We start from the raw sequence: 253,538 nt of genomic DNA, 5'->3' as shown, positions 1-253,538 counted from the left end.
CCCCCACCCCCAGACTGCGGTGTCACTCGGGAAGCCTCCCTTGGAGGGATGCAGTGAGGAGGTCGCGTGCAAAGACGTCCAGAGATGGATCCCCCGTGGGTGCCACTTGCCGGGCCCCACACCCCCACGACTGCCCCGATGCGAGCGGGTCGGTGGGGGAAGGCCTGTCCCTGCCGCAGCTCCAGGTTTGCCTGCAGGATCCTAGCGTCCGGGAGAGGACCCGTCCCCCCTTCACAGGTCGGCAGGGCCTCGATGGCCAGATCTGACCGTCGGGAGGCTTGTGCGGCCAGAGACCAGCACAGGGGAGCCGGGATTTTCAGCTCTTTTCCTTCCACCAGAGGGATCACGGGTGCTCCTAAGGACGGTGACAGGCTGACGAGCACCCTTTCTGGGACCTCAACAGAACATCTCACGTGGCTGGAGTTTTACCCCCAAAAGGGCTAAAACTGGGCTGGGAGAGACTTGTCTTACTGCCGATCAGGATACACCTGCTGTGCGGATTGATGCTGTAAACAGAGAAAAGTGAGTGAGGTGCCCGTCACTGGCCACACAGGCAGAGGTCAAGTCAAGTGTCTGTCTCGAATGGAGCCACCCCTCGCCTCACGTGGCACCAGCTCGAGAAGCGGGAGCAGGAAGGGGTCTTGTGTCTGCTGGCGACTGAGCAGTGACACGGTGCGGTCCGGCCGCTGCACTGCTCCCTCAGGTCGCCTTCTGCAACCAACCGCTTCCCATTCTGCAAAAAAATGCAAGTCTGGGTACAGACGGCTCAGCTTGCTGTCTGCTCCGAGTCTCGAATGGCAAAGATCAAAGTATTGGCTTTCTGGAGCCCCTGGGGGGCAATCTCCTTTTAATCTCGTTCAGGTCGTTCGCAGAACTCCGTTCCCTGTGGTTTTAGGACCATCCAGGTGGCTTCTTTGTCAGTTCTGGCTGGGGTCATTCTCAGCTCGTAGAGTTGCCCGCCGGAGTTCTGGGCCACAGGGATCCTACAGGAAGCAGGTCTCTGCCACCTCTCCTCTCGGCCAGCCCCTCTCCCCACCGACTTTCCTGAGGCCTGTCCCCCACTCTCCTCCAATTTTCAGGGCTCACCTGATCACACTGGGCCCCTCCTGGGGGATGATTTCCCTATCTTAAGGTCAGCTGACTTTTCAACCTAAGTGTTATCTGAGCATTAGGCCGTCGATTTATTTTTGTTTTAAGTTTATTTATTTATTTTGAAAGAGAGAGAGAGAGAGAATGGGGGGAAGGGTCAGAGAGAGAGAGAGAGAGAGAATCTCAAGCAGCCTTCACACCGTCAGTACAGAGACCAGGTTGAGGCTCAGACTCATGAACCGTGAGATTGATGAGGGAACCTAAGGCCAGCGGAGGGCAAAGCACAGCGAACAACACCCCACCCCCAGGGTGGGACATGTGTGACGTCCCTCAGGCGCTCCTGGCTGCCCAAGGACAGAAAATAAGTGGTTGAACTGACAGAATCACAGGACTGGAGTCTCCATCAGCTTACAAATATCTTAGCAATTTACAAGAACAAGCAATCTTACCAATAGCCTGATGTCCAGAAAGCCTCTACTGGCTTCATGATAATGCTTTGCCAGAGGGAAAAACAACCTTAGTTTGACAACAACTAGGCCTCCAGTAATCTGTGAGTCTTCTTTAGCATATGAAAATCCCTTTCAGAAACTTCCTCTGGACTTCATCACCCCCAACTCCATAGTTTATTAGAAATGGTCACCCCTCACACTTACAAGGCAGCTCTTTCTGCACACAAGTCCCATCCCTGTGGTTTTATTAAAGAACCAAACATGACTCAAGAATTCTCTCCTGGCCGTCGATGCGAGACCCCCATCACTCCAAAACCCCATCAGGATCATGACCTAAGCCAAAATCAAAAGTCGGAAACATAACCTGATGGAGCCACCCAGGGGCCCTCGGCTCTCCTATTTCTTACATTAATGCGGCAGCCACAAGGGTAACACCATCATCCACGCGGTAAACCAAGGCAGTGCCCAGGTGTCCCTGACAGTCCCAGCTGCTCCACACACTGGGTTCTCTTCCAGTAGCTGCATTTGCCCCAACAAACTTTAGAGGCTCCCAAATAGAGCTAACTTTTCTATTACACTTATGTCCTCAAAAGTCCCTAGGAATTCTCCCCAGGGGGAGACCGTGCACTGTGGCCCAGATGTCTCATCAAAAGGTTTTAATCTTTGTTGTTTGGGGTTTTTGTTTTTGTTTTCCTTTTCCCCTACAGACATCCTTGCATCTTTTCAGTTTGACAGCCACTCAGCCTCAAAGGGAGATATAAAGATTTGGCTCAAAGACAGGATTTCCAGTAAGCGAACAGAAACCAGAAAGCACAGATGTGGGCTTGTCAGCGTTTGAAGCGATCTCATCGCTGCTTTCAAAGTGAATATATTTCATGATGCTTCCATGAGCTATTTAAAATAACTCCTGTTATTCCATATATCATCGTATCAAATTGCCTACTCCCTTTTTGACACTGGATTTTGCTCATTAAAATGTGTGCTTAATTCTCAATAGTTGGACAGAAAATTTGAGCATAACTGTGTTTCAAAAGCACATTGATCAGTTCTGAGAAAAGGTGAAGTAACCACATTCGTCCCAGTTTCCCCCCCTTACCACCAAGAATCCCCATGCACGAGACAGCCAACAGGTACGAGAAGACCTCGGAAAGCAGAACAGAAGGCGGCAGAAAGGGCAGGGAGCTGGAGACGTGGGGGAGGAAGGGATGGCAGGTCCCTGTATCTCCTGCCCCCTCCCGTGCATCCCAGGCAGGACTCTGCGGAAGCCGTCCCCAGGGGGGAACACGCTGCTAATAGGCCCTGATCACTTTGTCGTAACTAGAAACGATGGTTGGTGCTTATCTGATAAATGTGCAAATCCTTCTTCCTAGATATTACGGAAGCCTCACATAATGCATTTTTCAAAAGTGCAAAAGCAACACACACACACACACACACACACACACGCTTCTATCACTCCAAGTTGACATAGACAACCCACTTTTTGATTAAGGATTTTACCGAATCCTGAAGCTGGAGGGGACAGCGAACCTTCAGCCATCACCCGGCCATGTCCCCTTCTATCAGACGAGGGATGTCAAACATTTCAGCCTGTTACCTTCTCTGACTTTCACTAAAGGGGACAGCGATGTCCCAGTTCTGCAAATATATTAAAAACTCCCCTTCGGTTCCAATAAGGCCGTTTCCACCTTGAAAGTTCTCAGTCTTCGAAATAGCTGCTTGCTTTTCGTAGGGGAGGAGGGAGGGAGTTGGCAGGGACGGAGAGATATCTCATCATGGGCAAATGTCACCGTAGCTTAACTATTGGCCTCAAAATTGTATCTGAGGTTATGCCTAAAATTATTTGTAAAACATACTAAAGGAACTATTTTTTGACTCATTAGTGCACAATTATCCATGTGAAAGTGCGTACAGTTACGTTCTCAGGAGAGCTGGGGGTTACAGGGCACAATGACTTGAGCTACTGTACCTCCCCGGCGGAGGCTGTCGGAGGTCATGATGGGGAGTCTTTCTGGCTGCCGGGGGAAGCAGCTCGATTTCCTTGAGAAGGATTAACGGACACGGGGACACTCACTCAATGGGGCCACTGGCCCCTTCAGTATACGTTTATTTATACAAATGGAGACGTCTTCTTAAACAATAGAAATAAAGATCATTTCACAATCCATCTAAATTCTGAACTATTCCACCAGAACAAGGAGAAAAAATAAATCGCTTTCCGGATACCGTTGGCATATTGCAACTGCTTTTCAAGTTGAATTTCTCTGTATTGGCTTGTTTTTGTTCTGTTCTGTGTGCTTTTGTTTATATTTATGGAAACTGCTTTAGGCAGTTTGCCTGACCCTGGCCCCAACTTGTCTGCTTTGAATTCTGTCTCTTTTCTTGTATTTTCTTTCTTTCTTTGTCTTTCTTTCTTTCTTTCTTTCTTTCTTTCTTTCTTTCTTTCTTTCTTTCTTCCTTTTTCTTTCTTTCTTTCTCTTTCTTTCTTTCTTTCTTTCTTTCTTTCTTTCTTTCTTTCTTTCTCTCTCTCCCTCCCTCCTGCTTTCTTGCTTTCTTGCTTTTTTTTTTAATGAGAAAAAGCATCATGTCTTCAAAATCTTGGCTCTCCCTCTCTATGTCCTCTGCTCTCCATCTGTCTGCCCGGTTCATTCCTCCTGAAAGGCAACCGGCTTTGAGGACTTCTCTGTCCCCATATGCTACACTTTGTCACTGTTGCCGTCAGTTTGAATACGCTATACAGCTGTTAACATTTGTGTGAAAGTTTGTGCCTCTTATTTCCCTGAATTGTAGAACTTACACACATCGTACAGATCCGATATAATGCTGATTTTACAAATGGGGAAACCGAGGAAACCTAGACAGAGAAGGTGACTGACCGAAGTCTTAACTTGAACTAGTAGCCTAGGCTGTGACAGCCATTCCGGGGGCTCACCGATGGGGTCAGATGTCACAGTGGATTAGCTATTGGCCTCAAAATTGTATTAAAGGCTGTGTCTAAAATTAATTGTAAAATGTACTAAAGGCACTATTTCTTGACTCATTAGTGCACAACTATCCGTGTGAAATTGCACAAAGTTATGTGGCCTTTTTTAAAAATTTCTTTTAACATGTATTTATTTTCGAGAGACAGAGACAGAGCCTGAGTGGGGGATGGGCAGAGAGAGAAGGAGATACAGAATGGGAAGCAGGCTCCAGGCTCTGAGCCGTCAGCAGAGAGCCTGATGTGGGGCTTGAACTCATGGACTGCACCATGAGATCATGACCCGAGCTGAAGTCAGATGCTTAACCGACTGACCCACCCAGGCATCCCTCTTATTTTTTTTTAATGAGAATTGCAAATAGTTTAATTTTCATAAAAATATTTGTTTCATAAATGTGCAAAAATTAAATTAAAAAGCTTGTCTTTATAATTATAAATTTAGGAATTATTGTTATTTATATATTTATTATAATTCATATATTTATTGTCTTTCATTTTAACAGATAATTATACATTTTGGAAAAAATAGATTTTGTCTTTATTTTTCCTTTTTTTTTTTTAATTCTCAAGTTAGTTATCGTACAGTGTAGTGTTAGCTTCAGGGGTGGAACCTAGTGATTCATGTCTTACATAGGGACACCCAGTACTCATCCCAACAAGGGTCCTGCTTAAATGCCCGTCACGCATTTAGCCCAACACCCCAACCAGCCACCCCCATCAACCCTCAGTTTGTTCTCTGTACTTAAGAGTCTCTCATGGTTTGCTTCCCTCGCTGTTTTTATCTTATTTTTCCTTTCCTTCCACTATGTTCATCTGTTAAATTTCTCAAATTCCACATGAGTGACATCATATGAAATATGCCTTTCTCTGACTGACTTATTTCACTTAGCATAATACCCTCCAGTTCCATCCAAATCTTGTTGTGAACGGCAAGATTTCATTCTTTTTCATCACCAGGTAATATTCCACTGCGTAGATATAGATATAGATATAGATATAGATATAGATATAGATATAGATATAGATACAGACCACATCTTCTTTATCCATTCATCACTTAGTGGACATTTTGGCTTTTTCCATAATTTGGCTATGGTTGATAGCGCTGCTAAAAATATTGGGGTGCATGTGCCCCTTCGAATCAGCACTCCTGTATCTCTTGGATAAATTCCTGGCAGTACAATTGCTGGGTCATAGGGTAATTCTATTTTTAATTTTTTGATGAACCTCCACGCTGTTTTCCAGAACGTAGTGGCCATTTCTAAGTTCTCTGCTTTTCCTCCTCTAGGTAGATTGTGTCTGATAAAATAGCCATTCATTGTATTTCCTGAAGTGTTGAATGGTTGCACTATTCTAGGCAGTGAAGCAGATTCTGGTATAACATGGTGTGCAAATGTATTAATTCCTGCCTTCACGGGACTCACAGAGATTAAAGGTAATCAAATCATTCCACAAAGGTACTTTACAACACCCATGAAATGCGGTACAAGTAAACATGGGGGATGCTGGGAAGGTAAAATTGGGGGCCTGTTGTAGCCTGCTGATCAGGGAAGAATTATCCCAGGCAGACAGACTTGACCCGAAATGTGATGGGAAGGCGCTGATGAGGACCGGGGGTGGGCGGGAGGAGGGCAGCGTGAGCACCGGTCCAGAGGGAAGGAGTCAGGAGGACCCTGGGAAGTGGAAGGGAGGGGTGGGCTGGAAAGAAGTGAGGGTAGAGGAGAAGGGGGGGGGCGGTTTGGGGTCGCAGGTTGTCGACCCAGGCAGGTGGATTCTGGCGGTCTCTGTGCCAATAGCCCTGGAAAGCTTTAAAAAAAAAAGTAATAACTTTTGTCTTCACTAAAAAATTATTCTGGCTGCATGTTGAAGAATATACTCGATAACAGGGAAGGAGAATGGTGTATTGAGGTGTATCAAAGCAATCACAGCAATCTTGAAAAAGCTAAGTGTTCCCAAAATAAGTATAAGTGTTTATAAGTATAAGTGTTCCCAAAATACGTATCTAAGAATGATACGTAGGGAGAGACGCAGACCCATTCAGCGTCTTAGTGACCAAGATGCTGGTGCTGGTGGGTGAGTACCAGCTTTGCTCCCAAATCTGCCCTCATTCGTTTATCAAGCACAGTCCTTGCCTTTTTTTTTTTTTTTTTTTTTTTTGGTGGTTGTTCCTTTACTCCTTTTTACATTTTTAAAAAACCAGGGTCCTCTCATATCTCTTGAAATAGATCTCTATAATTTTTCATTATAATATACATTGTTGTAAAGGACAAAATGCAGCAATAAAGTATATTTGCACAATGCAAAATAAAGTTGTTATGTAATCCTTTGCAAGTATTCAATGAAATCTAAATATTATGGCAATTTAATATTCAGCACGAGCCATTTAAAATACACTTGAGCCAGCTCTTCTTTATTAAAAAAAAAAAATGAATGCTTATTTACTTTTGAGGGAGAGAGAGAGACCGAGCGTGAGTTGGGGAGGGGCAGACAGACAGGGAGACAAGAGAATCCAAAGCAGGCTCTAGGCTCCGAGCTGTCAGCATGGAGCCCATCTAGGGGCTTGAAACCATGAACTTCATGATCATGACCTGAGCTGAAGTCAGACACTTAACCGACTGAGCCACCCAGGCGCCCCATAAACCAGCTCTTCCGTAAAAGCCAACATCTTTACATTGACCAGTTTCTCCTTGAATCTATACGTTCTTCCCACTTCTACTGCAGAATGTTTGTAACATGTGTCACGGAATGTCCTGCCATATGCCTGTGCCACAAAATTGAGCATACCCATTTAATTTTTAAAATTCTCTGTCTTCAAAAGGCATTGGGCTAACATTTATTTTAGATTAACTCATTGTTACAATTATTGTTAGCAAAAACATATTGAAAAACAAAACTATATGTTTCATGAATTATTAGACATAAAAAGCAAACTCATTAGATGGGAATCTCAACATGAGATAGATGAAGTCTTTCATTTTCAAGTATTTCATAGACGTGCGTGTTAGCACCACGTCTTGCTAGAATGAAGTAGGGCGGGCACAATTTTATTCATATTTTATTGTCTTTATGAACGTGTTGAAAATGTGGCTCAGAGAGACAGGAATGGAATGCGATGTGTTGTAACAATGTCATTTATTTCTTTGAGTCCCTTTAAAGATACATTCAAACATCACAGAGTGATCTCGGGTATGAAATTATTTTTAATGCTCTATCCTTGTGACACTCTGCTTAGGTTATTCCCAAAAAGTATTTCGAAGACTTTAAAATGTGCAGAGAGATTACTTTGTGTTCTTTTAACGAAAAAGTGAAGCATCCAGCAGACCTTAGAAGTTATCTGATCCTGTAAACTTCTGAACCTTTCTGTCTCTTTCTTTTCTTTTCTTTTTTCCTTTTTTTTTTTTTTTTTTTTTTTGGCTATGCTACTTTATACCTCTTTGAGCTGTAGAAAACTGAAGGTAACGATAATAATTCTTTTTTCATACATATTCAAATGGACTTTATTGGGTGGAGAGCCAATTAATTTCTACTCTTGGGAAAGATGTTGCCCACATTACACTTTACGCCCTGTGGGTGTTGAGTACTTTTGCATATATGGGCAAATTCATTTCGGCGCTCCTGTTGATGTGTGTGGATGCCTTTGGATTATTGTTTGAAAGGGTATTCCCACCTCCCCGGTCCCGCCAGGAAGCAGCAAGCTGCATGCAAGTTTTGCACGTGTTTCTTTTACGTTTGTAGGAGAGTGACAGCCACGCACCCGATGTCGGGGTCACGTGGGTCAGGGGCATCGAGGAAGGAGGTGCCTGTAGGAAGCGCTCCGAGACAGCAAACAGGTCATCTCAATGAACGCTCGCTTTTATCATTCCCCTGTCTCATCATTGCTCCGTGGACCAGCCGGAGGTCTGTCTCCGAACTGTTCCAAAGAACGCGCTGCATCGGACTTCCCGACACATGATTTAACGCTGTAGTTGATGGGAAATTGTACGTAATCATGGATATTTAACAAACATTTATTACAGAAATGGTATCTTCCAAGAGAAAAAGTTACTTTTCCTTTAGGTAACTTTCTCGGAAAATGTTTCTTTATTTCAAACTTGAATTATTCGCCCTATATATTCCCTCATTTCTATGTCTACTCACATATGAATTAAGTACCATCTGACCTTCGTGGTAGCTAACCGATCTTCCTAAGACTGTTGTCCTTCAGCCTAAACACTCACTGTAGTTTCAAATGTTATTTCTTTTCTTTTTTTCTTTTTCTTTTTTTTTGTAAGAGAGAGAGTGTGTGAGCAGGGGAAAGAAGGAGAGGGAAAGAGAGAATCCTAAGCAGGCTCTACACTTAACACAGAGCCTGACATGCGGCTCAATCCCACTACCCTGGGACCTGAGCTGAAATCAAGTCGGATGCTTAACTGAGGTGACCTTCAAGTATTCCTTATGGGACACAGGATTTAGCTTCTTCCTGGTCACTGCTCTTTGGCCCCAGCTCATCTCTCTGCCTGAGTAGCATAGGTGTAGTCTCCAGATATCATGTGATAAGAAGTGTGTCAACCTTTCATTATTCCTTCCAGATTCTATTCCTCCATCAGTCTAATCTAAGATTTTCTTGGCATGGCATGCTGTCGACACACACAGGGATAGGGGTCCACAATAATCTTTTTCAATAGAACCAGAACGATTCTGATATCTATCTGTGTATCTATCTGTGTATCTATGTATCTATCATTTATCTATCCCCAAATAATTTGTTGCCTCGTGAGTAAGCTGATATCTCAGATCCTTCCAGCTTTGAACAGAACACTCACGTCGTTTTATCAGCAAACATTGCAGTAAATGTCTAAAAGAAGAAACTACAGTTTAGTTTAATTAATTAACTTCTGTGTTGACTCCTTAGGAGTCCAAATATATAAAGCCTCCTTTACCATTCTGTTTTGAAACAATCTTAATAAGAAACACGATTTTTTTATTAACAGCCTTTTTGATATATAACTGACAGAACTTCCACCTTAAAGACGTATAATTTGATGAGTTTGGACCCATGTGTGCCCCTGTCAACCCGTCTTCACACTTTAGGTCATAAATCTACCCATCACCGTAGTTTCCCTACGCCTCTTCTCTTTTGTGGTAAGAGCACTAAATGGGAGATCTACTCTGACATTTTTTTTTTTTAAGTCACAATGCAGTATTGTTAACTTTTCATACATTGAATCCTAATCCCTTGTGCAATGTTATTTGGAGGTGAGACCTTTGGGAGGCAATTAGGGTGAGATCAGGTAACGAGGATGGGGCTGTCATGGCAGGATGAATGCCTTTGCAATAAAGGAAGAGACGAGATTTGGTTTTTTTTTTCTCTCGACTATGTGAGTAAGAAGGCCTCTCGTGAAAACCAGGAAGAGGGTTCTCACAAGGAACTCAATCATCTGGCACCTTGGTCTTGCACTGCCCTGGCTCCAAACTGTGATACATAAATTTCTGTGGTGTAAATCCCCATCCTACGCCCAGAACTAAGACCCAGTATCCGTGAGAATACTGAAAAGATTTGTATTTTGTGTATCTACAAGACTCATACAAGGTCCCCAGCACCCACCCAGGCTAACCTGCATGGAGAGTTAGTCCAAGTTGATTTAAATCAATCAGGACTTGTTGTGGCTTTGGTGCAACTCAGCTTCCAGTGAGTTTTACGTGACTTTCAACCTCTTGACACTGTTTATCCGCAGCCACAGTGGAGCAGGTCCTGAAACTCATGCTTTTATTATGTTCTAGAAACCGTTCAGTTGTCATCTGTGTATCTCTGCTAGCCTTTTGCCTGTATTACTTCAATAAGCAGTACTTAATTTTTTTTGTCTACTTCCAAATTCTGGCCTGTACCAAGCTATAATGTTTTAAGTTATAATGCTGTGCTAGTTCAATTTCTAAGAGATATTAGTTTTCTAGTTTATAATATAATAGTGCCTCTGATTTGGTATATAGTTTATAGAAATGTTTTAATTTTTTAAATAAAAGTATTTCACAAAAAATATCCATCATTGTTTAAATTTCATATATATATATATATATATATATATATATATATATATATATATTTAGATGTTTGATTTACCCAAGTGGTTTCTGTATTCAGCTTCTGAATTAAACTTAGCCTTCTCTGAGCATATGGTGTTCACACATTTTCATAAGTGAATCTTCATAACTATGGTAACGTGTTCATCTCGGAAGTCTATGGTATAAAATCTTAGGGCAATGGGAATATAGTTGTGTTATTATCTCCCTGAAACTGAACATTCATCTGATAAACAAGCTATGGCCTCTTCTCTCCAGTAGATGTCTCTCTTATACTTTCCCAAGAATCTAGAAACTGCAGGCAATATATATATATATATATATATATATATATATAATTTTTTTAAAGAGCGTTGTCTATAGCTATTTAGTGACACTTTTTCTTCCCTCAGCTTTGAGTGTTTCTGAAAATCAATTTCACATCATGTCATCATTAGGGAAATATTTCCCTACTGCTGACATAGACATTTGTTTTTATTTTAGTTTCTTTACACCCAACTTTAAATAGAATAGGAGAATGTTTCCAACAAGGGCCAAGGTGGGTGGAGCCTTCAGTTATGATTGGTGCTAACCAAAGGCTTAGGAAAGGGACGCCCTGTATGCCCAGGTGTTTGCAGTCTCTAGTTCCATTTTTGAAAAGGACGTGGGTAGACCCAACCGTGTCCCGGAGAGGCCAAGTGTACCGTTCATTTCCGCAGCAAGCCTCAGATGATTTGATCTAGTTTAACTTCCTGATACTGTTTCCCTTGGCAGAAAGCATCTGGCAGCAGCTGAAGAGGAACAGCTGCGATTTTCCTTTAATTGAGTAAAATGAGTCTTGAGAGCAGGGTAGGAAGTTGTTCTCCTGAAATGCTGTTCCCTTTACGTTAGCTGCCACTAAAGGGTGAGTAAGACTATAGGGGGAGAAAAGGCTTAGGAGTGTTCTTCCCCCAAAGAAGGATATTCCTCATCGCTCAGATCTATAGCACCCATAATCCTTTTCTCCCCATATTCTAAGAGAGGCAACAAACATGATGGAGGCTAAGTGAGAATCAGACATCCGCGATGGAATTTCAGACTCTAGTCTGCCTCCCTCCCGAGTCACGCTCTTTCCATGACATAGAATAACTGTGCTCTTGCTCCTAAATGAGTTCATTGCCATATCTGAGTCCCATATAGCTTTGGTGTTCATATTCCTCACATCTATATGGGCTCAGAAATCAAATAATTTGTATGAGAATCACTTAAATAGTTTACCTTGACTTCGACAAAGCTTTTTGTAATTGCTAATGTTTAAAATTTTTTTTAATGTTTATTTTTGAGAGACAGACAGTGAGCAGGGGAGGGACAGAGAGAGAGGGAGACACAGAATCCGAAGCAGGCTCCAGGCTCTGAGCTGTCAGCACAGAGCCTGACACGGGGTTTGAACTCATGAACTGTGAGATCACGACCTGGGCCGAAGTCAGACACTTACTTGACTGAGCCACCCGGGTGCCCCTAATTGCTAAATTTTTGAACTCATCTTCTCAGGAAGTGTATATAAAAATAAAAATTTGTTATCTATCTTATGTTAGGGGGATGGTTTGGATCCCATAAGATCCTCCTAACTCTGAAACAAACAAACAAACAAGTATGATTTTGCTCACCATCTGTCTTTCAAATTAAATGAATAAAGTAACACTTCTTTGAAAGCCTTCTTTAATTCTTGTCCACTCTGCCCACAGAAATACCCTTATCAACAGTAATACAAAGCAACCATAGGAACTCAGTGAACCAAGAGCCTCTAGATCATGAATATTGAATGTTACTGCACAAAACCTAGATATTCAATTACTCTTGATGAAACCGACATTCCTCTACTATAAAATAATATTGATGCTAGCTATTGCAATGTTGAGGTCTCCAAATTATATCAACCTTTCTTCAGTAAAAGAAGTGGGCTCAAATTTCGATGCTACACAAACTGTACATTTCTGCTTTAAAGTATGAAACAACATGCACTAAACTGTTATCCAAGCAAGAATAGCACAACAGAGCGTGATTCACAATGAGTGTCACAACTGGGTACAGTTTTTGTCTGGTCCTCCTGTTTGAAGTTACTGGAAGCGGTTTCAGAGCAAGTGGGAATTCGTCACAATGTAATCATAATCGTTATCACCATGACAATGTCTTGATCAAAAATGTATTCTCTGCTCTTTACCCCTCTCGATTTTACATCAGTCATGTTTACCCTCATGGACCATGAGGATGAGTATTTGCGGGGGTGATGTGAGCCTATTATTCTAATGTAAGAGGTCCCCCGATTCATTTTCTCTGTGACTCAGTCCCTATAAATGCTTGCTATCCCTTAGCAACAATGTCATCTGGGGCTCTGAAGGGCCTTGTTGCTCTGCCTCTTCACTGCTGGCTGTGAGCAGATAACGCCATGAGCTTCCTGAATTGTCAACAAATAGACGTTCTCCCTTTTTAATAAATTAACGGGAATGTCATGCCTTGTAGACATGTTTCATTAAAGGAATCATATAGGGGACCTCTGCTTTGGGAGAGATGGGACTCTCCCTCCTCTTCCTTCTGCTAAGCACTTAACAAAACTCTGAACCTTATATATAAAGAAAACACAAGGAAACGTTGCAAGGTAGAAGAAGGCAGACCAACTAGTGACCTTGAAACTCAAGGAAGGAGTTTGACTGAGTTGCTGGGTTGCCTTTGGGCTCATATAAACCACTTGTGAAGCTGAAGAATTCTACAGCAAACAAACCCGAATGAGCACAGTCGAAACAGCCTATTGTTTCTGGCTCAAGGATTTAGAAAAGGGTGTCCTCGGAAGAAAGAACATTTTAGACGGCAATCTCTCTACCCCAGCAGATACCACAAGAAAAAATGAGGTCTCATTCCATCACTATCATTAAAAGAGAATAAGGAGCTTAGATTTCTGATTTCCCCAGGTTCCAAGCTCCACACTGGACAGTGTCATCAGGGCAATAACGAGGTGCCCTCACATGGAAATCCAGGACTTCCAGCCCTACCAGCAGTCATGAGATGCCCCTTCACCTCCTTGCTGGGCTCTATTACCAATGGACTAGTGCCTGGCAGGAAGGAGGCCAACCCCTCCACTCCCCTTAATGCTAGCAGCCAAGCATGGAGCATCAACCAGGTGCCCCTATCCCTCCCAGACACTGAGGGTCTAATAAGGAAATGGAGTAAGACAGCCCATTCCCACCCCTCCCCCTCAGTGTTAACAGAGACTGAACTGAGAACCTGGGCTTCTAACCCCCCCCCCCCCCGGCAGTAAAGAGGTGTTGGTCCCTTCTCCTGGCTGAGGGGTGTGAGGAAAGACCAGCAAAAAGAGATGATGGAAATAGTCCTCAGAGTATCTCAATATAATACTCACAATGTCCCAGTTGCATTGAAAGTCACTCATCATACCAAAAACCACAAACAACTCAATTTAAATGAGAAGATAACCAAAAGATTCCAAACCCCAAAATGATACAGGTGCTGGAATTACGTGCAAGGAGTTGAAAGAAGACACGACTGAAATGTTTCCACACTGCAAGCACAAGTGAGAGGAAAAGTTGGAAGATTTCAGGAAGGAAAGAGAAGATACAAAGATGAAACAAACAGACCTTTTCGATCTGTAAAATACAGTGAGACAAAAAGCTCAATGGATCAGCTCAAAAATAGAATGGAGTAACAGAAGGAAACCAGTGAACTTGAAGACAGAATACTATATGATGCCTGTTATGTAAAAAATATGGAAGCGGACTGAAGAAAACACGTGGAGCATGAGTGACAGGGTGCTTACAGCACAAGACCTAGACCATGCTCCATGGGAGTCCTGGATGGAGCTGGGGGGAGGGGCACCACTGGAAAAGTAGCTGAAAAATAATGGCTACCTAGTTCCCAAATTTGGCCAAAGACATAAACCTATGGATTCGAGAAGCGGTGGGAACCATAAGCAGTATGAACCTGAAGAAACCCACCTCAAGTTACATCACAGTCAAATTTATGAGAACCTGGGACCAAGAAGAGATGTTGAAGTAGTGAACAACATCTTACCAAGGGGGTGGGGGGGAGATTTCCAACGACAGGGAATTTCTCAGCAAGACAAACGTTTTTAAGTGGTGAAAGGAAAGGGTTCTCCTCCTCAAATTCCATATTCAGAGAAAATACCCTTCAGTCATGGAAGGGGAGTCCAGATACTTGCAGATGGAGAAAACTCACAGTATGTGTGGCAGCAACTCTAGAAATGGCTGAAGCGACCAAGAACCAACTGTGGAATCAGGAAGAAAGGAAGGATACAGGAAGCACAAATATGGGTAAATACAACAGACTTCCTTCTCCTCTTGGGTTTTCTGTGTTACATTTGATGGTGAAAGCAAAACATAACACCTTATGTGCCTTATGTGGTTTTCAATGCATGTATATGAAATATTTAAGACAGTTCTATTACAAATAGGAAAGAGCACAGGAACACAAAGATAAGTAAAATTGCTCTATTTCCTCAAACTGGTAAAATGTCAAGAGTACACTGAATTGTTAGAGTTATATAATCGTAGAGCAAACACTCGAAGTTATACACAAAGATCTACCCAAATGCTATACGGATAAATTGAAATAAATTCTAAAAATTCTTTTTTCTTTAATTCTAAAATTTCTTGGGGCACCTTGGTGGCTCAATCGGTTTAGCTTCTGACTTCGGCTCAGGTCATGATCTCACGGTCCGTGAGTTCGAGCCGCGCGTCGGGCTCTGTGCGGACAGCTCGGAGCCTGGAGCCTGTTTTGGATTCTGTGTCTCCCTCTCTCTCTGCCCCTCCCCTGTTCGTGCTCTGCCTCTCTCTGTCTCAAAAATAAATAAACGTTAAAAAAAATTTTAATTCTAAAAATTCTTTGGGTAGCTCCCAGAAAGGCCGGTAAGTGAAAAACAGACAGAGCAACCTGAAAGCAAAACACAAAATGGCAGACATAAGAACAAAGATATCAATAGGTACAATTATATTTGAATGGTCTAAATACACCAAATGAAATACAGAGATTTGCAAAATGAACGTATAAAAAAAGCAAAGCAAAGCAAAATAAACAACCGAACGCTAAAAGTAAACAAAGAAACCCGATCCAACTATAAGCTGTTTATATGAAACCCACTTCAAAAATAGTATGGGTAGGTTAAAAATCAAAGGATGGAAAAAGATCTACCCTGCAAACATTAACGAAAAGAGAGCGGCGGTAGCTCTATTGAAATCAGTTAGCATTGACTTCAGGGTAAAGAAAATTGCCAGGGACAGAAAAGGACTTTACATAACGATCCACCAAGAAGTAGTCATAGCAACCCCAAATGAGTGTGTGCAAACAACAGAGCTGCAGAATATGGTAATGGGGCAGGGACGGACAGAATTACGGGGAGAGATAGGCAACTCCACACTTCCAGCTGGAGACCAGCACCTGGCTCTAAACAACTCACAGAACAGCATACAGAAAATCAGCAAAGGTAGAGAAGAACCCAACAACACCGTCAACCAAGAGGACCAATCCATAATTCCAGAACACTTCGAACAACAATGGGATTCACACTCTTTTCAAGTGCCCATGGCACGTTTACCAAGGTAGACCACATCCTGAGTCAGAAAACAAACCTCAGGGTTTTGGAAGCAATTGAAATCATAGACAAGGTGCTCCTTGGCCACAGTGGAACCGAGCTGTAAATCAATAACACAAAGAACTAGGAAAATCTCCAAACTCTCGGAAACGGAACGATGTACCTCTAAATCTTCCTCAGGTCAATTGGGAAGTCTCAAGGGTAATAAAAGAAGTACTTCGAACGCAATGAAAATACAAATACACTGAACCAAATATATTCATAGGATTTAGAGAATGATCCCTAGAGGATTAAAAAGAAAGCCAATAAACCCAGATTTACAACAGAAGCGAAGGTTGAATTAGTGTCTCAGTCACAGCATATCGGTTTCTTAATATTGTGATGTGATTGTACATGGTTTTCAAGTACGTTTTCAGTAATTAGTAATAATAATGGCCATTAATTAATGCGCTAGTTTCTGTAGTGCCTTGAATGTTTTATTATCGTCTGCACCAAGGAGAATTCAACGGAAAGCCCACAAATGTCTCCTGTACTGAGAGAAGTCATTCCATTTACAAGTCCTTGGTAGACGTCGTAGGTAGGTAGGCTTTTACCAAATGTACTTACTTTTCTTTAAATTAGAAACAGCTTCCTCTCGTGAAGGGCTTTATTGTTTAGAGAAACAACAGAGATTTCATTCCACAACCCTGAAGCCAATAAGGACAATTCAGCCTCAAAGAGAAAGAAAGGCAATTGAGATACTTTCTAGACATCTGGCAAAACATTTGAAAACACTGAGTTAACACATTGGCAGGGATTTATAATTGTTTTTTTTTTTTTTCTTTTGCATGTAATATCGGAGGGAATGATGACAAGGTTGTTTCACGTGAAACACAAAGTTCTGGCAAATCGATGTGACCCTGCGATCTGGATAGCTCCCTCTGACCCACCGCAATTCATTAGTTCCTGTGAAGGGGACCTTAAAACCCTTCTCGTAATTGTTAGGTGACAATAAAGAATCAAAATGCCATCCACTATTCCTAACAGCAGATGAACACCATGAACTCTACTTAATACTGTTGATGTAAACCATAAGGGAGATGTTATAAAACCCACTGACAGGTATAAACAGACTTCAAACTACGCATCAGATCCATCAGCAAAATACACAACTTCACCAGCCAGCTGCTCCATGAAGAAAGACAACTGTGGGGTCTCAGCAGGAGCCGTGCCAATAAAATGTCTTTTCCTGGGAGCCCTCTCCAAGGGCGCCATGGCCCTGCCCTTGCCCCCACGCCCACTTGGCAAGTGAAAACTCCCATAATTCAGCTGAGACAACAGGACAAGAGGAGGATTGTGACTTACGCGACCAATCGAGTCAGACGTCAGAGCAACAGATAGGGTAATTAGCATAACATTAGTATAGCATGAATCTAAAATGAGGAAATGGGGAGAGAGAGAGAAAAAAAGGATGGAGAGAGAGGGCGAGAAAGAGAGAGACTATTATTCAAATTGCCTTAGGCGGTCCATTCATTGGAAAGTAGTTTATTGGGAAACTGAACAACGTGTTAGCGCCTTGAGGCAGATACTTTCAATGTGAAATATGAGCTGAATCTCTGAAGCTAGAGGGTCCTCAAAACTCATTTGGCTCTTTGTTTTCCACATGGGGAAATCACACAACTCAGCGATTTACGCAAAGTCCCGGCAAGTCGGTAGCAGAGCTGGTCATAGAAACCGCTTCTACCAGTTCGCAATTTATTTCTGATCAGACCTGCTTATCCTTCTCCGCAAATTGCTTTCCCCGAACAGAGCTCTGATTTTTTTTTTTTTTTTTTTTTTCCGATTTTTACGCGCAAGACTACATCTCTCCGGACTGACACACAAGGCCGTTGGGGACATGCAGAAAGGTGGATGCCGCTGGCCTGCCCATGGGGTGGCAGGTGCTTGGCCCCCCGACCACAGAGCTGAGCCGGGGTTTGGCCCTGAGTCCCGGGCCTCTGTCCTCACCCCCGCGGGGCCATTTACTGACACCGCTGTCTTTTGCGAGCATTTAAGTCTCCTCTGGCCCCTCTGTTTCCTCAGGGCTGAACTACCACAGAGAATTAACTTTACAACATGTGAAAACATACCCTCAACACCTAAGTGTGAGCACACAGGGCTGCTGTTATTCTTATAGCGCTCTCTAATTGGTTCGCACACATCCAGACTTGGCCCTTTCGAAGCCATCTCACAAACAGCGAGCAGAACGACCCTCTTGCTTCCCAGTCCCGCTGCTCTGGTCTCCTGTTCACATTGTTTCTCATGCATGACCTTCCTTGTCTTCCAACTGCCTACAAATAAAAAGTGTAAATCCCTTCGCCTGGGTCCAACGCCCTCCCCCATCTGGCCCCAGGCACACCATATAATAAGATGGTGGCCTGAACACGATACCCGCCTTGTCAACTCCAATTTTCTGCGCATTGTTTCCCTGCTCAGATCATTCCTCCTCACTGTTCTCCAGCAGCATTACCTCCACCAGGTTAAGCACCGACGCCAATGCCACTTGTTCTGCGAAGCCCGGCCGTGTGGAAGGCGATGCCAACATTGAACGTTGACAGAAGCATCCTGGCTACATCCCACTCGGGTACCATGTTTGGGAACTACCTTGTAGTTAAAAACAAACAAACAAACAAACAAACATTCGACATGATGACTTTTCACCATTTTCAAGACAGTTTCAGATGACATTGAACACGTTCTGGAGGTTGGTAACAGCCAGCCTCCAGAATAATACCATAAACTATTTTGAGTTACCGTGACAGGAAACTCAAGGTTTAACCAAATCTAAATTTAGCTGAGGGGGTAACTTAGACAGCAGTTGGTCACAATAAAAGAAAGTTCATCATCTGAGTCCTGCAAACAGTGATTTCCCTGCGTGCTTTTAAAACACCACTTGATACGTGCCGAAGATTTCAGGGTATGGCCTTGCATAAAGCCAGGTATGGGATTTAATATTTGCAAAAGACAGTTTCCATTCTCAGAGCTGTCACGACAGAACTAAATTTCTTAGAAATTATTGAATTGAGATTTCAGGAAAATTGCACTTTCCCAAAAGTTTGGCACAGTTATAACTTTTCAATAGAGAGCGATTATTTTTGTTTGTGACTAGATCAACTGACTTAAAAATATAAACCCACTAGGGGCACCTGGTTGGCTCAGTTGGTTGAGCATCTGACCAGCTCGGGTCATGATCTCATGTCTGTGGGTTCAAACCCCACATCAGCTTCCTGCTGTCAGCGCAGAGCCCGCCTTGGACCCTCTATCCCCCCCACCCCTCCCCGACTCGTGTTGGCCATCTCAAAAATAAATAAACATTAAAAAATATGTGTATAAACTCATCATTCTCTTAAATATTATAGTAGTATTGATATTTCAGTTTAAAGAACAAAATAAAAATCCTCAAGAACGTCAGGATAGAAGGAACATACTTCAACGTCATCAAAGCCATATGTGAAAAGCCCGCACCTAATATCATCCTCCATGGGGAAAAACTGAGGCCTTTCCGTTTGAGATCAGGTACATGACAGGGATGTCCACTCTCACCACTGTTGTTTAACGTAGTGTTGGAAGCCCCAGCCTCAGCAATCAGACAACAAAATGAAATAAAAGGCATGTAAACTGGCAAAGAAGGAGTCAAACTTTCACTCTTTGCAGATGACACGATACTCTACATGGACCACCTGAAAGGCTCCACCAAAAAGCTGCTAGAACTGATACATGAATTCAGCAAAATTGCAGGATACAAAATCAATGTACAGAAATCAGTTGCATTTCTTTGCACTAATAATGAAGCAACAGAAAGGGAAATCAAGAAATCAATCCCATTTACAATTGCACCAAGAGCCATAAAATACCTAGGAATAGACCTAACCAAAGAGGTAAAAGATCTGTATGATGAAAGCTATAGAAAACATATGAAAGAAATTGAAGAAGACACAAAGACATGGAAAAACATCCCCTGCTCATGGAGTGGAAGAACAAATATTGTCAAAATGTCAATACCACCCAAAACAATCTACGCATGCAATGCAATCCTAAAGAACAAAATAATTAGTAACTATACCTGGGAATAACGGAATCTATGGTTCCAGCTTTGACTGATCATAAGGAACATATAGATATAGATTCAGATGTGATATGGTCGATCTATCCTGATATCTTAAGTGCACAATACCATTCCAGTGAAAATATAAAAAAACTGGACGGCCTAGAATGTGATACCTACCCTATTATTGCTCCCTAGTTGGAATTTCATAGTATCGAGGCACAGTATCCCCATGTCCACTGGATGCCAATAATCAGTTAGCAAATCAACTGACTTTTGATCGTAATAGTAGCACACTGAATTCAGATCATGAATTAGACTCCACAGTAGTAATGCAGCCTTCTTAAATCTTATCCAGTAAAATCTCTCAATACTCTGTGCAACAAGTAGGACAGACTCACACAAAGAAAAGCAGGTTGGGCTACCAGTAAAAAAGACAAGGACATCAAGACCAAGCCAGTGAATAGATGGCCATACTTCTAATTTGAATTTGAGTAGCCGCTAGTGTTATTCTGAGAGAAACCCTCTGGGAGCAGAACACAGACCACAGACCACGTGAAGGAGCTCGTGTTGGCTGAAGAAGTGTGTGTTTGTGGAAAATTACTGAGTCCTGAGGGTTGGCTACGCTTGGAAAGCTGACTATTTTTCCTCTGGCCAAGACCATGGAATTGGCGCTTTCTGTGTGCTACAAGGCAAAGACCTTGGTGCCCCCTACTGCTAGAAAGGGTGTCCACAAATTCCTGTAATTCAAATTTGCCACACAAAATTGTGAAGGATGCTGTTTTTTCCAACCGCAGAAACATCTGTTATTAAATAAGTCTTGCAATTCTTATTTCATGTTTACTAGAGTAAGAGAAACTATAAAAAATGAAAGAGGTATAACGAGATTGGTTGAGATAAAAGATTCACGGAAAATGTTATTTATCTAAAGGCAAATATCCTTATTGGTTTCGGCTTACTTATTATCATCGCTAATGTCGCATGTTCATAAGACTGAAAAAAAATCATAAAATATAGACAATAGTTAAGACAGAATCAAGGCGTATGTGGTAGGTAGACATCAAACATATTTTTATAACTTCACTTGTTACTGTTTATTGCACAACATCATCCTTATTTTTATGCTTCCCTTCCTGAAGTCATGACAGGTACCTAAAAATTAGTAAACACATAATCTAAAGAGAAAAATGTTTGATTACTGTAAATGCCATGATCCAGAGATGACTAGTCTTATCCTTTCCATGGAAATTATGTGTGCAAATTATACACACATATATGCATATACTGATGCCTATACTGTAAATTCCACACACTTATCTTGCAAAAGTATGATCTTATAACATTACTTGTTTTCTAATATAGTTCATCAAGAATGTTCTTCCATGCAAATACAATATAAATAGGCAACATGATTTTTAATGGCGGCATTATATTTCAGCATATGGAAGCAACAATGTAACCAGTTAATTAATTGGGTTGAATTGTGTGCCTCAAAAGGAGGAAAATTTTTTTATTTAACCTCTGTCTTGAAGCTGTCTGCTCTCTCCTCCCTGCTCCGTATAGAGATGATATTAGAACTTTTCCAGTTAATTTTCTTTTTTACAATTATCTTGTTTTCAGTTATTTAAAAATCCAGTTATCACCCAGCTCAAAGTCTGCCCCCTCATCTCTGCTCCCAGGTGATGTCTAAGGTTCAGTGGGAGAAGAGGAACTTGCCTTTTTTATCCTATTTCTGTTCCTTTCTCTCCCCCAACTCCCTGTGCTGCCTCTGGCTCCTCTGGGTCCCAGGGCCCAGCTAGAGAGGAAGCATGGAAGCAGGCAGGACCAGCTCACCAAAACCTTGGACCACATCACCTCCCTCCCGCGGGGCCATGTTACTGAGCGCAGCCAATGGGGTGCTAGTAGAGAGATGTCAGCCTTCCACCGGGCCCCCTGAGCTGAATGCGGATGCTCCAGAGAGACCCCTGGGCCCTTGAAGACCACCAGGACTTGAACAGCCCCTCCCCTCAGATCTGCACAAGATTATGGTGTGTTAAGCCACTAAGATTTGGGGTACCTAATAGAGTCCGCGTCTCCTCACTCACGAAAGGAGGCAAAAGTGTTAAAAGCCAAATCACGTACCTGAACCTTTCTCTAGGTTTTGGAAACCGAATACCATTGGTGTTAGCTGGTACCAGATTCTTGGTATTCTGTTTGTTTGTTTGTTTTTTCTTAGTAGGGGGTACTTCCTCATGTGGTGGTTTTACATTTTTTCCCCAAAACACCCCAGCCTCCCAAACCCCCAATAGGAGAAACTTTTAAGATGACTCCCTCAGTAGGATCGGTTCCAGCCACATTTACCTTACTTGCCTGGTTTCTTTGGAAAGCAGGCCACCTCCAAATGATATTTTTCTGCAGGGGGCAGGGTGTTTAGCCTGTGTTTTTGGTGTTTGTCGTTTTTGTTTTTTTGGCAGAAACCTTCATGTCCATCGTTTTTTTGCATCCCATCGCACTTGGTTTGGGAAGGTAAAAAGAAGAAATCTCTCTTTCCCTCTCTCTCCCCCTCCCTCCACTCTCCCACCTCTTTTTTTTTTTTTCCATCCCAGGTACTCAGAAGGCAATCTTTACTGGGGTCCCTAGAGGGTGATGACTCCTTTGAAGGAAAACCTGACCACCTCTTAGTCGTTCTCTCACTGCTTCATCCTGGCTTCTATCAGGGACAGGTGATGTTAAGGCTGGGGATCTCAGGGCCAGTTTTTACATTAACACACTGGAAACTCCAGAAAAAAGGACCAGTGCTTCTGTTCACCGCAAATGAATAGCATCCTATTATATGGATAGTAGGAATAATGTAGCGGATATTTTTTTTTTTGTATTTAAAGCTACATTAGAGGAACGATCTTTATAGCTAAATATTTTTTTCACATCCTTAGTAATTTCATTTGGGTGACTTTATAAAAGTAGAATTGCTTTTTTCAGAAAGCATGAATTATTGGCTTCATATTAGAGCCATAGTTTCTCTCCATTCAGACTTTTCCAATTTATCTGCCTACTATCAGTTTAAAAAGAACCTGTTTCTGTACCCAAAACATCAATAATAGAAATCAAATTTGAAAGAAAAAGATTTTGCTTATCTCACAGGTCAAAAACGCTTCAATGTTTTGTTTACTTTCTGAATACTAATGAAGTGGGATATTAATCTGTAGGTGTCGATCATTGAGTTTCTTCTTTAGTGAATTGCCTACTCGTAACAAGATACGAATTCTTGATTTTTCTCCCCAAATTGCTCATCCCTCTTCTCCACGTATAAATGATACCCCACTAAGCCATTGCTGGAGTTACAGGCTAAAACCGCATGAGTCATTCTTGAGTCCTCTCTTTTCCTTGACCAAATCTTTCAGCCTTTCTATCTATTCAATTTCCAAAATATATCTGGAAGTCATCTTCCCCTACAGCCACTTATCACCTATTGTGTAGACAGCTGCTACAGCTTTCCATCTGGTTTGCATTTCTCAGGGACTCTCTCTATAGGCATGCACTTTGAGAGATTGGCCTGGAACCATCTCAGCTTGGAGGATGGGTGGCTATTTTGCAATGTGTCCTTCCAGTAGGGAACCTTACTGTATCTTTCCCCAAAAGTCACATTCCAAGAGTGTTACAATCCTTCCACTCTCCCACTCTCCACATATACTTTCCACAGAGCTGCCAGAACAACCATTTAGAGATATAATTCTGATTAAGTTGCTATATAGCTTTTATCTTCCAATCGTTATCTGACATTTAGGAAAACTCTCCATATATTTTTAAAAATTATTTTGACCTTGAAACAATCTCAAGCTTTACAGAAAAATTGCAAGTACAGGACAAACATCTTTTTTTCCCCAAAACCATTTCAGAAAAAGTAGCCAACATGTTGTCCATCATCCCAAATATTACAGTGAGTGTGTATTTCCTACAATCGGGGCCTTCCCTTATCTAATCACAATATGGCCAATTAAAAGTAAGAAACAAAAATGGGGACATTACTACAATATCATCCTTAGACCCAGTTCAAATTTTTCCAGTTGTTCCAATAGCATTTGTGTGTGTGTGTGTGTGCGTGCACCTAGGGTAGACTAAGCACTTGATAAACATCAGCTGTCATTTTTGAAAACTAACCCAAGCTATTCATTTTGCAGAAGAAAAACTGAGGTCTACAAAGGAAATATGACTTCAACAGAATTCTTTATAGCAAACGATCCAGATCAAAATCATGCCTTAAAATCATGTCTCTTTCTCAACCTTTCTTCAACTTTGACACTTTCAAAAATTACCAGCTAGTTATCTTCAGAATGTCTTTTCACGTTGGTTTATCTCTTGTCTTTATATGATTTGACTCAGTTTATGTATCTGAGAAGCAAAAAAAAAAAGTGGGGGGGGATAATGTGTTCTTTTCGTTGTGTCGTATCCAAGTTTGATTTGAATCAATCTCTGTTGATGTTAACTTAAAGCTACCTTAAAGTAGCACCTGCCCACTTTCTCTGTAAAGTTACTTGTCTGGATAACCAACACCATATTTGAGAGTCAGGGCATTTCTGTCACCCCCTCCTCTCATTTGTTGCTGCCACATCAACTAGTAACCAGAACTCAGCTCTGTCTTCTCCCTTTTCCTACTTCCTCCCCACCCAATTATCACGCAAATATGGCAAAAAGACCAACTTCACTAGGGAGCAAAAACTTTTCCACTTTTCAACGTTATTAGAGGCATCATCAATATAGAGCTGGCCGGGCACTGATTGAAAATAGGAGCCTGAATCTTAGACGGCCGGGCTTGGGAATCATTAGCATGTGGGTTAAAGTAAAAAAAAGAAAATAGGAGCCTGAATCTTAGACGGCCGGGCTTGGGAATCATTAGCATGTGGGTTAAAGTAAAAAGAAGAAAATGGACAAAATCATTTGGAGAACATTTATGGAAAGGGGAGTGAAGGAACAACAACAGAATCTTTAGAAACACCAACAGTGATGTGATGGTTGGAGGACAGGAAGTTCAAGTAATAAAGTTCAAATACTGAAAAAGTAGAAAAAGAGCCACAAGAATGAAGAATTAAGAGCTTGAAGAAGGAGCCTTTCAGAGCTTCATCAACAGCGGAAAGATCTGCAGAGTACCCAGAGGTGACGTAGCCAGTCTTTGAAAGGAGAAAAAACAGATATTTGAAACATATGCCTGGTTTCCAGGGTAAATAAAGATTTATGTATCTTGCTCTGTGAAGAAGGAAAACTAACACATATTACATCCCAATATCCATTAGTAATTTTGTTAGATGCCTTAGAATGACCTTATGTAACCAACTCACATGAGAAAAATATAGATAAGTAGGCATTATTATCCCGGAATTTGTAGCACAAGCAACACTCAGTTGGCAAATGTCTTATTCAGATTGGAACTCGGTTCTTGCAGAACCTCGGTCTACACTAGATTCAGTATGCCACAGAAAGTTTAAAATAAGTTCAGATGTATATGATGATAAAACTACATGAAAAACTAATGTTAGATCAAAGACACATATTTCTGTTGCCCTCTCTTTTGGTGTTTATATAGTAAATTAAGGGTTTGATTTTGGGGAGTTTTAAGTTGCTTTCAAGACTTCCTGAAGGATAAGATTTTCCTCTGCCTTATAAATGTCAAAAAAATCAAAAGCAGACCCCATTAATGATTATTGGAAACAGACACTTGGGAGATAAAGACTGAAGAATATATAATGCAGAAATATTCCCCATACGTTTATCCACTTAGTCACCACGCACTTAGTGACTGCTTAAAATATTCCAAGCACCCTTTTGGCGTTGAGAATACAGTAGTCAGCAAAACATACAAAATCCCCTGTTCTCACAGAACTTACCTCCAGAGAACAAGATGACAGAGAACAAACAACCAGATATAATGTGCTAAGGGACTGTGATCACTATAAAAAATAAGGCAGGGTAACGGACTAAAGACTGGGGGTGGAAGACCGGGGAGGATTGTAGGGGCAAAAGATAATAGAGCGGGGCTTTTGAGATGGAGAGCCCATGGAGGTCATCTCTGTCAGGATGACAGGTGAGCAGAGAACTTGAGTCAGCGAGCCAACGCTGTGGATGTCGTGGGGAAGCGCTTACCAGGCAAAATAGCAGGGCTTTGCCCTTTGAGGAACAGCGAGGAGCCCGTTCTGGTTGATGTGGAGTAGATGAAAGATGGATGCCAGGAAGCAGGGGAAAGATTGTGTAAGACCTACTAGAGTGGATATTCAAAGGTGGATGCCCTATTTTAAACCCATCAGCCCCTTTTATTGTAGAGACACGTTCCATTCTGCTTGATTTTCACCAACAAGTACATTCTTGTGCAGATGTTCAAACTCTAATGATCAGACACTTAGAATGGAAGAAACCCATTAGCTCATTGCCTCTATCCCTCTGGCAGTGCAGAGCAGAGGTTAAAAAGATGCTTAGCAATTATCTACAACTTTAATAAGCTGAATCCTTGTAATTAGCCATTCACAACATCCCACTGTGGTACAGCTAAATATTATGGTTTCCATTTTCTAGATGGGGAACTGGAGTCAGTGATAAAGCTGAAGGCTCCTAAGGATGTTATTTTCAAGCCTAGCTTAAATTTTAGGCTTACTAACTTCATGCTATGTTTTTAGCCCGGAAAACCCCAAATCACCAATAGGACCAGATGCAAAACCCAAATGTCTCATTAGGCACAAAGGCACTTAACAGCTTTTTTTTTTTTTTCAACGTTTTTTATTTATTTTTGGGACAGAGAGAGACAGAGCATGAACGGGGGAGGGGCAGAGAGAGAGGGAGACACAGAATCGGAAACAGGCTCCAGGCTCTGAGCCATCAGCCCAGAGCCTGACGCGGGGCTCGAACTCACGGACCGCGAGATCGTGACCTGGCTGAAGTCGGACGCTTAACCGACTGCGCCACCCAGGCGCCCCATAACAGCTTTTAAGTGAGAGGAGGAGAGTTACAATCACAGACCCCCGTCCTAGGATTTTCTCTTCAACCAGGAATGCATGGATTTAAGGCAGAAGGGTCAAGTTCATCACATGAAGAATTCTACAATGGCAGTTCTATGAAGCACGCCATTTTGAACACAGAGTCAATGATGTGTCTCTGTAGGATTAGATTGTTTGAACCAAAGAGAAGTACTTTAATGTCATGCTCTTATTACATAAACTTCAGAAACGATTTTTTTTATTTTTTAATGTTTATTTATTTTTGAGACAGAGACAGAGAGTGAGCCAGAGTGGGCAATCCAGTGGGGGAGGGGCAGGGAGAGAGGGAGACAGAGAATCCCAAGCAGGCCCTGTGCTGACTTGGGACCTGAACTCATGAACCGATCCGTGAGATCAAGAACCTGAGCTGAAATCAAGAGTTGGATGTTTAACTGACTAAGCCATCTAGGTGCCCTCAGAATCTATTTTTAAAATCCTAAGAGTATTCGCTGGAAGCCTAGAGATAAAGTCTTGTATTGAAAAGAAATAAGGATATAAACATTGGCAGAATGTTTTAGAAGAACATCCATATCATTAATAATGCAAGCTTTGTTGTTAAACAGGTACGGGTCCAACCCAGTCAACTTGCCTTTGGCAAGACTCTCAATCTCTTTAAGCTTCAGAACCTTGATCTTTAAAATGGGAAAAACAATAATACTCATTTCACAGGGTTGCAGTGAGTGTCAGGTAGGAGAATTCCTATAACTCAATGAGCACAATTCCTGTTATAGAGGAAGCACTTAATAAACTGTAGCTATTAGAAAAAACACCTAAACGATCGCACTATTTTTTTATATTCAACTATATTTAAGTAATAACTCAATTTCAACCCTCCTAAAAATATATTTTTTAAAGATCTATGAAAGTCTCACACCTAATACTTTAAAGAGATCAATAAACTATGCCAATACATTTTTTATCGTATCTTACAACGTAGGCTTTAAATATTATAAAAGTCATTTTGGTAAAAGTGCCATCAGGAGTTCCTGACTCAAAAAGAGATCAGTTACATCTGCACAACGTTGCATTATTTGATTTCACCTAACACATGACTGTAAAGTATAGCTTTTAGGAAATTAGTCATGAAATAATAAATGGTGTTCATATATTTCGCTATATTTTCTGTATGTCGTTTCAGCGTGTTTTTCTGGGATTGGAAAGAGACAACCTGCATGGTGAACAGAGCTCTAATAAGAACACAGAGATGTGAGTTACTTACATCAAGGACGTTTTCAATCCAAAATCGTTTCCTAGAGCAATATCCACCCCTCAGATACAGACAACTCTATATCTCATGCCAAAATAATTGGATAGTGAAGGAAAAAAAAAATCTTACCTAGTCAGAGAGGTATATAAGAATTTCATGCTGAAACTGGCATTTTCTTTGTCATAGAAATTAAAAGGCATCACAAACATTTCCCTATTCTTATGTATTATTTGATAGTGTGGTTTCTGGCAAAGAAACAGGAGAAGGCAAATGCATTTCTCCTTTCTGTATTCTCAACATGGTCTTGACGCCGATTCTAAAGTATAAAAGCTCAACCCTCCCAGAGGGATCGAGTAATAGGTATTCACACCACATGCTTGTATATGCTCTGGAATCTAAACAGGAAACCTCCCTGGTTTTCTCCTTGGTCTCTCTGTGGGCTGGTGAGGGCTAATTTCGGGTCATGATCTTCAGCTGTATTCCAAGCTCCAACACTAACCACCTCTTTCCACCCGTTTTCTCTCACGTTAACTATGTGCAGATGATTTGGCTTGCAAAAAAAAAAAGGAAATACTTGAAAGTGAGTCATCCTGAGCCACACTGCAGGGGGTGCTGCCGGTGGCCCGTTGTGTGAGGCATTTGCCATGCCAGAAAAGCCTATTTTGAGTTGATTGTAGAGTACTCATTGCCTGTTGTGTCATGGGCTGTAATCACCAGATAGTAACGTGCTCCTATCTGGGATAATGAGCTCATTGCCTGAATTAACACTCAATAGAATAGATACTGAGAAGAAATCTAAGGCAAACCGCCATTAGGAAAACTCAGATCAACTTTTGGTTAAAAAAAATTATGGAGTCTGCAATCTACACATTAAGATGGGTTTTCTTTCTCAACAGAAAATCAAGGACTCCACCATTTCCCAGCAATTCTTGTCTCATGTAGCCTATATTCACAGTACCATTAATCTTCAAAGCCACATGATGACCGCAGTGTCTTATTTCTATTTAATAGATGGAAACTCAGGGAGATGCAGACATAGAAATGGTTACAGAACGCCAAAGTGCCTGCCAGACCGTCTGATTTTCCCACTTTGCAACACTAGCTGCCTCTTCAACAGCTTCTGAGAGTCGGCTGATGTTTCCGAAGACATTTCTAAAGACTTTATCCGCCCTCCGAAGTAGAAATTTAATTAATAGCGCCCACATAGATGGTCATTTTTATAAATATAAAACTAGACATAAGTCCACATGAGTATGGACACCTACATCGTTTCTTCCTTTACTTACAGCAAAGTGAAAGCAATCCATATGTTTTAATAACCGACACCGATATTCTTCTTCGCAAAACAACATAAAAAGTTTTCTAAAAAAATATGAGCAAACAAATACAAAATACTTTAAAACATGGTTGAGGAAGAAAGTCAGGCTTTGTATTGGTATGATGGCCTCAAAAGAAAAAGTCAGACTATTGCTGGGGAGATAAAAAAGAGAGAATTGCTTTTAAGTTTCAAACAGAAGTTACATAAAAACATAAAAGTGGCACTTGAGGACTGCAGAGAAGATTCAGAGAGGGGCTAGGACCCTAGGCATCACATGGAAAAATTGTCAAGAAAATGTCTATTTTTGCAGGGTCCAGAAAGGCGCACCAAATTAAAAATTTCTACTATGTGATTTTAGGGGCACCTGGGTGGCTCAGTCGGTTAAGCAACTGACTTCGGCTAGGTCATGATCTCCCAGTTGGTGGGGTTCGAGCCCCACGTCCGTCTGTGCTGACAGCTCAGAGCCTGGAGCCTGCTTCGAATTCTGTGTCTCCCTCTCTCTCTGTTCCTCCCCTGCTTGTTCTCTGTCTCTCTGTCTCTCAAAAATAAATAAATGTTAAAAAAAATTTCTACTAAGTGATTTTGACTGTGTATTGGGGTTGAACGGCAGGCAACCTTTCCTATGATCCTTGGGTGTTTGGGGCACACAAATGCTCTGTGTGAGTAGACTGTGGGTATGCCGGTCAAGAGTGAGAGGCTGGACTTCTTTCCCCTATCTTTTCAGGAAAAGAAGCAAACTCATGTCGTGCAAGCAAAGGTGACTCTTAAAGTCTAAGTCTTTCCTTTACTTAATTGACAAAAACATTTTTTTTTAATTTTTTTAAATTTTTTTTAACGTTTATTTATTTTTGAGACAGAGAGAGACAGCGCATGAACAGGGGAGGGTCAGAGAGAGGGAGACACAGAATCCGAAACAGGCTCTGGGCTCCGAGCCGTCGGCACAGAGCCCGACGCGGGGCTCGAACTCACGGACCGCGAGATCATGACCTGAGCCGAAGTCGGCCGCTTCACCGACCGAGCCACCCAGGCGCCCCGACAAAAACATTTTAGAGACCGCTTCGACCCCCCCTGGGGCTTGGGATATCAGTGATTAGCCAAATAGGGACTGGGATTTTTAATGTCAGTGGCCAGCCCAGAGAGGTACATGCGTACGTGAGGCCAACCTGTCTTGGACCCTGTGTATTTTTCTGCTTGGCCATCCTCATCATGCAGACTTCTTCCTTATAAAATCCAAATAAACGCTTCACCTTCACTATGTCTACCGTCCAAACGGACAGAAGCGAGTAAAAGCGAAGAGTGACTTGGTTCCTTTTTGGCCCCCAAACCATGGCGTCCGTAGAAGCCACACTCAGCAGACATACCTGGGCGTCATTGACTAGAGCTCGTTCACGTGGCCCCGCCTACGCGAGGAGGTGAACACTTCATGGGGCTCACGGGTGCTGCAAACAAAACTGAGATCCTGTCATGAAGAAAAAGGGGGAATGTTCTTGGCCACACTCTCAAGGCTGGGCAACTCTCCAGGGTGCCGGGAATATCATTCCTTTGTATGAAAACAATTTTCAGATTTAAAAAGGCTACGGGTCCAAAGAACTGAGAGTTTATCATCGTCTCCTCAATTTTAACAGCCCTCTGCGTGTTCCCCCTGTTCAGCCCATAGAGCTAATTAATGCAAAGGGTAGTTTCCCGGGGTAGACTCATTAGGTAAATCCCAAATGGATCTCAGGCTGCCAGTTAGGAATAAAAAGACGTAGGCCTGTGTACCGTTACCGCATTCATTAGAACCGATCTGGCTTCATGAAAGGACTCCAAAACCTTCACAAGCCAAAAGGATGTGTTTTATCTGCTGTGACAATAGCGATACCTAAGGCTCTGTGTCAACCGGTTTGGTAATTAGTATGCCAACGTGGCTGCAACTTTCTTTACCTCTGGCCCCCTCCGGGTTCTCCACCTACAGCGTATTTCAAGAAATCATTAAATTCCACAACATTCTGACTGAAGAGACCTGGTATTTCTTTTTTCTTTTTTAAAGAGACAATGTTTTCCCCCTTCCGATGTCGTTAGTATCGACTAAAATACTGTCCCGGAAAGTGAAATCTGCTTTGCAGATGCATTAAGTCTATCTTGTTTCTTCCTGACACAGTTCACTCAATAGGCTGTGCGGGGCATTCTGCAAACAGCACTGAACTGGCGATTGGAAGGACGAGGTCGTATTCTCTGATCTGTTGAAAGAGCTTCGGGAAGTAATTGGAATTTCCCGGCTTTCAGTTTCTCATCTGGAAGGCCAGTGGTTTGCACTAGATGACTCCCGGGTTACTTTATGCTGTGTACGTCATTTGATGTAGTTTCCTTTTATTAGACGGTAGAGACTTTCTCCCCTTTGCTTCCAGTTATTGTCATTCACAGAGAAGACCGAGAAGGGAGTGAGGTTTGGGCAAAGACTGAAAAACAAAAGAAATGTAAAAATGGCAGTTTATGTCTAGACAATACTGAGCGCCACCTTGATGGTAACTAATTAGAGTCACTCATAGGCAGGTTTAGCCATCAGATCACTCCAATCACTTGTAACAGAATATTGGTAACAGTACCTACGGTAACCCTCCAGGTGATCTAGATATATTTCATATATAGAAATGTACATGAAATATCTGTGGTAGTAATATGGGTTAACCCTGATGATCGCAGTGTCGGGACCACAGCATTTTGTTTGGTCGTGGGAAAGCCGTGATGGGGTACAAATGAAAAAGTGTGAAATGGAAGTGATAATAAATGATCAGTACAAGAAAACTATGCTTACCAGTGTAAATTGATTAAAAGTGATCACTGCTCTTTTACTCATGCTAAAGAAAGTAGTAACCTTTATACCAGGGCACCTGGGAGGCTCAGTCGGTTGTGTCCAGCTCTTGATTTTGGCTCAGGTCATGATCCCAGGTTCATGGGATCCAGCCCCCCGTTGGGCTCCACGTTGGTAGTAGAGAAAGCTTAAGATTCTCTCTCTCTCTCTCTCTCTCTCTCTCTCTCTCTGCCCCTCCCTCTGCTCATGCTCTCTCTCTCTCTCTCTCTCTCAAGTAAAAAAAGAAGAAAAAAGATAAGAAGTTATCTCTATGTCTATTACAGTTCCATTTGTCCATAAATAAGTCGCCAAAAATACAAAATAAATTAGCTTAACAATTTAAGGAGTTAAAGAAAATAGAAGTTAATAAGGAATTAGGACTTCAATGTGCTAACTCTTATATTAAAGTTTTACTATGTTGCCTCATCTGTCCCCTGAAATCCGCATTCTCGAAAACTACGTATTTCATTATCACCCCCAAGACCCTAATCATCTTTATAGAATGAATACTATAATTAGTATAATTAATATTGGTTAACACTTTAGTTATTTAAGGAAGAATGTTTCATTTAAATTTTCTCTGCTATTTCTCCTGAAGGATATTGCTTTAATCCCCAGGTTCCGAAAGATATTAAAAACCTCAGCGTGTCCACCTAATTCTTGGGAAACTTTTATGACAGAAAAAACAAATAGACCCAACCACTCCCTCCCTCATGGTAATGCAGTTCAGATGGGTTAATTGACAAAGTGTCTACTCATACATAATGTAAGATAATTATTCACAAAAAGAGAGCAATTTTGGAAGAGACATGCAAGGAATCATGAGTAGAATACTTAGTAAAATTTTGTCTTAACACTGGGGTGGAAGAAATTTGCTGATAAATTCCATAAACACTTATTGGACACAATCTGCATGGGCCATTTTACTGGATTCTAGTGATAAAATACAAATAGGACCATCCTTCCTCTCACATATTGAAATACACTGAAGAAAAATAACCAACAAAACTGTCATTGCAGTGGTGTGCTATGATACATGAATTCAAGTTTCTGGGAGCGGAATAGAGCAGAGTGGCCACACCAGACTGATAAAGTCAGGCATGTTCCGGAATGCAGGAAAGACAATGAACTTCCTGAGGGATTGCCAAGAGTCAGTCTGGAGGAAGAAGGAGGCAAGAAAATACCAAAGACCTTGGGTTAAAACAGAAGTTATTATAATGCAAACTGAGTCTCTGAAATGACAGTTTTGGACCAATGAAATATTGAGGTCAGAATGTCCTTCATCAAAAGGAAGGTGCATTAATCTAGGATGTCCACTTAGAAAATTTAAATGTTTGAATGTCAGCAATGGCAATTAGTGGGAAATAATATACGTAGTGACTGAGAAAGGAAGAGCCAGGGAAACTTCCAAGATACTTAAAGAGGGATTCTCTTTGTTGAAAGTTGGTCAACTGTAGTCTGAACTGATTGAAACTAAAAGAAACATTCAAAGGCCCTTGTCCTGTTTACAGGACAAGAGGTGGGGGTGGGGGTGAGGGCAGAATTAATGGCACATGGCTAATTTGAAAAGGGATCTGGACAACTCTGCCTGGCAAGTGACAGAAATTTCGATAATTTCCATATTCAGAGATTTCCATATTCACTGAGATTCAACTGGTTCAGACTAATTAAACTTAACAGGTGTTTTCTCTCACATCAGCCTTCCAAGAATCTGATCTCATTCTCCCCATCGTCTTGCAATGGTTTGGGTGAATACTCGATGCCTTTCTTCTCTGCTAGGGATGTTGAGCTTCTCAAAGTCAGAGATCTTTTGTTCATCATTGTCTCTCCAGATGTGGCATGGTGCTCAGCAAAGTTTGAGTTGCAAGAAAGAACAGTTAGTGAATATATTAATTTGCAAGAAGATAACCTGAGCAAGACCGTCATGATGAACAGCGGACAACCTGGTCTCGACTTACTGTCTCATCTCACCTCCTGGGACAAACTGCTCCCCATTTACAACCAGTGACAGCAGCCCTTCTCCTTGGAAAGGACTTGACAGCCTCTAATGGTTTCCTTTGACTGCCTGCTTACGAGCCACTTAAGGGACACAGGGTTCGTGGCCAGGCAAACTGGATTTGAATCTTACCTCTGCCATGGAAGTTTGTCATTACGATGTCACAAGAAGGCAACGTGTATTTAAAAAAAAAGAAAAAAAGGCCAACTTCAGGCATATAGAAACATACGTTTTTCATTTTCTCGGGGAATTACTGCTTTCACAATACTCAATTTATGAGTGTGTGTGTGTGTGTGTGTATATATATATATATATATATATATGTAGGTATATGTATATGTGTGTATGAGTATATAATATGAGAATATTTACTATATTATGCAATATAAATATAAGTACACTTATATATCTATGTAGCTTGAATCTATGGTACTGTAATCATCACTTCCGTGTCTTCCTCATGAGACTATGAATGATTATACCTACATTTCTAGGTCTCAGCAGAAGAGTCTAGTACAGAGCTCGTACTTTATAAAAGCCGATTTAATGTATGAAGGCATGACTGATTGAGTGGACAAATATTCTCTGAAATACAAAAATGAGACAGTTTCCCGTGAGCACCATTAAATAACTTTATTGCTAAACTGTTATATATGTATAAAATATACATATGTAATTATACATGTACATCGTAACACTTTACATAGCTCCGTAAATATTTATTGTTTGTTCTTGCTAGTCCAAAGTCAAACTAACAAACACTCTTGACTTTGACCAAGGGCCTGACAAACAGAGGAAATTGTCATGATTTTAGGCAAAATCCATATGTACAGCATTGCTTATATTTGTTAATTAAAGTTTCGTATTTTGATTTAACTTAAGATTTCTTTCAGAAGCAATCTGTCAGATTATTCGAGTTGGAAGACAGCACAAACAGTAACTTTATTCTGAGATGTTTTAAAAGCATGTGGGCGGGAGAGAAGAGAGATTCTTCTTCAAGAATAAAATTGAAAAGTTGAGTTTCCTGCTGCCAGAAACTATATTCTTACATAAGTCTCTCAATGCCTTGCTTCTGAAGGGTACAGCAAGAGACGGCAGGAATGACAGTGACCTAGCAGATCTCTAGAGTTAAAAAGGAAAAACAAAACTCCTTCCTTTATTTATACCAAATACTGTATGTTGGGATAATATATTGCCTGAGGTTGGATACAGACACCAGCTGAACCCCGAGCCCTGGAGGTGGAGAACACATCCCCAGCTGTCAATATCTAAGCCAGTTGATGTCACGTAGCTTAGGTGTGTTCTTGTTAAAGTTGCCAAGAGAAAGCAGATTTCAGGAAGCCAACAGGTACGGGGCAAAGCAGTGAAACTAAGTGTTTCTTCCAGCATAAGGACATTTTAGAGAAAGGAGAAGAGGGGTGAGGTGCTACTCTAAATCTGGAGCTGCCCTTGGACTTTTTTTTTTTTTACATGTTATTATATAATGTGCATGAAAACTTTATAAGATAGATATTTTAGTTCAGTTTTTTACCTACCCTGACGCGAAGATTCAGAGATGGCTGGTGACCATGAAACTTACAAAGGTCACAGATAGTTAAATTGTACACCTCGAATTCAGTGTTTGTTGCCAAAGGACTTTCTAATTTATGCGATTTTAACTAAGCATTTTGAATAACAAATCCTGGTCCTTGGAAGTCACACTTAAAAATGGGGGCTACTTTCTGAAACATACTTACTTTACAGGAGCAATTTTATAGACAGGTAAGGTGGATTGTATTGTTGTTTCCAAAGATTTGCTTCCCCTTTCTTTGTAAGATATTTTATGTCCCTCCCCACTGATTCTGGGTCTGGTCACGTTACAGGTTCGGCCAGTGGAAGGTGAGCAAATGTGGCATGAATCAAGACCAAGCAGAAGCATCAAAAATGTCATTTGAATTTCTTCCAATTCTCTTGTTTTTTTTTCTTCCCAATAGGAACCACATATCCTCAACAAAAGCATCTCCTCCAGACAGGCTTCAGAATGAGGAACATGGGGAGGGGAGCTGAAGGCCCCAACCCGCCGCCTCTGACGTGTAAGGAGTGCAAGAAAGAAATGTTTGTTTGTATGAGCCATTGAGTTCATGGGTCACATCTCACTCCTGCTAAGATGACTATTTTAAAAGAAAAATGTCCTGATGCTGGAAGCTACAAGGCCCTTGATATGAAGAAGAAAGCAAGAAAACAGGAAGGAAGGAAGGAGGGAAGGAAGGAGGGAAGGAAGGAAGGAGGGAAAGAGGGAGGGAAGGAAGGAGGGAAGGAAGGAAGGGAGGGAAAGAAAAGAAACTAAACATCAATTATTATTCAAAAATATTTTATCCACATCATTTACATATATTCGTTCACCAAATGTACATTGATAGCCTACTATATTCCTGGAGCTATATTGGATACTGTATATGGGGAGGTAATTAAACAAAACATAGCTCTTGCTCTCCATGGAATTTTCCATCTAGAGGGATAACTGTTTCCTACACTACTTGTTGAGTAATGCTTGGAGTAATGTTTACCTCAGTGGGGGGGGGGCGGGTTGTGTTGAGGAACATGGGTGATGAGCACCCCCAACAGGAATATAGGGGTACAGGTACTGAGAATTGACTGCAGACCAGTAATGGATGGTGTTTCAGCCAAAATGAAGGTCACACAACAAGGGAAAGTGGATATTGTAGAAGCTATAAAATCCAGTAGCCATGACAGAAGTCTCATAAAAACACAATAACAATTTTATTTTCTGAGACAATTCTTTTTATTTGTTAGGTTTCTACATTAAAAGTTGGCATGACGTTGAACATATGTGAAGGCAAACACCACCAGGTAAGGTTCCTCTTGGACGTTTGTGCAATTCATCACCACTCACGATAATTGCAAGAGACTGAACATTTCAGGTGAAAGACGCTGAAACCAGGCGCCTTTGCTGTCCCCGCAAGTGACATTCTTAATTGGGAATCGGCTCCAGAGACGTTCTTTGCGACACTGTGGGAAAGGCTCACTACACATTTACCATATTACAGACCTAGTTTTTCTTCTTGCTCTTTTGAAGATATTATACTAAATCAGTCATATTTTGAATTCACAAATTAGTATTCACTTGTGTCAAACAAAATTTTGTCTGTAACTATTTCGATCAGATTGTTAAGAGTCACATAATGTATTTGTGTATTGTCTTGATTCCTTTCAATGAGAAATTTGCAGCAGTGTTATGGATAAAGATTCTTTTGTCTGAGACCAAGACAGAATAAGTAACATCTGTAGTAGAGAGACGGCTGTTAATCTTTATTTAGTGGATACTGATAGATGGGGCCGAATCTCTTAATGAACATTTAATAGCATATTTCGTTTTCAAAAAGGTTTCCTCTGCATTAATCTTTATGACAGCATCAGTGACAGTACCATCATTTTATGTTTGAGTTTCGTACACCCTGCACGCAAGAAACTGGTTTTTTTCCATCGTATATAGTTTTAATATGCTGCTCCTTGGTGTGCACTAAGACCTTATCTTTATGATCCACGACTTAACAATCCAGGCTGTTAAATCATATGCTTACCTGAACATGTTATTTTCATATGCTTGTACTACATTACCTATCACACAAAAAAAATATGTAATTTCTTATAAACTCAGTGGGCTCAAACCTTGTACAGACACAACAAATGGTGGCCATGTTAACAGTAAAAAGTGAAGTACATTTTCTAGAGTATAGGCTTTTAAAAATATAGTCAATATATAATCTACCAATATCCTTATCAACACATTATATCCTTCGTCTCATTTCTCGATATTGAGAACACGGTTCCTATTTTTGCTCTTATGATGTCAAAATCCTTTTGCACATGTGTGTGCAACCCACTTATATCAAAGCCAATACATGTCGTTCCTCTCCTCCCAAGGGCACTATACTTGACTGGTAAAAGAATTAGGTAAACATTCACCTTATCATTTCCACAGGCTTCTTTGCACATGTTAATTATTTCTCTGATGCTTTCTATCATTCCCTCCCCTTCACAGTCGACTGGGTAGAATTAAGTGAACTTGCTGCAGTATACATTATTTCTAAAATTTCCAGTGTGTTCCACTGAGCGGCCATTCTTTGTTTCTTTCAGAAGAGAAACACTGCACCTTTACTGATGATCACGCACTTGGGATTAGGCCCCAGTACCAACCTTCCACCTGTGTTAGTCTGGGTTCAGTCAGGGAAATAGAATTTCTAGAGCATTTTAAGAATGAGGAATTTAAGATGGGAGTTGGGGATCCCACAGATGTGAGTGGAGATGGCTAGTAAAAGTCTGGAAGGCAGTAGCTGAAGGACTGGAGAAGCAGTCCCTGAGGACCGTTGACTGCAGCACGGGGACTGGACAGAAGCCAGAGCTCACAGACACGTAGAAGCTTCCATGTCTGGTCACCACGATGGAGAACTGGGAGTTCGTGGGTGTGGCCAAGAAGCCGCTGCGTCTGCCCCCCAAGACCTCCTGAGAAGAATGGCTTCCACTCCGTCTTCCCCTTAAATCCTTTGTGAGTGTCTGTCACTGACAAACTCTAACCCAGAGCCAGAGAAGGAAGCGAGACTTGGAGACCTAGTTTCCAGTCCTAGTAGAGAAGATTGGTGGTGCTTCTTTAAGAACAGACAACCCAACATCATTCCTATGAAGAGAAACCAAATAAATAACTTCTGATGCTGGGGAAAAACAGCTTTCCTAGAGATGAGGTTGTATACATATTATTGGTTTTTTGTTTTGATTTTGTTTTGTTTTGCTTTGCTTTTGCCCTCCAAATGGTTTTAAATTCTTTCTTTGGCATTGGTCACTGAGAGTCACCAAGAATCGATTCCCCTCAGAAAAAGCACGGGCTGTTTACCAACCAACCCTCCCCCACCCCTATAATGTGATTCTAAGGGTTGAACTGGAAAATGTATATCAAGCATTAGCACATCTCTGGGGCTCAGTACATAGAGTCAGTACTTTGAGAGAAAATGAGTATGTCAGTAGGAAGCCTAGGTTAGGGTCTGGGAGTCCCTCCATCTACTGGCTCTGCGAACTGGGTAAATCGGTTGACTTCCTTTAAGATTCAGGTTACTTACCTGTAAAACGAAGAATGTAATAACATCTTCCTTCAGAATGACAGTCAGGATACAGTTAAACAAAACAATGTGTGTCCAAGAATCTTCTTTATAGTTAACCTTATCTTACTCGTAGCAACTTGCCATTTTCATGATGAATGCTTACTCTAAAACATGAGAAAACTAAGTGTCTGTTGTTGAAAACCAGACTCTCCTAACAGATGTGTGGTTTCGCTTGCCTTTGCTGTGACTGAGCTCCAGCTTCTGCCGTGTTCTAACCTGCCCGGGACCATCAGGTAAATTGAGAGTGCTCCATGGAAAACAACAGGATCGAGTCCGGTTCTAAAGGGATTTTGCTGGGATTGCATTTTTTTTTTTTTTTTTTTTTTTAGTAAGCACAATCTCCAAAATGTTTTCTTGGATAGTCCTTAGATATGTCCTTTCAGAACTTGACAAGAAGATTGAGCTGTCTATTTACAAAGTATTGCACCAAAAGTGTAATGGCATCTGAAAAAAATACAAGCATATCAATTCAATTATACTTGGCAAGCCTTGAGAATATAAATCTCTAATCTTTTCTTCCCAAGTCAGTCATGAATAGTTGAAAGATTCCCTGATGAAAATAATAACAATGATAATTAATAATAATAAAAAAAGCAGAAAAAATGAAATGGTATACTCAAAATAATCCGGAGTTGTTTTAAGCCTAGCTATGCCCTGTATACTTTATTAAAAAAAAAAAAAAAATCTTGCTTCTTATATATTTTCCCGCTCTTCACATTTCTTTATTTCCTATACTTCCTTCACAAATTTGCTCAAATTTGAATTGTAATTTTGTATGGATAATTTCTCTTGAATGGTGTATATCTCTTTACTACACACGTCTCTACTTGTCCGTATCGATTCTCTCAGTGTGTTAGCATTCAATTTGTCCTATGATGATTCCTTTTATTATGGAAAAGTTTTTCATTCGAACAAAAAGTATTGATTGCCCATCCAGGATATTCCAGGAAGGTGCTATCCTCCGGGGATACAAAAATGAAAAGGATCTCTACTTTCCTCAAAAAGCTGATACACGGGTAGGAAAGAATGATATAAAAATCAGCAAGTTAACTATTTCATAATGAAATTCATTGGGGTGAACTAGGTCCAGAGGACAGAGTGTCACCATACAGTATTTACCTCTCCTCTCTACCAAGGCATTGAGGAATAATGACATACAAAAAGAAAACAACTTTGAAAGCAATACTATAAGCAGGTAATAATCCCAGGTCAAGGAATTTTAGAAAGTACAAATTAATGATAGGATTTGTCACTGATGAGCACTCATGAGAGATTCTACTGACGGAAAAGATGAGGAGGCCATTATTCTCCAAAGGCACGCACAGCCAGGCTGATGGGCATGTATGATACCCACATATGTGCAGGCATGTTCTTCAGAACTATCTGTAGACTCACATAATTTCGTGGCGTTTTCCAGAGAATCTTGAGAATTTCAGGATCTTCTAGGCATCATCAGGCTAAAGACCTTTGGGGAAGCTTCTCTGACCTTTGCTCCTTGGGTTTTCCAAAGCTTATATAAGCCCTTAATTCCTAGATGCATTTTAATTCCCGGGATATGGAGAGTGGCTTTGGTTTTCCTGACTCTGCACCCTGACAGATATGCCACACCTGTTTCATGCGTCACCTGCACTCCTGAATGTCCTCCTGTTCTCAATGACCTCCCCCTTGCTCCTTTACAGGCTTTTCTCAACCCAGCAGACAGAACAGAGCAGGGAAAGCAGCCATGTTGTGACCCTGACACAACCCTCCAGTGGCTTCCCATTTCAGTCAGAACAAAATCTTCATCACCCTTAACTGATCTCAATCCTGGCCACTCCACCCTTGATGGCTCCTGCCTTCTCTCTCCCCCTCTTTTCCCACCACAGCACCTTCTCAACCATACCCAGTACACTCCTTCTGCCCGAAAATCTCTTCCCTCAGATACTGACGCGTCCGTTTTACTCCATTAAGATTTTGGCCAAACGTCACATTCTCAGAGAGCCTGGTCATGTCTCTTTTGCATGAAATGCCAAACCTGTATCTCAACACTTAGCCCCTAATATGCCTTATTTTTCTTTCAAGGTACATGCACAACAGGACACAGGATTTTTATTGTTATTGCTTTTCTTTGTTCTTTATTTTGTTTCCTTCGCCTAGATTACATGACATAAAAGAGTGAATATCTTTTGTCTGGTGACTCAAACAGCTCCATGAACCTAGTATGGATACAATAAATATTTATTGAATATTTGAACATTGAATATTGAATATTGTTCAATATTGAATATTGAATATTCAATGTTCAATATTGAATATTGAACAGCAACTGCTGTTGCTCCTTGTGTGTTTGTTGAATACATTAACAGGACTCATGACAACCACCAAGTCAAGCCAAACAAGCATACAGCTTCAGCAATGAACTCTGAATTCCACAAGACTTCAACTGGAGGAAAGTCCGCGATAAAGCAAACAAGTCAGACTTCCAAGTCAGACTTCCAAGAATCACATACCTCCCACAGAATCAAAATTTACCCATAATTCAAAGAATAGAGGTAATTTTGCACTGAAGGTGACGTATGTGGAAGCTGGGTATACAAACCCAACTCACCGGGTCCTTTATAGCTGCGGCGGGAGAACCTCAATACCATTTACACACAGGAGCTCTCGAAGTGTTGCACGTAAGCCATCGCTTGTACAAAGTGAGATATTTTAGTTACGAGACATTGTCATTTACTACTGAGATAGCCACGTGCTGACTCTAACAGTTTTAGCAGGCCTTGTGCTATAAATCCATAAACTCTAAATTTATTTACTAAAAGCAACCTCGACAGACCAGGTGCATTACGCTAAAATGGTTTTGTAAGTAGAGATTCTCCATGACAGGTCTCCAGTATCTCCCCAGGAATTCCTAAAGAATGCTTTCAAGCAGAATTGATTCTGTTATCTCTGTCATTTATTCCTTCTCTCTCCTGTTTCTGTGCTCACTAGGTTAGAAAGAGTGGAATGAAATCAGTGACTAATACCTTTCTTCCCATTTATTAAAATTAATAAGTGGGAAATCACTGAGAAGTAATTTGATGAACAGTCAAGACTATGGATTCTAGGGGTGCCTGGATGGTTCACTCAGTTAGGCGTCTGATTCTTGGTTTCAGCTCAGGTCATGCAATTAAGAGTTTGTGAGTTCAAGCCCCACATCGGGCTCTGAGCTGACAACTCAGAGACTGCTTGGGATACTCTCTCTCTCTCTCTCTCTCTCTCTCGGCCCCTCCCCTGTTTGTTTTCTCTCTCTCTAAAAATAAATAAACAACAAATCATTTAAAAAACAAAAAAAGACCACGGATTTTGTATCCAGACTTCCAAAGTTTAAATCCGGGCCTCATGATGTATTAGTTACATGATCTTGGCAATGATATTTAACTTCTTTGGACCTCATTTTCTCATCTGTACAATAAAGCTAATAATATCTAGCTTGTAAGGTTGTTATGAGAATTAACTGTGTAAATACCTGTAAGATACTTAGGACAGTGTTCCGTGTAAGCTGAATATTTGCCAATGGTGACTTTTTTTAATACTTTAATGCACAGCTACTGTCTTGCTGGTTGTCACTCCACTGAGATAAATACATGTGAGTGTTCTGGTAAAAATCCAAATTTAAATGGCGTCAAGAATATTTTCTGCACGAAATTAGTTTATCATAACAAGCTATGGTTTCATATGATTAAGCCAGAAAAATGGATCTTTTCTCCTGTATATTCACGAACTGCAGAAAATTGCAATTAAATAGACCACAGACTGAGTCAAAATTACTCCGTTCACCTATCAGCCACATTTAGTTGTCTCCCTGTTCCCTTGAGATGAAAGTCTGAGGGTGGTTGACTCAGATTAGAATTCTTACCGCCAGGTGATTAGATTCAAAGGCACTCCCTGTGAAAAACCGAAGTTATAAAATTTTCACTTTGCAAGTTCTGTGGCTGATTCGTTAGAATTTCAATTATTAGCCCTCCTCGGAAATGCCCTGAAACTTCTAATACACCAGAACAGGGTCTCTAGGCTCTCTTGAAGGTGTCAGTAGGCCAAAACTGCCCAAGCATTTGGAAAACAAAAACAAAAACAAAACAAAAACAAAAAGCAAACAAACAAAACAAACAAACAAACAAACAAAAAACCCACTCTATTCCTGAAGAAGAAAGTAAAATGTAAGGATACACAAGAATGGATTATGGTGTGCATAAATGAATTAAGAAGTTGCCCGGAGCTGGCTAGGTCTGGAATATAAATTCAAAAGAGGATCCATAATGTTTTCATGTCAAGGTCTTGTCACTACAAATGTCTCCCCCCCCACTTATCTCAACAGGAATTGAGGACTACCCACCCCATGAAAAGGAACACCTGTTCATTATAAACATAGGCATGATCGTCATATAAATTTTTTAAGAGCTCATGCTATAAAACTAATATTTCAGAAATAATTTAGCCAGTGTGTGAAATGTAACTAGACAAGATCTCAAAAGCTAAGCACAAGAATCTCGGGGCAGAATCTTCAAATGCTCTTAGCAAGGACCAACACGCCAGTTAAATCCATCAGAATCCTCCGGCCAGGAAAACAGAAAACAGACCGGGTACATCAAGAGGGAGTGTGATAAAAGGAATCTGTTGCACAGCTTGAAAGGTCGAGAAAACAGACAGGGAATTAGGAGGTAGCACCGAGTTCATAAGCTATATGAAGCCTGAGCAGCCTTCAGACTCCAGTCCTTGAGGTCTCGAGCTGCTTTTCCATCTTCCTCCTCTACCTTCTGTTAGGAGACCTGAGCGGGGACCAGCTGGCAAAGAAACAACCGGTGTGCAGCGTCCCAGGCCTGGTAATTCAGAGCAGTCAAACTGGAGGTGAGACAGCAGATCTCACCAACAGGCACCATCCTTAAACAAATGATGCCCATTTACAAGCAACTGAAGGGTAAAGGTCTGGTCAGAAAATACCTACGTAATTTGTAGAAGTCTCAATATAAACGGGGGGAAAGCTTGGCTATCGAAAGTGAACGGAGAGTGTTTGGCCCCAAGTGCATTAACATTTTGCAAAATAGTTGGGATTACCAGGTAATGACTTACTCTTTTTTTTTAATTTTTTTTTTTTTAATGTTTATTTATTTTTGAGACAGGGAGAGACAGAGCATGAACAGGGGAGGGTCAGAGAGAGGGAGACACAGAATGTGAAGCAGGCTCCAGGCTCTGAGCTGTCAGCACAGAGTCCGATGCGGGGCTAGAACTCACGGACCGCAAGATCATGACCTGAGCCGAAGTCGGCCGCCCAACCGACTGAGCCACCCAGGCGCCCCTCTTTTTTTAACACATAAAGACTGTCCTTTCAGAAAGTGGGGCGGGTGTATTATAGGAAAGTGTGTTCCTAAGATCCATCTTAACGATGATGATCTACCTGGAAAACTTGTGTTTTAAAGAGTGATATTTTTTAAAAGACACTTTCATTCATAAAGTGAGCAGATGTGAGAAGTTAAAAATCATGAATGATCCACGGATCCTAAGTATACTGGCTAGATACGTACTTCAAAGCAATTCTACTTAAATGTGAGTCTAAGTTTTGGTTCTTCAAAACTTCCCATTTTTTTTATTCGTATTGTGTGTGTGTTTGCTTAGAAAGCAGAACCTCAAATTAGCTTTTTTGTTTGTTCTTTTTAGCTAGTGTGCCTGTAACAATGGTTACTAAACGTTACTTCTTTAGGCTTACTTTTGTTTTTATTTATTCTTAACTTTAAAAAAAAAATATTCTTGAGACAGAGACTGAGCACGAGTGGAGGAGGGGCAGAGACAGAAGGAGACACAGAATCCGAAGCAGGCTCCGGGCTCCGAGCTGTCCGCACAGAGCCTAACGCCGGGCTCAAACTCATAAACCAGGAGATCATGACCTGAGCTGAAGTCAGACACTTAATCGACTGAGCCATCCAGGTGCCCCTCTTTAGACTTACTTTAGAAACTGGCTTAGTTCTATAACTTCTAGAAGGAAGGGCTAATAAATACAAGCCAGGAGTCAGGTCAGGACATTTATCTGTGACAAATAAAAAATTTATTTATTTTTAAGTGTAATTTTTCTACTCATTCGCTCATTTAACAGACCCACATTGACTATGCACTTAACAGTTATTTTGAAGGATACCCAAATTGGTCAGTCCTGAGGCTTGTCTTCAAACACTTGTATTCTAAAAATTAGCAATTCTCAATTACATGCTTTTAAGTATATTTATTTTGAGGGAGAGAGAGGGAGGGAGAGAGAGAGAGCATGTGTCTGAGTGGCGGAGGGGCAGAGAGAGAGAGAGAGAGAGAAAATCCCAAGTAGGTTCTCCACTGTCAGTCAGCACAGAGCCCAACTTGAGCCTCAAACTCATGAAACCTGAAACTGTGAGACCCTGACCTGAGCTGAAATCGAGTGTCAGACACTTAAGGGACTGATCCCCCCAGGTTCCCCAACATATTATTTATACCATATCTGTGTTGGTGTCTCTTCCATGATCATCCTCATTATGCCCAACCAACCGCGACATTCCTTCCATTTGGTCCCATCATTCGTGATCCCTCATTCACTGATGTCAGTTGACTACTGCCTTGAAAGCTGAGGTCTTTTCCTGAGCTGACTAAACCCTTGGGAATCACAAACACGGAGCACTCCCGGGTCATCAGCAGTGGCTGGTTCGTGGATTTATAAAGGTGTCACATATCGGAGACATTTTTCCCACTCTGGAGAACAGACTGGTAACGCACAAATGGACGGACAGCCCCCCACGTTAGTAAAACAGGTTTCGTGTTGTTCGTTCATGGACACAACTGATTCCAAGTGTCTCAGCAACTGTTTTCATGGGGTATAGGCCCTCTCTTTCACAGATAAAGGCCCCAGACCTCGGAGGGTTCAGACAGCTTTTTTAGGAGCACATAAGTAGGATGAAATGAACCTAAAATTTGAATTTTGAGTTTTCCCTGTTGAAAAGGGATACATGACTTTTAGCGCATTATATCACGTTTTACATCATAATTGTGGTTAGGAGACTGTAATTTTCAATATAGCTGTCTGCATGCTTGCTTATCCACTGTTTATATCATGCAGATTCATATCCAGAAATTGGCTGGCATTGAAAACAGGATTTTCTTCCAAGTGTTGGCATTTGTGCGTATATTTGATGACTAGGGCTTTCAGGGTTATTTAGTAGCTCTGGAGTTCAATGAGATGATACGATAGAATAAGTATCCGAGAATATGTCATTCCCTTGAATAACAGTCAGTGGGTTCTGGAAGTCAATCATCTCACTGTGAACACGGGAAGGGCTGGAGATCATCTCCATTACTGCTCTTGACAGACGATGCATTTGTTCTGCGTCGGTTGTAGATGAAGTTTACACACGACTTTGATAACGTACATAAGGATACACAAAATATCCTCCGATGCATTGTCATTTGATCCTTAAATGCTACAGGGCGGAGAGAAGTTGCTATAATATAAATGTTTACAGTGAAGGAAAGCCAACACGATGGGGTTACTATGAATATGAATTAACTACTTTTGGCAAAAAGTATGTTGACTCTTCAAGGGCCATAGGCACATGGGTGAGGATTGCTGGCTGATTCCAGCATTAATCAGCTCTGGGTCAGAGTCGGATTTATCACTCCCTTTGGTGAGGTCTTGGAAAAGTTACTAAAACTGTGTTCAATGTCCTCCTATATACAGTGGAGTAACAGCCATAACAACGAGCATTGCTATTATTAGTGTTGGAACTGCTAAGATGACCGACAGAATGCTTAATTGTCAAACGCTCGGAAGGGTGTTTAGCATATAGCACTCAGTGTGTTGGTTAGTTAGCCAATCACAATCTTGAAACTTAAAAAAAGTATGGCAGGAAATAGAAAAGCAAGACAGATCTTTCTGGATATCTACCAACAGTTTATTCTTTTTTAGTGTTTTGTTTTTGTATTGTTCTTGATTCCCTTTACTTATTCCAGTCTCCTTCAACTGGACAAGCACACTGCTGTCGGAGGATTCGACTTAAAGTATAGTTCATAAACCGTATCACACTATGAAACATTAAAATATTCTCCTTGGGAAAAACACGAACTCCTTTAGATGAAACTACACGTGCTCAGAAATCATGATGCAAATGCCAAACTACTCTTCCAACTATATTTACTGTTTCTCCTTTAGTCTACTCCTACGCTCCAGCTAACTCAAATGAATACCTGGCCTCCCAAGACTGCTCCCTGCTCGAACTTCTCTAGGCACAAATCTCTCCCTGCCCCACTATTCGATTGTCTCCAACCTTGAAGAGCTGCTTAGAAAGACAACCATCCATTAAGCCTCTCTTGATCCCCTTGAGAAGATATGTGTATCTCATATGCTAGCTGCTAACTTCTTTATCATAAAGCATCGTCTTTATTACATTCTCTTGACAACTGAATATATGTAATCTTCCATTCAAGATCATGAAGAAGGTTACTAATTAGCTTTTTAAGGTGAAAAACTTGGCAAATAATTTTACATTTTGTTGTTTTGATCTAGCTCTTCTAAATACCCTTCCTTCTATGAAGCTCCATAATTATGTTCCCCAATAGATTTCGGCCTTTTTTTTCATTCCCAAAGCATTTAAGAAAAATCCCAGTATATAGACTGTACAAGTTCAAAAGAGGCTGGCTATGTTGATGTTAATTTTTTTTTAATGGTTTTTATTTACTTTGAGAGGGAGAGAAAGGGTGTGAGTGGGGAAGGGGCAGAGAGAGGAAGAGAGAGGAAATTCCAAACAGATTCTGAAAGCACAGAGCCCAACACAGGGCTCCATCTCACAAACTGTGAGATCATGACCTGAGCCGAAATCAAGACTTAGACACTTAACCAACTGAGCCACCCAGGCGCCCCTGGCTATGTTGATGTTAAACTTAACTCATGAGAAAGTGATTAAAGAGTACGCATTTTATAGTGTGATACAAAAGAAATACTTCCTTTTAAGTAATTTATACATTGTGCTTTCTGCTCACTGTTATATTTTGTGTCTCTACCTGTGACTATTAGGAGCAGAGCAAAAAAATCACTTTTCAAAGAATGGACCAATATAAAATGGCATGCCTCAGAGTTTGGAGATGTGTTAGGAGTTGGGGACAAATGAGAATACATTGCACAATTACTATGAATGTAAAGCCGTGTAAACTGTACAATCATACTGGTGCAGGAATAAAACATTTTCTAGAAACCAACCCTAGACCCTGGTAACTGACCTAAGTGAGAAGCAAGGTAGAGTTTAATTTCCTACCTTTAAGGAATTAAAGACATATTAAGAGGGCATTTACTTCTTTAATAATGCACAAAGAAGTACAGAACTGGAGGCAACAATAAAAAATGATGAGATATAGTGAATGTCTGACATTGGTCACCTATGTTTGGTATTTCTAGGACACTTAGATTTACTTGAATGTTACTATTCGGTTAAAGAAACTTGTAGTACAGTTTAAACAACTCATTAATAAAACAAATCAGGATACATCTACGTTAACAAAAGTGATAAGATTTATGGAATAAAATTATAAAAACACATCTCTGGCTACTTTTACAATGTATATTTTATTTTGCTCTTATTTTCTTTCCTAATTTTATTTATTTATTTATTTATTTATTTATTTATTTATTTTGAGAGAGACAGAGATATTTATTTATTTATTTATTTATTTATTTATTTATTTTGAGAGAGACAGAGACAGCACGAGTGGGGAGGGGCAGAGAGAGAGGGAGAGAGAATCCCAAACAAGCTTGGAGCTGCCAGAACAGGGCCCGACCTGGGGCTCCAACTCAAAAACCTGGAAATCATGACCTGAGCCGCAATCAAGAGTCAGACGCTTAACGGTGCCCCATTTTGCTACTTTTTTTTCAACCTTTAAGAGGGGGATGTGAAATACTAATTAAATGGAGAAGAGATTTATAATAAATTCAAATCCTGGTTCTTCTGTTCTTTCTCTAGTTAACAATTTGCCGACTGGGCCCTCTGTGCCATGAGCGCGACAGAGAGAAACAAGCAAAGAGAAGAAGAATGCGTAAGTAGACAGGATATCAAAACGAACTTGTTTCAGCAGAGTGGGAAGAAACTGAAACTCACTTTCCAAGTCGTATACATTAGAGACTTTTAAAGACTTTATTTATTTAACCTCCCTCCAGAGCTGGAATCTGACAGGACTCATTTTCATCATTGAAATAGACAAACTTCATAATAAGATAAAAATGCTATCATTTATTTCACCACCAAAACATCAATAAATTATTCACCATTACTTTAATTAAGGTAACAGGAACCAGTATCAGATTCTGTCATTTATAATGATATTCTGAAGTCGAGGAAAATCGATTCATGGGATTTTTTAAAAAGCTATCAAATTTGAGAAAAGCCCAAATTCCTAAGGGAAAAATAGAGAAAAATTAATGCAACAGTTTACGTGAATATTCATTCAGCTTTTGTCAAAGGCCTAACTTTATTAAACACCAAGAATGGCAGTTTATGGAGTCAGACCCATTAAAATATTTTTGGTGGAAAAAAATAATGCAACACAGAAAAGCTGGCATTTCCACAATGTGGACTGTTCTCCTTTAAAAAGTTCAGTGACATTGATCTACAGTTCTGTTTATAGCCACATTTCAATTGTCCGAGCAAATGCAAGTGAATGATAGAAAATCAAACATTACATAAGTCTGCCTGGCAATATGATACCTAGAAATTGCACGTATATAAAATCAGCCCCCCCCCAAACAGTATTCCCCAATCCGCACACCCATCTCGAATTAGGCAGGTGAAATGCACTTGGACAAAAGGAAGAGGATGAATGCAGGGTTTCACAGGTGTTGCATATAATCAGGATATGTCTCCTGGTGTTTGAAAGTTAATTCAAAAATACAAGAAATAAAAGGAAAATGGCTCTTTTCAAATTAACTAATATAGTGTGTAATTATGCTTTTGGAAAACATCTTACGGAATTAATAAAGCACTTGTGTAAGTAATCTTTAAATTCACTTTATCAAAAAATATAATTATTTATTACAATAACTGGATTTGAAACATCTTGAAACATCCCGAGAGTCTTGAAACATCTCATTCCTTACCTACAACGTGTCTCCCGATTGAAATTGGAAGGTTGATGTTCAGGTGACAGGGTCTGATATGCCAGTAAATGGAAGTGTTTAATATACTGATAAATTTCAGTAGTGGCTTTTAAGAAGCCTCCTCCAAGGGCCTCCCAGGTATGGTGGACCCCCACGATCTCAAGCTCCAGCATCCAGGGTTATTCCAAGGGCCAACAGGATGCCTCCAGGTCCTAGCCTTAGCATCGTCACTACCTTCTCTTCTGATTCGTCAGAACCATTTTTAAATATCTTTAGCATGACCACCGAAAAGACCTATTCTTCATTAGAAGTATCTTGCCCCTGGAGCTGCTGTGCCTCAAACGTACATAAGAAATCCATCTTTAGCAATTGACTTAGTGTGGTTGGACTTTTCATTGTTGCTAACCTCCTTTAGCAGATTTCTGGTGCAAAGATCTTTTCAGCAGTGAACCAACAGATCAGAAGCATCTGCAGATTTAGGAAGAGCTGCCTATGGACAGCTACAGGGCAAGTGGGTCACTTAATTTATTTTCCTTTGTTTTCTGTTAGAAATAAGTCTTGAGATAAATAAATAAATATGTGTATATATATATATATATATGTATATATATATATATATATATATATTATAATTTTGAGATTATTCATCCAAATAGTAAAGGGCCTATGAAGATTTCTAAAAAAGAAAAAGTAACATAAACATGGTTAGCAATCTGTGGATGCATTACATTTGAATTAAAGGGCATAAGAGTTGGCCTGAGATTAAATAAATCAGTCAAGTTAAATAATAAAGGCTACATTATGACATAAGCAGTATGTATAAAATATGTAGCAAAACAATAAAAATAACATTTCTTTATCATGTCCGGTATTTTTTTTCTATTCATCAGTTTATCAGATGCATGGAAGTGACTACGTATATTGACTTTTTTTCAATTTCGATTATTCAGAATTGCTATGATAATTCTTTAACGTTTCTATCATGAAGTTTTATTTTCTTTCCCATTTAATTGTTTTTGTAGCATATATAAAATTTAATTCCTAATAAGGATGTATGCAAGTAAGTCATCTATGGGTTTGTAAAGCCTGCTTGGGTCACAAAGTTTGAATTGTGATGGACTAGATTGCTTTACTATTCAAAGGACAGAATTCTATAGAATTCAGCAGTTTGGGCGATGTTGGTAAGCAGATTGATAGTAATTCTGATTTTTAAAGTTTATTTTCTAAGAATACACATTCAATATTAAAAAGTACCCATTCACTAAATCAAAGTTTATAGAGTGTGTATATAATTCAACAGCAAGTAAATATATCATATGGTTTTACTTTATTTATATTAAACACATCATGATTAGTAAGCTTTCAGGTAGTATTTGTGCATCTCAGTATGAGAGCAACTCAGAATGGTGTAATGTGGGGGCATAGAAGGATCTGTGATTTCAAAGCGTTTAAAAAGATTTTCCTATTCTAAAAGAAGAACATATTCCATAAAATTTTCGAGATCAAATTTTAGAGAAGTAAGCCTCAATTCTAAAAGACATCCTATATAGCCTAACAGGTAGAAAGAGTTGATATAAAGTGAGCACTTATGTTAAGTCAGGTGTTTTTTTGTTTTTTTTTTTTTATCACTCTAATAGAAGAAAACATTTTTCTTAACTCAAGTTAGGAAATTATTATACATTTTTATATATCTTTATATCAAAAGTTACAAGTAGCAAGCATATGACACAAAGAAATGGAAGTGTAACAGCAGTATTCAAGAATGCATGCTTTTTACAATGTGTCTAACAAAAAGGATATTTTTCCAACTCAAATATTCAGTACTGACATGCAGGATAGTTTCTCACACTGCCAATTCAGTCATATTGCTAAGTGCTTCATCAAAAAACATTTCTATTGAAGGGTACGAATGGTAAAATACCTGATTTCAAAAACGATTTCTGAAACTTAGTGTCTTCCTTCGATATAGAACAAAAAGGAAGTTGGGGGAATTTGGGAAAGAACAACAACAAAAAAATGAGATGTTTCTTATTGCAGTGTAGTTATTTTTGCTCAAGACTTTCGGCTGCGTTTAATCATAATCCAACAATAGATGGTTATAGTCCATAAAACCTCTAGCTGGTGTGTCCATGGTCCATATTTTCACTTCTTAACTGTAGCATGTTCAAAATCCCTCAGGAGCGCACTATTCTCAAGCAGTCTATCTAATGAAAACAACGTACATGTAACACAAAGTTCATCCACAATCGTATTTTTCACGTATCACACAACGTACAATCATATAACGAGGACATAAAACAACATGGAAACAAAGTGAAACCAACAGTAAAAATAAAAATCGGGATGGTCTTAATCAGGAACTAATTTCTTCTTCAAGTTTCCAGTAAATCTCAAAATGTGTTTAAAACCTAAGGAGCACTTGGTGGCCAGCAACCAAATTACGAAATGAACATATCATTGTGCAGCGGGGATGTCTTGCTGAAGGAATAACAAATGTCTGCAATTCTTAAGATTGGATAAAGGCAGTGGAAATGAATTTAGAAATATGTCCACTTTTCACAATTCACTATAGAATTTTCTTTTCACAGTCCCCATCTTTGTATAAATAGTTCTTCTCTGAAAATAAAACACAGTTAAAACATTTTCTCCCAATGAAAAATGCATACAAATACATCAATTTATCAAGGTAATATAGAGCATGGAAGTGCATTCACCTAATTCAAGAATAGTTGATAGGCTTGAAGTGTTTTGAAGAGTTTAGCTGTCAAGCAAATTTAATTGGAGACAGATTAGTCTAATACAGATATAGATTAGCGAGTGCTAAAAGTAAAGCTGCTATGATATTTGATCACAAAATAGATGTACACGTAGACCACTGGTATTAATGGAACATTTTACACTGTTAAGCATTCAAATTTTATATCATAAAATTTGACTTCATAGATTTTGACGTAACATGCTACATTTAATTTGGATGAGATAAGCTATGTATTCATGCAAAAATAAGAGTGCACAAATTGCATAAGTACCACCAAATACTTAGCGTAGGAGTCTGAGTAGAATATTGCCAAAGGAAATCAATCAGGAAATTACCAACTTTATATACTGACTTCGGTTATATTGAGACAATCCTCAAGTACTTTTATTATGAAAAACTTGCATTTCTTCTGCTCTTTTTAAAAAGAGTTGACTAAGTTTCGGATTTTAACTTTAAAACATGTAAAATTTCACTTCCTGATTTCACATCATTTTAATAACACTGTCGTACAATGCTTGATGGTAAGCAGGTGAACACTGTTTTGAAAGATATGTCTACGACAAATCATCATTCCATCAGCATTGAACCCATTATATTTCTGATTACGAAATATTACGAAACATGTATCTCAAGAAATTATGAATAAAGAGCGCATTCCTTAAAATATCAACAAGACAACTGCAACAAAACAAAACAAAACAAAACAAAACAGAATACAACAAGGTGGGAGAAGGAACCAAGGACATTCGCTTACCTTGAATTTTCTTTTTAGACCCTAGTTGTGTTGTATTCAGATTCATGTTTGCTTAGAGACCCAATGAGGCAGAACCTGGAATGTTATGGCTATTTCATTCAACAAAGTAATATTTGCACAAAAAATAAATATTCATACAAATACTTACTTAAAAGCATTCCTAAAAATTCTTAAAACTGTGGAAATAGGGTTTTTTTCCATCAGCATGCAAAAATACTAAATCAACTAAAAATATTTTAGGTTTTAAGATGCATTAATGAATTAAAAAAGTATGTACATTCATAAAACAAACTCAATGCTAGTAAACATGCAAAATAAAACATATATAATTTGGATTAGGGGACTTAAAATCGATTTTTTTTTCTAAATTAAATTTTCTTTCCTCAAAAGTTTTACTAATTTTATGGCTAATAATTCGATACAGATAATAGTATCTTTCTGTTAAAAGGAACATGAATTAAATGTTGCTACTATTTTTCTCTACATTTAAATAGAAATGTTTTGTAGTTTAGCATACCATACTATTATATGCAATTTGTAACGTAAGTATTATGTGATCTGTAGAAAAAAAGGATTTCGGTAATTTCATTGTCATACAAAAAATAGAATACATTATATTGCAAAATATGCTATTTTTGATTAAAATTATTCAACAAGATGGGTTAACCATCTTGGTAAGGCAGTTACTTCCAAATATCATTTTATATCTGAAAATATACTAAAAGTTGACGAAAGCGGTATTTATGACCATGTGGATGCAAATTAGCAAGTCGTATTTATGATAGAAATTAAAACCCTAATCTGTGTAGAAGTGAATGTCATGTACGCGTGGGAATAAATGAACTATCTTTGGTCTGTGTGTGCTCACACACAAACACATGTGTACATAAACAGGGTTCAGGAAGCCTATGGATGACACGGGAAAGGAAAAGGAGAGGAAAAAACTCGAGATCCTATGGTTTGAATCATTAACAAAAAGAGAAAGTGAAAAATGCAGATCGACTAGAACACAATATTCTTGGAGGCATTTTGGTCCTCAGGTTATAGTCGTCATCAAAAAATCTACTGATACTGACCGCTGCACGGCTTTGTCGTGTCGGGACAGCCTGTGACTCGTCGTGGGCACCTCCTCAATCTCGTCGATGTCACAGGCATCTGCGGCATCCTGCGAGTAGCTGTGTTTCATGACGAGGATATTTCTTCTGTTCATGGGCGGGATGAGGGGTTTGATGGGCTGTGGGGGCATCTCCGTCAAGACAGAAGCATCTCTTGTGCTGAGGTTACTGCGGCTGCCCTTCGTACTGGACACGTGGGACCCACAGTGGTGGTCGTGAACGCACTTGGAAGAGGATCTCCGCAGTTTGTGGTAGTTTTCAAAGTCCTCTGCCACATCTGTAAAGTCAGCTGTAGCTCCTGTCCCTCTGAGAGTGCATAACTCATAATGGGGAGGTTCAAACACCTCCTGGAAAACTGTCTGGTCAAAGTCCGATTTCCTTTGGACATATTTTTTACGAGGCTGTTTGATCTGCACAATGACAGAAATGATAATAAGGATGATCACAATGCAGGAAGTCACTCCAATGACAGTCCCACTGGTGTTGGTGAGCTGGTCCAGCAGGCTGGCTTTCCTCTTCTCTACAGGTTGAGGAGAGTGAAAACAACAAACAAAACAAGAAACAATCCACCGCGTATTAATATGGTAGTCAAGGCGCATAGGGAGAACTTTAATAAGACGTACGCTCAGCATGGGACACTTACAGGCTTCGAGTGACAAAAACAAATCTTTAGAAATAAACAAAACCTTTCGCTTTTCACAGGGGCCCTATCGTCCGGCCTTAGAGACAGCCCTCCCACTGCCCGGCACCCCTACTTGAAACATAAATATATGCGTGGAGAAGGTCTTACAAGACCTTCAGCATGACATTTGGGAACGGATTAGTAATGTTAAAAACGGTAAATCATTTTCCTTCTCATAGGTGTAAGGAAACATCCCAAACTCCACTAGTGGGAACGCAGACTTACCTATATGGTTTCGAATTTATTCCTGACATGGATAATTGAACTCAAAATAACAACAATATTCTGATATCAAAAGGTAATTCAATTTCATGACAGAACTTTCTGGAATGGTGGCATGATGTCTTCCATGGGCCTCTTCCCCAGTGAAACAACCATAACTGGTAAAAGTGATTTAAATAAATAAATATAATATATGTGCACATATATTTTTTTTTCTGGAAATTATCTGGAAATGTATCTGGAAATACTATATATATATATGTGTGTGTGTGTGTGTGTGTGTGTGTGTGTGTGTGTGTATAGTTTCTGGAAATTATCTTAATGGAAAGAGCAAATGGAAGTACATTTATTCAAGAAAAGTTACTAAATTTCATTAAGAACAGTGAGAGTCTGGCCTTTGAACCCATTTCTCCCAACCCCACCCCAATTCACCATGATGGACACTTAGGGAGGTTTCAGACAACAGCACAGAGTTTCCTCCTCCTAAGCCTTCCCTTCTACAGCTGCAGTGTCTCCCCAGGAGGAGCAAACCTCTAGCATTTCTCACCACCCCCCTGAATCCCTAGTGCAGGTACTCTATCCTAGGCAGGAGATGCTGAGTTATCAAGGGCTCCATTCCTCCTCTCAGCCCCCACTGGTAGGATAGAAGCTCTACAGCAGGGCAGCAGGCTGGGAATGCTTGTCTCTGAGCACACTTGCCCAAGCTCACTCGCAGAGTCTGTCCGTCTGCCTGGAGGGGCAAGCTGATAAGCCAGAGGTTACCACCCTCGGGCAGTACCCTATTCATAAAGTAGGGGTGTCACTCCAAGACAAGTAGGTCACGGCCCCTGCCTCCCTCCATCACTCAGAGCAGTAATGCAGACGTTTCGCCCACGAAGAGAGTTAAGTCAAGAACAGAGAGCACCAGAGCTTTCCCCAAAGAACGTTACATTGTTTGGAACAGTGTGGAGAAGTTCAAGCCCAGGGATCTCCAAAACAACAGACGTTTTCTGGTAAGCGATTAAGAGGAGATGATCAAGCTCTTCAGTAGCAACTAGCCAGACCTGAGAACAGGTAGCAGTTTAACGTAAAATGTCTGGAAAATAACTAGTAATTTAGAATAAATCATAAAGGCTGAACTCAAAGACTAACCCCACAACAGAATGGAATTGAATTGGGTCAGACCTTGGAACAATTTATACTCCTGGGAACTGTCCAAAACAACAGAGCAATCATTTGGCACTTGGTGGAGACTAACAGCTGGGTGTGATACCAACAAAGACACATAAACAGCACAGGCAAAGGATGGTCAGAGAGCGCCTCACTAAATCAGGACCATCTGAGACCACGGCATGGTCTCCGTGGAGGAACGTCAGGACAGACGTCACTGAAACAGGCCAGCCTGGTCTGTGCTCACAAACAAGTCAAGGAGAAAACAGAAGTAGCAATAGGCCCCGGGGAGGGAGGAATCAGTATCCAGAATTGCTACAGCACATTATTTAGCATGAAGTTTTCTTTTTTTTTCTTCTTTTCTTTTTTTTAATGTTTATTCATTTTTGAGAGACAGAGCATGAGCGTGAGCAGGGGAGAGGCAGAGAGAGAGGGAGACAGAATCCAAAGCAGCCTCCTGGCTCTGAGCGGCCAGCACACAGCCTGACACGGGGCTCGGACCCACTAACTGTGAGATCATGACCTGAGCCGAAGTCGGATGCTTAGCTGACTGAGCCACCCAGGCGCCCCTAACATGAAGTTTTCAACAAAATATCACAAGGCATGCAAAGAAACTGGAAAATGCAATTCATACAAGGGGGTTAAAAAGCCTTAGAGAGGGCCAAACAGCAGACTAGGAAGACAACGAGACAGTGATTGCAAAGCGGTTGTTATAAAATATGTTCAAGGAACTAAAGGAAACAATGGTTAAAGAGGGTAAAGGAAAATATGAGGAGAAACCCTCATTGTATGCAGAATAGCAATGATGAAACAGAAATTATGAGGGGCGCCTGGGTGGCTCAGTCGGTTGAGCGTCCGACTTCAGCTCAGGTCATGATCTTTGTGAGTTCGAGCCCTGCATTGGGCTCTGTGCTGACAGCTCAGAGCTCAGAGCCTGGAACCTGCTTCGGATTCTATGTCTACCTCTCTCTCTGCCCTCCCCTGCTCACTCTCTGTCTCTCCCTCTTTCAAAAATAAATAGACATTAAAAAACTTAAAAAAAAAAAAAAAGAAACAAATTCTAAAAAAGAAAAAAGTGAAAAATCTAGAGTTGAGCGGCATGGTCACAGAAATAAAAACTGCATTTGAGTGACTCAGCAGTACATTTCAGCTGGACTAGGAAAAGAACAGCAAATTTGCAGATAGGTGAAGGAACGTTATGCAATCTGAAGAAGACTAAGAAAAAAGGATCCAGGAAAGTGGGCAGAGCCTCAGAAAAATAAGACAAGCCATCAATGGCGCCAACATCATGGGATGGGAGTAAAGAAGGAGAGAAAGAAAGTGCAGGACAATAATCACACACATAAAGGGTGAGGACTTCCCAAATTTGATGAACAATCTAAAATCCAAAGATTTCAACAAATTCCAAGTAAGATAAATGAATTGAGACCCACACTCTGACATATGAGATTAAAGATGTTGAAACAGAAAATCTTGAAAGCAGCAAGGGGGAAATAACTCATTACACAGAAAGGACTCCCAATCAGATTAACAGGTGATTTATCATCAGAAATCTTGGAGGCCAGAAAGCAGAGGGTCGACAAATTTAAAACTCTGCAGGCAAAAAACAAAACAAAACAAAAACTGTTGATCGAAATCTAATATCCAGCGTGACGAACTTTCAAAAATGGAGATCAAATAGACATCTCCAGGTAAACAGAAATAAACATAATTTAATGCTGAAAGAATTTACGGCAGTAAAGGAAATATTAAAGGAAATTCTTGGGATCGAAACCAAGCAACTCCAGACAGTCATTCAAACCCACGTGAGAAAAGTAAGTACAAAGAGAATTAAAGTGGCAAATAAACATTGCCGATAAAGGCGATCATATACGTAACTACCAAGGACGGTATAGTTGAATATATATTCTGCATTCTTCCCTGAACTTTTTAAAAGAGTAATATCATATGCATAAAATTGTACTGTTGGGCCTTTAACTTATAATATATTTGGTATTAACAGTACAAGTGAGTTTAGTAGGAGCAAAACTGTCTTGGAATAAGGAAGTGTCATCAGATGGTAATGTGAATTCACAAAAAACAAAGGAAAGAATGAGAAGTGGTAAGGAGGAAAGGGTTATATAATGAATTATGTGAATACATACTTGCTCTAAAATTATATAAAGTAACAACAGTGATGTATTCTTTGATTTGTAATGTACATAAAAGTAATATGTACAATTGTAATAGGTAAGAAGGAAGAGAGAACAGACCTACATAAACAATGTCATTGGGATTAAATTAGTATAAACCTGCAATATATTTTGGGAAATTAGGCTATATGTTATAACCCCTAAAATAACCACTAAGAAAATAACTCCAAAAATACATTAAAAATCACTAAAGGAATTCAAATGCTACACTGGAATATATTCACTCGGTGCAGAAGACAGCAATAAAGAAGAAAAGAGGAATAAAAAAACATGGGACACAGAGGGGAAAAGAAAGTACAATGGCCGATGTAAATCCAACTATATATCAATACCAGCATTGAAATATGAAGGGATTAAACAATCCAATGAAAAGGCAAATGTTTTCAGAGTGGATCAAAAAAATGAGATGCAACTATATCCTGTCTATAGAAGGCATACTTTACATCCAAAGATATAGATGGACTAAAGGCCAATGGATGGAAAAAGATTGCAATACAAACCGTATTTATAAGAAATCTAGAGTGGATGTGCTAACATTAGACAAAATACTTTAAAGCAAAAAGTTATTAAAAATAAGAAGATCATTTGATAATGATTGATGAAAAGGTCAATCCATCAGGAAAGCACAATAATTTCAAACATGTACAGACCCAACAGCTAAACTCAAAAATACATAAAATGAAATCTTACAGAAGTGAAGAAAGAAGCAGTTCAACCATAATCATCAGAGGATTTTTTAAAAGTAGATAAAACATGGTAGGAAATAAAAACAGAAATGGAAGACGAACAGTACTATCAACCTACATCTATCGCACAGTTCACCTAACAATGGCAAAATGCATTCTTTTCCAGGGCACAGCGAATTACTTAGAACATACTGTAGGTTAGTACATGAAACTAACTCCAATAAATTACAGGCATACCTCATTTTATTGCACTTCATCTTGTCCTTCACAGACACGTGTTTTTTTTTAAAAATTGGAGGTCTGTGGCAACCCTGCATCGAGCAAGTCTATCAGCACAATTTTTCCAACAGCATTGGCTCACTTCGTGCCTCCATGTCACATTTTGATAGTGCTCGCAACATTCCAAAGTTTTTCATTATTATTACATTTATTATGGTAACCTGTTACCAGAGATTTGGACTCGCTGAAAGGATTGATGACGGCCAGCACTTTTTAGCAATAAAGCACTTTTAAAAAATTTTTTTAATGTTTACTTATTTTTGAAAGAGAGACAAAGCATGAGTGGGGACAGAGAGAGCGAGGGAGAGAGCGAGGGAGACACAGAATCTGAAGCAGGCTTCAGGCTCCGAGCTGCCAGCACAGAGCCTGACACAGGGCTCGAACCCACAACCCATGAGATCATGACCTGAGCTGAAGTTAGACGCTTAACTGACTGAGCCACCCAGGGGCCCCAAGAAATAAAGTATTTTTCTTAAATTAAGGTATGCACATTGTTTCTACAGACATATTGCTATCGCACACTTACTAGACTACAGAATAGTGCAAACAACTTTTATATGCACTAGGAAACCAAAATATTCGTTTGGCTCACTTTATTGCGGTGGTCTGGAACTGAACCCACAGTGTGTCTGAGGTGAGCCAGTAACAACAATCAAACCTGTAAAGGTGTGATCCCCTCTCAAAAAAGAATGAATCAGAAATCAAAATAGTGGTTCCACCACCTGGAGAAGAGAAACCTGAAAGCTCATAATGCATATCTGTTCACATTCTCTTCCGTCCACTCTCATGTGAAATAGTCCCTATGCATGTGGGAACCAATCCCGTTAGACAAATAAAGCTTAGGACTACCAGTCATTAACAGTGCCGATTTAAGATTCTACTGCACACATTACGTAATTTCCTATCTATCCATTCAGAAGTGGCTCCTTGAATAATCACCTACTCCTATCCTCAGAATAATTGAGAGGCTGGGCCTTTCTCACTACGTCAACCAGGGCTAGGGTGGCGATGCCTGTCTGCTTCTGTCCACAGAAGATGGTTTAATAGACAACACTGGACTTTGAACATGAAAGAGTTCATTGCCTGTTCCTTTTTCTTTGCCAATCAGGTAATATTGAATGTGAGTAAAAGAATATACCTGGCATTTTCAGGTAAAGCACACAACATTCGTAGCCAAGCCGAGGATTGCTATCCAAGTAAACAGACCTTTGTGTACAGGCTAGAGAAGGGAGCAGGGGCACTGGAAGGTATTTTCATGGGAAAGGAAGAAAAGCATTCGGGGAGCAAAATTGGAAGTCGAGCTAAGTGGCTGGGAGAACCTGAAAGCACAAATGTTCCTTGAACGCACTTGACCTCTAGAATGTGTGCTTACTATCCGATGAAGACATTGCAATAAGGGAGAGTTGCAGGCAGAGATGAAGGGCACCAGGTCTGATAGGAAAAACACACTGCACTAGACACACTAAACACACTGCACTGCACTAAACACACTGCACTGCATTTCCTCTCCATGGCTCTGCAAGCTCTCATAAGATGTCTTTAATAAGCATCCCAGTGTTAAGGATACTCTACTATGCATCAACGAATGAGGAAACCTCTGGTGAAAGCAAAGACTAGGGTTTACAAATGAAATACCAAACACACACGAAGCTTGAGACAGTTCATAGACAGTCCATTTTTAAGTCTGATACATCCAAGCACTGTAATAAACTTCTTCCCACTCTACAGGCAGAGGAATTTTGCAAATTTTAAGAACCGGTCTTTACCTTTACAATGATTTTCATCCCAAGGATACACACAGTTCTGGAGTCCATTGCAGACCAGTGTATTGTTAATACACATGTTGCTATGGCAGAAGAATGTATTGCCTTCACAGGGAGCTAAAAATAAGAAGAAGAAAAAAAAGCAAAGAAAAAAGTCATAACGGTGATTCAGTAGTAAATCACTCTGATTGCAAATCGAAAAACAAAAAGATGAGAATGATAATTTGCCATCAAATTGAGATAAACGATCCGACATTCCATTCTCAGGGGTTGCTATTGTGGTAATTATTTCCCATGTTGTGAACAGAGCTGGCCCTTCTCTAGATGTGCTTAGCTTACAAAACTAGCACAGGAGGGTTTCCATGATAACAATGAAGTACATTATCTATATGGCTGCGTTCTTTTTTTTGTTTTTGACTTGCTGCATTCATTTAACGAAAATTAAGTGCCCACTACATGCATAACATTATGCTTTACACTGGAATTCTGTATGTACAAATTTAGTTGTGTTATGCAAAAAGTCTTAATTTAATTAATTAATATTGAAATAATTTTGTAAAGCATATGTTTACAAAACACGAACGAAGAAAGCAGACATTAAGCAAATCTCTACTGCATTATTTCAACAAATGAACAAAACAAAAAATGTCATGGAAATTCAGAACAAGAGAAAATTAATCCTGAACAACATAAAAATATATATTATTCCCATCAACATGATTGATGAAATTAACCTACTTTCATGTATTTCACACATTCTAGTAACATTATGTTACAATGGTCCATGATCGCCAGATTACAATGTGCATTTAGGGTGCTGGGAGATAAAGGAAGGATGCCCAGAAGGTATACAATACAAAGATAGGAGAAATAGTACAAGTTTAATGTAGCAACGTATAATGTTAGACAGGACTTCCATATTAGGAAAATACATTCCTTTTTTTTATCAGAGTAATAGGATGTTTAGAAAAATCAGTCTCTAGGGGCACTTGGGTGGCTCAGTTGGTTGGGCGACCGACTTCGGCTCAGGTCATGATCTCGCGGTTTTTGAGTTCGAGCCCCGCGTGGGGCTCTGTGATGACCGCTCAGAGCCTGGAGCCTACTTCGGATTCTGTGTCTCCCCCTCTCTCTACCCCTCCCCTGCTCAGGCTCTGTGTCTCTCTGTCTCTCAATAATAAATAAACGTTAAAAATTAAAAAAAAAAGAAAAATCAGTCTCTAGAGTAATACTGAATTAGGGATTATAGTTCACAGACCGTGCTTTTAACTTCACAATGATCCCACATATCTTATAAAATGTAATTTCTGTGTTTCGTGCTTTTTTTGTTCAGTAATTGTTCTAAGATCCTTTTAAGGATGACTATCCTAGAAAAGCATATTAGATACAAAACACATAATTTACAGTGGTTAGAAAATCGGTCAATAAAGATTTACTAATGATCAGTATTGTCTAAATACCACAGTCATGTTGTAATGATTTTCACACCTTCAAGACTATATATCAACAGGTATTTTAGAAAGTTACCCTTTTTAGGTACATTTGCTATATTAACCACAAGTGTCACACAAATAATTTGCATAAGGCAACTTGGTGTATTTTAACACTCTTAGAGAAATCCTAACCCAAAAAACAATACAAAACAAAACAAAATGAAACCAACCAAACAAACAAAACACACTCAAGTCTTGAAAATCAGAAACATGGTAAAGATGTAGCTAACTCAAGCAAAGGGATTCCTTCTGGCTCTCCGCACCCTTCCCCCTATCCCGCTTCCAGAAGACTAGTTCCTTCTTTCCTCGGCTAGAGTTTGACTTTATGGTCTTAAAGTCTGGCAAAAGATTAAAAAAAAAATGCAATAGTCATTTTCGGGGAAAAAACACATTAAAAGGTAGAAAATATGCAGTAGTCATTTTGAAAAGGAAGTATCATGCTTAACGTGGGCTAGTGCCTTGTTAAACATCATATAAGCCTGTTATAATATAAACTTTAATGATCTGATACATTATCGCAAAAATCTGCTCTTTAGTATGGAGCTAAATTTAAATTTCTGTAGTCAACCGTAATGGCTCTTGCAGAACAGATACGGTCTGTTAAGCAGATAATGAATGTTGTCAAACTGTGCACACAGAACGAAAAGGAGTTTTCGGCGAGTGGAGTGGTTGCAAAATGTTTTAGTAAAAAAACATGAGAAATACACACGTCCTAAGAGACTGTGGTGGTACTGAAAACAGAGTTATCAGGGCACCTGGGTGGCTCAGTCGGTTAAGCATCCAGCTCTTGATTTTGGCTCAGGTCATGATCTCACAGTTCTTCGTGAGTTGGGAGCCCTCATGTCAGGCTCCGAGCTGACAGTGCAGATTCTCTCTCCCTCTCTCTCTGCCCCTCCCCTACTCTCAAAGTAAATAAATAAACTTAAAAAATGAAAATACACTTATCCGCCGAGTGAAGAAAACCTTTAAGAGAGCATAAATACTTACTTCCCTTCCAGGATGAGTTGGAAAAATTACTACAGTTACTATTAAGTAGGATGCATTAGATTTTACAATTTTAAGTATGTGAATAAAAATGACTCTGCGTTCTGTAATTGAACAAAGTACAATAGAATACTCGTAAGAACACCAAACTGTGAATTCCAAATGCTCCAAATGCAGTTGTGTTTGTAGTTCTGCTGCTTCTTGGTTGTGAACATCTCTTATAAACTACAAATCCAGGGGCGCCTGGGTGGCTCAGTCGGTTAAGCGACCGACTTCGGCTCAGGTCATGATCTCATGGTTCCTGAGCTCGAGCCCCGCATCGGGCTCTGTGCTGACCTCTCGGAGCCTGGAGTCTGCTTCGGATTCTGTGTCTCCCTCTCTCTCTGCCCCTCCCCCGCTCATGCTCTGTCTCTCTCTGTCTCAAGAATAAATAAACACTAAATAAAAAGTTAAAAAAAAAACCCAAAAAACTACAAATCCATGTGCCTGTATCAGTTATGATTAAATACTGGCGATTTCACTGGTAACGGGATAGGTAATCCAGGATGGCCAATAAATCACATTCCTGACACACTTCTTTTCATCCAATGATCAGGCAAATGTGCCAGTTAACTGGGATCGTCTTGCTTTTTAAATTTTCTATTATTGCAGGTACTAGACTATCTTTTCTCTTACTTTTGCCAGTATTTACAGAATTGCTATGCAAACAAGAAAGATAAAAAAAGCAAATCTTGCAGCGGCTACGAAACAAATGTGTAACAACTTACAGTCCTTGAACAAAAATAAATGTTGTTTCATAGACAACACCAAAAATACAACACAGTGGCCTCTGAGTGTTCTCGTTATCGTACGTCTGAATATTTCACTCCTGTAAATGCAGATCTGTGGGGTGCCTGGGTGGCTCAGTCGGTTAAGTGTCTGACTCTTGATTTCAGCTCAGGTCACGATCTTACAGTTTGTGAGTTCGAGCCCGAAGTTGGGCTCCACGCTGCCAGCGCAGAGCCTGCTTGGGATTCTCTCTCTCCCTCTCGGGGCCTCCCCCTTTCTCAAAATAAATAAACAAACTTAAAAAAAAATAAATGCAGGTATGCAATGGTTCACCAAAGATTCTTATTTCTATCTCCTGTTGAAAAGATAAAATGGCAACTTCCTGCCTCCCAAAGCAAGCTATGTTCTTGTGTTTTCAAGGATGTCTGGACACACTCTGGATACCGACCTTATTTCCCATGACCCTCAGCACACTCCCGTTATCTGTGGCTCAGTGGCCAAACACGGTTCCTTCTCTCTCTCTCTCTCTCTCTCTCTCTCTCTCTCTCTCTGCCCTGGAATATCCTTTCTCCATTCTGTTATCCAAATCATATCTGCACTGTATTATCTGTACAGTTTTGAAATACTATTCCAAGCTACTGAGAAAATTATCTTTTTCTTAAATCCTATTATACTTACAATTTTAAACAGAGCTTGGCGGTTAGCATATGCTTATCATCTTTCCCACATGTTCTTTGAGACGAAGGGCAATGCCTTCAAAAATTTTTCATTTTTAAGCTTTCATACGGTTTAAGATTCCTAGGCTTATGGTAAATATTCAACAGAGAGGTTTAATTGATTAATATTACCGAGCAAAAGGTTAAGTCCAGCCAGGGTGCTAGCTGAGTATCCCAGGAAGCGGAAGACTCCAACAGGTGTGTTGAGTGGTGGAGAGCTAACCTCCATGCCATGAATGGTCTTCAAGGGCAGTCCGATTTGCGATATTCTCAGAGACTACAGCTCAGCGTCCTTTCCTTGGCTCGCTCACCATTGCTGACCCAGACACATCCTCCCAGTTGGCGGAGGACTGGTTCTGCTTAGAACTTCAGTATACGTTGCCAAAAGCTCTTGCCTCTTAAATACCAGCTTCCTTATTTCCTAAAATTATCTGGAAGAAGCTCAAGTGAAGGGTGGGATTCACGCACAAAAACGCGGCAGCTGAGGAAACAATCCTTACGGTTCGGAGTACCTACGCGCCCAGTTCCCATGATCAAAAGAGTCCACTTGTTTCTGGAAGGAGGTTTTCTGTTGTCAGTGGAAGAGCAAATACAGCTTCGCGTTGGCTTTTAGAAAAGACACAGGAGGAACTATTTTCGTGGCTTTTTGTCTCTGAACTGCTTTTAAAGTGTACTTAGATACGATGACCGCGGCTCTTTCAATCTCGCTTCAGTGGAAGGGTTTATGGAACCTCATCATTTCATTACCCAGATGCAATGCTAAGTATTTCATTTTAAGAAAAGAAAAAAGACAGAAACTGAGAGTAGTGGAATATTCTAGTCGGCCAACAGAATGTCATGTGTGCAAGCACAGCGTTGCTCCTGACTTCAATCATTCAGGTAACACAGAATGGATAGTCTGACACTGAAAAATGGGTCTTGCCTCACTGTTCCCTCCTCCCTCCTGCACCAATACAGACGCTTTCGGGCAACCAGTCTTTTTTTGTTGGTTGGTTTGTTTGCCTATGTAGGAGACTGCACGTTAGGATGAAGCTTCGCCTGTGTTCTGCAGACACTTCACCACGGGATGGAAGGATCCCGACAATGCTACTGTGGGCAGAGCTGGGTCTCGGCTGCAAGGAGTGATAATCCCTGAGGATAGGCCCAGTTGTCACATCTGTAAAACGGGGATAAGGATAACACTTACCTAAGCGATTTAAGTACGCACAGAACTTCGGATAGTGCCAGCCTATGGACACAAGCGTTAGAACTGTGCGTGGAGCTGCTCCGGGAGGGGAGCATCGCACAGGAGCCATGGATTCACAATGTCTGAGACTGAAACCCAAGTCCATCACTTCCAGGTTGTGTGACCTTGAGTGAACGTGCCTCAAAATCCCCGAGTTTCAGTAACATCTATACAGGGGGCGAATCTTAACTAACACACACAGCTGTGAAAATTAAATGTGATCGAGCTTTAAAACCCGTAACCACTGTCGTCCGAGGCACAGTAAGCACACATTAGCTCTTCTTGAATTACGGTAATAATTAGCCAAAATTAAATCAACCAATAAAACATACGATGTTAAGGAGACACAGAATAGACAAGTTCAGTGACCTAATATTACACATTTCCTAATTTGTGAAGTGAGGACGGTCATTCACAGAGAGCTCGTCAACACCAAATGAGAATGCAGGCTGGAAAGAATGGAGCAGAGGTTTCACACATAAAAGCGTGCAATCAATACAGTCTAAAAAGAGGAGTTCTACACAGAGGTGTTTACCTTCTTGTGTAACAAAAAAGCATAGCTGTTCTTTAGCTAATACAACGTTGTAAGAGAAATAATATAATGAAATGGGTTGTAGCTCATAGCTGTATAAGCTATTACATGCAGGGGTGAGATTTAAAATATGTAACAATCAGTTCTTCATGGGACCCGATCAGGCAGATCCAATGGACACTGACCGCCACAGCTGGGTGCACAGCCTCAGCAACAGCCCAGTTCATTCCCACTCGTAAGAGACTGGGGAATAAAGTAATGCATCATGAAACATCACTTCCTCAAAAACGACTGGGGACATTTATCTTCGTAAATTTCCCTACCATATCGTTCTCCAGGCTGTTATCTTCTACAACCTCCATCATTCATTTACAAACATCCCGTCCCGAGTGCTCAGCGGACAACCCCCGTCTATAAGTAAAAAGTGGTTTCAAGTTGCTTCTAATATTACGTGAAGTAACGTAAGGGTAGGTAATGCAAATAATGAACCTCACAACCTCTAGAAATGAAGGCGTTTATCTCTCTCTCTCTCTCTCTCTCTCTCTCTCTCTCTCTCTCTCAAGCAATCATAGGAATTCCATAATGTATTTAAATGTAAAAAGAGTCACTGATACACCACAAATCTGAAGCTCCAAGCTCTTTGACTCTATGTGACTCTAGTATTTACCTATAAAAAGGAAAAACAAAAAGTAAGTCTATATAAAGTCTCCACTTTTTATAGGCAACTACGCAAGAAAGACAACTTTTTTTTTCTTTTTCAGTTTATTTATTTATTTTGAGAGTGCAAGCGCAGGAAAGGAAGGAAGAGAGGGAGAGAGAGAGAATCCCAAGCAGGTCTTGCATTCTCAGTGCAGGGCCCAATGTGGGGCTTGAACTCATGAAACCGTGAGATCATGACCTGAGTGGAAATGCAGAGTCAGACGCTCAACCAACTGAGCCACCCAGGCCCCCCAATTTTTTTTTTTTATGTTTGTAAGACACTTTTCTAAGATATGTTCAGGACATTCCTGAAACTGAGCCTTGCTAAGTTATTTAAAGATCTTGGGAAGTATATCCCTTTGCTATACCCATGCCCAGTGTAAAATATCACTCAAGTTTTTAACTCTAAAAAAGAAACAGAAGATGGATTGTTTGCTCGCTAACTTCAATAAAAGGCAGATTTTAACAAGTGTTTGTACTACTTTCCAGGAAGAAGGTTTAGATGTGTGTTATGATATTCCTTGATTCGCAGGAAAACAAGACCATGAAGATAATATGCATTTTCTAATTCCAAATTGTAAAGAGAGCTATTCAGACGCCATCTTGGAAGGCAAGAAAAGCGAGTGTGCAGAACAGATCGTGGTGTTTTGGTCCCACTATAAAATCAAGGCGTATTCTTTTGAAGTCTCTAGTGATCTTATAAACTGAGGTTTGGACATAAGTGACAAGAGTGTCCTGCAACTGAGTGACACGATTTTCAGGACAGAGAAACACGACGCACAGATGCAGGTTTCGAGAATATCTACGGGTACCTTAAATCCAGACTTAAAATTTCAATTTAAAATACCGTAAGTGAACATTTATCCAAACATCTCATGATAAATTCTTTGGAAACACAAATTTTAATGCAACAATTTGCTCTAGCGGGAAGAAATGTATTGTGGATTAGTAAGTAAGATGAACTATGGTGCACTTCCTTCCATACACCGGCTGTTGGTGGACGCTTGTTCACAGAGCTCTTGTGCCACGAAGCCCGTTTAACTTTGTTTAATCCAGATGACTCCAATGTCATTAGTTTACACTCGATACACAAACCAGAACAAAAGAAAAAGCGAAATCTTGAGAAGTCTCGCCCCAGTGTTCAAAAATTATGGTGACAGATTTCTTATTTCTGAAGGGAACAGAGAATAAGATGAGAAATTACTAAGGTATAAAGTTGGGTGAGAAATGAGGACACAGATCACTGTAAATTATAAAGCCTCACGCACAAAGAGACATGTGGAAAATTTTACTGGAAATAAGCCAAAATGGTGACAATGACTATTTGTAGGATATTCACAAGTTACATTTAGCTTTTATTATAAATAATATGTAGATATATAAATGTACATATACAAATATATATTTAGCTTTTATTGTAAATAATATGTAGAAATATATATGTACACACACATATATATATAGTAATTGGTAAAAATCTTTTAACTTTTCATGAAAAAAATAAAATAGTATTCTTAAAAATCTATTTTGTCTTTCATATTTTAACTAGTAACATAGTAGTTTTCACATAACATCTATAACTTACTATATATTTAAAGCTAATGACTGAACTTAGTATTTCACTGAATTCACTCCCTTCTTTTGGGTTGTTTTGAAATCCTCACATGTTCCCATTCTCACCACTAGGTGGCGAGCATGCACCAGATTTCCTGAAATAGCATTTGACTCCATTCTGATGTTGAAAATCCTACATGCGTCTGAGACATTTATACCTATATGTTGCTGATCTGTAAGAAATAAAAACTTCAGTAGAGACCACAAAAATAATTTTGAACATATCTGAATTAGGTAAGGGATGACGAGAGAAAGAAGAGCAGTCACAGCACTAAGTGTAAAGAAAACTGCATTTAAAATTTTAATAAAGAATCATAAAACATATCGGCTGTAATGTTAAAAGTCTATTCACGAACGTGTGATCATTTTTCAGTATTGTGCCACATGTTTATAAATTTTGTTCCCTTTTTGTAATTAATTTTTTTAGCTTATAATAACTTTTGTTAATGCCAAAATCACTAAAATTCCTTCTCACTTATTAGTGTTACGTCTCCCTAACTGCTTTCCTTTTTATTATTATTTATTATTATTTATTATCATTATTATTTTCTTTTTTTTCATCTGTCTTTAAATTCCAGTACAGTTAGCATCCAGTGTTATATTAGCTTCAGGTGTACAATATAGTGATTCAACAATGCTGTACATTACTCAGTGCTCATCATGATAAGTGTCTTTTTAATCCCCTTTCCCGATTTCACCCCATCCCCACCTATTTCAAATCTCCCCTCTGGTAAGCATCAGTTTGCTGTCTGCAGTTAAGAATCTGTTTCTTGATTTGTCTCTTCTTTTCTTTATTCATTCGTTTTGGTTTTAAATTCCACACATGAGTGAAAACACACGGTATTTGTCTTTCTCCGATTTGCCCATTTCACTTAGCATAATACTCTCTAGATCCAACCATGTCATTGCAAATAGAAAGATTTAATTCTTTTTTTATGGCTGAGTAATATGCCATTGTATATATACATACCACCATCCATTCATCTGTCGATGGACCCTTGGGCTGCGTCCATATCTTGGCTATTGTAAATAATGCTGCAATATGCATAGAGGTACACATATCTTTTCAAATTAGTGTTTTGTCTGATTGTATTCTTTTTCAATTCAGAAATCCACTAAATGCTACCCTCAGGAAATATTGAAACAGAATGGAAAATAAAACCTGGCAGATGTCTCTCTGAAACACTGATATTTCACATCCTTGTGCTTTGTGGCTAATGAAACGATCAATGGCAGGTGAATTCAAAGCCAAAGAACATGCTACTCCATCAAGAAAATTTGGAAATGGAAGTGATGCTTGATCCTACTTTTCTTTTAATAATATCAGCTAAATAACAGCTCAAATGCTCCCTCGTGTCTCCCAGCACCTGACCCAAATCTCATTCTCTCCATCCACATTCTCTGGCTTCTTGCCTCTCTCAGATTCTTCGGATTCGTTTAATGTGAAGTTTGTCAAAAGTTCACCGCCTCTGTGGGTACTGCCACACACATGCACACACACACGCTCACACGCCCACATCACCGAGTCTTCTACCTCTGCTCACTTTTCTTTCCCATCCCTTCTCCAATCTGAAGTTGGGATGGAAATGGTTGCAGGAATGTGTCGAGCAGCAGCAGGATGAGGAGACAGCTTAGAGTACACTGACACGTCCTTGCTTCATTTGTAGAATTCAACTTTTATCAGCCTTGAAGACATTGATTTATCAAAACTTCCTGATAGTCTGGATGCTCTAGAGCCTACCACTTTGCCTGAGAGATGGAAATAAAGCTTATGTTTATCATAAATATGGAAATGTGATACATATCTGCATTAAATATTTAAGCAATGAATTTATGCTAAAGAGCAAAATCTAGTGCACTTGGAAACGCAATTACTTTTATTCACTAATAATTTTAATTGATCTAGATGACAGAGACGATTTCCCTCTGCCTCTCAGAACCCTGCAGTCAGGTCTCCAGGGTAATCATGAGAGGCCCCCCTTCTCTTCTCTATCCCAGGGGATCCTGGGAAGCCTGCAAAGCCTCTGACACTCTCTTTTCTCCTGGGCTTACCCTTCCAGCTCTGACTCCCATCTGAAGTCCAGATTTATACCATACCAGCAAATCCCGACATAATTTCTTCTTGGGGTTCTTAAGTACCATCTTAAGTGAAACATGGCTAGATGATACAGAAACAATTGTGACCTTACTCCTCTTTAACTACCCTTCCCCACATCATTCTTCCACTCACACACTTTCCTGATATTAATAAGGGCCATGAGTTATTAACATTAAGGCTGCTAAGGCTGAAGGGTTAGGGTCTTTCTTGAGTCTTTTCTCTTTCAACAGCCACGTCCAAAGAGCCTTTAGTTGTGTCAGCCTTATCTATCTATCTATCTATCTATCTATACATCTATTTATCTATTATCTATCTATCCATTATCTATCTATCTATCTCTTATCTATCCATATATTATCTATCTATCTATCTATCTATTATCTATCGATCTATTATCTATTATCTATCTATCATCGATCTATCTCTTATCTCTCTACCCATCTACTATCTAGCTAGCTAGCTAGCTAGCTATCATCTATTATCTATCCATCTATTATCTATCATCTATCTATCTATCTATTATCTATCGATCTATTATCTATTATCTATCTATCATCGATCTATCTATCTCTTATCTCTCTACCCATCTACTATCTAGCTAGCTAGCTAGCTAGCTAGCTATCATCTATTATCTATCCATCTATTATCTATCATCTATCTATCTATCTATCTATTATCTATCGATCTATTATCTATTATCTATCTATCATCGATCTATCTATCTCTTATCTCTCTACCCATCTACTATCTAGCTAGCTAGCTAGCTAGCTAGCTATCATCTATTATCTATCCATCTATTATCTATCATCTATCTATCTATCTATCTATCTATTATCTATCGATCTATTATCTATTATCTATCTATCATCGATCTATCTATCTCTTATCTCTCTACCCATCTACTATCTAGCTAGCTAGCTAGCTAGCTATCATCTATTATCTATCCATCTATTATCTATCATCTATCTATCTATCTATCTATCTATTATCTATCGATCTATTATCTATTATCTATCTATCATCGATCTATCTATCTCTTATCTCTCTACCCATCTACTATCTAGCTAGCTAGCTAGCTAGCTATCATCTATTATCTATCCATCTATTATCTATCATCTATTATCTATCATCTATTATCTATCCATCTATTATCTATCATCTATCTATCTATCTATCTACCATCTATTTATCTGCCGAGTTCTTGTTGCCATCTCCATTGGTACAAGTGGCTCATGGCCATTTTTCAACACCTGGTTTTCTATATCAGATCCATGGACAGAGCAGCCAAAGGAAATTTGGTCATTTAAAAGTATAAATCAAACCATTGCTCACCCCTGTTTAAAACACTCCAAAACCTTTCTTTAACAGAGTGAATGCCAAACTCAATATCCCTTGTGCTCATCCAACATCTCAACTCAGCTACCTCTTGAACTCCAGTGTCACCCACCATAACCATGGCGCAATGAGATCCACACCCTTCTCCATCATGTTCGTCTAATTTGTTGTTTTTCCAAATACTTATTAGGACTTTAATTTATCTTCTTAAATTCACTTCTCTGTACATCATTTGTCTCCTCTTATAAAAATGTAAGGCAAAGGAGTTGTCTTGCTCACTGCTGTATAACTTGGGCTTTGAATAACAAACACATGCCATTTTGGAGGTGCTTAATAAATACCTACCAACTCACAGATATCAGAACAAAACTTTTTCAACAGTAAGATAGACATGGAGTGCCATCTTGCCATTCTATTCTGACAACGATTTTATTTTATTTTTTGAGGTTTTAAGAAGTTTCTATTTTTTCATTTCATTTTTTTATTTTTTAATGCAATTTAGTGTCACTTTGATTTCCATACGACACCCAGTGCTCATCCCCACAAGTGCCCTCCTCAATGCACATCACCCACTTTCTCCTCTCCCCCACCCACCATCAACCCTCAGTTTGTTCTCAGTACTTAAGAGTCTTTTATGGTTTGCCTCCCTTTCTCTCTGTAACATTTTTTTTCCCACTTCCCTTCCCCCCCGGTCTTCTGTTAAGTTTCTCAGGATCCACATATGAGTGAAAACATATGGTATCTGTCTTTCTCCGCCTGACTTATTTCACTTAGCATAATACCCTCCAGTTCCATCCACATTGCTGCAAATGGCCAGATTTCAATTTCTAAGAAATAACTAAACTTTTTTAATGAATTTAATGGAAGAAAATAGCTAACATGTCAGAGATATCAATTATGAGTAAGCATCTGAGTAGGAATTCAAAGCCTTCAAAAACTGGATTGAAAAGTGTCTAGCTTGTTACGTTTGAATCAAGATATTCTAATTCCAGAAAAATATAATGTAAAAAAATAAATATATTTGGCCATCCGAATTGTCCCCAAAACAAATGTTTTGTTTTTCCCCAAATAAATGGAAAAATTTCCCCTGCCACCATATTTTAAACTTAAAATGGCCTTCAGGCTATGCAATTAGAGAAAATGACATTTTATTTGAAAAATGCTGACCAGATTTCAGGCCAGAAATAGATTTGTGCCTCTTCTCTTCATCTCCTTTATCATCTTCATATATTTTTTTGAAAGATCAATATCTGCCTCCAAAACTCTATGTTCCAATGTGACTTAGTTATCTGTCAAAAGATCTCGAATTATTAAGATGAATTTTAATCTCTTCTTTAAATACAAGAAAATCTATTCACCAATTTCAATTTAATCCCACTCACATTTATTAGATTCCCCCAATCTTTCTGCTAGAATTGCATATTGCTACTGTCCCAAAAAGACAGCATATTAAAAAAAAGAAAAAGCATCTTCATGAGAAAATTATATTCCATAGATAGAGATCATTTCTTTCCTCACATAGGACATCGTGATCTTGTCCATTCTATTTGATCCCAAGAATGAACATATATTTGTATACTATAATTATGTCTGCCTTGGGTCAGCTACATGATGATTTATTCATCGTCCCTAATTAGATAGGTCTACAATTACCATAAGAGGGATATTGCATTTCCTTGGGGTCTGTAGTCTGATTATTACCAGTACTCAGACATGGATCTCAGGGTTTGTTTTCATGACTGGTGTACATGTCTATAACAGTTAGCTGGTTGAGACATGCTGTTCCGTTAAAGTTACTAGATTTGGTTTCATTGTTGTAAGTGCCAAGTCCCCAAAGTGGGAACTGAGGCAAATAAAGATTAGGGTGGAGAAAATGAATGGAACATCATAGCCTCAACTTTGTGATCCTCCTAGTTCAAAGGCTAACAAGTCAGAATAATCATTTTCTGTCTCCATACAACAAATACACGCAATCTACTTTCAGTGATAGACATAAACTACAACAGCTGTAAACTGAGAATCAAAGAGATCAATACATGTTATCCCCAAGGATCCTGCCAAAAACTACGAGGAATTTGCTGCCTTTATTCTTGTCCACAACATCTGGCAGACTGACAACCTCACCAAGACAACACTGATCAAAACATTTTGATGGGGGGTGCCTGGGTGGCTCAGTTGGCTAAGCATCCGACTCTTGATTTCAGCTCAGGTCACAATCTCGCGGTCATGAGATGAAGCCCCACCTCGGGCTGTGTTGGGTGTGGAGCCTGCTTGGGATTCTTATTCTCCCTCTGCACTGCCTCCTCTCTCTCTCAAAAAAATAAATAAAAAGTTCGTTGAAAATTCTGCAAAATCTTCTAAGTAATTCAACACATACACATGGAAATCAACATTATTTAAAGGAAGACAAATACTTTAGTCTAAAAAAATCATTCAAGAAAATTGATTTTAAATTTTAATTATTCCATCAGCCTATAAATCTATATACATACTTTAAAAAAAGGATTTTGAGCCAAGTATTACTTCCAATATTAAAATATTTCTCATCGTTATCCTCTTTATGGTACAAATGGACTCAATCACATGCTTAAGAGGAAGGAAGGGTAGGTCCCTGGCAGACTATACAATTTTATATTATTATCCCTTGCTCAAAATTCTCATTATATTGAAAGTAAGAAACTCCTGACTATAAAGGTTTCAGTATGTTGGTATCCCATTAATAGACACAATGGTTATCACCAACCATTTACCATTAGCTCTGTTTTGAACATATATATTTAAAACTCACAGCTACTCTATAACCTCTCCTTCATTTTCTGGAAAAGAAACTGAGGCTTAAAGTCAGGGTGTTATAGATAAGAAAGGAGAGGAATTAACTGACTGTCACCAAATGGGTACTCTTTCATATATTTTCAGACTATTTTGATTTTTTTATCAATTAAAACACTTTAAAAATTCTTTTAATGTTTATTTTGAGAGAGAGAGAGAGAGAGAGAGAGAGAGAGAGCAAGGGAGGGACAGAAAGACAGGGAGACACAGATCCGAAGCAGGCTCCAGGCCCTAAGCCATCAGCACGGAGCCCGATGCAGGGCTCAAACCCATGGATTGAGAGATCATGACCTGAGCTGAAGTCGGGAGCTTAACCAACTGAGCCACCCAGGTGCCCAAAACACTTTTTTGGAAATGATCTGTAATTTTGTTTTGAAAAATGCTTAACATTAATTTTAGAATTCAAAACACATACATGCATACCAAAATTATACATTTATGTATTTATGATACATTCTCTTCTTGTACTTTTCCTGTAGTGATAAAAACATTCAACTTTTAAATAATTTCATTATATAGAAGAATACATATTCAGTAGTAGGGCATGAAAGGGACATGTATTTAGAGACACCATTACCATTTGGCATTGTGTACCTTTGGTCTTCGAGTCCAATAAACTATATTTTTCATAATTTTAGGTGAAGAGTTTATCAATTTAATAGAAACAAACAAATAAAAACAGAATAAGAACAGCAAACCTACTGCGGTAAGCTGAATAATAGCTCCCAAAGATGCCCATATCCTAATGCCCCGGATTTGTGAACGTTACTTGATATGCAAAAGAGACTTTGCAGATGTGATTATGGGCTTCACAATGTGGAGATTATTCTGGATTATCCAGGAGGGGCCAAGGTAATCACAGGCATCTTTACAGAGGAAAGGAGGAGCTCCAAGGGACAGAATGTGATATATAACCAGGAATCCAAGAGAGACAAAAGGTGACCTTGCTGGCTTTGAAGGAGAAGGAGCTATATAACCCACTCAATGGGAAGAGCACAGCTCTAGAAACTGGGACAGGTGAGGGAATGCGTGCTTCACTACGGTCTCTCAAGACAGTGGCCCTGTTGACACCATGGTTTCAACCCAGTGACATCTATTTCAAGTAATACATTTTTGTTGATTTAAGCACTAAATGTGCTGTTGGAACAGCAACAGGAATGAAGCCAATGTCCCTATTTACACCGGTAGTTAATTTCTCGGAGGAATCAGAACACGATCCACCAGCCCCTACAGATGTAACTATGGCCACACAACACGGCAACAGGGGCAGGAAAGGCAGTTTGCCAAAGGCCGAATTGGGAAAAGAGGGAGATCTCTGACACGAGTAGCCAATGGCTTTTGACTAGAACACCCTGCAAGTCTTCAGTCACGATTCGCTATGAAATGGTCAAGAGCAACATTTTCTAACTACTGACAACATTTAAAATTAGAGCAAACTCAAAGATTCACTCATGGCACCCAGAGGAGGAAGGACTGATGTCACCTCTAGTGCTCCAAGGACATTAGAAAAACATAGGCTAAGCCATCAGCATCTGTCATGCCATAAACAAGCCATCAGGTGAGTGTCTTGAGGGTAAAAATTCTAGTGTAAAATTCTAGTCTTGAGGGTAAAAATTCTAGTGGAGAAATTCTAGTGTAAACCATGGTGATTATCTGGTCTGAAAGAACAGGTCATTAGATAGTGACCTGTCCTCACCTGTTGGTATAATTGTCACCTCCCAGAAAACTCTATTGATTAGTTATCATTTCCTGACATCATAGATGTGTTTTGATTTTCCCAACATAGAAAAGAACATCTATATTCTTGTTTTCTTGGATTTAATACATTTCTTTAGAAAGTCATATCAAAGTTATATTTATTGCTTTTAAAAAAATGTTTACCAAAACAATAACTGTTCATTGTAGAAAAATCATAAAATACTGAGGATCAAAAAACCTCGACACCTAAAATTAATCACTATTGCTACCTTAAATGAATTGCCTTCTACACACATGCATTACATATACAGCAGACACTCTATATTAAATATTTATCACATATACTTACGATATACTTTTATGCGTGTTTTGTTTGATATTTGCTTTGAGAATTTTATTTTTTTCACATAGCTCAATGTTTGTATCATTCTAACACAGCATCTAAAGAGTTAAAAGAATATATACAGGTTCCAAGAAGCATTTAACCAAGCCACTTAATTTTCATTGTTTAAATGCTTTTAAACATACTTATCACTAATATATACATATATTTTTAGATTAAGTTTCAGATCAACAGAAGAAAGCATGTATATATTCTCGTTCTCACACCATCTACAAAACTGGGTATTTTATTATGGCTATATTTTTAAACAATTGAATAGATAAAAACAGGCCTGATTCCTACTGAAATTTGCATCTCTTTGTTTACTAACACAGACCGGTGTATGTTTCCTATACCAACAGGCCATTTCTGCTTCTCTATGAATTGATTTTTCACTTTATTTGCCCCATTTTCTTCTCGTTGGCTTATATAACTTTCTCTAATTGTCTTATACAATCTTTACGCTTCTTTAAAATTTTTTTGTTTTATTCATTTTTGAGAGAGAGAGAGAAAGAGAGAGAGAGAGAGAGAGAGGGAGCGCACAAGCAGGGGAGGGGCACACAGAGAGAGGGAGACACAGAATCCGGAGCAGGCTCCAGGCTCTGAGCTGTCAGCACAGAGCCCGACGCGGGGCTCGGACTCATGAACTGTGAGATCATGACCTGAGCCGAAATTGGACACCCCGCTGACTGAGCCACCGGGGCACTCCAATCTTTATTCTTCATAGTTAAGAATATTTACCCTGCTGTTTATGTTGCCAATTATTCAATTCAGCTTTTCCTTTTTTATTTTAATTATGTTTTTATATTAACGCCTATCTTACTTTTGATGCTTATATATATGATACATCCCCTAGCCACACAGTGTTTTATGTTTACTTTAGAAACAGGTGCCAAAATAGGACACATGTGCAGCAATTTTGCCAGCATATTCTGTGTCTTACTGATATTTCTATATATGCCATCTGGTATTTATGCAGCTGTATGACAGATATAAGTAAATATTTCCTGTATTAGCAAAGTAGTCTTCAATGTTTCAAAACGCACCGACTCTTAACAGTGAGGCATGGAGATCTCTACATTAAAACATCAGTTTACAATCAGCAGCATGGTTTCCTCTAATGAAGGTCATTTTCTCTCCTGGGTGAAATGCAGGAAAACACCATGCCTTTGGATCTTATCATTTACCCCAAACTTGTAATTGTGTTGGGGCTAGCTTTTTCTAGAGAGCAAATGAAACATTATTGTTGTGAGTTGATGACCATCAATGTGTTTTGGTGTGTATTCTCGGAGAGCTCCTGAGCTCAGTGCACTTGGACGCTTCTAATCAAACATCTCTGCAACTTTTCACCCTTAGGATCCACCAAATTTAGTTTGCTGAGGTCACAGAACAATTTTACTTGTATCTTGCAAAGTTGGGCATGTGCACTCCGGCAGACAGAATGTAAATTGTGGGCACAAGAGACAGATGGCATGCCAAACTATGCTCCAGACAAGAAACAATAATAAAACTAAACGGTGAAATAATAATCGCTCACTGTGGCCCAAGAGCAAAGATCCTACTAATATAAACAAATGCTGGAGAGAGAGGAAAAAAAGACCCTATGAGAAAAGAGTAAGGCTTTTTAACGTACAGTGTTTCAGTGGATAGTTTACTAAAGTCAATGAGGAAGTACGTGGTGACGGGGGGGGGGGGGGGGGGGGAGCAGAGTACCAGATGTAAATGAACGTGTTCTGGAGTGAGTCACACGCTGGAATTCAGTTCGAATGAGTGCAATAGCACCATAAGAGGACCGAACATCCCATTCATCTCTGGGCCATCATCGGTTGGGTGCTTATGCGTTAGATGAAGGAACAAAATGGCGAATGGAGGGATTACAAGTAAGTATCAAAATGAAAACACTGATGCCTAGGTTAATAACCTAGTGGTCACTCTACTTTTAGGGTCAAGCTGATGTTAGAGTGATTGTTTTTTATATCTTTCCTACAATTTTACCTTGCCGCATCTCCTCAACTACCAAATCTAGAAAAAGCATGAACCAGTTAATAAATCATAACGTATCAGTTAATATATGTAAGTGACATATACAGATTGACATCTGGATTATCTATGGCCTTCAAAAGTGCATATTGTTACAACAGAAATGTGTTTTGGTTTTCTATTGCGAAGTAACAAATTACTACAACTTTACCGGCTTACATTCAGGTCATTGGGAGCACTCAGTCTCTTGGGTCGCTGGACTGAGGCTCCCCCTGTCTCCCTGGCTCTCAGATGGGCAACATTCTCGGCTCCCAAAGCCTACCCCCATGCTCTGCCACATGGTCTTCTCTACAACGTGGCAATGTGTGGGGAATAAGTTTAAGAATTCTCTGAGCTTGCACCAATGGGTTAACAAGGCTTAGGGGGGAGAGTCGCCACAGGATGAAAGTGTCCAAGCACAGGTAGAGTCGGAGAGTCGCTGCACCAGGGCAAAAGAGCCCAGGATTAATCGTGAAATAAAACAAAGCATAGAGGGAAAAGCAGCTACAGGGCGAAAGTGCCCAGGGAGAATTAGTGAGAAAAATGCCGTGTTAGTGAGGTGGCACCCTCTATCTGTCTAAGCCTTAGAAAAGTTAAAATAGACACGGTGCCCAGTGCCTGCAGTAAATGGCCGTCTTCTCACCACCGGGACGTTGTCTTGACCCTGACCCCTAACACCACATACCATCAAAACCCCTTTTCTCTCACACGCGAGTTAATGATCACTGTTGTATTGTCTCTTTCTGCATGTCCATCACATATGTAAGCCTTCTGGTCCTAATAAAACAGAAACAGGACCCTTGCTCAGGACTCTTGTCTCCTCCCCGACATTAGCCTCCCTCATATTCAATTCTGTGTCCGCTCTTTTGGTGCACAAGAGAGAACTCCAGACTCAAAGTCGGTGACAGCAGTGTGCTCCGTAAATGCCAGCAGGAGTATTTGCTACAGCTTAGAATGCCTCCGACTTCTTGCATTCATGCCTTTTAGACCTTCTTTTAAAAGGGCTTAAAGACTATCACCAGTATTTTTTGTGTATACTCAGCCCCGCCAGGACAGTTTCCCTTTTGATTAATTCAGAGTCAACTGATTAGGGACCTTAACTACTCATGCAAAATCCCTTTTGCCACGAAATGTAACATGATCACGGAATGACATTCCATGATGCTCAGATTCTTCCTGCACTCAGCGGAGAGGTATGTATAAGCTCTATACACCAAAAGGTGGAAATGTTGGGGTCATCACTGCCTATCATTGAGCACTTGTTGGCTCCCAGTGACTCACTCTTGTCATGGATACAAAATAGATTCTCCCTTTCTCACGGCTCCCGTGAGTATCACCGCACTACAGCACTGACTCAAAGTCCCAAACCTCACACCTAAGCCATCTAAATGTGGTACAGAAGAGGCTCCTAGGTTCAGCCCTTATAGGAGTCTAGACCGTAGCCCCAAGAGACCATTTTTCCTCCCCCCATTAGACCCCAGAACCAAAGAGACAAATCACCTGTCCCAACACTCCATCACACAATGGTGGGAGAGGCACAGCATCATGGGTATAGAGTCTGGTTGGAAATAGGGAGAATGGAGAGTAAACGGGAGTCTCTGATCCATAATAGTTTTGAAGTCCAGCAGGGCAAATGCTGGATTTCTTGGTACTGTGTTTCCATTTCTAGGAAAAACCCTCTGTCTCTATGAGCTTCACCCTCCAGGCTGGTGGTGCTGTGCTGTCACTCTTCCTTTCTATGAATGGTGACATACGTTTGCAGTTGAGCACTTTTATCTGATGGCTCCATGCCACAAGAATTTGGGGGTTCTGACGATGTCTCTTCATTGGTACTCTGCCTCTTTCAGCCCAAACCAAAAGAGTTTCTGCTGAAGGGGTCTTCTCGAGAAGCCCGTGGCCCTGGCTTGAAATTCACTGGGTTTTGCTCTCAGACAGATGCTCACCCAAAGTCTCTGATGCAATCCTGTCTCTCCCCATGGGTCCTGCTGAGGTGGCTGAGGGTCAGCGCCCTAGTCCTCCTGGATGCCCTCCAGTCTGGAAGATCTGTGAGGCACACCTCCAACCTCCGGAAAGGGCCCTTCTGTTACCGACACTGTGCTCTTCTGCTGTCTCTGGTGATTTAGCAGAGGCTATACGGTCACACATTCAGCCTCATCCCCTGCCATGCGTTTGGCAGTCACTTCTGACTTTTTAACATCTCTGCCACCTGGAGAGGCTGGCAGTTTTCAAAACCTTTGGGTCCTGATTGCTTTTTGCTCACGGGTTCTCCCCTCGATATGCTTCTTCCCTCTCACAAGCTACTGCAAGCAGCAAGAGATGCCAGGCTATGCCTTCAACACTCTCTGCAGTAATTTACTTAGTCACGTAGCCAGTGTTGGTCCCTCAGCAGGTCCTGCAGGACAATTTCTTTGAGCTTTCCGCCACGGCAAAACAACGATTTCCTTCCCCCAGTTCCGTCCCAGCCCTCCCCAGCAGCCCTCGGAGTCCAGATTTATTCTGCCCATCTAACGCAATGCAGGCCTTTTCTAGCATGCTCCTCAAAATTCGACCAACCTATGACCACTGCCTGATCCCATGCCGCTTCCACATTTTAGATATTTGTTAGGGCGACACCTCACTTTCAGTACCAAAACCTGCAATAGTTTTCCATTGATGTGTAACAAATCAGCACCAGTTTAGCATCCATTAGTCTCTAGCTTAGTATGTTCCAGAGCAGAAGTCCCTGGTTATAATTTTACTTGAGTCTAATCTTCTAGGGCATAGGAAAGTGGAGTACTGTAGGGTTATAGCATGTTTGTGAAACATGCAGACAGAAGGCACAGCGGATAGGACAGAGGCATCAAAATTCAGGTTGAAAAGCACATAAACCAGTGTTGACATGTCTGAGCTATGTGACTGATGTAGAAGTGTTCCCTATTGTTATCGTCATCTTTATCATTCATCATCTTTAGAAAATGGGAGCTCTGTCCATTCCTTACAAGTGACAAAGTCATCCACAAGAGAACTTATGAGCTTCAGAATCAGGTCTTCGATCCTTGCCACGGGACTGTTCAATCACTAAGCATGGAGTTTTGGGTGCACAGGGAAAGTCAGTTACCTTCCCTGGATCTTTTCTTATTCTGTCTGAATTCACAAAATGTTTGGGATTAGAAGAGACAGTCCCTGAGCTCTCCTTTAACATCTAAAAATATAACAAACAAAAACCAGAATCAGACCTATACGTACAGAGAATGAACTGATAGTCGCCAGAGGGGATGGGTTGGGGGGATGGACAAAAGGGGCGAAGAAGCGGGGAGATACAGGTTTTCAGTTATGGACTGAGTAAGTCACAGGACTAAAAGGCAGAACATAAGGAACAGAGTCACTGATATTGTGACAGTGCTGTAGTAGGGCAGAGGGGAGCTACACTTGTGGTGAGCATAGCATCACGGACAAACTTGTCAAATCACTAAGTTGTCCACCTGAAACTAATGGAACATTGGGTGTCAACTCTACTCAAAAAACTACATCATATGGTCCCGACATGAGACCTTTTGGCATATATTAGAATATTGTTGAATGTGCCGTAAGCACTTCTCAACGCTGCACTGGGCATACTGCCTAATAAATGCTAAGAACCAAGAAAAACGTCAAAGCGGTTTCTTATTATTTGAGTAAGACAAAGCTGGTCGTTGATTTCACACCAATAGTTTCCACTCCATATGTGTGTGGATGTGTATGGAGTAAGATTAGAGGCATGTATATTATTAATATTATATATGGATTATATAATATAAATAAGAGAGTATATTACATATAAACTATGTTTACATATATGATATATATACTATATAAATGTTATACCTATCATCATCAAGAAAACAAAAAGGTAATGCAAAATACTTTCTTAGCCACCAATACGGACTAGAACAATACCATTTGGGGAACTTGAAACGTCATAAATAGAGTTCCTGTATTTCCTCATTAAAGTCCTTAAAATGACCTAAGCCACTCAGTAGCATCACCGAAGTATTAGCACTGATCGAAGTTCATTTCTTGTTGTTTTGAAATTTTCATCTCTTATCTGGAATACTTTGACTTTGATACAGAAAGGCTTGGTCCATACCCACACACGTCATCACACAATGCCTTTGATCCTTGGCATGTCATGGTTGAAGTCCAACCAGTTTCAGCCAAAAATAAAGCAATACAATGCAAAATATCAAAAAGCTACAGAGGAAACATGACATGGACGATAAATTTGTTCTAATCAAAGCTATTGTAAACTTTGTGAGATAAACACAGAGAATGCTACTGTACCACCTGTCACTGACGTGACCGTGATAAGCCATCCACTGTGCAGGAACACAAAAATTGGGGTGCTTTCCTCCTATGGAGGACGGATGCCATGGTTTTTCTGGATTCAACCTTGAAAAGTCCACCCGCTTGAAAGACTTCTGGAGATCGTTTACGTACCTGCATGAACACTCTTTCTTTCAGCTCAAACAGAAATACTTCCAATGGCATCTGCACAGTATGACATAATGCATCATTTCTTGTACCAGCAGGATCTTAAAGACTCATGGAACTCAATCAGTGTTAGAGTTGAACAGGATCAGCGAAGTTTACCAGTTTGTTCCCTACAAAACTCAGACATTCCCCTACACCATTCACACCGCCTGGTGACCCATTTTCAGACTGACTGCCACCTAGCCAGAGCCTGTACCCTCTATGGGAATCCATTCAGTTTGGGAATACCACACATCCTGTGAGCTACACGTTTTTCCTAAGTATCGCTCCAACATTTCCCTACAATTTAACAAACAAATCTCAACTTTCAGACATCAATCCGTATCGCCAGCGTAAGTCTCAGGTAGTGACCACATTTAGAACAAAACAACAACAAAATCTCTCAGATAAACTACGCCGCTCTTCCTTTGACTTTGTCTCATGATTCTAGTTGCTTCTGCATCCTGGCCAGCCACTTCCCATGGATGATCCTCCTTATTAACAATACCCAGAACAGAATAGGTGCTGCAAATCTACAGTTTGACCAGTGAGGCTCCCCAAGAGCCGACCTTCTTTGAGTTGTTTACCTACCTTTCCTTCATAGAAGCTAATACTGCAAAAGATATTTTTTGCCAATTGTTAAAAAAAAAAACAAAAACAAGCTTTAGCTCATACTGCGTTTGAATGACATAAAACTTTAGGAAGTCCTAGGAGGCAGGGCTCTTCTATACTATTGTTGTTTTAGTTGATATTTGAAACCTAAGGATGTGTTTTTTCATTTTTACCCCCATTGCATTTTACGGTATCGTGTTGATAAAAATAGATGTTTGTGATCTTTTAAAAAAATTGATTATATTATCTAACATATTAGCTAGCCCTTCCTTATGTGTATCATTTAAATGAAATACGAGTTTTCAACATATTATCACCCAAGATTGATAAGGATATCAAATAAGTACCTTTAAACCCCCCCCCCCCACCAAAGGCAAAACCTATTGGTGACAGTGGGGTAATCAGCAAGGACACCAAATGGGCTGACCTTGTAGTCTGAATTTCTTCCCACTCTAACCAAGAAAACGACGAGATTTTTTTTTTTTGGCCCAATATCTTGCTGACATAAAAATGCACTACCTCTAACATTTTGATCAACTGTTGAAATGAGGACACGATAGCAACATGTTGTTTCAATCTGCAGTAATCCCAGGAGAGATAATGCACTCCATGGTGGAATCAAGATTGACAAAGACTGAGACGTTTGCCACTTCCAGGGTCCCAGAATTCTCCAACTGGGTAGTCAGACAGGAATTTAAAGCCAAACTTATTCACTACATGAAAGAATTGTCTAATATATTTCATATTTATGAATTGAAAAAATATTGGATGCTGTGCCAATCACTGAGAAATTCTGGCGATTTCAAAACTATTTTTTCTATTTAAAAATATATAGTTTCAAAATACAGGCTGCTGATTTCCTAAAGCGGAATTTTTCAGGATTATTTTTTTTCATTTGTATAAATTTATTAAACATGAATTATTCAGGGTTTCTGAAGAACATTCCAAATATATCTATTAATGTGACTCATTATTTGTTAGAACATAATTTTCTAAAATTGCTGCGGTTTGCACATAATTCTGGATATCACCCACGGTGCCATTTTAAATATTTTCTGAAACTTTTTCTATTTACTCTCCTCCCAGGCAATTCTCTCTCTTTGCTTACTTTAATGGGAACTCGGTCGTCTCAGACCTATTTGCAATAAATGGAATTGCAAGAGAAGCTTACTAAAGAGAACCTACCAAATATTTTTATGCAGGTTTTTAAGACTTAAACTCAAACTTCATCAGAAGCTGCTGAAGTTCCAGACGCTTCGTAAGAGCTAAACCAGAGACAAACAAAATCCTCATTTCCCAGTCGAAGCGGGAACTGTTTTAACCAAGGCTATCCTGCGTATGCTAAAATAAGGAAGCAGAATGTAATAGGTAACTCTCTCCCATCGCTGGATCAGAATGAAGGAAAGGGAATCTCAGTGTTATTAACACCTTGTTACAACGCACCCCACTGTGCTCACGCTGCATGGACAAAACACCATTAGCAGCTTACGAGACTTGCATCATATGACATATGTGAAGGACAAATAGTCAAGTGCAGAGAATCTTACGTTCTTGGAAGGATGTGAACAGCATCTGAAATCTGCTGTTTCGACTGCCCTCATCGGCCCACATGCGGATGACCCCAAGACCTGTGCGGAGCATGACGTCATTGGCCACGGTGCTGCAGAACTTAGCCTTCAGGTCCCCCACGGAACTGCTCCCATCATACACGGCCACAAAGTTCCTTTTGCATTCATTGGAATTCTGCATCTCGTAGTCCAAGAAACGTAGGTAGATCTGTAAAGTAACAACAAAGCCGCGGTCATTTCCGCAGATCGAAACACGCAAGTAGTTCAGTGAGTACAAGCCTCTCTCTCTAGTCTCACAAGACAGTCTTGATTACACTCAGTCTTATGATTTTTCTCCTGGGGATAGCAGGAAATAAAGATGTACAACTAACATCAAACCGTGCTTACTATTTTTTTTCAAGTGTTATTTTCCTTTCTTCATGGACATACATGTAGGATAACAACTTGTTTGAATTAATAGTAAAGGAAACAGAAATGGTGTCAAAAGATAGTCTCTGATTTCACTTTGTTTAAATCCCTTCCCATAACCACATTGCTTCATTTTTCAAGTAGAGCATGTTAAAAAAAAATTTAAAGAAAAGGCGCTAATCTATGATTATTCTCACCACAACATAGAGTCAAAGCCATTTAGTTAAGTCCACATAAATAAAAATTAAATTAACATTTAATGGGTAACAATGCCCCATGCAACCTACACCGTAGATTATTTTTAAATACTCCCAACTACTCTACAAAGTTTTATCGTCCTATTCAGATGATGAAACTAAGACTCCGCTGGTATAAACTGGAGATCAGACGGGGTCTCTCTAACTCCCAAGGCTCTGACCCTTCCACAATATAACGCTGCTGCAGATGATGCGGTTTTATGGTCAAAAGATATTATTTGACTCTGTTCCGATGGACAGTAAAAAATCACAAGCAGTTAATTTAGCTACAGATAAGTTTGAAAAGAAGTCATCTGTCCATGCACGCCATCAGTTTGGCATTACCTACACCCTGGCCTTTGACTTTGTCCCAGACACTGTTAAGGGCCCTGGGGACACAACAGTGAACAAAAGAGTGAGGCTCGGTGTTGAAAATATGTGTCAATGAAATCATGACACCAGGACGTAATGTCACAGCAAAAGAAGTGATATAAAGAAAAAAAAAACAATCTGTGCTCTGTGACAGGGATATCTGGAATAGTTCTGAAATACAGAAGGCATCCTCACAAATACTTACTAAGTGACTAAGTGTTTTCTAACACGCAAGGCTATGTATGAGAGTTCGTCTTCTATACCCTTCTGTCATTAATGCGGTATGGATATAAACCAAAGACACGCATTCACCTACAAATCAATCGCTTCCATCTCTATATTCATTTTGCTCATTTATTCATAAACTCTGAATCCCATAAAAAAAACAAAACTTTCTCAGATTCAGTATGTCTGCCCTAAATTTAAAAGTTTCAATGTTTCAAATTAAAAGAAATTTCTCTTCTGTCCTCAATGTTCTAACTGAATGGGATACTGATCTTTATTAATTTCACCTTCAGAATGGTTCTTTTCCATCTCTGACAGGTCTATGATATTTCAGCAGTCTCCTGCCGGCCCTGGATATGTCCTAGGTTCTTACTTTCCAGTTCATTCCCACAGCCCGGCCCAGTCAAACTTATATTTCTTTTTTTTTTTTTAATGTTTATTTATTTTTAACAGAGAGAGAGAGAGAGAGACTGAGCATGAGCGGGGGCGGGGCAGAGAGAGAGGGAGACACAGAATCCGAAGCGGGCTCCAGGCTCTGAGCTGTCAGCACAGAGCCCGATGCGGGGCTCGAACTCACAGACTGCAAGATCATGACCCCAGCCTAAGTCGGACTATCAACCTACTGAGCCATCCAGGCACCCCCAAAGTTATATTTCTAAGAAACAAATTTAACAATCCTACTACAATCTTTAACTGACTTCCAAATAATTATAATTTTTTTTAAAAAAGTTTAAAAATCACGAACGGGCAAAGTCTTCTTCTTCTGTCTGAATATTTCACACTTACTTTACAAAATGCCATCCTCTATGCATATGACATTAGTTACACAAAAATGACCATCCTTATTTTCTGCCTACCAACCTCTTCCTGATATTTTTTTACACACTGGTGCCAAGTATTCAAGTGCCCCCACTCTCCAGCCACGGTAGAATTATTCTCTACATCCTCTATGATAAAATATTATTTTGAATGTATTATAAGCTTTAGTTAGTGGTTCTATGAAACTTTAGTGTCACTAAACCACGTGCTCCCAAAAAGCTGGGGCAGAGGTGTACGTTTTTGTACTCAAAGTGTCGAACCATGTGTTGTATATACGGGGCACTCCATCAAAGTTCCTGCGGGGATGTGCCTGTGAATGACTGACTGACTGACTGACTGGAAAGTTCTATTTTGTCATTGACTTCACTTATTTCAGTACCCAGCAACTAGTGATTGCGTCCCTGTATACACCCGACTGTTTTAAGGGCTGTAACTAATAATTATACAGAATAACTGGCCTTTTATTTCTTGCAGTAGGAAATCATACGCAAAAATTCCCCAAACAGGGTATTTTTCATATAACTCTGAAGTGTCAGAAAACCACAAGACAGTTTGTTACAGACTCATTAGGGAGAACTGACTGAACATAATAAAATGGGAGTCCCAAGTCCGGAAATACTCCTATAAATTTGAGGAAGAACAACAGAGAAATAGGGAGAAGTGGACAAAAATTGAGAAACACTGGGAGGCACTCGAGTTTTATTATGCTTTGCTTGGTGAGGTTTTCACATACACAGGCGGTCTGTAACATTACAGTTCGAGCTAATCTAAAATTTCCAGACACTTTGATGTTAACTTTAATTGCCATGACTACAAACATAATATATACGTCCTAAAACACCTTGCATGTTCCTCCTTCCCAGTGGCGTTGTACTTTATTTTATCAGAAGGTCAACTATTACTCAGGTAACCCATCTAGGATTCACTTTTCCCAACCAAATATTACATTCCTGAAAGCCATCCGGGAAACGCCAAAATGTCTCCTTGAACCAGGCATACCTGGGAATGTTAAACCTTCCAGGGTTTTCCTAACTGCTTTGTTTTATGAGTTTCCACGTGGATTTATAACAAGGTGTTGGGTGTTTCTGATGACCTTGACCATGAAGCTGGAGCGAAGGAGACAAAAAAGTTGCTCAAGGGATATAAGTAAATCAATGTGGGAACCTTCGATAGGAATAAAATACCTACTCCTTGCTTTACAGCTCTTTTCACTGTACTTCATCACCCCATCCTGACTAAAGGAAACAAATTGAAAGCACTATAAAAATATAAATACCTATAAAATCTAGAGATTTTTTCTTATAAGGTAATAAACTTGCTAAATGCAACAAAAAACCAAATACATATTTTAATCTTCAAGTACCATACGGTCAACCCAACCGAGTTTCTTAGCCCTCAAAACAATTTGCAATTAGAATCGTAAATATGCAGTTACCGACAGGAGGAAATACTGGGTAGGGGAGGTGCAAAGATCCTTTGGAGTGTCTTGTAAAGTAACCCTTCCCTCCAGTGTCCTTCCAAAGCTATAAAAACCAAACACTATGCCCACAGAAAGAAGGAATGAATCGTTTGACTAATTTAAGAAAGACAGATAGTTGAGAGCCTGCTGTTTCCAGGTTGAATGAGTCAGTCAGTGGCCTAATAGGCCTGAACAATTATTTCGAGTATCTTTCTTACGCTGCATGTAGAAGCCCGGCTTAAAATGCTAATTTATTATTTGCATCGTGTACCGGCAATAACCTAAGACATTGCGCTGACGCATGATTTCGCTCAGATCTCTCAGTAACAACATACACTTGCTGCAGCCATTTTAAAATGAAAAGGCCGAGATCCGGGGGTGGGGGGGGGGGGTACAGCCAAGTCACTTTCTCACAGTGACCCAGGCCCTTAGGTAAGTTGTTGGTATTGAACTCAGGTCTGCTGGACATTTGCTACTTCTCACTGCACTGCACAGACTCCTATAATTTTTTTTTTTTAATTATCACAGACTTATAGCCCAGAAAGAAAGTCACAAAGTTAAAGAAAGCAAACACCAATAAAATAAATAAGTGAGCGAGCAAAACCAAACTGTTGGCAAATCCAGATAAAAACGAGGGTCACAGAAAACAAATGGGTCCCTCTGAAATAAATGGCTGTCTTAAATTTTCTTAAAAAGATTGTTTTACAGAAAAGCACTGCTCTTGTTAGAAAGGGAATTTGCATATTCAGCCCATAGTTTCTCATTTTACAGCTCTAGAGAGTTTCCACATTTTCCATGCGAGGTGACTGATGTGTATTCTTACATGAAATGGAGTGACAGAAATCTAAGCCCCTTTTTCTATTTAAAGGCCATTCTTAGTAGACAGAATACTATTTCTGGAGGAAGTGAACAATTAGTCACTGGATTTTTATATATTCCCTTCTGGAGCATTCCATTATTTTTTAACTTCATTTTTCTTAATCATTGAAGAAAAGAAGTAAAACATGCCAGCGGTTATTACCTTTACTGGGGGCAGAGCTGTTGGGGCAAAAGCCAATGTCATTAGCCAGAAAAGTGATCGTGCTTCTCCACACTAGCTCTAGGATACATCATCTCACAGCCTTCCTTATATTATGACTTAAATGGTATCTTGCCAGCCTAAGGTTTGGGCCATAAGATCACCGAGGGAAAGAATGTCACGGTTTTTATTTAAGGTAGAAAACTACAGAAAGTTCTTTAGCCTCTCTGCTGAGAAAAAGGGGAAATGATAAACAGAATCATATATAACCCCAGTAAAATAGTCAGATTACCATCTCCTCTCAGTGAATCATTTTGATGCATTCTTCTTTCTAATCAATCACCAAGAGTTTGAGCTGACAAAGTGATTTATTGAACAGGGCCAGAGGGGGTTCAGAGCACATAAGTAATTTCTAGTAATATCTGGCTTCCAAATCACACTAATATGGAAAACAGAATCCCTTTTGTGCACTTAAAGCAAATAACTCTAGCTAACAATTTACTAAGGAATAATATTTACAAACAAACATTTAATACCAGCCTTTCAACCTGGTCCCTCCCCTCGTGTCACAAGGATATGCAGAACACAGACACTGTTTGGGGCAATTATTTAAGACTTGCCAGAACAGCTTTCTCCATGAAAATACACTTTAAATACACTCTGGTCTGAGAAACGCTGTCCATGGTTTCAGAACTACTTTCCACTTTGATAAAGAAAGCCACATTCTTAAGAAAAAGTGTGTAGCCTGGGGCTTCTGAGCTTGCTGTCTTATTTGTGGCCGGACATGCGAGCCTTATCATTTTCGATATGACATCCCATGAATTCTGAATGTAGCAGCATCCCCTGTATTTGGAGGAGAACATCAGAACATCATACTCTTTGCTGAATCGTTGAAAAGACACACCCTACAACAAGTCCTGATACGAATATCAAGGAGATTTTTCTGGCATGTACGAGCGAGTATCAAAGCACTTAAAGTCCGTCTCCAAAATCTGACAGTGCAAAACTGAGATTTCGCTCGAAAACCAGGTGGAGTCCTAACAGGTCCAAGGGTGGTTTTCGTTGTGTTTACCCAATTTTGTTTCCCTGTTTGGAGATAATCAAGTCAGACTCAGTCTTCAGAACCCTAAATCTTATCACTGTAATCAAGGATAGTTACTACCCTTCATCTCTTGTGTTAGTTTTCTCCTTGCCCCATAACAAGTTACCAGAAATAGAGCAACTTTACTCAAGACCCGTTTCGGATCTCTGAGTCTGTAGGGCAAAAGTAATTGTGGGCTGGCCTGTGTTCTCTGCTAAGGGCATATGAGGCTGAAAACCCACCTGCTTGCCATTCTAGGAGCAAGGTCCCTGTTTTCTCAATGACCAGTTACCAGGGATCACTTTTAGCTCTTAGACAGCGTTCTTCGTTCCTCTGACTTCCCCTTCTGCCGACAGCCAGAGAAAATCCAGCTTTTAAAGGGCTCGTGTGGTTAGATTAGGCTCACTTGGATAAACTCTCTTTTAATCAACCCAAGCCAACTGAGTGGTAGCCTTAATTGCTTCGGCACAATCCCTTTGCCAGGTAGTTTGCCAGGTAGTTTAACATAACCAGGTATGTAATATTTTATATTCACAGTTCCACCGACGGGGCTGGAAATCCTGGGTTGTCATATCTAAGATTCTGCCTGCAATTAAGTTCATCATATAATTAACTTTAAAGCAACTTCACTATAAAATATTGACTTACTATAATTGTCAAGTTTTCCTGTTTATTTAATGCTAATTTTCTTTAAAACATTTTTGAGTCACGTGACAACACATTAAACACTAATGTGAAGTTTTAAATGATGGGTGATTACTAAAAGCTAGAGTTTTATTGTCCCAACACCTTAATTGTTAAGTTAATTATCTTCACCGCTGTACTTTTATAAGTGTTTGATTTATTTCTTTTCCTATCTTAACAAATTCGACAATTTCCCCCAAATAGTGTGGTTTTGTGACATCACACCAGACCGGGAGTCAGGATATGGAAATCTCGCCTTAGCTCTGTACTAACAAACCAAATATTTGGGCATTTATCAGAGACTCATCACGTTTTGATCTTGAAAGGAGTTTAATGTTACCTGGGCCAAAAAAATTACCTGACTTTAACATTAGTGTACAAAATTTGTGCTAAACTTTATTTGGATTCTTCTTATGGATTTGATTTTGGGGCGGCTCCATTATTAAAACCAAAAGCAGAAACCCTGTTTGTACTGAATCAAAAGCTATTCTTTTTCCAGCTTTGAGCATTCAAATAAATTGTAATACTTGCAACACTGCAGATTAACCCTTACCTGCCTGTTCGTCTGTCTTACGACAGTCCTTTAAATGTCCGAAGATGGCTACCACATCCATTTTTCTAGATACACATCAGTTTGTTGTTTTATTCTGAGTTTTAACTGAATGACAGTCATTTGGCTTGGTACTAAGTATCTAGAGATAAAGAAGGCCCAGCCTTCACGGAATTAACATTCACATAGGTACCCTGTTGTGATCATCCAACATTCTTCCCTGTTGGTTCTTTTCTGTACCGGATCCAGAACACGAAGCCATAAGACCCTGTGGCCATCCTTGTTCTAGAATCTACAGAGAGACATCTCTGGATTCCACTCTTTTTTTAAAAAATTTTTTTTCAACGTTTTTTATTTATTTTTGGGACAGAGAGAGACAGAGCATGAACGGGGGAGGGGCAGAGAGAGAGGGAGACACAGAATCGGAAACAGGCTCCAGGCTCCGAGCCATGAGCCCAGAGCCTGACGCGGGGCTTGAACTCACGGACCGCAAGATCGTGACCTGGCTGAAGTCGGACGCTTAACCGACTGCGCCACCCAGGCGCCCCTGGATTCCACTCTTAACCCCGGGTAAGACTTTATTATCCTGTCTTAGCTTATTCACCTTTAAATGAGCCAATCAGTAGCCGATTTCCAATGTTCTTTCTGGCTCTAGCATGCCAAATTCTAAGAAATCTGGATGAATCACCTTCTAATTAAAGGTGATCATCTGTGTTACTATTTTCTATTTGTCAAAAAGTCTGAGAAGCAATGTAAATACTTGATATACGTTTTAGTAGAACCCCAGTGAGCTATTTAGCATTAGTTGCATTGTGCAACTATGTTTCAATCCCCAGTTATCATTCAAAAATTCACCACGGGCCACTTCAAGTTTAACTTGTGCTTTGACAGTCTAGTCTCACAAGCTGCTAGGAAGTCTGCAACAACAGAAAGCCCACATAGGCAGTCATATTCTTGCCTTTTCTCCACCGTTATTCAAAGCCACTTCCTATCCTATCACCTTTAATTTCGCAGAGAAAGCCTGTCACAATAGAGTCATCTTTGTCTAACTCTGCAGGCGGCTTCCCCTTTGGGTCACAGAATGCCAAATTCTGTAACAGACAGGTACACTGGGTATTGTTACTCTGGAATTGTACAAAAGACAGCCTATTTACCATCCGGGGGGAAAAAAAAAACACTGTGTGTTTACACTCCCATAAAAACCCTCTCTTTAACACTCCAGGGACAAAGATGCTGGGAACAACAATGAGGTGGGGCTCAAATGTTTCCAGCTGGAAAAAATTTTTTTTCTAATCTTTCATTCATAGAGTTTAAGAAAAATGAATAGCATTTGCATGTGAACCCACAGATTATGTAAGAGAGCAATCTAGCTCCCTTATAATCCAGGCAGGGGGTTGCCTTTTATGTTGTGAACAGCCTTGGTTTTTTGTTTTGTTTTGTTTTGTTTTTAAGGAGGGATCACTGTGTCTTTCTTCATAATACAACAAACGTTTTCAAAGATTTGGACAAATGCAAAGAGACCTGCTGGTGGAAAGACCGCAAGCAGAGCACGGCTCTGAATCTCTGTAACTGGAAGTCTGGGGAGAGGGTGCTGCACGTTCACACTGCACGCAGACCCCAGAGACACATTGACGGGAAAGTCAAGTGAAGAAAGCCAACACGCTTCCTCAAGATCACTCTATTTTCCCCTCATCCTGGATAGCCAGCCACCAAATTCTCCTTTTTCTATTGTGACTATTTCCTTTACCTGTCTACTGTCACAACCAGCCTCCACTGTGGGCATCACCTCCACTGTGGGGATCACCTCAACCATGGGGATCACCTCCACCGTGGAGATCAACCTCCACCGAGGGGATCACCTCCACCATGGGGATCAACCTCCACCGTGGGGATCAACCTCCACCATGGGGATCACTTCAACCGTGGAGATCACCTCCACCATGGGGATCACCTCAACCGTGGGGATCACCTCCACTGTAGAGTTCAACCTCAACCGTGGGGATCACCTCCACCATGGGGATCACCTCCACCATGGGGATCACTTCAACCATGGGGATCACCTCCACCGTGGAGATCACCTCCACCATGGGGATCACCTCAACCGTGGGGATCACCTCCACTGTGGAGTTCGACCTCAACCGTAGGGATCACCTCCACCATGCAGATCATCACCACCGTGGGGATCACTGCCACATCTTCCTACTGGGTCTTCTGCCTGTAGTGTTCAGTCTTCTGTCGCTACTTTACAAGGAAAGCCTACTTTTCCAGAATGCAAATCTGATCACACCATTTTCCTGCTTCACACTCTTGCGTGTATCACTAATGCTATTGGGGTGAATCCAAGTTCTTTAGGGTTCCTACAGAGCCCTTTGACTTAAAGACTCACCATCCACCTCCATTCTACTTGGTCACATTCAATGACTCAATTCCTAAAAAAAGCTCACTGTCCTATGATTCTATGACCCTGATGGCTATTCCCTCTACCTAGAGAGCCCTCCCACCTTGTCTACCTGATACAATATTGTTTTTCATTAAAATTCAGTGGACACCCTGGCAGAATTTGATTCCACGTGTGACTTACCTTCCGAGGTATACACGCGCTTCTCCCGCTCTTTACTGCACCTTATAAACACCTCAACGACCCTGTCCCATTCCTTGGATTAGTTGGTTACATATTTGTCTAAGAATTAAACTGGAAGCATGAAGACAGTGGCCGGCATGCTTTTTTCATTTCTCCAGCGTGGTGCTCGAGATTTTACAGAGCCACTAAATCTATTAACGAAATAACCAACTGTTTCAAGCTCAATAAATAGTCAACTACAAACCCAATAAACCAATAATGCTTGGTTGAAACAATATAACTGAGGAATAACAATAAAGAGAGGAGGATAAGCAAATAATCGACAGTCTCCACCTATGATAGTGACTGACACAAAATCATTCCCAGTATTTCTTCATATCTTAATAGTAGGATAAATATGGTTGTTCTAAAGAAGTATTTCCAAAATAGTGGCCTGGGTTTGAATCTGACCTCTAATATACTTAATTTCATAACATATACATTAACAATTTTAAGAAAGTATTGCCAGCATTTGAAACTCAAGGTAACCTACATAAAATTCCAACTCCTGCCACATTATGAAAACACTGGAGGATTTGGTAACGCGGCAATACTTTTTCATAACGACAATCGAAAGAAGCGTGATACGGGCGCCTGGGTGGCTCAGCTGGTCGGGTGTCCAACTTTGGCTCATGTCATGATCCGGCGATCTAGGAGTTTGAGCCCTGCATCAGGCTCTTGTGCTGACAGCTCGGAGACTGGAGCCTGCTTCGGATTCTGTGTCTCCCTCTCTCTGCCCCTCCCCCCTCAGACCGTGTGTTTCTCTCTCAAAAATCAATAAACATTAAAAAATTTTCAAAAAAAAGAGAGAGAGAGAAAGGACAGTAAGAGGAGGTGAAGTCCTGGTTGGTCTCTCTGCCTGGGCACAGACCCCCAGCCTTATCATAAGGTATTTTATATGCCAGAGATACATGATTTTACAAGTCTTGGGCAATTTCTTCCAAAGATATGGTTTTAGGTTAAAACAAGAACAGAGTGCAGATACTGACAGTAAAAGCGTATGTGTAATTATACTTAGAATCTTAGCTTACAGATAGCATTTCAATCCATTTTTCAGCGGGGGGCAGTTACGTTACAGCCTCTTGGGCACACTCTCCACTACACCTTATATGTAGTCTCTTGGGCAGGTGATCAAATGCCCTCTTCAGCACCCTCTCCATGTTATTTACGACACCGAAAGTTTCCTTGGATGGGGAGAGACAGGTTGCATTTCAAAACCGAAAGAAAATGACAGCTTATGATCGCACTCTGAAACCTACTAAGCGCGTCCGGTGGGTTAAAGGCCGTGCATGTTGCAGACGCTTCCCAAGCTGACTGTCGAATCTGTTTTCCCCTTAAGACTGACCTTGGATCGTGGAGGTGCCCGGATGTACCACTTGCAATCCACGGCCTCGCTGGCAGAAGCTTTGCCTTCCTTCATAATCTGTACAGACTCCACAATTCCTTCTGGGCCGCCCATCTCAAACTCACATGCTAAACAACGAAACGCCAAACAAACATACAAAAATGGAGCTTGAATAATAAACCAAAAGTATATTTCAGAGCAGAAAACAGAGACCTCTGAACATTATTGAATATCTACGTTACCAACCTGGTAATGGTTTCAAAACGCCAAGGTCCTTAAAGTCAGGATCTTAAAAATTGAGAAAAAGATAATTAGTCTTATTCTGCATTTATTACTTAAAACGATGTTGAGTAATACACCATTACGTTATTCAGGAATCTGCCAAGAAATAGATTAAGAGAAATTAAGTGGCCGAATAAACGCCTGCCTGGTAATGTTAAGACCGAAATGTTAATTTATAAAACCGAACTATTACCACAGGGTTTTTCGTCAATACGCAAGAAGCCACTTTTCAAGACCTTCCAAGGCCACTCTTCATGTAATCGTCAAATGGAAATACTGCTCACCGTTTCGGACTCCACAATCGGACACTGGTTGTTTTTGCAAAATGTATCCATAGGTAAGTGAGGCTTTGAATAAACTTCCATCTGTGACACATACAGTCATTTTGCCTGATTTAACAAATTCTGTAACTTTTGGGGACACAAATCTCTTTGCCATTGCAATACCGGGAGCACAGAGTTAAGGTGTGAAACCGAGGGCCTCTCTCCCCCAGCAGAACGCCATCATCCTGTTTCCAGCAGCCCTCTTCCCTCTTTATTCCATGCTAGCTCCCCAAGTTTTTCTCAGTAGTCTGCTGTGCCTTCTCAACCCCAGCTCTCTCCCTGCCTTTCCCCTCACACCAGGTCCCCGGGGCCAGATATGTGTCCTTGTCTGCTCATGTACTTGGGGGAAGCTTGATTTATCACAAGTCTCAGAAGCGGCCTACTTGTTATAGGCCAAGAACGGTGGTCTTGATTCCATACCCTGAAATTGATTTTGAGGTTAGTATGCAACCAGTGAAATATAATGGTGAACCTAGTGGAAGGCTTCTGAGGAAAGTTTCTTCGAGAACAAAAAGAAACAGGGTGTATTTAATTTTCTGGCTCACATCATGGTCTGGTTTGTACGGGGACCCGCTGGGGTCATGCATGGCGGTCAGCTTATGAGGTTGACAGGCACTAATGTGAGAAGATGCTAACTCTTAAGGCTGAGCAGAATGGAACCATCGAGAACCATGAGTCCTTATGGATCTCCCTGGTGCACCCTCTTCAACTACTCCATAGTCACACTTCTCTGGGCCTTTTGCTTTTTGCAACAATGTACGTCCTTATAACAATGTACGTCCTGTTACTTTGAGTTGGATTTTCCTTAACTTATGGGTAAAGGCATGAAGGCTATGATTTTTCTTGGAGACACATGGTATCCAAGTTAAAAGGTGACTTTGACATTTAATTTCTTTTTACTACTATGGTATTGGCTATAAATTAAAAATCTTATAAAGTTAGAAATATGTTGGGAGACACTGCTCATCAACAGTCGAGGACTGAAACATGAAAGGGTAGCAACTCTCAGGAGGCAATTATTTCTGGATATCAAGGCTGTGTGTGCATAGATGTCTGTGTGTATCCAAGGGCAATTCTTTGTATGTGTCTATCCTTGGATACACGAGGCCCATGGCTTCAGGCTGACTATATTACCATACTTATCTTCATTACAGTTTTTTTCCTAGTTTTGTTAAACAGTAATCCATACTGATTTATTGAAACTAAACGGCCTGGATTAGTCAGGCTACAATTAAGTTATGTCAACTATTTAGAAACACTTTATCGTAGAACACAATTATAACGTGGTAATACATTTTGAATCAAGATATAAATTCCTTTGTATAATCATTTTGAAAACAGTCCTCTTACCTTTTAGAAGAAAGAAAGGAAAAAAAGAGAAAGGGAAGGACAGAAGGGAGGAAAGGAGGGAGAAAAGAAAGAAAAAGGAAAAGAGAGAAGGAAGGAGGGGGGAAGAAGTATTTGTATGCAATGTTTATGAAAGAAGCAGAAATGATGATGATCTAGTCAGTTTGGATCAGGATACCCCCAAGTAATTTTTTCCCTTGTCTAAATTAATGGATATTTGGTTATTCTTTAAAAATGTATATTTATTATCTACTTTGTACCATAAAAGAACTATGTTTTGTACAGAATTACTTAGATTGGTTGTCACCATTAAGCTGTATTCTTGGTATTGAAGACACCAAATATCTTTCCTTATGTTTACACCAACCTCGCCCACCTCAGTTATCCAGATTCTTTATTATTCATTATATCGGTTTTACTATTTTGCATAATGCTTAATAATCGTCATCATTGATTACAATGTTTCAGCCTTGTGTGGCTGTTCTTGTGATTCTTGGGGAAGGGTAGTTGGTATTCTATTTTCTGGTTTGAAGGCTAACATTTGTCATTTTTATAACTCATGTCGGGCAACGTTGAGAGAAATGCCAGTTCTGGGAGTTGAAAATTTATTTTTGTCTTTGTATTAATGGCGAGAGTGCTGATGGTTAAAAAAAAAATGGGGGGGAGAAAAAAAAACTTTAGGAAAAAAATCGTTTCTGCACTTTCATTTCAGTTAGCCATCGGTAATTTCACAGTGACAGTAACAGATGGCCCCCATGACCTGCAAAATACACAGAAAATAAACAACACAATAATTTTTTAAAGCAGCCTAGACTGAATTTAAGAACACGAAGGTTGATTTTTTTGGTCCCAGGTTGTTTGGGGGCAATGACAGAAATTATTATGCAGAAGCACAACGAAGCTAGGCTTGGAAAGCCATCTTCTACCCAGGATCTCCCCAAATCCGTTCTCCACTAAGCAATCCGAATAAGCTTTGAAAAATATAAATCAAATCGTGATACTCACCTGACATTCCATTGCCCATGGAATAAAATCACAGCTGTTTTTAAAGGACTGTAATTCTCCATGTGCCCTTGCCCCTGACCCCCTGCCCCAATGCAATGCCTGCTCTTGATTTTGCTGTCTCCTCTCAAGACACATCAACACTTCCTGTTCCTCCAGTATGTGACCTGCCTCTCTTCCTTGCCTGTACTGTCCACCCCCCCACTACCACCCCGTGGGTGGATCTTTCTCCTTCTTCATCTCATGACTGGAGTGTTGTTTTCTCAGGAAATCCTTCCTGGATGAGCCTTTCCAAAGTAGCCCTGCCTCTCACCTTCTTTTCTCCCTTCACAACTTCTTTGATCAAAATCCACTATTTTTTTACTATTTACTTTTTTTTTTTAAGCTTTTTAAAATTTATTTCAAAAGAGAGCAAAGAGCATGTGGGGAAGGGGCAGAGAGAGAGAGAGAGAGAGAGAGAATCCTAAGCAGGCTCTGTGTTGTTAGCGTAGAGCCAGAGGCAGGTGTTGAACTCACGAACTTTGAGATGGTGACCTGAGTGGAAATCAAGCGTCAGACGCTTAACCCACGAGCTACCCAGACACCTCTATTTGTTTGCTTTTCTATTGGCCATCTCCTCCCACCAGACTATAACAAAGCACACCCTCTGAGGGACTTCTTACCTGTTGTTCCTCTCTCTCTCTCCAAGACCTAGAACATTGCTTGAACATGGTGGGTGCCCCATAAATATGGTTGAATCTAACGTATTTCTTTGTGTATATATAAAAAAAATAGTTACTTAATATGAGGTTGATTTTCTTATACTGTTGACATACTACACGTATAACTACATCTTTCCCAGAGGGTCTCACAGTAAATTATCAAATTAGGTGCTATTTGAGAGAATAATCTCTACTAAACCAAACTCAAATCTCTTTCTAGGCACCCAGCTGACTCCGTTCCCCCCCCCCCCACCCTCCCTTGCAGTTGTGGGTAGCGGCGGAACCAAGTTCTGCCCAATGAAATGTGGACAAAGTGGCTGAACTTCACTTGAAGGCTGAGCTCATAAAAACTACCAGAAAAAGTTCCCTCTTCCGTCTTCCACGGTCCACCTCAAAAGCCACCCAGTGAAGGTGCGGAATTTACCAGCTTCAGCTCCTGGAAGAAGATGTGTTGTACTGCCTCTTCCTTGACTCTGATTAGACCACAGAAGCAAGAATTAACTTCAGTTACCTGAGATCACTGAGCTTTTCGATTTTTTATTCTACCGCAAAAGTCAAACTACGTTCATACTACTGCTAAAATGTTACCGTTCCACATTCTCAGTTTCTCGGGAATGTATGGCAGTTTCCAGACATGATATGTGATGACATCATCACTATTACGGTTACTAAAATATTTGCCTGTGTTTTCAAGAACACTCTAAGGTAGTGGGTTTAGGCTATAAGTGATGTACATTTTCAGAGATTAATCCCGTTTATTCTCAAGGATTTTATTGGGCTAGCTTTAATTTTCCCTGCTGTAATCTCTGCAACCTGATTTTTGTCCAATACGTTGTTATGTTGAAATCTAGAATTGCGTCTTGGGGCGCCTGGGTGGCTCAGTCGGTTGGGCGTCCAACTTCGGCTCAGGGCATGATCTCGTGGTTCGTGAGTTCGAGCCCCACGTTGGGATCTGTGCTGACAGGTCAGAGCCTGGAGCCTGCTTCGGATTCTGTGTCTCCCTCTCTCTCTGCCCCTCCCCACTCACGCTCTGTCTCTCTCTCAAAAATAAATAAACATTAAAAGAAAATTAAAAAAAAAAGAAGTCTAGAATTACGTCTTGAACTTATATGGAAGCACAACCAAAATTCAGGACATTTTCTGTCTTATTTTAGAATTACATATATGTGTAAAAATATTTAAATTTTTTTTCTAGTTTTAAAAACTGTTCCTAAATGTATGAATATTCTGAAATTCGCTATTTCCCCTGAAATAAAAGAAATATATTTGTAATATATTCTTCTTCCCATGAGGAGGGACATTTGCCAGAGATGAAGGAGACCAAGAGGCTGACTTTCTCCACCACCATTCCATGGGCTATGTCTAAAACTGGAGAAAAGGATGACACTAATATTCCAAAGAAGTATCTTACTCATGAAGAGGAGAGGTCGACTCCAGATTAAACGGGAAAGCTGTACATAATAAACGAAATCATGACAAAAGCCATCATTCCTTCAGCTTCATACATGTGAATCATTTGTTTTATTGTGATTGGGGCAGAAAAATATTTTCTGGCAATTTTATCGTGGCAGTTTGATTGCAACATTATTTTGACATCAACAACTGTTCTAAAAAGTATTGAATATTTTAGATGTAGATCTCATCTGCCTTTTTCAAAGGTAAAAGATCTTTTAACACCCTTTTGAAACTGAAAATGATAAAGGCCCTGAAGCATGTTGCAAAGGGAGTTACTGTCCTGCCGAGGCTGGAGTAGCTCACACAAGACATGAGGGGCCTCGGGAAGCAATGCAAAGCGACCACTGCTGAATATCTACTGGCTGAATAGTCAGGAAAGAAAGAAGTCAGCAGACTCTACTGCTTTCTAACCACACAATCACCTGGAGATTTAAAGTCTTAGCCTTACACGAGAAGAAGGAGTTAATACCTTGTCGACAGAATTTTACTTCTGGGTAACAAGTAGATGTTCAGACATGGCTGAGCTGCTGCTTTTGCTCGAATTCACCCAGCGTCAGTGTGAACCAATCACCAAAGGCCTCCTAAGGAGCTGCTTGCCAACAAATGCAAGTCGTGCTGAAATATTCAAGTTGTTAGCAAACTTTTGAATGTTCTGAGTGATGCTGGAACATCTGTGTTGACATTTGCATTGACGTTGCGAACGCAATGGTAAATAAAACTTCTGATGCCTTAGCACGATTCAAGACAATGGTACCAAACCACAGCCATGCGTATTCGTTGTATAACTCATCATTACACCTTTGTGCGGGCAAAGAACTGTTTTATTTCAAAATCTCCTTGACAAAGCACTAAAAATTGCCACCCTTTTTAATCTAAAAGTTTAAGGGCCTGTCTTTTCTGCAGAACGAATGGAGTGAATCTGTTGACTTTAAGGAAAACAACTGATAGTATTTGCTGCCAATGATAAAATTCAAGCTTCCAGCAAAGAAAATCATACCCATCACTGTGCATCCGACAGCTTCTCAATACTTAAAGCATTTTTAAATGTGACTGTTGACTAAATGTACAAATATAATTTTTGGTGTGCAACAATGGACTGGGTCAACATTTGGAAGATCTGTAAAACAGTGATCCACTAACTGTCAAATGTTAAAAACTCAGGCATGGGTGGGGCGCCTGGGTGGCGCAGTCGGTTAAGCGTCCGACTTCAGCCAGGTCACGATCTCGCGGTCCGTGAGTTCGAGCCCCGCGTCAGGCTCTGGGCTGATGGCTCGGAGCCTGGAGCCTGTTTCCGATTCTGTGTCTCCCTCTCTTTCTGACCCAACCCCGTTCATGCTCTGTCTCTCTCTGTCCCAAAAATAAATAAAAAATGTTGAAAAAAAAAAATTTTAAAAAAATAAAAAAAAAAACTCAGGCATGGGTAAAAAAAAGATAGATATTAATGTAACAGAATACCAAAAAAAATCACTGATATGGTCTCACATTCCTCACTGCAACTAACCTTTAAGGAGCTATCACTTTCTGAGGTTTGAGGTAGAATCTATCTGAAAAGTCTATGAAAACACTCTTCTCCTTTTCCGCTACATTATCTCGAGACTGAATTTTCTTCATATACTTCAACCCTAAGAATACAACGCAACACATTTAATGAACAAGTAGATGTTGAGAATCCAGCTGTCTTCTAAGAAGCCAGACATTAAACAGAATTCCAGAAACATAAAGCAATGTAATTCTTCTAAGTATTGTTTCAATATTTATTAATTAATATTTTAATTTCAATCGATGCTGTTAAAAATGCTTTTAAAATAACACATAATAGGTTTATTAGTGTAATTTTTCTATGAATTAATAAATAGAAATTTAAAATGCTATTAGCTTGAATTTCTACTGTAATGAGCATTGAATGACACAGCCGTATAAACCAAAGCCCTATGAAGTCTTCAGTTGTTTCCTGAGAGGACAGTTGTTTTAAGACCAAAATATTACAGAACTTCTGTCCTGGCCAACCCCACCTTTGTATCGTGGGTCAACGCCTTCTTGCAACAAAACTCGAAATTGCAATTTATTAACTCGGGGCCATGCGACACATTTATTTCATACTCGAAAGAGATTTCCACAATGCCAGCCAGATTGTAGACGGACTTTCAGTAAATGAATATTTACCCGATTAGACTACAACTGAGTCAAGTCAGAGGCATATTCACCTTATAAATGAACAAAATGGAGGTTCAACGATTATAGAAAATGCCAACTTGTTTTGAGCTAAAACCTAGAAGTTTTACAGCTAACTTACAATGTTAAACCAATCATTCAATATGTCTGGCACGTATTTTTCCTGAGCTGAAAATGTGGTTGGTCTAGGCTTTTTCCAGCTCATGGATGCCATTATATCACAAAACACAGTGGTATTCCTCTAACAACAATTTATGGGAAAATGTAATTGCCTGACCTGGCCATGTAAATGGAACTATAAAACCCTCTGATTATAAAACTCAACTTCGATACTTTGATATGTTTTGCACGGCACAGCTCAACTCCCCAACAGGATCATCTTGGAGAAGGTTAACCAATATTTCCCTCAAGCTTCCATAATTTCACACATCCTGAATTCTGTCATAAGCTATATGATGTCTCCATGTCTCACGTCTATTTACTCTGGAAAGTCCTGTAATATCTGTGGGTATATCTGCATTCAATCAGCTCTCGTATGGAAACTAACTGCCATTCCAATGGCCAGGTCACTGTCTCTAGCATTCCCTCCTTGTCTGTGACCCATCTCAGCGTTGGCTCCCTGTTTCCTACTCAAGATTGAAAAATACTGACTTTGTAGGTTTTGCAACCAGTTAACTGAATTTAAGATGCCGTTTTTAAAAGCAATTGCAAAAAACCTTGACAGTGCAGTACGAAAATAGCTTACATCAACATATTATTTTAATAATCTGATTCCTTTCAGTCTTGGCTAGAAGCAACATTGCTTTAACAGAGAATCCATAGTATAATATTTTAAGCATTTTCCAAGGTTACTGTTATTGATACATATGAGGCTGGCAGTTACAACTTCACAATAGAGTTTCTCTTCCCAAGGGTTGTAAGGTGGGCACAGAGTTTGCATATCATGACTTCCGGTTTAACATAAAATTTACTCATATATGGGATTTAGAAACGGAAACCTAAAGAGTTTCAGGAAAGAATTTTACAAGCCCTTTAATATATTACCGATATTTGCACGGCTTGTACAGAAGCTTCATTTCCTCGTTTTACTTATTAAGCTGTAACACAGGAAGCTTTCTCACGATGCTTGTATTCACTCATGGTTTTAAATAAATTGAGAAGACAGAACTCTCTTTTACAAAATGTATGCAAAGAATGTTGATTTTGCTCATGCTCGCGTTAAACAGGCTTTTGCAAGGTTTGTTTTTGATAGATAGTCACAAGATAGCAATATTCTTCTATGGGGAAAATGCATTTGCCATGTAGAATAACAAAAAAAAAAACAACTTGCAGGACGAAGGGAAGAAGAAATCTTCAGAAAAGCAAAAGAGTAATGAAGGCAATTAAAAAAAATCCTCAATTGTCCAAAACGTGTTTGGTGTTTCCATATTGAACGCAAAGGAAACCAGGCAAGTTCTTGATCATTAGCAACGCCCGCCCCCCGAATTCTCCCAGAAGCCCCTGTTCCCTCATCCAGCTAAGTACCTCCTAAATCACATGAAAGTTCAAATAAATGAGTCCATCTTTCGAGCCATCTTTTTCATAGACCTGGTATAATAGGGCACTTCTTGCTGGCACAACAAATGGTGACCCTCCCAGCAAATGGACACCCCCAAAGCCCTCTTCTTTCTCAGTTACTTCACGTTTCCCGTTTTCCCAACACTCAGCAATGCTTATCGGTACGCACAGGGGAGATACAGGCTTCTGGTTCTGGAACGAGTAAGTCACAGGAACAAATCTGAGTACAGTGGATGAGGCCGTAAGAGAGCTGCACGGTGACAGGTGATAGTTACGCCGAAGGTGAGTGTGACACAGCATATACAGAAGTCGAGTCACTGTGTTGTACACAGGGAACTAATGTCACCTTGTGTGTCAACTCTATGGAAATAAAAGAACTTTTTTACAGAAAAAAATGTTATTTCATAGTAATCAGGGAGGGACAGGATTCTTGACCATAGGAGAGTTTGGAGCAAATACTATGACAGGGAGTACGGCACTTGCCTCTGAGGCTCACACCTACGAGAGAGGAGCAGGAAATGACGTCTTGTGGGTGAACTTGAGAGTTTGGGCCCGGGCTAGCAGGTGTGATACTCGGCTACCGAGGAGGAAGATATTCCTGGCTCTGACATGCCAAGAATTGAACGTGCGGGTGGCACCACAAGTTGTGTGTGTGTGTGTGTGTGTGTGTGTGTGTGTGCATGCTAGGGGATGGCATTATCCTCGCATCAGCCTCTTTTATCCCGCTGTGTCACTGTAAGCTAAACAAATTGTCACTGAAAGTGAAAAAAAAAATACGTTCGCGAGAAAAAGTTACGTTTTCCCAAATCTTTTTTGAAAATAGCAATGCAAGTATCGTGAGAAAGCCTTGTAAGTGACAGCTAACTAAATATGCCGCGGACGGAATAAAGGTGTGCAAGCCGTGCACGTGTAGCTTCAAGACAAGACTTCTCGTGCTTCCACTCGATTTGATGAGCCTTAGCCGGTTCTAAATGGAGCTGGAATGGCCTCTAGTTGGAGACCGCGGGAGCGTCCTCTGTTGGTGCCCCTGGCAAGGACTGTGGAGTTTTTATGCCAGGGGCTAGCAGTGCACACGGGCAAGCGGAGCCATCGCGGGCTGGGAGGGGGAAAGAACAAATGCAAAATGCTAAGCGCTGGCCCTGCCAGTAGATTCTCATGGGAGCATGCGTGATTCATCCCCTGATCCATCCTGGGGATGCTCAGGGGATGACATAACAGCACGAACTGTCGCCCATCCGGACGAAGAGTTGGAGCTACTATGTTCTGTCTTCGAAAGGAAGCGTGTCCTAGTTTTAACCCCCAACTCTCATCTCCGTTGACCCAGGTCAGAATCAGTGAACTCTAGCCCTCCTTCTGCACTTTGAACCCACAAAACCCAGCCACGCACTTCTTCTAAAAGCCACGTGTGCGCGACGCATCATGTGGGGTGACTGAGGTTAAGAGGATCCAAAATGATTCTCCAGTGAGGCAGTAAAACATGGGAGAAAAACCCTCTGAAACCATATTGTGTTAGAGGAAACGACCCTCAAAGCAAAACCGAAGCATACAAAACATCAGAGAGGAGGTCAAATAGGAATTTCATGAGGAAGAAATCACCAGAAACATTGAATGATGCTAAACCTGTGTGAGGTAGCACCGATTCCTGAGAGAATTCTACCTTCTAAGGTATCAATTGCCTCCTTTCTAATAAATTAGGGTAGAAATATCAACTGTACAAAGCAGAGAACTTACGAAAATGAGCCAGGTAACGGATAAGATACAGATTTCCTAAAGTGCTCTATACGTTATTCTGTTCATGTACACTTCAGAATTTCAGCTCCTGGGTGGTAAACGGATATAGTAATACCTAAACTTTTCAAAACTTTTTAAAATATGCCTAAAATATTATTGTTGCTCTAAAACCATATTTACAAGTCAAATCCCACCGTGTAACCTCACTGTCTATTCTGCATATTGTACTTATTTCTATTAGAAAGCATCTTAGCTTTGGGGTTCATGAAGAATTACTCTCGTTTCCTCAGATGCCTGAGGTCAGATGGAGAATTCCTGCAGAAAACTCATAATGCAGTTCCTGATGCATATTTACAAATATCAAAATAAGGACAGATACCCACTAAATGCCCAGACATCCACTTTTCCTTTAACATATGACAACATATACTAGGTATAAAAAGCCCGTTTATGTCAATTTAGCTCAGAATCTATACCCTAGTTTTAGATAATGGTAGAATTGAGCTCATTTGAATATGTATGAATCCATTTACAAAAAGCATTATACCTAGTATCACGGCTGGAGATTTCAGAGACTTCTAGATGCATGCACCTGTCTCAGAACTGGAGAGCCCACCATGTACCTCCTTCTTCATTAGCAGGTAACTTCGGTCCATTTAAGTATAGGGGGATTAAACAGTTACAAAAACAAAAATCCTGAATCACTTCATCTGCATTTCTTGCATTTCTTTTCGTCCCCCTGGAACTAATTTCTCCAATATCACAGCAATTCCTAAGGTTGGAATGAGTGGCTGAAACCGGTGGTTTTTAACGAGCATTTCACTTGAGAACACAAGGGATCAGTCAACACTAAGTTTTGAACCCAGGTTAAGAAAATTAAGACTATGGCTTCTTAAATTCCTTGGCCTCTGAGAAAGAATTATTTCTCGAAAGTTTAGCCTCCATCTTGGGGACCGGAAAGAATTATAGATGCGGGAGCTCCAGACAGAGCTGGACTGTCCGGGTCCACTTGGACCCAAATCTGTCATCTAAGGGTTGCAAGAATCAAACACGTTTCCAGGGGCACCTGGGAGGCTCAGTTGGTTAAGTGTCCAACTTTGGCTCAGGTCATGACCTCACAGTTTGTGAGTTCGAGACCTGCGTCGGGCTCTGTGCTGACAGCTCAGAGCCTGAAGCCTGTTTCCGATTCTGGGTCTCCCTCTCTCTCTGCCCCTCCCCACTCATGCTCTGTCTCTCTCTCTCTCTCTCTCTCTCTCTCTCTAAAAAATAAATAAAACATTAAAAACATTTTAAAAAATCCATGTTTCCAGCCTAGGTCAAACACAACTCGATGTGTCTATCGAAATGTAAGTCTTAGAACATTTAATAGTGCTATACTGACATCTCTTTCCATTGGCATTTAAAAAAATTTTGTGTAACTGTACAGCGGGTGCTATGCTACCAAACCTTAAATGCTTCGCTTCCCCTGAAACTGCAGTTAAAGACTCAGCGGTGTATTGAGACACTTGATAAATCTGCATTCCCTTTGCTCATTTTTCTGTCATTCAAATATAAGAGCACTAAAGCTATTTCCTTAAGAGGCGTGAAAATAATGCAAGATTTCCCCAAAGTAATGGTCTAAAGCAATACAAATCAATATCATAATTCTTAAGTTGAAAGCAGAGAATTAGGTCTCTCTTGTTTAGTCAGAGAGTGTGATTGATGGGGGATTCTATCACTTTTATTCCTCTAGACTTTTCATTTTACCCATCACTAGACTTCTCCTGATTACCGGAGCTGAAAACTTCTAAAACAAAATTAACTTGACTCCTTCACACTTTTGTTTTCACCAAAAGAAAAAATACCAAGAGCTCTCAAATAGTCTTTGTAAAATGTCTCACTACTAATCTGCCTTTCCAGTCTACCATCGTCTTCTTATTCCTGGCCTTCTTCACCTTAAGGTACCAGAATCCTAGCCAGTCTCTTTGCCTTAGCCCCCTTCCGTCCAGTGCTTTGTGTATAATATTTGAGCTAAAGTGACACACAAGAAAGAAAGAAATCCTCTCATCTACGGTCATGTGATTTTTGCCAATGGTGCCAAGACACTTAATGTTGGAAGGGCCGCGTTTTCAGCAACTGGTTCTGGGAAAACTCAATATCCATGTGCAAAATAGTGGATTTGGACCTTTATCTAGCATGTACAAAAATTAAGTCAAATACATCAAAGACCTACATGTAAGACCTAAACCTATAAAACTCTAAGAAGGAAACATTGGTTAAAATCTTGATGACACTGACTTTGGCAAAGATTTCTTGGATATGATACCAAAGGCACAGGAAACAAGAGAAAAAAAAATAGACAAATTGGACTTCATGAAACTCGAAAAAATTTGTGCATCAAACGAATATCAACAGAGGAAAAAGTCAACCCACTGAATGAGGCAAATATTTGCAAAGCAGGTATCTGATAAGGGACTAATGTCCAGAATGGGTACAGAAGTCCTAAAATGCGACAACACCACCAACAAAAAAACAACAACCCACGATTCAAAAATGGACAAATGACTTGAAAAGACCTTTCTCCAAAGAAGATATACAAATAGCTAATAAACACATGAGAAGATGCTCAATATCACACATTCATCATTAGGGAAAAGCAAACGAAACTACAATGAGATATCACCTCATACCCATTAGAATGGCTACTATCAATAAAATAGAAATGACAAGTGTTGGTGAGGTTGTGAAGTAACCAAATCTCTTGTGCACTGTTGGTGAGAAGGTAAAGTGGTACAGTGCCTATGGAAAACACTATGGCAGTTCCTAAAAAAATTAAAAATGTAATCACCATATGACCCCAAATACCACTTTTGGGTGGGAGCAAAAAACAAGGCAGAGTGGGAAATGCTAATCATACCAGATTTATAAAAAGAGAAGAAAATGGAGGGCATACAATATTTAAAGAGACAATTTATTCAGAGTTTTAAAAGCTGTTGAGAGACAGAACATATTTAAAACAGCCCAAGAAAAAGAAAAGCAATTTCTTCAAAGGAACTAACACTTGTATTCAACAGAATCCAGAAGACACTGGAATGATGTATGCAGCATGCTAGAAGGTGAGTGCCAACTCGAGTCACACCTGCAAGAAGATACTATCAACACATATTCAAATCCTAACATCCAGAGTATCTACAGACTGACAGTATGTGAGAGACAACATAATATAAAATGGGCAAAAGTTCTGAACAGGTATTTCACACAAGAAAAATCCAGGTGTCCAAGAAACATAATATAAGCTACTTAATCTTATTAATAATCAACAATTGGACAGTAATTAACACAACTATGTCATCCCATTACACAGTTACTAATCAGAAACACAGATTAAGATTGACATCAAGTTTTGGTGAGGGTGTGGGATGAGAGCTCTCGTCCACTGCTGATGGTAATGGACATTGTTACTCCTCCACTGAAAAAGAATTCCATTTTCTGCTTTGGAACTGGGTAGTCAGTTGGAGGTCAGAAAGCCCTTGAGAAAATTACCAGTGGTGGCTGGAAGAACACTTAGAAAAATCTTACTGGACTTTTACAGACACCTGTGTTATTTCATGGTGGAACATGTGGCGACACTGTTGCCTGGGTAACACGGAAAATGGCAATGCAGTCCATGAACTTGGGTTTCACTGAGGCGATTTCTAGAAAAAAAGCTGAGCGTCAAATGCTTTCTCTTAGGTGCATATGATAAGGTACAGATACAGATCAATGTGACAGGAACTTTTCATCAGAATCAAGGGGAGACTTTGCCAACTCAGGACTCCATTATCATTTGTCTATTTCTTACTCCTCCAACTTGAAAATTATTCTAAAAGTAAAATCAAAGTTGGGGGCAATCAATCCAGAGTGCCGACAGTGGACCCTCTCCTTTGCGGGAGAGCAGAACAGTTCTGTGACTGTTGGTTAACTGCAGAGAGAAGGGGCACCTCAGGTGACTCCTCAGCTCGGCAGCTGTCTCAGAGGATCTTAAGCACATTTCCCCAAAGCAAGCTGGAGTGGATCATGTTGTGTGACACAGTAAACCTCAAAGTCCTGCTGACTCTTATACCAGCTTTGATTCAAAGGGGCAGAGAAACTTCAAAATGGAAAGAGGCCTCCAGGGTGCTAACCTCCTCTAGTCAGGAAGGACGCCGACAAGCCTACTCCCTGAGAACATGGACTGCTTTGAGGGGGAAGGAAGCCTCCAAAATCAGAGCTCCGAGCCCAGAGTCCAGAGCCACTGCAGGCACCCAAGGGGAAAGAGCCCCAAACAAGGAAAATTTCCTGCTGCCAATCGTAGGAAATGATAACTCACGGCAGGCTGGATTTTAGAATTACTATGAATGACAGTACTGGGAACCTCCCGATATTCCTCTTTCTAATGGGAGGTTTCTAATTATGGTTTTCCATACGGGTCTCACTGTTGCACGTTGGGTGGGAGGGTGGGATGGATAGGAGCGCAGATAATGGGAGTTTTTAGTTTACAGGTCTGGCCACCCAGGGAGCTGCATCTGAACAGCTGTGCCAGTGGGGTGCTGACACGCCGTGTCATCTGCGCTTGGACCCAATATATAGATGACGAGATACTAGGCTTCAAGTTGTGTCATAAGAGGTGACACTTGGAGGCTCCCGAATGGGGTGAGCACCTTTAGCTGGTGGCAAGTACGTGGATAGTTACAGCCAGGGGTCACACTGAGGTAGCCAATCTTCAAAGATGCTCTCCAGCAGAATTCTTCTTCTCCAGTTATAGAGATGACAGTTGCCCATCAAGAGGTGGACGTTATGTGCCTTCCCTTTGAACCTGAGGTGGCCCCTGCACTCAGAAATGTGTGCCATCCTGGACTTCTGAAGCTAGATGTTAACAGACCGGCAGTGTCTACTTCCTCGGAGCACTCACTCTTGGGTTGTTCCCTCTTACAGAGCCCAGCACACATACTGAGAGCAAAGTCAACAGACTACATGGAAAAGCCACATGGAAGAGAGCCAGGTCTCCCCAGGCAACGGCCCCAGCTGAATTCCCAGCTTACGGCCAACACCAACTGCTTGGCATGGGACTGAGGACACTGAACCAACTCAGTGCTCAGGCCATCATCACATGAAACAGAGGAACCAATTAGCCAACAAAAAATGTGAGAGATGTACATTGTTATTGTTTTAATGCACTAAACTACAGACCTTTGTGTTTGTGTTTGTTCTTGTTTTTATTCCAAAAGGTTGATACAAATACCAAAGATTAGTGATCTATGAAACCTACATACAGAGATTCAAACACCATGCAGTAAGTAGCCTCTAAGAATGCCCTGCATGTACCCCCCACCCTTGATAGTATTCATGTCCTTGGTGTAACTGCTTCCCCTGCAGTGTGAGCTACACCCGTAGCTCACTTCTAACAAATAGTGACTCACTTCTGGCAATAACAATGGAACGTTACTTCCAAAATTGGCTAGAGAGACAGTGGCTTCCATCTTGTTCTCTCCTTTTCCACCCTTTCCCATCTCTGTCTATCTTTCTGTGTCTCTGTCTCTGTCTCTGTCTCTCTCTCTCTCTCTCTCTCTCTCGTTTGCTCTAATGGAAGTCAGTTCTCATATTGTGAACTATAGGGAAACCCCAGAGCAAGGAAATACTATCTCGGACCAACGGCCAGTGAGGACTCGGCCGTGTCAATAGCCACGTGAGTAGCCATGAGATGCATCCTCCCTGAGAATTGCAATGTGAGCTGATAAAGATGTTACCCACTGAGCTATCGATCTTTCTGGCATGCGTCTTAAATAACATTAGCCTTTGATTGGCCCGGCAATAAGAAAATCCAACCTTTGTACTTCTTGATTTTTAGTAGTTATCGTTAATCAGAAATATCACACAGTGATCAAAAACAAAACTAAAAGGGGATCAATATATTTAGCAGTAATTGTTTGGAAATTAGCAGGAAAAACACATACAATGGACTTGGTCCCACCATCTATTCACTTTTAGAAGACTCCTGAAATCAATAACATTTTCAAGCAGAAATATAAATTCTCTCAGGCACTTGTCTCTCGCAACTTGAGGATATTAAGGAAAATACTGACAAGAGCATATATGCTGGATTCTGCCTCTGGCAATAGGCTCCTCCATATTTAAGAAACAGTATTAAATCACAGGGAGTAATTTAGGACATTCCGCTACGGACAGCTCAAATCCTTGTGTGGCAAAAGCATGCTGGAAAGAGTGTAGCCGCTTCTCGTGAACTTCTTCCTCAAAATAAAAGTAGACGGTTTGATCTTCAGAGCAAAGTACTCCTTTTTAACATTTTAAGCCTATTTTGTAGTAATCAAGACCTTATTCAGCTAGTATTTTCAGATTTTAAAAATTAAACACGAGGCATTTTTTTTAATCATGGAATACCCCTGGCTAATTGAGATGTTATAACTGACTTGATAAAAATATTTATATTACAATTTGGGGGAAAAAAACGTATACCTTATTACCACAACTTTACAAAAAACATTTTATTGTTTATCTACCAAACAAAGAAAATAGGTAATACATTCTTTTGAAACGCCCATGATAGCTATTGCAATTATATGTATAATTTTCCAATATTAATAGCACAGAAAAGTAAAAATTAGCTAAAAATATAAAAATGGAAGTGTGGTTATATATATACATGCCTATATATATATATGTGTGTGTATATATATGTGTGTGTGTGTGTGTGTGTGTGTGTGTATATATATATATATATATATATATATATTCTATTCCTAAAACACACACATGCCTCTGTAATGAATTCCATTTTTCCACTAGCTTAGATGAAAATGTTTTTGCATAAACTCCACTGCGTTGTCCTTTCTTCCATTTATTTTCCATCTGCCATCCACTTACGAAGTCACAGTCCATCTAAATCACTCCTCCTCTTTCTCCCTGCTCCTTCTCATCTTCCTGTCTCCTTACTTTCTCCCCTTTTCTTTGTCTCTCAATGTTCTTCCCCACTTGTGTTGAGAACTATCCTGGAGAGTGTTAACATAAGGCCTCAGGAATCATGTGGCAATCACATCCAGCCAACAGAGATAAGAGAGGTCCTGCTACATAAAACTGTGCCACGTTCCAATCCAGTGACATATATGCACTTATCACAAACACTAGTTAATTCTTATATTGGATGTGGCTGCTTTACAGAAATGGACAAGCTTCTGAAGGGCTGTTATGTTTGCTGAAATTTTGAGAATTGATTAATATTTTAAAATTAAATGATGCTATGATTTCAATAACATTGGACATCAATACTGGGTTTATTTCAAAATGAGATATTTCCATAACATTCCTAAATTTTGTCCTGGCCATAAAGCGTTTAATTCGTCTTAGGCATGCGAACACTAAAGTATATAAAGAAATCTGGATTTAAAGAGGCTCATTTAAACTGATAAGAACAGATACTACACTCGATCGTAGCCAAAAGGCCGAGAAGAGATAAAGTTAGAGACGGAGAGAGCCAAACCATAAGAGACTCTTAAAAACCAAGAATAAACTGAGGGTGGATGGGGGGTGGGGGGAGGGAAAAGTGGGGGGATGGGCATGGAGGAGGGCACCTGTTGGGAGGAGCCCTGGGTGTTGTATGGAAACCAATTTGACAATAAATTTCGTATTAAAAATGAAATTAATTAAAAAAGAGGCTCATTTAAAATGTTTGAACACATTAAAAGGTGTAATATAATTGTACTTTCATTCCTTCATACGCATGTTAAAATTCCTTCCTTAAACACTGAAATTCTGATCATGAAAATTTTCACACAATGAGACATGCAGCAAACATAAAATAATCTTAGGCAAAGGCAACGATGTTACGTGTAGATCGATTTCTAAATAAAATATGCGGAAAGTGAAAATGTATACTCTCTTCTTTAAAGACATAAAATTAATTTTGAATTCTATTTGATGTGACAAAGACTGTATTTAGGACATGAAATTTAAATACTATATCAGGACCTAATTTTTCTTAGCTCATTCGATTTAAATATTCTCAGTCTCTATTTCAAAATTTATTTTACTGATGAGAGACACATGCAACTGAAGCTCAAACATGTAGATGGCAATACTCTGGGGCCAGAAAGACTAAAAGGTTTCTATTTTTGCTCTTGTACTAGAAGGAAAGACTACATTTTACATTAAAGCCACATAAGTGGAAAAATTCAAATTCATAAGCTACTCTAAAAAATTTTAAAGAGGCTTTCTGATGTATGGATAGTCCATTAATGATCATTTAATTTGTATGCAGACAATAAGAGAAGGATAAATGATCTTTTATATTTCAAAAAAGAATAACAATATATGTATGAGAATTAAACTTCATAAGCTCCTATTTCTCATGTTTCACCTTCAGCATTACAATGCGCCTCAATGTGGGGCAATTAAACAAGGAGATTAACATGCGGCAAACCACCAGGCAGACTGGAAAGCAAAATCAATTACAGAATACACAGACCCGCTTTCCCCTTTGCCACCTTTACCTCTCTAGGCAATAGAACTCGGTGCCTCTTTCCACCCCGGCCCATTCATTCTCCTCCTGGTAGTGCCCTTTGTTCACCAGACATCTGACTTCCTTGCCACAGCTTTGAAAACATGTAGGATGGTGTTAACTTGACTGGGCCACAGGGTGCCCAGACGTTTGGCCACACATTATTCTGAGTATCTCTTTGAGGTTATTTCTGGATGAAATTAATCTCTGAATCTGTAAGCAGAGTAAAAAGACTGCCCTCGCTAATGTGGGCGAGACTTACCCACTGATTAAGTGAATTCCAGAATAGAACAAAAAGGGAAACCAGAGGGGAGAGCTCCTGCCACACTGCTGGGCTTAGGCAACAGTTTTCTGCCTTTGGACTCGAACTGAAAACCTGGCTCTTCTTGAGTCACGAGCCTGCCTGCTCTGGACTGTAACTGTGCCAGTGGCTGTCCTGGTTCCCAGATCGGTGGATACAGACTGGAGCTAAACCATCAGCTCTCTTAGGCATCTAGCTTGTGGGCTGTAGATCTTTGGATTTCTCAGACTCCATGATCATGTAACCCAACTCCTTATAAATCCATACACGTATCAGTATTATATACCCTGTATATGTGTGTGTGTACTGATGGCACAGAGCCCTTCATGATCTGCCCTACATCCCTCTCCTGCCCACCTCCTGCCTAGGAAACAGCCTTAGGTCCCCCTGTGCTTCCTGATCCTGAAACAGCTTCCCCTGGCTGATGCGCACTACATCCGATCATTTCCCCAGCTCCTTACTTGTTGTCTCCTGGAGATGAGCTTACTTTGCCCTTTATGTCCTCCTTTTAGATAAATCAATAAACGTGTGGGAATATCTCAGAAGACTCATATAATATTTAGCAAGGTCTTACTATATGCCAGGTCCTGGGTAGGAACTTTAACATTGATGACCTCATTAATCCTCAGAGGGATACCTCTCTCGGAGGACAGTTATCATCTTAATTTTTAAAGTTGAAGAAAGTGAGACCTCAGGTTACCGAGAGGATTGGCGACGATCATGCTGCAAACAGGTGGCAAAGCAGGAACCTGAGTCTGTAGGCAGAGCCCATGGTCTTACCTGCTCCACAGTTAAAGTGGAGCATACTAAGATTTAGTATGAAGGAATTAGAATGGGAGACGTGTGAGGCAGTCACAGGGCAGTTAACTCACTGCCCACCTCAGTTACCTCCTGGACTTTGCCCTGCTGGCATCCTGTGAGTCTTCTAAATTGTCCCCGTGGAGGTAGAGGAAGAGAGGGGAGGAGTGGAGGAGCGGATATTCACTTGCAGGGATCCGATCGAGAAGGAGTGAGCCCCTGAGGGGAGAGGAGCAAGGGTCTTTACCCACCGCTGGATTCTCACAGCTGCCGGGGAATTTGTATGTGACCCACAGACACAGAGAGGATGGCAGGAGTTCTCTGAGAGCTCAGCTAGGACTCCAGTCTCAGAGGCAGGGGGTCTGGGTGGGGTGGGCACCAGGGGGACTGTGGCGCACGAGTGAGTCAGTGGACTGGAAGAGGGGGCCTGACTCCCTTAGGCTCACGATGCCAGGAGGCTGCAGGCTGTCCAGGGTGCTATGGAGGCGAGCCAACCAGGGGACAACCGAGAACACTGTTAAGACTACAATGGTGACAGCTGCATGCCACAGCACAGAAAATGACAGCAGGACCGCTGCCGCCCTTATGTCCCCTTTGCAGGACGTGGGGAAATGGAGCAGAGAGCAGAAGCCATCTGCAGAAAGTACATCAAAAAGAATTGGGCTGAATCTTGAATATGACTTAAAAAAAAGAAAGAAAGAAAGAAACCTCACTGGAAGGTTGACAACCGTCAAGCACAACTGTGACCTCAGAGTCCAGAGCATAATTTTAGTTATGAAATAGAGTGACATTTTTCTACCCCTGAGTTTTATGCATCTTGTAACTGCAACGTAGAGAATAATTGTGCTACTGTTATCAAAACAACACGGACTGCCAGAGGAATAAAAGTTGAAGACTTGTGAAGACTTCCATGGTTCCGTCAGCTGTTTTATAAATTATCAAATTTGCTTACACTGTCAGGTTTCTGGAAGCAAAATCAGCAGTAGCAACAATTTTCCAACCTCCCACCCTCCAAAAAAAAAAAAGGATATTCCAAAGAGCTTCTAGTCCATCAATAAGTTTTACTGGAACATTCTATGCCCACTCATTCATGTCCTATCTGGGGCTGCTTGACTGCCACAAGGGCAGAGCTGAATAAATGCCACAGAAATGGTGTGACCCCAAAATATTTACTCTCTTGCCCTTCACCAAAGAGGAGCTTAGCAATGGAAGAACTCTTATCGAAAAAAAAGAACCAGTAGACGGATGTATGGAGGAGTAACTTTGACTATATTTTTCAAAGATCACTCTGGCTGCTATGTGGAAAAAACTCTTTTGGGAGCAAGGGCTTGACTTTATTATACAATTTTATGTCTGTATTACAGCATTTTGTTCTACAGTAATAATGTTTATTCATCCTGAACTTCTAATGGATTAGATATGAACTTTGAAAGTGGGTAGAGTTTTCCAGTTTGTTTTCATCTCCGTAAATATAGTTCTCAGAATTCCGAACATTTAGCGGGTACCCATGCAATAATTGTTAAAGAACTAATGAACTCAAATCATGGGCAGGGACGTAGCTGAAGGTAACTCTATTTTTAATTATATTTCCATGGCGTTCTACTATTAATGTGTTGCTTTTCTCACGAGGTTTTTGTGAGCCTCAATATTAAAATTATGATCTCAAATTGAATTTATAATTACCTGGCTCTGTATACTTGGTACAGATGAATTATATATCCCTTTTGAACAATAGCAAATGTTCTGAGAAATACTCATTAACTACGGAGGACGTCATAAGATGAGAATAGCTCTGAAGTATCTATTTCATTTCTTGGACTAGAAAGCAACTTAAGTGACCATAAAAGAGATTTGGGATTAAAAACAAAATTACATCTTAATTTTAGAATAATAGAACAAGAAAAGCTATCAAATGTTCTTGTGGAAGTTCTAACCAGTAAGAAATCTCCAGCCATGGACTCATAAGCCGATGGTAACATCCATGGAAAGAGATCAGAGGTAGATAGTTTTCTTTTAGTTAATGTCTATCTTTTTATATTCCTTGATTTTCAACCGTCCTGCAGGTAGGCAGGTATATTTTAAGGTGAGGTGTGTTTTTGTAAGTATTATGGTCCTGACATTTTTCCTTAGTGGAATCCACTTCTCCCCGTTTTGTTTTCTTAATTGGAGAGTTTATTCTATTTACATTTATATTGATTAGTGAAGCATCTGGGTTTATTTTTACAACCATTATTTTGTGTTCACCTAACCCTAGTTTTTTGTCTCATTTCCTTTTTCTTATTTTCCTGTTTTCTTTTGATTTATAAGACTTGTTTCCCGTTTTATTCTTTGATGGTTTGGAAATGATAGACTGTTATCTCTGTAACGTTAGTAGTTACTATTTTGTTCTCAAATTTGTGAGTTATCTATTTCATGGAAACTTTCCCATATTCGTAAAGGCTCAGTAGTAGGTTGGTAGAATTTTATATTTAGTCTTTTTATATTCTCTTGATCTTTAATATATTCATAATAAAATAATTACAGCAAAATCTTGGTTTGCAAGCATAATTCGTTCCGGAAACATGTTGGTAATTCAAAGCACTTGTATAACAAAGTGAATTTCAAGAACCACTGGGTCAGTTGTGATCATGTGATGTTCGGCATCACGTCCTACTCGTAGTGCAAGACATCGCTCGTCGATATCATGTTAAAATATATCAGAAACCTTTGCTCATCTTGAGGAACATACAGAACAAGTCACTCGCAATCCAAGGTTTTACCATATTTGAAAATAACTCTGAGGGCTTCTGTGTCTTGTAATACTAGTGATTGGGAGTTCCGAGAAGCACCACACACACACATATGCACACACATGCACCATGGACATGTCCACACACACATGTGCACGCACTCATGCAGACACACTTCCCTAACAGAAGTCCTGCCAGTCACACTTACGGAGGCCTCACCGGTCTCGGTAGGCACAAACGGTTTCAGTCCCAAACAATCCTAAAACCAACAGCTGAGCCCCTCTTATGCTTGGATCCTCGGCTGAACTAGCCGTCAGTAGCTGGGAGAAAAAACACATGGAATCCAGAACAGGCAGACAGATCCAGAGGAGGAGGGAATTCGGGGGACAGGAGTGTAGGAAAATGGTCTGAATGTCAGGGCATCCTGAAATAGGTGGTCTCTGAAACGTGGTTCTTCCAGCAACACTTATGAACTTTGGAAAAGAACACAAGGAAGCCAGGCCTGGGCACCTTTTCTGTACCAACACTTCTGGGGGTATCCTGAAATGGGACTGGTCCAATGTTCTCTTCTGCTATGGGGAAAAACAAAGCAGAAGGATACCGGGTCATCCTTGGAGGAAAGTTTCCCCCAAACTAGCACACATTAATTGGAATAGATCTAAAGAACAAGAGCTTACATAAAAGGGGGGGGGGAATCATTAGAGTTTGGAGTCATCAAAAACAGAATATACTTTTTATGGATATGTGTGCAACATTTTCAGGAGTGGAATCTTCAAAACTAAGCGGACAATAAGAAATTATAAAAAAAATACAACAACAAAGAGATCAAAAATGGAATTTCCATATACAACATTGTTAAAGAACAGAATTGACATCTGGCAATATTTAAAGAAAGAATAGCTACAAATTCCTGAGAGCTGGTGGAAATATGCAGCCATTGATCTCAGAGGTAGAATATCTTCCATGGGAAAAAAAAAAAAAAGAAACACAAAGAAATCCATGCCTACAGACATGGCAATGAAATCACAAAGCAGAAGATGAAGAGGAAACCTTGAAGAGGCAGAAAGAAAGGCCACGTCAATTAAGGGAAGTGACAGAATGATAGCAGACATTCCAATGGCAAAAACACAAGTCAACAGGCAGTCAAATAATATCTACCAAGAGCTGGGGAAAAATACCTGTCAACCTAGAATTGTCAGTGAGCAAAAGGATCCTTCAAGGATGAAGAGGGAAATGAAGATATTTAGAGAGTAAGTAAACACTGAGGGATTTGATCTCTAAGAGGCTGGTCTTAAAGGAAATGTTGAGGTAGTTCCAAAAGCAAAAAAAAAAAAAAAAAAAGAAAAAGATCCAATAACAGTCTCAAATGCAGGAACGATCAGTAAACAAAATGGTAACAAGGAACACTCCACATTTTCTGATCAGAATACAATTTAAATGAAAAATTAATAGCAAAAAATTAATTTCACTTAGAAGTTGAATACTGCCATCCATCCAAAAAAGAAAAGGGGAGGTCAAGAGATTTTAAAAGACTTACTGAATGGTAGTGAAAGGCACCAGGTATGATGACCGAAATAAGAGGAGAGACACAGCACACACCATGTTCATTAAACACAACACTAAACATACGAACGATGCTAGCTCTCCTGGAGTCAATCTATAGACCAACAAAAACCCCAACAGCGATTTTCTTTAATGAAATGTGACCAGCTCATGCTCTCCCTCACTCTCTTTTTTGGTGGAAGAATATAGCGTCCAAGATAACTAAGACACACGAACAAGTTACAAAGTCCTACTACGAGGTCATTTGTTATTATCATCACTGCTAGATTTTCAGTTCTAGCCCATTCCCAACACCCCTGCCGTATTCAAGTCGGTGAAGCCGAGATGCGGATTTGAACATCCAGCTTCTACTGTAGGGGTTAACACGGACCTACGTTTATTTTACTCTAGCAGATGTTTACTTTTCGAAATACAAGCAAATTATTTGCTCCTCTGCCGGAAAGTTGACTAAGAAACAAATGCAATGATAAAAACAGAATTGGAACAAACGGTTTGGCCAGTTTCTCTCAAACCCTGCCCGCACCAGGGTGCTTTAGTTGGGAACAAAAGAGCGCCGCTCGCTGTCCTGTTCTATCACATCCTTGCAGCTCCAAAGGCAATACGTCCATATGTAGGGATAAACGTTGCCGCGCTCCAGCTTGAGCCTAAAAGACATTACCCTAGGATTGGCCCAGGCAGGGCAAGATATTTCTGAATCTATTTGAAGCGTACCCACAGGGGGAGTAAATAAATCTCACTGCAAGAAAAGAGAGACTTTAGGGTGCACATATCAAGAAGACGGGTGACTCGGAAGGTCATAGTGTATGTCTCTGAGATTGCCTCAATGCAGTCTCCAGATCTACACACGCAGCTGAAATCAAAGGAAGTACCAAAAAACCTAGTGTCTCATCATGCCATCATATGGGGAGTATAAGGCATCCAGGGACTTGGGAGAGCGCTGTGTTGGCGGAGGCGAGAGAGGGCGGAGGCGGTGTTGCTAGAATTGGCAAAAACGAGCTGTCGGCGTCCACACTCTCAGCAGCCTGGACGGTGTCCGAACGTCAGCAAGGGTGGCTGCAGCGAGGTGGGAACCAGAGACATCGCTAGCACCACGTGTGTCTTCAGAAAACTACTGTTCTGTCACCTCTACCGGGCACTGGAAGGGACTGGGGCATCTAAATAAGGATCCCAAGCAAGAAGTAATAAATGTGATGAAAATAGCAAGGGTCCCGGGCTCTGAGAGTTGGCTTGCAACCCCTCCCTGAGTCGGTATAATAAGGAAGACTGAGAAAGTGTTTCAGGAGCACATTTTATTTTGGGGGTGGCAGGGGCCGGGGGGCAGGTGGGTTTCACCAGGTAGAAGCCAGGCATAAGGAAACCTATCTTGAAGCTAATCCCTTGTGGAAACAAGATTTGCATAAAGAAAGGACAAAAAGTGCAACTTAAAAGCGTCCCCTTGACTCTGCACCCCCTCTCAAACTCAACCACCTACCCCCTCTCCCTTCTTGCCATCACACTATCGCTTTCACAGACAAGGTTCCGGGGGCGGGGGTGGTAGAGAGGTTCCTGCACTTCCAGGTTCCAGCCCTCAGTTTTATCCATGGCTTAGTTCTCAGCAGTCCGAATTCTACCTTAACCACCAGGAGGACACATTTAGTAGGAATATCAATAACTTCTTGTAACCTTCAAATCGAATGGATAATCGCATTCCATTTTCTCCATCGCAAACTGACGTGACTTGAATACGTCTCTTTCCCTTGGTTTCCAGGACCCCTACTGTCCCACCTGAAGCTCCCTTTGCCCTGACACCCACTAGCCATCCTGTTGACTGTTGACTTTTGGTTCGTCTACCAGCGGCCTGCCTCATCCCTTGCTAGTATATCCATTCAAATGTTCTGTCTTTATCTTTCTTGGCATTTCTCTGATGAGCAGTGCTGTCCACACCCATGGTTTTTACTACCAACTCCATGCCAAGACCTGACGGGATGCCCCTGGCTGGATTGCTTTGTAATGTGAAACTCTGTTCAAACACAGGAGCAACAAACAACAATGAGTTAAAAACGATCTATTTCTTCAGAGACTCGCGGGCTGGTGTGTCAGAAAACAAAAGACACCGGATTACTCCACTTCCGTATTTCAATGGCATCTCAAACTGAAGTAATTCACGGTCTTCTCCTTACATATATTCAGAAAACATATATTATAGGGGCACCTGGGTGGCTCAGGCAGTTAAGCATCTGACCGCTGGTTTCAGCTCAGGTCATGATCTCACGGCTTCGTGGGTTTGAGCCCCCCATCGGGCTCTACGCTGGCAACACAGGGCCTGCTTGGGATTCTCTCTCTCTGTCCCTCCCCCAGTCACGCTGTCTCTGTATCTCTCAAAGTCAATAAATAAATAGACTTAAAAAAAAGAAAACACATGCTATAAATTTTAAGATCATCATAACACTAGAAGCTACATCTTTCCTGTTCACTTCCTGTGCTACCACTGGAACCGATATTCATTCACCTGGACACCTTTTACAGCGTCCCAATTCATAAACAACTGCAGCCTCTTCCAATGAACTATCTTGTGATCTGGCGGTGTTTCTGTTTCAACTACGCTCACATCCATATATAAAACATTTTGGTGGTTTCCACTGTCTCGTGACTAAATTCAAATACGTTAGTGTAGCAAATACGGACTTTCATCCTGGATAACTTTTCCAAACACATCACTCATTATGTTTTTGTGCACAGCCTTTATTTCAACCAAGCCAAATCACTTGCAATGTCTTTGGTAGAAAAGCAAAGATAACGTCTCTGTCTTTGGGCATTGCAGTCCTAGAGCCCGCAAGCCTGGTTCATACCTTCCTCACAGTGATTCTTCTAAATGCCTCGAGATCAGATATGGTGTTACGTCCTCCATGTTTCTCTACCGCTTGGCGTCATCAGAGTTCAGGGTGTCTTACTTCCTAAAGACCACATGTTACCTTTATTATGACATATCACATTGTACCCCCTCTCGCCAGGGAGGGTATGAGCAGGTTTTCGGTTTTATTTATTTGTTACCTCCGGTGCCAGGCACATGAACAAATAAATAACTGACAGATGAACTGGGTCATAGCTTTAAAATGTCTGCTAGCTCTCCAATGTGCTTATTCTTAACTTTGATGCAACGTAGAGTGTTCTGTAATTATTAGAAAATCAAATAAAAATGTGGTCCCTAAAATTCACTTAAAAATATTTCACATCACAGAAATTCCAGGATGACGCAAAATATTTTTAGGAGAAACACTATTGTTTCCATAGTTAATAAATCTGAGGCCTGAAATTAGAGAGATCTGCATCACCCTCATAAAGATCAAGTTTCATTCAGGGGAATATAAACCCTTCAGATTTTATTTACTTATATTTATTCTTCAGGAACGGCCACTTCTAAATCATACTGCAGAAGAATTAAGAAATAGCCGCATAGTCTTCCTTAGGCTTTTATGAACCCATACAGTGCACTAAGCAGATCTTAGAACTCTGTCTCTGGAGCTCGTGGGTAACATCTGGCAGTTAATGTTTATAAGTCCTGTTATGCAACATCTTCTGGCTTCCTAGTGTCATCCAAGGGATTGATGTGTGACTAGACTAACCTAATATATTCTGCCTGCTGCTCTCACTTCCACAGGCTGTTAGTAATGCATAGGCTCATCTATGGTTTATTACAATTCAGTCTTCCATTTAAAACTTTACAGTTTTGGTGTTTATACGTATATTTTTACTGATGTAGTAGGGTAATAAAAGCTGTTTTTAATACCGCTATATTTTTGTTAGCAAGTGATACTATGCTGTTCGATTTTCTAATGTACGATTTATAAGGCTGGTATCTTGAAACTAAAGTAAAAGTAAAATAAAGTAAAGTAAAATAAAATAAAATAAAATAAAATAAAGTATTAGAAATACTCTTGGATAGTTTGAACATTGTCTAATATACATAATTATTATTAATTTAAAAAATTAAGTATTTATGCCACTTTATTTTCTTCGGTCATAAACCCCAAATCATTGTGTATATATTGATTCCAAAAGACCCATGGTGGGCACTGAATAAGATACAGCCTCAGAACAAAGGATGTTAAACCTACCTAGGAATATTTAACACATCTACATGCAATAAACACTATTACCAAATGTGGGGATAGAGTCCATAAGGGGAATGCTACAAGAATTTAAAGCAAAGATAGGTCACCAAGGTAGGAAGATTTAGGAAGAAATACTTTATGAGAGAAGTAGAACATTTTCTCTCAACAGGGTAAAATGCAGGGAGAGCTGCCCTTGTGATGATTAATGGTGAAGAATCTGAGAAAAATACAGCCAAGGTGGTAAAAAGCTTCTCAGAGTAAACAAAAAGTTACTGTATTATCACACTTCCTTTCCTTCAGTTCTGTTTCTTCGGTGGCCATGACAACCACCAAGTTAATTTTGATATATAAAATCAAAACAGGGAAAAATAAGACAGGATAATCACTGATTGAATACGCAATAATTTGTAGGTTGCACTTAGCTTACGACTAAAAGATCCCACTAGAAAAATTTCTTCCTGCTCCGGGGACAGATCTAATCATGCTTCTTGCCCAAATATTCATTGAAGATTCAGGTGTTTACACCAAATCTGGAGAAGAATAACCATTGTAATAAATACTTATATTCCATACGATGTTCTGAAAACTTTGCATGCCCCTTACTTGTTAAATTGTCACCGTAACCTGATGAGCTTAATATGGTTCCCATTTTATAGGTGAGGGATCTGAAGGTCTCCAAAGGTCACCTGGGTACCAACTTGTGGAGCCGAATTTTAACCAGACTCTCTGAGGTGAGACACTTCCTTCTGAACCACAGCTTATATCCTGTTGTAGCAAAATCTTTAGAACACCAGTTAAAAGGATCGAAGTATGGGTGACTTTGTGCCGGATCTTTAGTATTTATTATTATCAATGTTCACATAAACACAGGTTATGCTAGGCAATAAAACATGGAAAAAATATGTGGGCCCGAGCCCCAAATTCTATTTTAAGTTATATGATATTTTTAAGTTAATCAACTCTTCTGAACATAATTTCTTTATGAGTGATACAGAAGTACTGAAGAAAACTTAGTTGTCAATTTCACTGACATTGTTGTTCAGATCATAACGAAGTTGAAGACAGAGAAAAATCTGTGTTTTCTAACTCATTAATGTATTTATGTGCTTATTTTTGGCCCTGAAATCATCTCCAACTTTCTCATTGACTAGAGAAATGAAATATCATCTTGAGTTTTTACTGGTATATTGTTTGAGTGAAAATATGATCAATATATGGCAATGCTCAGGTACTGCTGGTAAAAACTAAGGAAAAAGAATGAAGGCATAATTTTCAAGCTGAAGAACTCACAATAAGCTGGGCGGGCAGTGTGGGGAGGTCACAACTCTACCATTGTAACAGAAAGATCACAAATGCCAGAGTAGGGATAAGCATTAACTTTATAAACTTTTTATAAAGTACCTCACAGAGGAGGGTGGTCTTCACGTGGACTTTAAAGCTAGGAGTTGGAATTTGCTAAATGGAACTTTCGAGATAGAGCAACAGTGTTGTCAGTGGCACAACTGGTGGTCCATTGGGTGTTCTGAGTGTGGGTCAAGATGCCCAAAGTCCAGCCCTGGGGCAGTTGGAGATCACAAAACGTGCTCTATGTTCTGCTAAAGAGTTTCTATTTTATTCTGCAGGCAGAGAGCTGCCAATAAAGGACTTTAACTAGGCCAGCTTCAGGATCAGATGTGAATTTTAGGAAACGCATTCTAGCAGATGTTTGGGTATTATGGGACGGGTGATCCTGAAGTAGGAACACAAGCTCAAGATCTGTTCTAATAAGCCAGGTAAAAAAAAATAGGAGCGCCTGCGATTAGTGTTGAGATGGGGTAAGATACAGATTCATTAAGTCGTCAGAAGGCATTTTTGCAGAGTGTGGGGGTAAAGGAGAGGGAAGAATGGTGGGTAATCACAGTTCGCTGCTCGATGGACCACGGTTGGCAGCGTCATGACCCCAAATATGAAACGCAGAAGAAAACCATAGTTTTCGGAGAAGGACATATGGACATTGCTGAGTTTGAAGAGGAAATGGGGCAGGCAAGTGAAAACAGCAGTGCGTTGGGAAGTAAATGGGTGAGGAGGAGATAATACTTGAAGTACATTCTTCCATATGTTGACACTATAGCTAATGTTTGGAACACAAATGTGACTCACTTACTTCCTCATGAATCTCACAGTTTAGTGGGAGAAAAATTATGTAAATAGGTAATTACAATGCAATGTGAGAGAGCAAGAGAAAGATATAGGTGCTTGTGCGCGTACGTGTGTGTGTGTGTGTGTGTGCACGCACACACACACACACACACACACACAGACTGGAATGTAATGTAAGGATTCCTCTCTGCCTTGAGACAGGAAGAGGGAAGCGGAAAAGAGAAAGCAATTACCCAGGAGGCAGTATTTAGAAATGATTCCTCAATGTTCTCACCACAGAAAAGAAATGATAACCATGTGAGGTGATGGAGGCATCAGATAAGACCATGGGGGTAATCGGTGATCAAGGTAGAAGTGTATCAAGCAATGCAACGTATACCTTAAACTTACACGACATGTATGTCAATATAAACCAACAAAAGTTTACCAAGTAGACCTGAGAGCCAGAATAATCTTTTTAAATTACAGATCAAATTATGCCACTCCCATAGTTAAACTTTCAACACTTACTCATTTTGTTAGGACTTAAACTAAAATGGTTATCATGTTGTTCAAAGGTAGGCGTAGACTTGTTCCGACTCCCTCACCTTCCACGACTTCATTTCAGTGAGAGATGAGGACTTAGTGAGTAGGAAAGAGAAAATCAAACGTGTTTCATACAACGTGGACTTGAGTTTCTGGGTGAACCGTAGTGCTGTTGAGCAATCACAGACAGAACTTGGCTCGGGGAACGTTCAGCGTGTGGTGTTCACCGGGGGTGTGGAACCAACGAGCTCAAGTTTGGACATCAAGCACAACGTCTAGCATACATTTAAAGGATGCCTAGTAAGTAGTTCTGAACGCAGAATTGGATCTCCAGGGAAAGTGCAGTAAGACAAATGAAAGCATACCAAGTCACCTGGATTAAGAATAAACAAGCATTGCGTTACCCAGTAAAGGAACAATGGAGTCGGAGTATTGTTCTTCCTTACTGTGAAGATATCTGGAAGTCTCATTCGTCATTTTAGGTTACATAGTGAGCACTGCATAGGAGTTAGGGTCTGACCACACGGGTCTTTAATTTTTCTGCTGTAATTTGCAAACTGACCGGTGCTGGGTACATTTTCCAACTTTTGTTAAGCTTCCATTTTCTTCTTTCTAATAGAGGAATACAAATACCTAACTGATTTGCTAGGTTTGTATCTATGAGGCTCAAAAAAAAAAGGAATAATCTTACTTTACTTTATTTCCAACGCTAGCCTTTGACTGATGGAGAATTTCCATTCCCTGTGAGTAAACGAGAGCTTGGGAGGCTCCTACAGCCTTTTAATTTCTAAGAAATTTTCTGTTACTCTCATTAAGACTCGATTTCTTGATATTTCAGCTGTTGAAAATCCAATAGTTGTGCACATCACCAAAACATCATCTCTCCCCCATCTCCGTCCCTAACACGTGTCTCTACCAAAACCCTGCAGAGGGAGAAGGGAGACAGGTCCTTCTTTCTTCCTAGTTCCTTCACCCCTCCCATCCTCTGCAACTGTCTGGCTGAGGGACAGGTTAAAGGAAAAGGAGAAGTTCATATGTTTAGCTGTTGAAATCTGGAGCCCTCTCTTGACTGCTGATGAATCGCTGTGAAAGGGAGGCATTTAATTTAAAGAATGGTTCTCACGCAGAGGTCACAGTTTCCTGAGCAGTTTGGACTCTTCTCCAACTTATCCTCTTTGATTGTTCCTTGAAACAATTCTTGCAACTCCACTAGATTTGGCCTCCCTCACATGCCACCTGGCTGGGCAGGGACCACCTGGCCCGGGGAAGCATACGTTCTCCCTACGCCAAGAAGGGGGAGCGCAGGGGTGACCCTCTTCCCTCCGACATCTCTGCTTCCATCACAAGCTGCTCCAGCCAGACTCTAGCCTATGAGGTTCTCCAGGTAGAAAGCAGACAGCATTCCTTTTGCTTACATATGCTGCAAACTCCTGGGCGCAGGAGTCCCGGAACTCTCCAGTCACCCTGGGCCAGTTCATCCGCATGTGACAAGGTCCTAGCCTCACTTCCTGTGGGAACGCACAGTTTCTAAGACTGGTTTTCTTAGAGAATCCCCAACCAGGATAAAAATGCTCCTATTCTGAGACGTTATGGAGCTTCAGGTTTCTACTTAGCAAGGACTGTTGGCAAGTTGTGGGTGAAATACAAACCACAATCTTGGTCCCTGAGGTTCCGTGGGAAGAGATCCAACAGTTGTCTTTAGGATTTAAAAGTTTTTCCTGACCTATTTTTCTCAACTGTAAGGTTCTGACTGCAATTTGCGGGCAACCGGAAAAAATGATAGCCTGTTTTGTCTGCAATAATGCTGAAGTTCTTAGGGTTGTCGTGGAGGTTAAAGGCAACAATGCAGGAAGGACCTAAACGGATTCGCCTATTGTTACTATTATTTTTTTCTACTGTTCCGCCAAGTACTGACACAGGACCTTTAACAAATGGACATTTCTGTACTATAATGTCAAAAAAGTGTAAATAAAATAATCGCCTTATTGCAGAGCTCTTGTATGGACGCCGTGTGTCACGGAGTTCTGCTGGGGATGGGAAGTGAAGGATATGAATCTGTTGTCTCCTTATTTGAATAAAAAGAAACCGTGTAGAATTTAGAGCCAGCAGTGGTGGCTGTCATTGTCAGCCCCTCCAGTTCATGGGACCTTAGCGTGTACAAGGCACTTAACCGCTCGCCTGTGGACCGAAGGTTTGTGCCCCGCCCCCGTCCCGACCCCAGATTCCTCTACTGGAAACCTAATCCCCAAGACGATAGTATTAGGTGGTGGGCCCACTTGAATGGGATTCAGTCGTGAGGGCAGAGCCCTCGACAATGGGGTCAGTTTCCCCTTTAAAGGGACCCCAGAAAACTGCCTTTCCCGTTCTCCATGGGAGGACACCATGAGGAGGTGTTGTCTGTGAACCAAGAAGTTGGTTCTCACCAGATACTCAATACGCCAGTGGCTTGATCTTGGCCTTCCAGGCTCCAGAAGCGTGAGCAATAAACTTCTGTTGTTTATAAGCTGCCCAGTCTGTGATATTTTGCTCTAGCAGCCTGAACGGACTAAGACATGTTCCAAAGTTCAACCTGCTCCTCTATAAAACAGAGGAACAGGGGACACGATGCAAATTTGTTTTGCAAACTCAGGCGATCAATGCGGCGAAAACCATTTTTGATGGCATAGGACTGATTCTACAATTTTAGAATGTGAGAGCCCCAACAGGCTGGGATGACATCAAGTTCTATGCACTCCTTTTATAAATGAGCAAATAGAGACCAAAATGGATGAAGAACTTGCCCAAGGTCACACGGCATGCTCTCAGTCCAGGGCCCATCGGACCTGGGTGTTACGTAAGCGCCTTCAAGGGGAGATAACCTTCCCTCATCTTACCAGAACACCTCCAATGCCTTTAAAATGCCTACTTCTTTAATTTCTTTTCACGCACAAAAAAGTACACACTCTCCCTAAGGGATACAGAGAGTGTAAATAGAGAGATATTATCCACATTAAAGGAACAGAGAAGGGGGAAAGGTTAATTTTTTTTCTGAGGCTCCAGTGTCCAAGCATATTCAAAAAAGGTTATTATTACGCTATTTCTGCTTTGAATTCAGCCATAGCCCTTTGCATTCGCCCTGACCGCATGTGTCTGTTTATGTCTCACTCCTGGAGGACAGTGACAGCCTCTGTATCTGTTTTTTCCTGTGCCTAACACAGAGGAGGTGCTAAAGGAACACCGGTTAATGAGTGCCGTCCATGAGCAATGGACCTTCCATGCCCTCAGAGCCAGAAGTTGTTTCTTTGCCTGCAAACTCTTCCCACTTTGTCCTTCTGCCTATAAGGTGTAAGTTGCCATTTAAAATGCAGGTTGCCCTGTCTGGGTGAGTGCAATTCCTCATCCGTAGAGACTAGTTTATAGGGCCATTCTCCAGCCAGGACAGGAGCTCAGAATAAATATCTGCCTGAAAGAGACACCAGGTCGGATTCTAAGATGAATCCTCCACATGGACAAGGGGAGGGAAGCAGGGCAGATGGAGGTAGGAAAAGGCAAAACTAAAAGCTATGAGCGGACTGAATGCAATTCTCCTTCTCGATGCTCAGCTTTTGCCTTTTATTCTCACAGGAAGCAAGAATGTCTCTAAAGTAGGCATCTTCGGTCTAGTAACATTCCATTTCTATGTGTACAGTTATTACCCTAGATCTGGAAGCCATTGAACATAATATCAGAGAGCCGATTAAAGGCACACAACCCAACAAATCCATTTTTAGGTGCTGGTCCGGCATTTCATATTTCAAGGATCATTCTTCTAATGATACAAGCAACAGGGGAATAATTACTGAGGATGACTTAGAAAGATCTCAGAAAGTCTACTAGCGGCCTACAAAAATTTTCCACAAACGTGCATTATGTAACCCCAAAAAGGAATCTGAGTTTGCTCCAACAGCAAATTCAAAGGTGAAGGGGAAAAAAACAAACAAACAAACAAACAAACCAGGAGCTTCTTAGAAATTACACTCTGGGATTTCACCAGTAATATAGATATAAGACCGAGACGGATGTCAGTTTCAAGGAAGGTAAATTTGCTGGTGAGATCGGTGTTTGCTTTAGGGGTTTAAGGGCCGAATGGCGGACACAAGATGTGGTCACAGTGGGACAGTAATTAAAAGCTTGGTAGACACCAGGCAGAGCAGACGAATGGCGACTGTAGTACAGTTAACATGAGGTTATTAACTACCTTTCGCAGTGCGCCTGCTAACTGTTAGAGGCCAGGGCAAGGAAGGAACCGTTTTCCAAAGAAGGTGCCCCTTCCTCACCCTTACCATCAGCCTACCCTTAGGGAACAACGGTTGTTGGTTCTTTAACGGTTGACAGCCTCCCGTGTTGGTGACAGTTCTTCCGGCTGTTGTTTTGATCATCAAAAGGATGGAGGGGAGGGACTTGGGAGGGAGAATCTGAATCAGACTTACAGAAAGATACAATCTGAGCTAAGGGAGAGGAAAAGAGTACTTGGAGGGGAAGTAGACACTTCAAGAAAACATTTAGGAAATCTGCTTTTTGCTATCCGAAATAATTACCCAACCCAGCTCCTTGAAAAACCTTTGGTAAATTTTGCACTGCGGATCAGTGACTTTGCCATGATGTTTGTGGCTTGGGTACGGAGCGACGGAATGGTTTCCAACAATCTACGATCAGGCCCGACGCGAGAGAAGCTGCAAAGCGTCCTATCAATTGGGTTACACACAGATTATCTTACTTAGTCCTTGCAAAACTGGATCAAATAGTCATTATAACAAGCGCTCGGCAGACAAGAAATCTCAAGCTCAGGGGGGCTAATGGTTTTGTTTTAATTAGTAGCTGGATGGTATCCTAACTGCAGCGTAAACCCAAGCTCACCAACTGCCCAAGACTGTTGTCAGATTTCCCAGATCTGAAGTCTTAGCCTCAGCCCGGCTGGCACAAAAGCTGTGTTCTTCTAACTGTGTCACAGGGCACTCCCACCTGCCACCACTAACAGGGGCTATACCACTTTTGACATTCAGGGTCAAGAAAATGCAACAGACAGAAAACATATGGAGCTCTCTCTGAAGTTTAATAAAAAGGGAAAGCTGATTGAGGCTATTTTCCCACTTAACGAAATGAATAAAATATAGAGAGCAAAGGTTTGGAAGGGGAAGGAAGATAGTTTGTACTTGTAATTTTTCTCTAAGTTTGAAATCGCTGCACAACTGTCTTGCAAAGTACAAAGAAATATAAAGCAGGACCTGCAGAGGCAAATAAATATGGCTGAAGTCCATTATTATTTCAGCATTCGAAATTGTCATTCCCTATATTTTTACTAGCTGACAACACATAGATGGAGTGAATTAGCCATTTTCTATTGCAAATATGCATTACAATGTACTTGAACAATATGAATATTATTTTTAGGGGCTTAAAATGAACTCATAACATAAATTATAAGCAGTGATATTATTATTCTTGATTACTAATATTTGTGACTAATAGGATGATGATGATGATGATGATGATTATGCCAATGATGTTAAAATGTTACAATTACAATTTTAAAAATACACGGCAAATATCTTGCTTAATTATGATACAGGAGGAAAATACTGCTGTTGTATGAAAGATGTTAGACTCTAATGAAAAGAGAAATTCTACGATCACCAAAAACATCTCAAAACTCCACAATAAAATTATAAAGGGTGAAAAAAAATCAATGTTTTTGAGAAGTTAAGCCCTGAAGCAAATGCATAATTTGTTGACAGTAGGGACTAATACCTAAATATATACACTTCTTGTATTCAAGTCTCAGCTTTGCTAGGGAGATGACCTTGAGCACAATATTTGAACATTTTTAATCTTTTTTTTCAAAAATCCAAGAGAAGAATGGCAATGATATAATACCTGTAAAAATCAAATGGGATCATGCAAGCAAAGTGCTTTGAACAATGCCTGACATATAAGAGGAACTCAATAATTCATTATTTTTATTAAGATGGATATCTTATAATAAGATGGTAGAAAGCAAGAATCACCACCTAATTATACCATTATTTCATTGGAATTAATTTTGAATGACTGCATTTATCATATATTGTTATGCTGGATAATGTCATAGAGAAATCTGGGAGGAAAGTGTTTTACCTAGTAAAAAAAAAAAACACTTTTCATAAGAAAAAAGCTATTTTTTTTCCTGTAAATATGTAGGATATATATATGAGAATATTTTGCAAAATAGTTCCCCATTTCAGCCCAACCAACTAAATTGTAGTCAATGCCATTTTACATTGTTATAGCTTGCAATCATAATCAGTGTAAATCCCAACAGAGAAAATCAAGCAACAGATAAAGTAGCAAATATTGGCTGACTAAGAAGAAAATAACTCAATGAAAAGAGAAAAGTGACTCTTTTCTTGTCCCTTTTCCCCGCCACCATACCCCCCATTCTGTTAAGTTGGACCAAATGTATTTCTTCAAATTTTGCAGAACACCTGCAATCATCCTCATAATAGAGATAGTATATTTTCAAAAGGAAGTATGAACAAATGAGGTCGCTCCTAAAAGGAAGTATGGCAAAGTCATACCAGAAGAAAAACCAAATGTCATTACACCTGCTCATCTAATAGGCACCATGGCTCAATTCTACCTCTGCACCTTTCAGACATATCCCAGATAAGTCTGCTTTGTGTAACCAGTCTCCTAGAAGTATTTCTCTCCATAATTCAGGAGGAAGTCCCTAGCGGTGGGAAAGCTCCAAGCATGGGACCAAAGAAGTACTCTTCCCTTCCTTCCTCCCAAAATAAAAACTATCCCTCAAGTCCAACTATACCCACAGACAAACTGGTTCCAGTTGATAACCTGCTGAAACTATCCGTAAGAAAGAGGTCAGGACTGAATAGCATCTAACATTCCCAAATACTCAGTGTTGTGTTCTAATTTACCTCGAGGAGAGTATCGGCTCAAACTCATCTTAGGTTCCACTTTAATATGCGGACGTCATAATTAGATGGGGTTCTGCGCTTAGTTCCCTGATCAGCTGTCTTCCCCCTCCCTGGCTGCTCTTCCTTGGTCTGGCTCTAAATGGCCAACAGCGTGTGCATCGCGTCCTCAAGGACACCACGCTGGTATCTCTCTTTGGATACCTTTAAAAGCAAACGTACCGTTTCCTATAATTTTAGTCTCCAACATCAGTTATGATACAACCCATCACCGAATCACGGAGGATAGCGACCTCAGTCATGTCCTCGGCTCTCACTCATGCACACCTGATGTGTCTCTAAAACTTACTGACTTCAAATTTGCTCTTCCGTTATAGCGTCCCACACACTACTCCCTCCTTGGCTCTCGCAATGTCCTACTTGCAGTGCCTGCATTGTTTTATCTTCATTTTCTGGTCTTCTTTTCTCTCTCTACTCCATCCATCCACTGCGATTCGATTTAAAATAGTAGTACATTTCTCACTTCTCCTGAAGTTGTGTTTGTGTCCATGGACACAGCTTACAGAGCCTTCAGTGTCCGAATCAGATGATTCTGCTGATCTCATCTCAACTCTTCTCCTTTCCAAGTCACACGTCCACTTTCTGAAGGGTCTGGAATACCTGCTATACAGTTTACCAACTTTTCCGTACCTGGTGTCTTACCGCTACCTTCTTGGATTACTCACCTCCACTCATTCACTCATTCATTCGGTAACACATCTGGGTATTTTGTTCATAGAAATTTCAGTAAGTGTCAGTGAATGCTAGGCGCTGATAAGGCACTGGAAATTTAAAGGGGCACACCAAAGTTCTTCCTTTTAAGAAGCTGGATATTAATAGAGAGAAGGAATGTTGCTGTAATGAAGTCTACAGTGGCATGATGGAGCTACGGCTCATGTCACATCGAGTGGCTCCCCTACCTATCCATGGCATTCATCACATTGGGTATAAATATTATTTCTCAAGTACACCGCAAGCTCCATGAAAACAGAATCTGAATCTTAATCTCATGTCTCAGTATTTAGGATAGGGCACGTTTGGACCAATTATGGGTCAGGGTCAGTAATCTTTTATTTCTGTTGAATTAATCTGTGAAATAAGGAATAATGAAATAATGAACCAGGGGTTTAGATGTGATCTTGAGGAGTATCACGCCATGTGAGAAGTAATGTCAGTATTTTGACGGTATCCTTAGGTAGCAAAATCTGTAATGATAATGGGTCAAATGCTGATCTCATGAGGCCACTGCAGCTAAGAGATTAAGCAAACTGCCAGAATTTGAACTCAGATAATATTCTAGCACTATGACCATGTTTCGTAAAACTATTTTGTGTGTAGACATACACGTAAGTTCATATGCTGTATGAAATTATGAAAAAACTGATAAAAATGGATTTAGGAAGAAATGGAAAACTAAACATATACAAATAGACTATGGCAATGATTTGGCATATCGCTAATAGTCTTTGAAAGGAAATGAGTAGCTTCCGATATATTTCAAGAGAAAGACCCCAAATAAATTGTTTTTAGTTCAATATCTATTAAAATGACAGCTTCAATTATTAGTAATTTTTTTCCCTGATGAAGAAATGTAAGTTACATTGAAAACAGTTTGAAACCAGAGAGGAACTTCTCTAGAACATGGCTACTTTTAGGCATAAAGGAATATTTCATCCAAAGATAATCAGAAAAACATACCAAATCACATTTCTAAAAAATTTAACTTTTACTTATTTATTTTGAGAGAGACAGACATGGCATGAGTAAGGGAAGGGCAGAGAGCGAGGGAGAGAGAGAGACTCCCAAGCAGGCTCCACACTGTCAGCGCAGACCCCCACCTGGGGCTCAAACTCACAAAACCATGAGAGCATGACCTGAGGTGAAACTGAGAGACAGACACTTAATCTACTGAATCACCCAGGCATCCCATACCAAATCACATTTTTTGAGCAGCTTTACCTTAACAGAACGTTGGTTTTTATTGTGGATTACTTTATGTTCTAGAATAGAACATGTAAGTTGCTGTTAAATGAAAAACTGTATCTAATTCGAGCTCGGCAGCAAAAAGCTTAGCACCATGAACATAAATGACATTTCGAACAGAAAACTAACTACCATATTTATTTATATAATTGCTACATTTCTCCTCTATTAAGGGTTCATAAACAGTTCAGATGGAAATAGTATCCGGATTTTTTTTTTTCTAGAAAATGTGGAAGGAAACCAGGATATAAATAAATAAATAAATAAATAAATAAATAAATAAATAAATAAATACGGATGGGGCCAGCAGGTCAAGAAGGACAATACAGAGCCCAGAGACTCGACAGCCTAGAGAGGGGTTAGGTAAAACGAACTGGGAGACACATCGCCAGGGAGAGGTCAAGGAAAGAGGTACACAGCCACTGCAGGTTAATGGAAAAGAAAACAAAACAAAGCAAAAAAAGCTAGAAGGACTGGCTGATAGGCAGAAGCAGAGGAAGAATCCAGGAAAATAACAAACAGTACAAAAGGTAAAAACAGTTGTCAGCAAAAAAGCAGCATGGCTGTATTACTTTTCAGATGATCGTTTTCTTTTCAATGTAAAAGGGAGATAGAAATACACTTTGCAAATTATCGTTAAAAAGAAGCAAAATACACACGCAACCAAAACCGGGAATGCTCTTCTCACCAGTTAACCAATGATCTATGGCAGAAGGTCTCTGCAAAGTTAGATTCACCACAATGCCCAGGGAAACCCTCAACTTCAGACTTTACCCATCATTGTCATGACAACCGTCTTCTCCCCTAGTTCCATCAGCACAGCCATTGGCCATTCTACCAACTCCACTTTGTTTGCCCGCCAAATCTGCTACACTTTCCCCTCTGACTGCATCAGCAGGCGTAATAGCATCTGGGGCGGTGTTAAGGTAGCACCGATTTCTGTATCACTCTTCTCTCTGAATCACTTAGAGAACCTCCTTGGGGCTTTGAAGTGCAAATTTCAGAAGAGCCATTCCCAGGGAATAACACAGTCTTCTGATTTGGGTTATGATCAACGGAGAACAGAACAGAAGTGACATATTTATGACTAATACGTCTTCCTGCTTAAAGAAGTCAAATTTCGTTCTTTGGTGGGTACGTGCCTTGCTGATGGTGGAGAGTCCTACTGGATTATAATCACTCTGTAATTCTTTGTGGTAGTCTAGTTGAAGTGAAGTGTCTGGGAGTCACTGGGAAGGGAAAATGCCATAAGGATGTACTGAAGCAGAATTTCAAGCATCTCAGCACAGCCGTGGAAACGGTGGGAAGCCGGCCAGCGGAGCAAGCAGGAACAGACAGCGTAGCCCTTTTGAAGCAGAGACATCAGGCAGATACACCGTGAAGAGGCAGAGGCTTCAAGAGTGCCAGGTTCTACAAATAGCTATTATTACCACCAACAAAAATACCACCGTCCCATGCACATCTTTGGGAAGGGTTGCAAGTCATTATTTTGTTGGGGTTTCAGCCATATTTATGCATAAAGATGGCATTCACATAAAATCAAATGATACACACACACACACACACACACACACACGGATACATCAACATAAAAACAGAGTGTCAATTTGTGTGTAGGAAAGTCAAGCGGAAAAAGGCTTGGGTAGTCTGCGTTTTGACCAAAATGTATTTTAAAATTTTGAACTGAGAGAATCAAAAAGTACTATGTTCTTCATCCCGACAGCGAATTCTTACATCGCTTACTTACTTCCTTTCTTTCAAGATTTTATTCTGAAGTGATCTCAGCACCCAACATGGGGCTTGAACTTAACAACCCCGGGATCAAGAGTCACATGATCTTCCCACTGAGCCAGCCGGGTGCCCTCCCTTTGCGTACTTTCGATATCACTTCCCAAATTCCAAAACACCTTTTGAAAAAATTAGTGACATGCTAAATTATTGGTTTCCTTTTGCTCCTATAACAAAGTATCGCAAACTTAGTGTCTTCAACACATATTTCTCATCTTATAGCTCTGGATGTCAAGTCTGAAATGGATCTTACTGAGTTAACATCAACGTGTTGGCAGGGCTGTGTTCCTTTGCCGCACGCTCTAGGAGAGAATCCGTTCCTTGCCTTTTTCAGCTTCTAGAGGATTCCCACATTCCTTGGCTCACGGACACCTTCCACCTTCAGAGCCAACAATGGCCACTTGAGTCTTCCTCATGAGCATTATATCATTCCAACACCAATTCTTCCGCCTCCCTCTTCTGTATGGAAGGACCCTTATGATTACAGTGGACCCATCCAGATCATCTGAGATAATTTCCCTATCTTTGGATCAGCTGATTCGCAACTTTAATTCTATCCACAACCTTAATTTCCCTTTGCCATGTAACACACCATATTCTCAGGTTCCAGATTTCTGGATGTAGACACCTTTGTGGGCCATTATTCTTCTTATCATGGTCTAGCTTGTGGCCCACCAAGACTGAAGTCCATCCCACATGCAAAATACATTCATCCCATCCCAAGACACCCAAAAGTTTCAGCCCATTATAGCATCAACTCAAAGTCCAAATCCCAGCAGCTCAACACCTGCATCATTTCCGTCAGGTATGGATGAGGCACTGGGTATACATTCTATCTGTGAACCTTGAACTCAAGAAGAAACATCTTACTCGTTCCAAAAACACAATGGTGAGGGAGACATACAGTAACATTTATAGACATTTCTTTTCAAAAAGGGAGAAAATGAAAGGAAAAGGAATTCCAACAGTCCCAAGCAACCATGAAATCCATATGGAAAATTCCCCTTGGCTTCACGGGCCTGGAAATTATCCTCTGTGTTTCTTAACTCCACCTCTGGGCTCAAGGCTCCATGCTCTGGGCTTGGGGCCATCCATCTGAATCAGCCTTCCTTTTTCATGGAAAGTAGAAAGTGTGTAGCTGAGGAGTTTTATCATCCCGTCTCTCACCTGTAGATATTTGGGGAACTGACCATTTCCTTTCATTTCATCCCGTCTCAAGACCTGAAGTTCAAGATGGCACCGTTTCCGCTGATGTAACATTTTCAACCACCTCATGGGCCTCCTGTTTATTCACGGGATTCACTCTATTAGCCAAGAGTCTCCTCCACAGGTCTTTTCTAGATAATCCCATCTCTATTTTTGGCTTTGCTGAGATGACTGCAGAGATTTATGAGTCACACACTTAATCATTTGAAAGAGCCTTTTATGAGACTGAATATTTTGATGTTTTTATCTTTCCACAGGGTTAGCAAAAGGTTGCCCAGCCATACCTTCGTTTTTCTCCCTACAGCATGTTTTTCCAACCCCATCCCAAGAAGCCCTAAATTTCAACAGGCAGTGAATCTCTTAATTTTGGAATTGCTCGTAACCTAGCAAGTCATTAAGCCTCAATTACTCTTGGTTTAAAAGTTCGTTCTTGAAACAGTCTCTTCCCTCTTGTGTTTTCCTAAAGCACGAGAAGGAAGAAACCAGGCTGAACCTTCAACACTTTGCTTGGAGATCTCCTCAGTTAAATACCCAAGTCCTGCTCTCCATAGGACCCCAGGACACAATTCTGCTAATCTCTCTGACTCAACACGACAAGAAATTCTATTCCTCCTGTTTCCAAGGACACCTTCCTCATTTCCTTCCGAGTCCTCAAGATTGGCACCCTGAACATCGGCGTTTCAACCAGCAGTTTGCTTATGATGACATACGTATTCCTTAAGGCATATATGCTTTATGTGCAATACTCTTCATTTCCTTGTGAGTCCTCCTTGGCCAAGTTGTTATCCATGCACCTCTTAACAGTCTAAGGCAAGAGAAGCTTTTTCTATCATGCTTCTCCTCGAAATTCTCCCAGCTTTTGCTCACTGTCCAGATGCAAAACCACGTCCACATTTTTTCAGATGAGTTTGTACAGCAGCATTCTACTCTCAGGCATGACATCTCTATCTGTTTCCACTGCTGATGTAACAAACTACTATGAACTCAGAGATTTAAACAACACAGATGTATCGTGTTACAGTTCTGAATGTCAAAAATCGAAAATGAGTCTCACTGGGTTGAAATCCATGTGATGGCAAAGCCTTTTTTTCCTTTCTGCAGGCTCGAGGGGAAAATCCATTCCTTGCCTTTTCCAGTTTCTAGAGGCTCCCACACTCCTTGGCTGATGGGCCTTTCCTGCACCTTTAAGGCCGGAGATGGCATTGGATTCTTTCTTCCATCACATGGTTCTGACACTGACTTTTCAGCCTCCCTCTTTCACACTGAAAACTCTGGTGATTATATCAGGCCCTCCCAGATAATCCAAGTTAATGTCCCTGTATTAAAGTAATCTTTGTATCCTTGATCCAATCTATTATCTTGATTCCCATTGCCAAGTAACCAAATATATTCACAGATTCCAGGGATTAGGTCATAAACATCTCTTTTTGGAGGGAGGAGGAGATAGGGACATTACTCTGTCTACTACAGTCTATCTGATTTTTGTTTTCTTATAAACTATAAACTCATTGTATGGAGGATAGAGCCTTGTATATACTGAATTTCTACAGGTATATGTATCTTAAGATACAAGTATATGTACAGACACAAGTATATGTACATGTGTACATATGTACAAGTATATGTACATATACAAGTATATGTATCTTATATTTACTGCATTTTTACAGCACATTTGCTGAATAAATGTAACTGCAAATACAGCCTGGTGCAAACTGTTATTCTGTGCATTCACTTCAAGAACAGCTGCATGAGGGACACCTGCGTGGCTCAGTCGATTAAATGTCGGACTCTTGACTTTGGCTCAGGTCGTGACCTCAAGGGTTCATGACGTTGAGCCTGGCGTTGGGCTCTCTGCTGATAGCACAAAGCCTACTTGAGATTCTCTCTTCCTCTCTCTCTCTGGCCCTACCCTGCTCACGGTCTCTCTCTCTCTCTCTCTCTCAATAAATAAATAGACTTAAAAAATAATGTAAAAAATAGTTGCATGAGCTATACATAAGGAGCTATAATGGCATACAAATTCTAAAATAAAAAGACACTTTTGGTCCAGAAACTAATAATGCTGGGTTGCTGTCCTGAAAATTCCTTGATTTTTTGCATAAAAATAAAATAACAATAAGCTTCAAACTGTATACAAATTGTTATGAAAGAACATGTTTAAAAAATTAGGTAATAATATTTTCTTAGGCAAAATACATCAGATGTTTGGAATCTGAAATGCATACTTCTTAATATACAATGGTAAGTTAAATGGTAGAATTTTCTAGATTACCAAGAAGCTGAGTGACTACAGACACCCCGCCTCTCCCCAAGCCGTGACGATGCAAAATGGAGAGAAAACATATGCTTTATTTCTTCCTTTTGCTTTGTGTTTTAAATGTTCCCCTTGCTTAAGTGATAGGATTTATCTCTAGAAAATAGTCTCTAGGACTATTTAAGTGAAAGGTGGAGGCTGGTCCTTTGACGTTGGGACTACTATGTGGGTACAGAGGTAATGCTACGCTTGATGGAGGCATGGCCTCAGCCGGTCCCTATGAGGCCTTTGTGCAAATTAATGAGTGGAATTGATTTCAGGACACAGCTCTGCCCCCAGGTATCTGAATGTAAGTGGGATCTGCCCTTCCTTCTCCTTCAACTGAGGGTCCTTAATGTGCACAACTGTATACAGCAGCCCCGGAGAAATAATGGTGCTGATGCCTGGAACCAACTAGCTTTACGAGAAAAGGTCAACGAGACAAGCATTAGGAACGAGAAGAATTGTGGAAGCCCTGGGAGAGAGACGCTGAAGATCTCCCTGGAGTATTTAGCTTGTGGGCTTCAGATTTCAAGTCATGAGAGCATTCTGCACGCAACTGAGCATGTCAGTCATCGCAGATATTTGAGCACAGGAAATGAATCACACACTTCAGGCTCAGATGGGTGGAAAGGGCAGTGTCTTTAATGCAGGTAGAGGGGGCAGAGGCAACTCGTTCAGGGTCTCTTTGGTCATTGCGCATTGAAAGACATTTTAGACAGCATGACAAAGATGGATTTTTAAATCCAAGCACTGGTTCCTGGTAAAATGTGAGGGATGCGGTATTGCCCCTGAATTAAACTTCCTACTGTAACGGTACTAAAAGTGCTTGCAGTATGTGATGTAATTAAAGTCATAATCTCTACCCTTTGAAGAAGGTGCATCAGCATAATTGTTATGTAATAGACAAACAAGGAGTAACTTAACCTCTACACAGAGTCATAAACCCGGGCAGCAGATTTTATCAAGACCTTTGGTGTCTTCATCTATGAAATGAAAAGGCAGAATGAGGTGAATTCCAAGGAGTCTTGCAGATCTAAAGAAAAGAAACATCTACAACAGAAATACGCCTGAGTCTCCACACGGTCCGGTCCCAGAGGTACCATGTTCAAAATCACGTGCCAGCAACTAACCCCTAAATAAGTATGAACAACTTAAAACGTTTTTCTCTGCCTCTCCAGGAACGAAGTGGAAGAAGTCGTTGTCTCTGTACGGGAAACTTCGCAAAAGTCTTCCTTCTCCTTTGTTACTGCTTCCAGCATTCTCTGCACAGATGGCAGCTAATCCTGGAAATCCTCTCTCCCACTCTCAACTTCTCTCCTGAACACCCACCGCGCCCAAACAGCATTTCGTCTCTCTCTTCATTCCTCATTCTTCCCCCTAGCCCCCGTATTGTACAGATCAGATTAACCAAGTCATGGGCTAGGTGGGAGCGAGGGATGGGTAAAACTGCCCCCGCACGAATACCCTGGGACCCATTACACACTTAAAAATTGTTGTCACTTCTGTGACTCGCAAGTTGTAAATTCGATTTCTTAAAAAATAAGCAACCCCCCCCAAAAAAAATGTGAGATGTGGTTCAAGATGATGTCATACGAAGACCCTGAACTCACCTCTCCCCGGGACACATCAAACGACAGTCACATACAGAACAATTCTCTCGGGAAAAGACCTGAAAACTACTGGGACAGGTCCTCTACAATAGAGGATAAAGAGGCCATATTAAAAAAGGAAGAAGCAGCAGAGATATGATTTCACCCAAAACCCCCAAGCACAGCAATGCACGAGCAGGAGGAATCTCACAGACACAGGATGTATCACTGAGGAACACGAAGCCTGAGCCCTACATCAGGCATCCCAGCCCCTGGGACCTGCGCTGGAGAGATGAGCCTCCGAAACATCTGGTTTTAAAAATCAACGGGGCTTACAGCCAAGAGGCCCAAAGGGCTGTAAGGAACAGACATCCAGGTCCAGGAGTCCCAGAGAATCCCAAATAAGATGATCCCAAAGAGATCAACACCGTGACACATCATAGTTACATCTCAAAAGTAAAAGATAAGAAAGAATCTTAGAAGCCGCAAGAGAAAACAACTTATCACATACAAGGGAATGTCTGCAAAACCATCCACAGATTTTTCAGCAGAAACTTTGTAGGCCAGAAGAGCCTGTCATGTTCTGTTCAAAGTACTGAGAGCAAAGAACTTCTAACCAGGAACACTCTATCCAGCAAGGCTATCATTCCGAATTGAGGGAGAGATACCAAGTTTTCCTTAAAAACTAAGAGAGTTCACCACCACTAAATTGGCCTTATAAGAAGTGTTAAAGGGACTTCTTTAAGCAGAAAATGAATAGCGTTAATTAGTAGCAAAGAAACACAAAATTAAAAACCTTACTGGTAAAAGTAAACGCCATGGACTAATTATAAAGTTAGCATGAAGGTTAGAAGACAAAAGTAGTAGGAATAACCATAACTACAACCATTAGGTAAGGGATACAGAAAAGAAAAAGATGTAAAATGCGACATCAAAAACACAAAGCATAGAAAAGAGTACATACATAGAGCTTCAGGATGCATTCAAACTCAGCCTGCTCTCAACTTAAAATAGACTGGTACCTATGAACTGATATGTACGTTTCACGGTAATCACAGGCAAAAACCTACAGAGCCGCGAAAGATACTAAGAATGAAATCTGAGCATCCCACCAAAGAAAGACATGGAGCCACAACAGAAGAGAACAAGAAAAGAAGCAAAGAATAGAAAAGAACAACAAAACAAGTCTCAATAAATTTAAGAAGGTTAAAAACATATCAAGCATCTTTTCTGACCCAAAACGTATGAAGCCGAAAATCAATCACAGAAACAAACCTGGAAAAATCACAGACACGAGGCGATTAAACAGCATGCTACGGAACAACGATGGGTCAAAAAAAGAAATCGAAAACTACCTTGCGACAAATGAACACGAAAATACAACTTACCAAATTCAACTGGATGCAGTAAGAGCAGTTCTAAGAGCTCACAGCAATTCAGGCTGTGAATTGCTTTTAAGAAAATTCTTAAGAAAATTCTTGTTTAAGAAACAAGAAAAATTTCAGGGGCGCCTGGGGGGCTCAGTCAGTTGGGAGTCCGACTTCAGCTCAGGTCATGATCTCGCGGTTCATGAGTTCGAGCCCCGCATCGGGCTCTGTGCTGATGGCTCTGTGCTGATGGCTCTGTGCTGTGTCCTGCTTCAGCTTCTGTGTCTCCCTCTCTCTCTGCCCCTAACCCACTCGCATTCTGTCTCTCTCTCTCTCAAAAATAAATAGAACATTAAAAAATTTTAAGAAAAGAAAAATTTCAAATAACCAATCTAATGTTACACCTAAAGAACTAGAAAAAGAAGATCAAATGAAGCCCCACATTAGCAGAAGAAAGGAAATAATAGAAACAGAGTGGAAATAAATGACATAAAGACGAAAAAGACCAGAGAAAAGAGCAATCATTTCTGGGAGCTAGTTCTTTGAAAAGACCAACAAAATGGATCAACCTTTAACTCTACTCACAAAGAAAAAAGAATGAGGGCTCAAATAAAAATCTGAAATGAAAGAGGGGAATTACAAGTGACCAAAGAAATACAAAAGATCACAAAAGACTACCGTGCATAGTCATACACCAACAAATTGGGCACCCTAGAATAAATGGATTAATTCCTAAAAACATACAGTCTTCCAAGATGGAATCATGAAGTAAAAAATCTGTATTGACCAATCACTAGCACGGAGAGGGAATCAGTAATCAAAAACCTCTCAATGAAGGAAGATCCAAGACCAGATGGTGAATTCTACTAAACATTCAAAGAAGATTTTATATCTATCTTCCAAAAAATTGAAGAGGAGGAAATGCTAACTGATTTTATGAGGCCAGTATTACCCGAAAATCAAAACCGGACAAGGACACCCCACAAAAGAAAAAAAAGGAGAGAAGAAAGAAAGAAAGAAAGAAAGAAAGAAAGAAAGAAACAAACAAACAAGGAAACAAAGAAAGAAAGAAAGAAAGAAAGAAACAAAGAAAGAAAGAAACAAAGAAAGAGAAAGAAAGAAAAAATTAAGTCATTATCCCTGATGGACACAAGTGCAAAATCCTCAACAAAATATTAGCAAACTGAATTAAGTAAAAATGATCAGTATATAACATGCCCAAGCGAGATTTATCCCAGAGTTGTAAAGATGGTTCGATGTCCACAAACCAATCCATATAATTCACCACATTAACAAAATAAAGCATAAAAATTATATGATCATCTCAAAAAGATGCAGAAGAAGCACATGACAAAATGCAACATCCACTTATGATAAAATCTCTTAACAAAGCAAGTGAAGAGGGAATGTACATCAACATACTAAAAGCTCTATATGACAAACCCACGGCTAGCATCATACTCGATGGTTAAAAGCCAGAAGCCTTTCCTGTAAGATTGGGAACAGGACAAGAAGGCCCACTCTTTCCATTTTTATTCAACATTGTGTTGGAAGTCTTATCTGGAGCAAAAAAAGAAATAAAAGGCATCCGAATTGGAAAGGAAGAAATGAAACTGTCACTACTGGAAGGCAACATAATTGTATACATGGAAAGTGCTGAAAACTCCACCAAAAAACCGTTAGAACTAATTAATGAACATAGTAAAGTCACAGCATGCAAACTTAATAACAAAATCTGTTGCATTTTATACACCAACAACACACTGTCAGAAAGATAAATTAAGAAAAAAAACCTTCATAATTGCTTCAAAAAAAATAGCTAGGAATTAATTTATCCAAGGAGGTGAAAGCCCGATACACTGAAAACTACAAGACATTGACGAAACAAACGGAAGACACAAATAAATGGAAAGATATTCTGTGCTTATGGATTGGAATAACTTATATTGTTAAAATATCCATATCAGCCGAGGTAACCTATCCATTCAATGAACTCCTTATCAAAATCCCACTGGCGTTTTTCAGAGAAAGAGAACACATAATCCTAAAATTCCTATGAACCACAAAGGTCCCAAATAGCCAAAGAAATCTTGAGAAATAAAAACAAAGCTGAAGGCATCACAGTCCTTAATTTCAAACTGCATTACAAAGCTATAGTAATCAAAACAACATAGCGTCGGCATAGAAACAGACACACAGATCAAGAAACAGAACAGAGCCCAGAAATAAACTCACACATATACAGTCAATTAACTTATGACAGAGGCAAGAATATACAATGGGGAAAGGACAGTCCCTTCAATAAATGGTGCTGGGAAAATGGGACAGCCACACACAAGAAAGCAACTGGACCCTTCTCTTACACCATACACAAAGAGTAGTTCAAAATGGATTACAGACTCAAATATATGCCCAGAAATCATACAACCTTCTAGAATAAAACATAGGTAGTAAAACCCTTGACATAATCTTTGGTGATTTTTTTTTTTTTTTTTTTTGGCTCTGACTCCAAAGGCAATGGCAACAAAGGCAAAAATAAACAAATGGAATTGTATCAAACTAAAAACCTTCTGCACAGTAAAGTAACCATCAACAACATAAAAAAGCAAGCTATGGGTTAGGAGAAGCTATTTTCAAATCATGTATCTGATAAAGGGTTAATATACAAAATATATAAAGAGATCATACAACTCAATAACAAAAAACAAATAATCTGATTTTTTTACATGGGCAGAGGAGATCTGAACAGACATTTTTCCAAAGAAGACATACAAATGGCCAACATAAAAAGATGTCCAACGTCACTAATTATCAGGGAAATGCAAATCAAAACCACCATGGGATAGCATCTCACATCTCCAAGACTTGCTATTATCCAAAAGATAAGAAATAAAAACAGTTGGTGTTGACAGGAATGTAAATTGGTTCAGCCACTGTGGCAAACAGTATGAAGGTTCCTCAAAAAACTAAAAATAGAACTACCATACGATCTACTATTGCACCTCGGGGTATTTATTTAAAGAAAACAAAAACACTAATTTGAAAACATATACACCTCTATGTTCCTTGCAGCACTGATTATAATAGGCAAGAAATGGAAACAACCTAAGTGTCCATCAGTGAATGAATGGATAAAGAAGATTGTATATGTGTGTGTGTGTACATGTATATATAATATTATAAAATTATGTATGTAATAAAGAAGATGAATCCAAATACACACACACACACACACACACACACACACACACACACACACAGTGGAATACTACTCAGCCATAAAAAGAATGAGATCTTGCCATTTGTGGTAACATGAATGGACCTTAAGGGCATTATCCTACGTGAAGTAAATCACACAGAAAGACAAATACTGTATGATTTCACATATGTGTGGATTCAAAAAAAAAAACAGAATAAAATAAAATAAAACCCAACTCACAGAAACAAAGGACAAATTAATGGTTGCTGGGGGTGGGGGGCGGATGGGGAGGGGATTTGGAAGGGTGACATTTGAGAAGGGGATCAAGAGGTATGAACTTCCAGTCATAAAATAAATGAGGCATAGAGATGTAATGTATACCATGGGGACAGTAGTCAATAATAATGTGTTGCATATTATATAACTGTATATGGTGACAGGGAAACTAGTCTTATCATCATCATTTCCCAGTGTATACAAATATCAAATCATTATGTTGTACATCTGAAATTAACACAATGTTACATGTCAATGGTACCTCAGTAAAATAAAAGAGGAACTGTGACTCTGTTTCATAACTTTTCTGTCTGACAGCCTTTGCTGTGCTGAATTTAGACTATTTCGGGTCTACAGTGTAAATATAATAGGAAGACCACACAATGCTATCTGATCTAAACTCATTCAATCTTGTATTAATCAAATCAAGCCCTTCTTTCAACTTCAGCCTTTTATTCTTTCAGCTGTTACTGCAAAATTAAAATTCAGTTGTTGAGAAAATGATATAGATAAATAGATGTAACCACTTACTTTTTTTTTTTCTTTCTTACCAAACCATGTATCAGAACTCTGATTACGTAGAGAAGAAAATTTAGGAGCTGTCAATATGGCTAATACTCACACATGCATTCACATTTCAAATAAGAAGAAAAGCACCACACTGGATAATTAAAATAACATCGAGTCCATGACAATATTTTACCTAATAATATATTTCATTTAACATGCGTAGAAATCTTAGAACACTCAGTTTAAATCACTGCACTGCACTGCGTCCTTTCCATTGCCTTTGATGTCAATTGGCCTGGAGTCTAAGAAGAAGCTAGGAATTGGGCAGAATGTTCCTCAAACACTCTGAGCTCTCAGATGAAAGCTTCTGTTTAAGTACAAAGTATCATAATAATTGCAATATATTTAACAACACCACTCCCTTTCGTGGCAGCACCTGACTACTGCACTTCTCTCATAGGGCATGTAGAGGGTGTGTTTCATAAAACCAGCTCAGAAAAAAAGATCGGCAAAAGAGGAAGATTTCACAAACATTACATTATATGCCTGTGATTAGCAGAAAATGTCTCCATTAGAAAGGAAAGTTCAAAGCTCACAAAAGATAGTTGTTCCTAAATAGAGATTGGAAGGATTACTTTCCCCCAAGAGATAGCATCCTGCATGTTTTTCTTCCTTAAGATTGAATAAAGTCCCTCCTAATGCTACTGGGCTGGGCACAGAGCAGATGTTACAGGTTTCTCCTTTGTTTATATTTTCCAGGGGTAAAGAACACTGAAGCATGTAGGCAGCTGGCTGTACTGTAAGGGAGAATTATTTTCTACGCGGAAAGCATTCCCAGTTTGAGTTTTAAAAAAATGTGGATTACACAGAAAGGGTATTCCTCTGCTCTGAAAACTCATTTAAAAATTACCAACTACAGTATTGTCTCTTTTTTTTTTAGCTTGAGTACTTGTATTTGTCTAAGTCGTACCAAAAAATACAGCCTCCTTTTCAAAAATGAAAGTGTTAATAATAGTGCTAATAAATTTTCACTGTATCTCCATCTGGGCCCGTTCAATTCTTCCTCGTTCTTCTCCACCCCCCACCTAGGCTAATCATTATTCATTTTTCTGCAGGACATTTGATTTAAACCTTTAAGGTTAAAAAAAATGTCCTATAAGATGAGAAAATGATATCATTTTATTACTATGAGCACTCTTCTATGTTTTCTCACTAAATTATCTGTGGGCTACCAAACTTCCCATCATGTGGCTTTTAACATTTTCAGGGATTCTGAACTCATCCCTCTTCTCAGAAGTGGGAGAGTATCAGTGAGGCCCCTTTGCCCTTCTCCAGGCCTCACCCTTGTCCCTGATTTCTGCAGATCCCAGGACCAGACTCAGCCGACTCCTGTGTCATGTTGCCCACCCTCACAACCCTGTGCGTGCTCGACTACTCCCTAGGTGATTCATCAGTGCCCTGTGGCCTAGGCACTGACACAGTATCCAAAAGTAGCCATAATCCATGAAATAAAAAGTGAGGACTAGTTCAATGTGTCACGAGATATAGGAAATAACCCCCCCCGCCCTTTTTTTAAAGGAAAGACAGAGTGTGAAAGAGAGAGAGGGACAGAGGGAGAGAGAGAGAGAGCAAAAGAGAGAGAGAGAGGGAGAGAATCCCAAGCAGGCTCTGTTCAATCAGCACTGAGCCCAATGCAGGGCTCAATCTGAAGACCCTGGGATCATGACCTGAGCCAAGATCATGAGTCTGATGCTCAACCGACTGAGCCACCCGGGTGCCCCGGAAATACCCCTTTAAGAGTGTTTCCATGGCATCGTCCCTGGCTCTGCCCTCCTACACTGCATATCCACACATGACCTCCAGGTAGCTAGCTCCCATCCACCACCAGTCCAGAAGCAGAGCTACTAGGAACATAACAGTCCCAAACTAAAAGGCTGTTTTTTTTAAAGCTGTATAGGAAGAAAAGTCAAAGAGACTCAGATATTAAGAAATAGAAACAAATTTTGAAACAAGAGCTGACACAAACTCGCGTCCCACTCCAGCAGGATGAAAGCAGAGACAGAACAGGGGAGCTGGCCCACGGTGGTCTGAGATGTGGAGCACCCCTGAAAAATCTCTCTCCATGCTACGAAGATAAATCATCAAGTACCTTAGCTGGGAGCGATTCAACAGGCATTTATATAATCAAGCTTTAATATTTGCATCCCACACTCACTACACAATCTTCTGATTATAAACCGGACCGCATGTGTGTATGTTTGCTTACAAGAAAAACTGGGCTGTGTGATTTGAAGCATTCTTATTAAAAAGGCATATATTTTTACACATGTGTACGTGTGTGTGTGTGTGTACCAACGTGTACCAGACATATGTATATTCAGCCTTTTTAGCTTGGTTGATATGATTAATTCCTAAATGTGAGTACATTCTCAGTGTGTTGACTTCAAGTTTCTGAGACTATAAATTAAGACTGAGATTCCAGATCCTAGTAAATTCATAACAATAATAAAGACCACCTGGCCTTCCCACTGCTATTTCTTCTTTGACGATTTTGATGACTTGCCATCACGCATAACTATAACCCCCACAAGGAGGCCTAGACCCACATAAACAAGCTAACAAGGAAAAGTAACATCTTACAGGTACTAGTTTTGCACATTCACTCCCCAAAGCAGAGAAAGAGCAGTTGTAAATGAAAAATTCAGGGATATTTGTTCTCCCAATAAACTATGCCAATCCCTACTTTGTTCTTAGAGAACACATGATCAAATTAATAAAAACAATAGCTACTGATAGTTGAGATCTCGTATTTGAAGTGAAAAATCCACACGGATGCGTGGGTTGGCAGGCGGCCAGTGTTCAAACAATCCAAAAAACAGGTGGTCAGTATTGTCCCTATTTTATCAATGGAAATATGGAGGCGCCGAACATTAAGGATCACGTCCACAGTTTACAGCAGGCCAGAAATAAGAAAGCCAGGGCTGAGGCCAGATGGTGTCCCCAAACCAGTGTTCCTCACAGCTGTGCTGGGGTCCAGCTCTGCAAGTGACCTGGTGGGCGGGGCTCTCCCCTCCAATGCGTGGTCCATTTGGATGCCTTGGTGATTGCGGCAAGGCTTTCGACTTTATGTCATGACGTTGACTTCAGGAACTCTATGGCTTTAGTTTCGCCAAATCACCACTTAAAGCATCGTCCCCAGTCCAAATTAACCCAAATTAAACCGAAGCCTGCCTGACCCCCTATTCCCTAAACGCTGTCTAAATGATTACTAATCCCTGCCCCCTTCCTCTTTCATTAACTAACTGGCTTCCTCAATACTGGCTCTTTATGGAAGGAGTAGCAGATTACTGTGCCACCCAGGCAATGGCCTTGGGCCACGGAACGTCAGAGTCTGCAGTCATGGAAGTTTTACAAGTCTCCCTTTTATGGTCCCACTGTTCCTTCATATGCCAAGTGTGCGCCTCCCCCTGCACTTCGTTTACTCTCCTTTATCTGAGTGGAAACAGAGGCCTCAGTCCATCCGTAAGTCATCCTCAATTTCATGGAACCATCTCCTTTCGTTCCTCTCTGATCCAGTCCTTCATGGCAGTGAAATCCCCTTTTGTATACAGATAAAGTAAAAGGGCTCTAAAGAAACAAGGCACAAAGAACATTGCACAGGGAACACAGTGGCTTTCAAAACCCTTGGAAAAGCAGACTGGGCTCCACCATTTATGAGCTAGAACTGTGGATAGCCTCGCTTATGCTGATAAAGTGGACCCGACAACTTTATACAACCTGAGTCTTAAGTCCTAGACACTATCCCCCTGATCTCCAATCCCAGGATGAAAATATAACGTACAAAAACCTAGAGCTATCTTTAAGTCCTGGCTGTACCCAAAATTATCCGTTAAGAAAAAAAAAATGTATTTCCATTCACAACTCAAGCACTAGTTAAAGTAATCTCAGCGTCTGCAACTTTTTGGAGCACATCAAGCCAGTCTGGTCGCCAGGGTGAAATACTCCTGCTTCCTGTAAAGGATCCCGTATCAACAAAGCACAATTAAAACCACAATATCTCTTAGTGATACTATAAAAACATTCCTAATGCTTGAGGTTGATACGTACAACGCTGTCAATACATGACCTATTCGACATAAACCATAATATCATAACGAAAGTCATCGTTAATCTCATATTAATTATTTTTAAAATTTTAGCGCTTCACCTGAGCAGCAGAACCCTGCTCTTATGTTACCTGTGTAACATGGAATAGAAACTCCAACAAATTTTACGCATCTTCCAATGTCACCTATGCCTCTTACCGCCTCAGTAAAGCAACCCACACAAACTAGAAATATATGTAATCATATAGAAATAATGCGCTTCAGGTAAGTTTGAGTCATCTTTCCATTAAAAAAAAAAGGACTGTACTTCATCAAATGTCAAATCGCTTCAGCCTGACGCTGCAATTTAAAAAGGTGATAACCAATTTTTATTGTAATAAATGACAACTCATCATCAAGTGAGCCAGTCAACATCATAGACCTTTTTTTTTTTTAATATTAGCAGGTGAAAAGGAAAATGGACCCAGGATGAATAATTATATAATGACGGATAATGTCTGCAGCAAATGAATATTTGGCTGCTAAGGGCCTCTGGCTTTCATCACAACTGTTAGGAATTTGCATTTCTAAAAAGGGATTAGACTGCTTTATGCTAAGATCCATTTGCCTTAAAAATTATAATTTTCAGAACAAAAGAATTTTTTATTCAAGTTCTCCAAAGATCATTTAGATGGATACATTTTACACCACAATTGTCTTTTCAAGTTTATAGGGATTCAATGTATACTGTAATTAGTTTCTTTATTACAAGTCACCTCTCAAATTACACATTTCAGCATAATGGAAGTCCATTTAATTAACTGTGCTCCTGATGATCATACAGACCCCTGAGTCACTACACTTCACCTCTAGTGGAGGCTAAATTTTAAGGAAAATTTATTTTCCGTTCAGGAAATTTCATTTCATTACAAAATGAAAAGAGAAAGCACGGTAGGTGTGATGTTGAATAGAACTAGAAAATTCTTTGAAAACCTATGAAGCCGTCTTACAAATGTTCTTATACTATGAGGACAGAAAACTAAGGAAGAGAAAAATAATTGTATGAAAAAACAAACAAACAAACGAACAAACAAACCCTTACTTACCAGGTGTGAAATTGTATCGAGCTGAAAACCCCATAGATTCCAGCTCTCCATCAGCGAAAAATTTAATCCATAGAAATCTTCCACTGGATTTTATTACAGGTGGGTTTTGTTGTCCACAAAAACGTCCAATTATTGGAGAAAATCCGAAAGGTCCATCTCGAACTTCAATATGATCAAATTTGCACTCCCAAGACGGCTCAATAGAGTACTTTTCATCAAAGTAAAGTTCAATGCACTGTCTTGGGGCAGCTGAAAAAAAGGAAAGAGTATGTCTAGGAGGCCATTTTTTAAGTCTTTAGTTTGATTTCTGTGACGCGACTTCCAATTTTATCTGTAGATCTTCTATCAAACTCTGAGTCTGACATCATGGGAGCACAAAGCAAGTCTGTCATACTTAGCCTTCTAAGGGAAAACGTTCCCGTAAGAATGTCTCAGGGATGCTCCTTAAAATTGATGATGTTGCACAAAACATTATTCAGACACAAAATGACCATTTAGATATCTAACACAGACCCGATGATCACCGTGCTTTTGTGAAAGACCACTACCATCGGGCTTAGTAAACAGAAAGACCTCTTTCTGTCCCTTTTCCCGTATTTGCCGAAGTATCCAGTTTTGAGGTCAAAAACCACTTAAGAATCGTTCAGCACAGAGTTATCCAAACATTCGAAAAGTCCCAGTGAGATGTATCGATTGCACCCAAGCGCACATACGAAGATATTAAGAGTAGTTTTTCTACAGCACAAACCTTACCACGGCACCCGCAGGTTTAAACTTATTCAGCAACTCTCTATCAGCTACAGGAAAAAGATCAATGCACTTGACATGCAGGACCTTTACGGGTCCTACACTTCACTCCTCCAGGATCTTCCCCTCCAGACACAGCCCAAGCTGAGGCCACTTGAGGCACAGGGTGTTTTCGAAGGCCTCATGCTCTTTCAGACTTTCATGTATTTTGCCACTTTCTGGAGTATCGGTCTCCAATTTCGCCAACTCCTGTTTGTGTAGGAAACTCTTGCTTTAAAGAACCATCTCTCTAAATATACTCACGGAAGACAAAAATCTAGTCACCTTCGTATTTCAGCACTCAGCACAGTACTTATCATTGAGGATTTCTCAAAAAAAAAAAGAAAAAGAAAAGAAAAAAGAAAAAAATACCTCTTTGGGGCAGAAGAGTAAACGAGCTTATCTCCATAACCGTTTTGATAGCTCTCTTAGGAAGAGCCTCAGAGGGCCAGTGGCTCTATAAACCACTACACGAATGCATTTGCTAGCACCCTTCCATTCCTCCCTTGTCATGTCCAAAACAGCTCAAAATCCTGGCACTCCAGATTGATATTCAGCCAGGATACCCCAGAATGGCCATAACAGTTGTCGAAATATCCGCACATATTTATCCTAGTTAGTAAACAGCTGTTGCCTCGAGTCCTTTGAGTGTTTCCCTGCCATGTGGCCCTCTTCGGGGACCAACACCCTCCAGAAACTTCAAAGTTAAGACCTGGCACAAGGAAGGCCTGATCCCCATGTGGTCGGTAATCATTCCGAACGACTGCTGTCCCCACCACACCAGTTCTTAAATATGTATTGAATATCATCACCCTTGATGGCTTTAAAATTAAAGCCTTGTGTGCATGGATGTCAAAAATTGATAGAGAACTGAGATACACGATGACTTGGAAATTAGAGACTTACAGAATAAAATATAACCCTGATGATCCCCGAGGATAAAGCTGAAGCTCATTTGGTTAAAGGTCAATGCGTGTTATAAGACTCTTTTGGGGATTATTTTTAATCTCTAAAAATGTTTATGAGTCTTTGGACATTGAAAAGAGACATTTACTGCTCTTACCGGCAAAACCAGGGATGATTTTATCTACCAGTAACATATATTCGCAAAGGGCAACAAACGTAGTACTACCTAATGACAGATTTGATGAAGTTCCAGTGATGTTTTTTTTAATCTATGAATTGGAAAATATCCTAAGACATCACTTGGAAAACTATGTTTTTTCCCTTCAAGGTTATTAGTTCAATCACAAAAAGGCAAAGGCTTAAGACACTGGACCCATATATGTATTAGCATTCAGTATAACATTTGTACCTATTACCATCTTATAGAATGTGCCTGCTGCTTTATTTCCTCTTTGGCAAGCCAGTATAAGTTTCCGAAGGAAATAAACGATTTCAGAATATAGGATATTTCCTTCTGATGTGAATAATGTATGGCTAGGGAACCTTAAAGCAAAGAGAGCAGCCCTGTGCTGACTTACTTAATAAAAATCTGTTGATCAAAAATATCCATCTATTTTTCGCTATTCAGAAATGCATGGTCATCGAACACGAATTCACTTACATTTCCTTCATTTTCATCGTCACTTAAGTTCCCTCCAAGGTGGATGAGCAAACCTCTCAATGTTCCATCAGGACACATACGAGCGTTATGGCTTTCCCTAGGCAGGACTACACGCGGAGAGTTCACTTTCCTTTGGTCCATCATGCAGACGTCAACCACACGCGCTCATATACGAAATCCCACTAACTGAATTTTAGAAGGCAGTAAAATAACGTTTTAAAAAGAAGTTTGTCATAGGGGCTCCTGAGTGGTTCAGTCAGTTAAGTGTCTGACTCTTGAGATCAGCTCATGTCTTGAACTCAGGACCCTGAGTTCAAGCCCTGCATTGGGCTCCACACGGGGCACGGAGCCTACTTATAACCAAACAAACAAACAAAGAGCACGTGGTTGTAGTTCAAGACAATGGCTTATGGTGCACGTAAGCCATTGGAAGCTAAGTCCAACTCCCTACACTTACATGTTCTTTCCCTTCAAATCTCTCAATTCACGGCTGTCTTTCTCTGTAACACCTTCTGCAAGTCAACTGGTACGTAAATCGGAAGTTCCTTTTCGAGACGTCTTACTGTGTCATTGGGCACCTTGAAAACTCTGGACGCTTTCACCTGAACATAGGTACAGAATATGGCCTCTGATTGGAGGGAATTCTAGGACAACCTGAGATCCATGCGAGGAGTCTTCCTCTCTGTGACTGGGACGCCACCTGTGTTTACCAGAACCTCACCTTACCTCCAGAAACTTAGCCAATCCTTTAGCCCTCTCTTGTACTTTCAAGGCACCTTTTCCTACAGAACAGGCTCTTCCTTTCAGAATTAAGTTTGACAGTCTGCCCCCGCTGCAAGAAGACGGAGAGACAAAGAAAGTAACTGCCTTTCCACCTTGGGTCCATCAACACCACCCACACCCACACCTCCGTCCGCTGGGAGCCGGCACCCACGCCTGCTAGGGCACCGAGTGCACACCTCCTAAAGTGTCTCCCTAACAGCGTCTCAGGGGCCTCATGCAATAGATGTGTTCGCTTTTACCTCAGGTTTGTTGGCCGTCACAACTGGCACCTCGGCTTCTCCCTTCTTCCTGAAATGTCACCCGCACTAGGTACCGAGGCCTCTTTCGCCTCGTCTCCCGTCCATCTCCCTGGCTTGTCCTTCACCGCCTCCCTGTCATCCTTTCCTTTACTCTCCCATGCCTTACACGCTGTTTTTCAGAAGACTATTCCCTTATCTTCTTTCTGCCCTTTCTAGACCAGTGCTCTGGGGCCACTGGCATCCCAATGGAGAGCTATCGCAACGTAATGCTACCTGCGGCTCCAGCAAAGACCAACTGAGCCAGAGTTCTTGGGGGCAGACCCGGGCATCGGTATTTTCTGAAAGATTTAAAAAAGAAAAAAAAACAGTGCTCCAAATGCTCTCTCTGGATCATTTCATTCATACTGAGAGCCTCAACCACAGTCTATATTTATGACCTCTAAGTATCTATTTTCAGCAAAGAGCTCTCCAGTGAGCTGAAAACTCACATACCCAATGTCTTTATGAGGCATCTCCATAAACACCAAAATGGAGCCCATTAATTTTCCTTTAAACACTCCTTCTCCACCCGTATCCTTTACCTCCCTCTATATGTCTCCAAGCCAAACACTTTGGAATCGTCCTGGGATTTCCTGTCTCCCATCCCTACATCCAGCCACTCACAACTCAGTTTCCTAAATACCTCTCATCTCTTCCTTTGGCGCCACAGCCAACGTCACTTGTGCGGGTCAGGCTTTTCCTATGGTTTACGTGGGCTTTCACAATAGTTCCTGCTTGCTTCTTTTCCTTCAGTTACTTCCCCCAAAGGGCGGGTTCGTTCTCCACGTAATTTATTTCAGTGACATCCCACTGTCTAGAATGTAACGTTCAAACGTCCATGGGTGGAGCCAATGGAGTGCCAAGTTCTCCTTCTCTGAGACCCTCTGCCTCCTGAGCCCCTCTTCACTGCCGCTCCCCTCACCCTACACAGAAACCCACGTGATTCTCCCTGTGGGTCCCAATCATACCACATCTCAGCACATCTGCACCTGCCATTCTGTACAGAGAATTCTCTCCTGGAAGTTTTACAAAACTGAGTGAAAACACCTGCTCCCCCTTGTAGCCTCATCTTCTTTCTCCTATTCCGAACGAACACTGCTAGTTTGGGGGGGGTGCCTTCAGATTTTTGACTGGAAGGGGCATGGTCCCCAGACCATATTATAAGTTCCACAGGCAAGAACCGTGGTTGTTTTGTTAGAGGCTCTCTACACTGTGCCTAGAAGAGTGGCTACTTCTTAGTAGTTGTTCAAAAAATATCTGTTAAATAAATGCATGGACGGAAAACCATGGCTAGGATAGAGTACTTCAAAAAGGGTGTAGAAATATAACCAATAGCCACGGGAGCTTCTATCCACTTCCCAACTGTAAGTTTTGTCCTTGACATAACTAAGAATGAATGTGACTATGTGCATGAGATTGAAATGCGAGCAATGTTTTTTAATAGGCATGAAAGCACAATTAATACGCAAAACTTTCCCTCTGAATTAATCCTTTAAATGAGAGAAGTCATTGATTTTATTCTTTTTAACAATTCGAAGTTTTAAAATACTGATTCTTCAAAACACGAATTAGGTGAATTTAACCAAGACATTTAACCCCTCTGTGCCTGTTTCCTTGTCTATAAAATGAGGACCAAAAAAAAAAAAAAAAAAATACTTACTCCCTAGGATTAAATGTTTTACCCTATGATAAGGTCTTTGAAAATTTTATATACATATCTATGCATACATGCACATATACACATAATAGATAGGTAATACTAACTTGATAAAGGGAACAACTAAGTCTAACCCAGAATTTCCATATTTCAGTTTCCTTTTCTATCAATCATCTGAGGAAAAAAACTGCCAGAGCCCAGATTTCTCAGTTTTAGCCTTTATGATCAGAGCTGAGTCTCTTTCCTTCTTCGTGGAGTGCAGTGTATCTTTGCTAAAAGTTCAACCTCACGCACAAAAAGGAGAAGGGCAATATCCTTAGCTTAAAAGTTACAAAAAGATAAAAGAATCATTTCTAGATAGAAGTTCTTTTTTTTAATTTTTTTAATGTTTATTTATTTTTGAGACAGAGAGAGACAGACTATGAACGGAGGAGGGTCAGAGAGAGGGAGACACAGAATCTGAAACAGGCTCCAGGCTCTGAGCTGTCAGCACAGAGCCCGACACGGGGCTCGAACTCATGACCTGAGCCGAAGTCGGCCGCTTAACCGACTGAGCCACCCAGGTGCCCCTCTAGATAGAAGTTCTTGAAAGCGGTTAAACAGAAAGCCTCTTCTCTGAAACATCTACCAAATGAACATGCCCCTCATTTAGAAGCAGATATTGAACATATACTGTCTTTTTCATTAAGGTAGACCAATCTGTCTGTGCCTGTGTGGGCGGGAAGGGTTGCAGGTTTGGGGCTATTAAGTATTCACACTTGTGATGTTGAAATCTTCATCACGAGATGAAATGATCATTTATTTTAGAAAGCTGTACTTAATCGAGTGGTGTCTACAAGGGTAATGGAAATTGGAAATGTTCGAAGAGAAATGAATCTCTTTTTCAGCACTATTTATCTTTTGAGTCAGGAAAGAGAATGATGAGAAGAAGCATCATAATTCGGAATCCTGACTTTGGCATTAAAGTATGATAATGTCACTTGTTAGCACAAATTAAGGCAACTATCATTCAGATTGTTTGGGACCATGATTATAGATTTATTTTTGACATAAATATGTATCTTTGTATTTTATTAACGAAACACTAACAACTGTACAGGTTATTCTACTAACTGTTAGCCAATGAAATACTAGTTTCAAAACCATTGTACGTTAGACAATATTATGCCAACCTGTGCCTCCATTCCACTAATTTAGAATTCTGGATCAATTAAACCAACTGCAAAATTAACTGTTATTGATTTGCTTTGATTCGCCAGACTCTACTTATCTTAACCCATTACTAATAATTTCAACAATTAGCTTGATTCCACATTTTACAGTTTCTTGATTCCTGAAGAGATATTTATGTGCATGGTCTCGAAAACCAATCTTTGTGATGTCTTGGGGCATTCTGTCTGCCCAAAGCATAGAGATGGCCAGGTCTGGCTCAGAGCTCTCCCCAGCCCTGATTCTTTGCCCCTTACCTTCTATGATGTAGATGCACTCTCGGTCAGGGGGGTACTTGCTGGGGTAGTTGGGAGAGGTAAAAATACCTCCCTCTGCATGTTTTGTCCAAGTCCCACACTGCACTGACTTCTGAGTTTCTGAGGTGGTTTGCTTCTCTGTAAAAAATGAAAACAAGAGGCGTCATCCAATTTTCTATAAGACTAAAAATAGAGAGGACATTCTTATAGTATCCATTAGTAAATTAATTTTGAAATGTTGTCTTAGTCAAAATCAATCAATTAGACACACTATAAAATGTTCAGATATTCTGGAATATTAACAATATGAGAAAAATAGCGAAACATAAGTAATTAGAGGTCCTCCACTGCGTTTACCCCCAAAAACACACCTGTTCCTTTCTTGGTCGCCCCAGACAAATGGAAGATGATTAAACTTGCTACAACTGAAACAGAAAAGAAAAACGAGAAAGAGATCATATTAATATACACTGAGATGATCATATTCGATAACCCCAGAAAGCCCAAATAATATCAAAGCATATTAAGTTTATTACTGCTCACTGTTCCAAGCTAACTCAGAACATGCCCCAACTGGCTACAAATGTACAAGTCAGGACAATTAGTGCCCAGAACTGATGCAAGTTAAGACTGGATGGGACCTGAACTGCAAATGTGCTCCTCAAGACTTCGGAGGGGATGCTGGAATCTACCAATGCCACGTTACAGTAGGATTTCAGGACCCGCATTGTGTCCAAACTGCCCTTCAAGAATGGCTTTGCTAGCATCTCTGAAGGAAGAGCGTAAGCCAGGGGAAAGTCTGAAAAGGCAAACAAGGAGGACCAAGAGGGACCAGAACGCACTGCCGGTGTTGTTGTATTTTAGAAAATAAATACTCAGGCGAATCTTATGGCAGGTGGGGGAGGGGCAGAGGGGAAAACCGATGAATGTGAATTGGAGGCACTGGGCAGCAGGATAAACACGTTTCTTATAAAAAGGTACTGTCCCATCCAGTAACCCCTGTCCTCAGCATTTTCTAAGCGAAGAAATTAATTCCTTCTAACCTTCACCCAGAAATAGATTCTTACTTTGAGAAAGGTGACTTCTAGAAGCATTTTATTGAGCCTCTTTTTCGGTTTTATTTACTGCAACAAGAGTAAATCTGCAAAGGACCATTTGAAACCTGAACTTCTGTTTTACTGGCACATCTTGACTGGCTCAATATTTTTGTAAAACCGGAAGCTAGAAAAGTCATAAAACAATCTGGTCCTCACAAGGTCTGCTTTTTCCTCTTCCATTTCATCGTTGTCATTTATTTTCTGCCCAATTGCCTAAAATCTCTAAGTTCCATTAGGTGTATAATCGCATCTCCACTTAAAGATGAATTGGGGGAAGGGAGAGTATCATTCACAGCGATTTCCTAAACCGAAGCACGCCGGCAGGGGCTTATAAATTTACGTTGTAAGATTATTCCAGGAAAAGCAGTAGGCCTTTTTATTAGTATTTGAGAAAGTACATCAATTTTATTACTTTGTGCTTCTGCCTGGTCATCTTTTAGAGTGAAACATTAGTTGTTGTCTGTTTAAACAGAAAAAATATATATATATACATAGATCCTCTTATTTTAACTTGCCATGATTCTATACACACGCAGACACGCAGGTGCACAGCCACCAGTATCAGGCTGTACGCGCCCTGTGTCTTTACTTTGCTTTTCCTGTTGTGGTGGAATCACACGTTGGAGCAAGTACCATGCCTAACGCGTCCACAAAGCCGGGCTTTTAACTGCGTGGCACAGGATTCGCACCGGAATCCTTGCTTGTTAATAACAAATTCCCACCGCACGTTTTTCTTCTATCGCCGTTTGCTCCATGCCTTCCGAGGCCATTTTCCCCTCCACTGCACGCGCTACCCCGAGAAGGCACCCCGAGAGGTCTTGGGGGCCACGGGAGCTGAGGCTGGCACTCGCCCTCCCCGCAAGCGCCGCGTTCAGGTGCACCCCGCACTACCGCCTGGAGTGGAAACGTGGGCCCGCGGAGCTCCAGAAGCCCCGGGAAGAGGGCGATTCCCTGCATCCCCTCGGCTGGCAGCCCCGCGCGCCGCCCCCTTCCACCTGCGCCCGCACCCGGGCCCGCTCCCGGCCGCGCCCGCACGTGCTCGCCTCCGCCCCCGGGACGTCCCCGCAGACCCAAAGGCTGCTTTTCCTCCGCAGAGTCTGAGACCCAGCGACCACCGGCCGCGCGCCGCCCCCACGCCCCGGCCGGCCGTGCCGCAAGCCAGAAAGTTTACAGGTGCCCGGACTCGCGGGGACTGCGGGGTCCGGCTGGAGTGCGGCGGCGAGGCTTCTCCCTGCGCGTTCGGCCACGAGGGAGGAGGAGGGCGGGAGGAGGGACGGCGAGTGGCCCCGCGCGGCGGCGGGAAAGGTACTCACTGTGAAACAAACTGCGTCCATAGATCATGTCTGTTCCTTACACCAGAGGCTCCGATCTCCACTAATTCCATTTAGAGACGGGAAGACTTCCAGTGGTCGGGAGAGGACGGAGTCGGGGGATTTTCAGTGTGCCAACCGAGAACCGAACGGAGTGGGGGGGGGGGGGGGGGAGAGGGGAGGGGAGAGAGATCCGAGCCCACACAGCAGCCAGATCCGAATTCCGGCGTCCTCCGCCCCTGGCTCGCGCTCGCGCTCGCTCGCTGTCTCACCGCCGCGAAGCCAGCATCCCCACCATGACGCTCGCATCACACCCGGGCGCCGATCGCCACCATCAGCACCGCCGGCGGCAGCACCCTCCTCCTTTGCATCATCGCCGCCGCCGCAGCTGTCAGGAGGACGCGCGGGCAGTCGGCGCGCGGGCGGCGGCGGGCGCGGGGCGAGCCCCGGGGCGCCCGGGCCGGGACCGGGGCCGGGGCCGGGGCCGGGCGGCGGGCGCGGCGAGGCGGGGGCCAGTCCAGTCCGACGGCAGCGACGGGGCGGGCGGCGGCGGCGGCGGCGGCGGCTGGGGCTCGCTCAGTCCCCGGTTTCATACACCCCGAGCAGCAGGTCGGAGCAACCTCTCCGGGAGGATGTCCAGCGGCAGCCCTCCTCTCTCCAGCCCTTGGGGATCTTCCGCTGAGGCATTGAAGACAGGAGGAAGGGGTCCGTCATCGGCTCGCCGGGCTCCGCGCCACCTCTGCGATCTTGCGGAGAGCTGAGCGGGTGGGTGGGCGTCTGGGAGGAGGGCGTGAGGGTGGCGGAGGGGAGCGGGGTGGGGGGGGGGGGTGGCCGAGGGGGCGGGGAAGGGAGGGAGGGGGAAAGGAGCAGGACGATGGCAGAGTTACCAAGTGGGCGCCTGAGTCATAGCCGTGGGCTGCGCGACCCTCTGGGAAGCCCGGCGCCGGGGCAGGACTGGGCAGCACCGCGCGGCCGGCGCCCCCGGGGCTGGTGCGCGGCGGAATGGGGCGGCGGCGGCGGCTGCAAGGACATCACACCCGCTCGGATCCTGGGGGGGGGGGGGGGGGGGAAGGGGGGAGGGGGAAGGACCGGGCTGGGAGCCGTCACTCCGCCAGCCCCGGCCGAGGGGCCCCGGAGGGAGCAGGCAAATCCCGAGCTGGATCCCGAGGCCCCATCCAAGGCGAGCCAGGGGGAGGGGCCACCGCGGGAAAATTCCCTTTGGGGTTCGGTTACCACTTTTCAAGGGTTGGAAATCGCAGCTGGGGTGTCTGCCACCCCTTACACTGCATCTGCCCAGAGCAAGCGGGTTCCCTCTCTGATCAGGGGTCGGGGGGGAAGGCTTTTGCCACGCGCTGCGCTCGCTCACAGGCGGGGAGAGCGGGCAGGGGCGCGCCGGAGGCAAAGGCAGCCCTAAAAGTTTCGCGGTTAATCGCCCGGCCTGATGCGGAGGTCGCCCGCACCGAACGGCTTCCGCGAAGACACCTTCCTCTTCCCCAAGATATTTAAAACCCCCCAGGCAGACGCAGAACACCTCCTACCCTACCGCTACGGGCACAGATGCGCGCGCGCGCGGCGCGTTAAACTCGGGGGGCGGGGGGGTGGGGGTGGGGGGGACAGAGTTGCTGGGGAAACAGCTCCGGGAAAGCCCCAGCTTGGAAAATGCGAATAAACGCACGAGAAGGAACAGCAAACGGCGGGCGGCCCCGCGGAGGGCCGGGGCGCGCGGGAGGCGGGGGGAGTCCCTCCCCGGCCGCCGCGGCACCTCCCCGTCCCCGCCGGCCGCGTCCCGCCCTCCCCGGCCGCTGCGGACTGTCCGCGCCACCACGGCCGCCGGCCGGACCTCGCGGCTACCCCGGGGCCGGCCGCCACCCCCACCCCCACCCCCAGCCCCGGCCGCCGTCCCGGCCCCCGGGCCGCGGCGCCCCGGCCCCCGCTCCCCTCCGCGTGCGTCCTGGGGGCTCCGGCTGGGGACGGCGGCGGTGGGTAGACGGGGTAGGAAGGACGAAGGGGGAGAGGCGCGGAGCCGCGAGGGCTGGGAGCGGCTCAGAAGGCCGAGGAGAGACGAGAGGGGCGGGAGAGGGAGGGCGCCGGGCTGCGGCCGCCGCGGGGCTCCCGGCCCGGCCTCCACCTCGCGGCACCTGCTGCTGCTGCTGCCGCCGCCGCTGCTGCTGCGGCCCGGGGCCGCCCACGTGGGGGCGTGCGTGCCGGGCGCGGTGCCCGCGCCCGGCCCGCCTGCCTCCGGCGCCGCGGCCGCGAGGGGAGGTGACGGGGGGCGGGGGGGGTGGGGGGGGTGGGGACGGTGAGGCGACCCCCGAGTCCGGGGGGAGGGGGCTCCCCGAGCCCAGACGCCACCTCCGAGACACCTTGCACCGAGCTTCTGGTCTCTGGATTGCAGGCGGCTGCAAGTCCCCGACGAGGGTAAAAGTGGGTAAAAGGTGTGTGTGCGTGTGCGTCTGTGCGTTTCCATCCATTCAGTGAACGGTGGGCAGCTGGGGCAGGCGGGAACGGAGACCCGGAGTGTCAGACAGACAGACAGAGACTGCGCGGAGACCCAACTCCACTGGGCGGGCTGGGAGCTGGAGCACAGGGCAAGGAGTGAGCAGAGGGACGGGGAGCCAGGAGGAGCGCCCCCCGCCAACCCGGGGTGGATCCGGCCACGTGCGTATCTGTAAAGGGTCTAGAGGCCAAGCAGGAAGAAGGCCCCGCGGGAGTCATGGGGCCTAGGAGTGATATTGTGGCAGCGCGGGGGTTGGGGAGTGGATGGGAGTGGAGTTGAGGAAGAAACGTCCCAACTGCAAAGCAGCACAAGCGACCAGCGGGCGACCAGCAGCCTGTTCGAGCGACTAGTAGGTTTGTGAATAAAATGACAAAGGTTCAGGGGCCCGGTGGTGGGGGAGGGTGCTTGAAAAATGGTCAACGCTGCACGTTGAGAGGGGAATGTTGACACTTTTCGGAGGGGATGGCAATTCTGTTTCGCATCCAGAAGATACGCTTTCTTTAGGAGAGTGATAAAACAATTCCATAAAACAGTAAGAACGTTAAAAAAAAAAAATACCTACAGGGAAACTACTGTATTGTCAGTTGCCTGTTGAAGATAAGAGAACAGAACCTTGGTCTTTGCTAAAATCCATCCACTCAAGTATGTCTAACATGTTTCATCCTCTGTGCCCGGGACCGGTTTCCCAGGACCCAGATTTTGTCACTGGGCCAAGGAAGTGGCCACCGAAATTTTGCTAGACAGGTGGTTCTTGCAGGAAATTCAGGAAGGAAATCCCAGAAGAAGAAAAAAACAAAAAAAAAGAAAAATCGAGGGGGGGTGCTGGAGATCCAGACTTTTTATACATTGTCTCATTCCTCTGCACAACCTAGTGGCCAATATGTCTGCGTTTGAAGTCAAGTTCTCAGAAATAAGGGCCTCTTTGCCTCTTTGATTTATGAGCTTCAGTCCTCTCTGGGGAAGTGTCTGGGGCTGAGAGGTCCCTTTTCTGTGGCCTCAGTGCTGAGGGCATGTCCTGGACCAGGTCCTCTGTTCACTCACCCAGAGACTGAAACAGATGATGATGTGGCCTTTGCACCATGGCCCTGATCCTCCCGGGCTGTGGCTGCAACTTTTCCTTGAAAGTTCTCTTCATTTTCCTACAGAGACACACAGAAAGACTTTTAACAACCCACCACATTCTGCTCTCTTGGCAAATCGCCTTCTCACTTTTGAGACCCACCACTTGCCAAGTAATGTTCCTTCCCTAATGGAGGCCCACCAGGCTTTTCTTTCTGAGAAACACCAACAGATGGGGAAAGTTCAGCTTCTCCAAGGAAGGTCATGTGCACACATATGGTCAGATTTCAAGACATGAGCATTTTGAAAGGGAGTGGTTATAAACTGATCGATTTCGTAAAGTTAAACGGGCTGGCCCGGAAGAGGGTGCTTGCCACAGTCCTTCTAAGTTAGCATCCAAATAGAGGCCACGTATAGAACATAAGGTAGAATTCATACTTTTTGAACCCAGTTAAGGTGACATTGGCTTCCTTGCCCTTGCACCTGATCACAATGAATGGTTAGGAAAGATTCCCAGAACCCTTAAAAGAATTGGAGGGGGGCACTTTCTCTGATTCTGTCCGCATGCTCGTGGTTCTGTATAGCAAATTATAAAACTCCAGATGCTCCAGGACTCTTCCATTAATTCCTCTGCAGCGTTAGCATCCTTAAGGTTGTTTTTCTCTGGCTGTAACAGGTGAGGTTACAAAAATAACTGGAATAAAATAGCGCTTCTGACCCACCCTGTATTATGTAATTTTATTTTAAAGAAGTTATTTAAATTTATTTACATAGTTACGTAAAGCTGTTTTTTCCATTTTATTAGATCAACAATCTACACATCATAGCATTAGTTTATCAAAACTTGTCTTAATAAATAATTTGCTGCCAAATATTGAAATATCTTTAAAAGTTATCTGCCATTCTCCAACGTGAAACTTGTTTCAACCAACATTGGAAGCCGTATTTCCCTTCAACAGCCTGTAAATATGTCATGAGTAGAAAATCTTCATAATAAAGAAGAGAGTTAAAATCATTAAAACCTTATATTTAAACCAGACAGGATATCTTATGAACATGACGCGAGAAATAAAAGTTGGTCTTCTTAGAAGCATGAATACATTGTATTGTCAGGTATCTCACGAATATTAGCCTCTTGTGGGTGAGAATTATCAGAGCACTTCATTATTCAACCAATTTTCATCAGTACTTACAGACGCGCGTGGTCATTGTCTACGTTGTTTCATTTTAAATGATAGTCGTGCTCAGGGAACAATGTGTTATTATCTCTGTTGGGGGAAATGTGAGGCGAATAGAAATAACTCCAGGATCCACCAGTCTATGCTAAAATTTAGAAAAACTCTCTTTTCCTCCTGATTAATGTTAGTTGACAGTGGCTTATAAAAATAACATCAAGATTTTGTAAACAATCAGCAGCCTAATTAGTAGCTAGCGTTCTGTAGATCGGCACAAACAAAAAGAACTTTTATAAAGATGCATCCTGAGATCGAAAGATACATCGCCATCGTCCTGAGTTATGCACAGAGTACGCTCACTGTTAGTCTGGGGAGAAAACCACCTGTAGTGGAAAAAGGAATTTAGCCCTATGATGTAAATGAAGCTGGAGAAAATGTCTATATTTTATGAAAAAAACCTCCATTAAGGAATACAAAGTTTCACTTAAAGTTACTAAATGAGAAGGATAGGGGACGATTGCTTATGTGGCCATACCATTTTTGTATTCTTAATTATATAACTCAATAGCATCACCTTCGTTTATTTCCTTTGTTTATTTAGGGCATGTCATATTATGATGATGATTTAGTGAGTGTTATTAGGTGATTTTTAGAAGATAATAAAAACCAACATTTGCTTGTTGAAAATAACCCTGAACGTTAGGCTAGGACAGGACTTATGTCTGACTTATGAAATAATTCTGAAGAGTGAAACAAGCTTCTGTGCGTGGAAATAAATGCTGAATGAAAAATACTGGGTTTTTTAAGATATGTATAATAGCAAAGTCATGTAACCTTCTTTCCTTGACTGTCCAGCCGTTTTTATACTCAACATGTATAAGGAAACATCCCACACATTTTCAAGAACAAAAATGTGAAATAGCTCTTTCCCCCAGTTTTAGGGCAGACTGAGTTGCAAAAAAAATTTTAAGAAAGGAGTGATACTGCAACCGCATTTTTGCCAAGCAGTGATGGCTATGATCGTTTAAAAACACCAAGGGGAAATGCAGTCGACACTTTTTAGTAAATGTATCATTTGAAATAAAAATCTTCAAAAATAGTTTTCTTTTTTTTTTTTTTAAACTTTTTTTTTTTAATTTTTTTTTTTTCAATGTTTTCTATTTATTTTTGGGACAGAGAGAGACAGAGCATGAACGGGGGAGGGGCAGAGAGAGGGAGACACAGAGTCGGAAACAGGCTCCAGGCTCTGAGCCATCAGCCCAGAGCCTGACGCGGGGCTCGAACTCACGGACCGCGAGATTGTGACCTGGCTGAAGTCGGACGCTTAACCGACTGCGCCACCCAGGCGCCCCATCAAAAATAGTTTTCTAATCGACATACATAGCTAATTTTTCAATATATCTCTCGTGGAAATCAAGGCTTTCTTGTAGTTATGACTGGCTGTGCGCAATGCATGCCTTCGCCACAGCCACAGTTCTTCTAGAAGGATACCTTCTCACGGAGGCGAAGGAAAGGAGAGCTGGTTGGAAATGATATAAAGTAGAAACATTCCGAGGGGCGCTGAGAGCGGTCTTAACTCCGTGGTTTGCCCAGCGCCAGCCTTTGGCAAAGGAACAGACAGGGAAGGGAAAGCACTGACCAGTACGGATTGTCCTATATGCATAGGATACAAATTTGAATATTTTATTAAACAGATGTTTGATTTTAGGTTTCACTTAGATACCATAAGGTGGGTGACATGTTTGGCATTACAGGAACCAGACATTCCCACAAGGTCAGAGTATGAGAACTGAGTAATATCTGAGTAATAATTGAGTAATAACTGAGTTAGCATCAAAGAGGACTCAGTTAAAATTATTTTAATATGGGGGCGCCTGGGTGGCTCAGTCAGTTAAGCAACTGACTTGGCTCAGGTCATGATCTCATGGTTTGTGGGTTCGAGCCCCGTGTCGGGCTCTGTGCTGACAGCTCAGAGCCCAGGGCCTGCTTTGGATTCTGTGTCTTCCTCTCTCTCTGCCCCTCCCCTACTCGCGCTCTGTCTCCCTCTGTCTCAAAAATAAATAAACATTAAACAAAATTTAAAAAAGAAAAATAAATAAAAATGGGGGTGCCTGGGTGACTCAGTCAGCCGAGTGATGGACTCATGATTTCAGCCAGCGTTTTGGGATGGAACCCCAAGTAGGACTCCACACTGAGCAGGGAGCCTGTGTGGGGTTCTCTCTCTACCCCTCTCCCCCACTTGCACTCTCTCTCTCTCTCAAAATAATTTTATTATTTATTTTAAATAAAATAAAATGAAATGAAAATGCAGAAAATGAGGCCAAAGGAAGTGCAGTGGTTTCCACAGCGTTGCTTTATCTGTAAGGTGGTAGCTGTTGGAATCCCAGATCTTCTTGCTCACAGGGAAAAACAAAAACAAAAACTAACCTCGCTGTTCAATTTGAATTGTTTCACCTGAGCTCAAAGGAAGGCCCTCGTGTTTTCTACCATTGTCCCACTTACTCCAGCCGGAGTAGGCATGCCCCCAGAGCCACCACTGCTGAGCCTGTGTCCGTGAAGGTTACTCTTGAAGAAAAAAAAAAAAAAAAGAATTCAAAGAGCAATTAATATAAACAGCAGGTGCATTGTAGAAAACACCAATAGGGAAATCAAAAGCCTTGGCACACAGAAGGTAAAAAGGGACAATGGCAGAGATCATTGATGGAGCTGTTTTCAAGTCCTACTGGAACAAATGAGTAATATTCATTCATACAGACACACACATGGACCAAAAAGAGAAAGCAGGTGGATACACCTGACGGACGACCACGCTAAATAATATCAGAAGTTTCTTCTGTTAGAAGAAATGGCAATGCCTGAAGAAGATTTTTAGTGTTTAAATGTGACATGTGCCAGTTAAGAAGATTGGAGTCAGGAACTTCTTTCTACAATGCCAGATCTGTCAATTAGTAGATGCATCCAAATTATTTAAACTCTCTTAGCCTATTTCCCTCACCTATGAGTCAGGAAGGGTAACATACAGAGTTGCTTCATAATTAGATCGATTTACATATAAAGCACGAGCAAGAGATTGGGAAATCAAGGTTGAAAACGTTAGAGCTTTCCTGTCCTGAGACATACTCCAAACTCCCATCCCCTAAACTCAGGTGGAGAAGAACCAACTAGGACTTGGGTGTTTGCTTTTTCTTTAATAAGTATCATATCAAGACAGCTGCTACTCCCAAGAAAATAACAAATGACTTTGTGTAAGCACTCTGAAAGAAAGGCAAGATATAATATTTATACCAGTGTAAGAAAAGGTGCTCACCGTAAGGGAAGGTTATTGAAAACTTTAAGAAGTTACAAAGGTGCAGTAGAGCATTCTCATACATGGCTACCATAATTCCTTCCTCCCTCTCCACACAGTCCTTTAAAATATGATGGTGGTCCTCCCCCCATAAAGATGTTGGAGTTCATTTCTCCACCAATCCAATCTGGTGACTTACTTTAGCTAATGAGACGTTGGCAAACATGTTATGAGCAGAGACTAAGCAAGTGCTTACAAATTCGGGCTCAACTTTCTGTCGATGAGAAGTCTTTCATCACCATTGGAGAACACTGACAGCCTTGTGAAGAATGATACCACCCGGAACATGGATGAGCCTTCCCAGTGAAGGCTGCTAGAACACCAAACCCCCAGCCAACTGCCAGAGCCATCTCGAGGACATCTGCGCGAGATCATCTTAGACAATCCAACACTGGTTACTCCACCAGTTGAATGAATGACTTCAGATAAGACCAGCTGAAAAACCACTCAGCTGAGCCCAGTATAAACTGCTAACCATGAAACCATGTGTTAATAAATCGATTATTATTTTAAGCCACTAGGCTCTGAACTGCTTTGTTTTATGGCAGTAGATAACTGACACAGAAGGAGAAGACTTTGGAAATACTGGGTATCACAGTGATCACTGTTGAAATGTTAAAAAAAAAATAATGAATATATTGATATGATCAAAGTTGAAGTACTTTCCTGGAAGGCATCAAGAAAATGTTAATAGATATGGAGGAGAGATATGTAAGGTTATGCATACATCTCAGAGTGAAAGAAGGGTTAAAAAATGACAAAATATGAGAAGTGTTTGAAGTTAATAATAACATAATTAAAGAGTGCTGTCAGACCTCAAACCAAGAACGCATCCAAGTACTGAACAGCGTTTTTCTGGAGAAAAAAAATAAACAACTTGAATTCCAATAATAACATTTAATAAAATCAAATATGAGAGAAGATTCTCAAAGATTATACAGGAAAGAAAAAGAAAACAAAAACACAGCTCAACAGAAACAAATATAGATCACTTCAGAGAAGTGGGGTTATATTCATAGCGTTCTTTTGAAAAGTAACACTGGGTACAGAAAGTCAATAGAGCTGTGCGGTCAGGTTTAAAGGAAGCTCTCTGCATTTAAACTGTTGCTTTAATTCAAGAGGGAAAAGAAAGATATTTTTAGCATACTCAGTTTTGAAGAACACATAAAGGATGTTATAGCAAGAAGAATAATGACTTCAGGAGGATATATTGTAGTATGGAAGTAAAGGTGAGGAAAGTCTTAGGAAAATTTATTGTTCTCTAAATGAGCGATTGACATATATTGTGTATGGGGGAAGATGAGAAGAACAGAGAGTTTAAGTGTGTTCTGAGTTTCCTGTCTGGTTTGGATAAAAAATAGAGATATTTAATATCACAAGCCATTGGTAGGGAACATGACCCTAACTCTAAATAAATAAATTAGAGGTAATCACTATATGAGTAAAAAATATAAAAGGTTCATGTCAGTTAAGAAGTATTCAACCCAAAAATGTTCACGTCGGTGAAGAAGTATTCAACCCATCCAATGGAAGATGTAAGTGAAAACAGATAAATAACTAAATAAATAAAGCAAGAAAGCAAAAGAACACTATAATTATAATAGATTTACAATAATTATTTAGATTATAATTTAATTTACTATAAACCTATAGGGTTAAACATATCAGTGAAAGGAGTGTTTCTGATTCGATATCAAATTTTATCAACTAAAATAAAATCCATCAGCAACGTATCTGTAAGGGAAATATTTCACATAGTTTATAGACATAGAATAAATGATTAGCAAAAGGCATCCCAGTCAAATATGTATACTGGATGACAATTTTAATTTTCAGCAGATAGAATCAAAGCAAAATAAACATCTGGAAGGAAAAAATGTTATCATGTATTTGCAGGAAAAAGAGTATGGCAAACTGATACAATGTTCCTGAACATATATGCAGCTAAAATATAGCCTCAGATTAACATTTTCTTAAAAAAGGATAAATGAAAAAACGGTGAGACAATTATATTAAATAATAATTGCACTGGAAAATCCTTACCACAATCCTCTTAGAAACTGATTAAATACATCTAAAGTTAGCAAAGATTGAGAACATATGAATATAAGGTCAATGTATTTGATATGAGCAGAAGTTTTAATTCAACAAAAATAAATACTATTTATTTATCTACTTATTAAAAGGTTTTTGAATTATTTTGAGAGAGAGAGAGCACAAGCAGGGTGCAGGGCAGAGAGAGAGGGAGAGAGAATCCCAAGCAGGCTCTCCACACTGTCGACACAGAGCCCGATGTGGGGCTCAATCTCAACAACCTGTCAACCTGTGAGAACATGACCTGAGCCATAATCAAGAGTCAGATGCTTCACCGACTGAGCCACCCGGGTGCCCTTAAAAATAAACAACACATTTTAAACTCCTATTACATGTTTATTAAAAATAAATACATCCTATGCAAAAAAACAAAACTGGTAAATTGAACGAATAAGCATACAGACCTACTATCAGAATACAATAACATAGAAACTAATATCCAAAGTATAGTTTCATGTCACATGTCTGGAAACCAAAACAATAATACCAACGACAATAAAATTATTTCCATTTAATGCCTGGCTCTAAGATTAAAGATGAAATTATGAGGGAAAGATCAAAATCTAGAACTTCATGACCAGGGTAGAAACAAATCTCTAAATCTGTGGGTTGCTATACAGCAAGGTTTAGAAGAAAATGAGGTTTCTAATACCAAAACAAAAACAAAAGAAGCCTAGATATAAAACACTGTATGCTCAAAGGAAGAAAAGACAGAAATAACAAAGAAAATGCTAGAAATCAGTGAAATAGACCAAAAGAGTCAGGATGATTATTAAATCCAAATTCTAGTTCTTTGAAAAACCATATTCAACAGATAAGTCTCTGATAAGATTGGTCAAGAGCAAGAAAGGAAATAAGAGGCATATAAACAACGCAAATAACAAGAAGGAGAAAAACAAAAATGGAAAAGAAGCCAGAGAATATTATGAACAGCCACATACAAACCAATCTGAAAACCAAGATGAAATGGACAAAGTCAGAGTAAAACCTCAAAGGCAAATGTTTGAGGAAGCATTCTCCCAGGGTACCTCTCGCACAGCCAGCACCTGAAAATGGCTTTTCTACGAGCTGCCTCTGGGAAGCTCACTCTTGAGTACCTGTCAGCAGGGAAAGGTGAAAGCAACCTTCAAACAATGACTGTTAGGAGCTGGTCTCCTTCACCCATCCTGTAGTGCAATCCCAAAGTGTTTGGCCTTGGCTTCCAGATTAACCGGCAGGATTAAGGACGAGCTGCCCTCAGCAGCGGCTTGTTGGATAACACACACTTACGTGGCTTCTTTCCTTTCCTAGCCTAAGTGCCCAACACCCTGACAATAATTCCTAGAAGAACCTCTAAAATAACCACTTATGTACAAGGGGGCCTGGGTGGCTCAGTCAGTTAAGAGGCTGACTCTTGATTTCAGCTCAGGTCATGAGCCCACGGTTTGTGAATTCAACCCCCGCATTGGGTTTTGTGCTCACAGCAAAGAGCCTGCTTTGGATCCTCTGTCTCCCTCTCTCTGTCCCTCCACTGCTCATGTTCCCTCTCTCTCTCAAAAATAAATAAATGTTAAAAAAATTTTTTTAAATAAATAAGATAGCCACTTATATATAGAGTCTTAACCCAGAGATTTTTTTTTTTCGTCTGTTTGTTTTCTCCCAGGGAAAGGCAAAGAAAACAGTGCTCTTGGTATCCAAAGTGTTCCGAGGAGGCAGATTCTTAGAATGGGATTCTGGATTTGAATCATTCACTGACCATATAGTAACAAATACTCCACTGATGGGCGGTCATTCCTTACCTCCTGGCAAATGCCACGAGGTTGATATTTGCTTTCTCAAGGTCAGACCTCGTCTCCCTTCACCAATTGTAGGTCAGTTACTAGGTTAAGGTCTCAGCGTGGCTTCACTGGGGAAGTCTTGTCCCTGTTCTGAGACAAACGCGATTAGCGGAATCTGTGAATGGATCTTGAGGGTGCTACCCACCCTTGAAAGCAGCATCCCCAGGTGACTCATCGCAAGCCGTTCTTTTCTTCGAGGCTTCAAGGGAACATTCCAGTAGTTTATTATTCGTACTTGCTTCAGGTGTCCTTGTCAAATCATTCAATTCTGAGTCACGGGAAAGTTCCTTCATATCAAAATTGCCTTATTGATATTTATAATTTGTCCCCAGCCTGGCACCTGCACATTAATTCCCAGGTCTTACTAATAATTCTGTTCCTCTCAAAACAATGACAGGACTTCCCCAATTAGGACGTGCTGATCCTTGAACCTCATCATTGGTCTAGAATCAACGAGGGGAAGGGGGGAAGTGAAGTTTCAATTATAAGTGATCGTGTTATCTTCAGGATGGAAAATAACTGCTTTCCTACATTTGAGCAAATATTAGAGTTTGAGGGTTAAACTGAGTTCAGAAATAATCAAAGAAAGCTAGCCATATTTTTGTTCACTGAGTGCGTAGCCTGCTAGATTTATACCCAGTTCTCTCCCTTTGCTCTGCAAAAGAAATTTATTTCCAAATTTGAATGAAGCATCCCTCGTGACATGCATGTAGCTACCAAGGAGCTTCCTCCTGAAATCTTACACTCACTACAAAATTTTTTCTCAACACTAAAAAAAGGAAAGTTATCTGTAATAGATGTGACCGCTATCGAAGTCTACAACACATATTAAGGATGATTTGAGAGAATTCAGGGGGATAGTCAGATTTATGTCAAATATATTATTTGTGCAAATTTGTGGTCGCAACAATTAATCTCTTTGTTTGTATTTTGGAGTTTCTCCCAAATTATTTTTTTTCAAAAGACAAAGTCCTCAAGGGAAGAGTGTAGCTCTTAAATAAAGTCTCTTCTCTTCGAGTTCCTATTTTCTTTTTCAAGAAGATTCTGTGTTGAATACACAGAGAGTAGATTTGCAAGGCAGTGAGAGAAGAAGGTCAGATTGATTCATGAAGAGTGGACGTGCTGTGCTAAAGTAACACTTCCTACAGCCAAAGGGTATATTTTACAAAACGTAGGCCAGCTGAATTACCCAGTGATACAAATAGTGTATCACTTTTTTTTACCTTCAAAAAGAATAAAAGAGTTATAATTTTGCTCTCCCCCAAAATAGGAAAAAGGCACTCAAAAAATGAAAATAGATTAGATAAACAGATGACAGACAGAAAATAAATATTAAATGTTCATGTTGGAATTTAATACCTTATTTTTATCTATCTAGAATTTACTTTCAAGTACCATAGTATCCATCTTTCTGAAATGAAGGATTTACCTTTCCTTAGACCATCTATATATTAATTTAAAGATGGAACACATTGTTCTTGTTACCCTTAGCAATAAGGATTTTTTATGATTTATTCTTGGTATATACCTTTGACTCATATTCTTTTATTTTAGGCACACAACTCAGGATTTGTAACGACATACATATGGCTAGAGGTGCTTGAGAAGAAAGTCTGCTCTTCTAGAATACTAAGTGCAAAATACAGGCCCATCACTCTAAGCAGAATCCGGGGACTAGAAATGGAAGACGGAACACAGTTTTCAAAGGGATTATTAAAATCTAACAAGTCTGCATTTTGCTCAGACCATATAACACATAAAAATCTCTCATTCCACTCCTGCCTCCAGGGCTACAGGATGATGTAAGGTCAGCCAACCAATGCAGTAAATTTGGTGGCCAGAGTGACTGGTCAGGGGTGAACATGCGATCAAGACAGTGAGATATAATGACACTATTTCTGTTAAATATTCAGATCGAATCCATTAGTCCAAATGGACTAGGAGCCAAATGGATGCTTAGCTTAGGTCTTTGTGAATATGGTTATGTTGTCTGTTGAGTCTTAGTGAACCTACTGTGCTACTCAAGAATGATAATCATGTACCAACCTACTATCTGCCTGTAGTATATAAGATAATACAGATGTGCTAGGAAAGAAGCATGCACGCTTTCAGGGTGGGACCGCTGCCAGAAAGGAGGACATGAGCCTGAGAATGAGAAGGAAGCTCAGGAAAAAAGCCAAGAGCAAGAAAAAAAAAAGGGGGGTGGGGTGCAGAACAGAAACAAATTATTCCAAATAATTTGAGCTTCTGGATTAAATTGTGTCTAAAGTACTACTCCTGGGCTTTTCAGTTTTACGAGTCAATAAGTCCAGTTTGGCAAAAGTCAGTTTACATTGATTTATTGTCATTTGCACAAGAAAGGAGTCCAGATTGATACAATATGCTTTAAAGCAATTTTGTCTGATGAAATCTCATTCCGGTCACGTTGGACAGCAAGGAACGGCAGCACAGAGCCCGGGCTTTCAGGATGCTGTCTGGCCCCGAGTGGAAGCAGAAAATAGAGAGTCAGATCTTCAGCTGATTGTTAGATTGCATGGTATACGCACCCAAAGCAAACTCAATTTTTCTGGGGTTGAATGGATTGAACTGACTTTTTTTTTTTTTTAATTGCGGTAAAAACACATTACATGAAGGCTACCTTCCAACAAAAGCTTAAGTGAACGGTGCAATATTGTTATTTTTACGCACATTGCTGCAGGACACATATCGAGAACTTTTTCATCTTGCACGACTGATACTCCACACCTGGCCAGCAGTCACTCCCCGTTTGCATTCCCCCAGCCCCTGATGTCTCCAGGTGTCCTTTCTGCTTCTATGGCAGTGACTGTTCTAGGAGCCTCATGTCGATGAAATTATGCAGTATTTGTCCGTCTCTGGTTTATTTGATTCAGCATAATGTCCTCAAAATCACCTATGTTAGCACATATGAGCAGGATGCATCTCGTTTTTAAGGCTGCCTAATATTCCATTGTGCGTATAAATCCCGTTTTATTTTTCATCCGCTTACCTATTGATGGACACCCAGGTTGCTTTCAATACTTAGTTATTGCAGATAACGTTGCAGTGAACGTGGGAGTGCAAGTATTTCTTCAAAATCTTGATCTCCGTTCTTTCAGATAAATATCCAGAAGTTAAATGGCTGGATCACTTCTTAATTTTGTGAGGAAACTCTATCCTGTCTTTCACAGGGGCTGCTCAGTTTTCTATTCCCACCAACACTGTGCAGAAGTTCCAGGTTATACCCCCATCCTTATCACACTTCTTATTTTCTAGTTTTTGTTTGTTTGCTTCTTTGATGGTGACCAGCCTACCAGGTGTGAGGTGATAGCTCATTGTGGTTTGAATTTACGTCTCCCTGATGAGTGACGTTGAGCGTCTTTCCATACATCTGTCGGCCATGTGCACGTTTTCTTTGGAGAACTGTCAACTCAAGTTTTTTGCCCATTTGGATCAGATTATTTGTTTGGCCGTGGGTTCTGCTGTGGTCGTTGTTTATTTCTTTGCTGTTACGTGTAGGAATTTCTTACGTATTGTACACCTTAACCCCTTATCCGGTATGCAGTTTGCAAATATTTTCTAGGTCACGCGTCTGCCTTTTCACTCTGCCGACGGTTTCCTGCACGATGCAGAAGCTTTGTTGTTTGATGTAATTGCCCTTGTCTATTTTTGCTTTTGATGCCTGTGCCTTTCAATCATACAGAAACAATTAAATATTGCAATTATGAAACCAGGGTGTCTTTTCCTTCAGTACTATTTTTATTTGCATTTGACTAAATAATAATTATTCTTGAGAAATTATTGGGAGCCATGCAGTCTCCTAAACAATTTGCATATGGTAATTCATATAAAAAGGATAACCCCATGAGGTATGTGCATTTTATTCATTTTTTCCAGATAGCAAAACTAAGGCACAGCGAGATTGAATTATATACCAAGGAGTGGATTCAAGCATGGGCGGTTTTGCTGCAGAATCCATAGATTTAAACATTAGATCCTGCAGCCTCTGCCCTATGTTACGACTTGTGTAATTGAATAAGTAAATATTAGTGTGTAAATGAAATAATGGCTAAGTTAATGAACAGAGTATTGACATGATAAGAAATTACTAGAGTTGCCATTTAGAAATATTTTGAGAGTGAGACCTAAGTTTGGAGATTCGAATGAATCAAAATATTCTTTATATGAGAAAGAATTTCTATATTTATTTGCTTATTTTATTTTATTACTTTATCTTATTTTATTTTATTTACTTTGTGTTTATTATTTAGAGAGAGAGAGAGAGAGAGAGAGAGAGAGAGAGAGAGAGAGAGTGCGGGAGGGGCAGAGGATCTGAAGCGGGCTCTCAGCTAATATAGCAGAGAGCCAGGTGCGGGGCTCGAACTCATAAACCACAAGATAATGGTGACCTGAGCCGAAGTCGGATGCTTAACCTAGTGAGCCACCCAGGCGCCGCATATTGCTTGTTTATTTTAAGAGCTAAAACGTCATCTCTGTATCTTAGTTGGCTCTTGATAAATACTGTTTTATAGGACCCAATATTGAACAATAAGATATGATAGCCTATTATTTTTTAACTTATTATAGCAGCCTAGAGGCAAACTCACAGCAAGTGTGAGCATTCTCATATAAATCTTTTACAAGGATGCCTCCTGGGACGTGTAAAGACATGGCCATGTGGCCACTTTGACCAGGAGGGGACAAGCTTAAGGCTAATGTCAATATACTACAGATGGTGGTATAGAAAGAACCTCTTTGATGGTATCTCTGGGCTGTTGAAATTACCTCCAGAATTTCTAGTAAGGGAGTAATCTATACCGATATTGTTTAAGTCATTTTACTTTTCAGTTAAAACGCACAATGATTTTCTCTAACACACACTAAAATTTTGATTCTGATTCTACGGCTTTTAAAATCGTGTCTCAATTTGTTTGTACTAAAATCCAATAGGTGTGATGAAAAATCGGTTCAAATATATTGGTACTTTTAGAAGCATAGTTCGCAGCTAGAAATTCTGGAAGTCACGTCATTCTTCACCCATAACCCTTTCCCTAGGTCAGTTTCAAGAATTATCAAATAGCAAAAATATCCCTGAATAAAGTCATTGGCACAGGTCGGGGGTGGTATAGACTTGGTGGGAGAGGAAACAGGTGCCTGGAGAAGCAGAGCAGGTGGAGGGGGAGAAGGATCCCACCAGAGAGGACTAAGACAGGCTGCGGCACTCACAGAGGTACTCACAGATGGGTGCTCGCCAGAAACAGGTGGGGCGTCAGCAGGACGCAAGACACTCCCCCTCTCTCTCCCGTCTTTTATATTCCCCCACAAGCCGTGTGCTTCTTTCTGCCACGTAACACATCCCTATTTTCTCATTCAAGGTTGCTGGTTTTGTTCATGTAAAGCTATTCAAATTGTAGGAAAACGAGCAGATAAACTAAGTGTGACCTTTTTTTGTTTTCTTTTTCTGTCACTGTTACCTAAAGACAATTCCTAGTATCTGGGGGGAAAGTGAATGGCAAGACTGGGTACGTCATTTTGTAGCCGAGAGAAGAAGCCACCAGGGACCGCATGGATATGATGCTCACACCCCCCAGTTATCCACCTTATTTCCTATGCTCAGCTGTTGATCTATGACATCCAAACTTGGGCCGTACAAACTTTGGGCCAGTGGCAATACCAACCCGTGGTAAGAAGTTGGTGTTAGTGGAATGCAAGAAAGAAAAAAGCTGTTGTGTTTCCAAATTGGTTCTTGGCTGTATTTTGTTCAGAAAAGTAAATCTAAGGAAACACACAAATGTACAGATTATTGAAGACTTGAAATAACAGTGAATAATTCTTAACTTAGAAGAGTCTGTGATTCTGGAGTTGGCATTGGACAAATAGAGACGCCTTGAACTTCTCTTCACAAAGCTAATTTTTCCCAAATAACATATGGATAGGGACAAAAAAAAACCATAATCTTGAAAGACTTTTACTGAAAAACAACTCCTTCCTCTTTTCCTTTTTCCCTCTTTCCCTCCCTGGCAACTGAGTTTTCATCCTTTACCTTTTCATTCGGGTGGTAACACCCATATCTGTGAAGTTACATAGTCTATTGTATCTTAAGTTCTCAAAGGGAGACGCAATCTATTTACTTCTTGTTATGGCAGCTAAAGATTTATCTATAATCTTCACCCTGCTTCATCCTTGGGTGAGCTTTGTAGTATATTTACTGAAATAAAAATGAATATCCACTGTGTAGACGATCCAATGATCGTGTAAATGCTGTTCACTCCAAAGTCAAAAGGTGAGCCATGATTATATTCCTCTCCCTTGGAAATTTTGTTTTTCACTAGAGTTTTTGACTTTTTCTTACTGTAATGTCCTCTTCCTAACAAAATTGTTTTTAAAACGTTTAACCTAGTGAGTGTTCTAGTGGAATTACATTTTGTTCCCTGGTAATCTCTAACCTAAATGTTCTCTCTGCCAGCTCCCGACTGATGCTTGGTAATCTCTAATCTAAATGCTCCCTCTTCCAGCCCTCACTCATTAGTTCTTCAACGCACTATTTCTTGTCTCTTCAGTGTAGTGGGTATTCCGTATCTGTCGCTCTGTCAGCATCCATAAAATCTTTTGGGGGAATCGCCTTATCCCGCTCTCAGAAAATGTGATTTCACTGAAAATGACTTTCAGAACAAGAGGTGGATTCTGAACAGGTTAAACTGTTTAACTAATTCTTCTTAATGCAGTTTTGCTGGGGTAACCACTTTGGGCCAAGAAGGGTGATGAGGCTTTATATTATTATTATTGTGTTGGCGGGGGGTGGGGGGGAAGCTCTCTTTTCTCCTCTGAACATCAGACTAGGGGATGTGTCTGGATCTGTCACATTCTCTTGCAGTCAAAGGAAGAGAGAATTGAGACAACAGGTAGAGAAGTGGCCTAAAAGATGGAGGCAACCACTTCTGGAAAGCATTGTTTGAGACCAACACCACCCTGGACCCTAAATTGTTATACAAATGAGTAAAGAAGACCCGTTTCATTATTATTATTGTTATTGTTATTGCTGCTGCTGTTGCTATTGTTATTTGCTTGTGATAGTTTATTATTGGTGTTCAGATATTTAAAATGAAAAGTGACCTTGGGGTGCCTGGGTGGCTCAGTTGACTGAGCGTCCAACTCTTGGTTTCAGCTCAGGTTATGATCTCACGGTTTGTGGGTTTGAGCCCTGCACCGGGCTCTGCATTGACAGCGTGAGCTGCTTGGGATTGTCTCTCTCCCCATCCTGTGCTTCTCTCTCTCTCTCTCCCTCTCTCTGTTTCCTTCAAAATAAATAATATAAATAATTAAATAATAATATAATTATTATTAATTATATATTAATTATGTATTTAAAACTAATTTAAATAAATAAATAAATAATACTTTTTTTAGAAGGTGAAAAGTGACCTAACTGATACAGCAGATCCAACACTTTTTAGTTTAATACTTTGTTTGGCTGACAAATTAGGCAACGAGCCCCAATGTCCGTCAACTGATGAATGGAGAAAGAAGATGCGGTTTATACATACAATGGAATACTACTTGGCAATGAGGAAGAATGAAATCTTGCCATTTGCAACACATGGATGGAACTGGAGTGCATTGTACTGTGTGAAATAAGTCAGTCAGAGAAAGACAGATGTCGTATGTTTTCACTCACGTGCGGAATTGAGAAATTTAACAGAAGACCACGGGGGAAGGGAAGGGGAAAAAATAGTTTCAAACAGAGAGGGAGGCAAACCATAAGAGACTGTCAAATACACAGAACAAACTGAGTGTGGATGGGGGTGGCGGGGAGAGGGGAAGGGTGATGGGCATTGAGGAGGGACCTGTTGCATTAAGTGCTGGGTGTTGCAATTAATCATGGGTACCTACCCCCAAAACCAAGAGCATACTGTATATATAATGTATGTTAGCCAACTTGACAACGAAGTACATTAAAAAATGATAATAATAATATTTTGTTTGGCTGAAATGTTTTGTCATATAATTTCCTGAGAAAAGCTTGCAAGGGGAAGAAATTGTTCAGTTCCTCCATGACTGGAAAGTCTCTTATTTGACTTTCATTTAATTGATAGTTTTGTGAGGTATAACATTTTAGATTGAAAACATTTTTTCTTTCACATTTTGAAAGCATTTCGAGTCCGGTACTGAAAATGAGAAGTAAAAGGGAAAAAATTCTGAAACTCTTTCTTGTGTAATTTAACAGCATTTTTATTTCTGAAAGCATTCAGAATATTCTCATTATTCCTGATTATCTTAAATTTTATGAGATTTCACCTTGGTATATTTAGTTGATTTTATTTTTATTCATCTTGGTAGAAACCTCAGTGTGTACTTCAATGTGGAGCCTTTCTCAAGTATCTGTTTGTGCATATTTTGTTTTATATTTTTAAAGAGTAACGTGATTAAAAGATAGTGGGAAATTCGGATACATTTATAAGACTTGTCCATTGTCAGATTTGCTTACGAATGATTGGAAGCAAGCTAGATATAATTACGCTGAGGGATAACCAAATTCTAGACTACGGATTACTCTTCTATTAAGGAAACTTAATTTCTCCAGGGATGAAAGCTTGGATCTCCTTGGGAACTCGGAAGGAAGACAGACGCCAGACATGCAAAAATCTGTGCATGAGTGCAGGGAATGAGTCTACAATTGTATATAAAGACTTTCAGTTAATTCTCCCCTTTTCAGCCTGGATGAATGTCCACCCTTCTTTGTACTGTGCATCTCCGGCCCTAAGTGAAGTCGAAATACCAGAATCACGTAGCAGATGCTGGCCAACGAATGGAAAGGCTGAGGCATACGGGCACGACAGCGTGAGTGTACTGTGTATGACCTGCAGGGGCGCCCTATCCACAACATAGTCCAAAGGGCCTGCCATTAACTATCAGCTCAGTCCCATCACGAGGAATGAGCTGGTGACAAGGGTGCCAGCATCTGCAAATGTTTATTTGTAGCCCTCCTCCTTACGCCAGGGCACGTGGCAAGAGAGGGCACTGCAGAATTACGCACACTGATAGCAACGGAGATAACAGGACAGGACCCTACAACAAAAGAAGACAAGTGGATAGCGCATCACCATCATCATGATGGAACGAGAACGGGAAAGAAGGCTAATCCACTGAAAGTTACGGAGCTAATTAATAGAACGCAGCAACGCTAAGAACACCTTGGGTGGGAAGTCAGCAGGGCACTGCTGAGTTTGTACTATCAGAGGACATCAAGGAGATATGCCCAGGATGCTGAAAGTCCCCCCAAATGCCCAAATCTGTTGCTCCATTTCTGGACCCGAGCCAGGTTTCTGAACGAACCCAATGACTGAAGGGGGACCATGTCTCCAGAAGGAAGGACTCAACATGCCACTTGGCAATGATTCTTCTGTCCTTCAGCCAGGGGCCCTCCAGTCATCTCCATGGGTGAATGAGTTCCAGGTGTATTAGTTTCTAATGGCTGCTATAACGAGGCAGCTTAAACAAGATAAATTTATTCTCTCACAGCTCTGGAGGCTAGAAGTCTCAGATGAAGGTATAGGCATGGTTGACTCCTTTTTGTTTGTTTTGTTTTGTTTTGTTTTAATTATTTGAGAGTGAGAGTGCACATGTGAGCAGAGGAGGGGCAGAGAGAGAGAGAGAGAGAGAGAGGGAGAGAGAGAGAATCCCAAGCAGGCTCTGAGCTATCAATGTAAAGCCTGACGGAAGGCTCGAACCCACCCACCACCCACAGGACCATGACCTGAGCCAAAATCAGAGTCTGATGCTTAACCAAGTAGCTGCCCAGACGACCCCAGATTGGCTCCTTCTGAGTCGTGAGGGAGAATCTGCTCCAGGCCCCTCCCTCAGCTTCTGGGAGCTTGATGGCAAGTTGTAGTGTTCTTCAGCTTCTAGAAACAGCACCCCAAACGCTTCCTTCATGTTCACATGACTCGTTCTGGGTTTTTGTCTGGGTCTAAATCTTGTTTTACACGGACACCAGTCAGATTAAAGCCCACCCTTTCCAGGACAGCCTCATCTTAATGACTGCGTTGGCAATGACCTGTTTCCAATTAAGGTCACATCTGAAATACTGGGGGCTAGTATTTCAACTTATGAATACTGGGAGGACACAGTTCAACCCATAACACTGAGAAAAGAGTACTTCAAACCATTGTGAGGACTGTTGGACACAGGTTCCAGGTTGAGGTTATTATCTGAAGACCCCAGGTATAGTCATGACCCCTGTTAGAATGGGGCACATGAGAGCCAGGTAACAAATGTCACTCATCGTGGGAGGGCCAAGAAGAAGCCTGTGATACTGTCCCTTCGCCCTCAGCCAAGGTAGTGACTCCAAACTGTGCCGCACCGGGGGGAGTGGAGGGTGACAGAAATCAGAGCCACCTTTAAAAAAATAGGGGCACTTGGGTGACTCAGTCAGTTGAGCTTATGACTCTTGAATTCATCTCAGGTCATGACCTCAGAGTCATGAGATCGAGCCCTACTTGGGCTCCATGCTGACTGTGGAGCTTGCTTATGATTCTCCCCCTCTCTCTGTCCCTCTCCCTGCTCACACACACTCTCTCTCTCTTTAAAGTAAAATAAAAAAAATAAATTAAAAAAAAAAAAAAAGAATATCAATCAGAGGCAAGCAAACTACAGCCTGGGGGCCAAATCCAAACTACAACCTATTATCGTATGGCTTATACGCTAAAAATAATTTTTATGATTTCAGAGGATCCTGGGACCAAACGACAAGAAGAATATGTCACAGAAATCAGAGTTGGCTGAAAAATCCCCAAACAGTTGTGCCCGGGTGGCTCAGCCATTTAAGCATCGGACTCTTGATTTCAGCTGGGGTCATGATCTCACAGTTCATGAGATCAAGCCCCCTGTGGGGCTCTACGCTGACAGCGCTGAGCCTGTTCAAGATTCTCTCTCTCCCTCTCTCTCTGGCCCTCCCCCACTCACACCTGCACTCTCACTCTCTCTCAAAATGAATAAAGAGACTTTAAAAAGAAAGCCTAAAATATTTACTATGTGATCCTTTAGAGAAACCCTTTGCCATCCTGAGCTCGATGATTCAGAGCTCCAATATATTGCCGTTTAACTACTACTGACCATCCTGGTCCCTAGAGACAAAGAGCAGGTGCTGGAGAATCACGGAACACTATTACAGCCATGACCCCAATCGCTAGGGCCTCCGTTGCACGCCATCTGTCAAATCTATGATTTTCTGTTCCATCGGGAGATAGGACCCCATCAGCAGATAATATCCAGATGTCAGCTCCTTCAGGATTTGTCTCAGTACCTCACTAGCTGCTTCCCCCGGGGGTACTGCAACCAATTAAACCTTCGGGCCAACTCTGGCCGGCGGGTTATGCTCCAGAACGTCCTATGGGCTTGGCTGACGCTTTATGGGATCTACACAGTACTGTGCCTTTCCCCTCTAAGCCGCCTTGCTTACCATTTCCTCTCTGGTACCCACAGTTATCAACCCCTAATAAATAGCCCTTGTTCCACAGGGCATCTCGCCTCTGCTTCCAGAAAAGGCGACTTGTGACAGTCACCAGTTGGACTTTACGTGGGCGACAGTTACCCTTCTGCTCTGGTTTGGGCTATAGCAGCTGGTATCACCTGAATAGAGAAGCTTATAATGTATTAATCCAACTGAAAAAATAATGGAAATAAATCCAACAGGAAGCAAATAAACATCTTGCCCGGTTAAGGCAAAGTAGTGAACATTCCTTCAGCCTGTGGGTGTCTACGTGTCTTGCCCTCCCTTTGACCCAGGTCAAGCCATGAGCTTTGCTGAGCCGCGTTCTCTTGTCCTGTAAAATGCCAGGATTCGCCAGATTGCCTGCGGTTCAGATCAAGCACTCACTTGAAGTCTCCAGATCGAAAATATATGCCTCTATTCTTCTCGCTATAGTTTGAACAACATCAAAAGAAGCTTTTTACCCCCCAAATCAGGATGTTATGAGCACAAAACGTTTCCTAATGCAAATTTATAAATATTAATCTATGACCACAAACGTGGAATGCCCCAGCTGACTTCAGGACATTCTATTCCCATATGTTTTGTCACGAATGTGATTTGCATGGAAAGAAGCATGCTTTCAACCGGGGATGATCTTCTGGCATCACTGTTGTCCACATCCTTGAAAATAATTACCAGGACCTTAAAGAGAAATGCAGATGACAGACCTTGATCACAGAGTTTTCCCAAAGGCACATTTTATTGTCTTTCATTTTAAAGACTGGGGTAGAATCTTGTTGCTGTGTTACTGAACGCTGGCAGAAATTATTTTGTCTTTTTGAACTGAAGAAAAGAAAATTGATACATCACATGATTTACATGCTGCCTTTTTGTTTTCCAAGTCTGTGCCATGAAAACGCCTGGTCACACGGGTTTGCACTGGACACAGACACAAAACCACCTCGTGGCTTGAGCCACAGCCACTCTGTGTCGGCTTTAGGTGGCCGCATACCGGAGTCCTGGAAACGCGTTCTTGACAAACTACCCAAGAAGGTGAGGCTTTTTCCCTTTGTTGTGTCAGCCAGAGGAGAACTTAATTTGGAATGAAGCACATTTTATTCTACTGATATCCATTACTTTTTTAATGTTCTCTTTATTTTGACCAAACCCCAACTTCTTTGATTACAAAAAGGTACACAAGCAAATCCACTCCATATTATATAGTTCTAATTAAACGCAGTTAATTGAAAAACCTAACTAAGTTTTTATTTGGCAAATTTTATGACTCGAGCATTTTAATTAAGTAGAATTTCCAAGGAATATTGATAACAGAATTTGGTTTTAAATTGAGAACAAAGTCTCCTAACCTCAGGAAAATGAAAGGGGTAACTGGAGACCATATTTCTTTTTTCATTAATGAAAAATCATACTGACCCGGTTCATAGGACATCACAGTGCCACAGATGACCAGTGTATTTAAGCCATCAGACGCTGAAGTAGGGAGATGACTTCAGGCAGGCACGGGACGGGTAGCAGGTGGTTTAGGAAGAGTTGGCTGATTCCGTTACTCGTCGAAGTCGTAACCGCTGCCAAAACATCCATCTTGTTCTGAAACTGCACGTGCAACCTGGAAATCAAAAAGTCCAAGAACATTAATTCTCAGCCACTGGTGTTTGGGGAAAGGTGCTTCTTGGCTTGCTAATTTCTATACGTGCCTCTCTAATGGAGGCATTCATCAAAATAAACAGATGGCTGGCAAGGTTCTAGAATCATGCTTTTGTAAAGCTCACACTTCTCTGTGCACGTGCAGCTTTGTTCACTGCCCGAGCTCCTGTGTTGCTCACTTGCCCATTGGGCTGGGGAGAGGTCAATCCTTCTCTGTCACCTTTGCCCTCTCAGTGCGCAAAGAAAGGGCTGAAGGCATAAGTGACGTGAGCATGATGAACAGAATTAGGTGATGGAGGGAGAGCGGATGGTTCATCTCGACCCAGAGACTTGTGAGGTGGAAATGGGAGGAGAGAAGACCTCCATTCCAGAAGCTTCTGTCAAATGTTTACTGTTTCAAAGTCACAATGGGTCTCCGTTGATGTAGGACAATGCAACTTCGTTCTAATTTTCAAGCACTGATTTGGATAAACAAATGGGTGACTTTGAGTGCCATGATGTCTCTCCCCTTCCTTTCACTTGTTTTGATGAGAACCCCGAATGAATGTTAAGCATTATTCATTTTCAGTGCCAAAAATTCCTGCTCATAATTTCACGTGTGATATAGTGTGGCCTGACAGTAAAATAAAACCTGTATTTATATGATAGCGTGTTCAGTGAATGTCGCAGTCTATGAGCGTATTGTAAAGTTATTCTTTAGCACTTTACAGAGAAAAAAGGGGTTTTGAGCTTCTTGCTGTAACTATGGAAACAGTATAGTCTTAAAAACAGTAACAAACATTATCAGAATATAAAGCAAATCTATTCTATATTCTTTGTGTCTAAACATAATAGACACTTTACAACTCTGAGCATTTGTCAAAAATGCTACTATCTACATACTAACAATTACATTCAATAGCCTCCTTGAGTTTATGACACTAATATCATCTAGCAGGTGGGACAGTGAGATGCATTCATGAAAGTCACAATGTGAGCTTTGACAGGAACCAACATCATTGAAATTAACGTAGTTATTTTTAATATTTTTAAGTGTATCAAGTGTATGTAATAGCTGCTTCCCTTAAGAGACGTTCAGTTCTAAATATGTTTATTCTATCTATTAATAAGACTTTTAGTAGCCTACAGGGCAGGATTCTAATTAAATTACTTATTTGACATAAGGTTGAGCATTGAGAAAGAGCGAGTGTGTCAGTGAAAACATTCAGAATTCAGTCAAAGATACGTGTTCACAGATGAAAGGCTCTTTACTCCAGGGGAGGAGGCTTGCAATAGAGAATTACAGATATTTTAAAGTCCTGGTCAGGATAAAATTCAGCATCATTAAATTGTTAATGTTAAGTGAGGTCAGATATCTTTCTACCCATACTTTCCCCTTTCTATGCCATTTTTATTTTAGGCTCAAGTACACAAATGTAGATGCTATGATTTTTATGTTCGAGTGCACAGTATGCCTTTGTACGTAACAGTTACAATCCAATCTACTCAATATATTCTGCATAAGTAATCCAAAATAAATAGCATTTTGTCTTATGCATTCTTTTCCTATGGGCCAAACAGTATGTTAATAAAATTAAGAAGCAGCCCAACAAATAATTACTTCTGAGATTCAGAATAAATTGCTGTCTCAATTAAAACAATTATAAATGCTAATGGATTGCTATTCACTACTATGCACTTACTAAGAGTTCCCTGGTCATGAGAAAGTCATTTAAAAATATGTTATTATCTTAAATTAATATGCTCAATAAACCTAGAGAATCAGCTTCTTGATAATCCTGGTTTCCATTAAACAATAAAGGCAGGGATTCTATTCTTTGTATTTCCTCTGCTTTGGAGTCTGTCTGACAGATTTCAAGTTGAACTGAACATCTTTCTCCCCCATCCCAAACCTATTTCTCTGTTTTGTTAGGGATCTCACTATTCTCTGCTTTTCATGGCAGCTTGAATGTTCACAATAACGGCCTAGTTCTATTGTATGAATACACAATAATTTGTTTACTCATTGACATGTTGATGTACATTTGGGGTGTTTCCAGTTCAGGGTAGTCATGAATTAATTTGTTATTAACATTCTTATACAAGTTTGTTTGTTTGTTTGTTTTAACAAAATGCCCTAGTTCCTCAAACTTTCAGTCCATTTCTGATTACTACCTAGTCCTGATCTGAAGTAAATATCTGGCAATTATCCTTCAGATTCGGGAAATATTGTCAGTAAAAGCAGATGTGTCCCTTGTGCTTTGGCTGTAAAGTCACTGAACTTTTAAATCTGTGTCTATTTCCTGCCAGACAGTGCGTTGAATAGAAGATGGCCATTATGAATTCAAAATCTGCTGAGTGGATTTATCTCTTTAGCATCTGGTGAATAGAGTGCGTTATCTGTGACAAATGTTGCTAATTTTTTATTTGTCTGGTGGGTGGATGTAGCCCATAAACCATTCTGTGGTAGCAACGTGTGATCTAAGGGAACAATCTTTGCGATAACTTCATGTAGCCGCGAAGCATCCAAACCAATGATCCTGATGCTTGTATTTGAAGTATGGGGTTGTCTATTTTCTTAGAGAATAACATTTTTTCGCTTATTGGCCTTTAATGGATCACTGTCATAAGGATCCAAAAACGTATTCTAAAAGGCATTAAATAGAAAATGCAATCCTCTAAACAAATGAAAGCATGAACATGACTCATCATTATTAATAAACTCATCTTCATTACCGCCACCAGGATGGCACAGTTTACCAGGATGAGAAAATAAGCCCTAATTTTTACCACTATTTTTCAAGGAAATATTATAAGCAGATTTTAATTGTAATTAATATTCGGTCTCCTACAAATTATAAAAAAGGGCAGGTTATTAACACAATAACTGCAGTTTCCATTATAAAGGATAGAAATATGTGGTTGAGGGGTTATAATTTTAAAATACAAAATTTACATGGCACCTGGGTGGCTCAGTCGGTTGGGAGTCCGACTTCGGCTCAGGTCACGATCTCGCGGTCCGTTCCGTGAGTTCGAGCCCCGTGTCCGGCTCTGTGCTGACAGCTCGGAGCCTGGAGCCTGCTTCGGATTCTGTGTCTTCCCCTCTCTCTGCCCCTCCCCTACTTGTGTTCTGTCTCTGTCTCTCAAAAATAAACATTAAGTTTTTTTAAATAAATAAAATAAAAAAATTTACTCGGGAATAATTTTAGATTTACAGAAAAGCTGCAAAAGTAATACAGAGAGTCGTTATCAGCCCCTAGTTCAGTGTCTCCTGATGTTGACAGTAGCAGTTACACTCGTCACAACAGGAAACCAACAAGTCTCACTATTGCCAACTCTAGTCCAGGCTTAATTTGCATTTCAGGACCTCCCCCCCCATTAGCGCATTTTATTTTTCCTTCCAGGACTCAGTCCAGGATGCCACATTGCATTTAGACCATTCTGATTCTTGATAAATCCCTATAATCAAGCTTAAAATGTGTGTGCATTCACAAAATGGACTACAAACATGATGATGTTATATAGATATTTAAATAAAACAAAACAGAATGGGAAATATTAAACTGTCTAAATTTAAAATAGTAAGGAGTAAGATTCTTCAAATAATTTCGAAAACTGTTTAGAATCTCTTCAGTAGGTTTATTTTTATCATTTCCCTTATTATGTCTTTCACATTTCCCTTTTGTCATATAATTTTTGGTCAGATTGGTTTCCGTACAATACCCAGTGCTCATCCCAACAAGTGCCCTCCTCAATCCCCGTCACCCACTTTCCCCTCTCCCCCCACCCCTCATCAACCCTCAGTTTGTTCTCAGGATTTATGAGTCTCTTATGGTTTGCCTCCCTCCCTCTCTGTAACGTCTTTTTCCCCCTTCCCCTCCCACATGGTCTTCTGTTAAGTTTCTCAAGATCCATTTCCCTTTTAATACGTTTTCTTCTTACTATAAATATTTTGCTATAAAATCTAAGAAATGGTTTTGGAAGGTCTGTGAAATACAGAAGAAAATTCAGTTGTTTAGCCTACAAAATAACAACTAATTTTTAAAAACTAGAACACTTTTCCTACATAGCACTTCCGACTGCAGAAAAGGAAGCCACAGCTGTAATGGTCAGAGAGGGAACAGTCATCCAAAAATGACGTATTCATGTTGCACGCTATAAAACTCGCGTGTATTGGAAGCAAAATCGTTTTACTTTTGAAAAACCTAGATGGAAGCTTTGTCTCCACTTGTAAAAACCTGGGGCAGAAGCTGTATTTCAATGAATCGGTCTTTCAAATGTGATACAAGAGGAGAAATTATGTTTTCATCATTCAATCTGACGCTAGAATTCCATCTAAATTTAGAACAGATTTCCTAAGATCGTGTCAACGGGAAAGAACGTCTCATCAGAGTGTATCCACTTTGGGTGATCAAAGAGGTAAATTCTAAGTACTGAGACGGAAGCATAACATCTATTTGCCTGGGCAAAGTCACTGTGACCTTTCTCAGGACCAGTGACCCAGCATTCAGGCACTTACGGACCCTGGGTACATCTTCTGTGTTTCAGGTCTATACCTACAAGCTAAGTGAGCAAGCACCAAATACAAATTAATTTCTTAGACCGGAATGAATGCCGTTTCAAAGTGTGACAATTTCAAACTGCAGTAAAATAAGAAAGGCAGTTGTATCTACGGATTCTTTTCCTATATTTTTAGTGACATCCTCGCTCTGTATACAGCAGTATATTTAAGGGTGAGTTATCTTGATATTAAAGGTGTTGTTCTCATTCTCTTCAAAGAATGTACGGGACCTTTCAACCAGTCAGTCGCTGCTATTTTGCTGTTCCTTTACAATATGGGAAGTGGACAGAATTAGCATCGTTTCCATTGTTCTGAACTCCCACCTCACGTATCCAGCCCCGCCAGATATTCCTGAGAGGGCATTATAGGAAATGTGGCTTACCTAAGTCGTCTTCGTACTTCCAAAGATGTTCTGAAACCTGGACGTCAGGAGACTTTCTATTTTCGTCTTTGGCTGGTCCTGGAGAGCTCCGTCACTCCCTTTCTTAGGTATTTCTTCTAAAGTGAGTGTCAGCGCTCCACAGCATGGACCTCCCTGCATTAACGCCACCACGTGTGGATTCGAGGAGGCTAACGGGTGTTTAAAGTGTGCATCCCTACCTTCACTGAGTCCTGGGATATATTCCGTGATGAGCCTGGGTTCACAGCGAAGTTCTCCGACCACTGCTCCCCCTGTGCAGTCACAAGCTTTTCGTTGACCTAGCTATCATGTCAGGTTTTGCGCCACTAAAGGAAGCTGGGACAACCCTCAGTGATTCACCTGACTCCAGCGTGATGAGCCATGAAGGGAAGGGAACAGTACGAATGTGTCCACTGCCTTGTATCAAATTACAAAGCAAGGCGCACACAGCGAGGCAGAAGACCAACCTACTCTGGTCAGCAGGAAGTTAGTAAGGTCATATTTTGTGTGCAGTTATTGCCTCTTAAATGCCGTATTCTCCAAGAGCCTCAGTATGATCCAGAATTGGAAGGTTCCATTATAGTTTTTAAAAATATTTATTTTGTTTATTTTGAGAGAAAGAGAGAGAGAGAGAGAGCATGAGCAGGATCAGGGGAGGGGCAGAGAGAGAAGAAAAGAGAGAATCCCAAGCAGGCTCTGCGCTGTCAGCACAGAGCCCCATGCGGGGCTCGTTCTGACAGTGAGATCGTGACCTGAGCTGAAAGCAGGAGTCAGAAGCATAAATGACTGAGCCACCCAGGTGCCTCTGAAAGATTCCACTTTAAAGAGGACGTTTAAAGTTCTTGCTTTCCTAATTTGCACCCTTTTTACGGGCTACCACCTTATCTCAGCCAGTGACAACATCAAGGGTGCAATCTAGCATGTGACAATACTACGAAGACAAGGATGCCCAGTATATGTCACAGTTCGTGGGCTCTGAGCACTATTTTTAGAATTGTTTCCGTAGATAATTAAAACATCACTGCTTAATTTGATATCTGATGGAAAATTTAAAATTTAACATAATTGTTCTCTTTTATTTCTAACCTCTCAATGCACAGAATGATGCCCACACATTTTAGGCTCTTCAGATGCTTCCCCTTCATATTCTTCCTGTGTTTTTTTGTTTTTTGGGTTTTGTTTTTTGCCATAGTTTTTGGAAAGAGAGAATGCTGACTATGGGCAAAGATTCTTATCGTCCCTGCCAGTCGCCCACGTCGAAATCTGAATAATGCTGGCAATATCGAAACATTTTAAGAAAATCAAACTCAACACAGACACACGCACGCATGTGCACTTGGATCCCCATTTTTTAAATTAGTTACATAATTCGGTAACTTCGACGAAGCAAATACTATTATTAGTTCAATCTATTTAATAGTGATTCTGGCAGGGAAACAGAAAACCAATATGAAAACGAGGCAGCATCATAATAAGCCAACAATTTTGAAATTTGGTGTTTCATTCAGAGCAATTTAAAAGAACGAGGGGTTATCAGATGGTCATTTGTTTATAATCCACTACTTCTAGTTATAGTTATTTATTTTGTAGATTTAGAACCACTATTAATTAAAATAATGAAAACAGCTGATATTATTTTGGGAATAAAGCATGACAAATTATTCTGAGAAATGAAATAACTATGATACAGAATGTGACCACCTGGGTAGCTCAGTTGGTTAAGCATTCGACTCTTGACTTTGGCTCAGGTCATAATCTCATGGTTCGTGGGTTCAAGCCCCACATCAGGCTCTTCGCTGGTAGCTGAGGCTGCTTGGGATCCTCTCTCTCCTTCACTGCTGCCCTTCCTCTGCTCCTGTGCTCTGTCTCTCTCTCTCTCTCTCTGTGTCTCAAAATAAATAAATAAACTTAAAAAAAAGAACTTGACTGTATATCTGACTCTTAGAATCTTAATGGATTTTTTTCAGTTTAGTTCACTGATACAAAATTTAATTTATGTTGTATCTTTGCTTTTCTAGAATATTCAGTTTATCTCTTACAGTAGCTAGTTTCATAAATCAGTTTTTATTTGCTTATGCTTTATTTATTATATCATAAGTAGATATTTATATATATATATACTTGTGTATACACTTGTGTGAATTTTCAAATGCAGACTATTTTATGGAATTTCCAGGGAAAACCAATGATGTATATATCATAGACTGTTTAATGAATATTTAAAATTAACTTTAGACCTTTATTTTTTCAGTAATTTTTTCTTTTTTTCTTTACTTCTCTCTTCCTTCCTCCCTCCCTTCCTTCCTTCCTTCTTTCTTTCTTTTTTCTTTCTTTCTTTCTTTCTTTCTTTCTTTCTTTCTTTCTTTCTTTCTTTCTTTCTTCCTTCCTTTTTTTATTCTTTTTTCTTTCATTCTTTCTCTCTTTCCCAAAGTCCATATTTTTAAATTTAAATCCAAGTGGGTTAACATATCGTATAATGGTTTCAGGAATAGAATTTAGTGATTCATCAATTATGTATAACACCCAGCGCTCATCCCAACTAGAGCCCTCCTTAATGCCCATCCCCCACTTAGCCCATCCCCCCACCTGACACCCCACCAGCAGCCCTCAGTTTGTTCTCTGTATTTAAGAATCTCTTATGGTTTGTCTCTGTCTTTGTTTTTATCTTGTTTTTGCTTCCCTTCCTGTATATTCATGTTTTGTTTCTTAAATTCCGCATATGAATGAAATCATATATTTGTCTTTCTCTGACTTATTTTGCTTAGCATAATACCCTCTAGTTCCATCCACATCGTTACAAATGGCAAGATTTCATTCTTTTTGAACACCGAGTAATATTCCTGTGTGTGTGTGTGTGTGTGTGTGTGTGTGTGTGTGTATATATATATATATATATATACCACATCTTCTTTATCCATTTGTCAGTTGATGGACATTTGGGCTCTTTCCATACTTTGACTATTGCTGATAGTGTTATAAAATTCACTTTAGACCTTCAGCTTACTAGATGACATTAGCAAAATGGACCATATAATTAATCAATTTTGGCACTTTTATGTGTGACATTTGCTAAGTAGCATAAATTCGTATTTTAAAGTCCCTGCAAGTTTCCTATTCCTCAAAAATGTGGGAAATGGGGGGAAAACACTTAAAATTTTTTTTTAATGTTTATTTATTTTTGAGGGAGAGAGACAGAGTGTGAGTGGGAGAGGGGAGAGAGAGAGGGAGACACAGCGTCCAAAGCAGGCTCCAGGCTCTGAGCTGTCAGCTCAGAGCCAGACGTGGGCCTCGAACCCACAAACTGTGAGATCGTGACCTGAGCCAAAGTCGGATGCTTAACAGACTGAGCCACTCAGGTGCCCCAGGAAAAAGCACTTTTTAAAGAAGATTTAATAAGTTATTTGTAATGCTTTTCACGTAATTTAGGGAAAATTAACTTCTAGGCTGTTACAGCCAGTGCCTTCGATTACTTCTGTAATACGAACCCGTTCCTAATCTTTCATTTTCTTCATCACTTTCCTTGAAAGAATATCCTCAAAAGAGTATCATTTTTCCTCAAATTTGGCAATTAGCATGAAACATACGCTCCAGACCAGTTCTTGCTAATGTCCCCAGCCAGCAGCGTCAACACCCGCTAAGAAGTTGGCATGTAGAGTCTCAGACTTCTTCACCCAGGTCTATGCAATCGTCTGATGTGCTCCGATTCCCAGGTGATTCATGTGCACATCCAGGTTCGAGAAGCACCAGCCATGAGCTAACAGAGGTTGCTTACCAGCCTTGAGGTTAGCTATATTTTGTCTGATAATTAGCGTACGACTGACTTACCTCTCTCGGCAGCTCGTATTATGCTTGCGATTGACTATTAACCCAGCCTTTGTTTAATGAAATGATTTTAATTTCATTCTCTTGCATACAATGATAATGGTGACGGTGATAAGAGCCACCGACATCTCTGCAGTGACCACTTCGTGTTATGCTCTACGCTAAGCACTTTATGCATATCATCTTGTTTAACCTTCGCATTTCCATTTAGGAAACAGGAAACTGCGTCTTAGGAAATAAATAGTTGACCAAACTCGTGAGAGAAATAGTGATTATTTCACTGATGTGATCCCAGTTCTATTTAACTTCAGAATCCACTGTCCTCAATCGTGCAATGCTTCTTCCTTAAACACACACGTACGCACACACCTGTACACAAGATTGGACTTTTTTCCCCTCTTCCATTTTGTATTTCTTGTTTTGGTCTTTCATTATAGTTTTTCAAAGTCCATTGTAAATTCTTCTGCAGCCATTCTTCATGACAGCCTCCTCGCTCTGCACTATTGATATATTTCTTTAACCGGCGTTTTATATCCTAGCAAGTAAATGATAAAATATTATAATAAACAGTCAAGGGCAGAACCCATCTGGCTGTCGCCCACACATATCAAGCAGCAATCTATGGAATGCTTGTTGGTCTAGTAAACTCTACTATCTGCTATTACTCAATCTATACAGTTATTATATTTCAAGTTGAAGACCTAAAGACCTTAAAACTTAGAAATCTGCAGGGGCGCCTGGGTGTCTCAATCGGTTAAGTGTCCGTCTTCGGCTCAGGTCATGATCTCACAGTCTGTGAGTTCAAGCCCAGCGTCAGGCTCTGTGCTGACCACTCAGAGCCTGGAACCTGCTTCGGATTCTGTGTCTCCCTCTCTCTCTCTCTGCCCCTCCCCTGCTTATGCTCTGTCTCTCTCTGTCTCAAAAATAAATAAAAACATTTAAAAATATATAAAAAAATTTTAGAAAACTACTGCAGAGAAGAAGCAGGGAAACAGACTGAATTTGGATTTGACAAGAGGCTGTAGGAAAGCTGGGAAGAGACTATCAGAGTAGGGCAATCAATATGATCAGGAGAAATTTCCAAAGACTGTAGCAAAGTCCATTCAGTTCAGAAATTGATGGTGCCTGGTTTTTGAAAAGAACAACAGAATGTCCCATTTAATAAGCAAAGTGGTGGAATGAGTAGGAGTCTATTCTCAAATAAAAATCCTACTCAGTCTGAGAAAGGATGTGTCCACCCTGCCTAAATCTGTACCACAATTTCTGTGCTTCCATCCAAGGGACAGGTCCCTGGGCCATCAGGCTCTGATAGTCGGTGGGACTTGTGTTCATGGGTCCCCTCAGTTTTATTTGGATACCAGGAAGACAGAAGTTTCAGGATATAAGATTTATTTTATAATAAACATTATTTTGAGCTAGAAAAAATATTTTACCTAATTTATAGTGAATACATGTGATAAATAGCATATAGGCACGCCCGGGTGGCTCAGTCATTTGAGCATCTGACTCTTGATTTTGGCTCAGGTCATGATCCCAGGGTTGTGGGATTGAGTCCCATGTCAAGATCTGAACTGAGTGTGGAACCTACTTGAGATTCTCTCTCTCTCTCTCTCTCTCTCTCTTTCCCCCCTGCTCTCCCCAGCACACACACTCTCTCCCTCTCACTAAAATAAAAAAATAGCACAGAAAATATATCAATTAAATGTTAACCCAAATCTGTATCACCAATATCTAAACAAATGGATCATAAAATTTTATAGAATACATAGAACACATTAGTAAAATTACATACATTTTATAATTATTACCACACTCAAACTCAAGTATTGGAAAACTTAAGCAAAAATGAGTTTAACCTATTGTGATTGGCTTAATCCTGTGACAACTCATTTCAAACACAAGAGCATTTGGGACTGAATCAAATATCAAACTAAAGATATGACCTACATAATATTCTTTATTTCATCAAGTTTTATGTTAGTGCTTAGCTTTTAGATGCTAAATGTGTGTTGATTATTAAGTCTTAGAAAATAAAAATGGAATGGAATAAACTTAAATAGTTATGCTAATAATAAATAATCTAATAATACAATTTTACTCACCTTTTCCCTAAAGAGTGTATGTGCCTGGACATAATCTTGAGAGTGTTTGTTATTAAATTATACTGTGACAGTCACCTGTAATAATGTGAAGGACTGTGAGATTCAAGTGGACATTTTTCTTTTGGTTGCAGGTTAAAAACACTCCATTCCTTAACCCTTAGTAGAGACAGTCATTCTTTATTCTGTGAATTATCTCAAAATAGGAGTTATACTCACATTCTTCTAATGTTTCCCTGTCCGCTTCACCTGTTACCATACCTACCAGTGGGCTCTTTTATTCTTGAAAGTTGCCAACATCACAAGTTCTTTTCAGTGGATGCTAGTGTAGAAAATAAACAAGATGTCACTTATTTCCAGATATATTTTTATAGCTGATCAAAGTTTAATTTTTTAATGATAAAAATTATGCTTTAAGATAGTGGTCTTAAGTAAGAAGCATCATTCTCTCTAAAGCTATTGAAATATGATTTTCTAGCATTTCATTTTCTATAACTTAAAATAATTGTATTTCTCCCCAATATTCTTTTTGTTGCATTTCAACAGAAAGACACCCAGTACCTATTCCAACTATGCAAATTCACTCTTGGTTACAAAACAATTATTATTGCTGGAATTAATAATCATCTAATGTCTTGTCACCTGTATGAATGACTATAAGCAATGTCACTGTAGTACACAATATATTTTACTCATTTTTAATAATCAGAAAATGCTGAGTTGACACGGAAAGGTATATGGGTATCTTCAAGTACTTTGAAGTTTTGGTCTCATATTGAGAAAATATGAAGTATTATAAAAGCATGTTGGATACACTCCTGAGAAGTTAAAGGACTCAATAATATTAAGGGTAAAGGACCCTCCTGAAGTATGGGTGTAAGATGCTGACGTTTTCCAATGGAAAATATTGTTAAATTTACAAATATGGAAAACCTTTTGATATCAAACTAACGCCAACTGGTATTAGGTACAAAGTTATAGTCTTAAGAAGAAATTACCCAGCACTCTACCGCAAAGAGTTCACTTACAGAAAAGGAAAGAAATCGATGGAAATCACATTCAATTTAGAAATGTACAGTGAAATTTCAATAAAGAGGCAAATAAATGTTTTTTATATCAAGAGGAATGGCTATGATATAAATATCACCAAGAAATTTATCTGAGAGTTTAGTAAAATGATAAGGTCATAAAATAGCCACTCATGACACCCCCTAGGCACCCAACATGTTCACAGAATCAATAAAGTATTCTACAGAAGGTTATACAAATCTTGATCTGGATTTTAGAGTCCAAGAACTATATAGATAAGAAAGAAGCAATCATTTGCTTATCTTCTTGAAAACAGGAGATGCAAATCAAACTTTGAATGGCACCAGCTGTAGTCAATACTCACCCTAAGTAGGTCATTTTTCCACTGCTTTATCAATCCAGAATCTGTTTAGATTCAGAGACAAGAATTCCTGGTTCTGAGAAAAGCTGCATATCTAAGTAATCATGCTTCCAATGAAGCATTTAGATGCATGTGAAAGTCATGTCCCTTAGAGTTTTTCTTTTGTACTAATGACTAAATTCTCCAGGCACAGTTAATTCATGGTGTTAACAATTTAACTTATCAGTCGATGAGTAGCATTAGCCGTGCCTCCTATCGATAATAACTGGTAATAAATAATTTGGGAATAAAAAAGTAAAAATGTGCATAGCATAATATAGGTAGTATTGTGTACTTTTCTTGTCAACAATGTTTTAATTGTGTTCTATATTGACGGAAAAAAAGACAAAGCAGAGAAATTTAGAATGTAGGGGATTCTGTAGGATAAGCAATGTGAACTTCATAAAGATGTTATTCTCACAAAAGCCAAAAAAAAAAAAAAATAAGAGACTTCTAGAGAGTTGGGTAAAATAAAGAGACATGAAAACTAAATGTCATGTGTGGATCATGGGGAACAGAATATTGTAGGGGGTATTTTTGAGACAATTGACAATATTTAGATATGGACATCTGAGATGGAAAAGATTAAGCAACAATTCTGTGCTTTATTCTCTCCCGTTACCAGTGGGAAGCCCCCAAGAAAGAAAAAAGGTGAGTGAACTATTTGCTTGTCAACATCCTATTATCAGATATTCCAGCAAGAAGATAACAAGTGTTTGCTAGTATGACCGCTTATCTGTGAAGCACTACAAGCAGGATATATCTGGTTGTCTAGAATTACTTGCGATAAACCCTCTGCATTCTGAGGGTCGAGGGAGCATAGTTCCTTGGAAAATATCACATGAGTTTACAGCAGTTGCGTAACTGAGTAGAAAATGTTTTCATAACAAAATAACTCTCATCCGTATACGTAATAGAAACTGCACAACTTGCTTAGGGACCTTTCGTGTTCTTCAAGACCAAAGGATGTCAAGGTGGTGAGAAAGGACCTTGGAGAGCTCAGTTGATGGTTTCAGATCTTTCCTTTGCGTCTCGTGAATTCAGGCTTTGAAACCATTAGTTAATGTTGCCCTCAGCAAAATGTCAGATTCCTGTGAATCTAATTTGATAAACTGATTCTGGTCATGTAGCAACTGGTCATAAGGACCTGACAGTACACGGGCCCAAGCAGCTCGAGGCTATGCTGCCTTATCGTTCCCAGGTCAAACCCAAGTGTAGGAGAAGAAACACTCATCACACTTACTCACTATCTTCCCTTCTGCTTGTGGTCAAGGGGTCCAGACATATTCCCGTGGAAACAAGTGTTTCACTACATTCAGCGAATCCCTGGGACTACCCGTCATCAATTTGGTTCTCTAATGACTATCTTTTCCCTCCTATCAGGCACAAAGTGGGGGAAGTCCTGGGTAGGGACTGGAAGGGAATCGTGAACCCTACAACTTGCCTCTCTCTCCCCCATTCTATCAGAATGCAGAAAGAGCAACAATCCATCTTACATTATACAGAGATGGATGGATGAATGTCTTCCCCGGGGAAGGTTTCTTATTTCTATGGAATAAACCTAGGTCTCTTAATGACTTCATGGAGGGGAGTTGCACAAAGACCCTGAGATGGGTGGACATTGCCAAAATAAATAAACATCGATCTTTTTAAATCCACTGCATTTTGTGGTTTTCTTGGTTGGTTGTTTTCTTAATTATCTCTTAATAACTAATATGGAATATGAGAATGCCTCTTTCCTCACATTTCGCCAATAGTTACCAAACTTTTTGATCTCTTTTAACTGCTAGAAAAAATATTATCTTATTGTGCTTTTCAGCTTCTTTTTCCTTACGATCAATGAGATTAATAATATTTTGTGTTGATTAAAAGTCATTCCTGTTTGAAGAAACCTCTGACAGTTCCTTTCCTCATTTTCCTATTGGTTTATTTATCTTTAATTATTATTATTGATATTTAGGAATACAAAGTTTATGGTGCCATGGTAGACACGATTGATTTTCATAATTATCATCTTTACTTTCTTTTATATTTGTGATAGCGTTTTGCCATGCGGAATATCACAATATTTTAGGTAACCACCTCTATGTGTCTTTTGTGTGTGTGTGTGTGTGTGTGTGTGTGTGTGTGTGATTCTTGATTTCTGTTTCATGCTTACAAAGATCTTCCATATGCCAAATTTTGCATAATCTATATTTTCTTTTAGTGCTTTATGATTTATTTTGTTTTTCTTCCACATAATTAATCCCTTTGGAATTTATTTTGGTAGAAGTTGTAAACTTCTGATCCATCGCTATTCCTCTCTAACTGGCTTCCTTATTATCACAATATTTATTGAATAACCCATCTTTTCCCCATAGATTTAAATGACCATATTATGGTATGAATACTGAAACTTAATATTCAAATAAATATGACCCTGAAGACCAAATATTGGAATCAAATATCATTTGCAATAATGTTGTAGGATGCCAGTTTAGATTTATTCCCTTAGGAGATACTTCTCGTTATTAGCTCAAACGTTATTGGGAGTTGATATTGAAGGAGGGGCTCCTGGGGGTCTCAGTCAGTTAAACGTCCAACTTCAACTCCAGTCATGATCTCACAGTCTGTGAGTTCAAGCCCCATGTCAGGCTCTGTGCTGACAGCTCAGATCCTGGAGCCTGTTTCTGATTCTGTGTCTCCCTCTCTCTCTGCTGCTACCCCACTCGTACTCTGTCTCTCTCTCAAAAATAAACATTAAAATTTTTTTTTAAAAAAGATGGTGTTGAAGGAAAGAAATAGAGAACAATCAAAGTCAACATTAAATATCTAGACCGAATAAAATTTTATTTTAGAAGATATTTTGTGTTTTCACTTTTCTCCTCCCTTTGAGAAAATATTTCTACAATATCTAAGTTTTCTTTGAATTTCCATTTTACTGACAAAGGTCTAGATGGTTATTTCTTGAGTACTAATTCTACAATGTGAGTTGTCCACGTGTGCATACAACCGTAGTTTTTGCTTAATATATATTTCGCTACTTTCATACAAATTTAACAAATTCAAACGGAAATAAATTATGATTGATGGGTGTTTACGTGTTGGTTTCTATTGATTTTGCCCAGAGGCTCCGTGGACGACTGGCTCATACATGCCAATCTGCCCAAAATTCCTTCACAAGTTTTTAGATATTGTGTGACTTTTTCTTGTACGAATCTACTTTATTCAGCACCATCAGTGGGGTTTTCTTGCTACTTCCTTATGAATGAAAGGATGGAATAACACGTTCAAAATATTCCTTTTCAGATGAATGAAGATTCTCAAACCAGAAGACACTGAGGATAAACAGTATTGGTAATTAAGCTTGCGACATTCAAGGCATCTGCCAATCTAAACACTGTTTAAATTCAATTGAAGGAATTGTCAATGAAAAGGATGCATAAAAGCTTCCATCATAAAATACCATCCGTGCACAGGAGTGTGTGTCCTGGGGCTTTTGCAGGCTATCAGGCCAGAGGTCACACTGTGGAAACCCAGAGTGTGCCTTCTAAGGGAGGGCATGATTTAGAGTAATACCCTATTCACACTGTAATCAAACCCGAGATTTTGTCCATGAGAAGTGATGCGAAAGGTCTCCCTAATTAAGACCTTTTAGATCATAACGCATAATGTATAATCTTGCCTATAAATCTAGTGGCTCAGGCAATGGGTGGGATATTCCAGCTCGGGAGGCCCCTCCTCCTGACGCCTGACCTGATGACCTCACCTGTCCTCCCAATTCCACCACAGAATTGTTGGTGACACCGGAATCTGTGGGCAATGGCCCAGAGTTATCTCCCCCACCCGTTTGATTCCCCATTCCAATCGTCCTGCACGTATGGCCTATTGACAGTATTCTTGAAAAAATACAGTAGAAACTGGGAAGAAGATCAGTGACAAATTCTACAGAACTACTTGAAAAAGAAATGAGAACTAGTCTCCCTTCGGTCGTTTGTTGACGTAAAATCAGAAAGCTCGTGTCTTTATTTTCTCCCAGATTTTTTTCCTTTAAAATCGTTTCAACTTTTCTCAGGCTGCAGAACCATAAATATAATCCTTGATAGTTTCTTCTTTCCTGAGCTGCTTGAGAGCAGTGATAGGCTGTGGTTGCTTTTTTCAAGAAATACCACATGAATACGTTTCTGAAGGAGCCCAAGATTTCCGTTCACCCTGAGGTGGCTCGGGGGGGGGTGGGGGGGGTGGGGGGGGGCAGATCCCTGCCCCCCCCCCCCACCTCCTGCAGGAGCTTCTAGTTCCAGGGCACTTTTCTGTCACTCTCTGGGTTCTTCCTCTTTTGCTCTTGACATTCCCGACTGTCCTGTCACAGAGGTTGCAAAAGCAAATTGATGCCTTACTCTATTCTCTGCACTTCCTCTCAATCATTTTTCCCCTGCAAGCTCTGTGGATTGCTGACTTTCTTTTGTTTTTCTTATTCCAAATCGAAATTTACCTTAGCAAGCTAAACAATCTTCTTCTCTTGTATTTTCAAGTGTCATCGCGTACTTTCATTTGCTATTTTTTAAATGTCGAACATGAAAAGAAAAGAATGACATGGAAACAGGCCTACGTCTTAAGTTGCTGTTTTGTAGTGCTTCCGATAGAAAGGAAAATGGGGCCCTGGGTGTCTCAGTCACTGAAGCGTCTGACTTGGACTCGGGTCACAATCTCATGGTTTGTGGATTCCGGTCCCGCATCAGGACTCTGTGCTGACAGCTCAGAGCCTGGAGCCTGCTTCAGAATCTGTGTCTCTTCTCTCTGTCTCTCCCTTGCTCACTCGCTCTCTCTCTCTCTCTCTCTCCCAAAAGTAAATAAACATTAAAAACATGTTTTAAAAACAGAAAGGAAAATGGCCTGCAGTGTTAAATTCAAGCTAAGAGGGGATACTTAACTCTTCATCGCATAGGGACGATAGGCTTCTGATAATGTAGTTATTGGAATTGTTGCTGTTCAAAATAGAACTTAAGGGGCAAGGACATTTAGCTTCTGATGAAAAACTATATTGAAAATGTGTGTTGATGATCATATAGTGATGAAAATAGCAAAGAGAATAATTCATTCACCCAACAAATATTTGTTTATTGAGCAGCCATTATATTTAGGGATGTTTCTAAGTGCGGAGGATACAGCAGTGAACAAACACGCAGAATCCTTTCTTTGTAGAACTCACGTATCTGGCAATGCATATTTCAAAGGTCAGATATCGATCGATCGATGCTGTAAGGAAAAATAAAGGAGGGAAAGGGAGGGTGAGAGCAGGCAGGTCAAATATTAGCTAGAGTCATAAGGAAGCTTCTCTGATGGGTTCTCTGCGCACATTCCTGAAGGACACCAGGTTGATTTGGGAAACTCTCCCTTCAGGACAGAAGAGACATCCCATCTCCTCAACGTCTTGTCTCTGAAAACATCGTCTGTTTGTTCCAAAAAGGGGACATTTTCTCTTAAAATTAACAGTCACTAACAGAGAATAGCTGTTAGACTCCCACACTGACTCACCGCTCCAAAATAGTCACTAATTTAACTGATTCAGTGCTCTTTACGACAAGCACATGGGATGAGCAGTGAATGTTAAATGCTCACAACACATTGAAGCTCCATTCATCTCCGTGTGGTTTTCAGGGGACGCACCTGACAGGTTGGGAAAACTCACCAGGCTCGATTTTGGGAAACTTACCACTCCTTTAGCATGGGCGGGTGGGTTGCTGGCGATCTGTGAAAAACAGCCAGCAGGAGTAACTCTCTTTCTCACGATGTGTATGTAAGCCCAAATCTGGCACTGCTAACAGTGTCTGCTGTCCTAAGGCTCCAAGTATTTTCCATTTTTTCCCCCTCCCATCGTATGACACTTCGGTTTCCGGGACTGAGAAGCAAACGGTACCTTCTAAGAGGTGTTTTGCCCTTTCTTCTCTGTAAGAATGTCATCTTAGTCAATATCCTGTGCAATGTATGGGTATCAAACTGAGACTGAGAGGAGAAAAGTAAATGAGCAGATGCCCTGTGTACAGTGAGTGCCAGGGCTGGGATTCAAACCAGGCTTTGGTCTCTCAGATGAGCCGGGGCATTAATCCAGCCCAGCAGTTCCCAAAATTCAGTGTGTGTCTGATTCGCGTGGAGGGCTGGCGAAAACACCCACTTCTGGGCCCCACCCCAGGGAATTTTTTTTTTTAACTTTCTTTATTTATTTTGAGAGAGACAGAGACAGCAGGAGCGGGGAAGGGGCAGAGAGGGAGAGAAAGAGAGAATCCCACGCAGGCTCCACACTGGCTGTGCAGAGCCCCACGTGGGGCTCGAACTCACAAAACCTCAAGATCAGATCGTGACCTCAGCTGAAACCAAGAGTCCCACACTTAATCGACAGAGCCACCCAGGCGCCCCTTCAGAGACTTTAACTCAGTCATTCTGGGCCCTAGAATTTGTGTTGCGAACATGTTCCAGGTGACCCCGATGCTGCTGTCTGCTTCTCAGAGCGTCCTTTGTCAATCCCATGCAAGGCGGAGGCTCAGTTTTGCTTTCAGAAAGTTTGAAATCTGAACTTTCAAGTTTTTACCTTTTTTTTTTTGTCTAGTTTTGTTTTCACCTAAGGTACACGTGGGAAAACATAAAAAGACAGTGGCTTGGAGAAGCGTTTCCATTCTCTGGGGATTAGTCTCTCTCTACGCCATGAGACGGGGTGAAAGGAACAAACACAGACAAAGTTTTGCACAGTTGGAAAGCAACAATAACTTCTAGAATTATGGCATAAAGCAAATTGACAGATGTGTCACCCTGACAGGGGCTTGTAGAGTGTACTTAACTCTCCGGAGCCCCCAATTTGACATAATTAGCATTCCCAAGTCACCCTGGGTTAGCGCCTTCTACATAACTCGTTTTCATCTGAATCGGGAACACTGCCGTGGCAGCTGGCCAGACCACGGACATTCTGAAGCTCTTAACAATCTCAGAAGATACGTTTCCAAACACTTTTCCTAAGTGACTTCCACTGCTGAACTTAAGTGAAAAGGAAAGGGAGAACAGGTCTAGTCTGGGTCTTTTCTTCTGAAAACGTATTTGCTAAAATGTCCGATGAGCGCACGTGAATCATTCCTAAGAACCTGAATGTGTCCTGCAACGATACAGGCATCCAAAACATTTCGTAATTTAACCATTTTTCAATTAATTTCTCATACCTGTAACTTCACAAGCAATTCGTTCTTCCTAACACCTGCTGGTTGGTGATTTGTGACCTTCCCTTGGATGGGGCCACATCGGAGGGCATCTCATCTTTCTTCAGTGTGAAGGAAAGAGGCAGGAAGAACACAATTTCCACGTTTGGGAGAGAAAGCACATCTTTTTGGGTTGTTTTTTTTTTTTTTTTACTAAGTTCTTGAGTATCACCTCTCTCTTTTTTTCTTTAAATGTTTATTTATTTTTGAGAGACAGAGAGAGACAGAGCATAAGCAGGGGAGGGGCAGAGTAAGAGGGAGTCACAGATTCCAAAGCAGCTCCAGGCTCTGAGCTGTCAGCACAGATCCCGACATGGGGCTTGAACCCATGAACCACAAGGTCATGACCTGAGCCGAAGTCGGGTGCTGGACCGATTGAGCCACCCAGGTGCCCCTCACCTCTCATTTTAAATCGGCATCTTAGGTTTTCATCACGAGTTTAAATAGTTACAAAGGATGTATTTTGTAATATTGTAAAAGATGCCATTAAGAACCACAGCTACTTTATCTCACTTAAATATATGCTATAGATTATAAACACCAATGTCATTCAATGCCCACCAGAGTCCATTAAAAAAGAATAAAATACCCTCATTAACAGCTGTGAATTTTACATCGTTGCATTTTCCTCTCTCAACTTCTGAATGTATTTCACCTTCCCCACAGTATCCCATCCTAATATAGTATGCTTTGATTTCTAAAAATATTTCACTCAACATCTATAATATCTTTCCACTTATGTATGTATATATACATATGCATATGTATATGTACACACAATTTAATATCTTCTTGTGACCCTAAATTATTAATTTTTTCTTCTGAACTGTTGTATCATAATTATTATCGGTATACAGATAATAAAAACAATATAAATATATGAAACGTTTGAAAGTAGCATAAAAAGCAAGACTTTATTGGAAATGTGCCTTCTCATGACAAAGGAGGGATATATATGTGTCTTTTTTTAAACCCTTTAACGTTTTTTATTATTTATTTTCGGGAGACAGAGCACAAGCGGGGGAGGGCCAGAGAGACAGAGAGAGAAAGCCGAAGCAGGCTCCAGGCTCCGAGCTGTCAGCGCAGAGCCTGACGCGGGGCTCGAACTCACGGACTGCAAGATCGTGACGTGAGCTGAAGTTGGACGCTTAACCGACTGACCCACCCAGGCGCCCCAACAGGTGTCATGATTAAAGGTTTTTTGACACTCCAGAAAGGTTTCTGCTTTAAGACAATGGCCATAGTAAGACTCGGTAAGACTCCTGGCTCCACCAAATATTAGCTGTGTGATTTGTGGAGGTTAATTAACATCTCTGGGCTTTAGCTTCTTATCCACAATATGGATGCAGTAATAGTACCTTCCTTCATAAAGTTGTCGTGAACACTAGGTAAGATAACTTAAGAAAAGTACTTTAAAAACACCCAGTATATATTGTAGGTGGTACGTAAGTTTTAGCTATTATCATTATGACTAACGCTATTATAAAACTTGTACCAGAGCCTCAGTTGGTTCCCGTCCCACTGTTACCCTCTTCCCTCGGCTAATTATTACTCTTCACTAATAATCTGTCTTAAAGTTAACCTTCTTTAGGGAACATTCTTTTATTTATGTCTTCCGAAGCCTGGAATTTCTATTCTATTCTATGATTGAAAATTGTTCTCTTTTATAGGAGCTGTCTTGATCACACGTGTCCCCCCTCTACCTACAGGTAGGAGGCCTCCGTATAAATATCTGCCATGTATTTAAATGACATGCGCTCCATTCATTGCACTTGATCTTGGTCTTGGTTGATACGTTCTTAGCATTTTCATCAATACGCTCCTTCTTTCGGTGTCGTGATGAGTTGAACAGAGTCATCATTATAACATAACTTGATAGTTTTATGGCATTCTTAGAAAAAATGACGGATCCATGGCTTTGAATATACAGACTTGTACAAGGTGATGTTGTTCCTGGAAAAGAAGAAGAGGAAGAAGAAGAAGAAGAAGAAGAAGAAGAAGAAGAAGAAGAAGAAGAAGAGGAAAGCATATGTTAGCTTTCTGCTCTGTTTTTATTCAGTAGGGCCCCTAAAAGAATTGTGGCCAGTAGCAGGTGATCTGGACTGAAAGAGCTCTCACGTTCCAACTGCGTAAGAGATGATAAACACTCAAAAGACCATTTCCAATGACAGCTGCCATTTTGTCATCATTCTGTAGCTACATGAGCATTGCCATCAACAAAGAAGCCAGAGAAACTCATTAAACGCATGACAAAGAGACCTGCAGACTGATTCTAAGTTGGGTTCTGTACTATATATAGCACCCGAATCATCCCAAATATAACTCTTTAATGACTGATTAAAATCTACATCTCACTTCTTTTCCGCTCTTCTTCAATTTCAGTTTCAAATACCACAACTTGGAAAATAATCCTGTTATCTTTTTGTAAGTAGGACCATGTGTCACATCCTTGTTATAATTGACCATGAGTCATTTCGCATGGTTGTCCGCCATATGGCTATATATTTCATATTAAAGTGTAGCAGTTTTAATTTGCTCAGAGTTGCCCCCAAAAGAATTTAAGCCCCCCCAAAAACATTAATAAATAAGTATAAATGTAAAATTGACTCCCAAAAAACACTACAATTAGACATTTACAAGCCAATGAGCATTACATTAATGGTCTCTGTTCTTTCAAAGACTAAACAAATAATATTGAGTTCTTCTCTTAAGGCTATAGGAAACAACAAAAAATATGTTTGTATGTAGTGGAAAATAAAAAGTATCAAAGCAATGACAGATTCTCACTAATTTTATGATTAAAGAAAGGTGTACAAATAATTTCTATGGGCTTTTTTTTTTTTACCATGAGTTCTTACAGCCTAGGGTCCCCAGATATACTGGAGGTGCCCGTGCAGAACTTTGAGAAGCCGTGCTTGTATATGTTAACTTGTCTCAAATTAAATTCAGTGTGTATAGAAAATATACGCCATCTCTCTTTTTTCTTTTTGTATGAATCACACCACATTCAACACTCACATGCAGACTACTTTTTACAGAGAATGTGAACTCTTTAAACAAAGGAATGAGGCGTTAGTCTATAGGAATATCCAAGAAAAAGAAAGAAGGTAAAATATTATTGCTTAATAAGGTCGCTAAAATCATACAAGGTGTGTTACCACCTATTCTATGTAATAAACAAATAAGCAAAGAAAGAATTGCCGCCCTTATTTTGGCAGCGTAGAAATGCATTTCTACTGTGTTCTGCAAAAACTTCTGGAAAGTTCAGTTTATGTCTCTGAACAATAATCAAAGCATATCTTTGGGAGGAGAGCCTTTTATCTGATTGGGCCAAGTCAAGTGCTGATTCATGTTTCTCTCTCATGTTTGTTTCTTTCAATGCCTAGCAAAAGAAATTGATAATATATCAATATACCAATGGAAAACAGCATTTTATTCATAAGCAAAGTAACAGACAATGAAGTGACACCACCACTCACTGAAATCACTGAATATCTATTAAAAATGGGTTATGAGCATTCTGGGTGTGAAAAATCTGTTAACATTATAAAATCAACAGCATTTTTATCATTATTTTCTTTATGAATCACTATTTTCAGCAGGTAGAATATTTAATACTTGAAATTATAACTTGAAAAGTATGTTTCAAACCTATAGGCCTCTAAAAAGTCATAGTTTATGTGCCAGCTACAAAAGTAGCTATCCAGATTCAGAAGCACGAGACTGCGTAAGTCCTGTGACGGAAGAGAGGAGGTCAAGGTTTGAAGTCAGGCAAGTCAGGATGGGCCACAGGGGCGAGGTCTTGACAGCCCAAGATCCCTGCCTGGAGCACAGTGTGGCACTAAAATCTGTGCAATGAGGAACAAGAGACACCAGGAGGGCGTGTCCATATTCTCTTACTATCGTCTTCGGTAAACGTTACTGAGTTACAATTTGCATAACAGTTCATAACTTCCTGACTGAAATCTTTCTAGCATGAAAATAAATCATCCTTGACAAGGTTTAATGAACACAGCCACCCCACTAAGTAACTTTTAAAAATCTCTCAAAACCTCCCTATAATTGAAAATGTAGACACAATACAGAAATTGCTTTTAATTTTATTATCTTTAATATTAGTTATTTTTATATACTTGAAACAATAGTGGCAGAGAGTCTACATGCCACAGAAAGCATCGCTATGTTATTAAAATGACGGCATAATGAAAATTTCTGTGCAGAGTCGCAACCATAGAACGGAAGGAGAAATGATATGAACTTCATCGATTTTAATTTTTTTCAAATTGTTTCATTAGTTGACAGTCACTGAAACGGATGAATGATTCTTTTCCTGTAGTATTAGATTAGATGTAGTCAAAAGGTTAAGTTGTAGTTTAGTACAATTACACGAAATTCCATTTTAGGGGCGCCTGGGTGGCTCAGTCGGTTGGGCATCCGACTTCGGCTCAGGTCACGATCTCGCAGTCCGTGAGTTCGAGCCCCGCGTCGGGCTCTGGGCTGATGGCTCAGAGCCTGGAGCCTGCTTCCGATTCTGTGTCTCCCTCTCTCTCTGCCCCTCCCCCGTTCATGCTCTGTCTCTCTCTGTCTCAAAAATAAATTAAAAAAACGTTAAAAAAATGTTTAAAGTTGACGAGTCACTTGCTCTGATACCTTTAATTTCAGGTGGCTATATTACTAGATGCAAACACATTTAGACTTCTTACCTGGTTCTGATGTATTGATCCTTTCATATTTTGAACTGTCTCGATCTCAATAATATCTCTCTTCTTAAAGAATACTGAACTTGTAGACACCTGGGTGGTTCAGTCTGTAAAAGCATCTGACTTCAGCTCAGCTCATGATCTCCTGGTTGATGGGTTCGAGCTCCGTGTCAGGCTCTGTGTTGACAGCTCAGAGCCTGGAGCCTGCTTCGGATTCTGTGTCTCCCTCTCTCTCTGCCCCTCCCGCACTTGTGCTCGGTTTCTCTCTGTCTCTCAAAACTAAATATATGTTAAAGAAATTAAGGAAGACTGAATTTGTTGTTCGTATAGTGTTCCCAGCTTTCCTTTGGTTCATATTTGCAACTTACATCTTTTGCAATATGTTTATTTTCACCTTCTATCTTTATAGCACCGAGCCCAACATGGGGCTAGATCCCACAACCCTGAGATCATGACCTGAGATGAAATCAAGAGACAGATGCCTGACTGACTGAGCCACCCAAGTGTCCCTGTATTCTTTGTTTCATATCCATACCTCCATCTGGGATCATTTTTCTTCTTTCTGAAGAACTCTTTTTTTCTTTTAAGGCAAGTCTGCTGTTCATTAATCCTCATTTTTACTTCCTTTTTTGAGGACAGTTTTGCCACGTATAGAATTTTGAATTGACAATATTTTTGTCTTTGAGGTACTTTGATCTATCCATTTCCTTCAGTTTCCTCTACCTGTTGAAAAGTCGCCTGTTCTTTGAAGGCAGTCTTTCTGTAGATGCTTTTAGGATTCTTTGTTTTCTTTATATTTACAGTGCTTGGGGTTATAGAGCTTCATGTGGAGTTTTTAATATTTGGGAGGAAAAATTTCATTCATTACATCTCCAAATATTGCTTTGATCTCATTTTTTCTCTCTCCTCTTTCTTCAAATTCCAAACACAGTTGTTTGAGATCTTTTTTGTTATACTCAATTTTTACCTTCCGTTTCTTTCTGTATATTTCAGGCTTTTATCTCTATTCCTCGATGTGCGTGTTTTCTTCTGACTTATCTCTTGTTTACTATTCCTCTCTCCGAGGGTGTCTAAACTAGTATTAAAACTACTGATTGACTTAACTTATGTTTTTATGCTTTTTCACTTGTAGAATTTCTCTTGATCATTTTTCATAGTGCTTTACTCTCTCCTGACATTCTAGATTACTCATGATTAAGTTATTGGTAATTGCAATATTGTGATGTCCTATGGGTCTTTTTATACCGTTATCTTTATTTTTTATTTTAGCCAACTCTTGAATTTCTTGTGCATTGCTATTTCCCAATGAATAATGGTTGTGTCTGAAAAATTATAAAGATCATTTAAGAATCTAGGTGTGGTTATTTTCGCTCAAAGAAGGAATTATACATCTACAGCAAACAGTCAGAATAAGGGCAGATCATCATGTACCAAGTAAGAATTCGGCTAATTAAAAGTAGCTTTGAGTTTTTATGAGAACTGGCTTACCAGGTTTGCTTTTATTCTTACCTTGTAGTCATTACTGGATCCAAACTCAAAGTGTGGTATGCTTATTGAGGTACGTGCTCCTTGGGGATTCCTGAATTCCATCTTTCTGTGCTCCCAACACTGCTTCTTGAGATTACTAAAAGCTCTACTCAGTGTCAACTGTTACTTAACATCAGCAAATACCCCAAAGGCAAAAGTGTTGCCTAAGTTGGGACCCTTTCCCTCTATGACATTAACCTTAATATCAGCGCTGCCTTGATCAGGCTCAGATGCCTTTAAACAGATTCTTAAGGTCACCTTCACAGTTCTTCTAGTTGTTATCGGTGGGAATGCTGGTCTTCTAGAGCCGGACATAACGTTTTAAAATATTTTTCTTATAAAAACAATCTAAAATAGGTCAATTAGCCACTCTTCTTATTCGTTGTTAGTTTACTACCTATAGTAATCTTATTTTTGCATTAGGAAATATAAGCAAGTAGTAACATAGGAAAATAATATCCATTATTGTGTTAAATTCCCATGTGACTGCTGAATTTTAGGTCTTTCTGGAAAGGGATTTTGACCAATACGTCCAGGGGTATCACTGCTTTCAACTGCTGAGTACTGATGAATGAAAAAGATGCTGAGGATTGTCACTGTGTTCAGTTAGCATCCAGAAAATAGGAACTGGGAATCATTTCCAGAACAATTTATCCCGAGGCATACGATGAGTGTTAGTCTGGGAATCTTTCATAGACCATTATACAATGCAAATTAGATATTACATAATGACATACGAGAAATGAAAAATAATATGTGTTTAGGAAGTCAAATACATGAGAGACACTATACACTTTATTGAAATTGTGAGCACATAAGGAAAAATAAAAATTTAGAAAATTTAAATTTACTAAGCAGATTTCTTATGAGTGGTTGCTTTAATCATAAATTATTTTTCTTATTAAAAGACAGGTCCCTTTTCTATATAAAATTGCTTGGTACAGGTGAATGATTGCTTAAATATTGCTAATTGCTTGACCAATTGAGTATGAAGAGGAAGCTTAAACTACTGGCCTTGTCATAATAAATGACTGATATTTACTCACTGTTTTCTGAACTGCATTAAATGATTTATTTATTGGAAGGCACTTCACAGAACAAGGTCAGTTCTCACACTTTACAAATATGTACACTGATGTCCACAAAAGCAACTGCTTTTAAAAGGTGTTGATATAAGGGCACCTGGGTGGCTCAGTCGGTCGAGTGACTGACTTTGGCTCAGGTCATGATCTCGAAGTTGGTGAGTTGGAGCCCCGCGTCGGGCTCTGTGCTGACAGCTCGGAGTCTGGAACCTGCTTCAGATTCTGTGTCTCCCTCCCTCTCTGCTCCTCCCCAACTACACTCTGTCTGTCTCTATCTCAAAAATAAAGAGACACTTTAAAAATGTGGTTTAAAAATAAATAAACGGTGTTGACATTTATCTTTTTTTTTTTTTAAACGTTTTATTTATTTTTGAGACAGAGACAGAGCATGAACTGGGGAGGGGCAGAGAGAGAGGGAAACACAGAATCGGAAGCAGGCTCCAGGCTCCGAGCCATCAGCCCAGAGCCCGACGCGGGGCTCCAACTCACGGACCGCGAGATCGTGACCTGAGCTGAAGTCGGCCGCTTAACCGACTGAGCCACCCAGGCGCCCCGACATTTATCTTTGAGAGAAGCAAGATTTAAATCCAATTCGTAGGGGTACTATACCAAGTTCCTCACCTTCCACTAGCCTTTACTGAATTTTAAGATGCGGACAATCATTGATAATTGATTAATAATCAAAATAATCGTAGTGCAATATTAATGTCATTAAAGAAGAAATTCTAGCTGTTCAGTGATTTTTCCTTTCTTAACGGATAGGATGTGTTAGTATATGGTCATTGCTTTTTTAAATTTATGCAAAAAATGGTAATTTCTGTAATAATTACAAGGTGAATAGGTAAGCATATATTTGTTTACTCTGAAATAAAATGACATATTTTGAAGCTTTGTGAGATGGACTGAGCTGGACAAAAATGAAAAGAATATGATCCAAAAACTATATTTCCAAGGATAATCATTTTTCTTAGAAAATATGGGGGGGGGGGGTTATCATATCCGAAGACAATAAGTAGCATTTTTCCACAAATCGAGAATTGTGCGTGCCATTCATTCATATGGGTCATTTACACATGTCAACATCCCTTTTCGTATTGTTGAACTATGTTTTGTGTATTAATATCATTAGCAAGCATCTTATTTATTATTCATTTTCTTACCACAAGTTTTAAAAGATAATTTGTATAAGGCTACCTGAGGTTTATGGTTTTAGGTAGAATTACATTAAATTTTTGCACAATAGGAAACGAAATACAACGTCTGCAGGCATATCCACAATTTTCCCCCACAGGACACGGAGCTCCGACTTAGCTCAGGCTTCCTTCCCAGACTAAAGGAGCTCACAGTTACAAGCATTCAGCATCATGCTAATGTTCTGTGAATTTCACCACACTGTATTCATTCAGATAGAGGAATGGCATTACTCTTTCCAATTTGACGAGCACTAAATCTTAAATAAAGAAACAGCACGGAAAAATAGTTACTTTGATTCTTAAAGTTTTTATTCCTCAACATCGCGAAAATAATCTTGGATTTTAGGGCGTTGGGCTTTAAGCTGTCGATAATCATAACACTGTCAGAAGCTATATTATAGGCGATGTCATGGGCACATACAAATAACAATGACAGCTTCCTCACCCAGCCGGTAGCAGGTGAGGGGTTCGGTAATAAACACTCAGCATGTATATCCCAGGTCTGATTCATAGGACATCTGTGATACCCGTTGGCAGAAAGAATGAAATTTAGGTAGGCTGAGGTACATGCTTAAAATCTCACAGCTCTGCAACTGGCCGAGGACGCAGCCTCTAGTCCTCTGAACGCAGATACTGAGTTAGAGCGTTATGTTACATCTATACTCATTCCTAAATGATTTTTGGCGTAAACACTGATTATTTTACAGACTAATACTCACGCTTATTGATCTGTTTTAACTCTTACAACAAACCTGAGAGGAAAGTAGTATTACCCTCGCTTGATGGGTAGATGTGGGACCTGAAGTCTGAGGATCCCACAGCCAGTGAGGCCAAAGTTCATCGAAAGCCATGCACCTGCCCAGCACGCCTGTGCCCCTCACTGCTGCGCAGATCATTTCATCTCCCAGTTCCCCGCTGGCTACTGTGTGCTCGATCGGCCTTTCTGTCACTTCTTCTCCTAAGCCTTAAGCTGCTTTACCACACACACATTTTTCGAACAGTTGCTAGGGAAAGCTGATCAGAGCAGCAAGCTTTGTGATCACCCTGTCTATCAAGGCTCCTCTTGGTTATACATCCCCAGAACCTGGAGAGGCTTTACAAATGCCCATCTTCACCCAGGCCTTGGAATTAAATCAGAGTGCCTGGAGATGGGGCCGACTGTCATCCTTAACTCAAATCTCCAGTGCACTAGAATTGCTGACTGTAGTCCTTCAGGCTCGCTGGGCGGTGTGTAAGTCCAGAGAAATCCAACTTCACGTGTTCTGGGGCCTTGGTGATGTTTCAAAGCTTCAGCACGTTGGTTCTGCTTGGGCCTGAGGCCCTGCCGAGATAGAGTAGGATAGTAGTTGCTGAATTCAAGAAATGGTCCAGAGTCTCGACCATGGATGGATCACTCATGGATGAACCAGAAAATGCAGAAAGCAAAGCAACGTGAGAACCAAAAAGAAGGTACAGGAAATTTTCAGGAGTCTTGCGAATTGAGTCTAATAACTACAACCATCAATTTTCCTTCTACCAACCCACCCCCTGTCCGCCCACATTATCGCCCTTACGAGAGAGTGTCCTACTCTGCAAGGTTGTACTCTTGCTCTCAGGATGGTCTGTTTTACGATAGTCCCTTCTGTCTAATTTCTCATGGTCGACAGCTCTGATGTCCCTTGGAACATGTGATATGAAGTTACTACTAGAATAACAACCTAAAATATTATTTGAGTACTTCTAATTTAATTCCGGGTGATATGCATAAAAAATACCTCAAAGTTCTTCACTTAAGGAACTTGCCAGCTGAAATGCAAATAAAATCTCTATAACGTACAATTAAAAATAACCAACCAGCCATAAAAACATGACAGCGTGGAATAGGTTTAGAGCAATCATATCAGTCAGCATCTCGTAACTTTCTCCTGAAAATGTGGTGACAGAAACGGATGATGAGTAACACATTTTTGTTAATTCTTTTACGTCTTTCAATCACTCAAAAGTCAAAGTTCAAATTTGTAGATTATAGTTAAATAAAGCCAAAAAGGACACCAAGCATTTGAAGTCAAAATAGCAGTTCCTTCGATTTAAAGAAATTTGTAATACAATTAGTAAGTTGACTATGGAACCCATAAGCTACAAGATGAAGTGGGCAATATAAAAGCTTGGAAATTGCCCATGCACATGAGGATATTTTGAAAATGAATTATAAACCAATCCTTGTTCTTTTGATATTTATAAAACATTTTTTCCCGCAGAGTAATTGCTTGTAGAATTATAAAACCACAAGTTGATATATGAGATAAGACCTTTATGTTTATTTTAAAGACAAATGTGTAGCTTGAACCCTAACTGTGACTTCTATTTATTGTTTTGTACATACCTTATTTTTCAGAAGCCACATGAATTATGTCTTATTTTTCTGTGAACGTTTCATTCTTTATTCACAGAGCTTCCATCTATTTCCAGCTGAGTAAGTACACAAGAACTGACAGAAATAAGCACACAGACAGATGCACGAGTTTAGCAATTTCTGTCACTGTGTTGGGGGGTCCCTCGGAGGAGTCGTAGGGCTCCACATATCCTCATATTCATGGTTATGATTTATTACAGTGAAAAGACACAAAGAAGAATCAAGAAAGGGAAAAGGCACCTGGGACAAAATCCGAGAGAAAACAGGTGCAAGTCTCCGAGAGTCCTCCCTACGGAATGCTCTGAACCTCAGCCATGAGAGGAGACAACACAGGTAATGTCTACACAGGAAGTTCCTTGGAGATTCACCCCCGGGGTGGTTCCTGGGGGCCCATCACATAGACGCCCTCTGCTGGCAAGGGCCAAAATCCCCTACTCTCAGAAGGAAAACAGTTTCAACATAAGAGGTATTATTTGTATAAAAAGTTTTGGTCCAGTGAACCACCATCATTGAGGAATGGTGGGGGGCAGCTTTCCTGAAATCCACATCCCCCGACAGCATCCGAGGGCCAAGCAGGAGCAGACCTCTGGAGGGTCCTGCTGGGCCTGCTGTGTTAACGTTTTCTGCACAGCCCCTTGGATCTTACAGCCTTGTTCTACTTGAGATTTACGTAAAGTCACATGGGAATCATGTTTAACGATTACAGCTATATCAATTAGCACAATGGTGGAGAAACAATAGTAATTTCCTCGTATGATTTTTAGAGAATTTTTTAATGTACTCCAGAGAACACTTTTTTTTTTTTTTTTTTTTTTTTTTGGTCTGGTTGGGTTTCTTGCCAGTGGCAGGGTGGAGAGGGGGACCTGGTTGCTTGTTTTGTTTTGATTAGTAAACTCTGGCATGAATAGTTTTCTTCGCACGGCGCTGATGACCCAGTTTTTCTCAAAAGTAAACCTTTTACTCAGAAGGTTTCCAGCTACGTTGGAAAAACACACCAGGTTTATAAAATAATTCCTCCTCTGGGCGCCTGGGTGGCTCAGTCGGTGAAGCATCTGACTCTTGATTTCAGCTCAGGTCATGATATCGCGGTTCGTGAGATCCAGCCCTGCACTGGGCTCTGTGCTGGATGTGAAGCCTGCTTGAGATTCTCTCTCTCCCTCTCCCCTGACCCTCTCCTCCTTGCACTCTCTCTGTCTCTCTAAAAATAAATAAATAAATAAATAACCCAAACAAACAAACAAGAACCAATTTCTTCTCTGTATGTACTTGCCAGAACTATCTAAAGAATCCCATTCAGAGGAAGACACTTGTTGGGATGCAAACTGGGTGTTACGCAGAGAGGACGGGTCACCGGAATCTACTCCTGAAATCATGATTGCGCTGAATGCTAACAAACTTGGATGTAAATTTAAAAAGAAATCGAAAACGAGAGAATCCAATTCCAATGCGATAGCCGTATTCAAGGGCTTTTGTGGAAAAAAAAAAAGTAGTGATGTACACTGTGGATAATGGCTACATTTACATCAAAAAATATTTTGAACACGCGTAGGACAAATCAACGGGAATTGCTGCCTAGTGAATTATTGAAGGGCTGATTTATTTGTTGTTTACTTATGTGACACGTGCAGAGCATTAGAAGTTCAAGATCTCAATTTACCCGTATGATCTTGGCTGCATGATCTTCATGTAAATGTCTCCTCCGATGGGTTTATTTTCGGCCTTGACCTTTAAATTTAGGTTCCCTTTGATTATAATCATTCTCTTTGTGCAAGTGATGGTGAGGTGGTACTTAACAATTAAACATTAATTTCTCCAGCAACGTTACATTTCAGCAAACCTTTATTTTGGCCCTAAACAAGACTCGAAATATTCTTCAGAATGAAGCATGAGAAACCAGCATTAAACCGGTTAGGAACCTATGCATGTCCTTCAGAATAATTAACGCTGCAACACTCAAGCCACAAAATCTCATTGGTTAAACACAACAGTGATTATTTCTCACCCTTACACACTCCTTCGTGGGTTCGGCAACGTTCACAGATGGGTGGGTTATTTCTATCTTAAGACTCATCGTCTCCTTGTCCCAAGACCTCTTACAGGCACTGTTGGAAGAGAAGAGAAACAGGAGGAAAACACTGGATTTTTAATCCCTTGGCCCCAAAATGATGGCATCACCAGGCACAACCCATTTCCGAACTGGTGACAGGGTGAAAACCCACCTTCCAGGAAGGCTGGGAGGACGTGAAGGAGCATTTGGAGTCTTTGATAAGCAGGGTCTTTCCTACCGTTCGTGTCTTTGTTCTTCTTTTCGGATGTGGAGCAAAAACTCCCTTTTCTCCTTTTCACATCACTTACATTTTGTGGTTTTCATTCGATAGACAACTAGGAAGAAACACAGACCGGGGAAAGGACATTTACCCAGCACATTAGGATAAGTTTCATAAAGGAAGTTTCAATAGCCGGCATAGACAGAAAGCATCTGGTTACCAACAGATACCCAGAGCAAATGTCATTTAGACTAAAGTATCATAAAAATATCTTCTCTCTTCTGGCATCGATTCATAAACTTGAGAGACATTTTCCCATTTTCCCACACCCTAGCCCAGTCGTGTTTCTATGGCTGTTCTTTCCCCTGCAGCCTGTGCTCTGTTACCCAGGAAGAAATAAGTGAAAAGGAGACACTGAGTGGTTCCAGGACAAAGCGTTTTCACGTTAGCTTCCAAAACGGCCTTGCAACCATGCAGATAAATAGGCCATTTTGTATGATGCCAGAAGAATCTTACTGTAATTAAAAACAAGAGCATATAACATAACTTTTCAACTTTATTTGTCTCTATGCTCCAGAGTGAAATCCGTTCTCTGGCCAAAAAGGCTGTCCAAAGGTGCCAGGCACAGGCTACGGTCTCTTGTTTCCATATTTGGTGCAAACCATTCCACTCCCCTAGAATTTGCTTTCTCTTCCTCTTCCATCCAAATTTTAGGTTTCTTGAAGATGCAGCTTGAGTCCATCACGCTCACATGTGGTTTCCTGACTGTGCGATTTTTCTCCCCTCTTGTGACTCCTGGATATCCCTTTTAAAGTGGTTTTTTTCCCAGGCTAACCTGTTTTCTCCATATAACATCACTTACTTTTTTTTAAAGTTTATTTCTTTGAGAGAGAGAGAGAGAGAGAGCGTGAGCATGAGTGGAGAAGGGGCAGAGAGAGAGGGAGAGAGAGAATTCCCAGCAGCCTCCACACTGTCAGCCCAGAGCCCAACGTGGGGTTTGAACTCATGAACAGTGAGATCATGGCCTGAACCAAAATCAAGAGCAGACACTTAACCAACCGTGCCACAGAGGCACCTCTAAAATCACTTACTTTTTTAAAAGTTCAGCTGTGTGGAGACACACTGATAATTTATTTATTTTTAATGTTTAGTTTTGAGAGACAGGGAGAGATCGAGTGCGAGTGGGGGAGGGACAGAGAGAGATGGAGGGAGGGGGGTAGAGAATCTGAAGCAGCTCCAGGATCCGAGCTGTCAGCACAGAGCCCAACGCAGGTCTCGAACCCACAACCTGCGAGATCATGACCCGAGCTGAAGTCAGTTGTTTATGTGACTGAGCCATCCAGGTGCCCCAACACACTGTCTAATTTAGATCAAAGTTGAATTTTGTGGTGTTCAGTATTTATATTGCCCGTTTCTGTGTGTTCGTATAGAAAATCTTGAAAAAAATAACCAGTTCTATAACTCAGCATTTTAGCGTTAATATTTTAATACAAGGCTATAAATGTTACTTTACTGAAATATTAATTAGTCTTTGAAGAGTACCATGTATTTATCAATAAATTATTGGGTTTTGCAACTGTGAGCATTACCCATCACATACACAGTTATAAGTCTAAGGGAGAAATATTAAAATCAATATTGTCAGTGTAATAGACTTTTTAGTAATACAAAACACTGAAAAAAATTACAACCTGTGGAAATCAAGAAGAAATTAAAAAAAAAATTTTTTTACTGTTTATTTATTTTTTTGAAAGAGAGAGAGAGGCAGAGTGCGAGCAGGGGAGGAGCAGAGAGGAGAAGTTGACACAGAATCCGAAGCCGGCTCCAGGCTCTGAGCTGTCAACACAGAGCCCGACGCGGGGCTCGAACTCAGGAACTGTGAGATCACGGCCTGAGCCGAAGTCAGATGCTCAGCTGACTGAGCCACCCAGGGGGCCTGGGAATCAAGAAAAAATGTAATTGAAACACCAAGAGAGCTGACATTTCCATTTATAGATGAAACTTTAGGCAACGGTGACTAATTAACTCAAGGACAAATAACCCCTCAATCTACATACTTTTAAATGATTTGATTGCTATTTCAAGCTCCCTTTTATTCACGCTTTTTAAGACCAAACATGATGTTTAACTTGTCACATAATTCAGAATGGAAGTCGAGATTAGGAACTAGGAAAGAAAAAAGCAATTCTTGTTTAATTTCTGCTTGATATTTGCAATATGTGGCAGATTTATATTAAATTTCCTACATTTATATGGTGCTCTATCATTTTGAAAATTTTTCATCTTTATTTTGTTATTAGTTTATTCATTTTTTGAGAGAGAGAGAGAGAGAGAGAGGGAGGCCAGGGAAGGGAAAGAGAGACAGGGAGAGAACCCCAAGCAGGCTTCACACGGTCAGCACAGAGCCCAATGCGGGGCTCAAACTCACGAACCATGAGATCATGACCTGAGTCAAAACAGACAGTCAGATTGTTAGCTGACTAAGCCACCCAGGGACCGCTAATCTTTATTATTTTAACTGAATTTGTTTTATAGAGAATAGCTTTTCCTTCCCTACGTTAGTGAAGAATGAATGCGGGTCAACTGTCCCCATAACCCATTTCAAAGGAACATGGTGATGGCTGTGCATTCCAGGCAGCAGAGACTTTCAGCCTTCCATTTGGTTCCATTTCCGGGCAGAGTCGTGGTGGGCAGGCAGCAATGGTAGTTTTCAATGAACAGATACATCCCTTCCCTGATCTCAGTATCTCTCTCATTCTGAGTTGTAATTCGAATCCAATATCTTGCTCAGCCTGAGATAATGTAAATAAAGGGGGGGGGGGTTGAAAGTAGGCAGCAAATCATTTAACAGGATGAGGATCGATGGGTTATTTGTCCTTGAGTTACTGCTTCATCATGGCCTAAGCTTCACCCATGGACCAGAATCCTGGCTCCCCTTGCATACCGTTCCCCTCAGAGAGCTAGACCCGCGTGGCAGTGATTGTAAGGCTTTTCTTTTCCTGGGGGTAAGATCAGAGTGAGGAGGTGAAAGCAACTTGACTCAAGTGAGTGTAAACCACTCAGAGATGGGGTCCATTGGAAATCCTTCTGGACCACCTGTAGAAACCAGAAAACAGCAGCCCCAGGGGCATCAAAGGCTTCCGTGAGCCCGCGAGAGGGGACCCGGGAATCTCGCCTCCATTATGCCTCCTGAGCACTGCCAGTAGATTAGAGTCACTTGGTTCCACTACTGCATCATCTATCCCTGGCAGAGCAAACCCCGGCCCACAAATAGAAATTTCCTGGGGATAGCGGTTCCTCAATGTGAGGTGCCTTCTGTTCTTTTAAACGTTGGTTCCTTTTTTTCTCTAACTTTTTTTCTTTTTTAATCCCAAAAAGCTGAGTATATGTGGAATTCAACCGAACGAAAGAAGTTAGGTTTTCAGATCTCAGAGCAAACCTGTCTGCTCTGTACAAATAGCTGGGGTCGATCGGACACCTTGAAGGCTGTTTTCCTGGGATGAAAATCATCATGGATGGAGAGATTCCACATAGCCTACAGTCTACTTACTTCTGGGAGAGATCTGCTGACTCATGTGTTGGTCAAAAAAAACGAGCTAAAAAAATATGATCCGCGGGGTGCACGGGTGGCTCAGTCACTTAAGCGTCCAACTCTTGATTTCGGCTCCGTGTCATGATCTCATGGTTCATGGGTTCGAGCCCAGCATCGGGCTCTGCACTGACAATGGGGAGCCTGCTTGGGATTCTCTCTCTTCCTCTCTCTCTGATCCCCCTACCCACAAATAAATAGATAAACTTAAAAAAACCCCACAAATTTAAATAATATGTATGATGAGTAATGTTATTTGAAAATGTTAATGAAATACAAAAAAAAGATCAATTTTTTTACAAGAGCTTTATATTAGAAAACTTTTGGGTTATTAAAGCATACTATATTTATTGAATGTCTAGTCAATCTAGTAGGCACTGGAGATACAGAGAGATAAGTCATGATTCCTTCCTTCAATCAGCAAAGTTTAGTAAAGTCACTGAAGAATGAGTGTGTGACCTCCGGAAAAGACAGCTTGGATAGAGTTCCCCACTGTCCCCCGAAGCCTGCTGCTTACTGGCTTTGTGATGTCGGGCAAATTACTTCACATCCTAATGCCTCATTTTCCTTATCTGAAATAAAAATACCTACCTCTGGTTGTTGTCTGAAGTAAATGTTTTAATAGTTACAATATGCTCCAAGCAATGCCTGACTTGAGACACAACAGTTTGCGTATATTATTACTTCAGATGAGGTCTGATATTACTCACAGCTTGGCCAGCTGTGGGATTAGACTACTGTGTGCCCTAACTACTTCCTTAGATGCTTTTTATTCAAAACTCACTTTAAAATCGGTTGTCAGATTATAAGGCAGTCGGATTACGTAGACTAGTTGCCCTTCTCAGTGAATAGCTTCTTTGGTCATCTGAAAATAATAATAAACACTTAAAAATAAACGAACATAAAATCATTTAAATAATAGAAGAGGAAAGTGTAATTTTATACATTCATCCATAGCATATCAGCTTTAGCTTTTACGACACATAACTAAATGGGTGAGAGAGCAATTCCACCTCTATAACCAAGTGGCCCCAAACAATAATGCCATAAAGAAGAAAGAGCTGCATCTACTCAAAAGAGACGAAAACTGCCATGTCCACAAAGATGTACAGGAAAAGGTTCACAGTAGCCTTCTGCATAATAGCTCAAAACTGGAAACGACACCAATATCCATCAGTACTTGAATAGACAAACAACCCATACAACTGAATACGAAAATCCTGGTACCAAGTCCTATTTACGAGGGTGTTTTTCCTACACCATCAAGCAATTCCGGGACACCAACTGGGTGTCTTACCATTCCACTCAATGCCGACACTCCCCAGAGACAGCATCAGATCCCACAGGTTGAGGGCTTAGTTCCAGAACACTCCCCTCGGTTCAGATGCCAATCACAAGCCCAGGTTGTCACAGGGGATCTGATGAAGTGGCTGTAGATGGAAGGTTCTGATGACCCCTCCTTGGGTTTGGTGAGTTTGCTAGAGTGGCTCACAGAATTCAGAGAAACATTTTACTCACGAGATGAGCAGTTTATTAAAGGATGTAAGTCAGGCACAGCCAGGCGGAGATGCTCAGGGGGAGGTATGTGGGAAGGAACAGAAGCTGGCCAGAAGCACCACTCTGTCTGAATCTCCCTGTGTTCACCAGCTCAGAAACTCTCTGAACCTTGCCCTTTGGGATTCATTACACAGACACGATTGATTAAATTGGCCATTGCCAATTGATCCAACCCCTGGCCCCTGGCCCTTCCCCACAGGTCAGAGTAGAACTGAGAACTGCAATCCACTAATCACAAGGTTGACTTCTCTGGGAACCAGCCCCCATTCAAAAGTCACCTCATTAACAGAAAAAAAGACACCTTTATCGCTCTCACCACTTAGAAGATTCCAGGGTTTTTAAGAGCCCTGCGTCAGAAAGGACGAAGACCAGATGCGTATTTCTTATTATAAACTATAATATCACAAATACTATTCAGCAATCAAAAGAAACCAGCTACTGATGCCTGAAACAAAATGGACGAAACTCAAAAGCCTTTTGCTGCGTGAGAGAAACCAGTCACCAAATCAGGCACATGTCGTGCAAACCTATGTGCATCATCTGTAACGCATGATATCATTTTTATGAAACATGAACTCATCTGTAACAACGAAAAGGAAAACAGTGGTTGCCTGTGGCTGAGGACAGAGGGAGGGCAGACTGCCAAGAGACCTGGGGCATCTTTTGGGGGTGATGGAAATACTCTGCACCTTTTTTTTAATGTTTATTTTTGAGAGGGAGAGACAGAGAGAGAGCACAAGTGCACGCACAAATGGAGGAGGGACAGAGAGAGAGGGACACAGAGATTCCGAAGCGGACTTTGAGCTCACAGCAGCGAGCTAGACGCGGGGCTCGAACTCACGAACCACAAGGTCACGACCTGAGCCGGAGTCGGACTGATTGAACCACCCAGGCGCCCCCTGCATCTTGATCACAGTGGTGGTTTTCTGCGTGAAACAACTTTGAAGACTCACGGAACTGATAGTCTAGGTGGCAGTTTCCTTGGCTTGGGAGAGCGTTTCTTCTGTCTTGGGAACAGGTGGGTAGTGTCCCTTCGTGGGTAGCACACCGTCCTTTTCGTTTGCATGCCCGTTTTCCTGGGGGCACTCCGAGCACGAACACAAGCAACTGACCTTTCTTCGCTACTGTGTGATTCACTGCCTCCCCACAAAATGTTTGGATTCTGCTCATTAAAACAAACTAGATATTCAGCGACCAACAAGGCAACCCCCCGCCCCGCCGCAGAACTCAAGAGAATGTTGGGAGAGACAGCTAACGTGGTCTGAGCCAGTGCTAGTCCAGTGCTCGGCGAGGGTGGGGGAAGAGAGCACAGGCCAATGATTCTCCAAGGTCAAACTCAAATTCTACCTCTTTCTACTTCGCTGAGTCCCGTAGGGAATTTCTCTCTCTCCTTTCAGTTGTTATAACACTTACAGATTATGGCATACATTCGAGTCTCACGACATACTGTGAGTAATCTAATGTTCATGTGTGTGTGACTTACCCTCTATACAAATGTGAATTCGTGATGGGCCTGAGAGCTTCCCTATAGTCCTCTGTGTTTCCAGAAGAGTACTGTGCATTTCGGTGGAGTCCAGGAGTTACCTCTTAGGCATGTCTGTTCTGGATGACAATAATGATGATTCATCTTACTAAATAGGCTCCTATACATTTGAGAGGCTGATCTGCCAAAATGAGTTATAAATAGCACGATACATAAAAAGATATATGTGGCTTGAGGTCAGAGTAATTACGCTATGATTAACCATCCTGTCCACTTATAAGACAACTGTGAAAATCTCCCAAAGGAGCCTGGCATTTGAACAAGCTTTTGTGGTATAATTATGCTTAAGTAAATATTTTATGTAAGTTTGCAGCAGAGGAACTATATTTAGTTGTGAGTCTATGATAAAAATACCAACAGTCCTGCACTAATTTTGGGACGCAGGTTAAAATTAACTATCGTTTTATAAATAAAATGTAACATGCATGATGTATCAGATCAGTTATGTTCTGAATTCTTTTTGTTAAATCGTGGCATTTGGAGAACAAAATGCCTACTTACGAGCAGCTCCTGATTATGAGTTAATTTCAGTCACGGTCGCGACTCAAAGCCAGTTGCGCCCATGAGAAGGATTTCTCACGGTTGCAAAAAGGGCATCTGGGGGCCTGGAAATACAGCCTCAGTAAGTCTATTGGTTATCAAGCTACTGTTCTCTCCGCTTCAAACCCATCCTGGTAGACTTTGCTTTGTGATTTGGCATTGGGCTCTTCCAACCACATTATTCCTTTGACGGATAGGCCGGGCTTCCTCCGGTGAGCTCCCGAGTGAGGGTCGTAGGCCGATAGAGCCATTTTTAGATATCTGTAGCCCATACAGAGGGGCCACCTTTCAAACTTCTAAACTCTAATTTTCCCCATCCCCACTCCTTATTCTTAAACTTTCTAAGGAGTAGCTCTCTACGGCACTGCCATGTGGATGGCTTTTGTCTTCTCAGAGGTCACCACACATCTCTGGTGTGGTGTCAGTGTTCTACTTGGACCCTGACTGATACAGCTAAGCAAGCCTCCTGTAGGTACAATATGTGTGTTCCTTGGGCTCTACTGAAGAGTTGTGCTGGTTGCCAAGAATGGTGGTTCAATGGCAGGGAACTCAATATTAGGGTCTCTCGGGTGTGGGCTCAAATCCCCTCTCTTCCTGCCACGTGACCTGGAAAAGTCATTTAACTTCTTGGACTTCCTGCAGCCATACTTCCCTTCATGAGTAACAAATGTGTTCCGTGATAACCGGGTACAGAATTATCACGATCAGCAAACGTGAATGGAAGCTCTCGGTTTGGGAAAGAGTAGGTTGTGTAATCATCCCTTCTGCAACTAGAAATTACTACTTCTTGATTATTTATGTGTTGTCTTTTGAGTTTCTACAAGCAGTTACGATGCCTCCATGGTAATAAGTTAGGTTCATGTTTGAACTAAAGGAGAAGCCCAAGCACCTATCAGGGGACCATTCATTTCTGTGTTGCATAGCTCTTAGGAATGTTCCATGACCCTACTGTATTGTGGTCATTTCATGAATTCCTTTTACTACTAGATGTGAGGTCCTCGGGCGTGCAGTTGTATGTCATGGGTATATCTGCCATTTTGTAATTGTACTTTATCGCATTGGTTAACATCCGTCTAAATTAGCTGATGCCCCAGGGCTTAAATTAAAAGCAGGCACTTGACTGCAATAAGCCAGTTTAATTGGAGCCACATTTTCTGTTTGAAATGAGAGTGTGGTGGATTTGAGCTGCTAGGTTGTTGTTTAGACTCTTCTCTGCCTTCAGTCTCTGCCGTGTCTTCACTAGGCTGGTAAAAGCCATTGCCTTCATCATCCCCTGGGCCAAGGAACTCCTCCAAAGGGTCCAGCAGGTTAAGGGCAATGAAGGGCAACATTAAAGCTGCCCTCCATATTTTTATACTTCAATAGTCTATTTCTCTGTGTCAATGAATACACACTTAGAGAAAAACAAAACACTCTAGTTTGTCTAAGATCCTTATTCACTTTTTAAAATTCTCTGTTCTATAATAGGTACCATAGTTGACTCATAAGGAGTATTGGAGGAAAGACAGAATAGACGGAAAAGTAAATGGAAGAGGGAAAAGCATAGAGAAGGCAGGAAGGAGAGGTGGGAGGTAGTCTGATAATTGTTGCTGCTGCTTTTTGTTTGTTTAGTACTTCCTGGGCTGAGTCAGTGAACTCTGTATTTCCTGTAATAAACAGCCTGATGTTTCCATTCACTTTTTTTTCTTTGTTTATATAGATTCTCATTTTTAATTTTATGTCTGAATTTTTAAGAATTGGCCAATGATTAGACGGAATTGCATTCCAGTGTGTCCGGCCAGTAAGGCTTCTGACCTCCATGGATAGAACTGTGTCTGCATAGATAAGGCATTCAAAACGGGATGCTCTCACATCTGCCCCATGTCTGTATTTCTTTATTATTCTTTTAAGTTTATTTATTTATTTTGAGAGAGAGAGAGAGAAGCAGCACGCAAGAGAAACCCAAGCAGGCTCCTCACTGTCAGCACAAAGCCCAAAGCGGGGCTCAAAGTCACAAACCAAGAGATCATAACCTGAGCTGAAATCAAAAGCCAATTGCTTAATCAACTGAGCCACCCAAATGCCCCTCTTTTTTTTATTTTTTAAATAACTTTTTTAGAGTAGTTTCAGGCTTAAATAACGTCAAAAGGTAGGGGCACCTAGGTAGCTCAGTTGGTTAAGCGTCCAACTTCAGCTCAGCTCATGATTTTGCGGTTCATGGGTTCAAGACCCACATCGGGCTCTGTGCTGACAGCTCAGAGCCTGGAGCCTGCTTCGGATTCTGTGTCTCCGTCTTTCTCTGCCCCTCCCCCACTCATACTCTGTGTCTCTCTCAAAAATAAACAAACATTAAGAAAATTTAAAAAAGAATAATAATGTCAAAAGTTAGAAACCCTATATACTTCCCATCCTATTTCCTATATCATTAACACTTTACATTATAATAAAGTACGTTTTTCATAGTTATCAGGCCAAGACTAACACATTGTTATCAAAAGGACTCACTTTATCCAAACACCCTTGATTTTTACCTGTTCCAGGATCCCATGCAGAATATGACAGTACATTGAACCACCAAGGCCCCTCATCTCCTCTAAATAGTGAGTGTTTTCACTTGTTTTCAGTGACCTTGACAGTTTTGAGGACTACAGGTCAGCTAGTATCTATAGCAGCCTAGATCCTTTAATTGAGGCTTGTGTGGTCAAATACTGGTTATGGGTCTTGGGGACGAAGACCAGAGATAGATAGCGCTCATCACATCATCCCCCATGAACGCACGCTACCTACATGCCTGACCACTGCTGACGTGAACCCTGGGAGGGTGCCTGACAGATTTCTCACCAGGAATCTGTTCTTCTTGTCCCTCCCCACACTGTGCGCTTTGAAAGGAAGTCACTGCGTGCACTCAACGCTTAAGAGATAAGGAGTTATGCTCCGCCCACTTGAAGGCGGAGTGTCTAGACATGTAATCTGAAACCGTGCATGGAAAATTTGTCTCCCTCATTTATCTACTTATTTACCACTTTTGTATCAGTAAGGACTCATGGGTATTTATCTTATATTGTGGGTTACCATTCAAGAATATATTTCTTATTGCATTATTGTTCTAGCTTTATCCACTGAGAGCTCTGTCAGTTGGATCCATTTTCCCTTGACATACACTCATTACTGTATTATTATTATTATTATTTGTTGGAGCACTTTCTTTATTTCTGGTGTGTCCCAGGCTAATCTTGTATATTCTCTGCTTGAACAAACCATTTTGCCAAGAATTCTTGTATCTTGCTTGTAAAATGAGATGAGAAGCCAAGGTGCAGGTCTCCTCTGCTCACGCATACTGCTCAGGTTTGGCCCGGAACGTGTAATATCTTGGTGCCTGTCTGGTCGTGGCTATGCGCATGCTCCGCCTTCACCAGGACTCTGCTAAAATATGGCAGCCTCAGGCTAAGAGAGCCCAGCATTTGGCAACCTTTGCCCCTTGTTGACTGTAAGAAGTTACTGCCATGAACAGAGCTGCTGGGCATGGCCATCGCACGCTTCTGAAAGATGAGCCCACCCACGTTAACAGAGAAGTATCTTGTACCCACGGGATGCGCTCCTCTGGCAGAAATTCGGCATCACCAAGCTGAAGGCCAGGGGTAGAATCGCCCTCAGGCCAGAGTACCCGCAAACTCCAGTTGCCTTTTCCTGAAATTCGGAATTTTTTCAGGCCCAAGAGATTCTTAGGTTGTTGTTTGCCTTTAGTCAATTTCCAGAGTGCTGTGTTGTTGTTACCAATTTTGTCCAATTTTGTAGTTCCTTTTAGGCAGTGGTATTTGCTGACTTTGACACTTAGCCAGAGCCAGAAATCTTGCCTTCATCACTTATTTGGACATGGAAGCCTGAAGTGGAATGTACTCTGGATGCCCTTGTGAGTCATACACGCACTAAAGACGAGGAGAGAAACCACATGAATATTCAGGGTCCACCTGCCGCACCAGTGAAATTTTTAGGAGTCTGGTAGTCTGGAACGTGCTGGAGCACATCAGAATTAAATGACAACTTATGGCATCTTATCCCAGCTACCACTAAGAAAGGAATACAGCCCTTGGCAGGCCTCCTTCGATCTTGAGACAGCATACTTTCCGCTGCCCATTTATTGGACGACTTGGAAGGCTGCTGATTTTTTTTTTAAGTTTATTTATTTCTTTTATAAGGGAGAGAGAGTGAGAGTGGGGGAGGGGCAGAGAGACAGGGAGAATCCCAAGTAGGCTCCCTGCCACCTGCACAGAGCCAGGCATGGGGCTCGATCCCAAGAAGCGTGAGATCATGATCTGGGCTGAAACCACGAGTCGGACGGTCAATCGACTGAGCTACCCAGACGCCCTGGAAGGCCGCTGATTTTGAGCGGACCTGAGAGAAAGAAAAGACTGAAGCAGGTTCAGGCTGCAGTTCAAAAGTATCTGCCAATTGGGTCTTTTGGTGCGGCAGCCCCAGTGGTCCTTCTTGTGTGGTGACAGTGAGGCCACCATGTGGCAGTTAAGCCACAGTTGCAGACCATTAAGAGTCTGCAGCAAGACCATGCCATCTTTAGGAAAGTTCTATTTCCCATTCCCAAACCATGTCCTGGCAGCTACTAGGCCCTGATAGTGACTAAACCCCTATCTGAGAAGTGACAAATGATGATCTAACCAAGGGTGTTCAGCATCACGAGATGGCTATTGCCAAATCCCCCAACAAGGCTTGATGGCCGGGAGGCTCGCCAACAATCCACCATGTAAGGGATATTATACATTTTTGCATCAACCTTGAGCAGGCCCAAGGGCACGGGAAGGTACACAAAAGAACATTCCAAAACCCCCGTTTACCTGCCTCTGGAATGCTGATATTATCACATGTATGATCTTATGGGGATGGAAAGGCACACCTCAACCAGTTGGCAGAGGAAGAAATATTTTAAGCCTGGTCCAAGGAATGGGTCTCTATATATTATTTCAGACCAAAAATGCCCTGAATAGCACTAACCTTGCATGCAGGGGTGACCCTGAAATTCTCCCAGGAGGCCAACTGTAAGCAGTACACATTGCTACCCATTGGGAGAAGAGACACAGGCGAGAAAAACATCCACTCCTGCAAGGAGGAATGCCTTGTCTGGCCAGTCCGGAGCCTTGAAGGGACAATAGTGAAAGATGGGAGGCAAAAAGGAAGGTTTTTGAGGTTATTATTATTATTTTTTTGTATCAGTTACATGCAAGAGAGCATCCAGTGCCGAAGAGATGCCCAGGCAGCCAGCTAGATGGGAGAACTCGTTGAAGTGGAAGTCAGCCACCTTCTAAACTTCCTCACCTCTGTACTTGCATCATTTGCCCACGAATGGAGCGACCATGGGGCAGGGATGAGCCCAACAATGTGGTCACCTACTCGCCAAGGTGGATTTAGCTACTGCCACTGCTGAAAGCCTGAGCAACCAGTAGCAGAAACTGAGGCAGAGCCTAGATAAGGTACAAACTTTGGAGAAAATGAGCCAGCCATGAGATGATAGCCTTTTTGTGTCAGACACTTGCCACTCTGGAGGGGAACTGTTTGTCTTTCCTGAGAACGGGCCACATTCTGGAGCTGCACAGCATCATTGCGCCAGTGCTCAGACTGGTTGCTGTCGCAGGGTCTCGCCCAGAAGCACCTCAGACCAGGGAACCTGCTCTATAAGAAAAATGGGACTCCATGAGCAATTGTCTGGGAAGACGTGGTGTCTACTTCGATCTCGGGCCAGCACGACCTTTGGTAGAAGAGGCCCATTGGGTAAGTTGTGCTTCCTGTCCTGGCCACTTCAGGCTGTGCTTGTACAGGTCCTGGTTCCCGGGGGAGACACGCTGTGCCAGGGGACAGAGCAAGTGATCACAGCATTCCAGGTGATGGCTGCCATCCGGTCATGTTGGCTTCCTCATCCTGGTAGGCCATCAGGCACCTAAAAGTATCAGTATGCGGCCGGGGTCATTGACTCCAATCATCCTGGGAAGAGGGGTTTGCTCTTTCATGGCAGGGACACGAAGAAAGATACCCGGAGTTCAGCAGATTCCTCAAGGTGCCGGTTTGGACACCTTTCATATCCCAAAATAACTCTTTATGCGCAATTACTGTAACTGTGGCAAAAGGTACAATAAACAGGTGCACAACCCTGGAAGGATGGAGGAGGGCTTGGTTACTCCCCGACAGGAGCAACACAAACCAGCAAAGTGCCAGCTGAGAGTTATGCTGAACAGGTGTAAGAGACAGGAGGTGATGTGTCGAAGAGGTGGCCCGGAGACAAATCGAAGCATTGGGAAATGCAGCTTGACCCACAAACCCTCTCTAGGGAGACCATTCTTTTTCCTCTGTCCAGCAGTGACCATTTGGAGGAATCAGCAGCTCAACCAAGCAAACGAGCCCTGAGCTCACGTGGGTCTACCTGGTGGGAGGGGTGGGTAGAGGCAGGCGCTGTGTTCCGTCCAACCCCACGGAAGTCTTGGTTGGCCCTGCGCCGCACGGTGAAGACTTACGGTACTGTTTAGATATTTTAAAAAATATATCATGGCTATTTCAGTATGCCTTTTGGTAAATTTCCATGGAATTGTATAGTTATATTAAATGATTTTTGAGTCAAAAAGGTAAAACTGACAAGTGTCATGCACTTATGTGTCTGCCTGAAGTTGGCACTATCCCTATACCCACATTGCATGCTTCCTCTTAGATTGTAAGATTACGGATAGCCTAGAACAATCCGGTTTTTAAAAGAAATAATCTTTAAATGAGCACTTGGCAAGTTGTTTTCCAGGATGACTTCTCTGAAATCAAAATGCGGCTTCTGGTATGTGATTCACATTGTGCTTTGCAACACTGAATCTTTTACGCTAGCTTATCCTAGGGTAAACACGAGAAAGTCAAATACCTTTCTGTGTCTGTAAACATCAATCAAACAACCCAAACAATTTATGTATCATCGACTACACACTTGGCTGGCAGTGTGTATGTATGACTGCAGAGATAAGATAAAGCTAGCGGCACAGAGTGAACGACAGCAAGACTGTTGAGTCCGACGAGTGACGAGACACACGGGGAGGGCACATGGTGGGCCGGACGGCGAAGTAAGCACTTCTGTTCAGGAGTGGACCAGCTTTGCGGTGGGTGAGGGATAAGGCAGGGGTGGAGGGAGGGGAACACAGAGCATGAGGAGGGAACATAAGGGCCGTTTCGTGGGTCACGGTGCATGAAGACTATATCCATTCAATTCATTAATGCATATTGAACATCTTCGATGCAGGAAGTAGCAGATAGGATGGGCAAAATTCTACAGATGAGGTCCACCAGTTTGCTGCCTGTTTGCAGAGGTCTTAAGAGTGAATTCCTTCTTGCACATCTTAAATTTTCTTTTATTTACATATTTATTTTGAGAGAGAGAGAGAGAGAGAGAGAAGATAAGTAGGGGAGGGGCAGAGAGAGTGAGGGAGAGAGAGAGGATCCCAAGCAGGCTCTGCATTGTCAATGCAGAGCCTGACGCGGGGCTCAAACCCACAAAGAGTGAGAGCATGACCTGAGCCGAAATCAAGAGTCAGGCACTTAACCAACTGAGTCACCCAGGTGCCTCTCCCTCTTGTACATTTTTAAATGTTTTCAGTTAAGCTCAGAAGTCGTGACCATTGAGCCTTATGTTGGGTTCAACTCTCTTGGTGAATTCGACTTTTGAAAATTCAGTGACATAGCATAAATTTCAAATAATCATTTTCAATGGTGGTATATGTGTATTTTATTAAGGAATCAGTTCATTCTAAGTGATTATTTCATCATATGATGTGTAAGTATTTTATTTGTATGACAAATTTATATCATGAACCTGGTGAATGCATCGTAAAAGTGTTGCTTTCTTGAGACATTGCATACAAAATAAATTTTTTAGGGGCGCCTGGGTGGCTCAGTCGGTTGAGCGTCCGACTTCAGCTCAGGTCATGATCTCACGGTCCGTGAGTTCGAGCCCCGCGTCGGGCTCTGGGCTGATGGCTCAGAGCCTGGAGCCTGCTTCCAGTTCTGTGTCTCCCTCTCTCTCTGCCCCTCCCCCGTTCATGCTCTGTCTCTCTCTGTCTCAAAAATAAATAAACGTCAAAAAAAATTTTTTAAAAATAAAAAAAAATAAATTTTTAAAATATTATTTATAAGTATATAACTTTGAACACCTACAGGTTCCTCCTGGAAAATCTACAGACTTTTAAATTTGGTAAAAGTAATCACTTATCCTAATATAATACATATTTAATGTATATACTTTTTCAGTTATTATCTGCATTGAAACAAACTTAGGGGCCCTAGGGTGGCTCAGTCAATTAAGTGTCCAACTCTCGATTTTGGTTCAGGGCATAATTTCATGGTTTGTGGGTTTGAGCCCCACGTCAGGCTCCATGCTGTCAACCTGGAGCCTGCTTAGGATTTTCTCTCTTTCTCTCTCTCTCTCTTCCTCTCTTTCTCTCTCTCTCAAAATAAATAAACTAAAAAAAAAATTACAATAAATACACAAATAAACATTAAAAGAAAAAAACACAGACTTAAAAAAATTCTCTGCTGTTCATTCAAGAAAAATTCCTGCCAGGAAAAAACACAAGTCTTTGTGGTCTAAATGACCTTTAATATCCTACTTTAAATATACTTGTTAACCATTTATAAAAACAAAGAATATATACAGAACAGTGTGTTTTGTCAATAATACATTATTTTGAAAATAATATCTTAGAAACAAAAATAATTTATGGAATTATACAATTTTATTATTAGAAAGGATCTTTGGGTTTTTAAAGTTGCCATTTCAACACTATTGTGTATTTTCTGGAGGCACACACTTCCAAATTCCGTATGCTTTACAATAATTTTTTTTGTAGAATACCTACAATGTGTCACATTTTTAAAAAATGAAGATATGAGAGGGATGTCTGGGTGGCTCAGTTGGTTAAGGGTCTGACTCTTTGTTCCAGCTCAGGTCAGGATCTCACCGTTCATGAGTTCAAGCCTTGGATTAGGCTCTGTGTTGGTGGTGTGGAGCCTACTTGGGATTCTCTCTCTCTCTCTCTCTCTCTCTCTCTGCCCCCTCCCTTACTCATGCTTTCTCCCTCTCTCTCTCTCTCAAAATAAATAAATAAACTTTAAAAAGTTAAGATATGGATGTAGAGGCAACATCTGATCTGCCCTATATGAGCGTTACTTCGACCTGTGCACAGAGTAGCCCATAAGACCGCCTGCCCCAAGTGGGCCCCCAAGCAGGACAGGCTGTGCAGCATGTCAGGTCACAGTACAAGCGGTCCTGCCCTCCAACAAAGGCCAATGATGCTCCAGGCATCCATGACAAACAGGGACTTTGTCTGGAGTCCCCGGCAAGTGCCAATTCTAGAACCACCACACAGACCTCTCAGAATCTGGAGGAAATCTGTGCCCTCTTCTGAAAGTAGCTTTTCCTTTTTTGAGAAACAGTGTTTGGCCTTGTAGAAACTGAACACTCCCCCCTAGGCTATTAGATGACCATGTGAGTTGAGCTTCCATCGTGAACCGGCTGTCATCTGGCCCATCTAGCCAGACGTTTGGGTGGGTAAAGCAGCAATCTATTATCAAATGGACACGGTGTATAAAATATCCAGCTCAGGCTAATCCAGAAGGTACGATCACGGTGTAAGAGCAGGTGACCCAGGCTCCTTCAGCATCAGCCCTGGGGAAATTGCCTCTTCTGCTTCAATCCAGACCTGGGGCCACCGGTGGTATCTTGACCACCAATGACCAGGGAACAAACGTGAGCCCGGTTCACAGAGGGGTCTCTGGGACACATGGGCACCACCTGAATGTGGAAAGCTGTACCACTACAGAACCTTTTGGGGGTGACCCTGAAAGACACAGAAAATGGACTTGAATGTGCCTCCCCTGCCCATGATGCTTCTGTGGGCACCACGTTCTGTGGCCTCACAGAAGTTGAAACTGCCATCGTGGCCTTGCACACAACATGGTGTCCGTGCATGTAACTGACCCCATGGTAACAGAAATGTTTACTTAGAGCTGCACTGTTTCAGCTTGAATCTCAGCGACAACCTGAATAAAGTAAGAAAAAGAATAAATACTTCTGAGGGTCCCAGAGAAAAACCTTCCAGGGATAGGAGTAAGAACATGGATGCTAAGGTTAGAATGCCATTAACATGTTTCAAAAAAAAAAAACCCAAAAGACACCCAAGGGGCACCTGGGTGGCTCAGTCGGTTGAGCGTCCGACTTCGGCTCAGGTCATGATCTCGTGGTTCGTGGGTTTGAGCCTCGCGTCGGGCTCTGTGCTGACAGCTCAGAGCCTGGAGCCCGCTTCAGACTCTATGTCTCCGTCTCTCTCTCTGCCCCTCCCCCGCTCATGCTCTGTCTCTCTCTGGCAAAACTAAATAAATAGTAAAAAAAAATTTTAATAAAAGAAAAGAAAAAAAAGCACCCCAAATCTAAAAAGGAAACCATTGTTTTAGAGTGGACTGAGTGGATACAAGTTTGCAGAGATGCCTGGGTGGCTCAGTCAGTTCAGCGTCTGACTCTTGATTTCGGCTCAGGTCATGAGCTCATGGGTCACGTGTCTGAGCCCCGCATCCGGCTCTGCGCCGACATAACGGAGCCTATTTGTGATTCTCTCTCTCTCTCTCTCTCTCTCTCTCTCTCTCTCTGACCCTCCACTGCTCTCTCTCTCCCTCTCAAAATAAATAAACACTTTAAATAAATAAATAAATGACTTTGGAATGACAGGCAGGGACCCAAATCCCACAGGGATTTTTAGATCATGATAAGGGGTGCGGACTTCCTTAGTCTGAGTCATTACGGGTTTGTTTATAGGTTATCGCCACAATTTTTTCTGTGCCCGCATCCTTTCAAGGGGTAAATATTTCACATGATTTGCCGTAACACCAGGATAATGCTGATTGGCCCAGGCAGATTCTATTCCGGGTAGTCAGCATGAGATTCCACCCATACAGTTCTTACCCTCCTTTGTATTCATGAGAAGAGCTCCTGCCCTTGTGTCCCCTAAAGAAAGTAAAATTTGCTGTAACATCCCACTCACTCCCTAAGCTGGAGGCGGATGCTCAGAAGAGAAAAAGAGAGCAAACGTTTCTTAGACCTCGGGTCTTCAGCTTCCCAATAGATGGCATCTGTGGGTTTTCTAGAGTGTCACGCATTTTCACCTTTCTTTGGAGACAATACAATGGCTGGTAAATTAGTTAGAGGAATATGTCTCCGTTATGCATGGAAACAGATTCCGTAGTTCAGTCACACATCACATAAGTGCTGGAATTTGCCGCCGCCCTCAGTGTCTTCCAAATAACGGTATTCCGAACAGCAGTGGGGCAATCGCTTCTCGGCCTTTTGGCTAAGATCAAGTGCGAACAGGAGTGGGGGCAGCTCGATCCCCATTTGGGGCAAAACTCCTGGCTTCCTCCACCTACGCGTCTGTGTTTGCGGACCTGATCTCACGTTGATCAGCAGCCCTTCCGCAGTGGCTGCTTTTTGGCAGATGCTGTTCCGAGCATTTCACCTTTATTATCCTGGATTTCCCCGCAACCAACCATTGTGGTCATCACCGTGAGGATCTTGCTACAGATGGGGAACCTGAGGCAATGAAGATGTTAGGTAACTAGCCCGTGGTCACACGGGTTACAAGCCGATGGGCCATGATTCAAATCTCGATTTTTCCAGATCTAGCAAAGAGGATGTAGATACACTCTTGGCGACCGTTTTCCGGTATTGCTGGGAGGTTTAAAAAAATAATGATAAGCATGGGTAGTGACTGATGGCTTTAGAATTTTAATGCGTTGGCAGTTTTATTGAAGACATAACTCAGCCTGACAAAGACGTGAGAAGCAGGAGAGTTGAAAGAGAAGTGGCCAGAGAATCTTATTCAGGAGACTTTCCTACAAAACGACAACAACAACAATAACAACTGATTGGTTATCTTCAGGAAATTACGACTCCTTATTTTCTTCTCCCAGAATGTAAACTACATTCCTCCTCACCGACCAACGATCATCTTTTGTAGTTTTTTTTTTCTTTTTTGTCATTGGAGTATTTGCTTTGTTGGGTTTTCTTCTGGTTGATATTTAAGCTTTAATATACAGAAAACAGAAGTGTAATGTTAATCTATGCCTCATGAGGCTTATTTTTAAAATTTTATTTGCCCTTCCTCCTCCTTTCTGTGGGAGCCCCTCACAGCACTGCTGCCTCTGTGCTGCCTGTCCTCACCCCTGCACAGCCTTGGTGGCCCGTGGTCCACCGCGCGCCTGGCAGGTGCCCAGGTCACCGGGGCCGGGGGGGCGGCCTGCCTTCGGGCGGCACAACTCTGCTGCCATCGCAGGACTCCAGGAGAGATGGGTCTCGGGACCTTCAGGCAAACCCCTCGGGGACATGATTTGCGGAGGCCAATGCTGTGGTGCCCTCCGAAATACACCATTTAGCAGACGACTTCCTGGCATGGACATTGGTAGAGGTTGGTCACACCAAATCAGTAACTCACACGAAGCAAGGGGTCCACGCTGCCGGAGTGCTTCCCAGCTCCCACCTCTTGTGAGGTCTTGCCCGGGCCATTAAAGTCCTCCCAATCTCATTTTCCTTATTTACCAAAAAAGGTGTCCCTTTCCTTACTCATTTCTCCAGTTTCTTTCGAGGATAAATATATATATATATATATACACACACACATATATACATATGTAATATATATATATACATACCTGTATATATACATGTAAATATATACACACACATATATACATATATATGTAATATATACATACATGTATATATACGTACATGTATATACATGTAAATATATACATATGTATATATGTATATATGTGTGTATATGTGTATATATGTGTGTGTGTGTGTGTATATATATATACACACACACACACACATATATACATATATAAAATAAAAAATATATATACATGTGTTTCTTTCGAGGATAAATGTATATATATAATATATAATATATACATATACATATTATACATATACATATACATATTATATATAGTATATATATAATATATACATATACATTTAAAAGCATTTTAAAAGAAGACAGTACTATAAAGTGTTCATTAAAAACAAATCAAAATCTTTCATATTTTAACGTAAAATAATTATTTGCACCGGTGACATTCAGAACTAGAGATCGAACATTAACACAAGTAAGACGTGGCCAAGTCAAAACGAGTTGAGTCAAGCAATTTCGAGGGCAGAAACCCATCAAGTTAACTATGCTAGCTGGAATAATACAGACTTGGGATAAGTAATTCCCTTAAATAAGATGGCTATTTTTATAAGGGCTAGATCAACTAACAATTACACCCCTTCGCAGTACCGTTGTAATAACTGCCACAACTCCCTATATATAGCCCGTCACACACTCTTTTCTCCACAGCCACACTATTTTGACTTTGTTTTCTTAAACCATTAATGGTAATGATTTAATTTTTTTTTTTTAATGTGTGTTTAGTTTTGAGAGAGAGAGGCAGAGGGAGAACAGGGAAGGGGCAGAGAGAGGGAGGCACAGAATCGGAAGCAGGCTCCGGGCTCCGAGCTGTCGGCACAGAGCCCGATGCAGGGGCTGGACCTCACGAACCCTGAGATCATGACCTGAGCCGAAGTCAGACGCTCAACAGACTGAGCCACCCAGGCGCCCCAGTGATAGTGAATTAATCCTGCTAGTGGATCCACTTGTGACACAAATACGTTTTGAAGCCTTCATGGCACTTTGGAAGTAAGTAGCCTGAAATATCAGAACCCAGACTTGATCCTGAAAGATATATTGGAAAGAAGCACGTTTGACTTTCACAAAAAAGTAGCACAAGGGCATCGGTACTTTCCAAGTGTCATTAAGTCTCTCCGAAGTAGGTCAGTCTGGCCCTGCGTTTCCACAAACCCTTGGAAGGTGATTTTAGAAGAAAGCGCTGGGTCCAATGGTGTGCATTAATCTTAGCTGAAGCAGAGGAAAGACACTTCAATATGAACCCAGTGTTTTCTTCTTTTAGAAAATAACGCATTTGATAAAATAGTGAGGACAGAGATTTGAACTCTTTCACTGATGATGATTTAATGTAACAACTTTTAAAACAGAAAATTACACCTAACACTATCTTAATTATTCTATTAACAACCGCACAGTATTTGTCGCATTGTAACTGCCCAACCACCTGCCCCAGGATTATTACCTTAGTTGCTTTTTAGAGATAGAAGTCCCAGAGCCTCACCCTCGGAACTTCTGGCGGGTGTCCTAGGACTCTGAACCTTGACAATGCTCCGAATCCTTTTCGTGCAATGAAATTTGAGAAGTTTTGACTCCACTCCGCTATCTTCAGACATGGATTCAAATAATAAACCTCAAATACTAGCTTCGCCTTTCTAGCTGTAAAACCTTAGGAAAAGATACCTGACCTCCTTCGATCTCAATTTATTCATTTGGGAAAATGAGAGAATATATCTTGTTCATAGAACTATAGTGACATTGGGGCGCCTGGGTGGCTCAGTCGGTTGGGCATCCGACTTCGGCTCAGGTCACGATCTCGCGGTCCGTGAGTTCGAGCCCCGCGTCAGGCTCTGGGTGATGGCTCAGAGCCTGGAGCCTGCTTCCCATTCTGTGTCTCCCTCTCTCTCTGCCCCTCCCCCGTTCACGCTGTGTCTCTCTCTGTCTCAAAAATAAATAAAACGTTAAAAAAAAAATTAAAAAAAAAAAAAGAACTATAGTGACGTTGACAGGCCCAGTGCTCACAAAGCCTTTATCTTATTGGCTGCTACCTACTGCGTACTTGGTAAGTATAGCTTTTATCATTGCTAATCCTTTTTTAGCATTTTAGATTAGACATGTATTAAATAAAATCAATTAATTCTTTGGAAAAACAGTTAAAATATAATGAAATAGCTTCCAGTGCAAAACTCTTTGGAAAACATCAAAGGAAAGTTGACACTGTTTCGAAAGCAATTTCGTGAATTTCCATTAGAGACACGATATGGGCACAACTGGCTACTGAGAGGCACAAAATTATTTTAAATGTATTTTTAAAACAGTTTTAAAAATGTCTATGCATATCCCTTAAAATATGTTATAGCAATTGTTTATGCTTCTTTTTTAATATTTACCATCTGAATGTTATTGATTTGAGGCGCAAGAACTATTTCAACTATGGTGACTCATCACGGCAGTCTGACACAATCTCATCCAGAGCATACAGAATGCTGGATTTGCGTATCCAGACAGATTGAGGATAAAATCCTGTAACGTTTTCCTAGTTTCCATTGAATTTAAAAGCACAGTAACCTACACAGATGATCAGTGGCATCATAATGAAATAACATATGAAACTTCTCAGGGCGCCTGGGTGGCTCAGTCGGTTAAGCGTCCGACTTCGGCTCAGGTCGTGATCTCATGGTCTGTGAGCTCGAGCCCCACGTCAGGCTCTGTGCTGACAGCTCAGAGCCTGGAGCTGCTTCAGATTCTCTGTCTCCCTCTCTCTGCTCTGCCCCCCCCCCCCCACTCACACTCTGTCTCTCTCTCCTTCAAAAATAAATAAACATTTAAAAAAAAAAAAAAAAAAAGCACACAGACTGAGAAGCTGGATGTCCAGGCTCAAGGTTCCAGAAGATTCCTCGTTTGCCGATGACCACCTTCTAGCTGTGTCTTCATGTGGTGAAGAGAGCTCTGATCGCTTCTTGTAAGGGGCTTCCCTTCATGGGGTTGTACCCTCACAGCCTTATCTAAACCTCAGGACGTCAAATTTGGTCACACGGGGAATTGAGTCTTCAACATAGGAACTTTGGAGAAACACAAATCTTTGGTCCTTAGCATCCACCTTTCCCGAGCTTTAACACACAGGCTCATCCTGCCTCTTCTAAATATAAGTCTCTTTAATAATTTTCTGAGCAAACATTAGAATATCTATTTATTCATTCATTCACTTCCTTATTTCTCTGTTTATTGTCAAGTCTTTTCTTGGGTAAATTTGAAAGAAATTTCCAAATCAGATTGTTTTCCTTCTTGCACAGCCATGGATATGATAATATCCTTTTAGTTCAAAAGGAGTTATTTCCAAGCAAATTGATCTAATCCTCTATGAAAAGCAAACCCACTATTTATTTGCATATGTCATTATTTATTGCATAATCATATTCGGGGGATAACATGACTATGTCTAGCTCAACATCAAAGCCCCTGCAGGCAATTAAATGCATCTTACAATTCCAGTTATTAGTATCAAATATGCATTTTATAATTTAGGCATTTTTAGCAACCAACATTTATTTATTTTATGGGGTCAAAAGGAAAAAAAATTACTTTTGGAAATTCTATGCATAATATATCTTCCCACAGTTTTTATGAGACCATAAAAGAAGTTTACATTAAAATGTAGGCTTTGGTAGCAGGAATGCAAACAAAAATTATTGAATTAGAGTACTCACTACAGTGGGTAGCTAGCTATAAAGAAGCAATCAGTCAGGAAACAGGAAACCTGGAGCCCAGTCATGGTACCTGCCAGTAACTAACAGGGAATCTTAGAAAAGCCAAGCTAAGTTGGGTCGGTTTGCTTTTAAGTCTCGATGCACTTTGTCACTTGATGAAGTGACAATACTGAGCACTGTTGCCTTTTACGCGAGTTGCAAATCCCAGAGTCTATCATTTTTATCAGAAACTTAAGACAAATCAGGATTCCACAGACAGTCTAGTGAAGATCGTATTACGACGGTACCTTGGACTGATAAGGTACAAACTTTACAAAGAACTGTCGGCAGGTGAGTTCCCCTAACTTATCCTAGCAGCCACTATTTTTTAACGATTCATGAAGAAATCAATTCATATATAGCACTGAGCACATTTCCAGGCACACAGCAGTTATTCAGTATTAATAACTAGTCCTATTACTGTCGCTAATGTGATTTTGGAACGACACTTCTCAGCCCATGGAAGGCATATTTTCTGCTACAGGAACCAGGCTCTCAAGGGACTCATGTACAACAACATAAGCTTGGAGTCATGGAAAATGAGTTCCATGTACTTGAGGACTTCAGCTTTCTCCAGACTTTGTTTTATAGTAGCTTCTTCCGCTTTTGCTTCCTAAGTCACGAGTGTATTTCTCATATATTATTTTCTACATGAATTATCCTGGGCATCAGAGAGCCTAGAGATAGGATTATTTTTTAGAAGTTAGTTTTGATGGTCTCACATCCATCATGTTATGGGCAATTTCTTGAATTTTCAATGGAAATTATCTTTGAATCTTCTGTGCCAAAATTTCCAGACAAGGAAAGTTTAATGAAGTAGGGTTTCACCTCATTAAACCATCAGTCTTTTGGGCTATATGGGAAAGTTGTGATGCATACAGGATTCGTCAAAGCAAATTTCTTCTTTTTAGAGTTTTCCCTAACTATAACCTAGTATACATTTTCTGTTGAAAATCTCCCAGGGTTGTGACATGCCTCATGGTTGGAAGAAGTTACAAGAATGAAAAGTAAAGGTTTTAATGATCTCATTTTTGCGGGTCTATTAGTCAGGATGGGTTGGTCTATGTGTGAGAAACATCATGATTCCAATTTCTTATTGACTTAACAAAAAGGTTTTACTTCTCCTTCCGTTTAGGTGATCCTCAAGAATAGCTGAGGGACCCCACTTCTTGTGATGCCACCAGCTTGGCCCAAAGTTTCCAGGGAATAGGGAGCCGGAGGGTCTCAAGAGAGCTCTTGGAGCCAAGCCCGAACATGGCGAACATGGGGATTGCCACTCCTGCCCACACCCCTGTGCTCAGCACTCAGGGAGTCTGTGAAGTGTTATTTTACTACGTGCCTAGACGCAGAAGAAGAAAATGGAACTCAGTGGACCAACAGAGCCCTCATTGTACAACTGTCCTGCTTTTAGAAAAAGTTGCTTGACAAAGTGTCCATTGTTTTTCATTTTCATTTTTTTTTTTTTTTGAGAGAGAGTGGGAGAGATCACATGAGCAGGGGAGAGGGGCAGAGGTAGAGAGAGAGAGAGAGAGAGAGAGAGAGAGAGAGAGAATCCTAAAATAGTGGAGCTCAGTCCCACAGCCCTGGGATCATGACCTGAGCTGAAATCAAGAGCCAGCCACTCAACTGACTGAACCACTCAGGTGCCCCCACAAAGTGTCCATTGTTAAGAGATTATGTCCATTGTTAAGAGATTATGCAAAGCTTTGTGGGGTTTTTTTTTTCCTATTTATATGCCTACATCCATTAAGCCATATTTATTCTATAATAAACTTTATTGTTTCTTTCAGCACATTTACATGTAGAGTGACTTTAAATCTCTCTCTGTTAGACCCAGAAATACATGACCTATATTTGGCCCATGTTCCCTGCTTTCTCTTTCCCCATTATAAAATCCCCTGTGGATGTCATTTCTTACCTTTGGAGTCATTAGACAATGACATTTTAATGAAAGTTAACCATATATGTTGTTTTTTTTTAATTGGTGGCTGAAGACATAAGAGCTGTTAAAAACAATGTACAATATGGCACAAAAACAGACACACAGACCAATGGAATAGAATAGAAACCCCAGAACTAGACCCCCAAACGTATGGCCAACTAATCTTTGACAAAGCAGGAAAGAACATCCAATGGAAAAAAGACAGTCTCTTTAACAAATGGTGCTGGGAGAACTGGACAGCAACATGCAGAAGGTTGAAACTAGACCACTTTCTCACACCATTCACAAAAATAAACTCAAAATGGATAAAGGACCTGAATGTGAGACAGGAAACCATCAAAACCCTACAGGAGAAAGCAGGAAAAGACCTCTCTGACCTCAGCCATAGCAGTCTCTTACTCAACACATCCCCAAAGGCAAGGGAATTAAAAGCAAAAATCAATTACTGGGGCCTTATGAAGATAAAAAGCTTCTGCACAGCAAAGGAAACAACCAACAAAACTAAAAGGCAACCAACGGAATGGGAAAAGATATTTGCAAATGACATATTGGACAAAGGGCTAGTATCCAAAATCTATAAAGAGCTCACCAAACTCCACACCCGAAAAACAAATAACCCAGTGAAGAAATGGGCAGAAAACATGAATAGACACTTCTCTAAAGAAGACATCCGGATGGCCAACAGGCACATGAAAAGATGCTCAACGTCATTCCTCATCAGGGAAATACAAATCAAAACCACACTCAGATATCACCTCACGCCAGTCAGAGTCGCCAAAATGAACAAATCAGGAGACTATAGATGCTGGTGAGGATGTGGAGAAACGGGAACCCTCTTGCACTGTTGGTGGGAATGCAAACTGGTGGAGCCACTCTGGAAAACAGTGTGGAGGTTCCTCAGAAAATTAAAAAGAGACCTACCCTATGACCCAGCAATAGCACTGCTAGGAATTGACCCAAGGGATACAGGAGTACTGATGCACAGGGGCACTTGTACCCCAATGTTTATAGCAGCACTCTCAACAATAGCCAAATTATGGAAAGAGCCTCAATGTCCATCAACTGACAAATGGATAAAGAAATTGTGGTTTATATACACAATGGAGTACTACGTGGCAATGAGAAAGAATGAAATATGGCCCTTTGTAGCAACGTGGATGGAACTGGAGAGTGTTATGCTAAGTGAAATAAGCCATACAGAGAAAGACAGATACCATATGGTTTCACTCTTATGTGGATCCTGAGAAACTTAACAGAAACCCATGGGGGAGGGGAAGGGAAAAAAAAAGAGGTTAGAGTGGGAGAGAGCCAAAGCATAAGAGACTCTTAAAAACTGAGAACAAACTGAGGGTTGATGGGGGGTGGGAGGGAGAGGGGGGTGGGTGATGGGTATTGAGGAGGGCACCTTTTGGGATGAGCACTGGGTGTTGTATGGAAACCATTTTGACAATATATTTTATATTTTGAAAAAAAAATAAAAAATAAAAATTCTATAAAAGAAACAAAAAATAAAATAAAATAAAATTGTAGAAAACAGGCACCTTCAAATGTTATTTTCTTTATTAAGACAAGCCAACATTATTAACTTAATTAGTGGATTTATAGATTTCCAGCATTTTTTAATAAAATAAATGTATTTTTCACAAAACAAACAAACAAAAAAAAAACAATGTACAATAAAAACAATGTTTCTAAAGTCATAGGAAACAACATAAGAGAAAATCTAGATGAGCCTGGTTTGGTGATATCATTTAGATAACACATCAAGAGCACGACCCATGAAAAACAAGAATTGATAAGCTGGACTTTACTAAAATTAAAAATTGCTACTCCGAAAAGGACACAATCAAAAGAATGAAAAGACAAGCACATACTGGGAGAACATATTTGCAAGATATCTCTGATAGAGGACTGTTAGCCAAAAGATATAAAGAAGCCAATGATAAGAAAACAAACAGTCTGACTTAAAAATGGGCTAAAGACCCCTCCCCAAAGAAGATAAACACATGGCAAATAAGCACATGAAAAGATGTGCCACATTATGTGTCACCAGGGAAATGTAAAATTAAAACGATTGATATCAGAAATCTAAATGTAAATGTCAGCCTCATTGCAGCTTCAGAGGGCGACTTCTCTTCTGGTTTGGAGAGCATCCCCCATAGTGAAGAAACAGCAGCAGAGAGCAGGAATTCGCCGTATCACGTGATCTCTGAGGACTGGCGACTGTCCATGAAGGAAGGCGTGAGCACTTTATGGTTCAGCAATGCGAAAACCTGCACCCTGCTTTTCCTGGAGTCACATCTGATGTTGTTTAAAAGCAAAACTTTCCCCCGGGGTAGTTTGATTTTACAGCTTTCCAATGAAAGTAAGTGGGACCAAGTGCAATGTTTAATTTTTCTTGCGTGCGAAATCTGCCTTTAGGTTATGCTACGTGGTATTCTGTAAAATCTATATTGCGTGCCTCAGTAACATGCAAAAGATCCTCTTTATCATCTTCCGCTGACAATCTGCTTGTCCTTTTTATACACTCTGAGCTCTAAGCACTGTGTGGTTATGGCAGTGACTCCTAGGGTGATAGCATCAGTGTGGCTTAATCTCACTTTACTGTCCTTGTTGGTCTTGACATATATGCTGAGAAATCCAAAGAGGCGTATTATCCACCTGAAATGATTTGGATCCAGCACTCTTTAATCACCTGTGGTGCTGTTTAAAACCGGGTTGAGGGGCGCCTGGGTGGCGCAGTCGGTTAAGCGTCCGACTTCAGCCAGGTCACGATCTCGCGGTCCGTGAGTTCGAGCCCCGCGTCAGGCTCTGGGCTGATGGCTCGGAGCCTGGAGCCCGTTTCCGATTCTGTGTCTCCCTCTCTCTCTGCCCCTCCCCCGTTCATGCTCTGTCTCTCTCTGTCCCAAAAATAAATAAAAAACTTTGAAAAAAAAAATTTTAAACCGGGTTGAGATCTCTTGGAGATTTGCTTCTGGTCACCAGGTCACTTAGCCAAGTCTTTACGGACAATGCGGCTGCTCCTCTCTATTGCAGGTTTCCTTTAAAATGTATATACATTTTGCACTTCGATGCAACGACTGGAAATGGTAGACCAAGTATTTTTGACATGAATCCTGAAAGAGTGCGGAATTTAGAGACGCCTTCTCAATTCTCAAACTGAATTATAAGCAATACAGGGAAAGTGGCCTATCTTACTGACAAAACACGTAGGATAAAATGACATTCTCTGGGTACATCTGGGTGGCTCAGCCGGTTAAGCATCAGGCTCTTGGTTTCTGCTCAGGTCATGATCTCACAGTGAGTTCAAGCCCTGCAGTAGGCTCTGTGCTGACAGGGCAGAGCCTGCTTGGGATTCTCTCTCTCTCTCTGCCCCTCCCCTGCTCACTTGCTCTCTCTCTCTCTGTGTACACACACATATATATATATATATATATATATATATATATATGAAAATAAATAAATAAACTTAAAAAATTTAAAACTGCATTCTCTAAAGTTGTTGAATACAAGGTTTATAGCTGGTACCTATGCATGACTGAACACAGATTAAGCCAAAGCCACTTAAACAACCAAGACAGAAAGAAACTTTTCTTCAAAATAAATTTCGTAACTAAACAGTGAAACAACATAAATGTAAGGGATAATTAGAATGTGTACGATTCAACGGAGAAAACAATCTCTATTCGAATGGCTGTGTCTCTCGTGATCATTATTCCTCACTGTATGGAAACTCAGAGCTATAGATTCCACACCATTAGGTTAGCAGGTCTGTTTACCTTCTATGCCCAAACTAATTATTTTTCTTCATAGCCAAGCTACTTAATGAAATGACTGATTACGGATATGGGAATAAACAAAGGCCACCCAAATGAGAGCAAGCAGAGGCTATTTATTCCAAGTTCGCTAGAGCGAAGGGATCAGCCACCATCAGGATTGGTAAAGACTCAAGGCGAGCAGGGGAGTGGAAAAGCTTCGTAGTGAAGCAAAAGAAGAAAGGCTTCAGGTCTGTGCTGATTGGAGGCTATGGGTCTGGGGAGGCTGGAGGCTGACTAAGTGGAAGCGGGTCTCTTGCTTTAGGCTTGGAATCATGAGGGATCGTATGGTGGTTCTCCCTGGTGAGTCCTGACTTGAAAGCCGAGCAGAAGCCTGGGAAGCTGGGGCGCCTGGGTGGCTCAGTCGGTTAAGCAACTGACTCTTGATCTCAGCTCGGGTCATGATCTCACGGTTTATAAGATTCAGTAAGAAATAATGATTACGAAGAGACACAGCCATTTGAATAGAGATTGTTTTCTCGGTTGAGTTATACAAGTTTTTAATTTTTTTTTTTAAGGGGCCCCTGGGTGGCTCAGTCGGTTGGCTCAGTCCAACTTCGGCTCAGGTCAGGATCTCTTGGCTTGTGGGTGCCAGCCCAGGTCAGGGTCTGTGCTGACAGCTCAGAGCCTGGAGCCTGCTTTGGATTCTGTGTCTCCCTCTCTCTCTGCCCCTCCCCTGCTCATGCTCTCCATGCTCTCTCTCTCTCTCTCTCTCTCTCTCAGAAATAAAGAAACTTTCAAAAAAACTTTGAAAAAATGTTTTTTTTTTAATTTCTTTATTTCTGAGAGAGAGAGAGAGAGAGAGAAAGGGACAAAGCATGAGCAGGGAATGGGCAGAGACAGACAGAGGCACAGAATTCGAAGCAGGCTCCAGGCTCTGAGCTGTCAGCACAGACCCTGATGCGGGGCTAGAACCCACAAGCTGGGAGATCATGACCTGAGCCGAAGTCAGACGCTTAACCCACTGAGCCACCCTGGCACCCCGAGTCATACATATTTTAATTATCTCCTAAATTTATGTTGTTTCACTATTTAGTTACGGAATTTATTTCGAAGAAAAGTTTCTTTTTCTCTGCACTATCAGTGCAGAGCCTGCTTGGGATTCTTTGTCTCCCTCTCTCTCTGCTCCTACCCCCCATCAAAAACAAACAAACAAACAAACAAACAAAAACATGAAAGAAAGAAAGAAAGAAAGAAAGAAAGAAAGAAAGAAAGAAAGAAAGAAAGAAAGAAAGAAAGAAAAAATTGGGAAGATGGCAATCACTGACCAGGTTCTGAGCGTTTGGGGCCAATTACTGGCAAAGCTATTGTTTGGCTTTCTAGACTAATTCCTGCCAATTGTGGATTCTATTAGAGTTCTATTGTCATATTTGGGCTGGCCAATGTCTGTCTATTCAGTCTCTCATGGATGCCACAGTTATTCAGCATATATTGATTGTATGTCAA

At 40.9% G+C, this 253,538-nt stretch overlaps 1 protein-coding gene and 1 pseudogene across 10 annotated transcripts; both read right to left on the bottom strand.

Moving 5' to 3' along the window:
- Window positions 1-35,180: 35,180 nt before the first annotated feature.
- NETO1 (neuropilin and tolloid like 1) lies at window positions 35,181-165,241 on the bottom strand. 10 transcript variants are annotated; one of them, XR_009250820.1, is made up of 12 exons: window positions 164,842-165,215; window positions 162,803-162,856; window positions 162,432-162,569; window positions 155,895-156,143; window positions 98,543-98,584; window positions 98,297-98,424; window positions 87,459-87,687; window positions 62,426-62,539; window positions 55,411-55,969; window positions 54,335-54,409; window positions 39,674-40,159; window positions 35,181-39,237 (listed from the first exon to the last, which is right to left on the bottom strand). XR_009250820.1 is itself a non-coding variant. In XM_058691820.1 (11 exons), exons 1-10 carry the CDS (start codon window positions 164,867-164,869, stop codon window positions 54,349-54,351), a joined length of 1,602 nt encoding a protein of 533 aa, XP_058547803.1. In that variant the 5' UTR covers window positions 164,870-165,215; the 3' UTR covers window positions 35,181-39,237; window positions 54,335-54,348. The 10 variants fall into 10 exon arrangements, 8 of the variants coding, with proteins under 8 accessions (XP_058547803.1, XP_058547804.1, XP_058547800.1 ...); XR_009250819.1 differs by lacking the exons at window positions 35,181-39,237; window positions 39,674-40,159 and adding exons at window positions 52,131-53,438; window positions 53,537-53,583; XM_058691820.1 differs by lacking the exon at window positions 39,674-40,159.
- On the bottom strand, window positions 116,205-116,332 carry LOC131490682 (U2 spliceosomal RNA; annotated as a pseudogene).
- Window positions 165,242-253,538: the final 88,297 nt, after the last annotated feature.

The sequence above is a fragment of the Neofelis nebulosa genome, chromosome 11 (genome assembly GCF_028018385.1).
Source record: "Neofelis nebulosa isolate mNeoNeb1 chromosome 11, mNeoNeb1.pri, whole genome shotgun sequence".
Classification (NCBI taxonomy): Eukaryota; Metazoa; Chordata; class Mammalia; order Carnivora; family Felidae; genus Neofelis; species Neofelis nebulosa.
The sequence above is the reverse complement of the archived record's forward strand: the minus strand, read 5'-3'. Positions and strand labels throughout refer to the sequence as shown.

Bases quoted from the DNA above. Each gene is read 5' to 3' on its own strand.
- NETO1 (XM_058691820.1), bottom strand. From the start codon at position 164,869: ATGATCTATGGACGCAGTTTGTTTCACA. The intron at 98,425-98,542 runs GTTGGTAACGTA...TTCGTTGTTTAG, and splicing joins CGTTTTGAAACCATTACCAG to CATGTGAGTTTGAGATGGGC. The intron at 54,410-55,410 runs GTCAGTATCAGT...ATAACATTCCAG, and splicing joins CACGACAAAGCCGTGCAGCG to GTTCTGCCTCATTGGGTCTC.